At 44.7% G+C, this 252,408-nt stretch overlaps 5 protein-coding genes across 9 annotated transcripts; 3 read left to right on the top strand and 2 right to left on the bottom strand.

Annotated features, from left to right (window-relative positions):
* The first annotated feature begins 1,106 nt into the window (after positions 1 to 1,106).
* On the top strand, positions 1,107 to 26,208 carry SCYL3 (SCY1 like pseudokinase 3). 3 transcript variants are annotated; one of them, XM_053250743.1, is made up of 14 exons: positions 1,107 to 1,270; positions 5,079 to 5,296; positions 7,292 to 7,477; positions 8,616 to 8,729; positions 10,577 to 10,633; positions 13,126 to 13,228; positions 15,342 to 15,453; positions 16,666 to 16,743; positions 17,855 to 17,994; positions 18,553 to 18,740; positions 19,947 to 20,118; positions 23,942 to 24,097; positions 24,536 to 25,251; positions 25,872 to 26,208. In XM_053250743.1, the coding sequence occupies exons 2-14, from the start codon at positions 5,132 to 5,134 to the stop codon at positions 25,929 to 25,931; spliced, it is 2,247 nt and encodes a 748-aa protein (XP_053106718.1). In that variant the 5' UTR covers positions 1,107 to 1,270; positions 5,079 to 5,131; the 3' UTR covers positions 25,932 to 26,208. The 3 variants fall into 3 exon arrangements, with proteins under 3 accessions (XP_053106718.1, XP_053106719.1, XP_053106720.1); XM_053250744.1 differs by having other exon boundaries at positions 1,267 to 1,403; XM_053250745.1 differs by lacking the exon at positions 1,107 to 1,270 and having other exon boundaries at positions 5,178 to 5,296; positions 7,353 to 7,477.
* A 219-nt stretch (positions 26,209 to 26,427) lies between these two features.
* FIRRM (FIGNL1 interacting regulator of recombination and mitosis) lies at positions 26,428 to 114,779 on the bottom strand. Of its 3 annotated transcripts, XM_053250739.1 has the most exons (24): positions 114,531 to 114,779; positions 109,688 to 109,727; positions 101,366 to 101,454; positions 100,466 to 100,570; positions 91,337 to 91,477; positions 90,352 to 90,514; positions 89,442 to 89,526; positions 87,096 to 87,234; positions 70,067 to 70,147; positions 68,064 to 68,128; positions 66,405 to 66,553; positions 64,798 to 64,927; positions 56,228 to 56,414; positions 55,344 to 55,426; positions 54,495 to 54,546; positions 53,461 to 53,550; positions 44,019 to 44,204; positions 43,291 to 43,413; positions 41,862 to 41,948; positions 40,450 to 40,563; positions 39,798 to 39,902; positions 37,948 to 38,028; positions 31,431 to 31,550; positions 26,428 to 26,902 (listed from the first exon to the last, which is right to left on the bottom strand). In XM_053250739.1, the coding sequence occupies exons 1-24, from the start codon at positions 114,633 to 114,635 to the stop codon at positions 26,717 to 26,719; spliced, it is 2,706 nt and encodes a 901-aa protein (XP_053106714.1). In that variant the 5' UTR covers positions 114,636 to 114,779; the 3' UTR covers positions 26,428 to 26,716. The 3 variants fall into 3 exon arrangements, with proteins under 3 accessions (XP_053106714.1, XP_053106715.1, XP_053106717.1); XM_053250740.1 differs by lacking the exon at positions 41,862 to 41,948; XM_053250742.1 differs by lacking the exons at positions 26,428 to 26,902; positions 31,431 to 31,550; positions 37,948 to 38,028; ... (3 more) ...; positions 43,291 to 43,413; positions 55,344 to 55,426 and having other exon boundaries at positions 44,068 to 44,204.
* Positions 114,780 to 114,781: 2 nt separating this feature from the next.
* On the top strand, positions 114,782 to 118,439 carry METTL18 (methyltransferase like 18). The gene is made up of 2 exons (XM_053250746.1): positions 114,782 to 115,009; positions 116,418 to 118,439. Exon 2 carries the CDS (start codon positions 116,596 to 116,598, stop codon positions 117,673 to 117,675), a length of 1,080 nt encoding a protein of 359 aa, XP_053106721.1. The 5' UTR covers positions 114,782 to 115,009; positions 116,418 to 116,595; the 3' UTR covers positions 117,676 to 118,439.
* An 8,226-nt stretch (positions 118,440 to 126,665) lies between these two features.
* LOC128325311 (14 kDa phosphohistidine phosphatase-like) lies at positions 126,666 to 135,301 on the bottom strand. Its single transcript, XM_053250963.1, has 3 exons — positions 135,015 to 135,301; positions 128,904 to 129,028; positions 126,666 to 126,884 (listed from the first exon to the last, which is right to left on the bottom strand). Exons 1-3 carry the CDS (start codon positions 135,271 to 135,273, stop codon positions 126,792 to 126,794), a joined length of 477 nt encoding a protein of 158 aa, XP_053106938.1. The 5' UTR covers positions 135,274 to 135,301; the 3' UTR covers positions 126,666 to 126,791.
* Positions 135,302 to 170,642: 35,341 nt separating this feature from the next.
* LOC128324261 (E-selectin-like) lies at positions 170,643 to 180,154 on the top strand. Its single transcript, XM_053248593.1, has 10 exons — positions 170,643 to 170,660; positions 171,367 to 171,753; positions 172,949 to 173,056; positions 173,201 to 173,386; positions 173,851 to 174,036; positions 175,154 to 175,339; positions 175,816 to 175,926; positions 178,405 to 178,423; positions 178,527 to 178,601; positions 180,087 to 180,154. The coding sequence occupies exons 2-9, from the start codon at positions 171,423 to 171,425 to the stop codon at positions 178,546 to 178,548; spliced, it is 1,149 nt and encodes a 382-aa protein (XP_053104568.1). The 5' UTR covers positions 170,643 to 170,660; positions 171,367 to 171,422; the 3' UTR covers positions 178,549 to 178,601; positions 180,087 to 180,154.
* The last annotated feature ends 72,254 nt before the right edge of the window (positions 180,155 to 252,408 follow it).

Genomic DNA, 252,408 nt, shown 5'->3' on the forward strand with positions numbered 1-252,408 from the left:
CAAGACAGATTTTAAAAAATGAAGTACTTTGTCACAAAATTAAGATATGGCATATACTGCCACAATATGTGGTAATGACCAGTAGCTGAGATAACTTTAAACACAGATAAGATCAATTCATGGGCGACAGATCTATCAATGGATATGAGTCCTTATGGCTACATGGAACCTCCAGATTCAGAGGCAAAATACCCTTGAATTTGCTGGAGAGCTGTTGCCTTCATGTCCTGCTCGTGAGCTTCTCAGAAAGCGCTTTTCCTCTGTTCTCTGTTGAACTTCTATCTTGAAACTGGCAAAACTAGGTGGCTGCCATAGACCTATTTTAAAGACTCATAGACAGAGTCCAACTTCCGGGTCAACTTTGATTTTCTTATCTTGAGAGTTTAAAGGTTTAAAAGTTCCACAGGAGTCTTCTTGAAGAATATGGCTGGAGGACACCTTTGCTGCAGCCGGGGGTGTTCTGAGATGTGGATTTTAGATAAGAAATTCAACCCAGCTTCAGCCCCACCTCTAACCGACAGTATTAACCGTCTGTGAACTACAGTGCTGGTGGGCTGCTGAAACACGATCTCAGCCTCTTCCCGCAATATCGGGATAATGGACTGTATTGCAACTTTTAAAATATCTAAATATATGTGCACATTTTAAAAATCATAATTTTAACAAAAAAAATAAGTAATATTAGCTGTGATCTTTGCCTATGCCTGGTTGTTGGTTTTTTGGGTGGGGGGGAGTGCAGTGTAGTTGCTCAATCGCAGCTATTCTACATTTCTGTTTCTACAGAAGTTAGATTTCTGTAGGAGTCTAACCTAAATTTCTAAGTTTCTACATGACGCCTAGCTCTCACTTTCGCTCTAGAGGAGGAGGAGAAGAAGAAATCTTCGTAAGAAGCGAAGAAGTTCCGTTTCTATACTCAAGTATTTTCATATATCTATGGTTGCTACTTGTTTCCGTTCTCCCGCGACCCGACCCCAAAGAACAATGTTGCTCTTCTAGAAGGAAAACCGTAACCTACGGAAACTTCTCTCAGTCTTGCCCTCATCCAACATGGCGGCATCAGGCACAAGCACAGCCACCGCCTTTGCAGAACGGGAAGTGCTAGTACGCGTCGGTAGTTCGGTCCTCCGGAGAGATTCTATGGTGTGTTGGAGCCGGAAGTTGACGACTCCCCTCCCCCGCTTGTTGTGGATGGAAGCTGCTATTGAGGAAGCGGAGAGCAGAGAGTTGAGGGCAGCTCGGGCCCTCCCCCACCCCCTCTGCGGGGCAGCAGGTGAGCGGGTGAGGGGGGGGGGAACGGGGCGCCCCTCCCGGGCAAGGCTGGGCTTGGCCCGGGCCGGCCTCTCCCCGCCTCGGGAGTGATTGCTTCGCTCACCTCGACTCTTGAGAAGGAAGGGTTAATTAAGGTCAGCATCTCTCAAGGAGTCTCCCCCCCCCCACACACACACTTCCTCTTCGGCCACTGGGTAATTGGTTGCGCGCAAGTTAATTATGTTAACTGGAGCTCTTTAAAGAGCAGAGCCCCCCCCCTTGATTGGAAACAAAGGGCTTGAAGCCCCCCTTGTGCCCTGTCCTCTTTGTCCTTCACGCCCACCCTCGTGCTTCTCCAGCCGTATTGGCTTGTTCCAGAAAAACCACACCGAAGGTTTGCTGAGGCAGCTGACACGCCGACACGGAGACATTGACTGTGGGGCAGAAGTTCTGGAGGACTAAAGCCTGCTCAGATGCACAGTGTCACCCAGAATGGACCACAAGGGGAAGCAGGGGAGAGAGAGTGTAGACGTGAAATGCAAGGGACGGCGGCAATGGGGTTGTGACCGGGGAATGCTGTCACAGACTGTCCTGCAGCCTCTTCCATTTTGGGGCCTTTAGGCCTCAGTGTTCACATCCTCTTTCTTTCTCCCCATCTGCATCTGTTTCTGACTGCTAACTTGGGATGACCTTTCATAGATCTGACAGGTGGGCTCTAGGCTTCAAAGACTTACACCTCAATCTGTTAAGATGACCATGACAACAACAGCAACAACAAATATTATATTTTTACAAATATATTTGTCTTCAACAAAAGTTTCCAAAGTGGTTTACGCGGAGAAATAATAAATAAATAAGATGGCGCCCTGTCCCCAAAGGGCTCACAATCTAAAAATAAACATGACAGGCACCAGCAACAGTCACTGGAAGTACTGTGCTGGGGTTGGATAGGGCCAGTTATTCTCCCCCTGCTAAATAAAGAGAATCACCATGTTAAAAAGGTGCCTCTTTGCCCAGTTAGCAGGGGAAGTTGTTTTTGTGTGTGTATATATATTTTGACTCCTCCTTGTTCTTATGTGTATGTATATATTTGTGCATGTTTGAATTCTAGACTTCCCCAGGTGACATAGCTGAGCCAGGATGTGGAGTTGGGTAAATGGCTATCAAACTGGGGAGGCTCTTTTGGTGAAAGTAGCTGACTTTAACATTTTGGTGGGCGTAAATGACCTTAACATTTAGAAATAACAGGGAAGGTTATTATTGTCAGGCCTCCTTTGACTGATTTCTTCATGGTGTGTCAAGATGAGCAGCAGATTTTCTCACTGGGGCTGATTTACAGGCTTTAAGGTTCTCAGCAAATTTTGTTTCAGCATCACAGATATATTTGTACTTACACTATTCTTATTTCTGAATGGGACATTGTCACACAAAAAACTTTACTGCACGATTGTGTCTACAGGGGATAGTTTTTCTCTGAGAAAACAGAAACTAATATTTGTTGGAATCTTGACATTCTCAACTGCTGCTAGTACTACTGCTGCTGCTTCTTCTTAGTAGCTTGTATTCTACAAAGGGGAAACCTGAACATACAAGTGCATTCTTCATCTGAAGAGAAGTCTTGTAGCTATAATTATAGTACAAAAACAGTAAGTAGCCACCAAGGAGCCTCATCTTGAACGCCCACACATTTTAACATAATTGTAGGTAGACATGTTGGTCCACTAGGAAAATATCCAAAGCAGGCTAATACCTTTATTAGGACCCACTGAAACATCACAAAATAGTATGCAGACTTTCAGGTTCTCCAGAATTCTTATTCATGGCAAACAAGATTTTTTTCCTTCAAAAGAGAAGAGCTTCATTCCTGAAGTTCACAGGACTTGCTCTGAAGGCAAGAGACTATCAGTGTGAGGTGTCCATGTAAGTGCCTAGAACATAGAAGTGAACTGTTTCTATTGTTTTTTTGAGCCAAAGGACAAGCTTGCACAACTTATAGGGATAGTTAGAGGTGTCCGCATTATAGGCTCTAGGGACAGATCCACAAATGATTACATAGATTGTTCTAAAAGCAAATCAACACTAATCAGATCTTTATGTCTTAACAATAATATGTTGTTTTGAAAATACTGGCTAAATATTTTCTTCTTAATTCACCACTCTGGTTGTCTATCCCTTATCATCTGCATAGATTTTTTAAATGATTCACTTCTTTGGATTTACTTCCAAAGCCCAACAGATGAGGCATATATGGAGAATCTAGCTTTCTTCTTTCAGAGTTGGAGGAATGGTGCCATTCCATTATGCTTTCAGTGACCAACATCCAGAACAACAAACTGCATGTGGAACAAACAAAATTGCACTAGTGCAAGGGGTTGGCTTAGTTGTGCTAAGAACTGGGGGCTTGCAGAATTGCATAAAAGTTCCCATTAAAATACTGTTCTTCATTGCACGGCCCACAGACCAGCATTCCCTTTAACAGGGAATTCCAGATGTTGTTGATTACAACTCCCAGCATCCCCAGCTGCAATTGCCTTTGGATGGGAATTATGGGAGTTGTAGTCAACAACATTTGGAATTCCCTGTTAGAGGGAATACTGCCACAGACCAGTGGTGGCTCGCACAGACTCCAGTGGTGGCCCCTGTCTTGCCACTCTCTCCTCTTCCTTTCTCTAGCCCCTCAGCCACCATTGCTGTTGTGGCTATTGGAAGCTAGCTCTCTCTCTTACTCCTTCTCTTTCTGCTGCATGACTCTCTCTTTCTCTCCTCCTCACTCCTCCACTACTGCTGTGGCGATCATGCACTCTCCCTTCCTCCTTCTGCCACTTCCGTAGCCACCATATTAATTCTCCTCCTCTCCCTCCTCCCACCACTTCTGCTATAGTGCCTCCCTTCTCCTCCTGTTTCTATTGCTGCCACACACTTTCTCTCTCCTGTGCTCCCCCTCTTCCTCCTGCCACTGGTGCTGCCACTTCCTGACCAGTTCGCCCAGTGATAAGTGGCTGAATGAGCCCTTTCCTCTCACACGAGAGGAAAGGGGGCATCAGCCCCCTTACCGCCCCATGAGCAGGCTGGAAAATGGCAGTCTTTTTGCTGCCAGGAAAGGGATGGATGCACCTTTTCCTCTTGCTTGCATGCAAGAGGAAAAGGGTTGTTCAACCACTTACTCCGTGCAAACCAACGGGGAAGTGGTAGCACTGACGGTGGTGGCAGGAAGAGTAGGAGGGCGAACAAGATTGAAGAATGTCAAGTCAGGGGGGCTAACACTGGCCTGGATTGCACAGCAGTGGGGAGGCGGGGTGAGGGAGGCCTTAGCAAGCCGAGGGCTTTGCAGAGTGGTGGGTGAGTAGGAGGCCCCCTGAATATTTGGCAGTGCTTCTGACTCCACCCAAAGAAGGGGGGACTGTGCCCCGAGCAGCAGCAGCAGCCCCCCAATTCAAAAACAATGAAGATCGCTGCATTAAAAGAAATGAGGCATTCTGCAGTTGCACATCACTAGTCTGGAACAGAAGCTCCCGCCTTAGTGCAACATCCTTCCTCATGTGGTTCATTTAGGCTTTTAGGCTTAGTGTTTCAGTATTAAGTGGTAGTGACAGTGCATTTGTAGCACATGATACATTTGGGACCTTGGAATTTATATGCTCAAGACACTGATTGGAATTTGAACCCTTTGCTCCAAGATGCTTAATCTTCCTTTTGTTGGCACAAACTCCAAGTTAATCTCTAAAAGATGATTTATTGGTTTTCTTGTATGCTTGTAGAGAGACTGATGTAGAGAATTTCACATTAACCTCTGTTAGGATTAATTTATCTGAAATTGCTTCTCTTTAAAGCCTCGTTGACATTAGGAAAAAGCCCCTGCAAACTGACTTGAGTGTAGAAGGTAATGGGCTCGGAGAACAGCGCTTTAAAGCGTGATGCACCGGAAGAGCCTCCGTTTACATTGCCCTCTGGAGTCAATATTTACCCAGCAGTGCTGCAGCGTGGCAAACTTGCCTCTGTCTTTGTATATAAGAGAGAAAATGAAGACAACGTTAACAAAGCTGCCAAGGTATTGTATTTGACCCATTGCCTTTAGAATTGTGATGTCTTCCTGGTAATCTTGCGAAGGGTCGAGATTGGTGCATGCCCCTCCTTCCTCAACAGGGATTTCCCCTCCCACTTTCAGAGTAGGAGCCAAAAGAGACTGGGAGGGGAGCCAGTTATTTCACAATGCCTGGAGTATAAATAGCTAAACTTCTGGAGCATTTTGTTAACTAAAACAAAGCTCAGAACACATCGGCTCCAAAAGTGAGCTCTGCTCAGCAATAGAAATGCATTGTTGAGCTGACAGCACTGAACAATGATGTCCAGAGTAGGAAATGAAAAAATGTAAGGTGAAATTATTGTCCCAACCTAGTAGTCAGGAATACACATTTTCACATTATTTAATTATAAATAATCTCAGGTGAGATGAACTCAAAAACTAACTTTTGTCCACATATAGGTTATTTTATCAGCCCCTGTTAGTAAATGGAAATAAATGTAACTATCAGAGCAATGGGCAAGTTACTCCTTAGTATATTGTCATAAGATATCATTGCATGAAAATTTCTGAGTATATTTATTTGAAAACTGACAGGTAGGAAAGAAGCTGAAGGAAATTGCTGCCAGTTAGAAAACATACCGAAACCCATTAAAATCCACATAAATATAATTTTAACAAAACAACCGATCTTTTGGCAAAGCTGCAGGCTCTCTGTGTTTTGAGACCCTGTTCAGACTGGAGTCTGGAAATAAATCCATTGAACAAAGTGCTCTCAGATTAACTTCTAAGTAAATGTGCACAGGATTGTGTAGTCATACTATTATGAGCATGGAAGGTAGTCCACACAGAAGCCCTGGGGAAATACAATATTCCTAACTGAAGACCTGTAGTATTTCACGGAAGTGGCAGAGAGTTGCCTATTGCTCAGAAAGAATTCCTGCTGTTTCTTACCTTCTCAAAAATGGCAGTGGAAATGAGACCTCTGGTGAGGAGATCTGTGTGATGCTGGGTGTGCTGCTTGCCAGAGCAGGGCTGAGTGGATTTGTAGATATATTAATGGGAATCCTGACTGTGGGAAGAGGGGATTAGAACTAATACTTCCAGCAAAAAAGACACTGATGAAGATGATTGAAATTACATAGCAACCATATAAAAACCAGACCATGCCAAGAACTACAGGTGAAACTCGGAAAATTAGAATATCATGCAAAAGTCCATTAATTTCAGTAATGCAAATTAAAAGGTGAAACTGATATATGAGACAGACGCATTACATGCAAAGCGAGATAAGTCAAGCCTTAATTTGTTATAATTGTGATGATCATGGCATACAGCTCATGAAAACCCCAAATCCACAATCCCAGAAAATTAGAATATTACATGGAACCAAGAAGACAAGGATTGTAGAATAGAACAATATCGGACCTCTGAAAAGTATAAGCATGCATATGTATTCAGTACTTGGTTTGGGCCCCTTTTGCAGCAATTACTGCCTCAGTGCGGCGTGGCATGGATGTGATCAGCCTGTGGCACTGATGAGGTGTTATGGAAGACCAGGATGCTTCATTAGCGGCCTTCAGCTCTTCTGCATTGTTTGGTCTCATGTCTCTCATCCCTCTCTTGGCAATGCCCCATAGATTCTCTGTGGGGTCAGGTCAGGCGAGTTTGCTGGCCAGTCAAGCACAGTACACTATATACTTTTCAGAGGTCCGATATTGTTTACTGAAATTACTGAAATTAATGGACTTTTTCACAATATTCTAATTTTCCGAGTTTCACCTGTAGAGCAGAGGTAGGCAATAGGTGGCTCTCCAGATGTTCCTGAACTAATTTCCCATCATCCCCAGCTGTAATAAATTGTGGTTGGGGGTGATGGGAGTTGTAGTTCAGTAACATCTTGAGAGCCACAGGTTGAACTTACCTCTAAATGTAGCCAGTCTACTGTCACTCTTTTACTGATGTGATGTATAGATAGATAGATACCACATACTGAGTGGTTTTTATTTTGCTTTTTGCAAGCACCTGAAAACTTTACGCCACCCTTGCCTCCTGCGCTTCCTTTCTTGTACTGTGGAAACAGATGGAATCCATCTGGTCACAGAGCGTGTGCAACCATTGGAGAAGGTCCTGGAGACCCTCTCTTCTTCAGAGATATGTGCCGGAGTTTATGATGTTCTGCAGGCTCTTGTCTTCCTCCATGATAGGGTGAGTAATCTTCTCCCACATCCCAGAACTGAGACAAATGTTTAGTTAAATGCCTGTGGGAATGAAGAGTTCTTTGAATTGAGGAGGTGGGATTTGTCATTGAGTTTTGCTGATTGCAAGATGTTGCACTTGTAAAATCAAATGTCTGATGTTACCTTTTTGCTTCTCCAACCTGCTTGAGTTGAAAGTGAGTAATTTAACTTTAGGCCAGTCTTCTTAGAGGATGTCTTGCTCTAACTGCTTTTGAGGTGGTAGAGTTGGGCTCATTAGGAAGATTCCTTGGACTGGCTTGTTGTTACATCTTACAAATGTAAGACAAATTCTCTATTAAAGGCACTTTTCTTTTTGCAAGTAAAGTTTTTACAGATCTGATAATTTTACATACCTTGTTCTGAACCTGATAATTGAATTTTCATAGAATGTTGAATTGTTGGCTGGCTGGGGTGGGAAGGTCAGCAGGGATTGGTGGGGACTATATGCATAGGGGAATATGATGCAAGACCGTGAGGAAAGGATATGAACAGCCTGGATTAGATTAACAACATAAAGAGTTGTGAAATCTGTATGTTCCTGGAGTTGAGAGATATGTTTTCTGTCATTTAAAGTAAACCCAGTTTTGTAAGGGTACTGTTGAGGTGGATGGTTACATTGTCTATCTGGTCATTGGTGCCTCAGATAAATGAGATAATTGCAGGTGGAGGCAGAAGACATGAAGTTGCTCCTTGGAATATACAACAGCTAATATTATGGGCCATGGGCCATCTGTACATGGAATTCTCCACACAGCTGGGATTTAGGCTTATTAGTATATTTCCACTAAGATTCTTTGTAACTGGTTTAGTAGTTTTTTGCTTGATTCATGTTCCTGAGCCAAAAGGAGTAGACCTTGAGGCAGCATGAGTTGATTTCTTGGCTCATGTATGGTGTGCCAGGAATAAGCTGAGTTGTGCTAGTTAAACTTGGCCTGGCATAAATCTCCCCACCTTGGAGGAGCTCTTTGGTGGCATATAAAACTCCACTGCGGTTTTGGCAGCTCTCCCCTGAAATCTCATGACACCTAATTAACAGGAGTTCTGTGACTACATCTATTCCTAGGCTTATTGTGTTTTCTCTCTCTCTCTCTCCTTTTTTATATTAGGGAAACCTAACACACAACAATGTCTGCCTGTCTTCTGTATTTGTGAGTGAGGATGGGCACTGGAAACTAGGAGGCATGGAAACTGTCTGCAAGCAGAATGAAGCCACAGCAGAGGTAGAGTCAAACAAACGATTCCTTGCAGTGCCCATAGGGAACATTTCCTGTTCCCTGGATGGTTCAATAAGTTCAACCCCACTGATTAGTTTGAAACAGTTAACAGTGTGTCAGCTCATTATCTAGCCCTGTTGCTTTCTTTCAAAGCCAAGTAGTACAGATTCTGTAAATAATGGTATAATTGGGAACTAATTACCTACCTACTAGACAACAGTTGGTTCTGGTAGGCAGCAGCGCTGGGCAATTATTTAGTAATGCTGTTTCAGCCTGGGTAGTTCTCATGCCTTGATATGGATTTGGCACCAGATCCTACTCTCTTCTGTACTAGTATCTACCTTTGTTGAGGTGAGTGTACAGGGAGTAGTGAAGGAAATAATGGCTGTTGTGACACCCCTGCTCTTGCTCTTCATGGACCTGCATCTATACAGTGGGAAACAAATGCCCTGATTTGTTATGGTTGGAGGATCAGACTGTGACCAGGAAGACCTGAGTTGACATCACCGTTCAGCAATGAAATTCACTCTGGGTCAGTCACTTATCTCCCAGCCTAACCTACCTCACAGTGTTGTTTTGAGGAGAAACATAACCATATACACCACTCTGGGCTCCTTGGAGGAAGAGCTGGATATACATTTAGTAAATGAAATTTTAAAAATTAGTTTCAGAAGGAACATAACATAGGAAGCTGCCTTATACCAAATCAGACCATTGGTCTGTCTACACCAGGCTTGCTTAACTTAGCCCCACCCCAAGCTGTTTTTGGACTACAACCCCCATAATCCCCAGCCACAGTGCCTAATAGTTAAGGATTATGGGAGTTGTAGGGCAACATCTGCAGGAGGGCTGAAGTTGAGCAGCCCTGATCTATACTGACAGGCAGCTGCTCTTCAAGGTTTCAAGCAGGAGTCTTTCCAAAACTCCTGGGATGCCAGGGATTGAACCTGGGGCCTTCTCCATGCAAAGCAGATGCCGTGCCACTGAGCTATGGCCCCACCCCCAAAGGTGACATGCATGGGTCTCCCATCCAGGCACTGAGCCCGCCAAGATCTGCCTAGCTTCAGCAAGGTGGCTGTATCGTGTGCCCTTAGACAGTGCTCTGTTGGGAGTGATGGTCAAGGCTAGAAATAAACAGAACCTTTCACTCCCCTTCAGTCACTAGTCCTGATACGAGAGAAAGAGAGACATACATAGCATAGTAGTGCTTGCTGTTCTCTCAGCCAGCACAGTGCTGCACTGCCATGCGGAGGGAACCTTACAAGAATAATAGCCTCTAAGACTTCAAGACACAGTCATATGATTAGCTTGGGTTTCAGCTTTACTGTCATTGGTGTTACAGAAGTCTAGAGTTCTACAGAACACAGTTTGGAAAAAATGCTCTAATCTAGGCACTTTGGATTGTTAGGGAACAGATAGCACTTTGCTTCATGAGACGGATAAAAGAGAGAGAAAAGATGCTGCTGCTCTACCTAGTCTTCAAGCATGTGTCCGGTGTGATGGGAATAGCAAAGATTAAAGTCTGAAGCTTTCTGCTTTTCACATAGGCTGATGTTCATCTAAAGAAGTGCTCATACACAATGCTGCACTGATGCTATGGGGTGGGGTGGTTTTCATCAGTTTCCTGATGAAACCAACTCTGAAACCAACTGTGATTCCAAGAAATTTGTGTCTGAGCATCGTGCAGCCCTCAGGGACATGTCTTTGGGAGTCCCAGTGAGCTTCAGAGGGAAGAGGAGATCAATGAATGTTGCTTCTTCCCCGTAGCATCAGTGCACTGGATATTGGCCCATAGTGTTGTTCAGTGCTAATACATCTGTCTTTCAGTGGCTAAAAACTTTCTCTTTTTGTAGTTTCTCCATAGTATCGCATCAATACGTGAGAAGACAAGCATTCCGCCTGAAGAACTGGTAGGCTTATCCATTGTTTATTTCAGAGGACTCTGCTGAGGCAGAGCTGAAAAAAAGTTAGAAAACACTTTTCATTTATGTATATTACTAGCCGACCCCACACAGAGCATCTGTGCACTCCTTGGGGCCGGCTGTTTTCCCCTCCCTCTCCCTCCTGCCCGCCGCCGTCGCTTTTCTCTCCCCCCACTCCGCCCGCCCGCCACTGCTTTTCTCTCGCTTGCCCGCCGCCGCTGCCTTTCTCTCCCTGTCACTCACCCGCTGCCACCACCACCAGTGCCACTTTTCTCTCCCGCCCGCCCGCCTGCCGCTGCTGCTTTTCTCTCCTCCGCCCTGCCCGCCGCTGCCGGCACTTTCTCTTCCCCCTCTCCTCCTCACTCCGCCGGCCTCTCGCCAGAACTCTCGCAGCATGTCGCAAGAGTTCCACCGCCAAATCCTGAACACTCATGCCAGCTAAGAGAATTAATTATATAGATAGCAGATAGCACTTGAGCTATTGTTACTGCTAATGTAGGTTGAAACACACTACTTAGTAGTGGCTTCAGTTGTTCCAGGAGGGTTGGTTTTGATTTCTGCTACAGTTTCAGAAGGTGATGTGGGAAGATTGCTGGTCTACTCCTGTGGTGGACTGGAGGTGTGGAAATTTTCCTTTTTTGACTCAGTCCAGGTTAATGATTAATCTCCCTGACCGGTTTAAACCAGTCCACAGCTGCTTCCTCAGGTACCTAGTTCACGAGGGACTCCTATCAACTGAGTCATCTGTCTGAGAGTTCTGAGAAGTTGCTTGGCTGTTAAAGACCTCTAACTTTCCAAAACACAGAAGAAAATATTCTGATAAACCCAGAAGTTCTAGTAGTTACTGCTGCCACCAAGGACTCTGGACTTTCAGAGAACTAGACTATTGGATTAAGTGCTTTACTCCAAGGTCCCTCTGTAACTGGATATTGGGCAAATACAAAAATCTGCTTTTCCTTTGTTAATAGGCAAGAATAAAACCAATTGTTCTCCCAGGTGTCTGCCTGCACATGAATTGTTAATTTGGCCAAGCTGTCTTTGAGACGTGTTTGCACCAGTGGGCTTGTCCCCCCACCCCCCAGCTCCTGCTGGGTTAATAGTCCAACGCTTGAAGGCTTGTACAAAGTAAAGAACAGAGAAAAAGACTTTTTATTAAAATTACTACAGACTAGTTCCGTCTGAGGCTTTTAGCTTTTTAGATATACCTAAAAATGGTTAACTTTGTTACATGACTACTTCAATATGACTTGCTGGCTCTAAGGCAACACGCTTAAAAATCTTAGTTACTCTATTGCAAAGAACAGATATTAAGCACAATTTAGATATTTAAGACAGATATTTAGCACACGCACATACAAGCAAAATAAATTCCTGATGCACAGGCTGACTAAACAAACTGTTCCCTTTGCTGAAATTCCCAAAGCCAAAAGCCTGGCCCCTTATCCTTAAACTCATCAAACTCCTGACGAGAATCAAGCCCCTGCAATTCTATCTTACAAGAATCTGCAGTCCTCCTGGTGCAGCAAACTCCATAGCCTCATGTCTTCCTTCCCTCATGCTTCCAGCACAGATTTCAGGCTAGTCTGCACTCTCTGCCCAGACTTCCTTTCTTGTTCCCAGAATTCCCTCCTGCAGCTCTCATGTCCCACCCACCTGGTGGACTGATTGGTTGAGTCCTGGAGGTCATCAACATGTCGGTCAAGACGGGTTCACTTCCTGTTAACCCTAGAGAGGGAGAGAAAGCTGGTCACTAGGAATGTGCACAGAACTGGTTCGGAGGCCCTTTATGGGCCTCTGAACCGGTTCAAACGACTGGCAGTTCCGCCAGTTCGAAGGCGAGGGGCGGTTGACTTTAAGGACGGAGGAGGGTGCACTTATCCCTCCCTCTGCTTTCCCCCCATCGGCGCTCCGTTTGCAAAGGGACCGTCAGAGTGGCAACGTACCTCCCTTCTTCCCCATTGCCTTCTCAGTCCCTACGTCACTGGAAGTACCTGACGCTCCTGCAGCTCTATAGCCTTTAGCTTAGGAGTTGCCATAAGGCTCCATTTTATCTTTCATGCTTTGCAAAATCAGCATGAAACCACTGGGGGTGGTAATCAAAAGGTTTGGACTGAAATGTCATCAGTATGCTGAGAAACCCAGTACTACTTCTTGTTTTCTTCTTTTGGGAGGAAACAAATCTCTTTGATTTTATTGGAATTTATTTCTTAAAATCAGTGTCCTCTTTTGGTTGGAGGATCTTGAAGGTGTAGTAAAAAATAAAGATCTACCGAAGTAAGGGGGACTGAGTTTCAGGGAAATGTGTTCTATGATTAGGATACCAGACAACATTGCTAAGTGACTGTATTCTAGTTGTTTGTGACTTTCTGGTGTACTTATTCATTTGCAGTATGATAAAATATATGTGGAGTAAGAATCGGAGAAGGTTTTTGAAGATGACTAATCAAGCATCTTCTGTATGATTCTTTGTACTATTTTAGTCTGCAGACTTCCAACATCTTCCTGAGGAGCAGGGGCATTCCCGGGATGCCTATTCATTCGGTGCAATGGTTGAATACCTGCTGACTTTTTTAAATGAAGAGGGTAAGTGTGTGTGGAAATGAAATGACATAATTTCAAATAACTTACACACCTTTATTTTGTGGCTGAATGCTTTTGTTAGGGAAAGTATATTCTTGGTTCAACATCTTTGCCAGCCTTCAAAAGAGCCCTTAAGACACATTTTTTCAGCCAGGCTTTTAATAATTTCTGAATGTTTAAAATTTTTAAATTGCTGTTTAATAGTTTTATTTTTCTTGTATTTTGTGAACTGTTTAGAGCCTTTGGAGTTAGGCTGTATGGGGCAGCTCTGGGAGGAGAAAGTTCCAAGTTCCCTGCCTGGCATCTCCAAGATAGGGCTGAGAGATACTCCTGCCTGCAACCTTGGAGAAGCCACTGCCAGTCTGGGTAGACAATAATGAGCTAGATGGACCAATGGTCTGACTTATTATAAGGCAGCTTCCTCTGTTCCTATATTGATGTGCTTGAGTAGGGCTACTTAACTTCAGTTGGCAGCTATTGGCCTACAATTCCCATCATCCCTGACTATTGGCCATTGTGGTTGGGGATACTGGGTCCAAAAACAGCTGGAGCACTGAAAGTTGAATAGTCCAGAGCTTGAGTAACAACAGTTGACTTGAATTGTCCAGTAGCTGATGCAGTGGTTTGTTGTTTCATATATCTTGGCTGCACCTCAGAATCACATGCAGAGTGACGGAGGTGTGGCAGGGGGAGAGAGGTCAAGAGAGAGCAGTTAGAGACAACAGCAAAGTTTGCTGGACTTGAGCTCAATAATGATCTGAGCAAGGAGAAGTGAACATTAGAAGTGCCTGTATATTCCTCTCTGACTCTACATGTGTCCATTGAATTCAGTAGGGAGATAGAAAGAGACTGCAGCCTTGAAAATACCTGGTCATGGGGGGCCAATGTCAGCGCCCTGCTGAAGACTTTCTTGTCCCAAAGGTCTTGGGACACTGGTGAGTGGCGTGGTTGTCTTCTACCAGCAGCTCCTCTACAGCTCCAAAGCTGTCATTTGCTGCCAAGGATCTAGAGCCTTTTAAACCCCACAATTTCTGGCTGCAAATAATAGCTTTGCGGGGCAGGGGTTTAGGAAGCAAGCTTGGACTGGCTCAGGAATAAGCTGAGCTTTCCTAGGTTTTGTGGGAGGAAATAGCCTGTTTCATTTCCAGGACAGTCTGATGTGGATTGTGGGAAGCTTGCCCTTCATTAATGGCCATGGTTTGACTTTTCCATCTGCAGAAATTAGGAAAGGAATTTATTAAGGCTGTGCAAAGCTTCAGACTCGATATTGGGTCCAAATTCAAATGGGCTGATTTGGCCTCATCCAGTCCATATTTGAACCATTAACCAGTTTGAGTCAAACTAGCCCATCTCTGGCCAGCTTCAGATCCTGAACTGAGTCCAAACTGAAACTCCAGTTTCCCCCCTGTAGGAAACAGGGAGGCTCTCCCTTTATTTTGCTCCTGGTAGAGATGGAGCAGCAGCTGCCATGACTCCACTTTTTAAAATACTCTTCTTTCTTGGCTGTTTATTTTCCTTCTTCTCCCACTGCACCACACTCTTCTCCCACTGTAGTCCTGGGCAACCACGCAGGTTTTTTGGGAACTATAGTCTTGTTATGGGCTCCTGTTATGCCCCCACAGTCCCTCCAAGCATGCCCGCTTCATTAATCAAGATGTCAGCCAGTCTTTTTAGAAGTGAAAACTCAACAGCAGCTGCTCCCTACCACCAGGAGCAAAAGATAAAGCCATACCTGACCTATCTCTTCCCTGGTAAGTAACTACAGGTGTCAGGAATGGCAAGGATGGGTTGACGCTTCAATCCAGTTCAAAGCAGCCCCTTCAAATTGGGCCAAAATGAAGCTGAAGCATTAAATTGGTGGTCTCCAATCAAATTAGTGCTGATTCATACAGGCCTAGGTTTTATTTCAGCAGCATGTTCCCCATATCCATTAGCTACCTTAGGGCAGGGAAAAGTCCTATCCCTGAAAATGTTGTTATGGTGCTGAATAATCTTCTCATCTTGTGCCCAAGCTCTCTCTCTCAAAGTAAAAATGAGTTCTTAAACTGCAGAATCTTGAAAAGCTTTTTGTTCTTGGTTGCTGACATGGATTTGATTGCTTAGCTGTGTGTTTCAGTTTCAGAGGATGTCATCTGCAGCTTTCAGAACACCCTTCGCTCGACTCTGCTCACTCCAGATCCATTGTGCCGCTCTCCATTGTCTAGTTTGCTATCTCATGAATTCTTCAGGTGAGCAGACTGCTGGAATGTATACTGACTAGTTGTTCTCTTTCTTGCTCATTGTACACCACTTTGTATATTCTGTAGAAAAACAGTTTATAAGTATTTTCAGTATCTAAAAAAGTTGCTTAAAGCTTAATTGTGAAATTTAGAGATCATTGTCAAGTTTGTTGACTGTGGGTTGAAGGAATTTTACAATAGTAGATCTAACAACAGTATTCTTTTAGTGAACTGTTTATTAGGAGCAGGGTAGTAGAGTGACTGAATGTTGTAGGTGCAATTGCTCCAAATGTGGTGGTGCCATGTATGAGGTATGAAAAAGGGCTCTGATATTTCAGGCACATGTTTACTGACATCTTTTGCACTCAGAAATTGGAGTCAACAAGGGCCTGGGATCAACAAAATATACTCTCCAACTATCTTTGTGGGCTGCTGTAGTGAAGAGAGATGCCATAGTATTTGGTACTAATAACTGGCCAAACATTAAATTAATGCATCATTGAGTTCTGTCTCTTAATATATATCTGCAGTTTAAGCATTCCTGCTCTATAGACTCAGCAATTCTCTTCAGAAGATAAAATGTTCAAATCAAAAGTGAAAGTCTCCCCAAACTTATACCTGACCAGAAAATGTATGCTCAATAAAAGCCTAATCTTCTCCCACCTCTTCTAAACTTATGATACTCAGGTGAAGGATGTTTCAAATATGGCCAACAGCTTCCAAAGATGGCTTTGCTTGTATCCTTATCATCTATATTTGGTGTACAAAGGCCAGTGTCAGAAGTACTCTTCCTATAGGAAGAGGGGCCCCCTAAGTATGTTGGCCCCACTCATTTAGGATTTGTATAGGTTAAAACCCAACAACTTGAAAGAGAGAGCTGAGAGAAAATTGATGCAAAACCTAAAGCACTATTTTAGTGTGCTTGTTCTAGCCCACCCAGATCAAAAGAGCCATCCTCTTCTGCACCAGTTGTGGCTCCAGAAAAGATGGATGAGCTTTTCCCCTTCAGACCCTCACCTGTGCCCACCTTGGATGGAAACAGAGTCTTAAGTGTTTGTGCACCAACATGCAAGAGTCCTGAAATGTGCAAGTGCCACATTCTGGCATTCCAAGTTTTAGTGAACCTATTCTGCTTGACTGGATATCCTTTGTAGGTATAGAGTTCCTATTAATTCTGGTTCTTGATCTGTAATGATTTTTATTTTTATTTTTTAAAATCAGAAATGATTTCCTGGAAATTGTGAGCTTTCTGAACACCCTAACCCTGAAAACCGAGGAGCAAAAAACTGAATTTTTCAAGTAAGTGACAAATGTTGACTAATTGTTTTTGTATGGGTTTATCACTGGACAAAAGTAGTCCTGTTTCAAATGAATAATAATAAACTTAATTTGTTAGCTGCCCCATAACAAATTATTCTCTGGGTGGCTCATTACACATTACACATTACATCATAACAGACCAAAAAAAGAAAAGAAAAGGTAAAAAGAAAATACAAAATACAATACAAAACAGTTTAAAAACTCATTTTAAAATAAGTTTAAGATCAGAACAGATCTGAAAATCCCAGTTTAAAAACCTGAATTTAAAAGGCCCGTTTGAACAAAAAGGTCTTTACTTGGTGTTTCGATGCACACTTTCTCTGGCATTACTCATGTGTCTTGTTTAATGCTCAAACTGAAGAGAGTACTTTATGAACTCCAAATAACACTGTGCTAACCTTGTGTAGAAAGGGTTGAAGCTTTTGTGTCTGTTGTCAGAGAAGTTGTATGTTGCAGAAAACTATCTGCCTACTGTTGATAACAGCAATAGTCACGACCTGTCCCATTCCTAGTTCCCATGTAAATAAACTGCAAATATTTCACAACAAATTGATCCTGCTATTTCTGTGAGCTGTTTGGGTGGGCATTATAGGGGTTGCGCTGGTCTAAAAGTTAGTTCTTTGTAAGTTCTCTATTTGATTGTGGTCTGATTGCTGAGCAGAAGGAGAAAAAAGGACAAGAAACCTTACACAAAAACGATGCTTCTCAGATGCTCTTCTGACTGTTTTACCAACTATTAGCTTGCTTCTGTAGCTAATGGAAGGAGTAGCCTATTCCTGGCTAACTTCCACCACTGAAGGAGACTGTACACATCTCTCTGTTTTGTCATAGTACTAGATTCACATGTGACTGGGGGCATTTCTACAATGACACACACACTTGAAACTCATAGTGGGTGCTAGTTCCTATGTCAAGAATATGAATTATAACTGGAGAAGCCCGAAAAAGGGGAGGGCAGGTAAATGTTGTGGAAACTGTATTGTGAGGTAGTAACAGGGAAGACTGACAGATTTTAGTAGTGGACGCAGTAGTGTACTGGAGGAGCGGGGTATAAATACTTTAAATAATAAATACATTTCTCTTAACACAGATTCCTATTGGACAGAGTGGCTGGTTTGTCAGAGAAGTTGATCGCTTTGCGGCTGGTTCCTCTCTTACTGAATCAGTTTGTGTTTGCTGAGCCTGTAGCTGTTAAGAGTTTCCTTCCTCATCTCCTGGGTCCAAGGAAAGGTGACATTTTAATATTACCTTTTTAGAATAAACACAAATGCATTCCGTCTGAATTTAAGGGTCCAGCATATTGATCCTTTCCCCAAAATGTGAGGCTGATGGCTCTCCTTATCTGCTGCAGCTTCTCCTCCTCACTTGGTGCCTCTAATCTCTTGTAGAGATTAGGTTATCCTCCAGTCTCAAGGGTCCGGCAACCTTTGTCTCTTACCAGACAGAAAAGTGGTGCTCTGCTTTTCATCAATTTAGTGTTCTTCCTTCTCCCATTTGACAGAGTTCCTCTGTCCCCTACTTTTCAAGTACTCCCTGGCAGCCTCCCACCTTTCCAAATGTAGGTGGACTTTTCACCCAAATAAGCACTGGAAAAGACAATGGGCCATGGTTGGGGTTGCTTTAAGTTTCTGTTTCCAGCTACCACAGAGCCAGGGAAAAGCTGCCACATCATGAACCTTAAGGACGGGGCTCTGGGAATAGTGCAGATGTATGGATATATAGTAGCAACTCTGAATTGCTAGTTTCAGTTGGCATTGTGTAGACTCTCCAGCCTCTCTTTCAACCTAGATAAAGTGGACGAAAACCAAACCAATGGTCTGCTATCTCCAGCCGTGTTCCAAGCACGTGTTAGTCCTGTGCTGCTGAAGCTGTTTGAAGTGCATGAGGAGCACGTTCGGTTGGTGTTGTTGTCTCACCTAGATGCCTATGCCGAACTGTTCACTCAGAAAGAACTGAGAAACATAATATTGCCACAGGTTAGTATGGCAGATGGGAAACTAGGAGTAGCATATCAAGAAAGTGCTGGCTTCTATTATGAAACCTCATGAGAATTCCTGGCATCATTCACGCTCACTGCCCATTTCTACCAAGATACATCATTCTGCCATGTTCCAGCCTTATTCTCACATCTGATCTATTTCCCCTTATCTGTGTACAAATGCACTCCTTCAGTCCATGCTGTGCAGTCGCAGCAAGGGGAGAACAACTGGCCCAATCCAACCCCAGCACAGTATCCCTCCATAGTTTGTACCAGATATCTACCTTAGGTTTCTTTTTAGATTGTGAGCCCTTTGGGGACAGGGAACCATAGGAACATAAGACGCTACCATATACTGAATCAGGCCATTGATCCATCTAACTCAGTATTGTCTACACAGACTGACAGCGGCCTCTCCAAGGTTGCAGGCAGGAGTCTCTCCCAGCCCTATCTTGGAGATGCCAGGGAGGGAACTTGGAACCTTCTGTATGCAAGCATGCAGTTACTCTTCCCAGAGTGGCTCCATCCCCTAAGGGGAATATCTTATAGTGCTCACATGTACTCTCCTATTCATATGCAACCAGGGCAGACCCTGCTTAGCAATGGGGACAATTCATGCTTGCTACCACAAGACCAGCTCTCCTCCCTTATAACCATCTTATTTATTATTTTTCTATGTTTACTGCTCTGAGAACTTTGGTTGAAGAGTGGTATATAAATATTCGTCGTCATAGTAGTGTGCTTGCCAAATGCTTATTAGCATTATGGGGTTGCTCACACCAAATCTCCTCCTCCAGTGTTCTAGGCCTCAGTGTTCAAAGCCTGAATTCTCCTAGACTTGCTTTGTAAAGAACCTAGGAATTTGAAGACTGGGAGCAGTTGCTCACTACATTTTGGGGGGAAGATGTTTGAGGATATGGGGAGGAATTATGTATAAAGTGCCTATATTTGTGAGAAGCTGTACAAAAATTAGAAGCTACATAGTTGCTATCCTCATGCTTAAAGTCTACAAAAGAAAAAGAAGACATGAGTCATTAGGAAGGAAAGCAGAGTAAAAGGGAAGGAGACTGAGTTGTGGGCTGGTACTAGAGCTTTCCCCAGTGAAACTGTCACAAAGGAATGGTAGGAACCTGCAGCAGGTACGGTTCCCCCATTAAAAGCAGATGGGAACTGAGCTGTGTTTGACAGGCTCTCCTTCTTCTAGGTTTTACTGGGCCTGCGAGATAGCAGTGACTCCATAGTGGCTGCAACACTGCAAGGCTTAGGAGTGCTGGTTTCTCTGCTTGGACCTGATGTTGTTGTGGGAGGTGACCGATCAAAGATCTTCAAAAGTTCAGCGCCAAGTTTCAGTAAAACCACAGACCCTTCCCCAGAAGGTAAGTAAATGTGGCAGATGCTGAGCTCTTCTACAGGTGTACCCAAACAAAAACCCTATCTGCACTAGAGAACCAAATAGATTAAGAAATACTCATTTAATACTTCAATAAAGAATCATTATCATAAAATATAACAGTGAAATTCTAAAATAGCATGTAACAACTGTTCCACATATAAATACTGTATTGTGTAAAACTTTAAAATGAAAACTTAAAAGTCCCAAATAGTGAAAGTCTTTCTTGTAGAACCCAGATAGCAAAATCTCTCACAATTCTTAAGGAGGTCCAGTGATCCAAAGCAATTTCTTAATCTATTTGGTTCTCTAAATAGGGTTTTTGTTTGGGTATAGTTGTGATTTGGTGAACCCTTCTAGTTTGTGTTTCTCAGTTTCTGTTGAGCTCTTCTACAAGGCGGCTCTGCTCCTCAAACCAGAGAGTGCATAGAGAGATTGCAGCTGGATCAACATGTTTGTTATGAACCTGTACTTTCTGTATACAGCTGCAACGATACTCTGAAGAGAAAAGCACCAGGGACCGTTACGCTTTTAGGACTCATCTGGGAATAGGTATTTGAAGTTTTTGAACTCCATAATCTTCTCCTTGGGGGTGGGAGATTGTTTAGGCAATATGAAGTTTGAAAAGTTCTGATCAGAAGAAAGGTTGACTAATGGCATATTTATTTATTGTTCAATTTCTATGCCACTTTTCATTAAAATAATCCTGAAGCATAATTATAATATAAAATTACATTACATTATAATTAAAACAATGCACAAATAAACAAAAACCCAAATTGAGAGATTCTATTAAATCTAAATTTTATTATTTTATTTTTATTTATTTAACACATTTGTATACTGCCCAAAACCCAAGTCTCTGGGTGGTTTACAACAAAACAATAAAAACAACAGATTAAAAAGATTAAAACATTTCAACAATTAAAATGTAAAACGTTAAAACTATTAAAAATACAATTAAAACAATATATAATTAAAAGCCTGGGAGAACAAATGCATCTTGACTGCCTTTTTAAAAGTTGTAAGAGATGGGATATATTTTAACATATAAAAATATCTCTATTTAAATGTGTAAAAACCTATATAAAACAATAATGCACAAAGCAGCAGCAGTAAAAACTGTACTCTCATACGAAAGATTGGGTGAGGAGCCACATTTTTACTTGTTTTCTAAAAATTGTAATGGAAGCTGAGGAGCAGATGCTGGAAGAGCATTCCAAAGCCTAGGGGCAGTGACTGAGAAGGCCCTGTCCCATGTGCTTGACAGCCAAGACTCTCTGCATTGCAGAGCAGAGTCCCCTCTGATGATCTTGTCAAGTGGGCAGAAACCCTTAGGAGCAGGCAGTTGTTCAGCTATCCAGGGCTCAAACCGTAAAGGGCTTTACAAGTCAAAAACAGCACTTTGTATTGGACCCAGAAACAAATTGGTAGCCAGTGCAGCTGTTTCAGAATGGTTGTTATATGATCCCAAGAGGCAGCACTGGATATATAGATATATGTTGGTGTACCTTGCGTGGTTAATAGAAAGCAGAGAGTTGAACCAAACCCGAACTCAGTAATTGATCAGAGAGGGAGGGTGTTTCCCCCTCGGCAAACTGAAGCAGAATGCAAAATGACTTGCTTGGTTGACTGGAACCAAGCCCCTAAACACGGAAAGTGGTGACAGGCTTAAAACTGTTGCAATAATCAGGGGATCAAGAGATTCTTGAGAGTGGCAAGGGCACTTCTCTGCTCCAGCTGAAATCTGACGAATCTGTATTTCCCAGTGAGGCATATCAAGCAGAGAGGAGCAGCAGCAGCAGGAGAGAGTGGAAGTCAGGGCCATGGAGTGGTAGTCTCTCAGGGGCTCAGATAGAGTGTGGCTCTTGGCCACAGGCTCTTATCTAGCAACCAGCCCTCAATGTGGAAGATGCTTAAACTGAGGCTGCAATTTGCTTGTGTTTCCTTGTTACTGTAGTTCCTGCTTGCTGCCATTCATCCTAGACAGGGAGGTTGTTCACATGGCTGGCTGGGTGGAGCGGCCGACAGGCTTGTTAAACTCGCCTTCTCCACAGACAGCTGAGTTCATGTTGCTAGGAGTGTGGGCAGCTGATCCATGTTATGTGCCTGCAACACAGAGCTCCGGAGGCTGGGACAAAGCATCCCAGCCTCTGGAGATCCCATCATGCACCACACGACACGTGCAATGCACTGGGGGATTCTCTCAGGATATAGGTGCTCTAGGCACCTGTCTCTGTGTCTGCTGAGGCTAAGCATAGCCCCAACGAACACACGGGCAGCAAGCCCAGGTTAAGGGAGCACTTGCTCCCTTAACCTTGAGTAACAGCTAGGCTAAAAAGCCGGGCTAGGCTGGTCCACCGAGGTCAGGCCCAATCCCGGTAGTTCTTACGCACAGCCTAACCCAGGCTGCATGTCCCTAGCCTGGGTTGGTTTGTGCATGAGAACAGCCTCAGGGTATTTTCCCAGTTGTTATCCTGTTTTATGTATTTTGTTTGTATAAACAGTCAATTGTTTTTCCTCAAATGAAATCGTAACCATTATATTCATTTTCCAGAACACCATTGTAAGCAAAAGAATTCTATATTATTTTGCATGAAAGTGTGTAAACTGGTTACAGAACCACTTTTAAAGTTAGCGTGGCTTGACTGGTAGAATTAAAAAATATATACTGATGAACCAGAACCGAACCCACTTTCTCAATCTTGGTAGACAAACCCCACTTTCACCTAATTTGTTTTAGGCCAGGTTTTTTGTATTTTGTACATGTGTCAGTCAGCACAGAATCAACACTGAAGTTGTTTGTTACTTCTGCTTAAAGTATTTAAATGTGCAGCTTGATGTATTGGGCTGGGCTGGGGTGTACCTTAAGTGAAGAGCTGGCTTCTGCAATATGCTGCTTCTGCCCTGGCAGCATTTCAAAAGGCCACCTTTCCCTCCACTGAGTTGCTCTAGAATGCTCCAGGACAGGAAGTAATGGCATGACGTGTCCTTTTCCTGGTGTGTTATAGTTAATAGGATGCTGCCATATTTCCCCCAGTATTGCTCCAGGGAAAGGACATAACATCATGATGTTTCTTCTTGTCCTGGAACATTCTAGGGAGGTAATGGAGGGAAAGGTAGCATTTTGAAACAGGTGCAGCTGCTAGAAGGCACCACTTGGTTTGTGGAAGCTGACTTCGCTTAAGTTCCATCCCCACCTTCTGATCCTATTCAGTATCACTCATATAATGTGCTATGCTATCGCATACGTTGCTGATACTAGAGGAAATTTTCTCCCGATCTCCCCCCCCCCTGCCCTGGAGAAAAATGCTCCATTGGGGCTTGCATCACTGTGGCTCTTCATGAATACATGGACACAAGGTGCCTGAAAGCCCAGCTGGCCCTGTGTAAGCTTGCAGGGCTTGTGATCCACCAAGCCCGAATGCACAGGTGTCCAAAATCTGCTTGCTCCTGACACTCTGGCAAGCAAGATGCCCAGCAGTACATCTCTCTGAAGTTCTTACCTGCATTGCAATTTGGGGAAGGTAACATCAGGATGCTCTTCCACTATTTCTGTTCCAAGCCTCAGCACAAATGAGAGAAATCTCCCTCCTGCTCAGGGCCTCTGTGCAGACCAGAGGTCTTCTCACTTTGGTGAGGTTTCAAGAAACCAAGGGAGATATTCCTGCCATTTTTACTTTCTTTGTACCCAGAACTGTACTCTTAACATCTGCTTAAGGATTATTCCTTTCAGAGCAATTACTATGCAATTTCTCTGTTACGAAAAGCCTTGTTCTGTCCTATGTTTTGCTTGTGTCTCTTTGCAGACTCCCCCAATCATCTAGAGAGCTGCCAGAGAAAGCTGGTCTATCTGCCCCTGCAGAACAGCTCTTCAAGTGTGTTCCTCAAGTGCCCCAGCTCTGGAAACTTCTCCAGCACCAACCCTGTGCCAAGGCAAGAATCTCTCCTAGCCTTAAAGAAAGGTAACCATCCCTTTTTAAAAATTGCAACAGCCCTTTGCTGTGGAGACCTTTAAAGGCTCTGGTGCATCTCCTGATAGAGGCAAAATCCAGCAACTGTAGCTCTTAACTTGACCACTTTAGACTGGGAACTACCCTGTCCTCTTCATGGCATGAACATTGTAACTTTTGGATGTATATATTTATTTTTCAGTTTCTATACCACCTTTCATAAGGTGGTTTTAAAAAGTTAAAATAAAATAAATTATTTAACTTCAGTACATTGCAGGTTCTGATCTGGCAGAACATCAGCTCAGATGGCATTTAGATCTTGAAGTAAAAACAGTGGTTTTACTTAGGCGTGTATGCTTAAACTTTTAGAAACCAAGGCATAGTTTTCAGGCTTATTTGAGCCATGGGAGTACATTGCCAGTCAAAGCAGGTCTATTGTGTCTCCCACAGGGGAACATGACTCTCTGCTGACCTTCAATGGTGTTCCTGATGGATTAACTACATTGAGAAATGGCAGAAGCTGCCAGCATGCAGCTGAGAAGACAGCAGAAGAATGGCCAGACTGGAGCGAGTGTGAAGAGCCAGAGACTGAGACAAGTGCAACTGTCGCTATCAAAAGGAAAGAGTTTTGTGCTGACAGCAGACGCTCTCTTGCTAGTCGTGGTGTGGATGAGAGACCTTGGGATGATGATGTGGCTCATAGTACTGACTTTAAGTCCTCTCGAGGAACCAGCCTGAGTGCTATAGGTTTAAGTGACGTGATAGAGGTGCCACTGCCTCCAAATATGCTTGAGCCTAAAAGAGAATTTAGAACTCTCAAATGCATTTCCTCTCCAGGGTCCAGCGGCAACCGTTACAATCACAGAGACCAACAAGGTGAGATCTCCCGTCTGCCCAAGGGGTCATTTCCAGAGAAGTCTCCCAAGCTGGAATGTGCTTTAGGAGAGGAATTCACCATCCAAGTGAAGAGGAAGGAGTTGCATGATACTGAGCTGGACTGGTTCGCTGACATGGTCCCAGATATCAAACCTTCATCGGCACTCTTGATTCTGCCAGAACAGGGACCCCATCTTGTTCACAGCAATTTAAACACAATTTCAAGCAGAGTTTATAATGCTCAGGGGATGCAGTTTTCTTCTAAATTTGCAGCGGCTGAAGTCACAGAGGTGAGGATTTGGAGCTGTTCAGTGAGTGTTGGTAAGGCACAGACCACTGCCAAGCACACTTTTTGCTTTACCTGTTGCTCAGCCAGTGGTGTCTAGATGCTGCTGCTAGGTGGTTATATCAACCGAAGAGAAATTTATGACACGAGATTCTGTCAGTGTAGTGCTTTAGAGGATTAATGGGACAATTCTGGAATAGCCTCCCCAGAACACTTATGCGGGGGAAAGGAACCTCACTTGAAACACAGAGCTTGATACACTTATGAAGGATTATTTGAGTAAATCCAATCCCCCCGGTTGTTTTCCAAGCTATGGTGTGGGAATGGGGGTGATGTGTCCCTAAATCTCTGGAAGGCCACTCTGATTAGAGAAGGAGATAGCAATGGTAAGTAGATAGCACCTGCCAAGCTGCAGCAGCTTCCAAAAGTTTTTTTCCTCCTATGTGAAGTGGTGCCAAAGCTGGCTCTACTAGATGCTCCTGTGCCAGTTCTGTGAGAGTGGGCAGACTACAAAACGTCCCTGTACCCTCCCCCCCCACCCCCGCTCCTGCTGCCAAGAAAAAACAATGGTTCCGCACAGTGTAACTGATTAATTTTAGTGATCTTGTTATGATGTTGTTCTAGGTGGATGTTGGCTGGGAAGAAGAGGAGGATCTGAACTGGGAAGATGACGCCAACTGGTGACAATTAAGACTTTGTGCTGGATTGGAGTTGGGTCGCTTCTCCTTCAATGCCTTAGACAATTATTACCCCATCCTACAGGCAGCAAGAACTCAACAACATTTCTTCAGAGCTGGTGTCACTGCTTGCCTTTCTGACCTGCAACTTTTAGGCCTTATTTAGGCCATAATGACAACCAGGGCCTCCTGCCTTGGCTTCTAAAAGGGGGTTTTACCTTTCCAGAACAGTTTGTGTTTGTGGAAAACTCTAGGGAAAATAAATGGATAATTCACTCATTGAATGTTGTGCCAGCTACTTTGATCAGAAAACTAGGCCTCATGCTATTCCTATTGACACACAAGATGGAAGGATAAAAGTTTTTACAAGGCTGTTATATAGTGTGAACAGAAGTGGACTAAAAATGAGTAGCAAGTCCCTTTGTTTTTCTACTAGACAGATTCATTTCCAGAGGGAACGCTTAAAGCTGACAGCTGAACACATGTGCAATGCTTTCCACCTCTAAGCAGAAAAGAGCTGATATTTTTCAGAAGTTAAGCTACAACAGAAGAAAATGGCATAGGAAAATGTACATGTATTTCAGTCCATATCCAATCAACTGCAACCTTAGCATATTTACTTCTCCAACTCACATTCCCTTGCAGCTCATCTAAACAAGCTGAATATAAACCAAGCTACATCTAAGTCCATCCATCTCTGGTTGCTACTCCAACTTCCAGCTGTAGGTCTCACACGGAACTGTGGTTAGTAATAAAGAACTGGAATCATCCTGAAGGGCAGCATTAAACCTATCAGCATATGCTCTTCTTCAAACTGTTCAGTGTCATCTGTAGTGCTTCCAATTTCTTTGCAAGCCAAAGGGGTGGTGGGCTCTTCTGTAGCAGCAGCTTCACAGCCTCTAGTGTCTCTTCCACAGTGTCTATGGCTGACTTGTATTGCCCCTCACTGGATGAGTAGCAAGTTCTTTTGGGGGAAGGCTACAGATTGAAACACAAGCAGTTTTGCACCATAAAGTCGCCAAGCATTAACAAACCTACTTTCACCTTGCTAATTAGTGCTGCTTACAGATGGGATTGAAGCTGTGAGCCCGTGCCCAACTTATAGCTGTACAGAGGTGAGGTAAGATGTCTTCGGGAAGCCAGCCCCTCAAAGAACAGTTGCAGTGCTGTGGGGAATCTCCTCCTCTACATTATTGATTTGTCACCACTCCAACACAGACCATATACTGATTTGGGTACTGTACAAGCAGCTGTGAGCCTATCATTACCCATTCAGTTTGGGCTATTGTAATATATAACTGCAGTAGTCTCAGACTATGTTTGAAAGCCCCTTCCCCGAAAACTCACCTTTCCAATAAATCCCCTTTCTGTCATATGGGGTGGGGGTGGTAGAAGCGGGGCTTGAAGAACTCCCCTCTCACCCCCCATTACAAAGGTCAGAAGCTTACACTCTCTGTGGTAAAGCAGAGAAAACTAATTGAGAAGACTCCAGAGCAAGGCTGTCTCTGCCACTTGATATCAGAAGAGTTGAACCAAGCAGGAGTTAAAAACCTTTTCCTGATTGTCTTTCCTCACTAGATCAGAATGACTGACAGATGCTGTTTGTCAGCAGGGTCTCCCCTACAAGCTTGTAGAAGCTAGAGCTCAGTATTGCAGGAGTGAGAGCTGCTGTACCCCAAAGCAATCTTCACCCATATGAGTAACTGTGACTCTCCTTGGTTACAACAGCATCTGAACTGGGAAGACCGATACTGGCTTACATTCTGCCTTGCTGATCCAAGAGTGGGGCACGCACATTGGGTCCATGCAACTCCCAAGCACATCCATGCTGCTAGTGTATGCAGAGAGGCTCTGTGGCTACTGTCATCGCAGTAGTGACAATTTCTCCATCATTCCTATGGGTGAAGTGTCACTACAGCAAGGACATAATTCTTAGTAGCCATGGAGCCTCTCTGCTTTCACTAGCAGTGTGAGCGGGCTTTGGAGTTGCCTAGAACCACCGCATGTACCCGCTCTTGGATCAGCAGGACACTAATCAGAATGTAAGCCACTGTCCGCAGCAAATCCCATAACTGACAGTTGGGGAAAGGGTGGTGTGGTGATACGAATTGCTCTGGCTATTCATTCTCTGCAGCTACATCCCAGGACTTCTGAGTGGGTTATCCTCTCAATGTGGCTCAAGGCAGGACTATGTAAATTAGACAAAAGCCTTCTGCAAGTGGCACCCACAGCAGATCCAGGCACACCATCTACTGTTCACAAGCAAGAGCGCCCACCAAGGAAACCTTACCAGCCATTTCAGTCATTTTGTTCCTTCCGACCACCATTCCAAGGTTGAGACCGCAACTTCAGATCTCAGTGCCAACAACAGAATCGCTCTAGACCTAACTGACAATTTAACTGTGACAAACCTGCAACCAATACCCAGTCCAGAACAGTCATGACTCGACTCTCCCAATGCTGGGCGGTCGTGTCTCATTCTTCACGCATGGGAGATTTCAACAATGGACAGTTGGGCGCTGACTCTGTGGCTACCGGATACAGAATAGAACTGGATGCCAACCCTCCAAACAGGTTCCTTCTCATTCCTATATCTCGCTCACATATCAAACTCGTGGGCCTGTGGCAAGCAATCAGGCACCTGCTGGACATTGGGGCGTTGAATTGGTTCCTCAAGAACATCAGGGTTTGGGCATCTATTCTATTCTCTTTACAGTAGCAAAAAAGGACAGCTCTCTTCAGGCAGTCCTGAATTTGAAGTACCTAAATTACTGGGTAAAGAAACACAAATTCAGGATGGAGTCTCTAAGGTTGATTGCGGAGGCTCTTCAGCACCTAGACTTCCCAGCCTCAGTCGACCTCAAGGAGGCTGACCTCCACATTCCATCATCTGCTACGTTTCATGAATGCAGGGGTTCATTATCAGTACCGAGCTCTACCATTCAGCCTATTGTCGGCTCTACGCATGTTTACGAAGATACTGGCGCTGACCATAGCACACCTTCGCCGTCAGGGAGTCTGGGTATTCGCTTTCTTGGATGATTTGCTTGTCTAATCTCCAACATTACACTGCAGGCAAGCAGAGGTGGCAGATGCCCTGTTGGCTCCCTGGCCCCGTGCCCTATTATATATATTCCCACCAACTCCTCTGCTCAGTTATCTGCTTTGAAGGATCCGTCTTCTACAAGCGGAGGTCATAGCAGTGGCCCCATATTGGCCACGGAGGCCTTGGTTTGCAGAACTGCACAACCGGTCAACCTCTGAACATCTGCTACTTGTAACACTGGACCTTCTGTCTCAATGAACAGTTCATCATCCAGATCCAGGCTGGTTAAGGCTAGCCGCCTAGAGACTGAGTGGTGCATCTTGAGTGCCCACAGTTATTCCAGCTCAATGATGAACATGCTTTTGGCATCACAGCATCCCTCCACAAACAGGATTTACCAGTGTATGTGGAGGGTCTTCCTTCGTTAGGCTGCGAGGAACTCAGTTCTGAGGAGTGAGGCCACTAGGAATAATCAATTTCTACAGGAGGGCCTCGAGAAAGGGTTGCAACCAAACACGTTAAAACACCAGGCGGCTTCCCTGGTGGAACTCATTAGTGGCGTTTCCAGAGGATAATTGCAATCTCATCCTCATTTGAAGCGTTTTCTTAGAGGTGTAACTCTTCTGTCTCCTCCTACAGTACACCACTTTCCCTCCTGGGATCTACACAGTTTTGAAAGTGCTTTAGGGTCCACCTTTTGAGCCATTACGTACCATACCCCTCAGGATTTTGGCTCTAAAGTTGGTTTTCTTAGTGACAGTTACAGCAGAGCGCAGAGTATCAGAGCTCCGGGCCCTCTCTGTCCACAAGAATTTCTGTGTTTTCTCCAAGGATTCAGTCAGGCTTGTGCCTGACCCTTTTGTATGTCCAAATGTACCTTCAATTTCCCATCAATCACAGGACATAGTTCTACCTTTTTGTCCTAACCCTGTCCATCAGAGAAGGCATGGCATAAGGTGGACATGCACAGATGCCTCAAGAGGTACCTGCAGTGTACAAAGCAGTTTAGGATCACAGAATCCTTATTTGTCTCTTTCTTAGCAACGTCAATGGGGCAGCCTGTCTCCTCCGCTACCATCACTCACTGGATAAAGTGTGCATTTTTTTGGCTTATGAAACTCAACGTATCAGGCCACCTACCAAGATCTTTGCACACTCCACAAGAGCGGCTGCTGCTTTGGTGGCATCTTCCACGAATGCTCCTGTGCAAGAGATATGTCAGGCTACTACATGGAAGGCGCCCTCTAAATTCACAAGACTATTACATTTAACAGGGGGAGAGCAACTGGCCCTATCCAATCCCAGCACAGCATTCCTCCAGTGGCTGTTGTTGGTGTCTACTTTATATTTCTTTTTAGATTGTGAGCCTTTTGGGACAGGGAATCATCTTATCTATTTATTATATATTTTTCTATGTAAACCGCTTTGCAAACTTTTTTTGAAAAGTGATATATAAATATTATTATTATAAGCTGGACCCATACGCTTCAGTCCAGGCGTCATTTGGCAGACAGGTCCTCCTCCAGGTGCTTCCCCCTGAGTAGGTGCAAGTGTCCCTCCCTATCAGTGGTTATAGGGCTGTGGTATATCCCACTCAGATGTCCTCAGGTGTAGCTGCAGAGAACAGATCATTGTCAAACTACCATGAAGGCTTCTTCTTGCAGCTGCATCAGAGGACATCTGGCCCCACCCTAGGAGTTCTTACACCTCATAGAGGAGAGCTGGTCTTGGGGTAGCAAGCATGACTTATCCCCTTAGCTAAGCAGGGTCCACCCTGGTTGCATTAGAAGGGGAAACTAGATGTGTGAGCTCTGCAAGATATTCCCCTCAGGGGATGGAGCTGCTCTGGGAAGAGCAGAAGGTTCCAAGTTCCCTCCCTGGTAGCATCTCCAAAGTACATGGCGGCTTCCTATGTTGCACCTACTCACAGGAAATTTGGAGGCAAATTTTTATGTTTATTATGCACAGAATTCTGTTAGCTTACTTGTTGGGATGTTTCTGTGCTGCATTCTTTCAAGGGTTGCTTCCATTTATTTATTTTATTTCTATACTGCCATTCCAAAAGTGCCTCAGGGTGGTTTATTTTTCGCTACTTGGCCTAAAAGAACTGGGCGGGCTTATCCTCCCCAGGCTCTTAAAGGCTTTTATCTAATTTACATAGTCCTGCCTTGAGTCACATGGAGAGGATAACCCACTCAGATGTCCTCAGATGCAGCTGCAAGAAGAAGCTTTCATAATGAGTGACCAATGCTCCGTTCTCACCACTTACTTCTCACATCATGTGTCTACCACAAAGAGCATTCCTCATCTGGAAAAAAAAAACCTGGTGTGGATCAGTCCTAAATTTGCTGGCACGGGAGTGTGGACCACATTTAGTACTGACTGTGCAAATGGCAATAGCTATCATTGAGCTGCATTTGATGCAACTTGAGGCTACTTGCCCACAAGGCTGCAACATACCTCTAAGTCCCGGACCCTTTGTTGGTCTGCCATGGCCTCCAATGAGCTGCGCTTGAGAAGAGCATTTTCCTCTTTTAGTCGTGCTGCTCTTGATTCTGGTGTCTCCTCTACCTGATGGGTCTGTCAAAATAATCACAAAGAAAACAAGGAAGAGAAGCAAGCCATGTTGTTAAGCAGCAAGCAGCTCATCCAACTGCAGATGTATTTATGCAATCAAGGGTGCCTACTGAAGAATGACTCTTGCGTCTACTGTCAATGTCAGGGGAATGGAACATGCATCTTCACTCTAACCAGATAAGCGCCATCTGTTTATATATAACTAGACCTGAACTTGACTAAAAAAACAAACTCAGATGATGTTCTTCAATGTATATGGGATCTGTGCCTGTGTAGAGCTAAGCTGAAAACATTTTAGAGCCTTGGCCAGGAAGCTGGCATTCACCTTTCTTCCCAACAGGGGAGGGTGGGTGGAGGGTCCTAAGCACCTATAGGGGCAGGGTGAGCACAAGTGCTGCAATAATGTCTCTAGATTGACAGAGGGCAGAAGGGAAGGGGCAAATTGCATGATTGCATAGATGACCATCTAAGATAATCATACACTGGTAAACAACATATATTGCTTATTTATACTCTGTGCAATCCCAGATATGGGGACTAGCAAGCTAACATACAGGTGAAACTCGGAAAATTAGAATATCGTGCAAAAGTCCATTAATTTCAGTAATGCAAATCAAAAGGTGAAACTGATATGAGACAGATGCATTACATGCAAAGCGAGATAAGTCAAGCCTTAATTTGTTATAATTGTGATGATCATGGCGTACAGCTCATGAAAACCCCAAATCCACAATCTCAGAAAATTAGAATATTACATGGAACCAATAAGACAAGGATTGAAGAATAGAACAATATCAGACCTCTGGAAAGTATACAGTGTACTGTGCTTGATTGGCCAGCAAACTCGCCTGACCTGACCCCATAGAGAATCTATGGGGCATTGCCAAGAGAAGGATGAGAGGTCTGCAGGTCTGAGAGAGGTCTGATGAGAGGTCCAAACAATGCAGAAGAGCTGAAGGCTGCTAATGAAGCATCCTGGTCTTCCATAATACCTCATCAGTGCCACAGGCTGATAGCATCCATGCCACGCCGCATTGAGGCAGTAATTGCTGCAAAAGGGGCCCAAACCAAGTACTGAATACATATGCATGCTTATACTTTCCAGAGGTCCGATATTGTTCTATTCTACAATCCTTGTCTTCTTGGTTCTATGTAATATTCTAATTTTCTGAGATTGTGGATTTGGGGTTTTCATGAGCTGTACACCATGATCATCACAATTATAACAAATTAAGGCTTGACTTATCTCGCTTTGCATGTAATGCATCTGTCTCATATATCAGTTTCACCTTTTGATTTGCATTACTGAAATTAATGGACTTTTGCACGATATTCTAATTTTCTGAGTTTCACCTGTACCTGAAGGATAGTTGCACCAAGAAGCTGTGACAGACTGTCCTGCCAAACTTTATATTTGCATTTGACTAGAGAACAAAGGTGCAGTTCTTCATAGAAGCAGGTGTAGTCCATTTGGCAGCTTTATTAAACTCCCAAAATGAAGTGCCTCTAACAAAGGCTGAAGATGTGGACTACCCTAAATACAATTTAATAGTAGCCACCAGTCAAAAACAACAATGGCAGCCCAAACAATTGTTGGTCCTTTGGAAGGAGGCAGTCTTATGAAGACACAAGGCTAGTGCATGGCATACTTCCAACAGGTGCAGGGCATTGCTCTATGGTATCTTGAGGGGAAGTGAAAACAAGGCTTTCATGATTTGGGTTCATGATTACTTTGTTCTGGGAGAACTAAAAGAAGGGTAGGTCATGATCTAGGGCATGGAGTTCAACGGCCTGTCACGCCGATGTGATAGCCCTCAAGAACACTGTTTGGAATGACAAGAACCATGGAATCTATCACTCTTGAAAGGTTTGTTTGTGTTTAGTAAGTTTTTTAATGGATAAAAACTCATATTTGGGCTGACTTAGACCCCACAATTATTGCAGAGTCTAATGCAGAGGTGTCCAGCAACTCCTATGATGTGGTTTTGCTGGATCAGTTTCAGTTTGTGACTCCTGGGGATGTGGATAAGCTGCCTGGAGCGGTGCGGCCTACCACCTGTGTTCTTGAACCTTGTCCAACTTGGCTAATACTATCAGCAAAGTGGGTTGTTGTTGATGGCCTAGTAGAGATTATAAATGCTTCTCTGAGGGAGGGCAGGATGCCTTCTTGTCTTAATGAGGCAATTATTAGAACTTTTCTGAAGAAGCCGGTATTGGATCACTCAGAGTTGAGCAATTATAGGCTTCCATGGCTGGGCAAGGTAATTGAGAGGGTGGTGGCCTCCCAACTCCAGGCCGTCTTGGATGAAACTGATTATCTAGACCCGTTTCAAACTGGCTGTCGGGTGGGACATAGGATGGAGACTGCCTTGGTCAACCTGATGAATTATCTCCAACGGGAAATTGACGAAGGAAGCATGACTCTGTTGCTCCTTTTGGATCTCTCAGTGGCTTTCGATACTATCGACCATAGTACCCTTCTGGACCATATGAGAAGGGTGGAAGTGGGAGACCCTGCTTTGCAGTGGTTCTGCTCGTACTTCTTAGGCAGATTCCAGATGGTGTCACTTGGAGACTACTGCTCTTCAAAATGTAATAATAATATATGGTGTCACCCAGAGCTCTATACTGTCTCCAATGTTTTTTAATATCTATATGAAACCTCTGGGAGAGATCATCAGGATGCTGGTGCAGGATATTATCAGTATGCTGATGACATCCAAATCTATTTCTCAATGTCAACATTATCAATAGAAGGCATAACCTTGCTAAATGCCAGCTTGAAGTCTGGATGATTCATAGGGATGTGTGTATTGATTCGGATTTGAATCGATTAAACCTGGATCTGGTCGATTCAGGTTATTCGAGCTCGAAATAAATCTGCCCAGACACTCCTGGCCAAATTTGAGCTCAAACCGAATCGCGCCTGAATCAATTCGAGACTCAGGTTCATCCTATTAATTACCCCAGATCCCCAGCTTTCATTTAAAAATAAAAGCTAAGCTCTAGTCCCTGTAGAAATTGAGTTATAGAGCAAAATGTGCGGTCACTATTTTCCAAGTGTTTGAATTATCTGGTGTATAATAAGCTTTCTATGAGGATTCATTACACACCAAAGAGTCTAAACACCTCAAAAATTGCTAAAATGTAAACTGAGTACCCCAGTGGCTTGCGGGTTAGGGGGTAGTTGGCACATGGGCTGCTACAAATTCCCCACCCGCAAAGCAGTGGGGTCAAAATGAACGGAAGAAATGAAGATGTGTAATGAAGACACCAAAGAATCGAAACACTTCAAAAATCCCTAAAAAATAAACTGAGTGCCCCACCACCTTCCGGGGGAGGGGTTGTAGTTGGCACTCAAAATGAACAGAAGAAATGAAGGCGTATAATGAATCCTTAGAGGGATTCATTATGAGGAAAGGTCATTAGACCCTAAAAAACCTAGCACTTCAATATTCCTAGAAAATAAACTGAGTAGCCCACTGGCTTGCGGGGGAGGGGGCTGTAGTTGGCACAGTCCAATGACAGTCAAACAGAAGAAATAAAGGTGTGCAATGAACTCATAGGGATTCCTTATGAGGAAAAGTTACCATACACCAAAGAATCCAAACACTTGAAAAACAGTGGCCGCACATTTTGCTCCATAACTCTACTTCTACAAGGGCTAGAGCTTACCTTAAAAAAAAAAAAAGCTGGAGATCCATGTTAGGGTAACTTGGAATCTCCATTATTTCCTATGGCAGAAATATACAAAATCAGTAAAAACTAAAAGAAAAAAATCATTAAAAAGCAACCATGTGCCCCACTGACTTCAAATCTGGGTGGTATGTGGCACCCATGGGGAACTACCCACCACCCAAATTTGGTGCCCCTAGAACCTTTAGAAGTGGGCTGAATCAATCCAAATAAAATAAAATCCAATCGAATCTGATTAGATTAGAGTTCAAATTGAATCTGACTGATTTGATTCAACCTTGAATCAAATCACAAAAAATCGATTTCTGCACATCCCTAATGATTTATTTTTTATAGTTTTTGTAATTCTGTTTTTAGCTTTTTATTAATAACTTTTAATTTGAAACCTGTAAAAATTTTTAATTTTAAATGTGGTCTTTTAACTTATTTAATTTTATTAGTCTTATTTTACATTGTATCCATTTTATTAATCTTGTGAGCTGCCCTGGGCAGTAGTGTACTGTAGGGGTGGGATATAAATATTTTAAATAAATAAAAACCAAGTAAGATGGAAGTACTTATTGTGCAAGGTCGGAACTCAGGAGATAATTTTGATCTGCCAGTTCTGGATGGGGTCACACTTCCCCAGAAGGAACGGGTACACAGTCTGGGAGTGGTTTTGGACCCAAACCTCTCCTTAGTGTCAGGTTGAGGCAATGGCCAGAGGTGCTTTCTATCAGCTTCGGCTCATATGTTAGCTGTGTCCATTTCCTGAGATAAACAACCTCTGAACAGTAGTACATATGTTGGTGACCTCCAGACTTAACTACTGCAATGAGCTCTATGTGGGGCTGCCTCTGTACATAGTTCGGAAACTGCAGTTGGTACAGAATGCGGCAGACAGGCTGGTCTCTGGGTCATCTCGAAGATACCATATTACTCCTATATTAAAAGAACTACACTGGCTACCATTACGTTTCCGGGCAAAATACTGGTTATAACCCAGATGCTAGTTATAACCCATAAAGCCCTAAACAGCTTAGGCCCTGGGTATTTAAGAGAACGTCTTCTTCACTATGAGCCCCATCACCCACTGATATCACCCAGAGGTACATCTGCAGTTGCCACCAGCTTGTTTGTTGGCTGCACAGGGATGGGCCTTCTCTGTTGACGCCCTGAGACTCTGGAATGTGCTCCCTGCTGAAGTAAGAGCCTCTCCATCTCTGACAACTTTAAAAAAGTGTTTAAAGACACATTTATTCAGCCAAGCTTTTTAACTAGACTTGCAGTTTTAAATTGTTTTAAGGTTTCAATTTCTGTTTCAATTTGTTTTATTTTGCTGTAAACCGCCCAGAGATGGAAGTTTGGGGTTGTGTACAAATAGAATCTATCAACCAACCAACTAGCTGTGACAACTGAAGAGAAAAGCTCCAGGAAGGTACTGGGATGGGAATGGTGGGATGGGAATGGTATAAACTTCATCACAACAATGCAGTTTGTTCCGTTTCAACAGATTGCTTTTCAACAAAGAAAAGCAGCAAAAATAGTCATGGAGATGGATGTGGGTCACACAGAGCATGGTCAGGTAAAGGCCCAACACTTTTTCTGATGTGGCTGAGTAAGCTGCTGGGCTTCGAGTTGGAGTCAGGAGCCCAAGGTGAAAGCACTCTATATCAGATACAGGCTCCATAACAGATACTAAAAGATATGCTCATACACATTATATGCCCTATAACAGGGGTGGGGAACCTTGGCACTCCAGCTGTTGTTGAACTACAACTCCCATCATACTTGTAGTTCAACAACAGCTGGAGTGCCAAGGTTCCCCACCCCTGCCCTATAATGTAGGGTACCACCATTATCATAGACAATGATGGAAGACCTGAAGTGAGCACAGCAGATGATGAAGCAGGCAGTACAATCACGCCAGAAAGCAACAGCAAGATGGAAAGGGAGGCTGGGAAGCAGTGTTCCCTCCAACAGGGATTCCTAGATCATGTTGACTACAATTCCCAGAATCCCCAGCTGCAATGGCTTTTGCTTGGGGATTAAGGGAATTGTTGTCAACAACATTTGGGAATCCCTGCTAGAGGGAACACTGCTGGAAAGGGAGTCTACAAAAGGGATGCTACTGCTGAGATTCTTAACCTGGATGAAAATAAAGGAACAAGATATATATCCACCTACAGTGGTTGTAGGCTGCTTCACTCCTGAACCAATCAATTAATTTGAACACAATGAAGTTCAGCTGATACCCTCTGCCCTGGAGCATGGCCATGCCTACTGGAATGAATGGGAGGTACAGTATAACCTACTCAAGGATACCCTCCACCCACGGTAGGAAAATGTTCCGAACTATGTTCTGAATAGGCCCAAACTAAGTGGGAGTGCACAGAAGCCACAAAGAAGTGGTCTTGCTTACTGTCCTTACATAAGCACAACACAGCCAAACAGAAATCTGTCTTTGATCTCTAAGCTGATATTATTCTAAGTGTGCAAAGCACATGGGCTCAACGGCCAACATTTTTAGCTTATGCTCCCAGGTTGTATAAAGGCCATCGCTGCAACCAAGTACAATTTAATTGTTTTAGCAACAAGACAGTATGCATGCTTGTCCAGGAATCAATTTCAAAGTGGAAAACTGGATCTGAAAACACGGATTTAAATTGCCTTGATTTAATCTACCCTAATACCAAGAGTAAGTCATCAATCTTATATAAAATACCTTTGAAAGGAAACAAACTACTTTGCTTTTGATTTCTTCAGAGTTAAGGCACTGGGGGAGTATATCTTCATGGCTTGTTCCCTTAAAACAAGAAAAGCAATGAAAAAGAGCGAGGGTTTCACATTCACTCATCCTTAACTGGTTACTTGGTTATTTACCTGGAATAAGAACCAAAATATTTCTACAAAACAAATGGAAATGTTCAGCAGCAGTGGAACTTACAACAAAAGTGCAAGTTCCTAAATTTCCTCTTCACTGATCTCTATTTGTCAACTAATGTATTTATTTTACTGCTACTTTTATTTTCAAATTATTTGCATCACTGCACCTTTCTACACTATACTAAGGTAGCTTATGAAAATTAGACCAAACATTAGCACTAAAATACCTATCGTACAGAGCTGCTATGTTTCTCCATGAATCTTTACCTCTCTTTGATAGGCCTTCTCTGTTTATTTATCCTCTTTTAAAACAACACTAATATTTATGCTCACCCACAAAACTAATCTGACTATATGAATGTGACTTATTTTATCATGGGGCATGGTTTAGCCATGGAAAAACACTTTATTGGTCCTCGTCTAGCTAAAGTTAGTCGTGATTAAGTAGCATTTAAAGCAAATGGAGATCAGTGGGTCCACAAATATTGGCTTGGCTTATCCCCCAGCCTCCATTTGTGTTAGTAATCAACTCCAGCCATATTCACACATTACGTTCAACAAAAATACAGTAGGACACTTCCTATCTATACCCTGCGCTTGAGAGGGCCTGCATCCAGGTTTGCTTTTTAAATGAACACATACAGTTATTTCCACAAAAACATGCCCATGAATACAAACACATTTATTTATTTATTTTTACATTTTCTATCCTGCTCTTCCTCCAAAGAGCCCAGAGCAGTGTACTACATACTTAGGTTTCTCCTCACAACAACAACCCTGTGAAGTAGGTTAGGCTGAGAGAGAGTGACTGGCCCAGAGTCACCCAGCAAGTATCATGGCTGAATGGGGATTTGAACTCGGGTCTCCCCGGTCCTAGTCCGGCACTCTAGCCACTACACCACGCTGGCTCCCATGTGTGACACTAGTACACATGTACAGCATGTCTGAGTAGGGCTTCCCTCTTCAGGCATGCACAAAGGGCTTAGTGGAAAGACACTATTTAATTTGCACTGCTGTATGAGAAAACAAGAATTGGCAGGAGAGACTCTGCCTTTACCAAAGGGCTTTGTACTGCAGATAAGAAAAGGAACACAGGAGTGTCTTCCACTTCATCTTATCTTCCCCAAACCTCAGCACCAATGAAATACTCCAACTCTTCCCTCAAGCCTTTTAGTACACTCAAGAGGGCTCAAAGGAGAGACAGCAATCTCTCTTATTTGTGCTGCACTTTTGAGAAGATTAGCAACAGCACAGGCCTCTCCCACTGTTTTGCACTTCCTCCAAACTGCACCAAAAGTGAGAAAAGATCCTGCCTCTCTCTGGAGTCCTCTGGCAAGTGTCGATGGATTGAGAGAAATGAAGTTTACACTGTGGTTCGGAGAAGGTAAAACACAGTAGGAGAGACTTTTGTTGTTTCTCATCTTCTCAGAACAGCAGCACAAAGCAGGCCTAGAGAAAAGGAGTACGTGCTACTGGGTAACCTTCTTGCCAGAGTTCCAGGGCCAGTTACTCCTGGGGAATGGATTGCAGACACCTGGAATTAAGTTAGTTGCAACTAGTTTTAGCTGGACTGAGTCCTTCAAGTTCCAATGACACCTATGAGACAGTGTATTACGGTATGGGTTTAAAAACGCTTAATTTTGGCAAGATCATGCCCCAACTGAAGAGTACAACTGGTCTTGCACTTACCTCTGCAAACTCAGTGAATGCCTCTAGGGCATGCTGATGAATCAACCAGCTATTGTTGGCCAGCAAGGTAGCAAATAAACTAGACAGCTTGGACAGAACCTGCACCTGTAAAAAAAGACAGCGCAAATATAGCTGGCAGAATTACAATCAAGGAATGTTCATGGCAGTCTTTACTGACCAAGAATACAAATTAATTCTCTCCCTCCAAAACGAACCAACAAACAAGCCTGCACGACACTGGCCCAGCTCTCAAAATACATACTGTACACGAACCTACTACATTCAACAGGAGATCAAAGGAGACGCCTTTAAGCTTTCAGGTATCAATAATGCCCAGGCTAAAATAAACTCAATAGCAACAATTACACATAATTTTTGCACTGATGCACAAAAGTTACATATTTCTGTCCCTGGCATTCTAGCAAGGAGTCATACTTGCTATTATTTCCCGACCTAGACTTTCTTAAAAAATATTAGGAACATGGAATTCTCTGGAAATTTCCTCTGAAATTAACTATTTAGTGGACACCACTGAAAATTAATCTCCCAGGATCCTGGTATTATAGTCCTCATTTCATCATTTTCACCCAGAAATGACACCTATAGAAGGGTAACAAAAGGAACAAACTGAATATTGATCCAAAATATTTACCTGAAAATCTGGTGGGATAAAGAGTTTCCCCATAGAAGAGAGAAAATCTAAGACTGCAGTGAAAACATGATCTGGGGGATTCAGCTTGAGGAGGGAAGCTTGCATCGCAAAGATCTACAGGAAGGAAGAATTTTGGGAACCATCAAACATATTGAAGAGAACGCCTTCTTCTTGAAAGATGCCACCTATTAAGATAATCAAGGGAGGTCCGGTTGTGGTTGCCACCAGTTTTTTTGGTGGCGATTCAAAACTGGGCCTTTTCTAGGATTGCCCCAGGACTTTGGACGCTTTGCACGCTTCCTGACCAAATTAGAGCCTCCCTTTCTCGGGATGTTTTAAAGAAAAATCTGAAAACATACCTTTTTAATCAACCTTTTAATTTATAGTTTTAAAGTTTTAAGTTTTAGAGTTTATATCTATATTTTAAATTGTTTTAAATTGTGTTTTAGACATTATCAAGAGATTTGCATATGGGGCAGTATAGAAATGTGCCTAATAAAATCAGGAAAAATACAGAAATGGAATTCTGTTCCACTGAGCACAGCACAAGCTGGCACATTAAAATCCAAGTAGCTGAGACAATGCAAAAATGGCACCAATCCCGATTGCCAATCACCACATGCCAGTCATGGGAAGGTAAACTCCATTGAGCTCAATGAGGCTAACCTCCAAGTAAGTCTGCATATGATTCCAGTAATTTTTGATACAAAAAGCTGGAATTATGCTTTTTTTGTTCCCAACTAGAGATCTTTTATTTAGATGGGAGACTGGAAGAAGGAAAGTTGTATCCACTTTGGAATCTGCTGCCGGAAGCAACTGTACGTACAGAGGCAACACTGAACCAGGATTAAGACAATAGGAGAAATGGAAAAGCCAGAAAGTGGAAGAGGGAACACACAAGCCCAGTCAGTTTCCGAACCATAGTTAATAGATGAGCAGTGTTATGTTTGCACAGGGGCTAAAGCAAGGGACCTACGCAGACTACACTCCCCCAAATATTAATATGCTGAGCTTTAGACCCCTTGAAACCATACAGGATAGAAATCTCTTTTAAGAATCCTTCTTTCCGAAGCTTGAATTCCGTTCCTTCCTCCAATCATCCTGTGACCATCTGAGAGAGAAGATGCGGGTTGTTGTTTGGCAACTGTGCTAAAAATGCTGTTACTCAACAACCCTATGAAGTGCAGAAAGCATGAGCTCCCACCCTGCATCTTGAGAGTCATGTTTTCTAAGGGAGCAAAGAGTAGAGCTGCAACATTCTTGCACCACCACAGCTTGTACTTTCCAACTGCCAACATAATTCTGTAAGCAGAAGGATGATGCTTCGATATGATGATGCAATCTGCACGAAGAAACTCACTCAGCATCCATCTGCATATGCAAGGCAGGCCTGCCCATCAACTGTTTCTTACCTCAAGTAGAAGTTGAGGCGCTAACATTGGGATGAAGAGCTGCAGAAGTCGAAACATCAAGCAGAAGGTCTGCTGCAAGCAGGAGTCCTTCATTGGACAAAAAAATGTGTTATAGCCTCACTAAGTAAAGGTAAAGTTGCGCTGTCAAGTCAGTGTCGACTCCTGGCGCCCACAGAGCCATGTGGTTGTCTTTGGTAGAATTCAGGAGGGGTTCACCAATGCCTCCTTCCCCACGCAGTGTGAGATTATTGCTTTCAGCACCTTCCTATATTGCTGCTGCCCGACAGAGCTGTTTCCCATAGTCTGGGAAACATACCAGCGGGGATTCAAACCAGCAATGTCTTGCTCCCTAGACAAGTTACTTCCCCGCTGCACAAAGGATTCTCAGAACTGCAGATTGAATCTTAATGACTCTGATAGCAGGCACTCACACACACTCACTGTGGAAGTAACAGAAAAGGTAGGGCTAGCAAGTCAGTGCTTTTCATTCGCCAAATATTCGTTTTTGAAAACCATCTTATTTTAAGACCTATAAAATGTGTACTCCTCGCACAGATTTGAATGGATAAACTCAGCTGTAATCTAAATGCTAGCATTGATTTGGATCATCACACACTGCTGTCTTAGCCCAGCTACCGTTTGGGGTATCTGCCGCCCCCCACACCGAAACCCAAATGCAACCAGTTATGATGACTGACACCAACAGTTTCACGTATTATGATTAGTGTTGTAAGAGCAATTCAAATTTGATTGCAACAATGTGCCAATTTAACCTGTGTATTCAATTGGGGAATATTTATTTGCCTGTTTCACTCACTATATTACAAGCTGAAAATCAGCAGTTTTCTTACTCTTCTATTTATTTAACACAATTATTTATTCTGGCACATAAAAGAGCTTGTGTCATTAAAATAGTCCATGTACCTTAAGTACTGTTATATCTGGTAGGTTCTTTAGTTTTTATAACTCTCAGTTTTTAGCTTTTAAAATATATATTTTTAATTTAAACTTTACGCTAATTGTGGTTTTTAACCTGACTTTTAACTTGCTTACTCACTTGGTTAATTTTAATACTTTTATTGTATATTGTATCTATTTTATGGTTGTGAGCCACCCTAAGCAGTAGTGTACTGGAGGGGCAGGATATAAATATTTTAAATAAATAAATAAATAAATAAATTTGCCATTTTTATGGCAAGGAAGATGCTATAATGAGATACCACAGCACGCTGCTGTTATTTTAATGAAAGCATCAATAAGGTCTATTTATTTATCCACTCTCATACTTCTTGTACTCCATTTCCTCTTCCTGTACTCCTCTCACTAGAGCAGAGAAACTGCACCGATCCTTTCTGACATACAACATCCCTTATGGGGGAAAGAAAGCATGATAATCTGGCAGCAAATGAAAAAGAGGGCGTTTCATCACCTGTGTGGCATGTAGAACAGCCAAGAATTGGCTAATAGCTCGAATTAGTGCTGTTTGCTGTTCCGTCTCAAGTATCTCCCCAGCAGTTTGGCACACGGATAGTAAGGCAGAGAGTGCAGTGTTCTAGCAGAGAAAGAAGGAGTTGTGAGGAGATGGGATTCAAGCTCATGAACTGTTGCTAACAGCACAGACATTCCCAAGATGACATGATGCTTTAAGAAACAGTTTAGAAGTTTTGCCCCATGAAGGAAAGGTTTGCAAAAAAGCAAAAAAAACCCTTGAATTCTTGACTTGATACATTTTTTCCTGGGGAATAATTTATGCAAATCAGGCAGGCTTTATTCTGGTTGTATCCCCTGAACACTGGAAGCTCCTCCCAGATTCATAACACTTAGCAGTAATTGTCCATGAACGTTCAGATTTTTCTAAGAAACCAGGAGGGTTAGGAAAAAATCTCTCGCTTGCACTCAGAATCCTGTATAATTTACACTCACAGCCATACAGATTCCCAGACCTGTCACAAAAAGTTATAAGCTAAGCCTGATCTCTCTAAACCTGGATAATTCTTCCATGAAGATTGAACCCCATATTATTAATACAAAAATGAAGAAAGCTGGGCTTCCTGCCTGTGAGCAGGTAGAGACTCAATAGGATCAAAGACAAGAGAATCCTCATTTTAGAGTTTTTAGTTCCGGAGTAGCAGTCCATTCAGTCACAGCTCTCCTTACCACCTGTGGAAGTTCCTCCAATGGTCTTTTGCTGCTCAGCCACTCCTGACAATGTGCAAGTCCTGTCACAAGAAGTTCATGAGCAATTTGCTTCCTGAGCAGAGGTTCCAGGGCCCTCAAAGAAAGATGCTGCCACAACAGTAAGTTCTCACTGTCTTTGGGAGGAAATTTCTGGGTAAATTTCACCTGCAAGGAGGTGGAAATGACACGAGAGAGCTCAACAAGCTGCTTAGAAATATGAAAAAACCCAAATAATAATGTGTATGAATAAAAAATTAAGCATAACTTCTCTCTTCTGTACAGTGATGCAATAAAAGATCAGTCTGGAGAAGGCTCTTCCCTCACTCTCCAGTTGGAAGGCAGGGCAGGAATTGTGAAATAAACCACATAAGAGCAGCTTCTCCACTCCAGCCCCTCCCTTCCTGACAACTCACTGTAACAATAGCCATAAAATATGTAAGTATGTTACAACAAAATAGTTAAACAATTTTAATTTGTTCTGAAGGACATCCCCGAGAGCTTTTTAACTGCACAGAATCTCCCCACAGCAATCCTTTGAAGCCAAAGTTCAGATGTTATGGTTCTCCTGGGGATGCAATAAAAATGCCTTCATAGGGCAGTAGCTCCATATTCAAGCTATATTTGTAACATCTGCAAGCTACATAACATGTGAAGAGTCTCTCTGTGCCAGTGTTGTGCATTCTTAGCAGGGATGTGCACGGAACCCGTTTTCCTGATTCAGCTCGAATATGGACCAGTTTCGAGCCACCTTAGGAGGCTCGGGCTCAATTGAGCCCGGCCCAGTCTGGCTGTCAAGGACAGCTCAAGGATTCCCCTTTATAAGTAGAGGGCTTTTGCAATAGTAAATGCGGGGGGAGAGGTGGAGATGAAAAAGTTAGTCTTTACCTTTAAAAACAAACCAGTGACACAAATATCTTTGAGTAATGGTGGCTGCGTGTGCACAGAGGCCCGAAATGGGCCACAGCCTGCCTGGCCTGTCATAAATGACACAGACACACTTTACTATCGCAAAAGGCCTTTACTTGTAAGGGGAATCATTGCTAGATTCTAGGGATGTGCGAACCGGTTCAAATTCAAACTGGGGTGGTTCGAAGGTTCAAATTCGAACCAAACCAGCCATCAGGTTCGAGCTGCAGGTTCGGTTCAAACCTCCAAAAGTGGGTGGGATGGTAGCTGGCACCCATGGGTACTTACCACCCAAACCCCAAAGCAATCGGACACTCATATGATTTTTTATGAATTTTTGAAAATTATATTAATTTTTTTCTCATAGGGTATAATGGGACTTGAACCAGCCCATTATTCCCTATTGTGGAGCACCCATGGGTGCCAACAACCACCCAAACCCCAAAGCTACTGTACACTCCTACAGTTTTTTATGAATATCTGGAATATTTTTAATTATTTTTCTCATAGGGTATAATGGAACACAAACCAGCCCATTATCCCCTATTGTGGAGCACCTAGGGGCACAAAAATGGGGTGGGTGGTAGGCATGCAGGGGTGCCCACCACCCACAAAACCCCAAGGCAATCGGACACTCCTTTGATTATTGGTGAATTTTAAAAGTATTTTTGAATTCCTCATAGGGAATAATGAGGATTGCAGCAAATGCATAGCTTCACGTCGGGGGGAAAGGGCTGTCCTAGAGCAGAGTGTGTTGGGTGGTAGTTCCCAAGGTGGGCAAGGAAGCTATCAGAATTATTTGAAAGGAATTGGGCAAAAGGCTGGTTTTAAAGTGATTTTTGAAGTTTATCTGTCTTTAAGGTTAGCAAATGAGAGTGGATTCATGGTTTGTCATTGAAAATCTCATATGCTACCAAAGAATCTACACTCAGAACACCTCAGAAACAACAAAACCCAGTACCCCATGGGTTAGCAACCTATGGGGGTGGTTGGCACCTTCTGTGCACTACACCACCACTCACTCTGGGCCACCCCAGCACCCCACAAGTGGCTTTAAGGTTTTTCTCCATAGGGAAGAATGAAGGTTTCAGCAGCTCCATAACTGCGCTTGGGGGGTGCTGGGGTGGCCCAGAGCAAGGGTGCCAACCACCCCTATGGGTTGCTAACCCATGGGGTACTGGGTTTTGTTGTTTCTGAGGTATTCTGAGTATAGATTCTGGGTGCCAACCACCCACCCCACTTTTGTGCCCCTAGGTGCTCCACAATAGGGGATTTATTTATTTATTTATTACATTTCTATCCCGCTCTTTCTCCAAGGAGCCCAGAGCGGTGTACTACATACTTGAGTTTCTCCTCACAACAACCCTGTGAAGTAGGTTAGGCTGAGAGAGAAGTGACTGGCCCAGAGTCGCCCAGCTAGTATCATGGCTGAATGGGGATTTGAAGTTGGGTCTCCCCGGTCCTAGTCCAGCACTCTAACCACTACACCATGCTGGCTGGTTTGGGTCCCATTATACCCTATGAGAAAAATAATTAAAAATATTTCAGATATTCATAAAAAATCATAGGAGTGTACGATTGCTTTGGGATTTGGGTGGTTGCTGGCATCCAAACCCCTGCTAACTGGGCAAAGAGGCACCTTTTACCGTGGTGATTCTCTTTATTTAGCGGGGGGAGAGTAACTGGCCCTATCCACCCCCAGCACAGTACTTCCAGTGACTGTTGCTGGTGTGTGTCTTATGTTTCTTTTTAGAATGTGAGCCCTTTGGGGACAGGGAGCCATCTTATTTGTTTGTTATCTCTCTTTGTAAACCGCCCTGAGCCATTTTTGGAAGGGCGGTATAGAAATCAAATTAATAGGGAATAATGGGCTGGTTCGAGTCCCATTATATCCTATGAGAAAAAAATAATTTTCAAAAATTCATAAAAAATCATATGAGTGTCCGATTGCTTTGGGGCTTGGATGGGAGATACCCATGGGTGCCAGCTAGCACCCCACCCACTTTTGGAGGTTCGAACTGGTTAGAATTCGAACCGAACCAGGGGGAGGTTTGAGACTCTACCAGAGTCTCCTTTACAAGTATACCTGTCAAGCCCTTCAAGCCAGCTCACGAGGCGGGTTTTCAAGCCGGGCTAGGCTCAACTCAAACTGGCATGGGGCCAGTTCAGTTCGAGCACAAACTTTCAAGTCGAGCCAGCTTGCACACCCCTAATTCCTAGTAGCCATTGGTTATAGAGACTCCACATGGTTATACCTAGGGGCGGCTCTCCCATGAGGAAAATGAGGTGACAGCCTCAGGTGGCAAATGCATGCACCTCACCTGGCCCCATGCTGGTCCACTGCTGTCATTGCCTATCTTCCCTGCTCTTCTGCCTTTCCTCCCCCTCCTGGAGCATGCTATGCCCTCCTCGCTAGTCCCAGTTCTCTGGGCTGGATCCTACTGACACCACCTTTCTTTTCTCATCTTTCTCCCCACGAGCGTCTTCCTCCCGGGGCAATCTACTCATTTTACCCCCTGAACTGGAGTCCACTCATGCTGTCCACTTTCCTCTTTCTCCTTGGCTCCTCCCTCCAGAGGAATACTGTGACTGCCCATGCGCCGCTGCTGTTGCTGTAGTAGCATGCATCTAGCTCCACCCGTCCATTGGTCTGTCATAGTGACTGCCACTGCTACTCTAGCAACAGTGATCAGCTCAATCACTCGCCTTTCCATCACTCACTGTTACTGTCTCCCCAGCACTGCACCTATCCACCATCTTTTCCTGGAACAGGAAATAGAGGAGACAAAGCAAACAAGTGTGCTGCTGGAGAGACAGCAGCAGCAAGTGATAAGCAGGCAACCAAGCGAGTTGTTGTTGCTTGAGTGACGACAGGCAGACGGCTGGGCAGAGCTGGATGCATGCTCCTAAAGCAACAGCAGCAGGCAGGCAGAGCACACTCTGGGAGGAAGAGGAGAAAGAAAAAGGGCAGCATTAGCAGACCATGGTCCAGGGGCAAGGCAAGCACAGCATGCACAAGGTGGGGGAGGTGAGCGAGAAGAAAGAACATGGAACAGATCTATAAAGATCTATGCTCAGGCAATACATGTGGCAAAGAAGCGGTTCTTTTCTGCTCATATTGCCTCTCAGAGTTCATGACCAGCGGAGTGGCTGTGAGTGGACTAGTATCCGTTGCCACACACACCCCCCCCCCCCGCTGAACCAGGATTTGGAGTCATCAGTTACCCACTATGATGTATTTAAAGAATTTTTCACAGATAAAATCTCTCAGATTCAGGCTTAGATGGAGACTCCACAATTAATTTGATATCTGAACTAGAGGTGTCCAACAACTCCTCTTATCTGATTCGACTGGATCGGTTTCAGCTTGTGACTCCTTAGGACGTGGACAAGCTGCTTGAAGCGGTGAGGCCTACCACTTGTTCTCTTAACCCTTGTCCAACATGGCTTATTCTATCTAGCAGGGAGGCTGTTGTAGGCAGCCTAGTAGAAATCATAAATGCTTCTCTGAGGGAGGGCAGAATGCTAGTGATGTGCACAGAACCAGTCCGGGGCCATGTTAGAGGCCCTGTACTGGTTCGGAATTGGGTTGGTCCGGCAGAGGGGTGTGTGTGTCTAGCTTTAAGGGCAGAGGGGTTGTACTTACCCCTCCCGCCACTTTTTCCCCTCCGGCGCTCCACTTCGGAGCAAAGTTTTGGGGGCGGCAGCGTTCCTTCCTGCCGCCCCTGCCCCCATCACTGGCTGTAAAAAGGGGAAGTTGCCTCCACGCATGCGCCAATTGCGGCATGTGTGCGTCCGCCGCCGCCGTGCGTCCTTGCACCGCACACGTCACATGTTGTGTGCATGTGAAGTGTGCGGCGCGCACCCAGCGGCGACGGACATGTGCGCGCTGCAACGGGCGCATGCGTGGAGGCAACTTCCCCTTTTTTCCGGCCAACTATGGGGGCAGGGGCGGCAGGAAGGAACGCTGCCGCCCCCAAAACTTTACTCCAAAGTGGAGCGCCGGAGGCAGGAAAGTGGCGGGAGGGGTAAGTACTACCCCTCCGCCCTTAAAGCTAGGCACCTCCCATTGCCAGACCGCGCCTCTGTAGTTCCGTGCACATCCCTACAGGATGCCTCCTTGTCTTAAGGAGGCAATTATTAGACCTCTTTTAAAGAAGCCTGCATTAGATCCCTCAGAGTTGAGCAACCATGGGCCCGTTTCCAACCTTCCATGGTTGGGCAAGGTAATTGAGAGGGTGGTGGCCTCTCAGCTCCAGGCGCTCTTACAGGAAACTATCTAGACCCATATCAAACTAGTTTTCCAGCGGGCTATGGGGTGGAGACTTCCTTGGTCAGCCTGATGGATGATCTCCAATTGGGAATGGACAGAAGGAGTGTGACTCTGTTGGTCCTTTTGGACCTCTCAGCAGCTTTTGATACTATCGACCATAGTATCCTTCTGTTACGTCTGAGGGTATTGGAGGTGGGAGGCACTGTTTTACAGTGGTTCTGCTCCTACCTCTCGGACAGATTCCAGATGGTGTCGATTGGAGACTGTTGCTCTTCAAAATCTGAGCTTAAGTATGGTGTCCCTCAAGGCTCCATACTCTCTCCAATGCTTTTCAACATCTACATGAAACCGCTGGGAGAGATCATCAGGGGATTTGGAGCCAGGTATTATCAGTACGCTGATGACACCCAGATCTACTTCTCCATGTCAACCTCTTTAGGAGCTGGCATATCTTCCCTAAATGCCTGCTTGGAAGCAGTAATGGGCTGGATGAGGGAGAATAAACTGAAACTGAATCCAGATAAGACGGAGGTACTTATTGTACGGGGTCAGAACTTCAGAGACGATTTTGACCTACCTGTTCTAGATGAGGTCACACTTCCCCAAAAGGAACAGGTACACAGTCTGGGAGTACTTCTGGATCCACACCTCTCCCTGGTTTCTCAGGTTGAGGCGATGGCCAGAGGCGGTGCTTTCTATCAGCTTTGGCTGATATGCCAGCTGCCCCTGTTTCTTGAGATCAATGACCTCAAAACAGTGGTACATTTGTTGGTAACTTCCAGACTTGACTTCTGTAATGCACTCTACATGGGGCTAGTCTGGAAACTTCAGTTGGTTCAGAATGCGGCATCCAGGTTGGTCTCTGGGTCATCTCGGAGAGACCACATTACTTCCTTGCTGATGGAACTACAATGGCTGCCAACAGGTTTCCGGGCAAAATACAAAGTGCTAGTTATAACTTATAAAGCCCTAAATGGCTTAGGCCCTGGGTATTTAAGAGAGCATCTTCTTCACTATGAGCCCCACTGCCCACTGAGGTCACTTGAGGAGGTCCGTCTCCAGTTACCGCCAGCTTGTCTGGTGGCTACACAGACGGGCCTTCTCGGTTGCTGCCCCAAGATTGTGGAATACGCTCCCTATTAAGATACTATCCTCCCCATCTCTGTCAATTTTTTAAAAACATCTGATAACCCATCTCTTCACCCAAGCTTTTTAAGCTTTTTCAAATTTGTAGGTTTTAATTTTCTGGTTGACTTTAAATTGTTGAATTGTTTTTAATTTTATGTGTGTTTTAATTATTTTAAAATTGTTGTATTTAACTGTTAAACACCCAGAGACTAAAGTTTGGACGGTATATAAATTTGATAAAGAAACAAACCAACAAACATCAATGTGCTCTGGCCCAGGAGGCGGGGCCTCATCTCGCTTCAAGAGGCCAAGTGCATTGGGCCACCACTGTGTTAGCCTACTCTAATTATGCAACATTTATGGCCACCATCCTACAGAAGCATTTTTGGTCACTTCCCCAGGGCAGACATAACATTTGAATAACATTCAAATTAGGCCCAAAACCTTAATCAAGATGTAACCAAGGGGCTGGAACGTATCTTCTCTCATTAAACAGGAAGGAAATCTATGGGAAGCCCAATTCTTCATTCTCATTGAGTGAAGGAAGAGAGTCTGGAGAAGGATGTCCAAAAGTGTTTCCATCCTAGGCACCTCTCCCTTATGCCTTCCACAGTATTAAAATCTTTCACACACTGCTTAGGGACATATGTTAGGGACACACTGTGGGCTTCAAAGGGAAGAGAAACTGGGTGAAAACCACCTCTTCCCCACTCAAGTGACAGTGCAGCAGTAGTCTGGAATTTGTACTGCTGCGCATGTACAATGCTAGTCTGGATGTCAGCCAATGAAATTTTAGAAATGGAAAAATTTCCAGAGAAAAATGGATTATGAAAAGAGATACAGGAGCCATCTTTCAATATCTGAAGGGCTGTCACATAGGAGGAGGAACACAATTATTCTCTGTTGCTCCTGCGGGCAGGACTAGAACCAGTGGGTTGAATGTACAAGGAAGTAGATGCAGGCTGGACATCAGGAAGCATCTTCTAACTGTAAAAGTTGTTTGACACTGTGACAGACTGCCTCACACAGTGGTAGGCTTTTCTCTGCTGGAGGTTTTCAAACAGAGATGGCTGTTCAACCTGTCAAGGATGCTTTAACAGTTTCCTGCACTGAACAAGGGGTTGGATTAGGTCCCTTCCAACTCCAAAATTCTATTCTTTGACTCTAGTGCTTTGACCTATGAAGCCATAGCCTGGAACCAGGATACCTAAAGGACTATCATTCCTCAGACGAATCTTCCTAGATGCTTATGACACCATCAGAGGTCAAGTTCCCTTGCCATCTGAAGTGAGGCAGGTGGTTATCTGGCACAAGACCATTTTAGAGATGGCATCCCATCCACAGAAACCTCTGCAAGTGAACTTAGTATGTCCTCTTCTCTTCCCTCCTTCCAAAAGCAAATAAAACATTCCTTTTTCGGAAAGCTTTTGGCAGTGATGTAGGTCTTCCTGAACATTTTAAATCAGAAAGTGTTCTAATGAGCTAAATAGATTTGGATAGGATTTACCAGTTTTTAATTCGTATTTACTGAACACCACTTATGCTATGGTATTTATACACTATGAAAACAATCCTAAAAGTTCTTACAATAGCCAAAAGTATTTGAAATTAAATATGTGAGATGGGGGGAGACATACTTAATGTGGATTGAATGTTACATTCAAACAAATTCAAAGGTTTGCTTAAAATATTTTAAAAAGAGAAATTTTAAGGCATGACCATTCCATAGTATGCAATTCCCTTACACTGTTTAAATGTTAATAAAATGAAAGGCACACTAAACTGTTAGTATATTCATTTTAGCAAAGGTGTGCCTAAATTAGTATGTTTACATTTCAAGCTGCATATTACATATATTCCGAATAGAAATCCTGTTGACATTCACCCACACATTCAGCCAACAGGTGGAGGAGAAGCAGCGCTGCACCCACTGGCTCTGCCCCAGACCTCCATGTGTTCAGAGAAATACATGGAGGTAAGGGGCAGGGCTGGCATACGCAACCCTCCTCCCCTTCCGGCACTGATTGAATACACAGATTTAATGTAAGAAGACGGCTACATTCATTTGGAAAACCTGTGAAGTTGCTTTATACTGAGTCGAACCACTGGTCCGTCTAGCTCAGTATTGTCTACATACTGACTGGCAACAGATCAAAGGCTTCAGGCAAGGTCTTTCCTAGTCCAACCTGCAGATGCCAGGGATTGAATCTGGAACCTACTGCATGCAAAGCAGGCGCTCGGCAACCAAACTACAACCCCATGCCCAGTATGAAATTAATTATAACTTTGAAGATGCTCAGTTTGACTCATATTGTATCTGTTCATTGTCCTCTTGATTAATTCTATGAAACAATACATATTTAGCAAAAGAAAAAAAAATATATTTTTACAGAAAAATATAGCAGTGAAATAAATTTGGATAACCTAATTTTTTTTAGAAATAGCTTTCAAGCTACAGTTCACAAGTGTGCTCTAATCCCTGCTAATTGGGCAAAGAGGCACCTTTTTAACGTGGTGATTCTCTTTATTTAGCAGGGGGAGAGTAACTGGCCTTATCCACCCCCAACACAGTACCTCCAGTGACTGTTGCTTGTGTCTATCTTGTGCTTCTTTTTAGATTGTGAACCATTTGGGGACAGGAATCCATCTTATTTATTTGTTATTTGTCTGTGTAAACCACCCTGATCCATTTTTGGAAGGGCAATATAGAAATCGAATAAATAAATAAATAATCACTCAGTCTCACCAATTCAAACTGGCTCCTACCCCTGCTAACTAGGCAAAGATTCCACTTTTAAAGTGGCGGTTCTCTTTTATTTAGTAGTGGCAGGGCAACTGTCCCTATCCAGCCAGAGCATAGCACCCCTCCAGTGGCTGTGACTGGTATTTAACTTATGTTTCTTTTTAGATTGGGAGTCCTTTGGGGACAGGGAACCATCTTGTTGGTTTTTTATTTGTTTTTCTATGCTTTGAGAACTTCTGTTGAAAGAGGTCTAAACATATTCATAGTAGTACAATCAATCAACGAAAGCTTTTAGTCAATTAATCAGATTAAAACATGCAGCTAGTCTTTATAGGCTGACATAAGCCAAGAGAGACTACAGCAATACTTGCCTGGTGATCAGCAGCCACCAAGAAGAGCAAGCGTCTTAATAGAACCCCCAGCAGAGAGACCTGGTAACACTCTGCAGGACATGCTTTTATCTGAATCAGGATAAAAAACAATAAAGCCCTCAGTGTCCAACACTCTAGCAACATTTATGTTTTTTGGGAAAATAATATTTGGTAAACTTTATTTAAATAGCCAGATTCTAAAAACACACATATAATGGGCCTTATTTTAGGCAGCAACAAGTTCAAGACCACAATTTCCTTCTTAACAATATTACATCACTATGGTCACACAAGATTATTCAGATGACCTATTTCTGTGCCAAATGATATACCATGTAATTGTGTGGTAGTTTGCAATCAAGGAGCCCCACTGTATTACCTTATTTTTAATTACATGAGGCAAACAATGATCCAGGTAGCTCAAATAAATGAGCTAAATCACATGCTACAAGGGAAGGCAAAAAAAATCTATTGATGAACAGATTTGGGGAAAAAAAGTATTCCCAAATATGACATAAAGTCCACTAACTGAATATTTCCTAAGAAACCAACATGAACAACATTAAGCCTGTTTATCTTTGCTGAACATGAGATGACTTGTCTCTGTCTGATCCTTTAATGAACCAATTAATTGGCCCTACATTCTGAGTTAGTAACTAAATCATCAAGTTCTGCAATACTTGCGAATTTCATTGCATTTTGTCTATTATTACCACTAAACGAATATTCAGTCCTTAAGGTCCCATGGAGGCCACCACTGAGAGACTTTAAAGGCCAAGTTGAGGACAAATCATCCTAGAGAGAGTCTATCTATGTGATCACTAAGAGTCGACACCAACTTGATGGCACTTAATCAATCAATTAATTTTTAAAAAGGTCCCATACAAACATGGAGAAACTGAGGAGCAAGATTAATGTTTCCTGTTCCATAAAAAAAGATATTTCCCCAACACTTCATGCTGCATTATGATAGTTATATTTTCTGCTCTACTAGAGAAGAATTCTGCTTATAAATACAAACACATTCTGCTTACCAAGTGGGCTATTACGAATGAATGATGAGCACACAGGTCCGCTGTCCCGTATCTAGGAGACAAGACAGACAGCAAGATTAACAGGAGAGTTGGATTTTCCCCTGCTCTGCTAGTCTGTGCTGATCTTGAAGTAGGGAGACATTGGTTCAAAACCTCATTCTGCTATGGAACTCGATAAGACCATTCTCACGATCAGCCCTACTTAGGTAGGACAGGGCTAGGCCCAGGTAGGGCTGGTCATCAGGGGATCTGAGGGCGCTCTTGATCCCATCGCTCCTCAGGTTTAAAGTGAGGTTGGCAGACAAGCACCTCCTACCTCACCCCTCTGGTCATCTCTGCTCCCGGGCTGCCAACACCATATTTATAATAGATGGGGGCAGGGCGGGGGGTAGCAGGTAGTGTGGAGCTTTCTCAATGTGCTGTGCTGCTCCCACAGTGCATTGTGGGATCTCTGGTGGCCCTGGCTTGCTTCCCACCCCCAGCTCCCTATCACTGCTGGCTTGCTGATGCACTGCTCATGTGGGAGTGCAGGCAGTGGAGTCCTGATGGGCTAATGGTAATCTGGGAGAAGGCAGGTAAGCTCCTGCCTACCCCCCAGCCCACATCCTTGTGGTCAGGTGAATAAACTCAGTGAGTGTGGTCCTGGCAAGCCACACACTCTCAGCCTAATATACAGATTCTCCCTGAGGAAAATACTGGAATAATGCCCTGTTGCTACTCTGTCGTCTTTGGAAGAAGAGCAAGACAAAAGCTCATTGCTAAATAGTTATTGCTCTCCCATAGAAAAGAAGACTTAGCAGTGTAGGCCTTTGTTACAGCTGTCTGTGCGCCATTGGATTTCTATCTTACCGGGCAAGGAAACACCAAGCATCCATAGCCAGGAGAGCAGTGATCATGTTAGAACCAAGTACAATTTCCAGCAGGGAACATTCCTTAGGAAAAAAGCCAAATGTAGACACAAGTAAAAGTTGCTCAGGAATAATTCAAAACTACTTTTTATTTTCATCCCACCAACTAACAAATACAGTGAACAAAATTTCAAGCAAAACCAAATCAGAATAACAGACCCCTTGGTGGGCAACAAGCAACAACAATCCTTTCTGGGTACCAGAGCAAGACTGTTGGCCACACGTAACAAATTATTATTATAAGGAACAGCTTTTTCATGAGCAAGCTTCAGAGCAAGTTTGTCTGAGTAAGGCTCCTGACAATGGATTCCAATTTTGGAAGAGGTGTGAGTGGGGGAATGTGTTAGAGGAACTACCAATCTGGATCCTCCCTTTCCAGTGAGTTTTTCACACATGCCATCTGCACGCAACAAGGCCAATCCAGATATGACCTCTTTGCAGAGCCTGCAAAGTGCTGTGAATAAGAATCGCATGGCCTTCCTCTTTCCTCTTCTCCACTTTTAGAGCTCCAAGTTTCATAGGTATACTTGCAGGGCAGAGTCAATTTATGCTGTACGTTTACCCAATGAGCCAGACACAGCAATGGATTCACTGCAAAAAAGTAGTATCTGAATTGACCCTAATACTACAACAATGAAAACAGTATGCTGTTCAGTGTTATTTCAAATAATTTCTTTCTTGATAACACTGGTGCATCCTACATATGCTTCAGCAAGAAATGACATCTCCATATTCTCAGGAACTGAAAGTTTAGTTTAAACATTTCAAATTCCACCAGATTTCCAAATCAACTCTTTGGTTTTGCTTGCAATACTCCTTCCTTACCAGTAGAGGGAAATGTGACACCGAGAGGGTTGTGATAAAGGTGCACAAGTGGATGCAGACATAGTGGTACAAAGTGACAGGATCCTCAGCTTGCCCTGTCCCTGTCACTCCTGGCAAAAAAACAGGAAAAGAAAGTTCGCCAGAGCACTGCTGAAGACTGACGAAAAGGGCAGCAAACAAGGGCATCCTGTAGAGAAATGAAGAACATTACATTCCACCGTGTGAGTAATGTTGCACAGTATGTCAGCCAGTGATATAAACTATAATCCACTGAGTACTGCTTAGGGCTACAGAGTCTTTATTCATTTTAGTGATGTATGGCTCCAAAGAACTGGTCATATTAGTAGTGTAGAAGTAACCTTTCTGTTTGCGCAGCTGTGCAAGAGCTCTGTGCAAATTGCACAATCGGAATTGCACAACAGTGCAGCCATCATATACAAACAAGTACCATATGCACTGTTGAACAATTGTGCGTTGGTGCAACAGAACTCTTGAAAAACTGCGCAAATGTAACATTCTACTGTGTGAATAATGCTGCACAATATGTAAGTCACTAATTACTAGATATCCATTTAAAAGATTTGCTGGAAAAGTCTGCAAGTAGTGAAATATGATAAGTGGAAATTATCATGCAAAAGTTTACTACAATACTTGCAGAATAGTCAACACTATCAAAATTTTATCACAATTTATAATCATGTTAGCCTAACTTGCTTCACTTATTAAATTTATTTTATTATTTCAGAAGAATGTATACAAATACAAATATTTACAAAGACATTAATTGGTGGAAATATTAAAACAGTGAAAGATTTGTTTTTCAAAATACATTAAATTTACAGAGGAGAGAACTTTGTGCAAAAGGTTATACATTAACTGAGAAATTATTATTCAGGTATTCAATAAAAGTCACCCCAAATCTGCTTATGCGTAATCCTTCTACCATCCTTTTTGTAATGGTCACAGCTTGTTAAACCAATGTGAAACTAACAGTAAATAAAGAACTTTCCATTTTGCTACTATACATGTTCTAGCAGCTACCATTAGGACACTTATTAAGTTATTTACTAAAACCAGATATCTAAGGTAACCAAGTAAAACTATCTTGGGAGTGCTTGGGATATATCCAGCAATATATATGATCAATTAAGATCTCTTTCTAGAATTTCAAAATATCTAGGACAACACCAGAACATATGTATTAAACCAGCAGATGACACCTCCAGTATGAATCATTCTGAAAATGAAGCGTTGGCGCTTACCTGAAAGATCATTTTCTTCAGAGGTACGGGTTGCATCCGCAGCTAAGATGGGTTGTCTCGACCTCCTGCTCCTAGACAGGGCCAATCAAGAGCTTCGGCTCACAGCAGGAGGGAGGGGCAATCCCCTGATCTCCAGTTCATAGCCAGCTCTAGCACTGCTCCAGAGAAACCAAGTCAGAATTCAAGGTAAAAAGAGTAATAAACAGATAGCCAGGCAGAAAAAACCCAGCGAGAACAGCTGAAAAGAACTCGGCATGACCAACTCAACCCCTGCAAGGGGTACCAGCCACCCCAGAGCAAAACCGCCCCACAGATACATAGGAGACAGGTGGGAAGGTAGATAACAGGACAGCAGGTTAAACAGCCCAGACAAAAGACAAAGCGGGTGGGGGCGGATGCAACCCGTACCTCTGAAGAAAATGATCTTTCAGATAAGCGCCAACGCTTCATTTTCCTTCAGAGGAGGGTTGCATCCGCAGCTAGGATGGGACCTACCAAAGCCCCTGATATACCGGGTGGGAGCTTTGAGGTCTGGCTCAGGGAGAAACCACCTGCTGCAATACTCTTCTCCCAAAGGCCGCGTCTGCCGAGGTCCAATCGTGGATCTTATAATGCCTCACGAAGGTGGAAATAGAGGCCCAAGTGGCAGCGCGGCAAATGTCAACCAGGGGAGCCAAGGTAGCAAAGGCAGCTGTAGTGGCTGCGCTCCTGGTGGAATGCGCAGTAATCCCCTCTGGGACTGGGGTTGCGGAACTGATGTATGCCAATCTAATGCACTGGCAAATCCAGCACGACAAGGTAGTAGTGGAAACCTGTTTTCCCAAGGAACCTTCCCGAAACGAAACAAAGAGGGAGTCCGAAACCCGAAAGGACTTGGTGCGCCATAGGTAGATCCTCACTGCCCTGCGCACGTCCAGCTTATGCCACTCCCGCTCCTTGGGAGAGGAGGGGTTAGGACAGAAGGAGGGCAGCATGATCTCCTGAGCCCTGTGAAACACAGAGTTCACTTTAGGGATGAAGGAAGGATCTGTGCGGAGTAGCACATAATCCGGGTAAACGAGGCACAATTCCTTACGCGCAGACAGAGAACGAAGGTCCGAAACCCTCCTTGCAGAAGTCACGGCGACCAGAAATAAAACCTTAAGGGATAAAAGGCGTAAAGAAATTGACCTCAGAGGTTCGAATGGAGCCTTGGTAAGGGCTCTCAGGACCAGATTAAGATCCCAGGTAGGGAACCTATGAACTGGGGGAGGATTAATAATCACGGCCCCCTTGAGGAACCTTCGCACATGAGGATGCTGAGCCAGCGAAGAGCCCTTCAGAGGTATAACAGAAGAAATGGCAAAGAGCTGATGACGCAGGGTATTAGGGCGGAGCCCTTTGTCCAGGCCTTGCTGGAGGAAGCTCAAAACCAGGCCTACAGAGGCGGATTTCGGTGATGCACCCTGAGCACTGCACCATCTTGAGAAGATCTTCCAGGTCGATTGATAGACTCTGACCGTGGAAGGCCTCCTGGACGCCAGGATCGTGGCCTGAACAGATTGAGGGTAACCACAGGCCACTAGCGCCTCCCGCTCAACCTCCAGGCGGATAGATTGAGCCAGGCCGGATCCGGATGAAACACTGGACCCTGACTGAGCAACTGGGAGTGCGACCCCAGCTGGAGAGGCGGTTGGATGGACATCTCCACCAGGTCCGAAAACCAGGGCCTGGGTGGCCAGTGAGGGGCCACCAGAATGACCTCCGCCTGCAGCATCCGGATCCTTTGAATTGTCTGCGGGAGGATTGCGAACGGTGGGAAGGCATAGATCAGCCCCTGAGGCCACCGGAAGGTCAGAGCGTCCACTCCCTCCGCTCCCGGAGATTGGTACCTGGACAGAAAACGAACCACTTTGGCATTTTCCGGCTTTGCGAACACGTCTATGTCCGGCTGACCGAAGCTTTGTACTATGTGCCTGAAGGTCAGAGGATCCAGAGACCACTCCGCCGGGTCTATCTGGGAGCGGCTTAGCCAATCCGCGAGCACGTTCAATTTTCCGCTGACATGATCCGCTTCCAGCGACAGGAGGTGCTGTTCCGCCCAGGTCAGGAGAAGGGAGGCTTCATTCATCAAAACCTTGGACTTTGACCCGCCCTGCCGAGCTACGTGTGCTTGGCTGTGGCGTTGTCCGTGCGTATCAACACATGACGGCCCTGAACTACTGGAAGGAATTCCAGGAGGGACAGGCAGATCGCCCTCAACTCGAGCCAGTTGATGGAATGGGAGCGATCGGCCTCGGACCAAAGTCCTTGCGCCACATGTTGCAGACAGTGACCGCCCCAACCCAGAAGGCTGGCATCCGAGGTCACCTGGATTCGTTCCAGTGGGAGGAAGTTGGTCCCCCTCGATAAGGCTGGGGACACCCACCACTGCAGGGATTGAACAATCCGAGGTGGAAGAGTGATGGGGAGCCTGGAGCGGTCCATCACGTGGGACTGATGTCTGAGAAGGAACCAATGAAGCGGGCGCGAGTGAAACCGGCTCCATGGCACTATGCCCAGGGTGGACACCATGCGGCCCTGCAACTGGGACAGGGCCAGAACGTTGGTCCTGGGGCAGGCAATTAGAGAGCGGCAGGACGCAATCAGGGAATTCCTGCGTTCCTCGGACAAGCAGACTGTCCCCTGTACCGTATCGATCATGGCTCCCAGGTGAAGAACCCTGGTCTGAGGGGTCAGGGAACTCTTGGGCTTGTTGACAATGAACCCATGGGCCTCCAGCACGGAGAGGGTTAATTGGACATCCTTGTGGCCCCTGTCGAGGGAGGGGGACTTGATTAACAAGTTGTCCAAGTACGGGTACAGGTGGACCCCCCTGGTCCTCAAGTGCGCCACGAGTGCCACCATGATCTTGGTAAACACTCGAGGCGCAGTCGACAGACCGAAGGGGAGAGCCCGGTACTGGAAGTGGCGTGCCGAATAAGCAAACCTGAGGAAGCGCCGGTCCTGGTTGTGGATAGGCACATGAAGGTAGGCTTCCTTTAAATCTACCGAGGCTAGGAAGTCCCCCTGCTGCAGGGCCACTAGGATGGAACAGAGCGTCTCCATGCGGAAGCCCCTCCTCCGCAGGAACCGGTTGACAGATTTTAAGTCTAGAATGGCTCTCCACTCCCCGTTCCTCTTGGGAACCAAGAAAAGGATGGAATAAACTCCCTTCCCTTGTTCCCCGGGGGGGACAGGCTCGATTGCCTGAACGTCCTGCAGGTGAGAGATGGCCTCCTCCATCAGGTGGTGCTTGGAAACCCTGTGAGATTGGGGGGAGGGAAGGAACCGGTCCGGCGGTTGCACTGAAAACTCCAGAGAGTACCCTGTAGAGATTGTTTGCAATATCCAGGCATCGGAACAGGTCCGAGCCCAGACCTGCGCAAATTCCCCCAACCTGCCCCCCACTGTGGAGGAATCCGGAACCGGAAGGCGGGGGCCCCGAGGGGAGTCATTGGGATTGGCTTTGTTTGAAGCCTGGCTTAGCTGACTGGCCAGACTGCTGGGACCTGCGAAAGGCATTGTCTTGGAAGGAAGATTGTGCCTTATTCCAGTTAGACCTATCGGGCCTGCTATGCCTGGGGCGAAAGGAAGACCTGTAGCCCTTAAATCCAGATGAGTAGCTCCTGCGGTCCTGACGTTGAGAGGAAGGCATGGATGGCATGGCCTTCCTATTATCCTTGGTCTGAATAAGGACGGGTTCCAAGGCTTCACCAAAAAGCTTTCCTCCTTTGAAGGCAGAGTTGGCAAGGTTAGCACGAGACTTGTGGTCAACCTTCCAGCTCTTGAGCCACAATTGGCGTCGAACTGTGATATCGGAAGCCAGCGCCCTGGTGGACAACTGGGCAGCATCTAACGAAGAGTCTGCCAGAAATCTGACCGCCTTTCCTAATTTATTGAGACCTTGGCGCAGTACGGGCAGCTCAGGAGGGACCATGGGGACAAGTTCCTGCACCCACAAAACTGCCGCCCTTGCAAAAATAGAATTGGCAACCAAGGCTTTGATGGAGAGGGCATTTGCCTCATGCGATCTGCGCAGCGCAGCGTCGCATTTCTTGTCTTCTATGTTTTTTAATGCGTCTTCTCCTTCCTTAGGGAGTACTGCTCCCGTGACAAGGGAAGCCACCTCCGTATCTACAAAAGGCACCCTGAGTTTATCAGAAAGCGAGGCGCTTGGGTTGTACATGCGCCTGACAGCAGGAGGGGGCCCTTTTCCCTCAATGGGTTTGTCCCATTCGGCCTGGAAGAGGTCCAGGAAAAGCTGGGGACAAGGAACAGCAATCTCCTGACCTTTCAGGGGAGGCAGCACAGAAGGGTCCCCCTCGGTGTCCACTGGGGTGGACGGTGTCACTCCTCCCAAGCGAAGGGTTTTCCTGACTTTGTGGAGCAGGACAGAATAGTCTGCCTGTGAGAACAGCCGATAATTAGGCTGGTGAGACGGGGAAGGGTCTTCCTCATCCCCGGAGAGCTCCCCCTCCTCCCTATCTGACCCTGAATACTCCGATGGAGTAGGGAGGTCGCGGGGTGCTGGACGGGGAACCAGCGCGACCAAACGGGGAGGAGGCGGGCCACAGGGGGATAGGGCAGGCGGACCGTCATCTGAGGGAGCGGAAGGACCGGGAATAGGAGCCGGGCCCTGGGCCGCAGACAAAATGGCCGCCCCTGGAGAATTGGCGGGAAGCGGGTGAGCGAAAATGGCGCTGCGGGTGGTTGGGCAGGAAGAACCTGCTGCGCCGCAACAGATTGGAAGGGCCAGGGCAGCCTCTGGAGCTCCTCGGCCACCACGCGCCGCAGGAGCGCCGCAAAGCGGGGAGGGATGTCCTCCTCCTCCTCAGAAGCGGCCGCGCTACTCGCAGCGGCAGCAACGCTGGGCCCGGTGGCTGGGCAAAAACGTTTAGTGGGGGGGTGGAAAGGGAGTCCCCGCGCCCCAATCCCCCACGCGCCGCAACCCCGGGCTCACCAGAAAGATCTTCCACAGTCTCCGATCCCCGCTGCAGTACGGGAACGGAGGAATCGCCCCTGCAGGAATCGCCCCCGCCCCCTTCGAGTGGACTTGCGTGGGCGGGCGACTGGAGAGGAGATCGGGCCCTGGAAGCACGGGGCACCGATGGGGCTTTTGAAAGCTTCTTGGCATTCTTTGCGGCCTTGGCCGATCCTTGGGCCCGGGTATTGAGCGCGGGAGCAGAGGCCGCAGCCCACTGAGCCTGACACACAGAGTGTGCTACCGAGTCCTCAGAGAGAGAGGGAGAAACCTCTCTCTCCTCGCGTTGAAGCTCCATCTCCGCTAGGGGTATGAAGGGAGCCGCGAGAGGAATGGGTAATAATCAGCCTGTTTTCTTCTCCCCTTGCTCTTTACAGGTACACAGCCGAGATATAGGCAGAGAGTAAGGCCACAGCAAGCGAAAAGAAGGAGCAGCGAAGAAACGGCCCTGCTGGAGCGAGACAGGGCGAAGAACTGGAGATCAGGGGATTGCCCCTCCCTCCTGCTGTGAGCCGAAGCTCTTGATTGGCCCTGTCTAGGAGCAGGAGGTCGAGACAACCCATCCTAGCTGCAGATGCAACCCTCCTCTGAAGGAAAATTAAGCGGCTTTTAAGTGGATAGGTGTTAAATACCAATAAATTTTAGGGATGTACATAAGAGATTCATTGGCGAATCGATTCAAATCGGGTCAATTTGACCTCAAATCAAATCACCATTGGATTCAAAGATGATTCTTGGGGCCAAATCTAATCGGCCTTGGCTCAAATCAAATTGATTCCTAGATTTGAGTAGCCATTTTGTTTGCCCATTCTAACACTTCTGATTGGTTTTCTGGCACTAAATAGCGATTGGCTGGAGATCTCCTTGCTTCTTGGTTGGTTGGTTATAATTCAAAACTATGGTTGGCATAGGCAACTGTGTCCCCATTGGCTGGAGGGAGGGACAAGGGAGGGGGGAGGCAGAAGGAGACAGAGCCTGTGCCTATCTGTCTCTCCCAATTTCTTTTCATTTTGCAGTAACTGCTGTTTATTTTACACAGTACCAGCACCTAGTGATTTAACTAGGTGCTGCAGCTATTCCCCCCCCCCCCCCCGCTTTCAGTTTTCTCATTGTTTTCTCACTGTTTAGAGTGGCTGGGTGCCCGCCCCTGTGGTGCTCAGCTCCCCTCGCCACCCCACAGCTGTCAAGTGCCCCAGTGTGTGTGCCAAGGACTGATTGTCTTTAGCTCCTTATCAGACTCCAGATGAAGATGCTGAAAGAAGACGGCTTTGGGGGAGGGAATCTTCGTTAGGTACTAGGGCTTTCAGGAGAGTTGGGAGGGTGACGTAGAGAGGCCAGTGATTAATCTCCCTCCCCCCTCCTCTTAGACTCACCCCATTGTTGTTGTTGCTTGATCTTTGCCCCCCCTCCAAAAAAGGCCTCCTCACAAAGAAAAAAGAAAAGACTGCTCTTTATTTGGGGTTTAAAAAAAATTATTTTAGCTGCTGTATGTGTGGCACACACATCATAAATCTAGACCACCCACCCTACACCCCTTTCTTAGATACCCACCTTTCCCCCACCATCATAAGAGTTGGGACTTGAATTAAAACCCCAAAGGTATCTGGGAGAGTGTCAGGAAGATCTAGGAGTAGACTGGCAGGGAGAGGGAGGGGTGATGCTGGTTGAGGTAGGATGCGGTGACAGGGGCCCACTTACCAAGTCAGGCAGCATCAGGAATCAGAACATTGCAAATGCGTAACATTTGTGTGCATGCAGGCATAGGGGTGGTTTTTTGCAAATCTGATCCCACATTTCCTCTGCTGCTACCAATGTCCCTCAACATCAGAGACATATTTTCAGGGAGCATCAGAAAGAACAGGTGGGAAGGTGGTGAAAATCCTCCACCCACCCTCCTTGTACACAAAAAGTGTTATTTTTGTCACACAAGACAAGAATTGAATCTAGGGGAGAACATTCATATTTATCAGTGTAATTTTAACCAATCATGATAGCCAACTGAACCAGCAGTCTAAATCCTTAGAGCTTTCCTAGATTAATTTATGGTGACATTCATTGTTTCAAGATTAATCCGAATCCAAATTCCAAGGTATCTATTTGAGTTGATTTTCTGAGAATAAGAAAAATCTCAGCTTGAGTCTACAATTTCATGATAAATATTAATACTTCTTCACTAAACATGAATGCCACCCATCTTTCAATAGGCCAGCGCATGCTTGCTTTTATAGCACATCCAGGGTGCTGAGTTTCTTAACAGAGCATGACAGGCCACACAAGCCCCTGCCTGCCAAGTATCAAGGAATTACCTGGGAGTTTCTTCTGGGAACTCACTTCCTGTGTTCCAAAGAGCCTGTACGTCCTGGGGCTGGGATGGTAACATGTCCATTACAGAAAGCAGAAGACGACACTGTGGAAAGTGCAGCTCGGGAGACAAATCTGAAGGCAATTTTTTTTAAAAAAGTGTTAAAACCTTAAAAACAAGCTTGAATTTGTAGAGAGCTATCAAGCCCTGGCAGACAGAACAAGTCTATAATTCTGTGACTATGTAAATACTTACAACTGTTGAGACCATTTAGATCCTATATAACAGTGCTTTTAGTGGCTGCAGAATGTGAATCTGGGATTTGTAAAACATCTGTAAGCTAAAACTCCAGATTCTACTTCTGTAAAATGAGGACAATTGTATTGACTTAACTGTAGCGACATGCTTCATTCATAGATCACAGGGTAATAAGGAAACCAAAAACTTTATGGTTTAAGCCAGTGTGTGTCAGACTTTGATCTCCACCCACTGTGTTCCTCCCCCATCCCATCAGCATTAACCATCTGCTGTTGTAGCAAGAGTGCTCTCGTCCCACCTAGCCAACCAACCCATTCAAACTAGCACTGAATTGCATAAAATGGTCCAATACCCCATTTATTCTAGTGTTCAAAATTCACATTTTTGTACAAAAGGTTCTGTACCGCAAGAATTAAATGGGATTATTAAGAAACTTTATATATTTGTTAGTTAACTATGGAACATGCATTCCTAGCTAACCAACAATTCAAGAGTAGAAGATCTAAGAAAATGAAATCCTTAAAAACAGCATCTGGTTCAGATGTCACGTGAAACAGCTGATGCTTGGCTCCATGCAATGTTCCCAAGCACTGGGAGTGCATGCTCCCCTTTCCCGTGCCTGCACAAACATCTGCTTCTGGTTTAGGTCACAATAAACCAAGAATGGTTATGATGTCTGAACCAACAGATCTTGGTTTATTCCAGCCTACCCACTTGAAATAAACTGCTATCTGCAAACTCTGGCTACAGACCACAGTTTATTTCAAATAAGTAGATTAGAATAAAGTAAGATTGGTTGTTTTAAACATCATCATGACCAATTTTGGTTTAAAGAAAGGAAAGATAGTGCTGTCAAGTTGGCGTCGACTCTTGGCAATCACAGAGCCATGTGGTTTACTTGGTAGAATACAGAAATGGTTTACCATTGCCTTCCTCCAGCACAGTATGAGCTGATGCCTTTGCTGTTGTCACTGAAGAGAGCATCTGCCTCCAGCACCTTCCTATATCACTGCTGCCCAATACAGTTGACTACAATTATATTTACTAGGCACAGTCTGGGAAGCACACTGGCGGGGATTTTAACTAACTCTGGCCTAAATCAGAAGCAGACATTTGCATGGGCAGAGGAGGGAGCATGCACTCCAGGGACTTGGGAAGGTTACACATGACGAGGCTTTCATTGCGGTTCTTCATGACATCTGAACCAGCCCACAGGCTTAGTAATACATGATCTGAAGCACGAATCCATCAAGCACTAATGCTGCAAAGCCCCATTGAAATTAATGGAGGTTGCATTGTAGTAGCATTCACTAATGCAAGAGGATGCAGTGCAATCAGGGCTTTTGAACTCACTTAAAGTTTTACTTAACACCACTTCTAGGAAAGGTCTAAAAGAGAGCAGCTGAGGAAGGAGAGTATCCAGTGCCACTAGGAATCCCTTGGCTATTTCATCCTGATGGGCCTCAGAAATCACTGGAGCCTGAAGACTGGGAGGAAATTTGCTGTCAAGAAACAAAATGGAATGCCTCATTACCACTGCTTTCTGAATACCATGAAGCATGAATTCCAAAGACTCAAAGTAGTAAAAACTAGAACACAATCTTTTTTCTTTTTAGCCTCCTGTATACAGAAACATACAACAGCAACACATACATGTTTAAAAATTCATTTTCAACTCCTGCAGCTCTTACACTGATGTGGTGCTTACATGTGGGTTCCCCACACCCTCCCACAAAACCCATATTCATAGTAATCTCTGGGCTTAGTATAATAAACTAAACACAAGGTATATTTACGGCAATGCACTGTTTCTGCTGCTGCTGCTTCTTTTTTTAAAATCAGCCTTTTTTGCTCTTCTCCAGGGCTGTGTGTTTGTATCATCCTGGAGAGGAGCAACAATATATGATTGTTTTGTGAGAAGTTGCAGCACCTGCAATTCTAGGTAATGGCAGAAGCGTTGCAGTGCCATTATAGGTTCCTTAAGCCTTATGGAAATCTTTTCCCACACAAGAAAACTCTCTCTTGAGTCCCAATCTCTGGCACTGGAGAAGTGCATCCAGGTATGGGTTTAACTCCTCCCAGCCACTCTGAGAGAAGGCCAGTCAGTTTTGAGCTAGGACTGCATATGCTACGGGAGGAGCTTCCTTCACATCCACAGGTCGGCCCTGTCTTGCTCCGGATAGGGAGTGCTGCCTCGATGTTCTTTACCTCAGCGATCATCCGTCTTTCATTTTCTCTTTTTCCATTCATTTAGCTAGTTAAGGCAGGGAAGGGAGTTGGAGTGTGTGCTCACCCATAACACTTTCCGTCATGATCAGATGGGAGGAGAGTCCCAAAGAGGGCTCACTCTCTGACAAACCTGCTCCCCTGCCACAGGCAGAAGCTGTACAAGGGGAGTGGAGATGCAGAGACACTTCCAAACAAAAGTTAGAAGTTGTGGGGGTGGGGAAGGTACTGGGTTCTCCTCAGGCTGATGGCGGGGCCTTGCTGCTTGCCTCACCCTCTGCTGCAGCCTGATGACAAAGACTGCGGAGGAGGACTTGGTTTTTCACAGAGGGGAGGGGCCAGATGAGAGTTGGTCCTCCTCAGAACAATGGAGAGGCCTCACTGCTTGTCTCACCCTCTGCTGCAGCCTGATGAAAATCAATATTGAGCTAGATGGATCAATGGTCTGACTCAGCAGGAGGCAGTTTTCTATATGCCTGTCGATGTTCTGAAGACATGCTTAACGGGTTTAAATCCAAGGTTAGCAGGGCGCTCACGGATAGCTTTTACCACACTAATCTTGATGGAATACTAAACCTTGGTTAAAGCAAACCAGGAGGGACAATTTCTGCATGCAAGAAATGTGGGGAGACGTCATGTGCTAGCCCATGGTGTTGCAACCCAGTTTGCAAATCATCATATCAGGAAGGTGGTTTTCAAATTTCTTCTAAGCTCAGGCACATAAAAATTGATAGAAAGATAATTATGCAACGAAACCAAATTAAATGACAATTATGTTTCTCTTACCTGTATATTTGAAGATATGTTTGATGTAACTGAGAGCAAGAATTCATCAAGAAAGGAGTGAACTCCTGTAAAGCCAAAATTTTCAATTACTGTTTTAATTAAAAATTTATTAAATGAAAAACTATATCACTTCCTCACATAAGCTGGAGCCTTGCCTAAAGCCCCTATGGAATCTTTATGAAGGCAAGGCTATAATAAATGCCTATGGAGCCAAACTTTGTCTTGGCATTCGCCTTGCTGCATCTCTGCTGTTATTGTAATTAACCTTAACGTAATCTATTGTAGTTTGTATACAAGATAGGATTTACATCTTTTAAAGCTCTCTTCACAAATCTTTTCAGAAACGAGCCTTCATTACCAAAAGTAGCAAATTGCTTCGAATATGCAGTGCTAAAGGGGGGAAACCAAAATGCAAACATAGTAATGCAAACATAGTAATGTTCTTATTCTGGACCCTGATTGATACAGCTGAGCCAGCAAACATGTCAGACTCTGGCCTAGGCAAGGAGCAACTTTTAACAAGGAGCATACAAACACAGCAAACTGCCATAAACCAAGTCAGACCATTGGTCCATCTAGCTCAGTATCATCTACACAGACTGGTAGCAGCTTCTCCAAGGTTACAGGCAGGAGTCTCTGAGCCCTATCCTGGAGATGCCAGGGAGGGAACTTGGAACCTTCTGCATGCAAGCACGCAGGTGCTCTTCCCAGAACGACCCCATCCCCTAAGGAGGATATCTTAGAGTGGTCATGCATGCACTCCCATTCATATGCAACCGGGGCAGAACCTGCTGAGCAAAGGGGACAAGTCATGCTTCCTACCCCAAGGCCAGCTGTCCCTGGCACCACACTCAGGGCCAAAGTAGATGCAACATTAAATATCTCATTGTCTAGTGGTAGTGGTGGTGGTAGAGTACTTTAAAATAGCAATTATTCAGGGTCCAGCCCCAAACAGAATTGAGTCAGAAGTAGCAGGCCACCAAAAACTGTGCCCCAAATCTCTGGGGGCCCATAGGAAGGCAGGTTTTGGCAAGAAAATGGCTCAGAGGGGACATAGGTTAATTTTTCTGCAGTAAAAGATGGCATTTGGCAGTAGCTAGCTGCCAGAAACATCATGGACACTGCAAACACTGCTGAAGCTGCAGTACACAAAGAGTTGAGGCAAAGAAATAAACAAATTAATTAATCAATCCCTCCAATAAATTAACCCCTACCATCAAGAATCGTAAGCCCCCAAGCAGGTGAATACAGTATTTTGCAGGCAGGAAAAGTTGAGGGGCTTAATTACAAGGTTAGTGTAAAACCCAATCAGAGCAAGATAATTGCGTTACAATGTGCAAAGGAGTTACTAAATCATTGCAGGCAGGCATAACGCTCAGCCAAAACAAAAAATAAGCTTCTCTCTCAGGGTATGGGTGCGCTGGAATCCAAACAAACTAAAACCAGGGCTGCTGTTCACCACTCCCACCTTTAGAAGGAAAGCTTAGTTCAAAAAGGTAGCAGTTCTAGGAGTTGAGGGGATGTTGTTCTAATCAATCAAAGCATTATAATTTCAAAGTAGAACAAAGGGTTTAAGGGAGAAGGAGGAAGAGAGCAGACGTTCAGAAACTGTTACACAGGAAAGTGTCTTCAGAAGATGTCTGGCATAGCAACAGACTTGAACAGAAATAGAATTTGATACACAGGGAAGGAAAGCTTTGACACTCAGCCATATTCAGATATTATTTGGAGACAGTACATTGCTTCAGTGCATAGCTTCACTACAGTGAAGAGGGATTCCAAAATTAACAGAGATATAGAGCAGATAACATAAACCAATTTCCTTCACAAATTAGACCCTTTATGAGACATAATGAAATGTAGGCAAATAATGTTCATTATTATTCCATCCCCATTTACACACAATGGTTTTCTCCAAGTTAAGCAGAACATTTCACAGCAAAAGTACAAGATACGCAAGTGAGAATTAGCTTTTCCTTCTTATTGAATCCATCTGCTCTTACCTTGGTGTAGTGTACCAGGGAAACAGCAAAGAATTGACACAGCTTGATTGTCCTTTTGAACAGCTTGTAATCAACGTTCTCCTAATCCAAAGAAGAAATAACAAAGCTCAATGAACAGCTTTAAACAGTGACTTGGCAAACTATGTAAAAGAAGAGAGACATTAAATTAGTACTTAGTAGAAAGTCTTTATCATTTTTTTGTAAAAACAAGCTTTTCTAAGTAGGACCAACAGAACCAGTTTTTTCAACATTGGACCTGGATTTATATCAGAGCACAAACACATGAATTCTAAAGAGGTGGTGCCGATCAGTTGGGCAGGGCTTTCCCTCAAGGTGTATGGGGTCCAGGATCCTGGTAAAAAAGTAGAATTTTAAAATTTGTACTCCCCCCACCTTGAAGATTGTATACAAGAATTATCTGCAAATGTGGCAACCCTAATTGTGGCAGAAGTATTTTTGTTATAATCTGTCATCTTGCAACAAGATGGCGGCTACTCAGCAGCAGGCCCATCTTTTGGAGGTGGAAAACTGAGGCAATTGTCCCAGTCCCTGCACTATCAGTGGCTCTGTGTAGCCAGCCATGGGGTCAGTTGTGGAGAGGAGACTCCAGACAGGAATCGCCATGCCCCACCCCCGTACCTTTGAGTAGCGTCTGTGCCTCACTGGGGCTGTGTGGCTGAGGAGTGCCCCAGATGGAGGTGGTGTCATAGAGTCCAGGGCAGTGTTCCCTCTAATTTTTATCATTTGTGCACAAAAAGATATTTGTTCCGGGCAGCAGTATCAAGGCAGTGTGCGCGTACATGCATTAAGTGGGGCCTTCCTGATTCAACCTGAGCGAGATCTCAAATTGAGCAGACAATAACTTGTGTGCATGTGCATAAGCATACACCATAGTGGGAACAATGGCCCAGGGCAATTGCCTTGATTTCTCCCCACTACCAAAGACAGGCCTGCAGTAAAGTAGCCACCATCTTGTTTCAAGATGACAGATCACAACAGAAATAGTTCTGTCATTATTAGGGTTGCCACATTTGGAGAGAATGTCAAGGGTGGAGGGGGACACAATTAAAAAAAAAAAAAAAAAAACCAACAGGTTGCTCACCGGTAACTTATGATCTGTAAGTGATCCATAGATATTCATAATCCTGGGTTCTGCGCCTGTGAAGGCGCTCTTGCACCGACAGTGGTGACTGGCTAGTAACATCTGTCCATCAAGAGGAATTTAAACTTAGGATCCTCCTCTGGAGAGGATTCCTAAGGTAGGGGCTTTGGAATGGAGTGAACAGGAGGCTATACAATTCAGCTGGAGTTAACTGACAGATAGGGATGGTTAGGGCTAGAGATAGGACCTCTGGTTACGGTCTCCAGGGCAGGACTGAGGGTGGAATTGGGAGGTTGGTGGGTAGGTTTTACACACCAGGCATGACCTCAGTTAAGAAAGTATGACTATAAAATGTAAATGCTGACAGTATATGGTTGATTACGCAGGATATACAGCCAAGGAGGTTGTATCCCCGTAAAGGTACTGAAAGTCTAAAGAAGCTTGTTATTTCTGAACAGTCACCACAGTAACTAGAAAGCAAAGCCTTTGTTGATATACTGACACAATCTTATATAAGTACCTTAGTTTGAATACAAGTTCGAAATACAGTCTTCCTTTACCAACCATGAGGGCTCCATTCTTGGAAACCCTCATGGTTGGCAAATTCACAGTTGACAAGGCATAGCAATGCATGGGAAACAGGGGGTTAGGGGAAGCGCGGTCGGAAAAGGTAAAAAAAATAGAAAAGCCATCCCTTGACCCCCGGAAATGCCCCCCCCAACCGCCCAAATTTGAAAAAAATGTTGCCAAACTGCGGATACTCAGGTCGCGGTTGGGGAGGGTAGACACAATTTCCCAGTTGTGGATACTTAAATGCACGATCAGGAAATCAGTGGTTGGGAAAGGGCAACTGTATAAGAGGTGGTATACAGACTTTCCAGTTCGGAGGTTGTTACTTTGTCTCAGATACCATTATGCATTTGATCCTACATTGTAGTGAATAAGAAACCACTGAAGCTATTGTACAAGAATAAAGATAATTTCTTTGGTACTAGCTTAACCCGTGCACAGCATCTGCACACTAGTACTTGATTGCTCCCTTCACCCCACACCACAGCCCCCTCACCTCAGAGTTCTCTCCACCCTCACGTGAGCTGCACTCCTGCTCCTCCTCCTCCATCCCTTTAGCCCGCTCTCCCCACGCACTCACAAAAACCGGGTCTCACTGATTGTGAGACCCGGGTCATTGCCGAGATATGGAGAACCTTTGAATTGCCCTTGTAGGCCACAAAGAGTTGCTTGCTTCTATGGAAATCTTTAGTCCTACTCAAGTAAAACAGGAGTGACCTCCACACATCTAAAGGGTGTAGAGATCTCTCTAAAGGTGTGGATGGATTTCTGAAAGATGTAGGAAGTGCTATAGCTTGATTCAGGTGAAAATCAAACTCAGCCTTCGGGCAAAAAGTAGTATCTGTCCGCATAAAAACCTTTTCAGGAAAATATTTTATATGGTTTATCAACGCTTAGTGCTGTTAACTCACTAACTCTCCCTGCAGTAGTTATTGCAACAAGAAAGGCAGTCTTTAACGTGACTAATTTCAAAAAACTGGTTGCCATTGGTTCAGTTGGCTATGTCAGCACTGACAGAACAAACAAAGGGCTCCATTGCTCAATTGGCTGACTAATAGGAGGATACAGATTATTTAAGCCTTCGGAACCTTTTGCAAGCAGGATGACAAAATACAGTCCTGCCATCCCATCCCTTATGTTTTGTAGAAACTGCTGGGAGGCACTGCTTTTTAAACTTGTCAAGTACAATAACACTTGTCTTATTGTTGCAGCTTCAGGAGTAAAACCCTAATCACCAACATAAGACACAAATCTCCACTTGCAAGCATAATTACACTGAGTGGACACCTTTCTTTAGTTTAAAAATTTCTTCTCTAGAAACTGACTCTCCATGCTGTGAGCCCTGGGGTTTCTAGAGTGGGATGCAGAATCTGATCCCCATCCTGGGACAGCAAGTCTGGGCATTGTGGTAGTCACCAATATCTGCATCCAGAGAGACGAAGAAGTTGCAGAAACCATGCCTGGCATGGCCACCATAGATAGGGCCAGTAGAATGCAAGATGCGGTCTCTTGCAGAATCCTAGCTACTACCCTGCCCAACAGAGAATATGGAGGAAATATGTAGAGTAGTTCAGTCCTGCAGCTCCAATGGAACACATCCCCTCTGGAGTTTCTCCCTAGACCTGCCCTTGAGCAATATTTTATGCATTTTATGTTCTCCTCCATTGCAAATAGATCTAAGGTTGGCATGCCTCAGCACCTGAAGATTTTTGTCAAGTATTTCTTTTGTATCATCCATTCGTGGTGCTGTGGACTATCAGAAAAATTTGATGAACTATGCACCAAGTCCATATCTGTATGATCAGGGCATAAAGAGATTGCAAACTGTACCCATCTGGTTGTATTGTTTAGAGCCACTTGGACCACCTACCCTTGTAGTAATTGTAGGAAGGATTTTAGTGCTAGAAATACAGCTAGCAATTCCAGGAAGTTTCTTGTAAAAGAGTGCTAGGATATCTTGCAGTGTTCTCATAAAAAACTTCCTGATATCAGCATTCTTGTTCAACCACCTCAAATCCATTATGGGATGGGTACCTCCATCCCTTTTCAGCATTTGAAAGTAACAGGAGTAGAAGCCTTCTCTCTGAGATATCCATTGCACAGGGGCAATTGCTCCCTTTCCCAATAAAACCTTAGCATAGAAGTTGCAGGAGTATATTATATGCCTGCATAAACTGATAAGGTTTTGAATTCTATCACATAGCCAGTAGTAGCAATAATTAGCACCCAAATATCTGATGGTATATTTTGCCAAGTAAATGCATAATGTGCTAAACTTATGATGGTGGAGGCTTGAATAGGAACTGGTGGAATGGCTGAAGCATCAAAGATGCTGCTTGTTTGAATCCTGCTGCTTATTGAGGGAACCATGTTGTTGTTTGCCCGTAGCCCCATAACTCTTGCGCTGAAACTGGCGGTAAGGCCTTCTGTACCATTCCTCACCTACTGCCGCAAGTAAAGGAACCACGAGTAATGAGTCATTATTGCTATAGGGAAAGGGAGGTTAGGTTCTGAAGTGGAGAGGAAATGGGGAAAACCTCCCAAAAATTGGCAAAATAACTTTAAAAAACTTAATGTGGTGTGCTCCACGGGGTCTGTATGTGGCCAGAAATCTCTCATGTGCCCAGGAATGCCCTGAAATGCCCCCCCCCAAACTACAGAAAATAGCAGAAAGTAGGTTTTAAAAGTCCATTTTTAGAAGGAAAGGTGCCACAAAATTGCTCCCCGGAGACTAAATGGCAGGCAGAAGTGACCTCTGCGGTCACTTCCGGCTCCCTAGGAACCACGGATACTGAAAATGGGTGTCAATGAGACACTCCACAAATACACAGAACCACAGATAGCGGTTCTGCAAATAATGAGGTTCTCCTGTCTTTCCAAAAACTTGTACAATTGCCTCTGGAGACTAGGTTTTTTGCATGCAGACAAATAAGATTGGGCACCAGAAGATGTAAATGTTTTTGCTGTGTACTTTGATTTTTTAATGACCTTTCCATGGTATTATCCGTTATCCAAACGTGCCTTCTTATTGACACCGCAGTTGCTAAAGACCAAGACTCTGATTCTGCCAAGTGTTTAGCAGTACTCAGGTGATGATATCATGAGTTGTCAATGGACTTCGCAAAGGTATCTACAAATCTCTCCTTAATATCCTGGTGGGACGTAAAGGTAAAGTGTGCCGTCAAGTCGATTTCGACCCCTGGCACCCACAGAGCCCTGTGGTTGTCTTTGGTAGAATACAGGAGGGGTTTACCATTGCCTCCTCCCGTGCAGTATGAGATGATGCCTTTCCGCATCTTCCTATATTTCTGCTGCCTGATATAGTAACAGCATGGATTCGAACCAGCAATCTTCTGCTTGTTAGTCAAGCATTTCCCCGCTGCACCACTTAAGGTGAATGTAGCTCCCCCCATATAGAATTGTGACATTTTGCCATCCAGGCTACCATAGTTTGCAATCTTAATAGATAAAAGCATGCCGCTGAATACACTCATATGTCAATTTTTCGGCCCTCTTTATCTGCTGTCGGTGGCTAGATCTGGTAGAGGTAGTGCAGTCTATCACTAGTGAATTCGGAGTAGGGTGCTTCATCTTCAAGAAAGAACAGTCATCCTCCTGCACCCAGTAAAGGCCTTCTAACAGTTTAGAGGTTGGTGTGGAAGTATTGAGTGTCTCCCATGCTGACTAAACAGCTTTAGATGCTACTAGGAGCATGAGTAGAGCAACCAGTTGTGCTGACTGGGATGCTGTCCAGATCTTTAATCTCAGAGGTCTGTATATTTCTAGACCTAAAGCCTCAGCCATTTCAGATACCCGCACGTGGTAGGCCTTCAATTCTTCGCTGGGGGAAATTGAAGGCCTAGCTTGGACATTCTCATCTGGAGATAGGTCAGAAGGATGCTCAGTTGCAGCAAACTCAGAATCCAAGGATGATCCATAATCCTCCTTTGAGGAAGGTCTCCCCTCATCCTGAATTGTCTGTGCAGATGTTACTGTAACACGTGAGGAACTCATGACTGGACCCTTCAGACACCATTTGTGCCGCCTGTATATGTAACGACTGGGTCTGCATAGCAGAAGATATAGGCCTGTAACCACTATTGGAGCTTTATTATTATTTATTATTATTATTTTTACATTTATATCCCGCTCTTCCTCCAAGGAGCCCAGAGCGGTATACTACATACTTAAGTTTCTCTTTCACAACAACCCTGTGAAGTAGGTTAGGCTGAGAGAGAAGTGACTGGCCCAGAGTCACCCAGCTAGTTTCATGGCTGAATGGGGATTTGAACTCGGGTCTCCACAGTCCTAGTCCAGCACTCTAACCACTACACTCTGATGCACTTGAGTAATAGGTGGTACTGCTCCTAGACTTGCTGAATGGAGTTGGTTGCTTCTCATGCACTCCACAGAAGAAGCCCATTGTGCTTTCCACAGGCGATATTCTTCATAATCATATGGGAAACCTAGAGATATAGTGCAATGGTATTCCCTGCATTCATCCCACTCTCTTGTAGCCCTGTGGCTATGAAAGCAGTCATATGTTGCAGGAGAACTCCAATGACCTGTGCATTTACAACGATGGGTGCACTGAGAGAAGTCCTTACTAGCACCCTCAGTAGGCAGCTATATCTAGTGCGCATGGAGAATCACAGAGAGTAAAATCTCACTGGTGTCTAGTGCACATAGAGCAGGGGTGGGGAACCTTGGCCCTCTAGCTGCTGTTGAACTACAACTCCCATCATCCCCAGCCACAATTATTGTGGCTGGGGATGGTTGGAGTTGTAGTTCAAAAACAGCTGGAGGGCCAAGGTTCCCCACCCCTGGCATAGAGTCTAGTGTGCATGGAGGATCTCAGAGAGTAAAATATCACTGGTGACACTGATGGGTTTTTTGGCATAGCCACAAGAGCATCATCCAATTTCTCCTCAACATCTATTCTTTTGCTAAGAAACCCTTTAAAAGTGGAAGCGGATAGTATAGTGGAAGCTATCAGTGGAGTCAAGGAGAGATAACAGGGACTGAGAACTTGATCCAATGCATTCTCCATCGCTTGTAGTGATTTCGTTCCTCAACATTGATAATCAACACCGAAGGAGACATCGTGTCTTGGGGTCGAGCTGCTTCCTCTCTCGATGCCAAGGGTGACATCCTCTTGCAGTTGAGATGCTGACTCTAAAGACGTCAACTCTCATGGTCAATGCTTGTTCTTCCTCAGTGTTGAGGCTGATGTCTCTTCCCGTTGAAGGGAACTTGCCCTCGACATCAACTTCACTGTTGACTATGCAGTAGCTGCATCCCTTGGTTTTGTTGTTGATGTCGAGGAATGGTGCAGCTCCAACACTGATGCCAGGGATGGAGACTTTGCTACTTGGAGACCTGTAGGGGATGGAGTACAAACAAAGTACCTAAAACAGCTCAAGCTTCAGAAGATACAACCATAACATGAAAAGGAAACACAACACTATGCAGAACGAACGGAAGAGAAGATCAACAAGACCACCCCCCCTTCCTAGGTCAGAGATCCAGAAACACAAAAACAACCCAGGTGGGCCTTGGGTGACCTCTTCTACACCAGCTAGAAAACACCTTCACGGTGAGTACCAATGCACCTTTCTCGGCTGGTGTAGGTGGTCACCCAACGTGGGAGATACCACAGCACCAACCATGGGAGGGAAAAAATATCCCCCAAGACCAGATTTATTGACCCGGAAGGACCCTCTGAAGGACCCTCCGACCAAAAGCTGCCCTGGCCGCTGCGTGTTCATCCAATTTATAATGTCTGGAAAATGTGAATGGAGATGACCATGTAGCTGCCTTACAAATCTCCTCCAATGGCACCGCAGATGACAATGCAGCAGACGTGGCCACCGATCTTGTAGAGTGAGCCGTGATCCGACCAGGCACTGGCAAATTCTGAGACCTATAAGACCACAATACACGACTTGACCCATCTAGCGATGACAGCCGCTGAGACCTTTAATCCCAACTTGGATGCTTTAAATGCCACAAACAAAGTATCCGACTTTCTGAATGACTCCGTTCTACGCACGTAAATTTTCAACACTCGACGGACGCCCAAGCGATGCCATTCCTTCTCTGTGGGATGTTGTGCATCTGGACAAAACGAAGGGAGATAGATATCCGATGCTCTATGGAAAAAAGAATTCACCTTAGGCGCAAAGGAGGGATCAGGAATAAGCCGAACTGAATCCTTAGAAAAAATCCACAGACCACTCTTGATCGATAAAGCTTACTCCGAGACCCTCCTGGCCGAAGTTATGGCCACAAGAAAAGCCACCTTCCATGATAACAGCTGCAAGGAGATGGAATGAAGAGGTTCAAATGGTGGAAACCGAAGACCCCGGAGGACCACATGCAAGTCCCAAGATGGAAAACTATGACAGACGGGCAGAGAAAAATGTGCTGCCCCTCTCAAGAACTTCCGCAGTAGAGGGTGCTTCGCTTGAGAGGCGTGATGGCACGGAAACAGCATCTGAACCAAACACACCGCCTGGCGCTTGAGCGTGTTAGGTTTCAGCCCCATGGAAAGTCCATCCTGGAGAAAGACCAACAATTCCCTCAACTTGCACCTGTCCAGCTGAAGCGTACGCCTAGCTGCCCAATGTAAAAAACTGTGCCAAGTCGACTGATAAATCCTGTTGGTAGAGGCCCTCTGAGACTCGAGGATAGTATCAATCACCTTCTCTGACAATCGTTCCCGTTTTAGGAGCGACCGCTCAGTTTCCACGCGGTCAGCTGTAACCACTCAGTGAAGAATTGGACCTTGCTGCAGAAGATCCAGACGGCACAGCAGTCTGAGAGGCTCTTCCACTGCCAGAGTGACGATTTCGGAGAACCAGGGTCTCCTGGGCCAATATGGCGTGATCAGAATCAGAGAGGACCGGGAGCCCCGAAGTTTTCTTAGGCAACGAGAGGGTAACGGAACTGGTGGAAAGGCATACAGAAGCGATGGTGGCCAGGGTGTCGATAGAAGGTCTATCGCTTCTGCCCCCTTTGTCGGGAAGCGTGAATAAAACCTCTGCAGCTTGGCGTTTTCCCTTGACGCAAAGAGATCTATGCATGGTATTCCTAACCTCTCCGTCACCCACTGGAACACGGAGGGGTAAAGGCCCCATTCCGCGGGCTGAATCACCTGACGACTGAGCCAATCCGCTTGAACATTGGACACCCCGCTCACATGATGAGCCAGGATTGATAGCAAGTTCTGTTCTGCCCAATCCAGGAGAACCACAGACTGCAGATGGAGGAACTTGGACTTCGTTCCCCCTTGCCTGTTTATGTGCGCCTTGGTCGCGGTGTTTTCTGTACACACTAACACATTTCTTCCCCCAACCAGGGGGAGAAACACCTTCAGGACCAGGGGGAGAAACACCTTCAGGACCAGGAAGACTGCCCGCAGTTCTAGCCAATTGATGCTGTGGCGTGCTTCCTCCCTGGACCACTGGCCCTGAGCAAACTTGTTCAGACAGTGTGCCCCCCAGCCCGACAGGCTGGCGTCTGTCGTGACCAGGATCCTTTCTGGTTCCACAAACGGTCTTCCCTTGTCGAGGTTCCCCCGAACTGTCCACCACCTGATCGCCTCCCGCAAGTTCCTTGACAGGGATATTCTCTTGTCGCATTTGAGGGCGATTCTGTGCTGAAAGGGAAGAAGAGCCCATTGTAATTGGTGAAGGTGAAGCCATGCCCAAGGAACCGAATCCATGGCTGCCACCATAACCCCAGGAGCCTTGCTAACTTGAGAATGTTGGAATAACCTTCCCTCAGGACCCTGTGGGCCAGGGATGATAGGACTCCCATCCTGTCCTCTGGCAGGAACAACTTGCAAGCCGAAGTATCCATAATGACTCCCAGATGACGAAGGCGTCGAGATGCAATCAGGTGACTCTTGGCTACGTTTACCAAGAAGCCGTGTTCCCTCAGCAGAGACAGCGTCCTGGACAAGGCGGAGCTCACAGCCTTGGCCGAGGTCGCTCAAATCAGCAAATCGTCCAAATAACAATAAAGATGGATGCCCTCCATGTGAAGGATGGCTACTAAAGGATAGGGATGTGCACGGTCCGGAGCAGTCCGGACCGGCACTGAAGGGGGGCCTTTCTTTTAGGGCAGGGAGGGCTTGCTTACCCCTCCCGCCTCTTTGCCCCCTCCAGCGCCCGTATATTAACAAGTAATTGGGGCGCTGGAAACCAGCCGCCCCCCGCGAGCGGATTAGGGCTAAGGCTACTGCTGCCCCCGTCGCCCGCCCACCCGCCCGCCCAGCTGCCCGGCCCGAGTCCTCACCAGATGCTGATTTAAAAATAGAGAGGAGCTCACGAACAGAGCAATTCTCTCGGCAAAATCCCAGACACTACTGAGGCTTTGCGTGGCGCGCGCACGCCGCAAAGGACATCTGGGAGTTCCGGCGGAGGCCCGGTCTACCCGCCGGGATGAGGCCGGGTAGGCCGGGCCTCCGCCGGAACTCCCAGACGTCCTTTGCGGCGCGCGCGCCGCGCAAAGCCTCAGTAGTGTCTGGGATTTTGCCGAGAGAGGAGCTCTGTTCGTGAGCTCCTCTCTATTTTTAAATCAGCATCTGGTGAGGACTCGGGCCGGGCAGCTGGGAGGGAGGGCGGGCAGGCGGGCAACGGGGGCAGCAGTAGCTTTAGCCCTAATCCGCTCGCGGGGGGGGGGGCGGCGGCTGGTTTCCAGCGCCCCAATTACTCATTAATATACGGGCGCTGGAGGAAGCAAAGAGGCGGGGGGGTAAGTAAGCCCTCCCCGCCCTTAAAGAAAGACCCCCCACCCGGACCCGAACCAGCCACGTCCAAACCAGTCTGGAGAGTTCGGAGGCCTTTAGAATGGCCTCCGGACCGGTTCGGACACACCCCTACTAAAGGACTCAGTACCTTCGTAAAGACCCTGGGGGCCGACGAAAGGCCGAACGGCAATGCTCGATACTGAAAATGCCTCCCCATGTAACAGAAGCGGACAAAGAGGACTGTGTAGATGGATAGGGACATGGAGGTAAGCATCCTGAAGATCTATGGACACCAAGAAGTCCCCGGCCTGCAGTGCCTCTGAGATGGTGCGTTTCCATCTTGAAACGCCTCTTTATAACGAATCTGTTGACAGGGTGCAGGTTCAGAACCGCTCCTGCGGACCCGTCTTTCTTCGGAACCGTGAAAATTACTGAGTAGACGCCCCGGCCTCTTTGACCCAGGGGCACCTCCTCTATGGCTCCTATTTCCACCAGGTGTTGAATGGCTAGGAGAAGACCTTTGTGCTTTACGTGGTTCTTTGACCTTGGTGTGAGAAGGAACCTGTCGCCAGGGAGGCTGGAGAATTCCACTCTGTATCCCTGCTTTACTATGGAGAGAACCCAACTGTCTGAAATGGATTCTTTCCAGAAGTGCCAAAAGTCCAAAAGTCGAGCCCCCACCTCGCCGGTTGGGTTGTCAGGACTGCTGTTTGGGGCCCCGAGATTGGGGGGTGAAGGACTGGCGGTTCTGAGGAGAAAAAGACTGCTTGCCCTGTCCCCTAGACCTGTTCCACTGCGACCTGAAGGAGCGGAAAGAGTCCCTTTGTCTGAATTGTGGTCTGAAAGCTGTCTGGGTCTGGGTCGCCCTGCGAGGAAAAGTCTTAGCCTCCTTGCGCGTAACCGAGGGCAACGCCTTCCTCTTGTCCTGGGTCTCAATGAGAACCTCCTTGAGGGCGTCATCTCCAAAAAGCTTCCCCCCCCCCCCATGTAGGGTACCGCTGCCAGGTTAGCTTTGGAAGTGTTGTCGACCTTCCAATATTTGAGCCAAATATTGCGCCTGGCCAGAACTCATGCACCCAATGCTCGAGCTGAGAAGCGCACACTGTCAAACGTAGCATCCGCGGCGAGGGCAGCCGCTCTCTGCAAACGAAGTAACTTGCGGTGCATCCGAGATTCATCGGAAGGTGGGTCATTGAGAAGTTCATCAATCCACAAAACCGAGGCCCTAGATACTAGAGAGGCAGTCGTATCAGCTCTGATGGCCATAGCAGACAAATCGTGAACCCTGCGCAGGGCTGCTTCTGCTTTTTTGTCTGCCGGATCCTTAAAAGTGGAATCCCCATCCTTGGGGACCACCACTCCACTGAGGAGGGCTCCAAAATGGGGCATCCGTGAGTGGGACCTTCAAAAGGTTCAGCGTCTCCTCATTGAAGTTATAGAGCTTAGAGGCAAGATGCTGGAGCACGCTTAGCAGTAGAAATGGCAGACCATTCCTCTTTAATAGCAGTAGTAAACCCCTCAGGCATAACTGCCCTGGATTGTAATGTCTTTGACCTGGGCAGAACCAGGGAGCCCTTGGACACTGGGTTATCCTCCTCAGGGGTAACAGGCTTAAGCCTCAATGCAAACACTGACCGATTAATGATAGCCTGGGCATCCTCCTTCAGGGATAGCCTCTGACTTTGTGCTCCAAGCCCCTGCTCATCGGGGATTTTGCCCTCTTCATCAGAGGATGAATCGAATTCCAGGTCCCCACTCCCTGTGCCAGCTATCGCCCCCTGGGACTGCAGGATATCAGGAGACTCCTCCCCCGACTCCTCGGAAGAGTGAAGCCCCCTAGCACTAGAGCAAGAAGTAACCCTCGTGGTGCGCCTGAGTCTCTTGCGGATTGGGGACCCATCTCGGGAATCCGAAGATGAGGAAACCTCCACCAGCCTCTTAGGCGCTCTGTCCTTGGAACGTCCTTTCAGCACCGCAGCCAGAGATCTCTGCACCGCCTCCTCAATCCAGCCCTTTAAAGCCGCTGGATCCACAGGGCTTCCTGACCCGCCAGCGGGGGCATCGCCAATAGGGTTTACAATGGAGGGGGAGCCCCTGTCTACGGACTGTAGCTCCTCATCCCCACACCCCCACAAGGGCCCCAGTCTCACTGGTACCAGTCGCGCCGGACTACTGCCATCACTCTGGTGCCTAGCAGCGTGCTCCACTTCTCCCTCGAGTTCCGTTTGTCTGGGGCTGGAGACCTGCTGCCGCTCAAGCTACCGTTCCTGCTGTGGCCCGCCCGCAGATTCCCTGGCTGGGCGTCCGGCCGCAGGCGATAGGAGGGGCGAAGATAGTGAAGCCGCCACCTCCTCCCCTGCGCCCATAGTCGCCCGCGCGGGCGAAGCCATCCGATGCCTTGGAGCGCCTGGCGAGAGCTCCATCTCGGCGTGCTTCTTCTTCTTCTGCTTCTTGCGTTGCGGCGAAGACGAGCGGAGGCGATCGTGCCCAGATTCAGACCTGGCATCCACACCCTGGCCCTCATGCTGGGGGGACAGCCACTGTGGCCTAATGGCGCCAGCAAGGCTCCCCCTAACGGCCGTCATCTTATTCGCGTCCTTTTCGCCCGCTCGGACTTTTGGTGGGAAAAGCCGTTGTCGGGCCGACTGCTTCCTGAATGCAAGCAGTCCCACACCCTTCTTTGCAGCCATCGGGCAGAGGGCCGTCACAAAGAGAGAGGGCGGAGGACAGAAAGACAGAAGCTAAGTGGCAGGCAGAAGCGAGTGGAAAGGAAAGCGCAGGCCGAAATTTATTTTTTTAAAAAAAAATACAGATAGAGATGAGTTAGGAGAGTTGTAGAATAGAAGTAACTAGATAAGGAGCAGAAAATACCAGTAAAAGACAAAGAGCACAAAGCGAGCTGAGCAAGTGAACCTCCTGGAGCGAAGGCAGGAAGTAGAACTGAAGGTATTGCCCACATGCACTGGGTTAAGGGCCTTCGAGTTTTTTCTACTTCCTGCCTTCTGGAGAATGTGGAGGGATGTAATCCCACGTTGGGTGACCTCCTACACCAGCCGAAAAAGCTCCTTCTTAAAAACTTTATGCTTTTTCTTACGCTTCCTGTGATGTGTTAATGAGATAGAACCTTTCAACACCTCAGCTAGACACTTATAAACATGTTCAGTCGAAGTAGAAGCTCCACTCAGTGTCAAAGGTTGAGGCTGAGTGGCTGCTGCAGCTTCCAACAACCATACTGACATAGATATCGATGGTTGTGGAGACCAAGGCATAGAAGTTGGTGGCCAAAGTGCCTGCTTGTAGAGCACCATTCGGAGACAAAGTGCCCTGTTTTTCAAAGTCTGGCAGGAAAAAGACGTGCAGATCCTGCAAGTTGCTGTATTCTAATTTTCACCCAGACGCAAGAGACAGGAGTCATGGTGTTCTGTAGACAGCAAGATGGCCCTGCATCATTTTCCATTCCAGGAAAACCGCGTAGTTAGTGAATTCGTGGTTGGCAATCCATTGAAATCAGTGGCAAACAGTGGGTTAGAGGAATCGAGGTAATTCAGTTAAAAATACAGTAAAAAATAGAAAATTCCCCCAAAATCACCCCCTGGCCCCCCAAAATCATAGGGGGGACCCCCAAATTGCAAAAAAATCTCACCAATCCACGGATACCTAGGTCACAGTTGGTAAGACCGGTCACAATTTCCCAGTCACGGATACTCAAAACTACGACTGGGAAACCTGAGGTTGGCAAAGGATGCCTGTATTCCACCTACGAAGTCCTGTGCAGATGCAGAAACTAGGATTATGAATGTCCTATGGATCATTCTACAGATCCCTACTTTCCCCCCAGGATTGGAAAGAGTGCTGAACTGTGGAATTTGCCGACTGTTCCACGCATTTTCCCCTACAGCATAGAAGAGGGTTAGGAGCATTTCACCTCAATAAACACAATCAAACATACAAATGACAGCAACACAAATATAGGTGAGAAATTAAATAAACCTGTATTAAGTGTTTACTTTTTTAAAATAGCAGTTTATATAATGACCATTTAAATACAAATGTACTTGGAATGTTTTTAATGTTTTCTTCTATACTTATGTGACCCCTACTGCTACCTTCAGCAGATCTTTTGATTTGCAATCACTTAGAAAGGCAGCAAATTCCTTCTGGAAGAATTTATCTATGGATTTCACCAAGGGACAGTGCCAAGAAGGAGAAGCCTGAGGAAGAAGCCTGAGAAGACAGAAGCAGGAATTCACACAGAATATAATTCCTGTTGGCTAAGACGGGCCCTCACAAGACTGCAGGTGCTGCATCAGGCAATGAAGAATCCAGAGAGAAGTGGAACCCCATACCACTAGAGAAAGTGGTGCTCTCTGTCCATATACTTCATAGGCCCACTACCACCCACACTAACTCTTGAGGTGATCCAGAAAGCAGGGGAAGGAATTTACTGAGCCATATATTGAAAGCCAACCTAGCCAGTTAACAGAATTAGTGCCAGAGAAAGAGCAAGAATATGGGGCTTTTAAACAATGACATCATGTAATTTTAATGCCTGAAGAGAAGCACCAGAAAAATTCATTAAAGCAATTTTCCTCTTCAAATTCCTGGCCATTTCAGATCTAGGACGAAACTCTTCCTACATCCTGGGGAAGACGTCCGATTTCTGGACTAACGAGGCCAATCCTGGACATGTAGCAACGATGGTCACAACACTTAGGACCCACTCTCACGTACTGTAAGTTTGGCTTGTATCAGACTGTAAATATACATGTTGTTAGGAGTGAAAACATGGGCATGGTGATCTCATAAGCTTTCTTCCCTTCGGAAATATTTTAAGGAAGGGAAAATGGATACAGATTTGTTTAAGGGTAATATTTGCCATATACTGTGCACTACAATTGAAAAAATAAGAAAGAAAACTTCTGCAGGCAATATTTCAACTAACTTCCCCACAGCAGAGTGGTCAGCCCAACATTTAGGCTCTTCCATTATACACAAAGGCCAGGGCATAGAAGATCAACACGAAACCATTTTAGATATACACGTTGTGGCAGAGCTGCCTACTACGCCTATTTTAGCTGCATGTAATTAATATAATTTGCATATGTTTTGCTTGGGACCAGGATACCTACTAGAATGCATTTGCCCATATGAATCTGCCAGGGTCCTCCAATTGTCATTGCAGGCTCTGCTCTTGGCCCTGCTGCTGATGCAGATTTGGCTGGCAGGGACCAGGGCCTTCTCAGTAGTGGCTTTGGGATGCCCTCTCAGAGGGCAACAATCTTCTTCCTTGAGAAGTTTTAAAAAGAATTTTAAAACTCTCCTTTTTCAAAAAGTGTTTTAAAATTGATCTTAATCAATTTTGGATATGTCCAGTACCGTCCCCATTTTATCCTGCTGCTTGATCATTTTAATATCATTTATTATTGTGTTTTCATTGGAAGCCACTCCAAGCAGCAATGTACATAAGAACAGCATCCTGTTTTCCACAATGGCCCATCAAATGCCTCTAGGAAGTCCACAGGCAGGAGACAAAGGCATACAATCTCTCCTGCTGTTGCTCCCCTACAACTGGTATATAGAGGCATCCTGCCTCTGAGCCTGAAGGTAACCTATAGTCATCAAGGCTAGTCGCCATTGATAGACCTGTCCTCCATGCATTTATCTAAGCCCTTCTTAAAGCCATCCAGGCTGGTGGCCATCACCACATCCCATGTCAGAGAATTCCATAGATGAATTACATTCTGTGTGAAAAAAGTGCTTCCTTTTGTCGGTCCTAAATTTCCTGGCCATCAGTTCTGGTTCTAGTGTTGTGAGAGAGGGAGAAAAAAAAATCTCTCCACACCATGAATATTTTTATGGAGCTCTGTCATGTCTCTCCTTAGCCACCTTTTTTCTAAACTAAAAAGCCCCAGATGTTGTAGCCTTGCCTCATAAGGAAGTTGCTGTACCTGATCATCTTGGTTGCCCTCTACTGCACCTTTTCCAGTTCTACAATGTCCTTCTTTAGATGTGGTGACCAGAATTGTACGCTGTACTCCAAGTGTGGCCGCAGCACAGTTTTGCAGAAAGACATTATAATATTAGCAGTTTTGTTTCCAGTCCCCTTCCTAATGATCCATAGCATGGAATTGGCCTGTTTCACTAGTGGCAAATATCGAGTCAACACTTTCAACAAGCTGTCCACCATGACCCCAAGATCCCTCTCCTGGTCAGTCACTGATAGCTCAGGCCTGATCAGTGTATACAGTATGTGGTGGGGGGGGTGTTGCCCCAATGAGCATCACTTTACACTTACTTGCACTGAACCGCATTTGCCATTTTGTTACCTTCTCACACAGTTTGGAGAGATCCTTGTGGAATTCTGCACAATCTGTTTTGGATTTCACTACCCTAAATAGTTTAGTGTCATTTGAAAATTTGGCCACTTGGTGTACTAGATGGGCAGAAAAGAAATAAGAGTTCAAACCCTTACCGACCCTTGCATTCTCTCCTAGTAAGTATGCCAGTGTTTTCCGTCATCACTTCCTTGCAAGCTTAATTATAGAACTTTTAAAAGTCAACTTCCTTCTAAGCTGAACGTGTGCATGTAATAATCCACTGACCTGTGTCCCAGACCTTTTCATTTGTTCAGCCAGCTGCAAACAAGACTGGAAAGAAAACAGGATGTCCTCACAAAGGCCACTGAGGATATCAGAATGTTTCAAGTTGTTCTTTATCAGAGATTTGTGCTTGAGACTTTGCCTGACAAAGACAAACATTTGATAATTCTCAAATATCAACAGGCCATAAGAACTACCACTGCCCCATTTGAGTCTATTGACTTGAGAGTTCAGGATCTCAATCAGGAAAACTCTGAAAGGTGTAGTGCTCTCTTTCGTCTCACTCTTACTACCATACTTCTCATTGTATTAAAAGCAGAAATAATTTCATGAATGCATGTAAAAGTACAAGCCTGAGAGAAGCCAAAGAAAGCTTGGCAACGTTCTGTAATTCTGATCTAGTTATCTACATTGTGCATACATAATGAAACATAAAATAGAAGCCGTATAACTCAAGGACTAAATAGTAGAGCTTGAATTTCAAATGAAAATAGTGAACTGATTCAGACTGTCGGGAATGAGCATTACAGCCATAGATGGTGTACAATGAGAAAAACAAAAACTGCAACAGAAGGATAACTACAGAATGTATTTAATGGACGTATCAGATCCACATTTATGTAGATCAAGTTCAGTGTGGTCCAACTGGGGCTCCACAAACATTTTTTTGGTCAGAGGAACCTTTTCACTGGACCACATAGCAGTTTTCAACCCCTGCCTCTTAGCAAGGTAAGAGAGAAAGTTCAAGTACCAGAGGCTGAGCCTCAGACTAACGAAAGAAAGATAAGAAGAGGAGCATCACGGTGCTTGGGGATGCTGGTGGATCCATGGTGGAGTGAAGAGGGATGGGAGGCAGCTGAGTAGCCCCAAAGTGTGTGTGGGGGGGTGAACGGAAAAACATGTTGCTCACCTGTAATTATTGATCTGGTAGAGCTCCATCGACATCCATAAGAATGGGTAATGTGACTGCACAGGACCCTCGCGGTAGAATGCCACAGCTCGTTGAGGCGACCGAGCCCTGCCCCCACGCTGACAGCGTGCTATTTAAGGGGGAGCCGGACAACTGTTCTTCAATTCCTGGACGACTGCCATGGAGGACGATCATTCGGAATCAGGTGAGTTCATCATCGAAGGAGAATAGCCTGCACACTCAGTACACACATAGCGTAGCACTACTGCAGAGGGGAAATTCGGGAGGGTCTTATGGATGTCAACAGATCTCTACCAGATCAATAGTTACAGGTGAGCAATCTGTTTATCTGGATCAAGATCCGTCGAGATCCATAAGAATGGGTGTTTAACTAGCTCCCAATGGAGGAGGGTAGTAGCTATTTTAACACCCGCTTCAAAACGCTTCTCCCAAAGCTCGCTTCAGCAGCAGAGCGCATATCTATGGCGTGGTGCTTGATGAAAGAGACATTATGCTCCTCTCCCAGGCAAATTAAACATAGGTCATGGAGATCTTTTGAGAGAAGCTTGGCATTACAGCCTGTGCACCTCTTGAAGGTCCCTAAGGATTTTAGGGATATCCCAACTCATAGTCAAAGTCCGTTCTAAATTGAAAGACACCAGCGAAGTCCGGAAGCCATTTCCAAGTCAAACACGATAATCAGTCTGAAATTTTTGTTTTATTGATCAACACAGAAAGAACTTAACCTACGAGGAGCGAAGCCAAAGGACTGAACGCAACGGCGGACAGAAAAGAACTCAAGAACAGGCATCAAACCCGCCCTTAAATAGCATGCTGTAGGTGTGGGGGCAGGGCTCGGTTGCCTCAACAAGCTGTGGCATTCTATCGCAAGGGTCCTGCATAGGCATATTACCCATTCTTATAGATCTCAACAGATCCAGATCCAGATCTTCTGTAGCCCACAAGTGTGGTGCAGGGATGACACAGATCCAAATGCCATTACAAATGCCAACCCGCACATACAAACACATCATCACTTTTGGGAACGATATGTTTTCCAAATTATGAACATCCAGCTTACAAATGAACTTTTGAAAAACAACCCATTTGGAAGTTGGGGACTTCATGTACTTGGATTTTAGACAGTTTAGTCCCATATAACTTAAGAATTCATTTAATTAACTACATTTCTATTATGCCACATTTTTAAAAAAAACCTCTAGGAGGTTTACAACTCAAAACCTTAAACCTTCAAAAAGTTGAAGTTCCTGAGTTTTTAGGGTAGTGTAGTTCCACTGAAATTAGACAGGAAATCAGATAGAATTTTAGATAGTTAAAATTCAAGTATTCTAGTGGATCAGCAATAAATCAAACTGCCTAGTCACCTAAGACTAGCTAAATATTAGTTTACTCATAACATTAAAAGCAGGCAAATGTACCTGATTATGAACTTCCATGTATTTGCATGAAGGGCATGATCTATGTTGGAAACGGCAGAACAGATCTCCAGCATTGTGTGAATCACTGCAGAGCAAATACATTCAAAACAAAATGCAGGCAAATTCAGTGTCTAACCCAGACAATAGCATTCAGTAGACCAAAAACTGCCTGCCATCCAGAGGAACAGAGCACTTCCAAGAGGACAAAACTGTTGCACTAAGTCTGAGGCTAGTGTTGCGCTATCACAAACACAAACACAGTTGTGCAACAGTTGCACAACTGTGGCAACCCTCATTTATTTTAACTTAGACAGTTCTGCAATAGCACAATTCTGCAGATGCCCATTTTTGCGCAACTGACTTAACTTCTTGTGCTAGTGCAAATCTACTCATTCCACAAGTACTCTGTTGCTCTTGAAGTTTACAACAGTATTTAACTAATGGGAGCTTCAGAAATCCTTCCAATTACTTTAATGTAACCTCTAAAATTTAGGGTGTGGAATTTGATCACCCCAAAATCCTGGCATATACCTATATATGCTGCTTTGAACTGATATGCAACATCAATTCAACATCAAGACCCTCAAGATGCACCTGTTTTCTCAGGCTTTTAACTGAAATTAATTTTAAACTGTTTAATCTGTTCTTATCTTATGAGATTGTTTTTACTTTTTATTTTGTGAAATTTTAACTTTTTATATTTGTTGAGTTTTAAATTCTGTAAAAATTTAAATTCTGTAAAAATTGAGTTTTTAAATTCTTAAAGATGGACAGTATAAAAATTTGATAAATAAATAAATACTCAAATTCTCAGATAAAGGAATAGGTGTGAGGTGAAGTTCTTCTGAATTTTAGAGATCAGCATCTGTAAAGACAGGTCCATCTTATGCTGCCTCTTCTGTATATATACCTGATACTGTAACTGGTAAACTGTCTTCAGCAGCACAGGAATCCATAGATACCATATCAAGCAGCTCCATAAGCTGCCTTTGCAAAGCATACGCCTCCTTAAACAGAGACTGGAGTAAATCCGAAAACAAGTGGAGACACCCACTGTATGATGACTCACTGTCCTGCAGGAAAACAGAAAACCAGGGAGAAAAGCACATTACACAGATCAGCAGTGAGTGTAGGTTCAGGAACTACAAAATATCTAATTCATAACTCTCAGGATCTGGATAGTGAGGCCTCGACAGACATAAGTGGGGGTGTGGTCTAGATCCCGAATGGGGATGAGGCCCTGTCCGGGAGTTAGATTGATACCAGCGCTGTATTCACAGCGTGGCCAGGAGTGGCTCTCCCTGACTTGGTCACCATTTAGCTCCCAAACGGGGCCCAGCAGCCCCGTTCAGAAGCCAAGCCATGCACACACCCCCGACCACCTGACATCAGACGTGGGGGCATGTCAGGGCTGTGAAGCATGGACCCTGAGCGGCGGCAGCGTGGGTTCTTTGAATCCTGTTGCCCAATGGTTGACAAAGAACTTAGGGAACAGTGCTTTCAGCATCCTCTAAGTGGTGGTGGGGTGGGGGTGGGGTTCCACCAAAAGAATGGAGGAGAAAGTTATAGAAGGCTGTTGACAAGGCTCTATGCTGGTACAGAGGCCCCAATGGTGTGAATCAGAGACCCACAAATAACTTTGCATTATTGTGATCAATCTCAATTGTTAGAATCCAGTGAAGAGAATGGTGTTGTGCAAAGCTGAACAAGAACCTAATTTACCATGAAGAACTTTTGAATGTATGTGACAACACAAAATCCAGACTCTGTTTGCAATACTAGTTATTAGAAACCAAGCATGGTTCCAACATTTCAGTGGCTTTTACACACACACACTCCAACAGTTGTTTATCCATTAAACATTAAACACCTATGAAGTTACTAAGCTCACCCACCTTGCAATATATAAATGTGTTCTTGATTACATGAAGAACAGGAGAGGGAAGACTGTGAATATGTTCTAAGGGAACTGCCTCCTGCACAGTACAAATGTGTTGCATACACCGTGTTAATGCTTCCAACACCTGTACCAGAGCCTGCACGAAAAAAGATCTTATTGACAAAAGCATTTATAGAGGCCACAGAGGGGGGGAAAATCACAAGCTTTACAGAAGTGTATCCATTTGCTAAACTATTATTTGACCTAGTCACATAATCTTTTCAGCCCATGGGTTTTAGCCAATTTCTACCTGTTCTACTATGGACTAAGCCTTCATGAAAAAGCCACCACCTGTTATCCACCATGTGCTAACCTGAGCCCAAAGCAAACTAGCTTCTTGCATGTATGATGTCTGAAAAGCTGACCTGGCCTGTTTTCTGGTGCATTCTGTGGCAGTACCAGCTATCTAAAATCCATGGCTGCTGTGGGCCTAAACAACCATGTGAATTAGCCCTGGAGCAGAGTAAACACAGTGGCAATTACCATAATCACCTTTTCTATTGGGACACAACGCATTTTTCTTCTGCCTCAAGTTTAGCAGTAACGAATTACTTCAAAAGCTACAAAATACATGGATTCCTCTATGAACAGCATAACCCCTAGAAGGTAGCACAAGCAGATCAATACTGGCCTGTGCTAAACATCTAGGAAACAAACTTTCATTTCCTCTGATACAAATTGAATCGTTGGCACTTACCTGAATGGTCATTCTCCTCAGAAGTATGGATTGTATTCGATGACAGGATGGGTTGTCACAACCTACTGCTCCAAAGACAGGGCCAATCAAAAACTTTGTGGCTAGCCAGGAGGGAGGGACCAACCCCTCAGACTTCAGTATTTAGCCAGCGAACTTGTGCTCCAAAAGATAGAAAAAACACAGTAAACAGAGCCAAAGAAAATGGCAATTAGAACAGACTGAATAGGAACATGAAAGACTCGTCAGGAACGAGCAGTGCCCTAACTCAAAAACCACCCCAGGGAGGTCAGACCGCCCAGGAGGAAAACCTCCCCACATAAATATGTGAAGGACAGGCAGAGGATAGCCAGAAAAGATAAAGACCAGACACACAAGCGGGAGGGTCGGATACAATCCATACTTCTGAGGAGAATGACCATTCAGGTAAGTGCCAACGATTCATTCTCCCTCAGAAGAGGATTGTATCCGATTACAGGATAGGACCTGCCAAAGCCCTATGAAAAAAACAGGGTGGGAGCTACAAGGTCTGGTCCTATTGCGGAACCACCTGCTGCAAAACGCGCCTGCCAAAAGAGGCGTCGGTCGAGGTCCAATCGTGAATTTTATAATGTTTCACGAAGGTCGAGAGAGAAGCCCAGGTTGCCGCCCGGCAAATATCCACCAGAGGCGCCAAGGTGGAAAAAGCGGCAGATGCAGCCGCACTTCGAGTGGAGTGGGCAGTGATCCCGGCAGGAGCAGGAGCCCCTGTAGCAGAATATGCCAGTAGGATACACTGGCATATCCAACGCAACAACGTAGGAATGGAGACTCGCCTGCCCAGAGCACAGTCCCTGAATGAGACAAAGAAGGACTCTGTGGACCGAATCAGCTTCGTGCGCCGCAGGTAGATCTTAACAGCCCTGCGCATGTCCAGCATATGCCATTCTTTCTCCTTTGTGCAAGAAGGATGTGGACAGAAAGAAGGCAACATCAGCTCCTGCGCGCGATGGAAAACTGAATTGACCTTAGGTAAATAAGACGGATCAGTACATAACAAAACGTAGTCAGGATAAACTAGACACAACTCCTTACGCACGGATAGCGCGCCCAAGTCTGCTACCCACCGCGCAGAAGTAATTGCCACCAAAAACAATATCTTAAAGGTCAACAACCGTAGAGGAACCGAATGCAAAGCCTCGAAAGGCGCCTTGGCAAGAGCTCTGAGAACCAAATTCAAGTCCCAGGTAGGAAACCTGTGGACCGTAGGTGGCTTCAAAACTGCTGCCCCTTTAAAAACCTCTGAACATGAGGATGTGCCAATAGGGCGGGAACTCCCTGCACCCGCAGAACAGTAGACAAGGCAAAAACCTGACGATGGAGAGTATTGGGCCGAAGCACAGAATCAAGACCCTTCTGCAAAAACCCCAACACCTGTGCAACAGAAGCCGAAAGAGGAGGAATCCCAGAGGAAGCACACCAGGTCGCAAATGCTTTCCAAGTGGACTGATATACACGAACAGTGGAAGGACGGCGGGAAACCAAAATGGTCTGTTGAACACAACTAGAGTAGCCAGAAACTACTAGAGCCTCCCGCTCAACCTCCACGCGTAGAGGCTGAGCCACGCTGGTTTCGGATGAAAGAGGGGACCCTGACTGAGAAGCTGAGGATGGGACCCCAGGGGCATTGGCGGAGCTGACGACAGTGCTACCAGGTCCAAGAACCATGGCCTCCACGGCCAATGCGGAGCCACCAGAAGGACCTCCACCCAAAGCTCGCGTATCCTCCGAATGGTCTGAGGTAGAATGGCAAAGGGGGGGAAGGCATACAACAACTCCCTCGGCCATGGGAATTTTAGAGCGTCTGTCCCCGTGGCCCCGGAAACCTGATACCGTGTGAGGTACCGGTCTAGTTTGGCGTTTGCCAGGGGGGCGGAACAGGTCCAGGGATGGACGGCCGAAATGCCGAACCACTCGATGGAAGACTTGGGGGTCCAGAGACCACTCCGCGGGGTCTATGTGAGACCGGCTGAGCCAATCTGCAAGCGTGTTGGACACCCCGCTGATGTGATCCACCTGCAAGGAGAGAAAGTGTTCCTCTGCCCACTCCAACAGGACGGAGGCCTCCCTCATCAGGGACCGGGACCTTGTACCGCCCTGACAGTTGACATAGGCCTTGGCAGTTGTGCTGTCCGTGTGAACCAGGACGTGCTGGGCGTGAACCACGGGAAGGAACTCTTGCAGAACCAGCCTGATCGCTCACAACTCTAGCCAGTTTATGGAGTTGGAAGCCTCCTCCTCCGACCAATGCCCCTGAGCCAGAAGATGAAGGGAATGACCCCCACCCAGCCCTGAAGGCTGTCATCCATTGTCACCTGGACCCGAGGCGTCGGAAGAAACCTCACCTCCTTTTTTGCTGCTGGAGAAAACCACCATCGCAGGGAGCGTTGGACCCGCGGAGGCAGGGAGACCCAGAGCCTGGACCGACTGGCAATCTGCTCCTGAAATGGCAACAGCCACTGGAGGGGGCGGGAGTGGAAACGACTCCAAGGAATGATCCCTATGGTGGAAACCATGAGCCCTTGCAACTGACTCAGGGAGAGGAGATCGGACCTGGGGCGTAGGACTAAGGAATGGCACTTGGACGCAAGCTTGACCCTGCGTTCAAGCGGGAGACATACAGTCCCCTCGACTGTGTCGATAACAGCCCCGAGATGAACCAGTTTCGTTTGGGGAACGAGGGAGCTCTTCTTGAAGTTCACCATGAAACCATGGTACTCCAGAACCGACAGGGTTGCCTGTATATCCTCCTGGGCCCTCTGGAAGGACTGCCTCAGCAAAAAGTCATCCAAAAACAGATAAAGATGAACCCCCTTGGTCCTCAAGTGTGCCACGAGTGCCACCATGAGTTTGGTAAACACCCTTGGTGCAGTCGAAAGACCAAAGGGCAGCGCCCGATACTGAAAATGGGACCCCTGGTTCGCGAACCGCAGTAAACGTTTGTCCTAGGCCAGGATAGGGACATGAAGGTACACCTCCTTGAGGTCCACAGACGAGAGGTAATCGCCCTCCTGGAGAGCCATCAAAATTGTGCGAAGGGTTTCCATGCGAAACCCCCTCCATCTGAGGAAACGATTGACGTACTTCAAATCCAAAATGGCTCTCCACTCGTCGTTCTTTTTGGGAACCAGAAAAAGAATCGAATAAATCCCCTGTCCCCGCTCCACCAGGGGCACAGGCTCGATTGCCTGAATGCTGACCAGATGCTGGATAGCTTTCAACATCAGAAGCGACTTTTGACCCCTGTGGGACTGGGGAGATAGTGGTCTGAAGGAAGATGGTCGAACACCAGAGCATAGCCCTGGGACACTGTCCTGAGTATCCAAGCGTCCGTGCACGTTTCTGACCAGGCCGCCGCAAATGACTGCAACCTGCCCCCTACCTGGAGAGTAAGTGACAGTGGGGGTAGTCATTGGTTGGAACCCTTCTTGAAACTGGGCTTGACCTGTTGACCGGCATGCTGGGGGCGATGGAAAGGGCTGACACGAAAGGAGGACCGGGCCCTCGACCACGAGCCTCGCTCCTGCCTGTTCTGCCTATAACGAAATGAAGGTTTATATCCCTTGGTAAATGATGTAGAAGGAAGACTTTTACATTCCTGACGGGAAACGGTTGCGGGCATTGCCTTTTTCTTTTCACTGGTCTCAATCAGAACCAGTTCCAAAACCTCCCCAAAGAGCTTCCCACCTCAGAAGGCTGAATTAGCTAAGTTGCTCCTGGACTTTTGGTCCACCTTCCAGTTCTTCAACCACAGTAAATGCCTGACAGTGACATCTGATGCAAGCGCCCTGGCAGAAAGCTGGGCTGCATCTAAGGAGGAATCTGCCATAAAGGCTGATGCCTTACCCAACTTATTGAGTCCCTGCCTTAGGGCAAGCAATTCAGGGGGAACTAACAGAACCAACTCCTTCACCCATAGGATAGCCGCCCTTGCAAACATAAAATTAGCCATAGAAGCCCTCAGAGACAAGGCAGACACCTCATGCGATCTGCGCAGAGCAGCGTCACATTTTTTATCGTCACGATTCTTGAGAACCTCATCCCCATCCCTGGGGAAGACAGCCCCCGTGACCAAGGCGGCCACCTCAGCATCCACAGGTGGCAGCTTCAACTTGTCCATAACCTCTGCACTAGAGGCATAAAAGCACCGGATGGTGGGAGGGGGCCCCTTACACTCAGTAGGATGGTCCCATTCTGACTGAATAATGTCCAGAAACAACTGGGGACAAGGTACAGTCACCTCAGGACACTTGAAGGTGGGAAGGACCTTGGGGTCCCCACCTGGTTCCCAGAGGTCGGCGGAACCACCCCTTCCAAGCGGAGGCTCCTACGGACCTTGTGTAAAAGGACCGGGTAGTCCGCAGGTGTGAACAATCGGTAGGGGGGAGAAGGCGATGTCCCAGGATCCCCCTCATCCCCTGATTACTCTCCCTCCTCCTTATCAGAGTCAGAGTCATCAGAACGCTGACTGCTTATGGGGGGTACACTTCCGCGTGCCTGAACGGGAGACGGGCAAGGAGACAACTGGGGGGGTCATCATGTGGTGGGGGGCCCCACAGCCCGCAAACCCTCGGCCCTTAAAAGGGCACGAGACTCCCTCCCCGACACCCAAAATGGGGGCCGCACCGCTACCCGCAGTATCTAAAACGGCAAGAGGCTGAGGGGAAGGGGTTTGGGCGGGGGAAACGGCGGGAAGGGAAGAAGGAGCTGCCGCAACTGGCCAGGCAAATCTGCCAAGCTCCTCAGCCACCACCTTCCTCAGAAGCGCCACGAATGCTGGCAGAATCTCCTCCTCTCCTGACTCGGTGCCCACAGCGTGCTGTCGGCTGGAGGAAGGGCAGGGACACTTGGTGGGTGGAGCGGCTCCGTCCCAGTCAGAGGACCCGGACGCCGCCTCCTGCAGCAGCGGCCCACCCTCCAAGCTGCCCGAGGGCGAAACGGAGGGCTGCGGTGGAGGACCAGCCCACTCCAGGGAACCCTCGGGTTCAAGATGAGGTGGCGGCTGAGCACCTGGTGCCGCCGTGGTGGAAACGCTCCCCGCCAGGAGCAAGCCCCAGACGATCCCTCTCCTGGCGAAAGGGGAGGACCCACCGAGGAAGAGTCCTTCTTGCCCTTCTTCTTGTCCCTTTTCTTATCCTTTGGGGCTTTGGGGACTCGAGCTCCGGGGGCGGGAGAGGTAGCCGCCACCCACTCGGCCCTGCACACCGAGTGTGCTAAGGAATCCTCTGAGAGGGAGGGGGAAACCTCCCTCTCACCGTGCTCGAGCTCTGTTGCCTGGCGTGACACACAAGAGCAGCGGCTGAGGAAAATAACTTGCCTTCCCAAAAATCTCTCCTATCTAGCGATAGAGGATCAGGCAAGTAGTAGACAGTAAGCTCAAGGAGGAAAACAGCGGAGCACAACACAGCACCTGCTTGGAGCAAGACAGGGCAAAGAACTGAAGTCTGAGGGGTTGGTCCCTCCCTCCTGGCTAGCCAAAAAGTTTATGATTGGCCCTGTCTGTGGAGCAGTAGGTCATGACAACCCATCCTGTCATCAGATACAATCCTCTTCTGAGGGAGAAAATTCCATTTCCAATGTAAACCTTTATTTTAAAAAAATATACTGTTTTAAAAATAGACAAGATTAATACTTTTCTGGACAAAATAGATGTTCCACAATTAAGTCAAAAATCAGAAACTGTTAGGATTCAAACATTAAACAGAGGTTAATAACTGATGATAGGTAAAACTCTTAGCCTAGATGGGTTGACTTCTCAATATGATAAAGGTTTTAGTGACATAAAGAAAAATTTAAAAATACAACATAAGCCCATTGTTGCCAGAACCTGAGGGGTATACTTGTGTGAAATACGAGTTTTGTATTTTGAAAATACTTGGAATGCGGTGTGTATGTTATTTTAATCAGGAATCCAGGGATAGTAATTTCTGATGTCTCATAGCCCCAAAGAATTTTATAACCATAGTTTAATAATGTTAACAACAATATTGGCAAATTCAAACATCCTCCTAACTGAGCAAGGAGCCACCTTTTAAGTGGTGCTTCATATATTTAGCAGTGGGAGCGCAACTGCCCCTTTTAGCCCCAGACCAGCATCTTTTCCAGGGACTCTTTGCTGGTGTCTTTTTTAGACGGTGAATCCCGTTTGAACAAGGAACCATCTTCATCATTTATTTTGCTGTGTAAATTGCTTTGTGAACTGTTATTCTTGAAAAGACCAGCCTTCTGCAAGGTGTCATTGCCCAATTTTCAGGGATTCCATCTTCCCCCTGCAGCCACCCATGCTAGATCCGACGCCATTGATGAAGGTCCCTTGGCTGCTTTTTTTTTTTTTTTAAGAGGACTGATGGGGCTGCATCTGTGGTATTGGTCTGGATGCTACCCTTTGAATCTGAATGCAGTATGGTCAAAATGTTAAATATTCCAGCTGCTTTTTTATTTTAAACACAGAAAAACACTTTAATGGACTAGCATGGGGCGAGTTAGGCTTGATTCTCGGGCTTAGGAAAAATAAACATTTGGCTTTCAGTCATCAGATGAATTGAAAAATTTTATACTTATCCTAAAACTACAGTGTTGATTAATGGTGATATCTCAGTAAGAGTGATATCAAACGGAGAATACAGTGATGTATTAAAATCTTCTTTATATATAATCCGCTAAGGCATACCTGTGGCTAATCCCATGTGTGGCAGCTCTCGCAAGAGTTCGGAGAGCTGCTGGAAAGCTACGGGGATGGGCCGGGGGAAGACAATGGCAGTGGTGGCAGCAATCCGGCTGGTGGGCAAATGGCAGTACCAGCGGACGCGAGGAGAAGATTGGGGCTGCCAGCCAGTGGGGCAGGTGGAAGAAAACAGCGGCAGTGGCGAGGGCAGGTGTGGGAGGAAACAGCAGCAGGGAGAACTAGAATGCGCCAACCAGGCCATCCAGTGAGGAAAAGCATCAGCCACAGCCAGGCAGGCTGGCGAGGAAAAGCAGGCTGGGAGTAGGAGAACGGACTGGGGCTGAAGTGAGGTGGGGGGCGAGAATGAAGATGAGGAGGAGAGACGGAGAACTAGGAGCGCAGATGCTCTGCGCCAGATCAGCTAGTATGTAATATTTTATTAAATAAAATATTGATCTTCATGATGATATGCTTCTGGATTAGCGATATAAAAAATAATGCATATACCAACTTAATTTTACATCTATCTGACCTGGAAACATTACTTAAGACCTAGGAAAAGGTTTTATATAATGTACTAAAACTTAAAGCAAAATCTTAGGTCATAAAGTTAACTTAGACAAAAATTAATTCTAACTAATTTTCTGGGATAATTTTCTCTTGCCAGTTAAATGGAAAAAGATACTATAAAGAATCTGGAGGTCTCTATAATGAAGCAGACTGTCTGATTGACAAGATAAGTACTCCCACCTGATATTTAACCGCCTTTGAAAAATTAACACATCTCCAATTCCTTGTCCAAGTTTTATGATTTGATTAGGACAAATCGGTAAGGCTTCAAATAATAGTTAATTGTAAATGGGAATCAGAATGGGGAAAATATATTGGAAAGAAATATTTATTCTATCAGTGGCAATTACCTTCCTGGCAAATTAATAAAATATATTACACAACTACAGGAAGAGTTTGGGTTTTCAGTACTCCCCAAACAGATTATGAATACTAAAGTGGTGAAAATGATTGAGAGCAAAACAATTTTGGCTAACAGCAGTGAATTATATATTAAATCTGTTCAAGTTGCTTTTACCAATGAAACCAACTGTGACATTATTTAACATCATATAATTATATTATCAGGATGTGGCTCCATATATCAGCTAGAGTGCTTTTGAAATACATTGGGCAAGTATCTCTTTAACTTGCAAGAAATAATGGGTGTTGGGAGCCTAGGATGCAATGGAACTGATTAAGCTGACCTTTTAGAAGTCATAAGAACATAAGAACAGCCCTGCTGGATGAGGGCCAAGGCCCATCTAGTCCAGTATCCTGTTTCGCACAGTGCCCCACAAGATGCTGCTGGAAGTCCTCTTTCAGTTGCAACTAGCTAATCTCTCTTAATCAGTAATGTGATACAGTATAACTGAATTCAATCTAGAAGACACACTTCTCTCCTGGCTGCACTTTTTTAATGCAACAGACTTGCATTACTGTATCTTTGTCTTCTGCTTTCGTACTCATTGTTGGGGTGTGTGTGTGTCTAATAACCATAAAAGGGTTTTTTTAAGCATACTGTTAAATTCTCAATGCTTTTATGTTTCATAGGCTGGCATAAGCCTCCATAAAGTATTGGCAATACTGTGGAACATTAAAAATGTAGTTCCTCATAAAAATAATTTCATTAGATTTACCTGTAGATGGTTCCTCAAGGACGTATGTAACTCTGCATTCTGGCTCGTTAATGTTTTTGTCTGGTTGGTTATTTCATATATCAAAAGATCAAATAACTGTAATGTCTGATTGAAAAAAGTAGATTACAATTAAAGCACTATTAGTAGAGAACCCAATATAGACCCATACATTAAAAAGAACAAAAATGGAGGACAACTATTGTGACTATCAGTGGAAGGCAACTTGCCTCCAAAAATCAACGCATCTCGTCTCTTGAATGTTTTTTTTAGATTTCAGTGTGTTTTTTTGTTTCCAACATCCAGAAGCAAAAGAGTAGGATTAAAACAATCCAATATCCAGAACCAGAAAAGATATCAGTCCAAATAGCTTACTCACGGAACCTAACTGAGTAACCAAGGAGCAGAGAATGAACAAGGTTAACGCTAAAGCGGTCAGAAAGGAACTGAGGAAATACAGTAGCATTCAAACCACCAAAATAAACGGTGCATGGGTGCTACAAGGAGCTCGTGAAATCCACCCATGAAGCCCTGCATAGACGCAGAACCCAACTTTATGAATGGCAACGGATCATGATCCAGATGAACCTGTTCACTGGAACTGGTTCCAGCTGAGCTCCCATTAAAACAAGCAGCAAAATTTAGGGAGAGGATCCACACTAACCTAGGAACATCACACAAATAAATGACACATGACTAACTTAAGTTCCATTAATTTCAATGGGACTTTGTCATTATCTGCATCCTGCCCCATAAACAAACATAGCAACACAGTTCTTATCTGAAAAAAGAAAACACATGATTCTGGGGGGTGGGGGGTGTGCACTATCATGCAAAGCATTCCAGAGTACAGATTTAGCAATTCGTAAATCACATTTGTCAATTCAAAATGCAGTGTCATACCTTTGGTAATATTTTAGGGAAAAATGTTTCCTCTAACTCAGAAAGATTAATGTGGGGCAGGAATCTTTCTGTCAGGATCCTTAAGACACCTGTGGATTAAAAGGTTTAGGAAAACCATTGCTGAGAATACTTTTAAAGAATGGTAAAGAAATAGTTTATTTAAAGAAAATAAAAACTAATAATAAAATAGAAGTATAATACAATGATTTGGAACAGGGAACCATGTTACATTTTATTAACTACGTGAACCTCTTTGATAATTTTTTTTAAAAACTGAAAAACAGTATATAAATATTCATAGTAAATATTCAGCTCGCCCTGTTAGGTCATCTCAGTTGGGCCTTCTCAGAGTTCCGGGCCCAGGGAGGTACATGGGGCTCATGGGAGGGCCGTCTCTGTTGCAACCCCCTCCTCATGGAAAACCCTGCTTTCTGAGATTCGTAATGCCACCTCCCTTCTGTCCTTTAAGAAGCTTTGGAAAACTTATTTATTTTGCCAGGCTTTTAGTTTGTGAGAGAGAGAGAGAGAGTGTGTGTGTGTGTGTGTGTGTGTTTCCCCCTTGTTTCTTTTTTTCATTGTTGTTTTAATTTATGTAAACCACCTTGAGTCTATGGAAGTCAGACGGTCAATAAATTTGCTAAATAAATACATATATAAACAAACAGTAATTTAATTAATTAATTATATTTCTATAGCACCAAATTAAAAGAAAATATCTAGGCCATTTACAACTCAAAACCAATTAAATCAATTAAAAACAACTGAACATCAAGGGGGGGGGGGAGTTCCAAGGCCTTCTTGAAAGCAGCCAGATATATCAAATGTCATATTTCTGCAGGAAACATGTTCCAAAGCTCAGAGGCAACTTCAGCACTGGTACTTACCATGAAGATTTCTTCTTCTTGGTGGATTGGAATCCAGTGTGGGTTCTACTTGCTCTAGAAGCAAGACATATGTTAACCCAGAGAGCCTTTAAGAGTTGGTGGGAGGGAACTCAGTTTTTACATTCAGTTTTTACAGCCAAGTTGCAGCAAGAAGAAACTAATCTAGTAGGAAAAGAGATTCTCAGTGGTTAGAAGAATTAGAGAAGGAGGAATCCCAGGTACGTAGCCATCTAGTTCAGACTGAACAGCTGGAAGATGCCCCTTCACCTCGGAAGACACAGCCAACAGCAGCAGTGGGCGGGCGTGGATACCCTCCAGTCCACCAACAAGAAGAAACCTTCACAAGTAAGTACCAATGCTCCTTTATTTGCTGGTGGAGGAGGGCATCTAGTATGGGATATACCTCAACAATACTTCAGGATAGCTTAGGTTGAGTCTGCTGAGGTGGAAACATATGTATCCAAGTATCCAGTATCCAAAAGCATCCTCTGTAGAGGCATATTTACCTAGATTATAGTACTGAGTGAAGGTTGAGGCTGGACCTGCACACTTCATCTAGCAGAGCATTGCTAGAAAAAGCCAGTGAATTTGTTGCTGATCTAGTAGAATGTGCGATTACTTGAGCTGGAGGCAGCATTTCCCTCATAAGCAAGGAAAATTCAAACTTTAATCCACCTGGAAATTGTGGTGAAGAAAATCTCTTTGCCATGGACACTAAAATAAATGAAATGAAAAGTGAGCCCATTTGTCGAAATTGTGCCATCCGCTTAATGTATTCTATGAGTGCTCTATGAACATCCAAGTAATGCCAATTCTTATATATCTGATGGGAAGGACTGAGGCAAAAGGAAAGGAAACCAGTGCCTTGAGATCTGAGGAACAGTGAGTTGAGATCCTTGGGAAAAATACCAAGGATGGTCTTTTATAGATAGGTCCTGAAGCTCAGACACCCTTCTAGCAGAGGTAATTTCAACCAGAGAGGGCATCTTGAAGGAGATTAGCGCAGCAGAATAGGTGATGGGTTCAAAAAAAGGCTAGTGAAGAACACTGAGAACCTTATGTGGGTCCCAGGATGGGAACCTGTGGACTGTAGGTAGGTTGAAGAGTGTTGCAACCCTGAGGAAGCCTCTTAAGTGTGGATAGGATCCTAGTGGTCACTTTCCTGGTTTGGAAAGTAATTCTGTGAGGAAGCCCATCAGATTGGATTGTTGGACCAAAGGACTTGGTCCAGCCTGGCTTGTAGAAAAGAAAGTTCTACAAGACCACACAAGATTACTGAAACTTTACTGCATTTGGGTCATTGAAGGAAGGCCTTCCAAGTAGACTAATAAGTATAATTAGTGGACACACTCTGTGATGCCAAGATTTTAGATAAAACTTGACATTACCTTGTTTGATTAGTAATACGAATACAACAAATATTTTCATACTTATTTTCAACAAAGTTCCCAAAGCAGTTTAATTAATTAATTGGTTCTTTAGCTTCTGTGTGGCTAAACAGAGCTACCTTGAATCTGAATGGGCCTTGACTAAAGAGATCAATGTTGACTGGTATAATTCACAGTTCAATTGTGGCTAGGCGCACCATTCCTAAGAAACAGAACCTTCTGGGCCAGTAGGAAGCTATCACTATCATCACTGTCTTCTCAACTCTGACCTTTTTGAGGAGTCTGCCTAGCAACAGAATTGAGGGGGAAAGTGTATAGGAGAAGACATCACCAGCAGTAGTCAAGGAATCCACTACTTCCATCCCTTCTGTCAGGAAACTGAAAGGAAAAAAGAGATGGCTTGGTATTCACAGGGGATGCCAACAGATCTAACACAGTGTCTCAAAGTGCCTAGTAATTGACAGGGAGACTTCGGGATTCAGGCTTCATTCTGATGGGACAGGTCCTGACAACTGAGCCAGTCAACTTAGGGGTTGCACCTGATATCCACATGATGAGCTGTTATCAATGACCGATGGCTCTCTGCCCACTCAAGCAGTAAGATGGCCTCTTGGTATAGAGACCTGGAATTGTTCCCCACCTGGTGGTTGATGTGCACCCTGGCAGTCATGTTGTCTGTTCAGATCAGAACATCTTTGCTCTCCAAGAGATGCTGGAAGGCTAATGGATTAATCTGATGCCCATAGTTCCAGCAAGATGATGTTATGGGACTGCTCTTGAGGGTTCCACTTGCCCTGTGCCATTTCATGAAGGCAGTGTCCGTGGTTAGCAGCACCCTTGCCATTTCTGCATAAGACTTCCACAGGGATAGGTTTGAGGGAACTGTCCACCATAACAGAGTAGAGTGGAGTGCTAGTGAGATCAGAATCCAATTGTATAGCTTATGAGTGTTGTCCTCTTAGTAGGGTAGCAAGGTCCACTCAAGGTAACGTAGGTGAAATCTGGCCTAAGGACCGATTCTATTGAGGCCACCATCAGACAGAAGAGATGAGTTAAGGACTGCAAGTTTGCTAAAGGGAGGTCAATCAGACTGTTGATGAGAGCAGATGATACTGTAATTCTATCCTCGAGAATATATCATATCTACAAGAATCTCTAGTGAGATATCAAATTCAGTGGACAGAGATGGCTCTTAGTCTCACTGATTAGGAAACTACGTAAGCGTAGGCAGTGTAGGGCCATCTGAACACCCAAGAGTGCATGAAGAAACAATGGATACAAGAGAAGATCATCAAAAAGTGTGTATATATAGATGACTTGAAGTCTGAGATGGGCTACAACTGCTGACCTGAGTCTTGTGAAGCCTCTGGGAGAGGATAGTCTGAACAGAAGAGCCTTGTATTGGAAATGGCGAATTTGGTAGTAAAATCATAACAGGGACAGCTGTCTAGATGGATGGACACATGGAGATATGCCTTCCTCACGTCTATTGATATTGATAGATATGGTGCTGGATTGACGCATCAGAGTATCTCCATTCAGAACTTTGACAAACCTTAAAATGCTTTAAGTTCAATATTGCTCTGAGAGCACTGACATTTTTTTGGCACCATGAACATGAAATAAACACTTCTGACTGTACGTCTTCTATTGTGCCTATGAGCAAAGATGGTGTATTGCTTCTAACAGACCTCTGTGCTTGATAGTTCCCTGTGCTTGATAGTGAAGCAGGACCAGGAAGTAGGTATGAACCTGTCCCAAAGAGTTAGGTGTAATTCTTTCAAGTCACCACGCTGAATGTTCTTGATCACCCATTAGTTGAAATATGAAGATTCCCACTCATGAAATAATTCCTAAAGACATCTCTCTATTGGCAACAGGATTACTGGCATCCATCTTGGGAGGATCCAGAGAATAGGAGGATAACTGATTAGGTTGATTGTCTGTTCTGTTCTGATGGGGTGGTTGTCCCCTAATGTCCCCATCATGGAATCAAAAGTTTGGACTGGAGGGATGAAAAGACTGCAATGGTCTCTATGGCTGTCTCCCATTCTCCCTGCAAGGAACAGAGGGGAGGGCCTTGTGCTTATCTTTGGTTTCAGCAAAAGTGTCCTTGAGGATCTCATCATTAAAAGAGTTTTGTTCCACTGAAGGGGACCACGATGATACATCCACATTCCAGTATTTTAGCCAGAGCTTTCTCCTGGCTACTACACCAGAAACCATTGTCCCTGCAAGAAATCTGATAACATCTAGGCTGATATCTGCAGCAAAGACTGTAGTCCATCAAATCTTTAGTGAGGTTTTTTAAGCATTGCTGGGTCCGAAGGTGTCTTGGTAAGTAATTCATCAGCCCATAAGATAGATGCCCTGGAAAAAATAGAGGAAGCGGCTGTGTTACTAAAGACAAGGGTGGAAACTTCACAAGCTCCGAGTGCAGCTGCAGCTTCTTTGTCAGTCTGGTTGCTGAGCACTCCAATCTGAAGGTAAGACAGCACCCAACAAGAGAACATCAATGGAAGCATCTATAGGGGGTACTTTCAGGAGGTTCATTCTAGCCTGATGAAGTGTTAAGTATTTATTCAAAACAGAACGAGGGCGTTTGCTGGTAGCTGGAATATGCCGTTCTGGGTTTGTGGCCTCAATAAAGTGATCTGGAAATTGAATAACACACTGCTTGGGTTTATACTTGGGGGAAACTATGAAACCTTTGGAGGTAGGTTGCTGTTCAGAGGCATCAGACATTTCTAACTCTAAAGTAATAATGGCTTTATTCAATCAAGAAACAAAGTCCTCTAGTAAAAATAACTTCAGGGAAAGCTTTTTTCTTCCTTCTGACACCTCTTTAAAACCTGCTGAGGGGAGAGGGCGAATGAAGTTCATCATCCCTGGGCAATGAAGAATCAGGATGAGCCGGATTGGTAGGAGGCCCCTGGAAAAGCTGGGAGTTAGGAGAGACCCATTCTAATAAGGTAGAGGAATGGGGGGGGGGTGTCTGCAGAGTGACCTTTGAATGGCTATTTACTTTTTCTCCTCCCCCCGCCTTATATCATGAGGGAGAAGGAGGAGGAAATAACCGAGGAAGAAGGGGAACAATGTCTTATATGGTACCTCTTTTTTGCCTCTAAGCCCATCCTAGAGATCTTTGGCAATCACTTCCTAATCCAATCCTGCCAGCCAGGAGTTGGGTTTGGATTGGCAGGGGGAATGCCCACTGGTAAGGGAGAGGTCAGTGGCAAGGTTCCCCCTGGTGGCAAATTAGGCACATTATTAAGACAGGGGAATGAGCCTGCTCAGGCCTCACCCCTCCTCAAGACACATCTACTAATGCTGCCCCATCCCTCATAAAGAAATCTGCTGGCTTGTCCTTGCCCTGAGTGAGGAGGGGGCCAACATCACCTGACAGAGCAGGCTCTGCAGTTGAGAGCAGCAATGGCATTGCTAGCATCATCTCGATGAAAAGCATGTTTGGTGGTGGCACCAGGCTTGGCATTTGTCTTGTGCACTCAGAGGAAGTAGTAGGTAGTTGTACTGTGGTGCAATGGCATCTGAGAACTGTGCAAAGATTTCAGGCTAAGAGAGAGGGTGCACTGGAGGTGCTCCCGTCTCCTGTCCTAAACGGCAGCAAAATTCAAAGCCAGCAACATGGAAGCTGGAAGGTCCTTACTTGAGATCTGGGTCAGACATGGAGAGGAGAGCCAACAAGAGCTGAGTGGTGCTTGAAGAGCTCCCTTTATGGACCACTTGAGCACGAACAATCAGTTTAAGCAGGAAGCTGTCCCTAGAAGCTAATGCAGGTTACTGAAATATTCCTAGTCCTGGACTGGGAAGGTACCTGAGAAACAAGGGCAGGGGGAGAGAAAAACAAGGAACCTCTCAATAGAGAATAAAAAATCATGGGAAGGAAAAGAATTGTAGAAAAGAACCAAACGAAATAGGCCTCAAAGGCAAGCAATAACTCCAAAGAAAGTGGCTGTCTCTGGAGGTGACTAGGATAGAAAAATTTGGTAGAGATCTCTTCCACCAACTCTCAGAGGCTCGCCTAATTAATATAGGCCCAGCTTCTGGAGCAAGTGGGAGGACTGGTATAACCCATAATGGATGCCCTCCTCTACCAGGAGATAAAACTTGACCCCCAAGTCATCACCAGAAGAGCTGGTGGCAACTGTAGGTGGACCTGCACAGATGATTTTAAAAAGCAGTAGAGATCCTGAAGAAGATGTTCTTTTAAGCCATTTAGGGCTTTAAAAGTAATCACCAGCACTTTGTATTTCACCCAGAAACACATTGGCAGCCAATGCAACAGTTTTCAAACAAGAGTGATATGGCTTCTCTAGGTTGTCCTGGAAACTAATTTGGCTGCATAACAACAACAACAACAACAACAACAACAAAAATAAATAACCCAAGGCTTATATGTTATTGAGTAACCCCAATGCAACTTACACTACAGCTTTTTACTACAAAATAAGCAATCAAACAGAAAGAGAAATATTAGCCTTTTGTTTTCAACTAAACAGAAAATTAAAATATGGATGACTAATGTACATTATGCAGAAGCTTTGAGCATCATATAGGATAACAGTTTGAAACAGGCTACAATTCTAAAAATACTAAGACTGTGTACAGATAAGAGCTCTTCAGAGACTTGGGGGTTTTCCAGACAGTGATTTATATCACCTTGACGGCTGATTGCTATGGGTAATATTGCTGGATGGCCAGATGACATACAGCCCTTTTTGACCATGAATAATTGTACACATCTGTGAGAAATGCTGCTGTACTTTTTCAAACTACTCTTTTACTATCTAGAATGAGTAGGACAAAATATTGAAAGAGGAGAATGTGTGTAAACAGACTGCAAGTGAGCTGCAGAGGTGTAAGCACACCTCCAGGTGGATGGTGATGCAGGATAGGGTTGGCTCGGATGGGTACCACCCCACATGCCCTTTCAATTCTGCACCTGGGAATCTATTTTCCTTTGCTCACACTCTTCTGGTTCTTTATTCTGCATGGTGGTTTCTCGTCTCTCATCAGCTTTATTATTACTATTTTCCACAGCCATTCTAAAACTGTACCACTCTTTCACACTGGTATGTTTTAAAATAAGCACTTTTATTTATTTATTTATTTATTTATTTATTTTCTAAAGAAGTGCATCCAGGAGGAGTTTTTGTTTTGTTTACACAGGGGATGTAGATAGGGGTGTGCATGGAACAGGCTGGCCCGGTTCGGTTCGAGGCCGGACCAGCATCGAACCCAACCAGGGCAGTTCAGTCCGGCACCCCCACGAACTTCTCACCCAATTCAGCTCGGTCCGGGGTTCGTGAGCCTTTTATTAAAAAATTTAAAATAAATAAATTAAGCCTTAAACCCAATCCGGGGGTTGCCAAACGCGGGGGGGGGGGGGGTTTCCACAGAGGCAATTTGTGCATGTGTGGAGGCAGCCAAAATCGCCACTGCGCTGTGCTATGGAGGCCGAACGGGCCAAAAATGGCTATAGAACCGGCCGTGGCGATGATTATTAAGGCCTGTGGGGAGGAGGGAACCTCTGCAGAACCCTCACCGCCTTTGACAACCCCCAGGAAGAGGTTTAAGGTTTAAAAAAAATTTTAAAAATTTTTTTTCCAAAAGGCTCACGAATACCCCCGGACCAAGCTGTCAAGCCGAACCGGGTTTTCAATTTGTTTTATTTTGCCGTAAACTGCCCAGGGACGGAAGTTTAGGGTGGTGTAGAAATATAATAAATACAATATATTTGCTAAAATTTTATGTTAATTGCAGATGGGACAGGGGAGCAAATTTCTAATTCTATTACTGTTTCATACAGAGAATCAAATAGTGAAGGAGTCAGACCTTAAACATTTTGGTATTTCACAGTAAAATAAAGTATTTCACATATGCATTCCTGAAACGTACAACAATTCAGCATAGACAGGAAAACAATATATATCATATATGTAGCAAAATACCTGTATACTAATTGCAAACAGCAAAGCACTTTTGTATGTACTGTAAGCCTAAATGAAATTTGTATAGCATTTACTTACAAATATGCTGAGTCCAGTTGTCAGAAATCTGATACATAGAGTGCAAATACTAAGGAAAAAATATATATACTTAGATCTGCAAATAAAGGCTACCTCAATAATACCTGAAAATATTTGTTCTATTGGGAATTTTTAGTGAGAATATTTCTCACTGTAAAAAACATTTACAGTGAGAATATTTTGGTTCAATTTACTCCACACAGCAATGGATTTCAATTGCAAAGAAATATACACATTTATCAGTCTTATACCATCATGGATTCTCCCAAAGAATCACAGGGAATTGCTTTTTGGTAGGGGTGCCGAGCACTGTTCCCTCGAAGGTGTGCGTATGTGTGGGCGCTCACAAGTTTTTGTATGTCTGCTCAGTTCAATTTAGATCACGCTCAGGGATGCCCCATTCTGAACGAAGGTGTGCACACACTGCCTTGATACTGCTGTCCAGAACCAAACTCATTCCACACAGAGATGGAAAAAACTAGAGGGACCACTAGTGTCGAGAGCCTATCTCACAGAAATTGAGTTCTGAGGAACACTCTACTGCAATACGAAAATGGTTACTGCGTGTGCACAGAGGCCCAAACCAGACCACAGCCAGCCCAGGCTTTCATTTGAGAGGCCAGAGGGGAGCTTGGAGGAGCCCCTGGTCCCCTCTGTCTCCAACGCCACCTCGCCGCAGCCTCTGTCACAGATACAGAGATTGCTTTCTCTCACTACCCCCTGCCCCCGGGTGCCTTTTGGTTACTTTACAAGTATACCCGAGCCGGTATACCAGCTCAAACCAGTTGTTAGAACCAGGGGCCAAGCCAGTTCGAACTCAGACCAGCACACCCCTTTGGGGGACTGGGCCAGTTTGAACTCAGACCGGGCCAACTCAAAAGTACAAGTTGTGACACCTGCCCTTTGCTTGTTGAGCTATCCACTTTTTCAAGTGATTTTTAAGAGATGGGTTAAAACATGATTTATTTAAGAAAGCTTAGCCAGGCAGGTGATATTTGGTAACTACAGTAGTTTTAAATAAACAGTCTAACTTTCAAAAAAGAGAGAGAATTTTGATTTTTAAATTTTATTTAATTTTATTTTACATTTTATATCCCGCTCTTTCTCCAAGGAGCCCAGAGCGGTGTACTACATACTTAAGTTCCTCCTCACAACAACCCTGTGAAGTAGGTTAGGCTGAGAGAGAGTGACTGGCCCAGAGTCACCCAGCAAGTATCATGGCTGAATAGGAACTTGAACTTGGGTCTCCCCAGTCCTAGTCCAGCACTCTAACCACTACACCACGCTGGCTCTTGTCAGGGGAGCTGAGGATTTTTTGTTTTTACAATTTTAGTGGGTTTTGTAGTCCCTTTTTAAATTGCATATTTTGCAGGCTTGACTGTCTATCAGCTAGAGTGACATAAAAACAATTCATGATTTAAAATACATAAACAAATGTATTCTCAAGATTACATCCTTTAACCACAAAGAATGTTATAGCACCTTAGACTAGCAATTCTATTATAGCATAAGCTTTCATTGATCCAATTTTATCACATTATGGACCACAAAAGAATGTGCCATACTAAATGAGTTAGGAATTATAGATGTCAAGACTCATGGGTTTGCTGCAACTGATTACTATGGTTACCCATCTAGTATTTGTCACTACAGAAGTAATCCTTAACCACCTTAGCCCTATTCACGTTATGTTCAATGCACAAACTGTGTACAATGTATTATTGTACAGAGTTGTACACATGTAGCAATTCACATACAGTATTATGTTCAATGCATGTACAACACTACACCTCCTGTCTGTACCCTGCATTTGAGTTCCCCTTTTAAAGGAAAATATGAGAAAATAGTCATTCACACAAAGACATGTACATATGTACAGACACCTGCATGTACTATTACTACGGACATTTATAAACCGCTCTTCAACAAAATTCTCAAAGGGCTCACAATCTAAAAAGAAACACAAGGTAGGCACCAGCAAGAGTCACTGGAAGTACTGTGCTGGGGGTGGATAGGGCCAGTTACTCTCCACCTGCTAAATAAAGAGAATCACCACGTTAAAAAGGTGCCTCTTTGCCCAATTAGCATGCACAACATAATGTCTGAACAGGGCTCTTCTATCTCAAATCCAGAGAGGGGAGGGATGGTGATCTACACACGTGGACAAATTTTTTGGTACCCTTACAGCTCATTGAAAAAGTGTTTTATGCCTCCTGAAAAGTGATTAAATGAAAAGCAATTGTCCCATGTATACTTGCATGCCTTTGATATGTCATCGCGTTAAGCAAAGCAAGTGTGAAAAGAGATAAAGTATTGCTTATTTTACAAATATATTCTAAAGTGGCCTGGACACATTTGTTGGTACCCCTAGAAAAGATCATAAATAATTGGATTAGAGTGATTTTTCAAATTAGCTGTTTTCTTTCATTAGTATCACATGTCTGCAATCGTGCAAGCAGTCATTCAGACTATTTAAATGGAGAAAAGTAGTCACTCTGCTGTTTGGTATCATCCTGTGCGCCACAATGAACATGGACCAGAGAAAGCAAAGGAGAGAGTTGTCTGAGGAGATCAGAAAGAAAATTATAGACAAGCATGTTAAAGGCAAAGGCTATAAGACCATCTCCAAGCAGTTTGATGTTCCTGTGACAACAGTTGCAAATATCTATATTACTATTTCTCCTGGGTGTGCCTTCGAATGTGCTTCCCGGTGCCCAGATTATTGGCTAGGCGGCGGAGGCGCTTGATTGGCTAAGGTGCACCCAGGAGAATTGGCTGGCCGGGCAGCTGCTGAGGCAAGGCGGCAGGCCCGGCAGCAGTAGTGGGCCCGGCCGCGGTGGCAGCGGGCCTGGCCGCGGTGGCAGGAGAATTGACTGGCTGGGCAGCCACAGAGGCGAGACGAGGCGGCGGGCCCGGCACAGTGGCAGTAGTGGGCCAGGCTGCAGCGGTGGGTCCAGCCCGGGCTGCGGGGGCAAGGTGAGGAGGCGGCGGCACTCGGCCCAGCTGGAGACTGGGGCAGGGGGGAGAGAGGTAGCCTGCCCCAAAGAGCGCACAGATGCTCTATGCAGGGGTCAGCTTGTTGTTAAGAAGTGCAAGGTCCATGGGACTGTAGCCAACCTCCCTGGACGCTGCCGCAAGAGGAAAATCAACCCCACAATGGGCAGAAAGATAGTAAGAGTGGTAGACAAAAAGCCAAGGACAACTTCCAGAGATACAAGCTGAACTCCAAGGTCAAGCTCCATCAGTGTCTGATTGTACCATCAGTTGCTTTTTGAGTGTCAGTGGGCAGATGAGACAAAACTGGAGCTTTTTGGCAAGTCACATCAGCTCTATGTCCACAGACAAAAAAATGAAGCTTTCAAAGAAAAGAACACCATACCTACTGTGAAACATGGAGGAGGCTCGATTATGTCTGGGGGCTGTTTTGCTGCATCTGGCACTGGGTGCCTTAAGTCTATGCAAACAACAATGCAATTTCAAGACTATCAAGACATTCTGGAGTGAAATGTACTGCCCAGTGTCAGAAAGCTCTGTCTCAGTCACAGGTCATGGATCCCCCAGAGAATAATGCAACAGCATTAAACAAACAGCTAAAAGCACCCAAGAATGACTAAGAACAAAACATTGGACTATTCTGAAGTGGCCTTCTATGAGCCCCGATTTGAATCCTATCGAACATCTATGGAAAGAACTGAAACATGCAGTCTGAAGAAAACACTCCTCAAACCTGGCACAGCTGGAGCAGTTTGCTCAGGAAGAGTGGGCCAAATTACCTGCTGACAGGTGAAGAAGTCTCATTGAGAGCTACAGGAATCGCTTGTTTGCAGTGATTGCCTCTAAAGGTTGTGCAACAAAATATTCGGTTAAGTGTCCCATAATTTTTGTCCATGCCATTTTCATTTGTGTCATTTGAAATAGTCTGTTGCATCAAAACTCTAAAGCAAAGTCTGATTTTTGTTAAATGTGGAATAAACAATGATGGGTGCCAATTACTTTTGTCAGTTTCAAGTTATTTCAGAGACAATTGTGGGTTCTTCTTTTTTCGTGGAGGGGTACCCACCAACACATTTGTCCACGTGTGTAAGAGTGGTGGAATGGGGATTCTCCCATTTGTTTTTGGTTTTTTTTTTTAATACATCATATGAGTGCTATTTAAATAACCTAAGCAGTGTTCCCTAAGGCTTGCACTCATGCATTTTTAATGTCTGCTCAGTTAATTTTAGATCCCGCTCAGGTTAAATCAGGAAGGCCCCATTCTGAATGCATGTGCACACACAATGCCTTCATACTGCCAAATAATTAGAGAGAACACTGAACCTAAGTGTTTTATTTCACACAATTCTATCCTACCTCTCCTGCCAATTTATTCTTAAAGAAAAGAATATGAACCCATCTTTTTAGCCTGGCTTTTAATGAAATCGTTTTAATTTTAATCTGGTTTTTAAAACATTTTCTAATTTTACTTGTTTTATTATTGTTTTTTATTTTAATATAAACCACCCTGAGCCACTCTAGGAAGGGCAGTATATAGAATGAATGAATGAAATATAGCAGTCCTGGAAGAAGGTTAGGCTGGGAGAGAGTGCGTGACTAGTCTAAGCGAGCTATAGATTACACATGATCTTAGCCAAAAGGCCGAACCCAGATCTTCCCAGCCCGCCACTCCAAGTCACAACGAGTTAGGAAAGGATGGAGACATAACGTCGCAGCTCCCAACCCTCCGCCACCCTTTCCTTCGCAGGGCGCAAGACTGCCCGTCTCCCCGCACCCAGCCAGCCCGCCCGCCCGCCCCTGGTGCTCCCACGGGAGGCCGAGCTACAGCTCCAGCGGGAGAGAAGGATATGAGGAGCCGAGGCAGGACTGCGGAGAGCTGGCGGCGGCACAGCTCTGCGTCCCAGCCTTCCACCTCCGACAGCAGCGACAGCGCCTCGGGCTCCGCCTGGGACATGGTGAGGGCGGGGAGGCGGGGGCTGCCACCGCTGCTGCTACCGCCGTCCTCTCCCCTCAGGGAGGCCGCCTCTGCTCCGCCGCCCGCCACCTTCTGGCTTTGCCGCGCTCAGCGAGGGCCGCCCCGCCCACTCGTCCCAGCAGCCACCGCGGTGGCTGTAGCAATGGCGGCGACGTCGTAGCTGAGCGTGTGTGGAAGCGGCCGGCGGCTGAGGCGAAAGTGGCGGGACGGGCTCGATGAGGCAATAGGCGGTGCTTAGATCGAAGCCCTTTTGTCAAGTCTCGGCTTCCTTTCCGGCCTTCCAGGAGATTTACAGCGCGAGCCTCTGCACTCCGAAGCAAGCCCTACTGGGCCGAGTCCTCCTCTCTCCCCGGGTAAGTAAGTACGGGGAGGGTGATTACTGCCGCTGCCGCAGCTAATCTCCGCCCCTGGGCTTGTGATCTGTGGAGTGGACAGTTCAGGCCTAGCAGCAGGCCTCGTCCGGGTGAAGAAGGTTCACGTGACTGAAGGCTTCTTCCTCCGTACCAACAATAAATTTAAAACGCTCTCTAGGAAGCTGGCGTGTCAGAGAGAGGCCTGACGCTAGAAAGTTAGGCCAGACAGGGATGCCCGCCTTAGCCTTCCCTCTGATATGCTCGTTTTCTGTGTGTAGGGAATCGTTTGTAAAGAAGAGTATTAATTCCTGCTTGCCCCCACCTGCAGTCTGAAGTGGCCAGACAAAAGATTTGTCACCTTAGTGGAAAACTAGGCCTAAAAAAGCCACTGCCTTTGGGTTACCACGTGATCCAAACTCCCACTTATCTGAGATTGGCAGGAAAGGGTTCTTCTGAGTCAGAGAGCCGGATTTCCAGGCAGGGTTGCCGGGTCTCCCGACTCAGGAGCGAAGAGTGATGCCTTGTGGATAACCGAGGTGGAACCCGATAAATCATGTCCTGCCAGTTCCTTTTTCACTCTGTCTGTGGATCAGAACAAACTGGACACTAAAAGAGCTTTTGGCTATCCTCTAGGAATATCTAGTCAGTCACATGGTCTTAGTTTTTAAGCATGGATCATGAACTAACTGGAAAACATCATTGTAGCTCCTTATTATCAGGCCTTCTCTGAAGCTGCTCCTGTCCTGGGCTGTGGAATGTGCTCCCAGCAGAAATTCATAGCTTGGGTTCATTGTTGGCCTTTGAGAGAGCCCTTAAAACTTATTTGTTTGGTCTGGCCTTCCAAGATTTTAAAATTGTTCTTAAATGTTCTTGACTGTTCTTAAAATTGTTTTTTATATTGTGTTAAGCCGATTGTTTTTAAATGATTGTCTGTTAGTTTTATGTTGTGCACCGCCCAGAGCCTCTGGGTGGAAATAAAATTATCTAAACAGAACTTTCAGTTTTCAGGAATAATGCTGAAAGAGGTGGGGGAGGGGTGAATGTAATAGCCTGTATTTTTGGATGCTCCCAGCAACAAAGCATGTAGTTTGAAACCGAAGCTGATTTTGAATGCACAATTATGCCATCACAGAAGGTATGGACATAAGTCCATATAGGTTATTGTGGATAGAACACTTAGATTTCTCCTAGAAACGAAATAGTGTGGGAACAATTATTGGGGACCCTATTCCCTTATAGAGGATAGGGCTATATTTTAACCACCTTCACATCCCCATCCGTTACGAGCTCCCAAAAGTAGCAGAGAAAAAATCTAATTAGTATCCTTTTATTTTTATTACTACTACTACTACTACTATTGTTTGACCAATTATTATATATTTTCTTTTTCTTTCTTTTGCTTTTAAAGAATGTATGTGTACATTTGAGAGGTGATCTTGGTAGATCTAGTGGAAAATTTGATTACATGGAAGAAGATCTCGCAATAAAGACTGAACCTGCAAACAGCTTTTCAACATAGCACAGTCAGTACTTCAATTGGTGACGTGTCGCATGTTCATAATATCTACCATTTGTAACTCTTTCACATGAAAATGGCATTTCGGTTCAACTTTTCTATAGAAAACAGAACAGAGGTTCTTGGGAATGAAAAGTTACAGCAAGAATTGGGCCAAGAAAATCAAGAAGACTTTCCAGCGAAGAGCAAAGAGGTTTCCATAGAAAAAAATATATTAAACCAGGAGCCTTTAGCAGAAACCCCTGATAATGTGGCAGGCCAGTGCTCTTTGAGTAAACTTGAAGACACGACTTTGCCAAAGAAACACTTCTGCCCACAATCAGCCAAGGAACATAATGTTCCCAAAGATGTTAACAAAGTCTTAGAAAATAAAATTATAAGGACCCTACCAGGCACATGTCATATAAATATTTCCGTGGTGGAGGCAGCAGAACTCTCAGATGGCTCCCTAGGGGAAGACATGGTGTCTAAAAGTATTTCTTCTCACTCTGACCTAATTACAGGTGTCTATGAAGGAGGTCTAAAAATCTGGGAATGCACATATGACCTCATGGATTATTTGTCAGAAGCTGACATTCAGTTTGCACACAAGCTAGTTTTGGACCTTGGCTGTGGGGCAGGATTGCTTGGAATAGTTGCATTAAAGGGAAACGCTGAAGGAGTCCACTTTCAGGACTTTAACAGCACAGTGATTGAAGAAATAACACTGCCTACTATACTAGTTAACTGTGCTCATCAGGATGATGATATCAAGGGATTTACTGAGCCTTGTCTAAAACGACGCAAGAAAGGAGACTTCACCCAAGATTTGCTTCCTAAATGCAAATTCTTTTCTGGAGAATGGTCAGAATTCAGTCAACTGTTAAGCAGCAATAAGCCCTTCACAAAATATGATCTCATACTCACCTCAGAGACTATTTACAATCCCAATTACTATGAGGCTTTGCATGATACACTTTCAAGATTACTAGAAACTAATGGCTATGTATATTTGGCCAGTAAAGCACATTATTTTGGATGTGGAGGTGGGGTCCTACTTTTTACAGAATTCATTGAAAAGAAAAATGTGTTTAAATCTAGAATTGTTAAAGTGATTGACAAAGGCCTAAAGCGTTTCATTATTGAACTGGTATTTAAAGATTCTTGCTAGCATAATACTTGCTCAGGATAGTAATAAAGATATGATTTTGTGTTCTTCTGACTCCTTTGGTAAATTGCTAGTGTGTTTTGTTCTTGACTCATCTTTGTGCTTTTCTTGCATGGCTCCTTTTTTGCCCCCCTCCCCTCCCCAGTCTTGCTGCTCGCTGTGTTCTGCCACCCTAGAGGTCTCGTCAGAAACCCCCAAATCCTGAGATCACAATTTATTCTGAACTAGCTATAAGTGCCCAGCATTGCTCTTTGTTTTGTGGCTATATCTGCTGTATATCTGCCTGTCTGTCTGCACGGGGTGGTTGTCGGGGTTCCCAGGTACCCTATGTTACTAGTGGAGTCCCAAGAAGTCACTTTGCAAAGTTCATTCCTCATAGTTCAAAGGGTGTGGGAAAGTATAGGGAAAACACAGACAAACAGAGGCTATACCCACTGTATGCTCCTCTGTCTGTGCAGTGTGGTTGTCAGGGTTCCCGGGTACCCTGTGTTACCTGTACGGTCCTAGTAAGTTGCCTTGCCAAGTTTGGTCCCGATAGCTCAGAGGGTGTGGGAATGTATAGCAGACAGACAGACAGACAAATATTCAACTTTATTTATATAGATACTAAATCAGAGCTCCCTTCGTACAATTATTTGGAATTATTTGACACAGGACACACACCATGTCTGCATATTGTGCTAGTCTCTTAAACTACACAAGCTTTCTTTTCTGTAGAGTCCAAAGGTTGCATTCTTTCTGGTTCAATAAATATTATTTCATATTTACTTTGTTTGTTTATAGCTGGAACTGACACTATTTTTATATGTTTTTCTCTTCCTATGCATCAGCCCAGAGTCCACATGCACACCTCAATATCTGTTCTTACTGACTTACAATAATATGATTGCCACACAAAGGTTTATCTAGCCCAGCAGTCCCAAGCCAGGTGTCTCAAAATTCATAAGCAGGGCAAAATGGTAATAGCCATTCCAGTTGTTCTCAGCACTGGTATATTAGCTCTAAATTCATTATACAAGCTGCTTCTGAAAATAACATGCCTGTAGTGAAATATATTTATTTATATATCTAGCTATCAAGATTTAATATACATGGTAGAAAATGAATGTGTATAATTGGACTGACGATGGAGATGTCAGAACCAAACCAGTGTGTTATAGCAGGTGTACACAACTTTATCCATTCTGAGGACCACTCTTGTATTAACTTGAGCAGGCCACATCACTGTAGTAACTGGTAAAACATTTTTGCTACAATTTTAACGGTGTTTTCTTTTAACTTCCCTTTTTCTGTGTTCCCCATGTATACATAGCTTCTCTCTCAGCACCACTACAGGTCTCTGAAGCCCCCTCTCCCTCCTCTCTCTCTCTGCTTCATAGAACACATTTTTCTTTCCTTCCTTTATACCCCATAACCCATGCTCTTTTCTCTCTCCACAGTTCAGGATCCGCATCTCTGTCTCCCTGCTCTTCTGTTTCTCCATCCACATATCACTCTGAACCCCATGATACTCCCTTTTTACATCATCCCTATGTTATTTCTGTGCCCAGCACTTTCGATCTCTGTTTTACCCATCTTTCCCCATTATCTTTATTCCTCACCAAGTTCAACAGCAAACAAAGTTTCATTTTCCCAGTAACTCAGACTGGTGAAGCTCTGATGCAATTAGGTTGTGCAGCTGTGGCTATTTGCCTGGCTAAAACAGAATGGGAAAACTTATGCTAACTTGGCTGTACCTCTGAATCTAGGAAGCAAGGCTGGCATCAGGGGTCAAAACCCTTGGGCAGTTGCCAAGAGCCCTGGCCCCTTTGAGGGCTGACTGCTAATCCCTGAAGTATTCGGGCTCTCTTTTGAGTGGCTGTGACACAACTTTGTCAAGAGTCCAAAAGAGATTTTTTGCCAGTAGAGAGAGTACATGGTAAAAGTAGTGCCAGCACAACCTTCTCAGCCAAGTGAGTTGGACCACCACGATCACCCCACCTGCTCTTCCTTCCCAGCCAGGAATGGGAACTTAGCTTCCTCCTAGAGCCCGCATCATTCACAGACAGGAAGGGCAGGCACCTGCTGGGGACAGATATGGCACGGCTCACCTGGGAGTTGCACGAGCAATGTCTCCTCAACAGATGGGGATGTCAAGAGAATATGGCATTGCACTGCTGTTGTCTCCTGGTGCCTCTGTGAATGGGAGTTCAGCTTCCTCCCAGAGGTATTGTAGGAATGTAGTTTGCTGACAACCTTCAACCAGCAGCCAGTTCTGCCAGGATGCGGAGGAGCTATGCAGATATAGCAATGGCAGAATGCTCCTGTCCCAAATCCCATTGATTGGCTTTAGATAAGCCTTAAATGTGGATCTTTTCCACATCAGCAGAATAAGAACATAAGAATCCTGCTGAATCAGACCACATCTAATGCAACATCTTGTTTCCAAAAGTGGTAAGCCAGAAGCTTCCAGGAAGCCCATAATAGCAATAGCAATTACATTTATATACCGCTCTATAGCCGGAGCTCTCTAAGCGGTTTACAATGATTTAGCATATTGCCCCCAACATTCTGGGTACTCATTTTACCGACCTCGGAAGAATGGAAGGCTGAGTCAACCTTGAGCCCCTGGTCAGGATCGAACTTGTAACCTTCTGGTTACAGGGCAGCAGTTTTACCACTGCGCCACCAGGGGCTCTTCATAAGCAAGACAATAGCCCTGCTCTATTTGTCCTCTAGCACCTACCAGTCAGTTTCTGGGCCCAGTCTGTGCAATGTAGTCTTCCTAAGGAAATGCCTCTACCAACTAGTAGAGATAATGCTAGGGTTAACCGAAGGGACCCTGTTTAGGATTCTTTGAACATGAGAAGTTAGTTAAGTGGGAACCCATGGCAGGCTTGCCAAAGGATACATGCCTGAACCCAATCCTGCAGATTTGTAGGAAAAGATATTAAGCCTTTTAAAACACAGCATTTTAACACAATAATAGAATGGAAACTTTGTATAATGAAATACACAAGTCTTTTAAAATATAACACAAGCAGTGTATATCATGTTTAGTTATCTGATTCCATACCACTGTGAAACATGAAGTGGTCCTGCAGACAGTAGTCACTTGGTCAGAAAAACCTTCAAAGTGAGAGCCATCTCCCACTGTGCTGACCTTGCAGAGCTGCACTTTCCCCAAAGCTGTGAGGAACATGAGAATATATTCCTCTAAGAAACATCGAGCCCCATGAAGACCCAGAGGTGCATGCTCCAAAACACATAATGGCCAAGAAACCAAATCCTGTGGATTTCAGCACATCAAATGACTTCAATGCTTTCTCAGCTATAGCAAGCTCCAAAATACCCAGAATGCTTTTTCCAGATCTTGTCCCAGTTATTACGCTACCTTCTATGGTCAATTTCCATAATTTCCACTACAGTTCTGAGTCAAGGATATAGCTTTCTTCTTAGAAAGCTGCCTGGTTTAATTTCCACCCACCTCAGTAATTAAACAGGAACTTCAATCCACTTGCAGTTAATGCAGGAAATAAGGGCATTATTCAAACAGGACACACATCTGCCCTGATTAAACCAAAGTGTTCTGTAAAAAAAAGCATTCTCTGTTTGAGTGCAGGAAAAAAGTGATAAAACTTTTGGCTCAAGAAGCCACGGAGCATAACAAAAACCAGAGAATAGAGAAAGGACAGGAAAAACCAGAGATGAGAGAGAGAGCACAAACACACACACACAAACTGCCTAGCTACTGAGTCAAGGGCATAGTGAGACCCATGGAGGCCTCTCCATCGCACATGCAAAGCATGTGCCCCCCAGCACCCTAAGCCACACCCCTGCATCTGACATCAGACACAAGGGGCGGGGCAATGAACTTTCCCCCACTACCATCCCTGCCCTGCCGCCGCTATTTCTGTTGGCCTGCGGAGGGTGGGGGGTGAGCAGCAGCAGCGTATGACCAAGTGCAAGCGGGGGGCTCTGTGGCTGGCTGACTGGCTGGTCTCTCCGGCCAGACTGTGCGATTGTGCAGTCCGGACATGGGCGTTGCATGCCTGTGATGTCACAGGCATGTGACGTCCATATCCAAACCGTGCAATCACAGTCTGGCCAGAGAGGCCAGCCACAGAGCCCCCTGCTGCTGCCTGGCTACCCCACCTTCTGAGGCCAACAGAAATAGCAGCGGTGGGGCAGGGGTGGCGGTGGTGGAGCAGGGGCAGCCTGCTTGGGGGGGCCCTAACCCTCTGGGCCCAGGGACATTTGTCCCTGTTTGTCTAATGGACACTATACCATCTAGCACAGTTTTGCTTACATGCACGGGCAGTGGCTCTCCAGGGTTTCAGGCAGGAGATTTCTCCAGCCCTGCCTGAAGATGCCCAGGACTGAATCTAGGCCCTTTTGCATGCAGAAGAGATGCTCTACCCTTGAGCTACAGCCTTATCCCTTGCCTCAAATCCAATAATTCAGATTAGGCAGCCTGGGAGGGGGAGAACCCCTTTTAACTTCTGGCAGCAAGATACTTGAATTCAGGGTGGATAGGATGCTCTCTTCTCTAATAGTCTACTCTCCCAAGCCCTCTGCAAACACTTTAAAAAAACTGAGACACACTGTACTTCCCCTGCGGAGACAAAATGTTGTAAGTGTGAAGTTTATTTCCATGACTGAAAGACTGGGATGTCCCAGCATCACTTTTTGCCCATTGGCTTTGCCTACATCTTGCAAGAATTTAAAGTGGTTTATTGACTGTGCCTTGGTGACATCCAAACTAACAGCAGCTGTAAACTTTGGGGGTTTCTTCTTTTATCCAGTAGTGAAATGGTGCCAATGATCTAAGACTTTCCCCAAATACAAAGGTGAGGTTTCAGGTCAGAATTTTTTTTTTGTCTGCTGCTGTTACCCTTAATACACTTAGCAGAGTTTATCCCAGCCCTATACATATATAGACACACATACAGCTATCCTAGTTTCTGTAATGTATATGCAAAGTGGCTAGTTCACACATGCAATCACATGAGGTGACAACCTTTTTTCCTGCACTGCATCACTTTAGATTGCAGGGATGGAAATTACATGGGGGAGGGAGCCATTGTTCACTACATTTAGGAAGCTGGTGTCAGAGAGAAAGCTATTCTAGAGCTCTTCTCCCTGACATACTAGCTTTCTATATGTAGGGTCAATGCGATCCTCTATCTTAAGTGGTACAGTCCAAAACAAGATTTCCCACCTCATCGGTTTGTGGTGGCTAGGTTCCATTTGAAGCAAATTCAAGACAGATTATTTTCAAATTATATTGAAAGTTCCAAACATCTGGAACTTTCCTAACTAGTGCTTTGGACTTGGAAAATGGAATTGCTTCAAGGCAGTAAGATATAATTATAGGTGTAAATTTATCACACAACAGCTTTCAATACCATCAACCATGGTACCCTTCTGGAGCATCTAAGGGAGTTAGGAGTGGGAGGCACTTTGCAATGGTTCTGCTCCTACTTTTCAGGCATATTCCAGATGGTGGTGCTTGGAGACTTTTGCTTTTTACTCTGAACTCCAAACTCTGGTATGAAGCCCCACAAGTCTCCATACTGTCTCCAATGCTTTTTAACATCTACATGAAATCACTGGGAGATTTTTATTATTAAAATTTTCTTATATACCACCTCCTCCAAAGACTAGGCGGTGAACAATACCAATAACAATTTTTTAAAAAAATTAAAGGGCAAACAACCTCCCTAAATGCCTGCTGGGAGGTGGTGATGGGCTGAATGGGAGAACACAATCTGAGACTGAATCCAAATAAGACGGAGAAAATTATTGTGTGGGGTTAGAACTCAGAAGACAACTTCAATCTTCCTGTCCTGGGTGAGGTTACACTCCCCCAGAAGGAACAGGTATGCAATCTACTACTACTACAGATATTTATATAATGCTCTTCAACCGTGCCTCTGGTGGGGTAATGTAGTTCTTGGAGCAAAGAAAATATCAGAGATAGGCTCCTTGACTGGGACGCTAGTAGAGATGCTGCTGTGGTACAATCTTCAAAACTCTCATCCAGATACCACCGTCATACAAAACATAGAAGTCTCTCACAGTATCTGGTTAATATTACCAATGCACCACTGAGGAAGGCTTTCACAACTTTTCGTTTTCAGACTATGCCCACAGCATATCTTGAAGATTCTGCAAACTCCCAATGGAACAGCACCTTTGTCCTTGTGGCGCTGATCAAGCGGAGGACATCATCCACTATGTCCTATACTGCCCTATTTATGATATAATCTGGGGGGATACATTGATGATAGCTAAACTTGAGTGTTCAGATGTAGACCGTTTGACTTCTCTTTTTGCAGATGCGATTCCATGTCAGTTGTCACGTTGCCACCTTCACCATGCTCTTTTAAACTTGGAAAGAAAATTTATATGTTCTAAAATGTAATATTGGTTTTTGCTTAGCCTACCTGAAGGTTGCTGGTTCAAATCCCAGCTGGTACTATATCGGGCAGAGCAGCAATATAGGAAGATGCTGAAAGGCATCATCTCATACTGTGCAGGAGGCTATGCTAAACCCCTCCTGTATTCTACCAAAGAAAACCACAGGGCTCTGTGGGCACCAGGAGTCGAAATCGACTTGACGGCACATTTTACCTTTCCTGATATAAATCCTTGGTATGTTATATTTTTCCTTCTATGTCATGACCTATGGTCACAATAAAGTTATTACTTCTCCACTGTTGCCTCGAGGCTTCAGAATGTGCTCCCTGTTGAAATAAGAGCCTCCCCATATCTGATAACTTTTTAAAAGGCAGTAAAGACACATTTCTTCACCAAGGCTTTTAATTAGATTCATATTTTAACATGGTTTAAATTGTTTTAATTTTTGCTCTTCTACTGTAAAGCACCCAGAGACGTGAGTTTTGAGCAGTATATAAATATGTTAAATAAAATTCAGAGCACTTTTTTCTGAAGTACTCCCACTCTCACACACAATGCAAAAAGATAGCTGCAGGACCATTTGTCCCTTCCCTGAAGTATAAAGCCATCATCGACTCTAGGATAAAACATCATGCAATGCTCAATATCACTGTTAATTTAACACTTTTCCTCATGTTTATACTTCAGTGATGTGGGGTGAAAGATTTCCACTGCTAACTTTGTTTTTTAAATCCCATTTCTAAAAATATGGAACAATGTCACATAATGAATGGATACCAAGACAATAGGAGGCAAATGGATAGTTTCAAAGTTGTAACTAACTTTTTTCAAGTGATTTATCCCTAGTGTGTGAGTGTGTGTGGAAAAGAAAAACTGAAACTGTGTTTTTGTCTTTCAGTTAAATATTTTTAGTGTATTTCAGTTAAAAAATATAAAATATCCTAACATATAGTAACACATGAATACACTGCCAAGCTTGTTTCTCAAAATATCTAACTGCTGAAGAATCAGTCACAAGTACAATGAAGATGAAGTATGGTAAGTTGTCCCCACCACAGACTGGGTGGATGAGAGATTTGTGGTTCATCCCCCAATGGCTTCCACTCATTCTTGTTGGGGTGGGGGGATACTGCAGATTGGCCCTGGAAGTGTCAGGTGGAGGGGAATGAACCACACTCCTTTGGTTGGATTCACAGGGAACCTAATGAGAGGGCCAGCCCTGTTTGAGGGTGTTTGGCCAAGAGAAATTGCCGTGCTGCAATAGGGGTGCTTCAAACTTTGACCTATAGCAAGTCATTTTCCCACGATAGATTGCTTTAAGAGAGCAAGAATCCAGAAACTTGCTCTCAGAGCCAACAGAAGAGCCTCACACTCTTTTCCTGATGTGATGGAAGGAAACAGGTTTACAGGTTGGAACCATCCCTTCTCAAAATGGCAAAGATAGATGGGTTGGGAGGATGAATCAAGATTACTGCTTGAGGTGATATTTCCCCCTATTTATATATTGACTACTGATCACTGTGGCTGGGGCATGATGTTAGTTGTAGTAGTTCAAGAACAGCTGGAAGGCCAAAGTTGTGCAGCCCTATCTTAGAGGAAGTGAATGTCCATCTATGATGGGCAATCAGATGGGGTGGGAGAGAGTGAAAGCTGTAAGAGATTTGGAGGGTTATGCACTTACTGCTACTATCAAGGCCTCTTGAAATCATGTGCTTGGGTTGCAGCAGTAAGGCATTGATCTAAGATGGCCACCCTGCACAACTCCTCTTAGGGGTTGACTTCGTTGTTGCCATTTGAGCATCTGAGTCACTGTAGCAGGTGGAGTCTGCGTGCCCAGGAAATGTTCCCCTCCATGTGGTAATCGTAGCCACGATCCTCCATCTGCTCTCCTAAAAACTAGAGGGTGTAGTTTAGCTCTTGCTCCCTGTTCAGCAAGTATGCATGATCACTGATGACTCTACTGCCTGTTGTGATTGCATGTGAGGGCAGTGCAGGAAGGCAGAGTTCTTCCACTGACTACCTTCTAGCTATCACAGAAGAAATGAAGAAAGGAAAAGCCAGCTTCTGCTCTGTGACTGACAGAGCTCAACTGAAACCCTGAATGTAAAAAGAGACACCCCAGAATTAGGAGGGACTTCTTCCCACAGAAAACAACTAGGCCAGGGCTGCTCACCTTCGGCCCTCCTGCAATGTTGGCCTACAATTCCCATAAACCCTGGCAATTGGCCACTGTGGCTGGTGATTATGGGAGTTGTAGTTCAAAAACAGCTGTGGGGCTTAAGTTGAGCAGGCCTGGTCTAGCACAACCTATTTATAGGCCTCCTTTTTGGAGTGATTGGGAGGAGCAACCTGCTCCATGATACCCTCCATTCATAGAAGGCTAAATACTGAATCAGCTATTCCATTACCCCAAACAATAGCAGATTAGGGTAATTCAGTGTCCTCAATTGTTTTCAACAGATATTTTGGGTGCTGCTACCGGTATGTGGGCAGAAAATGCCCTACACAAGATCTGAGTTGTTATAAGCAAGTTAGACAAAATCAGAAGTCCCTTTAAAGCTTATCCTTTGACTCATACACACACACACAGATTTACATTCAAACTCTTTATTCAGCATAAGCGAAATACGATTGACTTTTCTGATGTCTTAGAATTAAGTCACATAATGCTGAAAAGAAGTGCAAACTCATATTTTAGATTGCATAGTGATAGTGATTCACTTCTTGTCATCAGACCAACTAATTTCATAATCCTTATATCTTCTCTTTAGTATTTCCACAGTCACTGAATGATCAGCTTTACCATATCCCTGTAAGAACAAGAAAATAAATACTGCCTATAATAATTATTCCCAAAGAAAGAGCCTATATGCAAGAGGTTTTTTGCTAGTGATTACCAACCCCCATTTATTTAATGAGTAGTTAAGGGAACCACATAATTTAGATCAGTTAGGCCCGATTACTCTTCATGTCTGGCAAAAGGACAAGACTCTTTCTTCCTACAACAGTAGTAAGGAACACATGGGAAAAAAGAATGAAGAGACGGGGGTATGAAATCTCTATATCCAGTTTCATTGGCGAGAAAAGGAAGTGGATTACAGTGATTCCTAAAGTATCAGTGAGCTTTTATAAATTGACACAGACATTTTGATCTAATGCCTCTGACATTGTGCCCTAGCTGCCCTCAGTTCCAGTACAGTAATATTGTTGGAGCTCCTAGGATAGCAGTTGCCCTCCATTCTCAAGGCAGTATGGTGGTACCATATATATGTATTTGAATTGCCAGAAATAAGGCTGCTGACAGTCCCCGTAAATGGCATCATATAGGCTCTGGGGCTGTTGGCATTGCCTGTTGCTACAGGGGTGTACTATAATTGAATGGATGCGTTCAAAGAACCGGGGGGGCCCCGGCTACACTCCTCCCTATGTTCTTCATTGTTCCCTCACTCCAAGGGGCCGCCGGAGAGAGGGGTGAACATGGGCTCCCTCTCCCCTACCTACGCCCCTGTATTGCTACACAGAAAAATTGGAGATTAGAGGACTTTTGTCCCTTACCAAGTGTGTAAGCATCCGGTAGAAGGGCATGGGGACAAGGAATTCCTTTGGATGAAACACAGGGGAGTTGGGATGGGAAAGATTGTTATTTTATGGCTATTTATGATGGAATACGGCTGGACCTCTTCTTAACCACCTTTAATACACAATATAGACTTGCAATATAATCTTGGCTATTCCCTCTAGCAAATCATAGCTCAACCTGTCATTATCAGTGATGTAGGTGTCTTGGAAATGTTTTCTGTGCAATTTTTTCCTAAAGTGTTTCCCCCCACTGAACATTTTAGTATGCAGAATTTCCCAGCATCCTAAACAGATCATCATCAGACCTGGCACATTATTTGACATCTATATTTAGTAACACTTACTAAAAAAAAAAAAAATACACAGTTATTTTTACATGTTGTACAAATAGCTGAATGTTTTTCAAGTAGCCAATCAGTTGAACTAAATACTTGGAGAACAAAAACCCAAAAATACAAATATGTGATTTAAATATCGTTTCAAAAACGTATGGCATGATGTTGCCAAGTGTCTTTCTTCCTTCGATGGATACATTGTGATGTCATACATATCTCTTTTTCAGTTTAGGCATTATAACCATACATCAAAATAAGCCAAAGGCAAGTAGTATTCCTTCAACTCACAGTTTTTGACCACAACCTCCAGAGAATAAGAAAAATGACACACATTGCTGTGTGCTTACTTCATTTTCAGCTATCTCATCATAAGATCTAGATTTCCTTTTACCTGCAGTAAGTGTTAGATGTGACTTTTCCACACAAAAATACATTTGAGGAAGATTTTTCTGTTTTGGAAATTTTCTACACAAAGAAATTTCACCACATATCCCTGGGAATGATCTTATGGTCCTTCTGCATGGTTTGTTTCTATTAATCTTTTAGATTAATGTTACTTGCCATTAACCGTTATCACTGATTATAAAATGATATTTTAATGGAGAATCATTCTGAAGGATTCACATTTTATTTAGAAAGCTTTAAAAGACTATTTTTATTTGCTCTGCATGTACAAGAGCAATGGTCATTCTTAGTGCACTGTGCAATGGCTAATATGTTTATATACTAAGTGAACGTGTTTTCTCTCCCTCTCTCTATATATCTAATACATAGAAACATGAACACAGAAGCTCACTTCATAACTGTGCCTTCTTGCAAAAAATCATATTTCTTTGAATTATACTTACGAGCTAGTAATGTATTTCTACATGAAAATTAAATCATATTTAAGCATTAGCAGTAGATAGCACTTACTGTAGAAAGACCAAACACACGCATTTTCTTGTCTTTGCTATTATGCTCGATTTTTCCACCTCCAAGACACTTGCATACAAAGCCCAGCTTTTCTATTTCAGGATTTACTTTTTCAAATATGTGATCTACAAAACAAAAATAGTTATTAAGTAGAATACTCTGAATACTTTCTAAAAAGAAAGTACAATGGGGGATTGTGTATGTGGGTTAAAAAGCAAAGCAAAGCTCTGAAAGCCAGAATATCTGAAAAAGGGGGCAAATGATTAATTCTGCTTCACTTGAACTTCAGCATCCATATATCATTTGCACTGGGCCTTTCAGGTCTGGAAGAAATCAAATATTATCATGAAGTAATATTACCATCTTGTGGCATGCTAATACTCAAGAAACATAAAACCAGAGAAATGCTGGGTTTATTCTGTATATTCACCGAGATTCACCGAGTAACAATAAGCCAGCCAGTGTCTCCCTCTCTCCCCACCCCACACACACACACACTCTCTCTCTCTCTCTCTCTCTCTCACACACACACACACACACACACACACGTCTTTATGTGAAATGGGGACTATTGTGATCTACCTCACAGGACTGTTACAAAGATGAATAGGATTGCAAGTGTGACAAGTTAAGACTCTTTGCTTAGCATTTTAATGTGAAATATTTCTGGCCTTAGACATTTGGTCTTGTATGCGCATTGTTGGTTTTAACTGGTTGTTTCTACTTTTATTGTACACCACCTTAAGTTCCAATTTTTGGAAGAAAGGCAATATATAAATCAAACAATCCTAGTATCCGTTTTTAACAACTGACTCTTATAGGAAAGTCAAGCAGCATCTTTCACTTATCAAACCATTTTCAAGGGTCATCCTATATCACTTAAGAGATGTATATCTTGGTCTTGTGGTAGGAAGCATGACTCGTCCCCTTAGCTTAGCAAGGTCTGCTCTGGTTGCATTTGAATGGGAGTCTAGAAGTGTGAGCACTATAAGATATTCCCCTCAGGATGGATTTGCTCTGGGAAGAGCAGAAGGTTTCAAATCCCCTCTCTGGCATCTCCAAGATAGGACAAGATTTATTTATTTATAGAGGAGAGCTGGTCTTGTGGTAGCAAGCATGACTTGTCCCCATAGCATAGCTAAGTTCCCTCCCTGGCTTCTCCAAGATAGGGCTGAGAGAGATTCCTGCCTGCAACCTTGGAGAAGCTGCTGCCAGTCTGTGAAGACAATACTAAGCTAGATAGACCAATGGTCTGACTCAGTATATGGCAGTTTCCTATGTGGAGAAAACAGAAGCAACAATTTGGGAGAGGAGAGCTGGTCTTGTGGTAGCAAGCATGACTTGTCCCCATAGCTAAGCAGGGTCTGCCCTCGTTGCATATGAATGGGAGACTTGATGTGTGAGCACTGCAAGATATTCCCCTCAGGGGATGAAGCCGCTCTGGGAAGAGCAGAAGGTTTCAAGTTCCCTCTCTGGCTTCTCCAAGATAGGGCTGTGAGAGACTCCTGCCTACAACCTTGGAGAAGCCGCTGCCAGTCTGTGAAGACAATACTGAGCTAGATAGACCAATGGTCTGACTCAGTATATGGCAGTTTCCTATGTTCCTAACTCTTTTATGAACAGGGCAGAGTTCCTCAAGTATGTGCAAGTATAAGCAGAGAAATATTTTTAAATGGGGTGCCAACTGCTGTTATATATAATATCTTGTGCAGCTAAAAAAATGATTTAGGTTTAAATACATACTGCTTCCCACGGAGGAGGAATGTCTCTTTAGGCCAGTGATTTTCAGACTTTCTGCCTCATGGAAACCCTTCCCATATGGATTCATTTTCTGAAAAATACCTGCATTTTTGCCATTGAAACTATGTATTATAGAAGATTCTGGGACACATTCTAGATGGGCAAACATTCAGTAGTTCTAAGTGGACTCTCCTGAAATTGCACACTGTGGAAGAGGATTATGGAATAATGATCAAACTGTCTTTCAGACAATCCTGTCTGCCATATATTCTCAATGAAAAGTTCTTGCTAATTTTTCAAGGCGCCCCAGATTTCCCTTCTACAGCCTGCAAACCACTGCTTTACGTGATTTTCTACACACACCCCTACCTGGCATATGTACTTAAATATTGCAACCTGAGAAAAAATATTGATCTCCTTCAGTGTTTCTTCACAAACAAGTTAAGGTGGTTAAAAGCTTACCTACCATTCAACTGAGACAAAGCAGACTTGGATGTAGAATAGTAAACAGATCACTGAATCAAAAGGAGTTAACTGTTTGTCTGAATGTTTTACCTAAAATGTTGTTTCTTTTTCATACTATTCCTATAATTAATATGTTAACCTGTTTCAAGCAATGGCAAAAGGACATAACTAAATTTGTTTGGCAAGGGAAAAGACCAAAAATTAAATTTAAAAATTTAACAGATGCTAAAGAAAGAGGTGGTCTTACCCTGCCTGATTTAAGGTTGTATTTCGATGCTGTTTGTTTGACGTGGTTAAAGGAATGGATAACATTAAGAAATCCCAGAATACTTGATCTGGAAGGATTTGATAGGTTTGGCTGGCATTCATATCTGTGGTATGATAAAAGCAAAGTGCATAAAGACTTTCTTAATCACTATATAAGAAGGAGTCTAATGGGAGTGTGGGTAAAATATAAAAAATGGCTAGAATGTAAAATTCCATTATGGGTATCCCCAATTGAAGCTTTGTCACATAAAGAGACAAATATGGAATTTGAATGGGGTACCTATAGGGATTTGTTATGTTTTCAAGAGAAGGGCTGTAAATTAAAAAACCTAAACAAAGTACAAAATCTAGTTAGTAACTGGTTTCAGTACCATCAGCTAAATGAAATTTATAAGAAGGATCTTAAAGTTGGATTTGAGGATCAAATGTCGAGATTCGAGAAGGAGAAAATGATGAAAAATTAGTCTCAGATGTATAAGTTGTTGCTTTTGGAGGAGACAAGAGATGAAGTGGTTAAAATGACTATGATAAAATGGGCTCAAGATGTGGGTCCTAATATAGATATGGCTGCTTGGGAAAAATTATGGAAAACTGATTTAAAGTTCACTGCATGTTATACTTTAAAAGAAAATTACTATAAGATGATGTATAGGTGGTATTTGACACCGAAAAAATTAGCATCCTCTATAATAAAGAGCCTGTGTGTGCGCCCGTGTCTCTGCGCCCGTGTCTTCCTCGGCTGTTCTGGGCATGCACGGAGCGCATGCCCAGAACGTCCAAGGAAGATACGGCCGCAGGCACCAGGCGGCCATGATGAGGAGAGTGGTGGGCCAAGAACGGACTACAGGGAGGGCAGTGGCGGGACCAGCCCTGCCACTGGAACATACGAGGCAGCGGCGGCGGGGAGAAAAGACAGCAGCGGCAGGGAGAAAAGAAAGGGGAGAAAAGACAGGGCGGGTCCGGCCCAACTGCAGGAAAGGCGGCAGCGGCGGATTCAAAATGGCGGCAACAGCGGGTCCGTCCCAGCCGCAGAGAAGGGAAAGGGAGCGGCGACGGGACCGGACCCGACCCGGAAGGCAGAGAGGCTGCAGGGACAGGACCGGGCGGCCCAGGAGAAGGGACCAGCCCAGAGGCGGCAGCGGCGGGTCCAGCCTGGCCGCGGAGAGAGGAGAGCCGGTGGCGGCGGGTCTGGCCCGCCCGCCGAAAAGAGCAGGGAAGGGAAAGACAGCGGGGGCAGGCGGCCCGGCCGCGGGGAGAGGAGAGGCGGCGGCGGGTCTGGGGGAGGAGGGCGGGGGAAGCCAGCCGAGGTGGCAGCGGAGGATGCGGTGCGGATGTGGTGCGGCTGAGGCTGCGGCGGACCCGCAGCCTCGGCCAGAGGAGGCGGAGGGCCCGGCCGGGAGACGGGCTCGATCAAGCCCCGGCGGCCGGGACAAGCCTCGGCACAGCAGCCCCCAGGAAAACCAGGAGCCCGGCTGGGCGGAGCAGAGCCGGGGTCCGCCTTCGCCTCTCCAAGTGTGCTGGCTGGCTCTCCCTCTCCCCCTCCGGAAACCAGCAGGCAGGCAAGCCCAGCCCCGCTGGGGGGTGGGCGGGGAGATGGGCTGGCCCCCTTCCCCGCTAGGGGGTGGGCGGCGGTGGCACCCTCCTCTCCAAGACGCGCAACACTCGCGCCTTGCCGCCCAGAGGCTTCCAAACACGGCGGGCCTGAGGGAGGAGGCAGGGAGAAAAAGCAGAGCAGCCGGCCTTTGCTTGCAACAGGCTCCTCGCAACTCTGGCGCCCGCCCTGTGCTTGAGGTGGCCCGTTCCCTGTCCAGGAACAGATCGGCAGCGCACGAGCTGTGTGCACGGTGGATGGCTGCAGTGAATCCGGGTGCTGCTCTCCTGGGAATGCGCATGGCGCTGGACAGGTAGAAGAAGACTGGCAACCCTCTGCCCCGAGGAGCCTGCAAGCTAAAATCCGAAGGAAGTGGGAACAGGGGATTGAGAATGTTAAGTATGTTAAGTATCATCCCACTGATGTGAACATGCAAACATTTCTACACAACTCTTCTAGCGGCCCGGGCACCCTACTAGCACCCCTTATTTTAACGGACTTAAAATTACTAGTTAATTTATAAAAATGTTTCAAACAAATGTTGGAAATGTGGACAATGTGAAGGAACTTTTTTTTCATATGTGGTGGTCATGCGGGAAGGCAAAGGCTTTTTGGGATATGATATATAATTAGCTTAAGAAAAAATTTTAAATGACATTTCCTAGGAGGCCAGAATTCTTCCTGCTGGGAATAACTCAAGGAGAGTTCTCCAGAAGAAATTTAACATTTTTAATGTATGCAAGCACGGCGGCTAGAATAGTATATGCACAGAAATGGAAAGACAATAAAATCCCCTCAAAAGAAGACTAGTTGATAACAATTTTGGAATATGCTGAGATGGCAAAACTTAAAGCACTTATAAGGGATGAAAATTTGGAATGTTTCAAAGAAGATTGGGAACCATTTTTACTTTACTTAAAGAACTATTTTTCTAATATGGGCCTTTCAGCAGGGTTTGAAATATAGTAATAACAGCAGGTTGGGTTGGATAAAATCAAGTAGCAATATGGAATATGAATGTTTGAATTATTATTATAGCAATGGTTTATATGTATAGTTAATGTGAACCGCGCAGACAGGTAAGCGGGAAGTCAATATTTACTTAATTAAATAAATGAATGTAGTTGGATTGTAAAGCTATTGTAAAAGCCAATAAAATTTTAAAATGCAAGGGGGGGGAAAGTTAAATTTCATTATCTATCAAAGTGGGAACTTTGATAGATAAATATCCCACTTTCAGGTGTTAGTAACCATGGTCCCTAAGGCTACATTGTGTAGCCATGTTCAGCTTTCCAGCTAGCATGGAAACAGCTTCATTGTTTTGGGGTACCATATCTTCCATTTTAACACATGAGGCACTTGTAAGATCCATTTTCAGACTTTTCAAATAAGATATCTTGGCCTAAGTATACAAAAGTCCAGCTCTGTGTGGAAGCAAGTTAAGAATTAGGTTTCCTTACTTTCCTCTATTTAAAGGATAAAGACATACAATATCCCTGTTTAGAAGTTTTTCATAATTGTGGTGTCCTTTCTAGATGCTATAAAAGTACCCTAATTTTATTATTCAAAGTGAGTAACTGAGCCCCAAATATACCTATACATACTTAAAGGCATATTTATATACCACTTTTCAACAAGAAGTTGTCAGAGTGGTGTATAGGAAAAGGAATGAGAAGGCAGTTCCCTGTACTAAAGAGATAATCGATCTCTAGCTCATAATCTATTTCACACACAGCAACAGCCAATGGGAATATCATTATGCTGAACTGAATTCGAGACAGCTGCTTATCTCCCCCTAAATACAGGATCTTTTATAAGGTGCCTCTCTTAATCCAGTTAGCAGGGCTTAGTCACATATACACACATGCATATTGTCTACAATCCGAAGCAGGTTGTGTTCCTTACGTGCTCCTCTCCCGTAGGTGAGCCAGAACTAAAGCAAACTCTTATATGCGCTATACCCACCCACCCACCCAGAGTTTATGCACACGTTTGCATGCCTATGGGGCCGACCGACTCGGCCACCAGCCGACAACAGTCCCACTCACTGTGGAACTCGGCGGCCGAGGTGCCTCTCACGATATCTCGGTATTCGTCACCGCTACCCTGCACTCGCAAGAGAATGTATTTGAAGGTGCCGTCAGGATCTATCTCCGCCTCTGGCACTAAACTCAGCGGCTTTGCTGCCTCCGCCATGACCAAACCTCTCTGGGGAGAAAAGAAAGACCAAAGCCAAGGAGGGGCACGAGGGGCGTCTGTCAGGCCCGCGCGCAGAGCGAGGGACGAGACCAATCGCAACAAGCCCATCTTCTCGTCCCCTCCCCCCCCACGCCTCCCAAATAAGAATGGCGCGTTCATGGCCCGCCCCAATAAACAACCAATACGAAGGTTCTCATTGGCTCTTGCCTTGCAGAGAGTCGCTAATTGGGTTATCGTACTGCGACGGGGGGGATCCTTAAACCAAGCAGAAATTTGCGTTAGTCTCCCGCAAAATATATAACGTGACATGACAGCTGGAGATTTTTGCTTAGAAATTCATGCTGCGTAGTGCGTAGAATATGATTAGGTAGAAGTGTGTGAATGCGTAAGGCTCGATCCAGCCAGTTAATATCCGTGGTTAGTTTCAGTGGGAGAGGTATGAGGACGTGCTTGAATCTCTCCACCGAGATCAATGAACTTGAAATACTTAGCATTGGCTGGGTCGTACCTATTTTAATTTATGCATTATTTCTTTGCAAGCTGCCTCTTCCTCTGGTTGTCTCCCTCGCTCTCAATAAGTGTTACAATACAAAAATGAAAAAATAGAGTTTAAAGCCCCAAAATGAAGATTTCCTTTATTCTACCAATTTTATATTATATTTTATTATTACGTCTTTAATAAACGTATACAATTTAATTTTTTTTTAACATTTTTAACCCGCTCCCCGTTTCTTCAAGGAAATCAGCCTAGTGTGCATGGTAGTCCCTCCCACGCCCACACACACCCCCGCCCAATTTTATTTTCACAATAACCCTATGAGCTGTGTGTGGGCAAGGGAGTTTTTTACTGGCCTAAGGCCACCTAGTAGATTTAAGGATGAGTGGGGATTTGAACCTGGATCTCTCTGGTGTAAATCCAACATTCTGTATGACAACACACTGATTGTCTAGAACTATAATCTTAACAATAGCTCTGTGAGGCCGACCCAAGGTCAGTCAGAGATTTTGTGTGTTTGTGTATCACACAATTTAAGTCAAAATTAAATACATTCATCACTTCAACAAGCTATAAATTACATTCTTTTGTTAAGACCTTAAAAATCTATAAATCAATCAACTGCCATACACAGCTCAAAAAGAAAAATTCCTGAAAACCCCAACTAATTATCACTACAGAATCTATAACTTAGCTGGGAAAAGATAAGAAAAAACAAACTATAAATGTCCAGGATATTTACTAGGAACATTATAAATATCCAGGATGAATGCACTTCCTGCTGAAATTAGAGCTGTTCCATCCCTGTTGGCTTTTAGGAAACAACTGGATACACATCTCTTCAGCCAAGCGTTGGTGTTTTATGAATATTTTAATCTAGTACCATTTTTATATGTTTTAACTGTTACCTTCTTGGTTTGTTTTATGCTGTATACTGCCTAGAGACTTCGGTAGTGGGCAGTATACTAATTAATTTATTTATTTATTTATTAGATATACACATTGATATAATATAAATTGATATCAATATAAGTATAAACAAATTATATAAAGTATATTTTTTTACAAATATTGACAGAAATATATGCATAAACGTAAATATGGACATTCGTGTAAATAGGCATAAATATAAATATAAAGCAGGCACCAATATGGTCAGGCATAGATACAATCCCAGATTATTTAAGATAAAAAAGCCCTCCACCTAATCTATGCAACTCAAATTAAAAGACTCCATACTCCTCGTCACTTACCTTTATCTCCAGCAATATTGCTACTTTTTTTAACATCAATTTTCATTTTCTACATTCAACGACAGCATTAGGACTGACTTGCAAATATGCTGTCAATTTGATAAACCTGATCAATTACCAGCTTTTAAGCACCCTGTCCAATACTGTTGGTTCTCTGAGATTCTTCCAATGGGCAGCAAAAGTGAATCTTGCTGGTGTTAGCAGATATGGTCATAGTATTTGTATCTCTTTAGGGAGTTCATCAACATGGTTTAATATATACGACTTAGAATCCCTGATCAAACATATTTGAAACATTTCATTTAGTTTGTTGATTATTCCCATTCAGTGAGTTTCATGAGATTCAAACTTGGGTCTTCTCAGTTTAATTCCAGCATTAATCACAAATAACTGGAGGTTTGTGCATACTTTTCATCACTGAAGGTTTTGCACCATCATGTTGCATAAACAGTAAACACCATTCATGTAAAACAAAAAAAGAAAGACAGGTAAAGATTTGGCATGGTCTGCTGGGAACTTATTTGAAATGCCACTGAAATTTCTTTATTTATTTTTACATTTATATCCCACTCTTCCTCCAAGGAGCCCAGAGCGGTGTACTACATACTTGAGTTTCTCCTCACAACAACCCTGTGAAGTACTGTAGGTTAGGCTGAGAGAGAAGTGACTGGTCCAGAGTCACCCAGCTAGTTTCATGGCTGAATGGGGATTTGAACTTGGGTCTCCCCGGTCCTAGTCCAGCACTCTAACCACTACACCACACTGGCTATGAATTCTACCTCACAGTCTTTCATGGGACAAACTATGGACCAAGCACATACTATAAGAACAGCACATTTTTAAAGGGTGTGTAATAAAAGAGCACTGATTTGTGCTGCAGACCTGGGCATTGTGTGTCTTTTGTGTAAGAAGTTAAGTCCTGTTCAATAGGACTTATTAACTAAATGTTTAGGATTGCATTTTGTGAATACACAAAACTTATGCTGGAATCTCTGGATCAGTTACTGGGGAAGAAAAATCATCAGTTTGTCATCACAACATTAAGAATCCTACTATGTCAGCTAGTGTGGTGTAGCAGTGAGTGGTGACTAGGACTGGGGAGACCCAAGTTCAAATCCCCATTCAACCATGAAATTCACTGGGTGATTCTGAATCTGAACCAGTCACTTCCCTCTAAGCCTAAGCTACCTCACAGGGTGGTTGTGAGGATAAACATAACAAGGTACACTGCTCTGGGCTCCTTGGAGGAACAATGAGATAGACATGTAATAATACAATTAAAAATGCCCATGAACATAAACATAAACACTGGAGGAAATATTTACTTTATTGCCATTATTTAACCAAACCTTGAGCCAACTCAAATCACAGACTTCTGCCACCAAGAGCCTGTCCTCTTAGATGCCATAGCATTGTGTCCACCCCAAAGTTTTCTTTACTCAAGGCACATTCAAATGTGAGGCCCCTATGCCAATCCACTTGTTATGAATAAGGAATTGACTGCTTTGCACCCAATTCTGTTTAAACCTGAGAAAGAGGGGAAATGTCCTCAATTTTGAGTGGTTCAAAACCAGAATAAATTTTGAACCACTCCAAATCATAGACACGAGCAGAAGTGTGCAAACTTCAACTTTTGGTTCAGGCTGTTTCTGTAGCTCTGTATCCAACAAGGAACAATGGAGTGATGTCATAGCCATGGGTCAGGCATCTGGAAGAACTAAAATGGTAAAACAAAACAAAAAGTAGGAATATGTATACTCCACAGTTCCACCAATAATTAGTCCATGCCTAGGACATACTCAGATATCCTGGTACCAAGGCCATACCAGATAAAATCTAATGGTGCATTCCCCTTGTAAGTTGAGGAACTGAAGAACTCAGAATTCCAAAATAACTGTTGTCTTGATGAATTGCCAGGCACGTTTCAGCCTAAATGAGGCTTTCTTCAGTGACATTGCTCCAAAGTACAAGCTGTTAGTAGTAACTTCATTTTATCCACCAGATCAAAAAGTGCATCAATGGTCGCTGTATCAGGTGTATAGAAAGAGCTACTCCACAGAGCAGTCACCTTAAGTGGCGCAGATAGGAAATGCTTGACTAACAAGCAGAAGGTTGCTGGTTCGAAACACCTACATCAGGCAGTAGTGATATAGGAAGATGCTGAAAGGCATCATCTCATACCTCCTGTATTCTACCAAAAGAAAACCACAGGGCTCTGTGGGCGCCAGGAGTCAAAATCGACTTGACAGCACACTTTACTTTACTCCACAGAGCATAATAATTTTACTCCTGATACAGGGACCATTGATAGACTTTTTGATCTGTTGGATAGAATAATAGACTGATGTTCCCTTGTGCTGGAAGACAGTTTCAAATCTACTTGGGAAAATTGCATACATGATATCCTAGGCAAGTATGGTCTCTCAGCGCAGCTGTTAGGATCTTTGGGTCCTGATAATGCTAAGAGGTTTATTAAGCAGGGTATAGCAGATGTTGAAAAACAGAGTGATCTTGCACAGATTTCTGTAGGTAATTTCTTAGGTAGCTCCACAAATTCTCCAAAACCCAAATTCTCCAAAATAAATCAAATATTTATTTAATTTAGTTACCAAGTCTCAGAGAAGAGCCTTCTCCCTTGCACAAATTAATGCACTACCATCAGCTGTAGTAGAGGGCAGGTATAAGAAAACTCCCAGTAACAATCGGATTTGTCCTTGTGGCCAAGGTGTAGAAACGGTGGCACATGTTTTACTATATTGTTCATTTTATAAGGATATTCATTCTGAACTGATTTCCCCTCTTTTATTGAATATCCCTGGTAGAACTGAGGATGGATATGTTTCTTTTGTGTTAGCAGACTGTAGTGAACATATAACACTTAATGTGGCTAAATTTTGTAAATGGTATTAGAATGATTTGGTTAAAAAATATTTTTCCCCCATCCCCTTTTTGGTATTCTGTCAAACGAGTTGTATTGCTCTGTTCTGTTACGGGTCATTGACTGTAATAAAGATTCATTCATTCATTGATAGACTGATGCCCAGTCACATGTTTTTGTGTTTGTCCACCTGATGCTTTGAGAGTTCTAGAGACAACCAGGCTGCCCCACTTTCACTATGTCAATAGGGAAAGCCTATCTAAAAGCTTCACCTGCTGCATTGATATTTATATCTCTATGAACTTTTCTCAATAAACTAACTTCATTAGTTCAGCAGTAAATAACTATGCTTATGTGGGTTTTTAATAAGACACTCTCATCTGACCCCCTTAGAGGTAACGGTTTCTGGATAACCATGATCAAACAGCCTTCACACTTCTTGTCATACATAAATCAAAAGCATAACTCTCTTATTGCTGGTGCCCTTGTAATATTCAGCAATAACATTTAAGAGCTGGGATTCAGACAATGGATCCAGGGTCATCATTCTGTCTTGGGAGTCATTAAAGACATTTTAGACATGTGAATATATAGTAAGCATCACAAGGAAATACAGCAATTCCACCATTGTTTGCTGTGTTACAGTTTACAGCCCTGGTCCCCCAAGGCTTTGCTAGTGCCACTTTTATTGCCTGACATCTAGACTAACATTGTGCATGCCAAAAATGTTCCATGCGCTCAACAGGGGAGGGATGATTTTTGCCAATCTCTCTTTCCCACTGCAGCCCATTATGACTCCTGAAAATATGTCTCTGAAGGCCCCACATTCCTCAGGGACATATTTTCAGGAGTCACAGTGGGCTGCAGAAGGAAGGAGAGAGCAGTGAAAATTTCTCCTCCCGTGTTGCACATGCAAAATGCTTTTCATCCTGCAAAACATTCGTCGGGATGTCATCCATTGTCTTCATTGAGTTAGCCCGTCCAATTCTTGACCCAGCCAGACTGCAAACTGAATAAAGGATTCAATGGCCATGGTTTTTTGTTTTGTATTGTTTTTTGTTATGCAGTTATGCAACTCGATAAATTACCGTAAATGCATGAAATGTTGTGCAATGAGAACAGTATATTGTACAACTTTTAGACCACCCTCTGAAATTGACATTATGCTGCTTTCATTGGGGGATCAGAGTGATGACTCAGAGCAATGACTCCATCTATATAAAAGATTTCTCCTGGGCCTGAATCTTAAATGCTCTCAATCTCTCTTTCTGTTTGAGCAGTATGCCGTGTCTTCAGGATGCTGGGTGATAAGCCTGTGAAAATATTCAGCTCTGAATACTTTTGTACTGGCACTGCATGGAAGCAACTGTCCCTGCTGGTCACCTCTCCACAATACTTATCCACTCTCCAGTGCTGTGGAGCCCTTTAGAGAAACATGGGGCTTTGCTGGGCTTCAGTGACATCTGGGAAGGCATGTGGGAAGTGTTCTCTTGGTTAGCTGCCAGGGGGCCTTGAAGCAGGACTCCTGGCAAACGTTCTCTGCACCTTTTAAAGTGGTGATTCTCTTATACTTAGCGGGGAAGAACAACTGCCCCTATCCAACCCCAGCACAGTGTTTTATAGCGGCTTCCCTCATGAAGTAGTCTTAACTTGGTTTAACTAAGAGTTTATTCAGAAACAACTCCATTTTCTCCTCCTTTTCCTTTCCCACTCCACTCCCAACCCGAACACACAAACTCTACAGGATCCCCCCTGGGACAAATTTCTAAACAACAAAACATAAAAGATACTGGATAGAACACAACATACAGCATCACTCCAGTGCCTGTTGCCTTGTGTTGCTTTTTAGATTATGAGCCCCTTTGGAACAGGGAACCATTTCTATTTATTATTTTTCTTCTATGTAAACTGTTTTGAGAACTTTGTTGAAAAGCACCTTGATATCCGCGGATTCGTTATCTGCAGATTCGAGTATCCATGGCCGGGTAATAGACACCTGCCCTCAGCATACATGAGGTGGGGTGGGGGGAGGGAAAACATGTCAACCTCATGTATTTGTGGGTCGGGGTTGCTAGAAATGACCATGGAGGTCATTTCTGGCCACCATTTTGTGTTTCGGAGCTTCAAAATGGCTCTGTTAAAAAAGAAAAAAGAAAAAAAACAGCAATTTGTGGCCAATTTGGGGGTATTCCAGGGCACAGCACAACTCAGGGGGAACAGCTAAGTATGGTAGGCAATTTTCCACTGTGTCCCATCCCCCCGCAATGAAAATTGATGTTTCGGCAATGATTTTCCCAAACCAGGAACCTTATCCCCAATTCCATATACACAGTTGTACTTTGGAATGGAACCCCCACGAATATTGAGGTCCTCCTGTACATAAATATCCATAGTAGTAGCCAGACACTTACCTCCTGTACACAGTCCTCAGGAATGTATTCCAGGCAACAAAAAGGCTTTTGGAGGAAGGGGAGAATGGGCTGCAGATCAAGACTTCACTGAATCTAGGCTCATGCCACTCTGCAAGGGCAGAGCTCTTCTACTGCCCTCATAGCACTGTGGAAGATGTCAGCCAGTGTCTAAACTGGAACTGAACTTGAGAATTAAAAACTGTAGATGAACTTGAACTGGAATGGGAATTGGGAACCCAAATATTTAATGGTATTCATGATTTTAAAGAGAAATTAACATGGTTACAAATTTGTTCATCTGTCAAAAAAACATGAGAAATTTAAATTAAGGCACCTACCTTACCTTCAGCATTATGCTACAGTTTCATATACTGTATTGTATTTGCTCACAGCTCAGCCTCCATGCTTCCACACTGAGGTAGCCCAGAATAATGGGTGTTTTCCTTTCACATCACAGGTCTGGCTCACACATTTACAGCTGATGACTGGAACATCAAGGGATGACTTACATAAATGTGTATAGGCCATCATAGATATAACACTACAGGGTTCATTGCAGGTGAGCATCCTGTTTCATAGCTGCTTCCCTCATAAACTCAGAGCAATCTTATGTTTAACAGCTTTATTCCAAAATGACTCAATTTTTCTCCTCCCTTTCTCCTCTCTTTTCTTTCTGACTCCTCCTCCACACTCTCTACAGCAGGGTTTCTCAACGTGTGGGTCCCCACATGTTATTGGACTTCAACTCCCATAATCCCCAGCTCCAGTGGCCTTTGGCTGGGAATTATGGGAGTTGAAGTCCAATTACATCTGGGGACCCACACGTTGAGAAACCCTGCTCTACAGGATCTCCACTGGGACAAATATCCAAACAACAAAATACAATAGATTACTGGATAGAATACAACAAATTCCAAGTGATAACAGGATCAGGCTGCAAAGGTCAGGTGGGAGCAAGCCATCAGCTAAGTAGGGTTAATCGGTATGAGATCTATGACAGGCAAAGGTCAGCTTCCCAGTAGCATAGGCCAAACAGGCAAGCAAGTTCCAAATTTAGAAGCAAATGTCAGGGAGGGTGGGGAGCAGGTGCTCAAATCGGCAGAATCTTTTCACTAGGAAGCAAGATGCTCAAATTGTCGGCTAGATCCCAGGGCTGAGGCTTTGTAGGGCCAGGTGGACTTGCATTGGCTCTCCAGATCACTTGATCAGATGCTACGTCAGTTAGTAAATGCTGCCTAAGTGGTGCTTCTAGGTAACACAGATCAGCCTGCAGCGTCAGGCCATGGCTTGGCTCCAGGCCAGGCTGCTGCTACAAGGATCCGATTGCAGAACAGACAGACAGACAGGTTAAAGGGGGCACAGGCAGCAAATGCGAACATGTGATTGAGACTGGCTGGGTCAGGTGCCAGTTTAAGTAGAAGAGGATCAGAAGCAGGGGCATAGCTACAGTTGAACAAGGGGGCGGGAACAAATGTCCCTGGGTCCCTAAGAGAGGGGGACCTGCCAGATGAGTGACAGCTTGCTTTTTGCTTTCTCCCTCATACCTCTCTGAAGAAGGTGGCGGGGGGGGGGGGGGTAAGGGCCCCTATTTTTGTCCCAGGTAAAGGTAAATTTGTGCCATCAAGTCAGAGTCGACTCTTGGCAACTACAGAGCCCTGTGGTTTTCTTTAGTAGAATACAGGAGGGTTTTCCATTGCCATCTCCTGAATAGTATGAGATGATGCCTTGCAGCATCTTTCTATATCGCTGCTACCCAATATAAGTGTTTCCCATAGTCTGGGAAACATACCAGCGGGGATTCGAACAAGAAACCTCTTGCTCCCTAGGCAAGTTACTACCCCAATCTTGCCTAAGGTGCTTGAGCCCTGCTGCCAGAGTCCCTGGTTTGAAACCCACCCATCACTCACCCCCACATTTATGTTGTCTTGTCAATTTATTTATTGTTTATTTATTACATGTATTACAAATTCCACCTGTTGCCTTGCTGCAGAGGCCTTCACTTCCCACTTCCAGGGAAGGAAGATCTGTCGCCATCATGAGCTGATGAAATTCCACCTGCACAACCCCGCTCTTTGTCCACGGTGGGAGCTGATGCCAAGTGGCAGCACCAAGGATAATAAGGCACCATGGATAATCCTGGCACCATGTGAACTCTTACATGATCTCTTACCTTGATTTAGCCTTTATGCGATATTTATTGTGATAATCTTTGTATTCCACGTCAAGGGCCTTTTGGGGCCATAAAGCAGGAAATAATAACTTTAAATAAAAATCACTCAGGCCTTTTACATTTTAGTTTTTAAAAATCTGATTTTAATTAATTTTAATAGTCTTTCATATTGCTCTGTTTTGTATTTTGTATTTTCTCCCCCCCCCCCGCAATTTTCGGTCTGTTTTTTGCAGTGAAAAACCACCAATATTCATTTTAGCTTCTAACTTCCTTAGTGCTCCTTTGTTATCTGATGGTCCAGCCACTTCCTTGATTGGTTTCCTACTTCTGGAGTATTTAGGGAAGTGTTTGCTGTTGGCCTTAATATTTTTAGCAATATTCTCTTCAATTTATTTTCCACTTGCATTTTTGTAAAATTACATTTGCTTCATTTCTTTCTTTCTTTTTCTTTTTGGTTTTAAGTAACTTCCAAGTGTCATGGAGAGATATGACTATTTTAACTCTCGCTCTCAACTACTTTTGAATGATTCCCTTCACTTTTAGAAAACACTGCTAGAAGGGGAAATGTCATCTTCTCTATCTGGGCATAGTTTTGCTTAGTAGTAGTAGTTGTTATATTTCTATACCGCCCTTCCAAAAATGGCTCAGAGCGGTTTACACAGAGAAATAATACATAAATAAGATGGATCCCTGTCCCCAAAAGGCTCACAATCTAAAAGAAACATAAGTCAGACACCAGCAGCAGTCACTGGAGGTACTGTGCTGAGGGTGAATAGGGCCATTTACTCTCCGTCTGCTAAATAAAGAGAATCACCACATTAAAAGGTGCCTCTTTGCCAAGTTAGCAGGGGTTGACATCATTGCATAGTTGACATCATTGCTCTCAAAGCATATGTAAACAGACCTCCTTTCTGAAGCAAGATGGTTCCCCCACAGTAGCTTGTGAGCCGACTACTTGTAGTGACTTGCTATCATAGTGTTTTAGTTCTATTTCTAGGTTAATGGCATCCTTCATATTTTGGGTTGTGTTGCCCTGATTGCTATCCCAATGCCATTCTTTCCCCCGCTTTCCCCTGCTAAATCTTGTAGAAAGTGCTTGATATCTGCCAGTCTTGGGATGATACTTGAGAGAAATCACCATCCCTTATCTAATTTCCAAGTTATTTTGAAGGGGATGATGCCATTAGTTATTTTGTTGCTTCTGCTTTACTTGGATTTGGTCTAATACCCTCCTCCCTTTTCTAGGATATGACTGATGGGGACACTGTTCAATACACTGTAGCATCCACACCTGCAGGTTGACAGATGCACACGCGCTGGAAGGCAAAGGGGCATCTCTTATAGAGATTTCATGCCTTCGAGGAGTGTCCCAAAGACAGATTAGTGTCCCAAAGACAGATTAGCTTGAAGCTAGCAGTAGTGCTACTTTCCTCTATTCAAGTACTCCAAAGAACAATAGGCAGGCATGTCCTTCCTTTCTTGGGTTCCTTGCACTGGACAGTGATTCTCATGCATGACTCAAGGTGGTGTTTTTAATTCTTGTAAAAGGAACATGTCTGACTGACCTTGAGTCTTTTCCAAACCACTCCCATTATGCCAGTTCCTGGAACTCCTCCGAGCCAGGAAGCTGGTGCATTACTAATATGCTTATCTATCTATATCAGCTTTCAGCCTTTTCAGTGCTGCCTTTGGATAGGGCAGTATAGAAATGTAATAAACAAACAATCAATGAAACAAACGAATAAAACCTTCAGGCCGCTGTTATAAGTGTATGGTCCTTCCTGAGCAGAGGTGCACCTAGGTAATTTTGGAGCCTGGACCTAAAGGCCTTTGGAGGCCCCTCCCCTCCCTTACAAATTAAGCATCATCATGCTCCACCTGATGACCACACCATCCGGGACAGACTAAAGAGGATTTGGGGGCCCCCAGGGGCTGTGGAGGCCCTAGTCCAGGAGTAAGAGCACCTCTGTTCCTGACCCATCCTGATTCTTTTTTCTCTAAGGCACATGGGAGTTATTCTCACTTGGCTTCAGGCTTCGGGGTAAACATTGAGCAAAGCCACTTCGAGGTACACTCGTGGCATTGAGGGAAGCAGATCCTCCCTTCTGCTCTTGGTTTTGTTTTGAAACAAGTCCACCTGGCATGCGCCGTGTTTTCCTTCTAGCCAATGGGGCCCCTGCAGAGGGAGAGCTCCTGCAGAGACAAATCTGCATTTCTGAAGACAGCATGCCTCTTATCATGCTAATGATTGTAGGTCAGTGCCTCTCCCATTTGCTCCGGCCTTAAAAGTAGCTTAAAACCAGCATATTAAAGGCCCGGACATACGTCAAGATAAGCTAGAATTCACATCACAAAGTTTGTGTGTGGAGTGGGTCCAAAAATCTTGAAGGGACTTTGAGGTAAGTTTGGCTGGTATGTGAAAGCACACACCTGTTATGGCCCCGGCCATCATATTTGACCAGAACTCAGCCCAGCAGGCCAGGCTGAGGCCTGTCTGTCTTTACCAGCAACTCCATTGAGAGATTCCCTGTTGTAAAGAATCACTGAACTTGCAACAGGAGTTCAATGGAGTGGAATGGTTAACTCCTAGGAGAAAAGCTGGAAACTAATCCTTTACTTCCTCTGACAGAATGCTTACCATGTTGATGTCACCTATATTGTTTTGCCTTAGTCAAATGCATTGATCAACTAGCCTCAAACATGTTCCCTTTTGCTGTTACTTTGAACATTCTTTTTTTATAATTATACACTAGGTAGATGTACACAAGAAGTAATTTAATTGCTGTCTCAAACATATAGCTTAGCTTCTTCCTTCTTAAACAACCCCTTTTGACTTTTCAGCACTCTTTGGAGCAAGAGGCGCTAGGAGCCTGCCTTTTAGGCAAAGACAGACCAACAACTTAAGAAATGCAGATGTTTGGAAAACAAACAGAGGAACAAATTGCTTCCTGACAACAAAAAGACAGTATGCAGAAGATACCACTCTGAACTGAAGTCTAACAAAGAAAAAGTTTTGTCATGAGAGGGAAGTTTTATTAAAAGAGTGACTGACACTTTTGAGATCCATGATGGAAATTGCTATCTTGAAAGAACTCCTAGTGCAGATCTATAGGATCCAGCTTCTATAAAAAGGGGTCTCTGGACATGGCAAATCAGCAAGCATTGCCTAACCAGCAGATCTTTGCTCAAGAGCAATCCCCAGAGTTAGCTGCTCAAGCCGCGGGGCTAAAGCAGGAATTGGACATAGACAAGGGACTGTCTGTGACTTCTGCTGTGTAATGAGAAGTCAAGACTATGGTGCTCTCTCTCTCTGCCTTGCTCTACCACCAGCCTGCTTAACTGCTTGAAGCCTACATTGTTCCCAAGCCTAGCAATGAACAATCCTATGACACCTTCTCCATGACTGGTGAGATGCCTATTCAACAACTCAGCCTGTTCCCTCCTCCTTACTAATCACTGCCATCCCCTTTCTTAAGCCCTCCCTTCTTTCTTCTCTCTCTGTTTCACTCTAAAATGTTTTTATTAGGATTTGCTAGGCAGCTGTAATTACTGACTGCACAGGCATGCCAACATATTGGATAGTCGGGAACACTGCGCTACACTTTGAATTGGAAACATGTTTAATTTGGATGATCTGTTTGAATTTTATCTTGATGAGCAACTTTCTATAATAAAGCCCATTGAACTTTCTGAGTGTGTTTTCCTCTGTCTCTGTTTGCATGCTCAGATCCTACATGGTCACCATTTCCAAGAACCAATTCAGTTTATGTATGATGTGACTTTGGCTCTTTCCCTCTGAGCATATACAGAGTGCAAACCCGGTGTAGTTCACAACACACTCTCTTCTGAAGGAGATTTGGGGCAGAAGCCCTGTGTGTAAAGCCTCCAGTAATGCCAAATCAAATGATACTTACTGATTGTTGCATTCCTGCAGCTGGGAGCCCAATAATGGACATAATGGAGGTACTGTGAGAGGAGAGAAACAAGGGGTTCAGGCTGGTCTGTTCTAAACATTCTGCCCCCACTGACATATAAGAGGATAGTGGAAATGGGGTGTGAAAATAAAACTTTCAACTATAATTTCAGTAAAAACAAGTGCTTGCAAATTGTGTATTAAGATGATTTGTGGATCAGAGAAACTTCCAGATCAGTGAAGGTAACTGATTACTGTTTGTTACAGTAGCAAGTGCAGGTGTTTGACTATCTTAGGTCTTAATCTGAATGCCCTCAGGGTTGCTCAACTTTGGCCCTCCTGCAGATGTTGGCCTTCAACTCTCATTCAGTCAGTCATGTTTATTTACAGTCATAGACCAAAATTTAAAGCATACATAATAATACACATGATATTATAATAATATATACATGATATAAACAGAGACATAAACTTATCCTAATCAGCAGTTTCCAGTTTGCATAATCTGGTTTACCATCTGTTGTCTAGCATTCTTAGCTGCCTCACAGAACTTAGCAACTTTAGTTGTTACTTCCTCCTTCTGATCTGAGAGCAGATAGTTGACGTAGAATACATCTGTATGTCCTGGGAAGTCAGCCAGTAATGAGGAAATATAACAAGATAGAAAGTCCCTATAGAAGAGACAGCGGAGTAAAATATGAAAGCTAGACTCCTGTTCTCTAGAGCCACAAGGGCATAGTCTCTGCTCTTTTGGTATCCCTTTAAATTTACCTTCTAGTTCAGCTGAAGGTAACACATTAAATCTGGCCAGTGTGAACATCCTGCAGTACTTAGTCATGATAATCTTGTCCACGTAATTCGCAGGTTTAGTATTATACATTTGTAGTCCCAGGAAAACTTCTTTAGAGATTAAAGATCGATCAGTCTGCATTTCCATGTCATAGATCCACTGCTTTAATATCAGTCTTGCACGAGAAAAACCCATTTCTAATATACCATCCGGACTAAAGCCATATAAACTTATTTGGCGAGATATTGACCGCTTCCAACTAGAGTTAAATTTATCAATAAAAATTAGGTGAGCAAGGCCTGTAGAGAAGAAAGACAATCTTAACCAGAAGCTCAAAATGGAAAACCACATCCGGGCTTCCATCTTAGGCATACCAGTTTCAACCCTCAATATTACATTGGGAGCACATCTAGGGATCTGTAAAATAGATCTCAAAAACTTTGTCTGAACTACCTCTAGAGGTATACGGTTAGTATACAGGCCCAACTGTGACCCATAGAGCAACTGAGAGCAGGCTTTAGTTATAAATAGCTTAAGGGCGGCTGGTACAAATTGAGCCCCATCTTGATGGAAATATGATTGGATGGCCAATGCCGATTTACGTGCATTTTGAGTAACATATTGCAGATGTGCTTGGCGTTTCGTAGAAGCCTGGAAAACAACCCCTAGATATTTAAAGGTCTTAATCTGATCTAATTTATGTCCAGCCAAAGACCAGTTCAAGGTCTTCGGGTATTTAGCAAAGGCCAAAATTTTGGTCTTGCTATAACTGATTTCTAGAGCATATTCATGGCAAAAAGTAGCCAAAGAGCAAAGCGCTCTACGAAGACCAACAGGAGTCTGAGATAAAATCACTGCATCATCTGCATAAAGCAGAATATTAACCTGTCTATTGGCCAATTTAGGTGGATGAAAAGATGGATTAGTAATAATATCCACAATGGGGTTAATATAATACTTGAAAAGAGCTGGAGCAAGTATACAACCTTGCCTCACTCCTCGAAAGGTAGGGATTTCCTTAGTGAGGATTCCAGTTGAACTGCATCGGACCTTCAGACATGAATTCTTATGAAGTTTATAAATTAGAAGTAGCAAACGTCGATCAATAGAGTTAAACAACCTTTCCCATAATTTGTCTCTGGATATGGAATCAAATGCCGATTTAAAATCCACAAAGGCAGCAAAAAGAGTGGAACGGGATAAATTAGAATATTTCTCTGCTAGATGTTGTAAGACTAAAGCATGCTCAATAGTAGAATGATTGGCCCTAAAGCCTGCCTGCTCATCAGCCAGCACCTGCTCTTTGTCCATCCAGTCCTGAAATTTGTTGAGTAGGTGAAGTGCATACATTTTGCCAATAGCATTAAGAAGGCTAATAGGGCAATAATTAGATGGCAAATGTCTTTGGCCTCTCTTGTATATAGGAATTACAATCACCAATCCCCATTCACTAGGGGGCGAGGTCGTCAGGTCAATAGCTGTAAACAAAGAGGCTAATACCGGCAGCCACCAATCCATGTTATTCTTGATGGCCTCCACCGGCAAATTGTCTGAGCCGGGGCTTCAACTCTCATAATCCCTGGATATTAGCCACTATGGCCGGGAAATATGGGAATTGTAGTCCAAAAAACAGCTGGAGGGCCCAAGTTGAGCAGCCCTGCAACTGAACAAATACAGATGATATAGACGACTGATAGAGCACTCCCCCAGCACTTCTTTAGAACTCTCACTTCTGGCAAATTTGTTTATTTATTTTTACATTTATATCCAGTTCTCCCTCCAAGGAGCCCAGAGTGGTGTTCTACATACTTAAGTTTCTCCTCACAACAACCCTGTGAAGTAGGTTAGGCTGAGAGAGAAGTGACTGGCCCAGAGTCACCCAGCAAGTATCATGACTGAATGGGGATTTGAACTCGGTTCTTCCCGGTCCTAGTCCAGCACTCTAACCACTACACCGCAAAGGGTATGGTTGAAAATGTGGTAATAGCTTCAAGGAAACTGAGAAATAAACAAGACTATCAACTATTTTCCATCTTTAGGGACCACAAGCTTGTCAAATATCACATTAAGCCTTTCTTCCCCGGGAGGTACTGATGTGCAAAATCTGAGGCCTTGGCTGATGGACTACAAGTGTGAGGAAACTCATAGCTTAGTTGCGTCAAGAACACTACCTGAAAGAAAGGGATGGATGGTGTAGGATTAATGCATTTTGATCCTATAGTATGAAAAGACCATGAAAGTAAATTTACAGCATGACAACATTCAGTATTTTCTGAGCCTGTTAAGTATTGAATTTTGACCTGCAACAGCAAAGGACAGCAGAACTACCGTTTATTACCACTAGAAATTTGTGTTTTGAGTATCTAAATTACAGATTCTCACACGTGAAATCAGGATAAAAATATCACAGGAATAAAGGAATAAGGAGTTTTAATGGGGAAATATTTCCTCTGGGGAGTGTATACTATTATTATTAATTTATTAATTAATAGATTTGTTTAATGTTCTGCCAACAAGTGCTGTCCTGCACTTTCCAAAGAAGCCAGGCATACAGCCAAAATGTGTTCATTTACAAATCCCACAGTGACATTTTTCTAGATTTCTTTCCAGACAAGAAGTCTTGTTTGACCACTGTACAGGAAAGGGTGCAACACAGTGGAGTTTCCTTTTTTCTTGGAATGCCATTGTTGGTTCATGAGTCCTGTAAAATTCCCATCAGACATTTTGAAAGTTCCTAACAATCAGGGGCAGATTAAGCCTTTTGCCGTCTGTAGGCAGCCAAGGATTTGCTGCTCCTCTCTCTGGGTGGAGGGCAACAGGAGGTGGCCACAGCGGCTTTAGGGAGGGTGGGGCGAGGAGGAAGTCTTCCCTTTTACCTTCTAAAAAACATCGCTGCCTGCACAGTGGGATTGGGCGGCAGAAGTCACAGTGGTGGCTGCGGGGAGGATGGGGGGAGGGGAAAGTCCCCCCTTTTATCTTTAAAACAACGCTGCTGTGTGGTGGGATGGGGCGGTGGCAGCCACAGCAGGGAGGATGGGGGGGGAGCTGAAAGTTCCCCCTTTTACCTTCAAAGCAATGCTACTACGCAGCAGGATGAGGGCAGGAAGGGCAGCAATAGAGAGCTCCTTCCAGCTCCCCTCCTCCCTCCCAAATAACTGCACAGGCCCTGTCTGCAGCCTGTTTTGGGGCTTCCTCCGCACACATGCTACAGCTGTAGGGACACATAGGGACAGCTCAAGGGTGTAGTTTGTGATGATGCCATCCACCCGATTCAATATGGTGGATGTGTAAATGTTTGAGGTGCAAGTGGGCTAACTTATGGACCATCTAACTGATTTGAACCAAATTTTGTACAGTTGTAGTGAGTGGCACATAGGGACACCTCAGTGGTATAGTTTGTAATGATGTCATCCACTCCATTCAACATGGTGGACACATAAACATTTGAAGTACAAGTGGGCTACTAACTTGTGGATTGCCTAACCAATTTGGACCAGATTTGATGCAGTTGTGGTGAGTGACACAAAGGGACACCACAACAGCATAGTTTGTAATGATGTCACCCACCCTAGTTCTAGATGGCAGACATGTGAACATTTGAGGTAGAAGAGGGCTAACTTGAGAACAACCTCACCAATTTGAACCAAATTTACTACAGCTGTAGGGACACATAAGTACATCTCAATGGCATAGTTTGTAGGGTTGCGTGTTTTGTATTTTTTCTGTTTAGATTTGTACCAAATCTGAATCAACCCCATTTTGTATTTTGTTCAAAATTAAGCCTTCCGAATCACCCCAGTTTTGTTTTGTATCTGAATTAATCCGAATCCGAATATGAATTGATTCAGATTTTAAAATGGGTCACATTGTCAAAAGAGTTGATGGCGGCTATAGTGCTCAATGAGTGGAAGCTACCACAAAAATTTCAAAGGAATTGGGCAAACTGCTGATTTTTGGTTAATTTTTGAAGTTTGCACATCTTTTGATTTTTCCCAAAGGGTATGATGGAGGTTTCAGGAAAAGTATAGCTTCACGGGGTGGGGGTGGGGGGGTGGGGGGTGGCCCAGAGTGGAGTGTGGTTGGTGTTAGTGCCCAGTTGGTGCAAGGAAGCTACCACAATTTTTTCAGAGGATTTGGCAAAGGCCTGATTTTTAAAGAATTAATGAATTTACCTGTCTTTCCAATTTTCCTCATAGGGTATAATGGAGGTTTCTGCAGTCCAGTAACTCCACTTGAGGGGCACTGGGGTGACCCAAAGCAAGTAGTGGTGTAGTACACATAGGGTGCCAACCACCCACATGGGTTGCCAACCCATGAAGTACAGGGTTTTGTTGTTCTAGAGGTGTTCTGAGGGTAGATTCTCTGGTAGCATATGAGAGTGGATTCATGGTTTTTCATTAAAAATCTCATTTGCTACCAGAGAATCTAAACTCAACACCTCAGAAACAACAAAGCCCAGTACCCCAATGGGTTAGCAATCGAGGGGCGTGGTTGGCACCCTCTGTGCACTACACCACCACTCGCTTCGGGCCATCCCAGTAACCCCAGGTGGAGTTATGGGGCTGCTGAAACCTCCATTATTCCCTATGGGGGAAAAATCTTAAAGGTGCGTAAACCTCAAAAATTCCTAAAAAATCAGCCCTTTGCCCTATTTGTAATCTGGGTGCACCACCCTTGGGGCACTGCCACCCAACCCACTGTTTTGCCCCTGAAGCCCCACATAAACAAGTTGAAAGAGTGAAGAGAATGATGAACGACAACAAACATAATTTTTTGGCACAGTTATTTGAGAATTTTGCAGTGGGTGGGAGCCTGTCCCTGTGGCACTAGCACAGCAGCACAACCCATTTGTGGATTCAAGCAATCTTTCAATAAAAACACTCCCTCCCCATGGAACAGTGACCACAGGTCATTTGAGATAGCACGATAGACCAATGAAATGCCTTGTTACTATTGATCAGCTTCAAATGTTCATTTAACTGAAGTGGAGTGAGCCATAGCCCAAACAAATCAGCTTACTGTTCAGAATTGCTGAGATTTATCATCACTGCATTTAAGAAAGTGCAAAACCATGGATCATGGTTACAAGAAAGAGAGAAGCAACTAAGATTCCTGGGGATGTCAATAGATTGACAGATGTGTTCCTCACCCCCCTCCTTTTGTCTCCTGTAGTCCCATGTGGATGACCTGTCCCTGCAATGGCAAAAGTTGTGAACCACTGGCTTAGACATCATGTCCCACCAAATTACATTGTAGCCTAAATTACATTAGACTGCTCAACTTGGGCAACAAAACTCAAGACACCACTATAACTCATAAAAATCAGAAGAAAAACAAAATAGCTCTTCAAAAGACCCCTGAACAAGTCAAGAGATTCTTTCTAAACCTTTGGAAAGAAACACCTGTGTAATTTCAGGACTTTCCTAACCAGCTTCTCGAAAAGCTTCTCCACACAATTTATACCATGGCTTTTAGCAAGAGCTTTGGAATTGCATTGAGCTCCCAAAGACATTTGGGTATTTCTGTCTCAAAATGCTGTCTTCCAAATCCCTTTGCAAGGTCAGTTTGCATTTCAACCACACTGAATACAACACATACTTAACTAAACCATTCATGCTCAACAGCTTTTTGCATATCTTATCTTCTGCTAATCACTCAGTGCCTCAGTTGGAGTGGAGAGAGTCAGAGAAGTCAATCTGAATTGCAATGCTTTTCCGAAGAACAAAGCATTCTGTCCGAAACACAGTCATTTCGATTTGGAAAGAAAAATATCTGTTTTTTAATTCTTGATTTTGTTTTGGTTACAAAACCTCCGAAATTGCCATTTTCGGGCACAAAACGTTTTGTACCCATATCAAAATGCACAAGCCTAATAGTTTGTGATGTCACCCACCCCAGTTCAAGATGGCAGACGTGTGAATGTTTGAAGTGCATGTGGGCAAACTTGTGAAGTGCCTAACTGATTTGGGTCAAATTTAGTCCAGTTGTAGGGATAGTGAAAGGAAAATAGGCAGATTAATTTTTACCAGAACAACTTGTATATCCATGTAGTCATCTGCAAATGTCTAGAAAATTATACTATATCTTCCAAAAGAAAATTGATTGCACTGAATGAAAATGATGACAGTTTTCCATGGAAGATGTGTATGGTCTCCATGGAGTTTTCCACAGAATGGTGGATCTGAAAGAATAACTTCTGTCATATGATAATCTTTACATAACATCTTGGAGCGTGTTAAGTTTTCATGAGAAGATTGTAGTAATTCATTAGGCAAAAATAATGTCAGGAAAAACAAGATCAGTTTCTGTCACAACAGTGAAAGTTAAATCCCTTGAACACAAATTACCAGCTACTAGCCATGAGTATCTAACTCAAACCCAAGTATCTGAGAGTTGCAATCTACAGAGAACATTTTTTCCAAGCATCTAAAATAAAATGTACATATTTGAAAACTGATTATTCTAATTTTATTTTTATATAAATGAGTCTTTTTGAGAATGGTAAAATATTTGTTATAGACTGGATAGTTATAATTATTTAATATATTTAATGCTATTTAGAACTTTATATTTTGGGTCTATATATTTGTAATATTCATGCAGCTATCCTACATTCTATTAATTCAAAATATTTAATATTTTTATCTTATTTGTGTTATCTTTGCATTAAGTTTGGGGTCACGGACGCAGTTACTTTTGGTAAAACTGGCCTCTTTATTAACATTCCAATTGCAGTGGACTTGTTTAGGCATTCAGCTGGGATTGGCACTCCACCCCCACAGTGCGGGCACTCACAGGTTGGTCATGCGTGTGGCCACCTTACTCTAAGGCCTAGGGCACTGGCACCTTGGCTCAAGGCAATTTGACCGCTGACAAGTAGGAACACCCTTCTCAGCCGACCTAATGTCAGGTCCCTGCTGTCGGCACTATCCCTCTGACGCTGTCCAGCCATACGGAAGGAAGCCGCCTAGAGTGGGATAGGAGTTGAGCTGCATCCCCAATCTGTCAAGTCTCAGGGGATCAGCACCTCCTAGTTGAAGCCCAAAAGCTTACCTAAAGTGCTGCACCAATTATTTCCCAGTTTTTACCCACACTGTACCTGCCACAGTGGGCGTTAGCCTAGCTTAACGCCCCGCACCCCACAGGCCCTTCAGGACCATTGCCAATCCCAGCCTCAGTCATCAATGAGCAGCCGCATCCCCTCGGGTGAAAGGTGTACCCCATCACTCCTGTAGAGTGAGGGCTGCGACAAGAGTATGTCATCGTGCGGTATGCAACCGCACCCCCGGTGGCCAGAAAGCGTGTCATCACCGCGTTAACTCAACCATCTAGCCCTATGATCTTGTTCTGCTAATGTGCCCCCCCCCATACTCTACGCTGAGGGATGTCAGACAAGAGTATAACCATCTCCAGGCACCATGCCAGCACCTCCTCCAGGTCCCGTATGGTCTGCTGAGACAGCAAGAATCCCAGCTGGCTGACTAGGTTGTTGCCCCCGAAATGCAGCGGCAGGATTTCCGGCACCGGATTCTCCTTGGGCCCTCTGCATGCCCATTCTTCCAAGCTGTTCCACTGAGGCCCATTGCCCCAGGCCCACCTGCATTCCAGGTTCGGCGCCCTGCGTTCGGCACCCTGAGCCCATTTGAACACCCCAAACCAAAGCGTGGCCCCAGACAAGGACTCTGGCCCGCTCTGTTGGAGACACTTCATGGCTGAGACCCGCGTCCCAGACCACTGTGTTCTCCCTGTCATATTGCTGAGGCCATTCCATGTTCCAAGCCACATGGCTGAGACCCGCGTCCAGACCACTGTGCGCTCTCCACAGTATTGCTGAGACACGTCTCAGGCCATTTGGTGTTCCTTTCCAAGTTCCGAGCCACATGGCTGAGATCCTCACCCCAGACCACTGTGTGCTCTCCACCGCGTTGCTGAGACCCACGTCCCAGACCATTCCATGTTCCGAGCCACCTGGCTGAGACCCGCGTCCCAACCACTGTGCTCTCCCCACCATATTGCTGAGACCCGCGTCCCAGGCCTTTTGGTGTTCCACTCCATGTTCAAAGCCACATGGGTGAGACCCACGTCCCGACCACTGTGTGCTCTCCACCGTATTGCTGAGACCCGCGTCTCAGGCCATTTGGTGTTCCATTCCATGTTCAAAGACACATGGCTGAGAACCGCGTCCCAGACCACTGTGCATTCTCCAGCATGTTGCTGAGACCCGCACCCCAGGCCATTCAGTGCTACATGCCACGTCGCTGAGATGCCTGGCAATGGAGGGTTGAGCCTGTAGAGTGGGGATCTGAAAAACATAAACCTGTGCAACTGCATCATGTTGAATTATTATTATCCTCAATCCTTGTTTATGTATTATTATTATTGTCTTAACATGTTATATCCTGTTTTTCCTCCTGGGAGCCCCGAAGTGTGAACTACACTACTTGGTTCCTCCTCCCAGCTGCCCTGTGGGGCAGGTTTAGGCTGAGAGAGGAGTGACCCAGCAAGAATTGCAGTTGTTACTCCCCAATATTTATTTATTTATTATTGCCTCAACCTGTTGTATTCTGCCCTTCCCCCCGGGTGCCCAAAGGGTCCACTACACAACTTGGTTCTTCCTCCCAACAACCCCGTGAGGCAGGTTAGGCTGCGAGAGGGGTGACTGGACAGGTGTTACCAAGCCAGAATCATGGCTGAATGAGGACTCAAACTCAGGCCTCGTCCATCAGGTCCCCCCACCTGCATGCAACCAGGGGAGACCCTGCCAGTCAAGGGGCAAGCCACCCAGCAGCCCTGAGGAGCTGGCAAGAAAAATGACTGGCCCGCAGTCATCCAGTAAGGACCATGGCTAAGGGGGGATTTGAACTCAGGTCTCAGTCCTGGTGCATTTAACAGATGCTAGGACTAAATCACAAGAAAGGTGTTGCAATAAGAACGGTGTTGCAGCCCGGCCTCCCTGGGCCAGCACACAACAGCCCTGCAGAGCGGGTTGCACCCAGAGAAAGACTGGCCCGCAGTCACCCAGTAAGAATACATGGCTGAATGGGGATCTGAACCCGGGTCTCAGTCTGTGTACATTTAACTGATGCCAGGTCTGCGTGCATTTAACTGATGCCAAGACTAAATTGCAAAAACAGTGTTGCAGCCCTGCAACCAAGGGCCAGCCACACAACCACAACCAGCCACTCTGAGTTGCACCCAGAGAAGAGACTGGCCCGCATTCACCCAATAAGAACCATGGCCGAATGGGGATTTGAACTGCGAAGAGACTGGCCCGCATTCACCCAATAAGCACCATGGCTGAATGGGGATTTGAACTCAGGTCCCACTCTGGGCACCTACAACTCCCGAAAAGATTAAATTTGCAGGAAAGGGGCTGCAGATCAGCATCCCTCAGTGAAAGGGCCGAGTACTCATCCCAAGGCTACCTCCTTGCTAATTTTCCTAGCTACTACCTGCTCCATCCTTCGCACTGATTTCAAATTGTGTGCAAAACTATGCTTACGTGGAAACTGGCATGGAATCCTAAAGCCCTCAGAAAAACCAGCCTCCAGCTAGTGTGCGCGCTCCCTGTCTGGGTAGTCGCGCAGGAGCCGCCGAAGCGCCGGCATCTTAATTGGGGTGGGGCCCTTTTCCCGCACCGCCTCCATGGGTGGCTGCAGGCCCCTTTCCCCCACCTGAGTGGCGGCACCCACCTCCCCCTCTAAAACCCTTCGTCCGGGGGCAGTGGAGGCCTGCGTGCCGGCCTCCACAAAAGCCACATTCATGTCTGTACTTGCACGGGGAGCAGGAGCACTTCCCGCTCCTGTTAAAATCCCAGCAAACCAGGGGACTTTGAACCCCCTGGGCGCCCGCGGACGAGGCCGCTGACCCCGCTGGAGTTTTGGAAATTAAGTGGCTGCTTTCCGCGCACTCCCCAGTCAAGGGCCTGGATGGTGTCCTGATACGGAGCCACAGCTCAGAATGCTGCTTTTCCCGTGACAGCCCTGGGTTGTTCGACACCCGTTCACGAAAAGAGGTATCATACGCCTCCCACGCATTGCCTGCAAAGTCTATGAATGCTCTATGAAAGGTGTCAAAATACTTAATGAGAGCAGGGCCCTTGTCGGGGTACTTCTGAGTGACCACTCCCATGTATATGGTGAACCCAGAAATCCAGTTATTCCAATTACATTCTACAGGCTTCCGCCTGGTCCGCTCCTTGTCCTTTTCTCGCTCCCCCTCCTTGCCCATGGGTTCTGGTTTCTTAAAAAGCAATTGGAAGATATCTATGTACTCGCTCTTCCAAATGCGCTCCTTGACGTGGGGCAATAGGTGGTCCCCTAAAGGGACTGGCCCATCATCAGTGCTGCTGTTTGTGTTTGCCGTGGCAGCCTGCGTAGCAGCAGAGCTCGCCCCGGCCTGCTCAGGGGTGGAACTCGCCCCCCCGCCCAGACCCCCCTTGCCAGACCTGATTACAGGTTGCATGAGGTGATGCCCAATTCGTCGGGCCTGGGTACCACCCACAATGCCCAGCAGGGGGGGCTGCAAGGCAAACCCCATGGCCAGACCCCTTGGGGTGACTCACCTGATCCAGACCCTCGCCCATCAGGTTCCTCTGTGCTGCCTCCTGGCGTGGGTGATGTCCTCTTGGACTGGGTGATGGCAATGCGTTAGCCTCAAGCGCTGCTAGGCAATCAGCAAAGCCCTGCATTAATTTAGCTCGCTTCGCAGCCCTGGACACCCTCTGTATTTGCGCGGGCACCCCAGATGAGCCACCTCCCCCATCGTGCCCTCTTGGCGCTGCCCATTCCTTCTCCAACGCTTCCAGACGAGCGATAAGCGCCCTGATGGCCCCCAGCTCCTTATCTTGCTCATCCTCTGAAGAGGAGTCTGGCAAAGCTGGGGGCCTCTTAAAACACCCGGGGGGGGGAGTGAGTGTGAAACCCAAGCCTCCGTGCTTTACACATGCACACACAGTGCCTTGACAGAGTAAAAAACACACAGGGAGGGAGTGTGTGTGGAATCTAACCCCCTGCGCGCGTGCACACAGCGCCTTGAATTCGCTGAGTAAAAACACAGGGAGGGTGTGTGCGCTAAACCCCATCTTCCATGCCCTACACACAGACATGCGCACGCACACCGTGCCTTAAGCCCACTGAATAAAACACAGGGAGGGAGTGTGTGTTACTGTAAACCTAAGCTTCCATGCTCACGCGCGTGCATGCAGTGCCTTAAACTCACTGAGTAACACCAAGGAGTGTGAACCCAGACCTCCGTGCCTCACGCTCATACACGTAGCACTGAACAGCCTGCTACTTAGCCCACCTCTCTCCCCCAGCTACAGGCAGTTGCTAGCAATCGGGCCTGGGGACCTGGCACCAAAGGATGCTTCGCTCACCTCCTTCTGCCAAGCTGCCCCCCACCCGGCCTTATCCCGGCCCATGGCAGTCCACCCTCCAGACAAGCCTACAAACCTGAGGCCGGGATAAAACCCGGCCTAGTCACTGCCGCTGCCGCTGCTCTGCTGCCCCGAGGGGGAGCAGGCCAAGCTGTGCCCTCTGCTCTGCTCTGTGCGGGGGAGAGACGAGCTCTGGCCTCGGAACCCAGGCCACGTGCTCACCCAAGATGGCGGCCACATCCCACCGGCGGCTGCCAGCCTGGCTTCCCGGCTGCAATCGGCTTGCATTTGTGGTAAATTGCACTCCTTCTCCCTTCCTACCCTCTCCCCCCTCCTCTCCCCCCACTAATCTGATATGTAAACTTATTTTGGTATTAAATGTAATATCTAAAAGTTTGCAATATTAATTTTTATATGCATTTATTTTTATATGCATTGTATGTATTTATTTAGCATATTTCTGTACTTCCCAAAATATATATCTCTGGGAGATTTGCAAAATATAATTAAATAAATTAAAAATAGAACCAACACGAATCATTAAAATAATTAAAACAGTTTAAAATTCAGCAATATCAACTTTAGAATTATTTAACCAAAGACCTGATTAAATAGGTATGCCTTCAGCTGTTTCTTAAAAGCAATCAGAGATGAGGAGGATCTAATTCTCTCTGGGAGTCATTCCTAAGTCCTGGAGCAGCTATAGAGCAGGCCAGATTTAGAGTTGCCACCAGTCCAGCCAGACCACGCCTCTTATTTATATAAGATAAGGTAAATTGTATTAATTTTTTCTAAATGTATTAATAAAAGATGTGATGTACAGGGTGCTCAATCAATAAAGGTTTAAGTAGTTCAAAGAATATGGGTGTTGGAGGAACTGTGAATGATTTAGCAATAGCACTTACATTTATATACCGCTCTATAGCTGGAAGCTCTCTAAGTGGTTTACAATGATTTAGCATATTGCCCCCAACATTCTGGGTACTCATTTTACCGACCTCGGAAGGATGGAAGGCTGAGTCAACCTTGAGCCCCTTGTCAGGATCGGACTTGTAACCTTCTGGTTACAGGGCGGCAGTTTTACCACTGTGCCACCAGGGACTGTGCCACCAGGGATTTGGCACCACTGTGCCACCAGGGATTTGGTGGATGGTTGCAAGATATAATGTTATTTTATAAGGCTGTGTTCTTACAACTGTGTTAATCCTGGTTAAATGGAGTTGACTGACATCAGTGTGATTGTGAGAACCGGAGTGTGGCAGGAATCCTGGCTAAGTTCCACAGCTTTAATGAGTATATTTAATTCAGGATTAGATCTGGAATAGTCATCTGATTGGATGCCCTGACCAAAATTCTTTTGTCATGAGAAGCTGCACCCCATGCTGATCCTGGTTATGTGCCCACTGATCATGTCCAATGTACTCTAGCTTCCTGATCACACTGCATAGCCACCAGCCAGAATACCTTTGGCTACACTCTACCCAGCAACACACCACGTCACCCAAACCTAGCACACCCATCTACACCTGCCCCTTCAAGATACAGCACAGCATGCCATGGCTAGCAATGCATGGCCAGCAGCTCCTCACTTCACTGCCAGAAGTGAGACCTGGCCACTCATGTGACAGTGCCCAGGCCCAGTGCCTGTGGGACCAGTGGCATAGGATGCTGCTTGCCCACTTGGGAGGATGTACATATGATTGTGCAACATGTGAACAGGGAGACACAGGAAGGGTTGCACAGGTGGCTCCTGGATGGCTCTTCGCCAAGGGTGCATTTGGTTGGAAGAAGCTTCCCTTTTCTGTTTCTATTTTTCACCAGTGGAAGTTGGGGCCTGAAGCTCCCTTTCAAAAATTGGGCTGCCTGTTGTAGCACCAGGTATGGCACCAATCAGGTGATTGGTTGGTTGGTTGGTTGGTTGGTTAATTAATTAAGTACTATCAAGTCAGTGTCAGCAACCACATAGATAGATTCTCTCCAGGATGATCTGTCTTCAGCCTTTAAGGTCTCACAGTGGTGCATTCATTGCTGTCATAATCGAGTCCATCCACCTTGCTGCTGGTCGTCCTCTTCTTCTCTTTCCTTCAACTTTTCCCAGCATTATGGAATTCTCAAGGGAGCTGGATTTTTGCATAATGTGTCCAAAGTATGATAGTTTGAGTCTGGTCATTTGTGCTACGAGTGAAAATCCAGCTTCCAATCCAGCTTCTCTCAGTATATGTTCAGCATATAAATTGAATAAATAAGGAGAAAGTATACAGCCTTGTCTTACTCCTTTGCTGATCTGTAACCAGTCTGTTTTAACCATGTTCCGTCTGGACTGTGGCTTCCTGTCCTGTGTATAGGTTTCTCATGAGAACAATGAGATGTTCTGGGACAGCCATTTTCCTAAGGATATTCCACAACTTGACATGGTCAACACAATTGAAGGCTTTTCTATAGTCAATAAAACACATATTGCCTTCTTTCTGATATTATTTGGCTTTCTCAATTATCCAGCATGCATCAGCAATGATGTCTCTTGTTCCTCAGCCTTTTCTGAAACCAGCTTGAACATCTGGCAGTTCCCTTTCCACGTAGGGCTCTAATCTGCATTGGATGATCCTGAGCATTATTTTGCTAGCATGTGAAATTAAGGATATTGTGTGATGGTTTGCACAATCTGTTAAGTCTCCTTTCTTTGGTATGGGTATGTAGACTCACCTCTTCCAATCTGTTGGCCAATGTGTCATTCTCCAAATTTGCTGGCATAGTTTGGTTAGAGCCTTGACTGATTCTTCTTCTGTTGCCTGCCATATTTCTGTAGCTATTCCATCAATTCCTGTAGCCTGCCGACTTGGTAAGAGTGCTGATCTAACCTTATCTTCCCATACTAGAGGTTCTTGCAAGTAGGGAATATCTTCTAGAATATCTTGGATGTTGACATCCCTGCTGTACAGATCTTCAATATACTCCTTGCATCTCTGTTTGATCTTCTCTGAATCAGTTACTAACTGTCCTTTGGCATCCCTTAACATACCAATTCGAGGTTGGAACCTTCTTCTGAGTTCAGAGATCTTTTGGAAAACTTTCCTTGTTTTTCCATGTCTATTTCCATCCTCAAGGTCTTTACAGATGTCATTGTAGTACTGCTCCTTGTCTCTTCTAACAGTTTTCTGAAATTCCCTATTAAGTTCCTTCCTGTGGTCGTTATCTTTCTTGACTATGGCTTCTCTCTTCTTCTTGGCAGTTTCCACCATCTGTTCTGACATTCATTTTGCTTTCTTCTGTTTCTTGGTCTTTGGCAGTCTCTTTTCACATTCATCCTTAACAATTTCTTTAATTTCATTCCACAGTTCCTCTGGTTCACTATCAATGAGGTTCAGAACTTCAAGCAGTTCCTGATGTTCTCCTTGAAAATGGTGGGTACATTCTCAAGATCATATCATGGAAGCTGAATAGCTTTGTTTTTCCGCTTTAGCTCGACTTGGAATTTGCACATGAGCAGTTTGTGGTCTGTTCCATAATCGGCCCCCAGCCATGTTTTTACTGTTATAACCCAGCTCTTCCACCTCCTTGCACCAATAATGTAATCAATCTGATTTCTGTGTACTCCATCTGGTGATGTCCCAGCCCTGGATTAACCATAAGGCAAAACAAGCACGTGCTTAAGGGGGCACCATAGAGTTTCCCCCCTAGCTATCATGCCCTTAACTCTTTCACTGAACATAAGTACAGCTCTTCTGGATCAGGCCCAAGGCCCATCTAATCCAGCATCTTGTTTCACACAGTGGCCCACCAGATGCCACTGGGAGCCTACAGGCAGGAGTTGAGGGCACGCCCTCTCTCCTGCTGTTACTCCCCTGCAACTGGAACTCAGAGGCATCCTGCCTTTGAGGCTGGAGGTGGCCTGTAGCCCTCCAACTAGTAGCTGATGATAGACCTCTCCTCCATGAAGTTATCCAAACCCCTCTTAAAGCCATTTAGATTGTTGGTTGTTGTGTGAAAAAGTACTTCTGTTGGTTGGTCCTAGATTTCCTGGCAATCAATTTCATGGGACGACCCCTGGTTCTAGTGTTATGTGAGAGGGAAAAGAATTTCTCTCTCTCCACTTTCTCCACACCATGCATGATTTTATAGACCTCTATCATGTCTCCTGCAGTCATCTTTTTTCTAAACTAAATAGCCCCAGGTATTGTAGCCTTGCCTCATAAGAAAGGTGCTCTAGGTTCCTGATCATCTTGGTTGCCCTCTTCTGCACCTTTTCCAGTTCTGCAATGTCCTTTTTTAGATGCGGTGACCAGAATTTTAAGCAGTACTCCAGGTGTGGCCGCACCATCATTTTGTATAAGGGCTTTATAATATTAGCAGTTTTATTGTCAATCCCCTTCCTAATAATCCCTAGCATGGAATTGGCCTTTTTCACAGCTGCCGCACATTGAATTGACACTTTCAATTAGCTGTCCACCACGGCCCCAAGATTCCTCTCCTGGTCAGTCACCAACAGCTCAGATCCCATCAGCGTATACTTGAAGTTGGGTTTTTTTTGTCCCAATGTCCATCACTTTACACTTGCCAACACTGAACCACATTTGCCAATTTGTCACCCACTCCCCCAGTTTGGAGAGATCCTTTTGGACCTCCTAACAATCTGTTTTGGATTTCACTACCCGAAAGAATTTGGTATCATCTGCAAATGTGGCCACCTCGCTGCTTACCCCTATTTCTAGATCATTTATGAATAAATTAAAAAGCACCAGTCCCAGTACAGATCCCTAGGGGACCCCACTTCTTACTTCCCTCCATTGTGAAAACTCTCCTTTTAACCCTACCCTCTGTTTCCTGTCTTTCAACCAGTTAGCAATACACATGTACTTGTCCCCTTATCCCATGACTGCTAAGTTTCCCCAGGAGTCTTTGATGAGGAACTTTGTTGAAATCTTTTTGGAAGTCCAGGTATGCTATGTCAATTGGATCACCTTGATCCACACACTTGCTGACACTCTCAAAGAACTCCAAAAGGTTTGTGAGGCAAGATTTACATTTGCAGAAGTCATGCTGGTTCTCCCACAGCAGGGCCTGTTGTTCTATGTGCTTTACAATTTTTTCCTTGAGGATGCTTTGCATCAATTTGCCTGGAATGGACATTAAGCCTGTAATTTCCCGGATCACCCCTGGATCCCTTTTTGAAAATCGGTGTTACATTTGCTACTTTCCAGTCCTCCAGTACAGAGCCTGATTGCAGGGATAAGTTATATATTTTGGAAAGGTCGGCAATTTCACATTTGAGTTCTTGGAAGACTCTTGGATGGCTGCCATCCGCTGGCGATTTGTTAGTTTTCAGATTTTCCAGACAGTTTAGAACATCATCTCTTGTCACTTCTATCTGACTCAGTTCTTTAGCCTCCATCCCTGAAGGGTCTGGTTCAGGAACAGGTATATGCTCTGTATCCTCAGCTGTGAAGATGGACACAAAGAACTCATTGAGCTTCTCTGCAACCTCCATATCCTTCTTAATAATCCCTTTCACTCCCTCATTATCTAATGGTCCAACAGCCTCCCTGGTAGGTTTCCTGCTTCTGATATATTTAAAGAAGTTTTTATTATTCCCCTTGATACTTTTAGCTAAAAGTTCCTCAAACTCTCTTTTTGCCTCCCTTATTGTCACCTTGCATTTCTTTTGCCACCATGCATTTAACTGCCACACTCAACTTTAGTCTATTTTTCTAATTGTTTTTATCTGCCTTGTTCGACTTTACTCTGCATTGTTAAAAAACATTTTCTTTGGCTTGGTGAGTGACTAAAGTTTCGAGAAACTACTAAACTATGTATCTGAGGTAAAAAGTCATTGATTTGCGAGATTACTGTAAAGAGCAGTACAAAATATTGATAAAACTTCACGTAAAAGATGGTCGTATGTTATGATGTCTGACCTTGAAGATGAAATATTTTTCTCAATCATTCCTTCTGTTGCGTCTATTTATATGAAATTATAGGCAGTGGAACTCTTTTGTTTTACCTTTAAAAATCTAGGAGAGAACTTTTAAAAATTTAAATAAATATTAAGGCATACGTAAATCATTTTCTTGAGTCTTAATGTCTTGTCAGTTAAGCAATGGAGGGGGCTGAGGGGGGGCACCATTGTTCGGCTGTGCTTAGGGCATCAGTTGCCCTTAATCCGGCCCTGTGATGTCCATGTATATAGGCGCTGCTTTGGTTGTTTGAAGAATGTGTTAGCAATGAAGAGATCATTAGCTTGGCAGAAGCTAATAAGTCATTCTCCTTTTCTGTTTCCTAGGCTATATAGTCCGAATGTGTTTTCCTCCTTATCTTTTCCAACTTTGGCATTCTAGTCTCCAACCACCAGCATCACATCTTGCTTGCATGTTCTGTCAATTTCAGACTGGACTTGAGCATAAAACTCATCAACTGAACTTCCTCTTCTTCTGCATCAGTCGTTGGGGCATAGACTTGAAGAACTGTCATGTTAAAGGGCTGTCCACAAAATCTAATTGATATGAGTCGGTCACTGACCACATTGTACCCAATTACTGTCATTGCTATATTCTTCCTGACTATGAAAGCAACACTGTTCCTTCTTTGGTTCTTGTATCCTGAGTAGTAAATGGTATGATTTTCTCAGGAGCGTAGCAAGGTTGGAGTGGGCCCAGAGACTAGATTTTAAAATGCCTCCCCCCCGAAGCTCAGCTCATGAAGTAAAGAAATCTTAAATGAGGCTGAATAGTGGTAACAAAAAGCATAGTAAAATTTATATATATCTCCCATGTTTCACAACAGAACATCATCCTAAATTATTTTTTAAAAGTTTTTGTAAATTTGTGGACAATGCAAGTCATTTAATGGTACTAGAGAAAGACATGCTTTTCTGGTAGCTCCAGATCTTAACACTCACATCAATTTTGGAGGATGACTACAACTGAAGAAAGTCCGGGCAGGTGCGCAGCTGGGGGAATCAGTCATGTGACTTGCCTCTGGGGCCTCCCCCCCGCCAAGGCAGTGGGCCCTCAGACAACAGTCTCCCCTTGCCCTATTATAGTTATGCCCCTGGGTTTTCTGACTGAAAGTGTCCCAATCCAGTCCATTTTAATTCACTGATGCCAAAGATGTCAATCTGTAGTTGATTCATTTCATCTTTCACTGTGTCAGGCTTGCCCATATTCATGCTTCATATGTTCCATGTTCCCATTGTAATTCTTTCTTTGCAGCTTCAGATTTTCTTTTCCTGTTTGGCACATCAGCTGCTAGACGTCCAAAAGGCTTTAGTTTAACTGTGTCATAAACCACATTGGTACTCTGAGAGATCCTCAGCTCTTCCTCAGTAGCATGTTGAGTACTATCCGACCTGAGGGGCCTGTCATCCAGCACTACATTGACAATCATTTGATTTTGTCAATCATTTGATTTGTGGTTTTCCAGGAGTGGTTTACCATTGCCTTCTCCCGCGCAGTATGAAATGATGCCTTTGTCATTTTCACGGAAGTAATTGTCTGCTTCCAGCACCTTCCTGTATCACTGCTGCCCAATATAGGTGCCAGCTTGCTTTAGCTGGGCAGCAGGGATGACCTTCACGCTTTGGGTGACTCTACTGGGAGTATACCTCGCAGTGTACTTCACTCATCCCAGGAACACCCACCACCACCACAATGACGCAGCATAGTAAGACTTGGGGGGGACCAATCAAGTAGAGGACAATTATTTTTGCTGCAGTAAGGAGGAGATGCCAAATTGATGGAAGGGGGAAATTGATGAGGGGGGAAATTGATGATGGGCATAATCCTCCCTGTTAAACCACCTGGAGAGCAATGGGCCCCTGAGGGGGATGGCGTCTCCTCACCTCCTGCCCACTGTCTCACTCACATTGGCCAGATGCACAGAGCAGTCCCACCCTGCCCTCCCTTTCTGGGAAGCACACCTGCCCATCGTGGGCTTAGGCAGTGCACCTACTACAGTGGCAGGCACCATAAATAATGCTGTCCAGGATGCCCCAGGGTCCTTGGATTTACCTAATCCAACCCTTGAGTTCAAGAAGGCCTATCTGATTACACAGCATGTATGTCCATCCATCAAATCCTGGAACCTACTTTCAGGATGTCTGCTTCCCCCTACCCTGCTAGAACAATCTGCAGGACAGCCAGGGTGATTGTCTGTGGCAGGGAAAGGGTTACTGTGGCCACCGCTCACTACAGTGACTTCCCTCACCTCCTATGGATGGTCCAAACAGCTCTGAAGCTCTCTGGGGATTGCTGAGTGCAGCCGAGTGCTCTTGGAGCTGCTGTGGCCACCCATTCTGGCATCAAGGCCAATAGGAGTGTGGCTGGTGACATCGTGAAGGCTTTCCAGCATGAGGGCAGGGCACGGGGGCTACTGGAATCCCATCCAGTCCCTGTAGGCTAATGGCTCCCTCCCATAATCAGCTCCCTGGAGTTATGGAACAAGATTTTGTGAGTGCTGCACCACAGCAACCTGGCATCAATAGTGATTGTGTGCTCGGTTCACTGGCTTACCTCAGGGAGCAGGAAAGTAACCATGGCCTAAATGTCTGTTGTTGTTGGTATATTATATCACTCTGTTTTGATTGTCCAGATTATAAACGTAGTATGTGATCAGAGATTATTTTATGTGTGCTTGCGTATTATGATTGAAATGTAACCCCCCGCCAAATAAAATAAATGTAATGTATTTGAAAACCTGAATTTGGAATAATTTGGAATAAAAGAGAAAGATGCACAAGAAGAAATTATTTTTAGATTTATTTCACTGGAATAATTGTTTCTGGCAGGGTGTTTCTTAGAGCAGGCAAGCAGGGTGACCGCCCGGGCCTTGCCCTTGTTGCTGACATTAAAATTAACTGGAAGGGACAACCCCACACTGACTAATTTGCACCAGGCCCCACACCCTGCCAGGGATCTCTAAGGATACCCCCGTTTTTTGGTTCTAGAATTTAGATCTCCCTAGTTTAGAACTGAGATTTTCTTGGAATAGAAATAAATCTAGTACTCAGTATAGTGACACCATCATATCCATTGTTATAGTTAGGATTTATTTCCATTATGCATGCTTATGTCCAGGAACTAAAACCCAGCACAGACACTCAACAAATCAATTTTTTCCTTTTGCAAAGGAAAAGGCAGGTGTGGTTGCTTGGTTGTTTTAGCATCAAGAACATTCTAAGGAATTAATGTTGTCTACCTAGGGAAATTATCACTTTCTTTCTGGTGATATCCTGTTGCCGTATCATGAGAATTCCAAGAATGCAGGCGAGTATAAAGGATAGATAGATAGAGAGAAACTTTATTTCAGTCATCGACCAGAACAAACGAACATCATAAAGGCGAATACAAAGGCAGTGGGATCAGAGCTGAAGCCAGCCAGGGTCAGCAAGTGAAAGCTGTAAGGAGAGTGAAGACACTGACTTTGCAAAGGAAACAGGCTGTACAAGGCAACCATACCAACTGACTACTTAGAAACTTGGGCATTACAGCCATTCTTGGTAAGTAAAAAGGCATTGAGGCCTTTTTTTTTGTTTCTTTCATTTTAAATAAAATGTCAGAGAGAAAGTTGAGTAGAAAAAGACCACTGAACTAATTTACAAGATCCATTTTTCCTTGAAATAGTTGAGAATTATACTGGAAGTTGATATTTACACTGTGGAATCATAGAAATACACGTGCTACTTGTTTCACACACTGAGGTCATTCACACAATCAAAAACTGTGTTCCACCCTGGTTTGGGAGCTGTGTGTGCCTCCAATTTTCCAAGGTAGGAGGAACCTTGCTGCCATACAGTCACTTCTACCCAGGTTTTCCTCTTACCTTCCTTCCACACAAGCAAAAATTGGGAGCACACACAGCTCCCAAACCCTGGTAGGACATAATTATTGATTGTATGAATGACCGTGTGTGTGTGTGTGTGTGTGTGTAAACAACTTTAAATGTGCCCCAATGTTCAACTGCAGTATATCTTTCTTATATTTTACTTACTGTAGCTGTTTTAAACAATTTAGTATGTTCTATCTATCTATCTGTCTGTCTGTCTGTCTATCTATCACATTTGTATACCACCCAAAACACATCCTTGCTTTCATACAGCTAATTCTGCAAGGCCAGACTGACTAGAAGAAGAAGAAGAAGAAGAAGAAGAAGAAGAAGAAGAAGCCAATTCCTGACATCATGAATGCCTTTGGGTTGGTGCCCATTCTCAGCTATGGTAAGTTGGAAATCTCATTCTAGATTCCTGTCTAGAATGAGGTTGCAGCAATAACCTTGCTGGGGTTTTCTTTTAGCTGAAAACAGCAGTCCTGTTTTGCAGAGATTTTTTGTAAAGGATACTCAGAAAAGTCAAAAACTGGCAGAGACTCTCTTTGGATGAGAACAGAAGCAGTGTGTGCAGTGTGTGAGTACTGGGTATGTGTACACCTTGCAACCCCTCCAAGAGACCTGTCTTTCCTGATTGCCTCCAAAAGAGGATGACCACCAGCCATGCTTCTCTCCCTTGTCTAAGAGAAGCTCAGGAGATTGTTCCTCCTTGGCCATTCCTCCCTTCTGACACTTATAGGCCACTTCCAAGCCAGATTCCTTCTTGTTCCACCACCACTCCCCTTTGTGTTGGCCATTGCTTACAGATAGGCTTTGCTCCCAAAATGACTTGAGCCTCCACTCTTGGCTGAGGGAGCATTTGCAGCACTGGTGGTGGTGTTCTCTCCTCCTCTTGGGTCGACCAACGGGGAAACAAGGCTATCTGCCACTTGCTTGGCAAAGTTACTGCTAGAACCATGGATTGACTTGGCCCTTTGTCCCTTTCACCTTCTTCCCCTATTATGGAAACCATTCCTGCCTCCTCGGACCTGAGTTCAGTGGGAGCACACCACACACACAAACACACATGCCAACTTGTTGCTATTTTTTCTTTCTAGGACTTTTGTTACTTAAGAACAGCACTTGCTGGACTTACCATACTTCAGACAATAACATGACCTTTGCAGATGCTGAGAAATGGTGTAAAACCAACTTTACACATCTTGTTACTATTCAAAATAAGGAGGAAATTGAGTTCTTGAATGAAAGATTTCCTGAAAATCAAGGTCATTACTGGATTGGGATAAGAAAAATTGGCAATGAGTGGAGATGGCTTGGAACAAGTAAGAAACTGACTGAAGAAGCTGAAAACTGGGCTGAAGGTGAACCAAACAACATAAAGAATAATGAAGATTGTGTGGAAATGTACATCAAGCGGAAAGAAGATGCAGGAAAATGGAATGATGAACCTTGTGACAAGAAGAAAGCAGCTTTGTGCTATACAGGTATGATCAGGGAGCACCATGATTATTATCTCTGCAACCAGAACATTTAAAAAACAAGTAGTTGGAATTCTTAGAATTTGGTAGACTCTCTTGGCCTCTGTGTAAAAAGTCATGTTTGTGTTTTGTGGCTTGCATATTCCTAGACAGACAGAGACACAGACGTTGCTTGGAAGAACAGTTCAAAACACTTCTCACCACAAAGTCCCAAGATAGCCATAGGCATGACATGATGCTTTAAGACAGACCTCTCTATCTTAGCTTTGAACACTCAGAAGTGCTATTTAAATGCTTATACTCATGGTTGTTAGTGCTGTCATTTACTATTGTTGTTATTAAGCTAGATCATACTGTTGTTGGTGTCTACAAAGCTGAAATCCAGCAAATCAGTACTGGGCAGCCATGCTGCTCCAGATATCTTAAGGTAGGGGTTCCCAATAGAGGGTACCTGGGTTCCCAGGCGGTACTTAGGGGCCTCCTCCATCCCCATACTGCAACTGCACTTTTGTTCTCCGTCTGGGGATTGCTGCCTTGAAGCTGATGCCTCCTTAGCATTATGTCTGTTGCAGAAGGGGAAAGAAGAAAATGAAGACCCTCCTCCTCTGCACCTGATTGGCTGGCTACATGCTGAAGCTCAACGTACCCCTCTCCTCACCTGACTGACAAGTTTCAGAAAATTAGAACTAAGTGCTTTCATTAGTTTTAATGAGGTACTTATGAGTAACTTAATCTGGATGTAAACCAGTGCTTGGAGTAGCCTGCCTTATAACTGTAATATTTAGGAGAGAAAACACACACACACACACAATCTCTGTGGCGTACTTGATATGAAGGTCTATACCAGAAGAGGTATACTTGTTAAACAATGCTGGGAACACCTGTCCTAAAGGATATTGCAAAATATCTGGATAACTGGAATGCTTAGATGTACCGTGGAATAAGAAAATGATAAGCAATGGCATTGTGTTCATGGGGAGCCAAATGTCTAAAGAAATTTGTAAAGAAGGAAGAGAATAGAGAGTCCCCTTTTATTCCAAAGCCTACAGATATGCTCAAGATAGAAAACATCTTGTATATTATGTAATGCCAAACAGTGGTTCAACATCTCATATTGGAATACCACAATATACAATATATTTTCCATCTTGAGCATTTCATATAATATGTATTATTTATAATCTACTGAATTGTCTTGCAGCCTCGTGTGAGCCACACCCCTGCAGTGGTCATGGCGAATGTGTAGAGACCATTAATAATTACACCTGCCACTGTGACAGAGGATTCTATGGGCGTGACTGTGAACATGGTAAGACTAACCTTTTCAAACCTAGACACAGTGAGCATATGTCAACTTAACTGAATCCCTACAAGTCAGTTTTAATTGTGTAGATTCGTAGCATGTCCTGAAACAATGGCCTTCCCTGAACTCTTTGTTTGTATTCTTCTGCAGTAATGACCTGCGACCTCCTGACAGAACCAGCACATGGTAAATTAGACTGCAACCATCCTGTGAAGGATTTCAGCTACAACTCATCTTGCCAAGTTCAGTGCACAGAAGGATACAAATCAACTGGGATGGATCCAGTATGGTGCACTGAGTTTGGAAACTGGTCTGCACCCATTCCTGAATGTAAAGGTAGGTGGACTGAGCAGGTCCTAACTCAATGGAAGCCAATGCAGATCTCCTGAAATCAGTGCTTTTAACTAGAGGGAGTTCTGAATTATAACATACACTGTCAATGAGTCTACCTTGCAGTGTCAGCTGGAAAAGAAGTAGAAGAATAAGTAGAAGTTTATTTTGTGGCAGATTTTGTTCGAGTTGTGAGGATATGTCTCAAGAATCTAGTCCAAACTACTCTCAAATAATTTAAAATACTCATCAGATTGGACAGATCAGTGTTATCTGGGGCTAATAACCTAGATAAATCTGTGTGTCATTACCAGTTCCCTTCCACCTTCTCATGTATTACTGGACTTTTATGAGTAGTTAGAGGAAGAATATGCAGCTTCAGGTTCAATTAAAGCCTGACTAAGCTGAAATGAAACAAATCTAATAAACTTCCTGTAACTGTAACTCTTGCAATTCACTCATATTTCTAGTTGTAGAATGTGGTACACTGCAGACTCCTGTTGATGGCTTCCTCAACTGTTCCAGCCCACCTGGACATTTTGCCTGGAATTCATCCTGCGAGTTTGCCTGTAGAGAAGGATTCCTCTTAAAGGGCTCCAGAAGGCTTCAGTGTGGTGCATCTGGAGAGTGGGATAGAGAGAAACCAGAATGTGAAGGTAATCCTTTTGTGTCATCGCCTTGCCTGCCCACACTGAACACATTCCCCCCTTCCCACCCACCCAAGTGGCTCCATGTAACACATCTGAATTAACCTGAGGTATTTTTGTTTCAGCAGTGAAATGTGAAGCAGTACAAAAGCCTGAGAGGGGCTTTGTGACTTGCTCCCGTCCTGACATAGAACTGACCTATAACTCAACCTATGATTTAGGTTGTGAGGAAGGATACTTTTTAAGAGGATCACCCCAAATTTGGTGCTCATCAAAGGGTCATTGGTCAGAGTCAGTTCCCAGAGCTGTCCTTAGGGCATGGCAAGCTCTTTTAACCCCCATTAGATTTAACTGGAAGGGGGCCCAGCAGTGGCTGATTTTCCCCCAGCCCCATGCTCCCCCCAGTGCTCTCTAAGGACAGCCCTGTCAGTTCCTGTATGTGGAGGTGAGGCTTTAGATCTATGAGGGCTTTGGATTCTTCACACATTGAACTGTAGCTATTACTTTGAGCCTATTCTAGAGTTGCAGAGGAAGTTGCTATTTATTAAGACATTTTCTGTTAGTTCACACAAGCAGCTACATGAGATGACAAAAATTTATGTGAAATGCACTACTTCAGGCTGTAGAGGGCAATTACATGAAAAATAGTTATCTATACATAGCAAGTTAGAGAGAACAGAAGGCTAATCTAGAGCTCTTCTCCTTGTCATGTTAGCTTTCTATCGGATGGGGATTTCTTTTCTATGGAGGATCATTCAAATATGTGATCTTCAATCTGAGTTCTATTTCTAGGTCTCAGTTGAAGTAAATCAATACAGAGTACAATACAATACAGAGTATCCAAATATCTGGAGCATTCCCATCCAGTGCTTTTGGACTTAGAGACTGAAATTGCTTCAAGACAGGAATTAAAAATACAATCATATATGTTAATCTGGACAACTTTTCTGAAATACTCCTGTTCTCGCCCATAATGCAAAACAGATAGGACCATTCTCCTCTACCCTAAAGTACAAAGTGGCCATCAGCTCTAGCATGAAACATTATGAAATGCCCAGCATTAGCTTGGTGAAGGACACAGTTCTGCACATTCAGTTGGTTTTATGACTGCATTTTTATATTTCAGCTGTGCACTGTGGAATTCTGAAGGCCCCTGAGAATGGCTTCTTGAATTGTTCAAACTCAGATGACTATTTTGCCTACAATACTATCTGTGAGGTCAGCTGTATGGAACGAAGGGTGTTGAAGGGTTTCCATCTACTCAAGTGCTTGGCTTCAGGAAACTGGACAGCAACGGTTCCCACCTGTGAAGGTATCTGTCTGTCTCATTAACATTTCTGTTTGTAGTCCTGGCCATACATATTAGGCTTTTGAGTTGTTTTGAAAAATAAGAAAGATAACACTTTCAAAGGCAACACTTTGATTGCCTTCTAACTGACAGCCTCTCTTGCTGTCATTTGTTTAACATAGTTGGCTAGAGGAAAGACATACAAGAATTATGGGAAATAGAAAACCGGTGTAAACAGGGGTTTCAGTGATATGGGGGAAGGAGGATGCAACACCGTTCCAAGGGAAAAATACTATTATTGGGGAATGGCCAAAGAACCCATTTCTAGAGTGCCAGAACTGCTGATCTGAGACTTGTCAGAGTTACCAATGCTGACAACCATGTAATTATAGGAAACACAGACAGGAAGATTGCTTCTGGCTAGAGAAACAGCAGAAAGGATTTCTTTAAAAAAGGTTGCTTTCCTACAGATTTCATGCAAACTACTTTTTAAACTTTAGCTCCTCAGGCTGGATGGGACTTTGTGAGTTATTTATCCATTGGAGCAACAGCCTCCTTTCTGTCAGTAGGATCATTCCTTATCTGGCTCATAAAGCGGCTTCGAAGAAAAGGTAAAATATTTTGCTCATGTCTTCTTTTCAGGCAACATGTTGTTGCTTTTAGCGGGATGAAGCAGTTTATAAAAGGCATTAATGTGAAATGGCATACACTGAATTCTATGCATGGCATTGTTGTACGTCACATGAGAGCATGGCACCCTGGAAGTAAAAAGAAACCTATGCATGTTTCCTCAGAAGCTAATCCCACTGAATTCAATGGGATGAATTCCTACCGTATACAGGTGAAACTTGAAAAATTAGAATATCGTGCAAAAGTTCATTAATTTCAGTAATGCAAATTAAAAGGTGAAACTGATATATGAGATAGACGCATTACATGCAAAGCGAGATAAGTCAAGCCTTAATTTGTTATAATTGTGATGATCATGGTGTACAGCTCATGAGAACCCCAAATCCACAATCCCAGAAAATTAGAATATTGTGAAAAGGTTCAACAGTCTAGGCTCCAGGTGTCCCACTCCAATCAGCTAATCAATCCATAACACCTGCAAAGGGTTCCTGAGCCTTTAAATGGTCTCTCAGTCTGGTTCATTAGGAATCACAATCATGGGAAAGACTGCTGACTTGACAGTTGTGCAGAAAACCATCATTGACACCCTCCATAAGGAGGGAAAGCCTCAAAAGGTAATTGCAAAAGAAGTTGGATGTTCCCAAAGTGCTGTATCAAAGCACATTAATAGAAAGTTATGTGGAAGGGGAAAGTGTGGAAGAAAAAGGTGCACAAGCAGCAGGGATGACCGAGAGGATTGTCAGGAAAAGGCCATTCAAAAGTGTTGGGGACTTTCACAAGGAGTGGACTGAGGCTGGAGTTAGTGCATCAAGAGCCACCACACACAGATGGATCCTGGACATGGGCTTCAAATGTTGTATTCCTCTTGTCAAGCCGCTCCTGAACAACAAACAACGTCAGAAGCGTCTTACCTGGGCTCAAGAAAAAAGAACTGGTCTGTTGCTCAGTGGTCCAAAGTCCTCTTTTCTGATGAGAGCAACTTTTGCATCTCATTTGGAAACCAAGGACCCAGAGTCTGGAGGAAGAATGGAGAGGCACACAATGCAAGATGCTTGAAGTCCAGTGTGAAGTTTCCACAGTCTGTGTTGATTTGGGGAGCCATGTCATCTGCTGGTGTTGGTCCACTGTGCTTCATTAAGTCCAGGGTCAACGCAGCCTATAAGGAGATTTTGGAGCACTTCATGCTTCCTTCCGCAGACGAGCTGTATGGGGATGCTGACTTCATTTTCCAGCAGGACTTGGCACCTGCCCACACTGCCAAAAGTACCAAAACCTGGTTCAATGACCATGGGATTACTGTGCTTGATTGGCCAGCAAACTCGCCTGACTTGAACCCCATAGAGAATCTATGGGGCATTGCCAAGAGAAGGATGAGAGACATGAGACCAAACAATGCAGAAGAGCTGAAGGCTGCTATTGAAGCATCCTGGTCTTCCATAACACCTCAGCAGTGCCACAGGCTGATAGCATCCATGCCACACCGCATTGAGGCAGTAATTGCTGCAAAAGGGGCCCAAACCAAGTACTGAATACATATGCATGCTTATACTTTTCAGAGGTCCGATATTGTTCTATTTACAATCCTTGTTTTATTGGTTTCATGTAATATTCTAATTTTCTGGGATTGTGGATTTGGGGTCCTCATGAGCTGTACGCCATGATCATCACAATTATAACAAATTAAGGCTTGACTTATCTCGCTTTGCATGTAATGCGTCTATCTCATATATCAGTTTCACCTTTTAATGTGCATTACTGAAATTAATGAACTTTTGCACGATAGTCTAATTTTTCGAGTTTCACCTGTATAAGTGAAGTGTATCAGTTCTGTTCTGTTTATTTATGGTCGCTGACCAGAAAAATAATATACATACATACATTCCAAACAGTAACAATAAACGAATTCAGATATTGATAAACCTTATGAAATCTAACTATACAGATACTCTCTTACTTCAAATTCTAATGGCAACAAGGCAAAATTTAGAGACTGCATAAGTAATTTTATCAGCACTGTCAGATAAAAGATAACTAACATAGAATTTGTCCGGGTGGCCAGAGTAATTTGCTAGAAGGGGCACTAGTAATTCACAGCGAGTGTCCGTGTAAAAACTACAGCATATTAGCACATGAGATAGTGTCTCAGTAGCTCCTGCCTTGCAAGGACAAAACCGCTCAGCATAAGGGACTTTTAAAACCCTACCTCCAAACACAACAGAAGGTAGAACGTCAAAGTATGCAAGTGTAAAGGCTCTGTGGGTATTTTGCTACTGTAAGCTTATCTAAGTAGTTAGCAGGTTTCATATTCAAAAGTTGGTTACCCACCATTAATCTCCTTGATATAGAACTTCTATTGGATTGTCATGCTATATCACAAATTCTTTGGGTACTCCCACATAAGTATGCATATGATTGTAATGTAAGGTTTAATGCTAATATTTCTTCCTTTTCTTTTGCAGCAAAATTTAGTCCTGCCAGGTATGTTGTGTTTCAAACTCAGAGTACATTTTGTCTGCTATCATATTGTCTAAGGACACAGTGACTTACAAATACACTTTTTTTTGCCTGTGTTTTACCATAGTTGCCAGAATCTTGATTCATGAGATAGTTTCCAAAGCTCCAGTCACCTGATCTAACTCAATCGTGTAAGCTACAGGTGAGTCACAGTTTTAGTTCTGTGGAAAAAACATTCATTGCTAGATCATGTTTTGAAGCTGGGTCCATAGCTCTGCAGAAGACTAAACGCTCTACATGAAGAAGGTCGCAATTTCAGTCCCTAGCAGCAAGGCTAGGAAGGCTCTTGCTTGAGACCCTGGAGAGCCACTGGCAGTGACAACAACCAACATAAGGCAGGCACACAGCCTATGCATTAATATTGCTTTATTTTAATAACTTAAGCCACTTTGTGCTGCAGTCTGTGGAAATAATGGAGCATTGAAATTTTAAAATAAATAATAAAAGCACACATTCTGGTGTTTGCCTTTTGATGAGTTTACTTTATTTATTTATTTATTTGATTTCTATACCGCCCTTCCAAAAATGGCTCAGGGGTGGTTTACACAGAGAAATAATAAATAAATAAGTTGGATCCCTGTCCCCAAAGGGCTCACAATCTAAAAATAAATGTCAGATAGACACCAGCAACAGTCATTGGAGGTACTGTGTTGGGGGTGGATAGGGCCAGTTACTCTCCCCCTGCTAAATAAAAGAGAATCACTATGTTAAAAGGTGCCTCTCTGCCAAGTTAGGAGAGGTTCAACATGCAAGGGTTCAAGAATCAGCATGGCTGAAATTGAAATTGAAATGTCAACTACTGCAAAATCTCAAGGGTCTTGTCATTCCTTAAACCTAACAAGTTCCTAGTGAGCCTGTAAAACTCCTGTTTTAGCCATGACGGCTGTAAGCATGGTGGGGATAAGGGGACACTTAAGTAAGTTATTATTTCAGCAAAGTGGCTAACCTCCAGAGCTGCTTAACATGGGCAGTACTAATCCCCCTATGCTGCTGTGGACTCACACCAATGAAATACGGGAGTTTTTGCACTTTTGTGCAAGAGCACAACTACTTCGAGGAGCTCCCAAAGTGCTCCAGAAGTGCTCCTTAGACCAGAAATATGTTGCTGATGGTCAGGTGGCATGTTTCTGGTCTAAGGAGTGCTTTTGAACATGTGAGAGTTTCTCAAAGTATTTGTGCTCTGTTTTGTAAGAAAGCACAAGATCACCGACCCAAACTCCATTAAAAGCCTGCAGCAGCGTGGGGGAGGATTAGCACTGCCCATGTTAAGCTGCATTGGGTTACAGTCAGTGTTCCTTAGAAGTAGGAAAATACTTCTGAACCGAAACATCACTTCTTATTCCAACTATACATTTCTGATGCTAACAATTAGTAGACAGTTGCACTTGACAACAGGGTTATAGACATCACTGGTTTTGCCTTCATTTCCATGAATCTCTATCTGGAAATATGGCAGATCCATCTAATGAGGAGGGCTGACAACAACCTTGCATGCAGAATTGAAACTTGCGGGGAAAAGTAAAGTGAATCAAGAGTATGGTCCAGCTGCAGAAGTATTTGGAATGAGAGATAATTCAGTCTTTCTCCTGAATACCTCTTTTTAAGTTGCAAAAATTGTTTTTTCCAGAGGGATTTGAAGCTATCTTCACCAATGTATTTGAAGAAGGAAAATGAAGAGTGAGCAGAAGTCAGGTCTTCCGTTTAGTCATTAGCATCACATTCAGCAAATGAAGATGTAAGTCTCTCTGTCAGTATCCAGCAGCCTTCCAAGAGCATGGCCTCAACTACAAAGCTGTGTTGTCTGGAAAAGACCTATTGTCCCAGGACTGAAGAGAAGATGCTTCAGTGACCTGAGAAAAACCTTCCTGCTACACCACAGAACTCCTATGCTTCTACTGGTTATCTCTTTCAGTGGAGAAATGTCAGCTGCAAATGTTTACAGACTAGCATAGGAGCTTTGTGGTTTATTTAGTAGACACTAATGGCCTTGGGCACAACCCATCGGGGAGTTCTCCGGCCCCACAATTTGCTCCCTTTCGTGGGGCTAGCACAGCGAACTTCCTGGACTGGTGGGTTATACTCCTTATTTCAAGGGGAAAATAATTTTGTATAATGGTTAGAGCTGAAATGAAGTAATGGATTTCACATCCAAAGGTCTCAACATCAGAGTATGAAATTTGATATTTTAGATTTTGGTTGGTGGTGGATTTTAACTTTGTGCCATTATTTACCATTTGGAGAGATGACTTTTGGTTTCACCCCTAAAAGACCGTTTGCGAAACTCAAATGTTGCGCTTGCAAAATTTAAAACAAAAATCAAACATCCACAATTTAATTTCAGTTCTAATATTAGCAATACATACTAGCAATAATTTTTTCTCATTTACAGAGCATTTTCCTAAGCTAAAAGAATTCTATGTGTGAAAGCAAAGGTATAATTGCATCCTTGATGTGATGTGTTTCTTGACACCAGTCAGGACTTTAGAAATACTCCATCCTTATGGGATTTTGTACTGATATATCGATATCACTGATTATATTTGGCATGTTTCTCACAATGCAATCCTGTGTGGTTAAGAAAACTGTAAGAAGAATATATGTTCAGATAGAAAATGTAGGTAGATTAAATTCTATTCACTTAGAACTCCCTCTAAATAAATTGCAATAGTTGTTCTTTAAATAACAGAGGAACTGTATATTTTAAAACATTTTGAATGTAAGTATAAAAAGAATATGGTTTATAGCTATAATCCTGGAATATTTGTGTTTTAGGGATATTTTGATATATTCTCTATGAAGCCAGTGTAAAAGACGTATATGACCAGTTTCAGACACACAGCTAAAGGAGGTATGGAGAGGCACTACCTTTAGATTCTGCACATGCGTGATAGAAACAAGGTGTGGTCAAGAATTTCTGCTCGGTTTTAAAGTCTATTTACACACATATTCCACCCCCCTCCTTATATTTGAATGTTCTGGATGTTATGTTTAAAACTACAGTTTTAAGATGTTATTAAAATATCTATTTCAAAAATAATAATAATAATGCTAGGCTAAAATCACACAAACCCTGGCTTGGGTCTGTGCAATCTTAGTCTTATTCATCTCACACTATGCAGCCGATTCAGTGCAGATAACTATTCCATTATCCTCAGTAGTTATAATAAAGACCTTACAACTGCATTTACACAGAACTATAAAGTTCACCTAACAGAAAAGATGTTCTGGTATTACAGCGGAAGCATTGTTGTGCAAAAAAATCTGAAAATTTAGATATTTTTAGTAAATCAATGTTGGTACATATTTACATATATATTTGGGGTACATTTTCAGAAACACATGGATGCATGACCTTTAATGAGAGTTTAGCAGCAATCCTCAGCACGCTTCCCTTGAAATCAAAGGAACATTTCCTAGTAAATGTTGTTAGGATTATCCTGCTAGGCTTCCAGATTGCTTAAACCCCAATTTAAGCACATTACTGTGTTGGTGAGGAGAGAAAGAGTTTTACTGAAATGAACAGGATTTACTTCTAAGTAGTATATTTAGGATGAGGGTATTTGTTTTGAAAATGTTTGCCACTGCCACCACCTTTCACCTGTGGCTTGAGATTTAGTATCCTGTAAGTCACACATGTTTTCAATATTGTATGTATTTAATTTATTTAAATACAGTGTTGTACTTCACTCTGCAGTGCATGTTTATTGTTAATAAAATTTGAAATTCAGCCCATGTTGGAACTTTGCATTATTAGTCTGAATTGGGGTCATGTTTTGATGGTAAGCATTACCTTATATTCTTGCTTTGTTCATATATATATTCTTATATTCTTGCTTTGTTCATCAGTCACAGGGCCACAGTTCACAAGATGTGAACCAACCTCTAGCTCAGGTTTGTTAAGGCTCAAACCAGACAAAATGTTAAGAGCTGAGAGCTGGATCAGGGCTGTGGCACGGAAGAAGAGGGAGAAGTTTAACTTTTTCTTGGCATCATGTTTCCAACAAAAACCTCTTCCCCTCCACTCCAAGTTGCTATTTGTCCAGAGAAAGAGCCTGCTATTGGTGCTGTCAACATTTTGTATAGTTTGACCCTAATATGTGCATGCAGGAGTTACATTAAAACTCTTGCAGATGTGATGGAATTGATTCCTTAATAGTGAGAAAAGCCTTTCACCAGCAGATGGTGCCATTTGCACAGAGCTCCTTGATAATTCCTAGCACATGATTGGTGTGGGAGGGGGGTTCTTTTGCGTGTGCGTCAAAGAATGCTATAGCGGAACACCCCAAATTCTAAAACAAGAGCTATGAGGTGCCACCAGGGCCCCAGCCAGCCTTCATTTCTCAGAGAGGCTGCCACATTTCTAGGTGGGGCTTCAAAGAAATGAAAGGGAAATTAGTTATTTCTGTTTAATCCACAGAAACGTCTGTAACCATACTGCCAAGTAGTACACGTGTGTCTGTGATTGGTTAGCATCAGAGACTTATTTGTTTAATAAGAAGAACATAAGCATAGCTCTGCTGGATCAGAAAAAGGCCTGTTTAGCCCAGAATCCTGAATCCCGCACAGTGGCCAGCCAGATTGGGAAATGCACAAAGAGATGTTGGCATGGCCTGTTTCCCACTGTTGCTCCTCTGCAGCTGATATTTATTGCCTTATTGCCTCTGAACCTGGACACACAGCATATAGCCATCACGTTATTGTTTCACCTAAGGAGTTTTTGCCTGTTCATAATGAACACTTCCCTCAAATAAATGGCATCTTTAGGTGACTTCTTTAAGTACACTGCCAGGCTCATAGTAATAGTAGCTAAAGGCCTAGCAACAGGTGACATTAAACGGGACTTCAGAAGACACACACAACCTGGAGGTGGACCAGAAGTGATGCTTTTATCTTTAAAATTAAGCAAAATAGGGCTCTGATCCAAGCGGGAAGCATGGTATGCAGTGTGCATTCCCACCCTCCCCCTGCCCCCCCACCAGCGGCAAATCCACTCCTGGTTATTTGCTGCAAGCTGCCACTTTGAGAAGAATCTGCTGCATGGGGGAAATTTTCAGGGCAAAAAATGGTGTAGGGGGGAAATACTACCTCTACCCTATGGCATGCTATGCTCCTAGCCTGGATCAAGGCCCCATCCGGCGTATCTAGGGTAAGGCAGGCAGGGCACATGCCCCGGGCACCACTTGAAGGGGGGTGCCATTTTTTAATTTTTTTAAAAAAAATGGCCGCTGAAAACAAAATGGCCACTGCACATGCTCAAATGGTCCCTGTGAGGCCCTAGAGGCCAGCGGGGGAAGGCGGAACCTTTGTAGACACCTCCCCCACGGCCTTTAGGAAGCCCCCTGAAGGGGCTAAAGGTAACTTTATATATATATATATATATATATATATATATATATATATATATATATATATATATATAATATGTCACTGTACACATATTCAGTTTGGCATTATGTATAGAGAATCAGGGCTTGTGAATACTGAGCTGAAGCTTATGAGCTAGGATTGTATTCATTTGCTCTTACTTTGCTTCTTATGATAAGTGAGTTAAATGTGATGTCTTAATCATATGGCTATTAATGGTGAGTTTGTCTTTGAATCAGTGTGAAATCCTTAGTATTAAGGCCCACTGGGAGTTTCTTGCTCTCTTTCTCTCATTTTAACTGTCTTTCTGAAATACTAGAATATATTCCAAGCAGTGACACAGTTTACTCTGCATATCCTTTAATTATTTTCAGAGTATCTGGGAAAAGTCCAATTCTCCATTTATTTTTAAAACTTATGTAATAGTGATGCTATAATGCATAGTGGAGAATTAAACAGGCACTTCTGTTTAGTTTTCCAAGTAGACCTCTACATTGTATTTGGGTATTTCATGAGCCCCAGCATACTGAAATTTGTAGTTTTCCAGCATTTTTTTGGTCTGGCTACATACACTGCTAAATAGTTCTTGAAATATTAAAAGATTAACGAGCATGACTTGTATTTTTCAGCTGATATTATAGTAAAGTTATCTGAAAGATGGGTGTCAGATGTTTGGACAGGGGGTGCAATTTCAGTGCTTGCCATAGGCGATATTTACCTAGATATGCCTCTTGCCCCATCCAGCTTATTTTTTAAAGATAAAAGAACCACTTCCAGTCCATTTCTGCATTCAGCACATCTTCTCAAGACCTATTTAATGTCATATGTAGAAGCTATTCCCATGATCAGTAGAAAGGAGAGGAGAGGAGAGCTGGTCTTATGGTAGCAAGCATGACTTGTCCCCATAGCTAAGCAGGGTCTGCCCTGGTTGCATCTGAATGAGAGGCTTGATGTGTGAGCACTGTAAGATACTCCCCTCGTGGGATGGAGCCGCTCTGGGAAGAGCATCTAGGTTCCAAGTTCCTTCCCTGGCTTCTCCAAGAGAGGGCTGAGAGAGATTCCTGTCTGCAACCTTGGAGAAGCCACTGCCAGTCTGTGAAGACAATATTGAGCTAGATAGACCAATGGTCTGACTCAGTATATGGCAGTTTCCTATGTTCCTATGTAAAGCGGGCTAAGGGAGCCTAGCCCACTTTCTACTGATCATGGAAACCACCGATCTACTGATTGTGGGAACCAACCTTGGAGAAGCCGCTGCCAGTCTGTGAAGACAATACTGAGCTAGATAGACCAAAGGTCTGACTCAGTATATGGCAGTTTCCTATGTTCTTATGCACCGGGCACACAGGCGAGGCTGGTGGTTCCAAGGCGGTTAACCCCCTCCCCTTAAATGAGGTTAATGGAATGAGCACTCCGTTAACCTCATTTTTTTGCTTGTGTGCCGCCACGGTGTGTGGAGACACACGAGTAGACTCCCAACCAGGAGGCTGCAGCCAGCCTCCTGGCCTCGGGGGCTCTCCAGAATTCCCCATGTACTCCAGGGGCCACGCGGCCCCTGATCCCCACCTGCTCTGTGACAGAGCCGGTAGTTGTGTGGGCAGCCAATCCGGCTGCCCAGGGCTGCAAGCACGATCATCTGTGGGGAGAGTGGGTAATGTGCTTCACACAAATTGTGTGACGCGCCCCATAGTTTTAGCACAAAAAAGCCCTCCCCCCAGTTTTTTTTAAACTGACTGAAGTACAGTTAAGAAGATAGATATCTCGGAAAACCCACAGAAACTTGGGCAGGAAGTGCTGGGTGTGTTAGGAGGGTAGAGTTTGGGGCTCTACTGCTTTTCACATAATGTGTTTGTTTGTTTGTTTGTTTGTTTGTTTGTTTTTAAAAAATCTCATTCTTTAAATAGAAGCTGTAGTAACTGGATCTCCTGGCATTTTCTTTTCAAAGCCTTAAACGCAGCTACAGGGGGAAGGGGATTTGTTTTGGGGAAATGGAGTTGGAAGTGGGATCCTATCAAGAATGTGTCACACAAAGTTTGGCCCTCAGACAAGCCATTTCCCAACAGTATGATTAAACAGAGGGGGTGGGGAAATGCACCCTTTCAACCAGAGTGATGATAATATCTGAATAGGTTGGAGTTCCCTAGTCCTGCGTTTAGCACACCTTTTTATGTGTCTCAAAAGTGCATTGTCCTTTAAACACTAATGCTCCAGCACAGTATGGGCATTTTATCCCCAGAACTGGAGATAAACGAGAGGGCTTTCTTCTGAATATTTTTGTGGCTTCCTTTGGAGCGGTAAATGGGAGGCTGTGTAGGGACTAGGATGGCCGCAGGAAGTTTAATGGAACCAACCCAAAGTTGATGACCTCTGGGAAGGAGATCTAAGTAGGGAATGCTGATTATGTAGCGATTATCAACTGAAGAGTAGCCAAGAATGAGCAGCTCCCCCACCCTCAAGCAGGATGGAGCCCCCACAGGATGAGCAGATGTAGCATGTTAATCTTACTGGTTCCCTGAGGTACCGTGTAGATTAGCCCCATGCGCCCTACGCAGAATCCTAACTGAAGCTGTTCTCGGAACTAAAGCCCCTCATGAGCTTAGAGTTGCTGTCTGTTCACCATTTTTATATATGTCCATATTTTGAAAGCTCTGCCCATAAGAAGGAGACAAAAATATGATGGGTGGAGTTTCCTCACCTTGTCCAGTTCCTGTGTGTGAAGGCAGAGCTGTGTGTGCAAACACACTTTAATCAGTCTTGTCTTGAATTTCAGAAAGATGTGTTGAGGGGCAGGAGAGAGAGTTTCTGGTGGTAGCAAAGTATAACCACAACTGTGTTTCAAAACGAAAAGACTGAATAAGGGTGTAGAAATATAAAGTACAGTGTTGTAATTCTATATGCCATGGATAGATACTCTGAAAATGAAAATAACTGTAGAAGAAAATGTGTGTGGGGGCGGGTATAATGACATTTTCGGCTTCAGTGTTCCAATTTTATATTTAACAAATAAAATAAAATAATTATTATTTTTTTTAATTATTTTAATTAGTTGCTATATCCTTAGCATACACTGTGGTGGCAATAACTGAAGCAATTTATGGCTAGTGATTCTCAAACTTGGGTCCTCAGGTGTTATTGGACTTCAACTCCCATAATCCCCAACCAAAGGCCACTGAGGCTGGGGATTATGGGAGTTGAAGTCCGATAACACCTGAGGACCCAAGTTTGAGAATCCCTGGGCTAGATGGTCCATAGTTTGCCATTTTAGAAGGTGACAATCCTCCCGCTGACTCTTGATAAGGCTCTGCACCTTATATCACCACTGCTGTATACAAACTTTTCAGGGCTGCTCAACTTCAGCCCTCCTGCAGATGTTGCACTACAGTTCCCATAATCCCTAGCTATTGGCCACTGTGGCCGGGGATTATGGGAACTGTAGTTCAAAAACAGCTGTGGGGCCAAAGTTGAGCAGGCATGAAGAAGAGCAAGACAAAGGCTTAACCCTGCACTTGGAAGAGATACAGTCACTCCCATATGTCTCTATGGGACTGAATGTGCAGCTTTAATGTATCCTGCCTCCACAGTACACATATAAGTTATTCATGCTGCTGTAGATCCACATTGGTCCAAACATCTAACAGAGACCAGGGCAGAACCAGCCCAGGAATTGCAATACATGTGGCCTGCTTTGAGCATGGGGACATCCCAGGAGTAAAAATATCAACTGTATTCTAGGGACACTTCCTGAGCTCTTTGGTATGCCTTGCAGTGCCTAACTGGATGCTACATAGAGTCAAAGCCTAAGATGAACTTATGTTATGAGGCCTGCAGGAGGTGTGTCAGCTACCACCCTCTGTGACTAGGTTTTGGAACAAGGGACAGAAATTAGCATCAAATGGTGCAGACTGCAGACTCATGAACAGCAATAAAAATACCTCAAGAGCTGTGTGAGATAGGTGGCCATGACGTGGACGCATGGGAAAGAGGGACGAAAGGGAGTGGAGATGTGACTGAAAACAAGAGTTGTTTTACTGAAGGTTAATAGGGATACAAGAAATGAAAAATCATTGGTTAGGCATGTTACCAAGTTACTATACTCAGAAGGGGGATAGAGGCCTAAGGGTAAATGAAAAGAGAAAGGGAAAGGCAATCTTCATAACTATCCAAATTTAGCTGTACAGAATCTTCTCTGGGGAGCTCAAGCACATAGCACGCACATAGCAAGCACATGAGCGCATCCAGGCAGCAGGGGGTGCAGGATCTGATGGCAGATGCGGGTGGCTAATGCAAGAGCAAGAGCACATGCATCAGGCTTGGAGGCAAAAGAGCACATGGTGTCAGTTGCAGGGGCAAAAACTCCAGCAACAGAGCTAGATGGAAAAAGGCAAGTGAGATCCCAAGTTTGGGGGTGGGGGGTGTTCTTATAGGCAAAAACATGTCCTGAGACTAGGGGGAGACCAGCAGATGGTCCCTTCAGGAGTTCCTTGATGATTTACTGCTCCTGATAAGGTGTGAATATTAATTATTATTAGGTTATATCTGGGTGGTGTTTTCCTATATGCTCCATGACAAAGGATATTTGAAAAGGGAGATTGTAGAGCAATCACGTGAACAGAAGAGAAGGGAGCAGGGAACATCACACCCTCTGGCACAGACTCGCTCAATTCTGATAATGATAGGGAGGAAAAGTTTAGAACTTGACTCAGCCTTGGGAATTCTTATCAAACTAGGAGGGAAGAAAGCTTGCATTCCTTACTCTTTTGTTCTTTCTTGCAACGTTCAGGTGGGCCTGTTCTGTATTTCACCTGCTTATGCCATAATGTACTCAGCAAGGACATTTCCCTTGGGCTTGTTACAGGTTTTATGCAAATAGACCTGAGTATTGCCTTTTTAGGAAATCCCTAAAGTACCCCAAAATGGTGAAGCGAGTGGTTCTGGTAACACTTAACTAAGCCCTTCAGGGATTAGCACCAGTTTACCTTCAGGACCGCCTTTCCCAGCCAGTCCTGTCCTGTCCTGTCCTGTGAGATCTTCTCAGGTTGCCCTTCTTTCGGTCCCTGGTCTCAGAGAGGTCCATAGTACTAGGGCCCATGGAAGGGCTTTCTCTGTTGCCACCCCTTCACTTTGGAATTCTCTTCCCCCGCAGATTCAGTCTGTCCTCTCTTTCAGCCTTTAAGACCTTATTGAAGAAATTTCTTTTCCGCCAAGTGTTTGCCCTTTAAAATCTTTTAAAAAAATAAAAAATCTCTGATGCTGTTCTTGCTTTATACACTGCCCTGAGTCTGTGGATTGGGTGGTATATTAAATCTTTGAATGAATGAATGAATGAATGAATGAATGGACACACTCTGCCCCACCCTACCCCAGCTTCATCTGTACTTGTGCATTTGATTCTTCTTACCTACATGCAGGACCTTTCATTTGTCTCTGCTGAAGTTCATCTTGTGGATTTTGACTCCCAATTCAAGCCTGTCAAGATCATGCTGAATCTGAAGGGCACACAAGATGCTGAACCCTGCCGTCACCTGCTGCATTTTCCTCCACAGCCTCTCCAACAGGAACTTTTCTCTCAGATATGCTAACTTCCAGTTCTACAGTCTGGATAAGACATTGCGGGGGTGGGGGGAGAGTACAGGGAGGAAAATGGCAGAGGGAAGGGAGAATTCAGTACCTGTAGCATGAATGTAGGCAGTTAAGTTACACATCCCACACCATCAGGGGTGGGGCTACAATTGGGTGGATAGGTTCAAGGAATGCAAGCTGCCCAGCTCCTGAGAGCCGCCTGGCTCCTCCCTCCCCCTGAGCTCCTGTCAGCTTTATTCTTCCAAGCTAGGGAGAGGATGAAGAAAACACCCAGCTGGCAATGAAACCTGCTGGGAAATGTGCTGGCCACCTCCTGCGTATGACATTACATCCAGGGGGCACAGCCAGCACCCAGAAAGGCCAGTGTGGCCTTGAAAAGCTCATTTCCCAGCCAACAAAGAAGCAGGCTGGGTGGTTTCTTCATTCTCTTCCTTGCTCGGAGTGAGGAAGAGAACAAAGAAAATACTCAGTTGACAATGAAGCTGGCTGGGAAATGAGCTTCAGAGGGCTACACTGGCTCTTCCAGCTGCTGGCCATGCAGGGGTGTGGCTGGTGTACATGAGGGGTCACCAGGGAGAGGGGCAAACATGAGCCCACTCTCCCCTAGCTATGGACCTGCACCCCACTTAACACATCATGGGGCAAAACCATATTTGAAGTCACAGGTCTTCGACTGTCACATGTAGTCTGGGCCTGAATCATGGGCTTGGATCACGTGCAAAAGGAGGTACAGAGAGCAATGGAGATTAGGCGTGAAGCTTCATCAGGGCTGGATCAAAGTCTTTGTAGGCCCTAGGCACTCTTTTAATTGCAGACCCCCAAGATAGCTCTAGGTAAATTTCTGCATTGTGTACGATGTATAGACCCGCTAATATGTCCTATAATAGGTCTAATGTGTCAGAATTGGCGTCCGCAGGGCTGGATTAAGGATTAGGGGTGTGCAATTCGAATTTTCGGTGATTCAGTTCGGGACCCGAACCGAATCACCCCTGTTCTGTTTTGTGCCTGAATATGGGCCACCCGAATCACCCTTGATTCAGTTCGGGTTCGGATTTAATCTGAATCTGAATCTGGATCAATTTGGGGGAAAAGGGGGGCCCAGGGGCAAAATATTGGGGTGGGGTGGTAGTGCCCAATGGGTGGAAGCTACCACCCCAATTTCAGGGGGATTGGGCAAAGGGCTGATTTTTGGGGAATTTCTGAAGTTTTTGTGTCTTTGGGGAAGATTGGGGCAGAAAGTGGAGCCTGGGGCAGAATAGTGGGGTGGGGTGGTAGTGCCTAATGGGTGGAGGCTACCACCCTAATTTAAGGGGGATTGGACAAAGGGCTGATTTTTTGGGAATTTTTGAAGTTTTTGTGTCTTTGGGGCAGTTTGGGGGCAGAAAGTGGATCTGCCCCAAAAGAGTGGGGTGGGCTGGTAGATAGTGCCTAATGGGTGGAGGCTACCACCCGTCCCAAATTTCACCCATCCCCTCAGAAGTTTTTCTGAAGGGATGTTATTCCCTTATTTTCTGAGGTGTGAATTCTCATTCTATGATAGCAAATGAGATTTTTTTCAATTAAACAACTCTCATGACCCCACTTTCACTTTTTCACACTCTCATTTACTAAGAATATGATGAATGGATCAATCTAGCACACTGCACCTTATGAAGAAAAACTTCAGAAATTCACCAAAATTCAGCCCTCTGCCCAATCACTCTGAAATTGGGGATGGGTGGTAGCCTCCACCCATTAGGCACTATCTACCAGCCCGCCCCACTCTTTTGGGGCAGATCCACTTTCTGCCCCCAATCTGCCCCAAAGACACAAAAACTTCAAAAATTCCCCAAAAATCAGCCCTCTGCCCAATCCCCCTGAAATTGGGGTGGTAGCCTCCACCCAATAGGCACTACCACCCCACCCCACTCTCTTGGGGCAGATCCACTATCTGCCCCCAAACTTCCCCAAAGTCACTAAAACTTCAAAAATTCCCAGAAAATCAGCCCTTTGTCCAATCCCCCTGAAATTGGGGTGGTAGCCTCCACCCATTGGGCACTGCCACCCCACCCCACTCTTCTGCCCCAGGCCCCACTCTCTGCCCCAATCTGCCCCAAAGACACAGAAACTTCAGAAATTCCACAAAAATCAGCCCTTTGCCCAGTCCCCCTGAAATTGGGGTGGTAGCCTGCACCCATTAGGCACTACCACCCTACCCCACTCTTTTTGCCCAAATCCCATGCTATGCCCCCGAACCACCTCCAAAGTCACTAAAACTTCAAAAATTCCCAAAAAATCGGTCATGAGCCGAATCACCCGGATTTTTTGGCCCCGAAATTCGGGTGATTCGGCTCGGCCCCAAAAAATATCGGGGGGCATCGGGGGTGATTTGGTTCGGCCCCGAATCACCCAAAATTGCTCATTTCGGGCACAGATCAATCTGTGCCTGAAATTTTTTGCACATCCCTATTAAGGATAATTACCTCAGAAGAAGGTGTATTGAATATTTTGTTATCCTGTTAAAGTACAGGCACACCTTGCTATTCACAGACCCAACATCTGGTATTCCACATATCCGTGGTCGGGCAATTGACACGTGACCTCGGCATATGCAGAAAGCCATCATTTTGTCAAATGGAGCCATTTTGTGGCTCTTCAAAAAAAAATTTCCCCCGCGATTTGCTGTGGAAAAATGATGGATTTGGGACTGGGGTGGGGACATTCCTGGACAGCTGGAGACCCATGGAGCACAGTAGGGCACCTTATTTCACTTTTTTCAATTTTTTTTGGGGGGGGGCATTTTCCACCCTTTCCTCCAGCCTCCAGGAACCTAGCCCCCCCATTCCCATTGTCACAATGCCCTGTTATCTGTGGTTCCATTATCTGCAGTTATAACAAAGAGCAGAACACGCATGGATAATGGGGTTCACCTGTAATTCAGTTAAAGCATATTATTAAGTTTGATTTAACAGTTTTCTCTTCTCATTTTCTGAGTCATCTGAGATTTTCTGGGGCCTAAAACTTTTGTGTAGGGAGCTTTGTAGGCTCTAGGTACTGCGCCTATTGTGCCCCATGGATAATTTAGCCCTGCGCTTCAGAGGCCAATTCGAATTAAGCAAATAGGCCCAGTTGGACTGGGTTTGACCTGAAACAAAGCAGTGGGTCTAACTGGGCCCAACCCAAAGCAGGACTGGGCCAAATTGCTTTGGGGACAAGTAGGCCTCTGAAGTTTTGCGCGCGCGCGCACACACACACACACACACACACACACACACACACACCCTGTACTTGCCAGGAGGGCCACTGTAATCTTCTTCACTTCAGCAGTGAGGGAGCTGTGCTAGGCAGGTGCTGCCTTCCTGCTTCCTCACTACAGGGAGCCAAAAAGAGAATTCAAGAGCTACAGAGGTAGCAGGGGACCTTCAGCTGGCTGATGCTTCAGCACTAAATCAAAGGGACCCTTAAAGTTGGGAACGAATTGAATTAGCGCCCCCACCCCCATATCCCAAAGGATCAAATTGAATTGGGGCAGCCTCTGAAGCGAATACGGGCTGCTTCACAAAACTGTAAAGAATCTCCTGAGCTTCATCCTGAGCTTTGTGACCAGGCTGATGTGGCTGAAGGGCAAGGGTTGTCTTTTGCATGGCCCTAGTTCAAACCTTCGGTGAAGGGTAGCACAGTGGAGAAGCCATGCAAGTGCTCCCCTCCGCCATGCAGATTTAGCTTCCAGCATGAACCAGGCTTGAATACTCAGTCATGGGGTGGGGCTCACTTTGTGCGATTCTTCCCAATCCCCTCCCCCTTTTTTGAAAGAGAGAAGTAACAGGAATCCAGCCTCTGCCTGATTGGCATGGCAGGCCTGGTCCACACTGGAGGCTCTTCATATAGTGCAGAGGAGGGATGCACACCATGTTATTCTGCTACCACCTATGAACTAGGGCCAACCACCCCTCTATTCTCATGGCATTAGTTAGAAAAGGATCAATTCTCTGCCATACGTTTCTCAACTGGCCTGAGCTGAAAATGCACTTCTTCATGCTGTGACCTCTACAAGCTGCAAAAGTGACATTAACCAGAAGGCACATTTGTCCTTTCACAGTCAGTCACCTGAAAACTGAAGATGGGATTTCTGTGGCACTCTCTCACACCGCCCAGCACACCTTTTGTTCATCACGATGCCCCTACAAGAGGAACAAGTGAGTTTTGTCTCAAGAGATTTCAAGTGCTGACAACTGGTGCAATGTCTCCATCTGAAACCACCTAAACTGTGAAGTACCTACGCAGTGTCATAAAAGAAGCCCCAGGACTCAGCTTTCTCTTCTTCCTCCCTCAACCCTTTCAGGACACAGCTTCCTAAAGAACAATGAATATTCAGCCACAATGGGGATAGGGAGGGAAACTGAGAAAAGGGCTAGGGATACATACAGTATGTAAGGCAATTATAAGAGAGCAGCTCTGTTACTTTTTACTTCAACTCCCATCTGGGTTTGGGGGTATATTTCTACCCCCAGCTGTGTAAAGGTGCATAAACAAGCAAACTACTGCACTTCCCACTATGCTCTTACTGTCAAACACTTACCTGCACACTGGTACGTGATTTATCCACAAGTATGACCCCTCATCAGTTCTGATATTTATGTTATTAATAAAAATATGACAGGGTAGGAAACTACTCCAAAATGAATGGATTCCCTATGGTGGGGTGATTTATATCCCATGCCCATGTTAAGCCATTTGGGATGGGGGAGAACATCCTGTTTCTCTTTGGAAACTTGTTTTGTTGCCCCTGATGATGATAGTGTCTCAAAACTAGTCTGAGGCACTGCCAAGTTCTGTGTTCCTGAGTTAGGGTGGATGAAACCAACCCCTCGCACAATATCAGACCTAGTGTTGGGAACAAGTAAAGCATTCAGTAGCATCTGAATTTCTTTATTACGGCCATAGGCCAGCAAGAAAAAACAGAATTAATAATTGGTGATACATCAGAGCTAAACAAACTGCTGTCAGAGGCTAAAAAGCAAAACTTAGCAACGTTATAAGGGGTCTGATACCTTCAGTCTGCTAGGAACAATGTTACATTAAAGTCATCAGAGTGACCCAAACATTCCAGTAAAAAGGGGCAAAGTTAAATTGTGTTACATATCGGAATAAAATCTGCAGTATAAAAGCATTTATTATTGATTCAATTTCTTCCATGTCACAAGGACACAGATGGTATATAATGGGGATTTTACTATATCTGTCCTTAAAACTCCCAGTCAGAATGATATATGCAGTGGAAAAGGAGATCAGACAATGTTCAACATATTTAGGTAAATCCTTCCAAAGTTGTTCAATTTACAGGCATAAACGTTGGGAGGGAAGATAAACATTTAAACATAATGAGCTAAATGAGTTAAAAGTAAGAAGAAGAAAAAGCCAGAACCCACTCTACATGAAGTGGCAACTTGATAACACTAGCCTGTAGGTTAAGAGAAACAAATAGCCCCAATTCACCCTTGGGTCTACTACCCAGACAATATTTGTCAATATAAAAGTCTCTAGGATCCAAGTCTCCTGAAAGAACAAGATATCAAATTTAGTAATAAACTTTACTAGGTCAGCAAATTTGTGTCTCCATCCTGCAGTGTTCCAAGATATAAGGACATGCTGTTGGACAGTGATTGTCATTCTGGAATGGCCTCAGGAAAGTTATCCATAGATTGGGGGAAAGCATCAAATAAAGATAAGAGTGCAGGAGCAGGTGAGACAACCAGTTGCTCATTCACTGCTGGAGAGTCAGATTGTAAATCCAGGGCTTGTGGCATTTGGTTATTAATTCTATTCAAAGGCTGCTGATCCTTAGAGATCTCAGGCTCTGCCTCCGCAGCAGAAACCCACATATTTTGGCCAGAAGATTTTTTCTTGCTGGCCTATGGCCGTAATAAACAAATTCAATTCAGTAGCATCTGGTCTCACAGAAGCAGGGGTTTTAGCCACCAGAACAAAGCCAAAAGGATCACAACAGCAGCAGCTTCAGTAAGCCTGGCATCAGTGGATCAACGATCCATAGTACATCTCTGGTATTTTCTCATTTCTCCTATTTTTAATTATTATTAATTTGATTTCTATACCACCCTTCCAAAAATGGCTCAGGGTGGTTTACACAGAGAAATAACAAACAAATAAGATGGAACCCTGTTCCCAAAGGGCTCACAATCTAAAAATAAGCATAAGATATACACCAGCAACAGTCACTGGAGGTACTGTGCTGGGGGTGGATAGGGCCAGTTACTCTCCCCCTGCTAAATAAAGAGAATCACCACATTAAAGAGGTGCCTCTTTGCCAAGTTAGCAGGGGTGATAGTGGGATACAGCCCAGAACTGGTGGGGGTTGGTTCCAGGTGGAGACAGCAAGAACATGTAGAGGAGGGATGTGCAGCAATGAACAGCCTGCTGGACCTCATTCACCTTTCAGTGAAGGTACTGAAAAAATGGGGTACATGACAAGCATAAATGGCAAACGCTGGTCTACAACCTGCCTATCACTCACCCGATGCACAATGCTGAGGTGCGCTTGGGGTCCTCCAATGAAAGGCCAAACCAAAATAAGTTTAGTCTAGAAGGAGGCAGCTGTGAATGAAACAACTCCCTCTCCTGCAATCTGAGAGCCAGGGAGGGTGGGAAAAGGGGGACATCATAGACCCTGAGGGAGGAGATCATAGACAGCCACCAGAGGTGCACCTAGGAAACTTTGGAGCCTGGGCCTAAAGGCCTTTGGAGCCACCACACCGCCCACTGAAAGCTAAGCATGACCCCCCTACACACACACACCCCACATGACATACAAAATATTTTAACAAGGGGGTTCTGTAGAAGAGTGGCAGTTCAACTCCCATTAGCAGAGCAGAGCCAGCATGGGGAGAATTCAGCCAAGCAAGAGCTCTGGAGACAGTTTGAAGAACAACAAGGATTTATTTAGAAGTTACAGAAGGATAGGAAAGCTTAGCTTGAGGCTGAAAGGGGAGAGAGACTAAAAACAAACAGACATCTCTGGAGAGACAAAATGGAGACTAACACTGGAAGAACAAAGAGGGGAGGAGTCCAGCACTTTTATACATGCCCCTAAAAAAACCCATGCTCACTATGAGACTTTGCAGCTGAGAGCTGATGCTGCCAGTGTCCTAGCTCCAATAGGTTCTTGAGGGCACAAACAGCAACTGAACTCACAAGGATGTAAAAACATAAAACAGGTATATTTATGCAAATATGCAGTAGCAGAAACATTTCAACACACAACTTAACATTCCCATCCCACATATTTCTTTCCGTACTCCTTCCTCTGTCTCTAAAGCACTCATCACAGGTCACAATCACACTCGGCTGCCCGGCACAGCACGGGCCAGTGGCACAGCACAGCGACCACAGCACCCAGGACAGACTAAAGAGAATTTGGGATGTGGAGGCCCTAGACTTAAAATCCCTGAAGTCCAGGGTTAAGAGCACATCTGACAGCCATTGCCAGTCAGAGTAGACAATGTTGCTCTAGCTGGACCAACAACGATAGAAGCATCTTGACCTAACAGAACTGAAAGCTTATTTTGACCTGCTAGTCTTGTCTGGTGTGTTCATGCCAATCATGAAGCTCTGCAGGTGTCATGCCTCTGTCCTCAGATAGTGAAGAGTAAGGGGAAGCTGGCAGTCTGCCAGCAGCTGCAGGGGAACCTGAAGGGCAGAGCCCAGCTGTCTGTCCACAGCAGAAAACTGAGGCAGGTCCAGTCGAAGCTTTAGGACAACCGGGACCATCAGAGGTAGCAGAGACAAGGAATAGAGAGCAGAACACTGTAGTAAACAATGAAGCACCTTTGCATTCGTGAGAGAGAAGACTGATGAGACACAGACAACAGGTGGAAGACCTCAGGAGAAGCAGATGCCTGCTTTTCAAACCAGATAAATCCTGAACCTGTGTCAGCTGGCCAAAGGCAGAGACCAGTTAAGCCCCACTATAAATCAAGTCCAAAGGCTGCAGTTAAATGCTGGAAACAAGTCTCTTTGAGCCTGCTACAGCTGAGCCTCCAACTCAGAGAAAACCCCTGCTTCATGTTAGTCTCTAGAGACCCAGGCTTTTCCTGCTGCTACTCTGCTAACCTGACTGAGTCTTGACATCTGCTCTAGCTGGAACACATTGCACTCCTTTTGCTATCTGGTGAGTGGGCTATCTGGAACCAATAACACAGAACTATGCTATCTGGTGAGTGGACTGAGCTTGCGGGGGGGACTGTCTGAACCTGATACTTCCAGTAAAGTGTTCTCTTGTGTTCTTGCAGACTAGAGAGGACTTTAAGGAGCTGCCTTTGACCTTGACTTGGACACTGGATGGACAAGCTCCTGACAGCAGGGATTGTGGGCACTGGCAGTACATTTGGGGCCTTCCTACTTCTGTGCCACGATGCAGCTGAGATGGTTTGATCTGAGGACATCACAAGTAATTTAAAGTTTGATGCTAAAGCCACATGACAGGAGAGAAGCTTGATTGCCCAGCTGGAAATCAGAGATATATGGACCTTGTTTGTGCAGCAGCTGCAGCACAGCTATATTCCTGGCTCTGACCAGCAGTTGATGAGCAGCTGTTAAGATTAAAGGTGCTGTCCCTTCTTGGCAATACATTCCAAAGAAGTATGGTTTGAAAATATAGTGGTGCTGTGATGCAAAACCATCATACCCACTGACAGGGAATATTTACCATGGGAAGCAAGCTGGAAGATTGCAACAAAGACAAGTACGCCTGCATGTTGTGCAGTAACGTGTACAGCCATGGAACAACACTTGGGGTTGCTTCAGATGAATTGCCCCTCTACATGCACTCCAAAACTTTATATAGAGCTTGTATAGAGGGGTGATTCAGATGAGCATCCTCTCATGCAATTGAAGGATATGCCAAGAGCATATCGGCACATCCAACAGTGACAGGTGCGTTCTTGCTGTAGCCTTGATGTGCTCCCATGTGCAAGCTAATGTTAAGCTGAACCTGCTCTCAGTGAATTGTATTGGGGGATAACACTTTCCCCAGTGGCAGAGGCTCTCCTGAGCAACGGGTTGACCTGTGTAGGCACTATGAGACACAACAAGCCAGACATGCCCCAGAGATGCAACCACATTCACAAAGGAAAGCACTGTCACCTGTGTTTGGCTTGGATGGACAGAAATCGGTATTGTGTGTACCAGGAAGTTTGTGCCCTGGCCAGCTGTAAGGAAATCCAGCAAAAGATGTGGAGATTGTGGGTGACTGGCCACTTGACCAGCTCCTAGATTGCCTTTAGGTAAGTCACAGCGTGTCCTTCCAGCTGAAATGTTGAGAACTGAGATGTTGAAGTATGGATCCTCATTAGTGTGAGGTTTGAAATGTTCATTTCTCTTTACTAACAACTCATATTCTCAGTGAATCATGCAGTCACACAGGGTGCCGTGCTTGGGATGTGAGGGTCACTGCTGCACTTCCCTGGAGCGAAATGCTAAATTATTGTGGATTCTGTGGCATAAAGAAGTGTGTGTGGGGGTGGGGGCATCCAATATGACTACTTGGGAGTAGGAAGTTCTACTCATGTGTAAAAAGCATTATTCCAGAAGAGGGTTAAAAATATTTTAAAAGTCCAGTTGCACCTTTAAGGCAGACAAATTGAAATGGTTTTACTGAAATAGGGAGATACTTTTTTAGATTGATCAGATGCCTGGACTCCTGCAATGCACTCTATGTTGGGCTGCCTTTTGACGATGGTTTGGAAATATCAGTCTAGCACACAGAAGGTTCCTTCCAGGTTCAATCCCCAGCTTCTCCAGGTAGGGCTGGGAAAATTCCTACCTGAAGCCTTGGATAGCTGCTGCTAGTCAGAGTGGACAATACTGAGCTGGATGGACCAATGGTCTGACTCAGTAGACAGCAGCTTCCTCTGAACATTACTCTGAGAATCACAAGAGCCAAAGTGCAGCAGCTAGGGTGCTAATGGAGCAGTTGACTCAAGCGTACATCTGTTTTGCTCCAGTTGCACTGCATGTGCGACTCAGTGTGCGGCAGCTGTAAAAAAGGCATATCCCACACTAGGGATCATTAGGAAGGGGATTGAGGGGGAAAGCTAATATTATGATGCCTTTATACAAATCTAGGGTATGACCACATTTGGAGGACTATGTGCAGTTCTGGTTACTTTATCTTAAGAAGCACATTGTAGAACTGGAGAAGATGTAAAAGGGGGCAACCAAGATGGTCAGGGGCCTGGAGCATCTTCCTTAAGAGGCAAGGCTACAGCATCTGGGGCTTTTTAGATTGGAAAAGAAGCAATTATTAGGAGACATAATAGAGGTGCATAAAAGTATGCATGGAGTAGAGACAGTGGATAGAGAGAAAATTTTCTTCCTCTTTCACAATGCTAGAATCAGGGGTCATTCCATGAAACTAAAGGCCAGGAAATTTAGGACCAATAAAAGTTAGTACTTTCTCACACAGCGCATAATTTTTAAGATCCAGCTGAGCCAGGGGCAGGGAGATGAGAAGAGGGCTCTGCTGAGCAGGGCCCTGAGTGAGTGCTTGCCTGTGTTCCACCCCTTGCAGGTAACAACCAACTAACTGCCATTTAAAATCCAGCTAAGCCAGGGGCACGAGCCTCTTGACATGAGCTGAAGGGCGAGAGCACAAGGGCTCTCGGCCTTGTGGCTCTCAGCCGAGTGGAGAACAGCCGGTGGACTGCAGTAGCCAGACGGTTGAAGAGTCCCACCAAGTTTGGTGGACTTCTGAACAGGAGCACCAATGACAACAGTCCCCCCATATCTCCCGGGAGTGTTTTTCTTTTCTCCTTCTTCTTTTCCCCCCACAGCAGCATCAACTATGGGGCTCCTTTAAAGCTCAGGCTGGGCCATGGGCGCAAGCCTCTTGGCACTCTCTCCTTGTGGCTCTCAGCCTTGGGGCGAGCTGCCTGGGATCAGAATTCAGCATAAGTCTGTTTGACACCTGGTTTTGTTAAGTAGTGGAGCTGTGGTTGTTTTGGACTGAGGGATGTGTCTGGGAGAGCAGGAAAGTGGGGTTGGTGTGGGGGCAGCAATACCAGTGGTAGCGGGCAGAGGGAGATATGGTGGTGGGAGTTGGGCAGGCCGTTACAGGGGGAAATGGTCCAGACAACTGAGGCCTGTTCCTATCTCCAGCTCTTCTCTCAACCCTGAGACTCCTGGGAGCTCTGAGAACACTCCCTCGAGGATTAGGGTGCTGCTGCTGAATGCCAGGTCGGTTAATGCTAAAAATCTCTCATCTACGATTTGATTGTGGATGAGCATGCTGACCTGGTATGTGTGACGGAGACCTGGTTGGATGCGCTGGGCGGGGTTGGTCTCTCTCAGCTCTGTCCTCCAGGTTTCCAGATTGTGCAACAGCCCCACCTCAAGGGTCGGGGAGGGGGCGTTGCAGTCATCTATCAAGAGACCCTACCAATTTCCAGGTGCCCGGTCAGGCAATCTCAGAATTTCGAGTGTTTGTCCTTGAGGGTCGGCCTCCGAGATAAGCTGGGGATTCTCTTGGTGTACTGACCACCCCACTGTACTTCAGTTTCCCTCCCTGAGCTGGCGGGGGTGATCTCGGAGGTGGCCTTGGGTTCCCCCAAGCTTATTGTTTTTGGGGATTTCAGTGTCCATGCTGAGGCCCTCCTAATGGGTGCAGCTCAGGATTTCATGGCCTCCATGGCAACCATGGGCCTGTCTCAGTTGGTATCGGGCCCTACCCACATGGTGGGACATACTCTGGATCTGGTTTTTGCCGACCAGGGAATAAATGATCTGGAGGTGGGGGAGTTTGAGATAACTCCCTTGTCATGGACAGATCATCATCTGGTGGGGTTTAGTTTGACGGCTCCGTCTGCCATCTGCAGGGGTGGTAGACCGATTAGAATGGTCCGCCCCCGGAGGCTTATGGATCCGCTTGGATTCCAGAAGGGCCTCGGGGAGTTTCCAGTGTCCAGAGCTGGTGACCCTGTCGAGGCCCTGTTTGATCTCTGGAATGGAGAGATGGCCTGGGCTGTTGACACGGTTGCTACTAAACGGCCTTTCCGGCTTGGTGGAGCCCATTCGGCTCCTTGGTTTTCCTCGGAGCTTAGGGCGATGAAACAACTCAGGCGATGGCTGGAACAACGCTGGAGGAAGAGTCGTGATGAATCCAACCAAACACGGGCTAAAGCCCATTGCATCTGCTCAGTGCAGACCGGTGGAGCTGTTTCGTGTAGCTAAGACATTGCTGCACACATCCCCCCAGGTAATGGGGGAGGAACCACTCACAGCCCACTGTGATCAGTTTGTATGTCACTTTGTGGATAAAGTTGCTCGCATCCGTGCTGATTTGGACTCCAGAGTTCTGGCAGACGTACCTCTGGTACCATCTGGTCCTATTGTGTTGGATTCTTTTCAGTTAGTGCAGCCTGAGGATGTGGACAAGATCCTGGGCAGTGTGCGGGCGACATCGCGTGCTCTTGACCCTTGCCCTTCATGGCTAATAAAAGCTGCCAGGGAGGGGGCAGGTAGATGGTTAGAGGTGATTATCAATGCCTCATTAAGGGAGGGCAAGATGCCATTGTGCCTCAAGGAGGTGATGGTAAGACCATTAGTAAAAAAGCCCTCCCTTGATTCCTCCAACCTGGACAACTATCGACCGGTCTCTAACCTGCCCTTTTTGGGCAAGGTGATAGAATATGTGGTGTCGTCCCAGCTGCAGAGGGTCTTGGATGATATGGATTATCTGGACCCTTTTCAATCTGGCTTCCGCCCCAGATATGGGTCTGAGACTGCCTTGGTCACTCTAGTGGATGACCTATGCCGAGAACTAGACAGGGGGAGTGCGTCCCTGTTGGTTCTGCTGGACCTCTCGGCGGCATTCGATACCATCGACCATGGTATCCTTCTGGGTCGCCTCTTGAGTATGGGAATCGGAGGCACTGCGTTGCAGTGGTTCCGGTTCTTTCTTGGGGGGAGGGTCCAGAAGGTGGTGATGGGGGACTACTGGTTGGCTCCGTGGCCATTGGCCTGTGGGGTCCCGCAGGGTTCGGTCTTGTCCCCCATGCTGTTGAACATCTACATGAAACCGCTGGGAGAGGTCATCATGAATGGTCAGCAATATGCGGATGACACTCAGCTCTATTTCTCCTTGTCACTTGATCCTAGGGAGGCAGTAGATGTCCTGAATTGGGGGCTGGGGGCTGTGATGGGTTGGATGTGGGCTAATAAACTGAAATTGAATCCGGACAAGATGGAGGTAATGTTGGTCAGTAGGAGAGCAATCGGGATGAGGAGATTTTCCCGGTTCTGGATGGGGTTGCACTCCCCTTGAAGGAGCAAGTACGCAGCTTGGGGGTATTACTGGACCCGGCTCTGCTTTTGGAAGCTCAGGTGGAGGCAGTGGCCAGGGGTACCTTTGCCTGGTTTCAGCTAGTGCGCCAGCTGCGTCCCTTTCTCGAGAAGGCAGATCTGGCCATGGTTACCCGTGCCTTAGTCACGTCAAGGCTGGATTACTGTAACGCGCTCTACGTGGGGCTGCCCTTGAAGAATATCCGGAAACTGCAGCTAGTGCAAAATGCGGCAGCTAGGGTTTTATCTGGAGCTGTCCGGTGGGAGCACATCACACCCATTTTGAAAGAGCTGCACTGGCTATCAGTTTGTTTCCGGGTCCAATTCAAGGTGCTGGTTTTGACCTTTAAAGCCCTTAATGGTTTGGGCCCGGGATACCTGAGGGATCACCTGCTCCCAAGGGTTGCTGCCCGCTCAGCGAGGTCATCTGAGGGGGCACTGCTCTGGGTGCCGACAATGAGGGAGGCTCGATTGTCGTGCACGCGGGACAGAGCCTTCTCTGTTGCTGCCCCCAGACTCTGGAATACTCTCCCGGTGGCTATTCGCTCCTCAGTCTCCATTGCAGCTTTTAGAAAAAGTGTAAAATCTTGGCTTTTTGCCCAGGCATTTATTTGATTCTCTGCTGCTGCTCTTTATAGTCTGTAGTGCCTTTATGCTTTTGTTTTAAAATTTTAATCAGATTTGTTTAATATTTTTTTCCACTTAATATATTAATTGTGTCCTTTTTTACCATCTTGTGTTTAAATTTTTGCTGTGAACCACCTTGGGATTGCTTTAATGAAAGGCTGTATATAAATTTAACAATCAATCAATCAATAATCTATGGAATTCTGCCACGGGATGTGGTGATGACCACTAGTTTGGATGACTTGGTTTAGACAAATTCATGGAGTACAGTTCTATCAAAGGCTACTAGTTTGATCGGTATAGGCCACCTCCAGCCTCAGAGGCAAAATGCCTCTAAATACCAATTGCAGGGGAGCAACAGCAGGAGAGAGGGCATGCCCGCACCTCTTGCCTTTGGTTTCTTGGAAGTATCTGGTGAGCCACTGTGGGAAACAGGGTGCTGGGCTAGATTGGCCTTGAGCCTGATCCAGTAGGGCTGTTCTTATGCTTACCTATTCATTTCTGGGCTCAATTCAAAGTATAGTACTAGTCTTGGCTTCTTTACAATCTGGGACCAAATTTCAAGGACAATCTTTGCCCATATCAACCTCCCTGAGATTAGCTACAGAGGCCCTGCTCTCCAGCCCACTGCTAATTGAAATTCATTTGGTGAGTCCAAGAGATAGGGCCTGTTCAGTGGCCGGACGGCACCACAGTTATGGGTCTCTTTTTCCATGAAAGTCCAGTTGGTTCCCATTCCTGTCTTTAAGCAGAAGGTAAATGCCTTTCTATTTCATTGTTTTTCAAGCTGATTGATCCTTGCTCAGAGATTATCTTTGTGCCTTTAAATCTCCATGGCACTGAGCAAAGCAATAAGAATCAGCAACTTCTAGCACATCTTTTCGGTATATGTTAATCATGTACCCACAAAGTGTGATTAAATCTGTCACAACTGCCACCATTGCTTTAAAAAAACTAACTCCTTGAATCAGGTGTGGTTGGAAACTGATGAAAAATAAGAATCTACAGGCCACAACATGTGGGGGAGGAAAATGAACCCGGGAACCAATGCAGGAATGAGATGGAAGGTGCGGTGGCTGGTCGTAGCCTTGCTTTGAGATTTAAAGGCATAGGCTCCATCTCTGAACATCAACTTGGCAGCCCAGTTTTCAAACAATGGGTGAAACAGCCGTGATGTCTTCATAAATAAAACTACTGCCCACTGTTTCCCCAATGTGGATTAAGCAATAACTTCCAGTTCTCCTCTCTCTCTCTCTCTCTCTCTCTCTCTCTCTCTGTTTTGTTTTCATTTCTAGAGCAGGATTCACACTTTGGTGAGAAGTAACTGAATGTTCAAATTCTTGGGTTCCCATAGCAACCAATTTCCTCCCTTCTCCTCAGCCCACCTTGTGGAATGACCTTTTGGAATGTACTGCTTTCAGACTCCCCCATCTCAAATGAAAGCATTGTTTTTTGAAACCAGAGCTACTTGACATATGAATGCTTTTAACAGTGCAGTTCCAATTGCCTTTCCATATAGAGAAACTATCAGGAGATGCTACAGGAACCAAGCAAAAACACTACAAGCCTGGCCAAGAAATGGCTGTTATTAAGAATGGAGCAAATGGGTTATTTCTTGGAATGAACTTCAGAAGCAGGAATGCTTCTGCTCTCCCCCAAAAGGTAAGTCTATGGATCATTTGCAGGCTGTAAGCAAGCTCTAACTAAGCATGACATCCCCTCAACCACAAGGGGCTTTTAATGGCAGTTAGAGGAACATTCATCAAATAGTTCAGGCCAGAGTCAGTTTATCAATAAGTAGCTGCAGCTTCCACTATTACAACAAATATTTATATACTGCTTTCCAACAGAAGTTCCCAAAGTGGTTTGTAAAGGTAAAGTGTGCTGAGTTGGTGTCAACTCCTGGTGACCACAGAGCCCTGTGGTTGTCTTTGGTAGAATACAGGAGGGGGTTACCATTGCCATTTCCCACGCAGTAGGAGATGATGCCTTTCAGCATCTTCTGATATCGCTGTTGCCCGATATAGGTGTTTCCTATAGTCTGGGAAACATACCAGTGGGGATTCAAACTGGCAATCTGTGGCTTGCTAGTCAAGTAATTAACCCACTCTGCCAGTTTACACAGATATAAATAAATAAAATGGCTCATTTCCCCCAAAGGGCTCACAGTCTAAGAAAGAAACAGAAGATAGACACTAGCAACAGCCACAGGAGGGATTCTGTGCTGGGGATGGAGAGGGCCAGTTGCTCTCCCTCTGCTTAATAAAGAGAATCATCACTTTTAAAAGGTGCTTCTTTGCTCAGTTAGCAGGGTCAGTTAGCTCCTCCAACAGCACTGACAGCAGCAAAGCATGGGACAGCAAACTTCTGTCTCCAGTATATGGATATGTGAACATGATGCTCTTTTCAGGTTATTGTCTCCTTGAAATAGGATATCAAGTTGACAGCAAATCTAAGATCCTTGGGTATCAGATCTGGAATTCATCTAGAGGGCCAGACCAGCTCACTTCAGAAGTCCTGTATGAATCAATAGTTCTACTCTGTTCCTGAGTGGTTCTCCTTGGTTCCAAAGGTCTTGTGCTGGAGAACTTCATGGTGGCTTGTGCCCATCTTCTCTAAGGCTTACTACATTACATGTATAGTCAGGGGTTGGGGGGCGGGGTTGGAGGTGATGAGTTAGTTTCAGCTGTCAGACAAAACTAGTGATACAAAACCCCTGTAAAACAATAGCCCCGTCAGGTCATCTAAGTCCTATTCTTGGGAAAGCACAACATAAATCAGTACAAGAACAAATAAGTCAGAGACCTGTTGCAAAACAACTACCATAATGTATACTCCGTTGAACTTTGACCACTGGGTTTAGGAACCACACAGATGCTGGAAATGTAAGAGGTGTATTTAACAGTTCTGTGGTAGGTTTTTAAGCAGACCTGTGGTAGGGTTTCTACAAGAGAAGGAAAGAGTTGTCTGGAGGCTGAACTGTACTTATGAGGACAGGCACAGTTAAGTTACTGTGTCTCAGGATCACATGGTATTGCTATTGAAGTCTATAGCATTTTAACAGACTGAGAGGTAGGTCTCACAATCAGTGAGACCCGCTTTTGCCGGTTTTGCGAGGAGAGCGGGCTAAGCAGACAAGCAGGGGCGGAGCCCTGGGTGGCTGGATCGGCCGCCCACACGACTGCCGGCTCTGTGACAGAGCCGGCGGGGGCTGGGGAGTTTGGGGGCCACGCAGCCCCCGGAAGCTCCAGTATGCCCTGCACAAGTGCACAGGGCATACTGGGGAGACCCCCAAGCTGGGAGGCTGCTTTTCAGCCTCACCGCGGCTACTCATGATCCCCAAAACCGGGTTTGCGGAGTGCTCACTCCACGAGCCCGGTGGTTCACATGACTGTAGGAAATTGGGCTAGCGGAGTCTAGCCCAATTTTCTACAATCGTGTGAATAGCCTCTGAATGTGGTAGGTTCTTGCTGAAAGTTAATCACGTAGGCTTGCTTGACATCTGTTTCCTATCTAAGAACAGCCCTGCTGGATCAGGCCCAAAGCCCATCTAGTCCAGCATCCTGTTTCACACATTGGCCCACATCTGTAAAGCAGAGATACATGTGGACTGTCCCACAGGAGTTTCATAAAGGTGAACAACATAAAAGTTGCAGAACATTTTTTAACATATCCCATGGCTGCATATTGCATAACTAGTGGTTACTAAATTGTCTTCTCAGGAATCTTGAGGTTCCTAAAATCTCAATAAAAGATCATCAATGAAAATAGTAATGGTGGACAAGTTTTCCTGAGAGACAGCTTGCCCAATTATTATTCATCTTTCCTTGCAATGTGGAACCTCAGGGGCATGTTTGGTGTATTATGTTGACACTGCATATAAACTAAGACATTGAGCCCCCAGAATTCTTCTAAGTTTGCAGGGATTCCATGGCAGATAAATCAGTGTGACCATAGCAGCTTACCACACAATGGTTCAAAATCTAATGTTGTGGCCAACTGGACAAGAAACCAGGAACAAGGGGACAAACCAGGATGAAGGATAAGCCAGGAGTCACAGGCATGGGTTGGAACCAAGCAGGGAGACAGCTAGGATCAGAAGACAAGCCCGGTATAAAGCAGTCAAATAATGAGGCTTTAATATTGGCAAAGCCTTGCTCCTACTAGGAAGCCTTTATACCCTTCCTATTCTGGGCAGATCCAACAGCCAACCTGACTGGGTCAGTCAGTCTAAGGCCTGACAGCTCTATGGTAGGCTGTGGTAGTTCAGCAGTCTGCCATACAGGGCAGTGATTTGTAGAGTCTGAGGTTCTCAGCCTCCATCCAGGCAGCATGTGAAAGCCTTGGAGAGCTGCTGCTAGTCAGAGTGGACAATACTGAGCTGGATGGACCAATGGTCTGACTCAGTAGACAGCAACTTCCTTTGAACATTACTCTGAGAATCACAAGAGCCAAAGTGCAGCAGCTAGGGTGGTAGTGGAGCAGTTATTTATCATTATTTTTCTCTTCCAAAAATGGCTCAGGGCGGTTTGCATAGAGAAATAATGAATGAATGAATGAATGAATAAGATGGCTCCCTGTCCCCAAAGGGCTCACAATCTAAAAAGAAACATAAAATAGACACCAGCAACAGTCACTGGAGTTACTGTCCTGGGGTTGGATAGGGCGAGCTACTCTCCCCCTGCTAAATAAAGAGAATCACCAGTTAAAAGGTGCCTCTTTGCCAAGTTAGCAGTGAGGCGTTTCACATGAAGCATCATGAGGGCTTCTGCAGGGAGAGCTGGCTTAGCCCACTCTCCCCACACTTGAGCAGGCTCTTAGCCCTGGGCGGCCAGATTGTGGCCAGATTGGCCGCCCACATGATTACCAGTTCCATCATGAAGCCGATAGGGGCTGTGGGGATCAGGGGCCGCCTGGTCCTCGGAAGTCCCAGAACGCCCTGCGCAAGTGTGTGGGGCATACTGGGGAGACCCCCGAGCTGGGAGGCTGCTTTTCAGCCTCCCGGTCAGGGTCTTCTTGCGAGATGCCGTGTTGTGGAGATGCGCCACGGCATCTCACGACCAAGAAAATCAAGTTAACGGAGCGCTCGCACCGTTAACCTGGTTTAAGGGGAGGAGTTCTTAGGCGGGATAGCCGCTATGGAACCACTGGGCTTGCCCACAAGCCCAGTGGTTCTCATGATGGGGGGAAACCAGGCTAGGCTCCCTTAGCCCAGTTCTCCCCCAACGTGAGAATAGTCTCAATGTGAAACAATTTGCACTAGTAATGCTATATAATACTGAAGTACTAACATAGTGGTTGTTTTTTGGTTTTTTGTTTAAAAATGTTTATATATTACTTTTCAACAAATGTTCTCAAAACTGTTTAAATAGCAACAGGTAGGGGAGGTCCTTTCCCGAAAAGGACTCACAATCTAAAAAGAAAAACCCACACATACTCTCTCACACATGAGCCACTATGCTAAGCTGAATAGCGGTGGTTCTTCTCCCTCTACTAAATGCAAGAGAATCACAATTGGTAATCATAGATGTGTTTACATAAGGAAAAGCTACCAATGTGATTTCAAACAGGACAGCAGAATGTCATATATGGGGTCACCCCAATTTCTTAGGATTTAAAGACAACCAAGCACGTCATTGGCAAGGGAGTTTTTAAAATGAGTTTCTCGTGATCTCATTTGCAAAGCCTTATTTTGAAGCAAGTGTATAAAAATAGACTTTTGGGGGGGGGGATGATTAAGTTTATTTGAGCAATTTGTGAAACTACTTTTAAGAAGTTGGGGTATTTGAGGCCATTACAAGCTAATTAAAAAGACAATGGAGCTATTTTCACAAGCAGCAAAAACTGGGCTAGGGAAGCCCAACCCGGGTTTCGCTTGTCTGAGAACCACTGGGAGCTGCAAGGCTCCAGCCGGCAGTGCAGGGGCGAGCCCTCTAAAGTAGCCTGCCACTTAACCAAGGCTTTGGATGCGAGTGCGCCCCCAAACGTGATCGTGTGCGGCAGACACACTCGGGGGGGGGGCTCCCAGTATTGCACCATGCATTATTTGGGCTCTGGGGCATGGTCCGTCATGCAGCGGTGCTTCCCTGCGTCTGACCCCCAGAGCTGCCAGGAGAGCCATGGCGAGGCACAGGCGGCCTTCAGGACTGCCGCCACTCACCTGGGTGGGCAATCCGCCCACCCAACACAGGCTAGGAGATTATCTGCGGGAAGAGTCAGGCAAACCCACGCTCCCTGAAGACCTTGAGGAAGCTCTTCTCACTGATTGTGAGAAGAGCTTCAATATGTAAGCTATTGATATATGAGCTACTGTTATAAGCGCAAAGTAAAATAAAATAGTAATATTATAAGAGGAAACATGTTGAGAAAGATCACTTTTCTCATATTTTGCTATTTAAGCCATTTTGAGAAGGTTGTTGCTAAAAAAGCAGCATATAAATATATTTAAGGGGAGGGGGAGAGAAAGAGAAAGAAAAACCCGCAAACACAGACCAGATTAGAGCTATGAACAGTTTAGTATCTTCACAAGAAGGTATATTGTTGGGATAGAGAGGGTTTTTCTTACAAGTTTGTATTAGAACTGTTTTGGCTTATACTTTAAAAATGATTTTTAAAAGAGTAAAACTCTATCTCTTTTTCTCTCTCTCATTCTCACACACACAAATCACATGCACAGAAATTGAGATTACTTTTCTCACGTGAGTGTACATGCACAGTTCATGGGGGTGGGTGGGAAGAGAAAATGGTTTAAGCAAAGGGAACAAATCAATCTCTCTCTCTCTCTCTCTCTCTCTCTCTCTCTCTCTCTCTCTCTCTCTCTCTCTCTCACACACACACACACACACACACACACACACACACACACACACACCCCAAAACAGATAAAGGTTGGGTTTGGGTTTTTTTAAAAATGTTTTGTTTTCCTTGGGGGGAGACAAGCCCAACAGCCAGCAACTCCATCCTCCTCCTGGCAAATCACAGTACATTCAGAGGCTGGACAGAGCAGGGGAGGAGCACAAGACTCCAGGAGAACAAATCAGGCTGCTGCTGCTGGGAGAGGGCAGGACTAGCAGCACGAAGTGAAGTTAACCTCCCCCCACCAACCGCCCGCCACAATGCTGCTGCTGCTGAGGAACTGCCAATCTGGATCCAAACTCACAGTTACTGCACCCTTGCACTAGCCCCCATAAGATGGCTACCCATCTTATAAATCCCCATTATTGGAATATTATCCTCTTCAAGATGCACATGCACTCAGTCCAACTCAAAATGATGGTTTTGCTCAAAATTTGATGCTCTTAAGCATCATTTGGGAATAAAGAATTGGGAATTTTACACCTCAGAATAAGCATTGGGCCATCCCAAATCATACATTCACATGACCAGAAGGTGGTGGTCCCCTGTGAGTTACCCTAGCACTGTGTATGTAGAAGGAACTGGGAAGTACGATTTGGTGCTGTACTGATAGAGCTCTCTTCTGCCACTTCTCATCTCCTTCCTGAATCTATCCATCTCTCCTCCATTTATCTCGAATTGTGGCATAGTGTTGTACTTCTTCTTCCTTCTTTTGCGGCTCTTGTTAGTTTAGTTGGACTCTATAGTTCAACAGATTGTCAAACTCATCCATGAGACCACAGGAAATGACACTCGGACAAGTCAGTGAGCTGTGATTGGTCATCACAGAGCTGGAAGTTGTATGGTATAGCCCTCATTACTTTGGTATGTGCAACCCATTTCCACCCCCGTTCTACCTCTAGTTAAACAGGTTTTGCAGTGTGTTGTGTTTTTTTTTTTAATAGCTCCTAAAGCCTACAAAGTTTGCTTAATGAGAGATGATCTAAGAAATGGGCAAATACAGCCATGTATAGTAGAGTACTTCCAATTTTCTGAAAGAAAAAAAGAGCACTCAATCACCCTATCATCTGTCTCTTTGAAACATCCAAAGCAGGTCCTGATAGCTCTTGTGTTTCTTTCTTTAGAAATTATTGGAGTCTAGCCAGCATTTTATGAACTTCAGTTGAGTTTGGATAGGAATCTCTTATATCTGTGTCCTGCTGGAAGCTCCTGTAACAAATTCAACCTGAGTCCACAGAAGACACATCATACTTCAGAGTACATATGAGGTTTGGGGACTTTCTTTGGTGACCTTTCTGAGATCTGAGTGCCATTCTGAGCTATCTTTGGCGCCCAGGCAGAATGACGGACTGCTGCTTTTGGAACAGGAGAGTCTGGCTTCCTTTGCGTGACAGAGAATGATATGATGGCAGTGTCATTTCTGCCAATAACCATCTTCTTCACAGACCTCTCTAGTACTGGGCACTTCCTTACCTGTTCATCTTCCTTCAGTCATGGTCCAGCTCACAGTCACTTGCATATTGATTGCAGCAATTGACCTTTCTTTACTTATTGCTCCTTACAAAGGCTGGGAGAATAGATACACTGAGGAAATATGTTTGTTTTGTTTCTTTTAAAAGAAGACTGTAAACATTATTTGAAATTGTATCGGGGTGGGGGGAGTCTAGTATATCCCCTAGTTTTAAGCAGGATTTTGTGAGACTTACCTAAAGGATTACCAATAAACTAGGGTTGTGCGTTTTGTACTTTTTCCGTTTCAATTTGTACCAAATCCGAATCAACCCCATTTTGTATTTTGTTCAAAATTAAGCCTTCTGAATCACCCCAGTTTTGTTTTGTATCCAAATTAATCAAAATCTGAATTAATTCAGATTAAAAAATGGGTCACATGGCCAAACAAATGGGTGGGGGTTATAGTGCCCAATGAGTGGAGGCTACCACAAAAATTTCAAAGGAATTGGGCAAACGGCTGATTTTTGGTTAATTTTTGAATTTTGCGCATCTTTCAGATTTTCTCCATAGGGTATGATGGAGGTTTCAGGAAAAGTGTAGCTTCACGTGGGGTGGGGGGAAAGGGTGGCCCAGAGTGGAGTGTGGTTGGTGGTAGTGCCCAGTTAGTGCAAGGAAGCTACCACAATTTTTTCAGAGGAATTTGGCAAAGGGCTGATTTTTAATGAATTAATGAATTTACCTGTCTTTCCGATTTTCCTTGTAGGGTATAATGGAGGTTTCTGCAGTCCCACAACTCCACTTGAGGGGCACTGGGGTGGCCCAAAGTAAGTGGCGGTGTAGTGCACATAGGGTGCCAACCACCCACATGGGTTGCTAACCCATGAAGTACAGGGTTTTGTTGTTCTAGAGGTGTTCTGAGAGTGGATTCTCTTGTAGCATATGAGAGTGGATTCATGGTTTTTCATTAAAAATCTCATTTGCTACCAGAGAATCTAAACTCAACACCTCAGAAACAACAGAGCCCAGTACCCCAATGGGTTAGCAACCCAGGGGGTTGGTGCACTACACCACCACTCGCTTCGGGGCATTCCAGTGCCTCCCAGGTGGAGTTATGGGGCTGCTGAAACCTCCATTATTCCCTATGGGGGGAAATCTTAAAGATGCATAAACCTCAAAAAATCCTAAGAAATCAGCCCTTTGCCCTATTTGTAATCTGGGTGCACCACCCTTGGACACTGCCACCCAACCCACTGTTTTTCCCCTGAAGCCCCACATAAACAAGTTGAAAGAGTGAAGAGAATGACCAATGAGCCAGCGTGGTGTAGTGGTTAGAGTGCTGGACTAGGACCAGGGAGACCCGAGTTCAAATCCCCATTCAGCCATGATACTAGCTGGGTGACTCTGGGCCATTCACTTCTCTCAGCCTAGCCTACTTCACAGGGTGGTTGTGAGGAGAAACCTGTAGTACACTCCTCTTGGCTCCTTGGAGGAAGAGCGTGATATAAAATGTAAAAAATTAAAATAAAACTGCCTTGGTACTATGGAACAGCTTCAAATGTTCATTTAACTGAAGTGGAGTGAGCCGTAGCCCAAACAAATCAGCCTACTGTTCAGAATTGTTGAGATTTATCATCACTGCATTTAAGAAAGTGCAAAACCATGGATCATGGTTACAAGAAAGAGAGAAGCAACTAAGATTCCTGGGGATGTCAATAGATTGACAGGTGTGTTCCCCACCCCCCTCCTTTTGTCTCCTGTAGTCCCATGTGGATGACCTGTCCCTGCAATGGCAAAAGTTGTGAACCACTGGCTTAGACATCATGTCCCACCAAATAACATTGTGGCCTAAATTATATTAGACTGCTCAACTTGGGCATCAAAACCTAGACACCACTATAACTTATAAAAATCAGAAGAAAAACAAAATAGCTCTTCAAAAGACCCCTGTACAAGTCAAGAGATTCTTTCTAAACCTTTGGAAAGAAACACCTGTGTAATTTCAGAACTTTCCTAACCAGCTTCTCGAAAAGCTTCTCCACACAATTTATACCATGGCTTTTAGCAAGAGCTTTGGAATTGCATTGAGCTCCAAAACATATTTGGGTATTTCTGTCTCAAAATGCTGTCTTCCAAATCCCTTTGCAAGGTCAGTTTGCATTTCAATCACACTGAATACAACACTTAACTAAACTATTCATGCTCAAGAGTTTTTGCATATCTTATCTTCTGCTAATCACTCAGTGCCTCAGCTGGAGTGGAGAGAGTCAGAGAAGTCAATTTGAATTGCAATGCTTTTCCGAAGAACAAAGCATTCTGTCAGAAACACAGTCATTTCGATTTGGAAAGAAAAATCTCTGTTTTTTAATTCTTGATTTTGTTTTGGTTACAAAACCTCCGAAATTGCCATTTTGGGGCACAAAACTTTTTGTACCTGATTCGAAATGCACAAGCCTACAATAAACTCTTCTCTCAATGATGACTGGTGGGGTTATGGATATATATCTGTATATGAAATATATGTGCCAAAGGGTAACAATGATTCGAACTTCCAAACGTACAGGCAACCATGATTCAGAGCTGACCATCTGCTTTCATTGTTAATTGCATTTCAGCCTCTAGGTTTCTGGAGGCAGAACAACAGTCTGAACAATAGTTTGTCATCTCAGGTAGAACATAAAACCATAATTATTACAAACCATGGTTTAAAATTCTGGTTTGCTGATTGGATGCAAACCATAATTTGTCAAATTTAGGTACTAAATCATAGCTATGCTTCTTTAACCATGTTTTGCTGCAGTGTTCCCTCTAACAGGGATTCCCAAATGTTATTGACTACAACTCCCAGAATCCCCAAGCAAAAGCCATTGCAGCTGGGGATTCTGGGAGTTGTAGTCAACAACATCTGGGAATCCCTGTTAGAGGAAACACTGGTTTGGTGTGATGTCTGAATAGTGCCAGTATCGCACAAATTATTATCAAATCCATAAATGATGTAGGAATTCCCAAATCCTACTGGATGAAAGAGTACCAAGGTTCCAGTACTTGTGTGGTGCCCTGTTTGGTCTGTACTGCTACTGCTACTGCTACTGCTACTATTTATTTATTTATTTTCAACAAAAAGTTCACAAAGCAGTTTAAAGATGGTTTCCTGTCCCCAAAAGGCTCACAATACAAATATGAATACAATCTAAAAAAGTAAAGTAAACAACACCAGCAAAAGCCACTGTAAGAATGCTGTGCTGGTGTTAAATAGGGTCAGCTGCTCTTCCGTGTGAACTATAATGAGAATGAGAATCGTTTATCCGCACTAAAGATGCCTATCCTATGCAGTACAATATGCCAACAAATTCATGGCTGACTTAGAACACCACTTCAGGGATGACTCCAAGGGGTAGTGGTTACTCCCCTCCAAATATTTCCTGCTCTCCCATCCACCAGATTGGAACTTTACAGCAAAGTGTCAGACAATACAGTCATTAAAGGGGCACAAAAGTGCCTCTTTAGTTAAGGTGAGTAGCAGGAAGGAAAAGGAAAAAGGAAAAACTATTCCACCATTATGAGCTTCAAAGTTTTGTTTCTTATAAATATGACAACCTGTTCAGTCAATAACTTGAAACCTGATGTGCATGATCTGCTTGATGAGGTCTACAAATGTGCCTAATTTCAAGGAGATCTGATAAAAAATGCCACAGCTAAGCAAGCTAAAAAGTGCTAAAAATTGACAAATCAAACCCTTTCCCCCAAAATTATATCCAGGTGTATCATCTATTTCTTTCAAATTTCAGTGAAAATGATTGATGTACTCTGTCAGGCTTGTCTAGGAAGAGTGCCTTTTAATGGTTTGGTGAGGTTTCAAGTAGAGGTTGCAGAGGTTTAAAAGTTATTAAGGTTTTCCTGTTTCATTTCAGGCTATGGCTAGCAAGTACTGGAAAAGTTATACAGAGTGTGACTGGTTTGATAATGAAGCCATCATTTGCCAGTACTCTGACATCAGCAGAGGAAGACAGCGAGTAGATTCTATTGCAATTCTTTCTGTTAGTTATGGAATGTAAACTCCCAGGGAAGCGGGCAGGGAGACATGGAATGGCCAGTTGGGGAAAGCCAGGTGGGTTGTTAGAGCAGTGTGAGGGCCTATTTCTGAGTAAACCTGCCCAGGATTGCAGCATCCTTTCCTTCTGTCTCTCCCCCCCCACCACCACCTTCTCTTATCTGTCTGGCAGACAGTGACTCCATCACCTGTCTTTGTTAGAGAGCTCAGGAGGGGAAGTTTCTTTATCTGCCCCAGCTACAGTGGAAGTGCACAGGTAAGGGAGCATTGCTAATTAATATTGTCTGGAGACATGGAGTTAATATTCCAAACAAGGTAGTTTATTTAGGAAATCCATCAGGGAGATAGATTGATTCCTACATGCCTTAGTGCTAGCTACGTACAGGAAGTGGAGAAGGGAGAAGAAGGAAGTCTTTCTTTTCAGGTGAGAGAATGACACCTGAGACGATCAGCCTAACAAAGGGGAAGCATGGTCAGAGAAGGGATGCCCTTACTGGCTGTCTCTATCCCTAATTTCCCTAGTAGGCTTATTGGTGCTAAGAGTCTATGCCATGGAGGAGCTGCATCTCCAACATTCTTGAGAATTACCTCAGTTGACACTGTCCTTGCTGTACATCCCCCTTTGTCAGAATATTGATAAGAAAACTATACCTGACTTCTGTGATAACAAAATCCCATTGAATTCAATGGAATTCAAGAATGATTTAAGTTAAACTTAAGATCTTTCCCAGCAGCCCATCGATGGGCCTTTTCTAGATCCAAACTTAATGCTCCCCCCTCGGCACTTTTAGAGGGCAGGTACCACAAAATTCCATCTTCCCAGTGATGTTGAGACAATTGCTCATGTCCATTTTATTCTGAGAGTCAATTTTATTCTAACTCTCAGTTAAGGCTGAGTCAACCCTTATTTAAAAAATAATAATTTCCAGGCCATCCAGATGAATTATATGTCCTATATCTTTTAAAGATACATCTTATTTATTTATTATTTCTCTGTGTAAACTGTCCCGAGCTATTTTTGGAAGGGCAGTATAAAAATTGAATTAATAAATAATAAATAACTAGCTGACCCGTGCGGCCGCCGCCGCCCTGCGGGGGCCGAGTGTGGCCGCCGCCGCCTCGCCTCCGCGGCTGGGCCCGGCCAGTCCCGCCGCCTCGCCTCCGCGGCCCGGCCAGTCCCGCCGCCTCACTTCCGCGGCCGGGACTGGCCAGGCTACCTCTCTCTCTCCTCCCGCCCCCCGTCTCCGGCGGGGCAGAGTGCGGCCGCCACCGCCAGCGGGCCTGGCCGGCCCCAGAGTGCCGCCGCCGATGCCGCGGCCGGCCCCGAGTGCCGCCATCAGGCCCGCCGCCTTGCCTCCGCGGCCCGGCCCAGCCCGGCCAGTCCCGCCGCCTCGCTTCCGCGGCCGGACTCGGCCCCACCGCCTCTCTGGGCCCCGCCGCCTTGCCAGGCCCGCCGCTCGCTGGGCCCTGCCACCACGGCCTGGCCCGCCGCCATCGCTCTGGGCCCACCGCCTCGCCCCGTCTCACGGCCGGGGCCGCCGCCACCTTGCTGGGCCCACCGCCTCACTGGGCTCCGCCGCGGCGGCCCTGGGCCCGCCGCCTTGCCTCCGCAGCCGCCCAGCAAGCGAATTCTCCTGGGTGTGCTGCCAGCCAATCAGGCGCCCCCTGCAGCCCAGCCAATCAGCTGGGCTGCCGGGACGCATTTCTCCTGGGCACACCCAGGAGAATTATATATATAGATAATGGTAAAGGTAAAGTTGTGCCGTTGAGTCGGTGTCGACTCCTGGCGACCACAGACATATGTTACGTATTTAAGGGTTGGGGGACCAGGACACGCCACTGCATGTCACCCTGCCCCCGGAGCTCTAATAATGAACCGCGTGAATGCGCGTTGCATTATTGGGATCCCCCTCTCCCCCGAGTGTGCCCGCCGTGGCTGCAAGCAGCCGCAGCAGACACATGCGCAAAAAAATTAGGTCAAGGGAGCACTCACTCCCTTAACCTTATTTAAGCAGAAGGCTACTTTGGCAGGTTTGCTGCTTGTAGCCACCAGGATTGGGCCAAATCCTGATGGCTCACACGATTGTGCAAAACCAGACTGGGCTCCCTTAGCCTGGTTTTTCACGCTCGTGTGAATAGCCTCTTAGCCTATTTACTGCCTATTCACAAAGCTCTACTTATCCCGCAATTCCCAGCTTGCTAATTTCTTTCTCAGATCTCCTAGCCATTGGGGAGTGGGGCAAGTCTTTTTTTTACAGTGGGAAAACTCCACAGGTCAGTGATTGTCACAATTTTTCAAGTGGGGGCCTCTTTGGCAAAAAATCTCCAACGTGAGGGCCATCTTCCACCTCCATGCATTGTGCTGTGTTTTTCCTAGCACCAGGGGGAGAGGAAGTTGTATGGATAACAGAGCCCTGTCAAGCCCCAGCACCACCTTGAAAGGCTCTCACAGTGTGCTGGGAAGCACAGACCTTCCTAGCCTTTCCCCACAGAGTTCTGTGGCCAAAGTGCTTGGAAAGATGACACCTCCCAATGTTCCATGTACACTGTCCAAGATTCTGTGGTACTTACTGTAATATATATTATTTTTATTTATGTGTGTAGTTATATCCCGCTCTTCTTCCAATGAGCCCAGAGACATGGTTATGTTTAATTATCCTCATGGATATACCAATAGCAATAGCAATAACACTTACATTTATATACCACTATATAGCCAGAGCTCTCTAAGTGGTTTACAATGATTTTTAGCATATTGCCCCCAACATTCTGGGTACTCATTTTACCGACCTCGGAAGGATGGAAGGCTGAGTCAACCTTGAGCCCCTGGTCGGGATCGAACTTGTAACCTTCTGGTTACAGGGAGGCAGTTTTACCACTGCGCCACCAGGGGCTCATTGTTTATCCTCACAACAACCCTGTGAGGTAAATTAGGCTGAAGGAGAAGTGACTGGCCCAGAGTCACCTACTGGCTCTACAGGGATTTGAACTAGGTTCTTCCAGGTCCTAGTCCAACAATCTAACCACTACACCATACTGGTTCTACTACACCCCTGTAATGCAGAACATCCCACAACTGTTTTAGAAATATATAAAATATAATGCAATTCACTGCATTATATTATACATTAGAATCAACACTAAATGTGACACTGGGGAGGAAGACATTGGGGAGGGTACTGGATTGCCAACACTGTAATGATAAATGTCCTTTTCACAAACCATGGAATTTAGTTCATCCCCCCTCCCCCCCAAAAAAAAACAACCACCCCCCCAAAAACCCTGCTTTAAGACCAGAGTTAAGGCTCACTTTTTTGGAACAGACAACTGTACACTATGCATATATATTTCTTATGTATATGGTCTGCTTTCATGGTCCGTGAATCCTCTAATTCTTTACCTTGTATTCCCATTTGATAAACCAAGATGGTTTCCAAGGCTGATATATTTATGTTTTTGGATGAGGAGAGGACTAGCATTTTGAGCCGATCATTTGGGACAGCTGTACAAACATTACATAGTTTAGTGCAAAATGAATGGAACTGGTTGGGGAATCTTAAACACAAGCAAGTAAAGTTGCAGCAACATGCCATGACATTAAAGGAGTACTGTGAAGCTTTCAGAATCCCAAGAGGTTTAAGGATTAGTTAGGCTCCTGCCATGTTTTCTTCAGATATAAGTTTTTTGAACACTTGGTCCTCTATATTGAACAAGTGTTTTTTTGATCTCATGCTCCTTATAATTAAGAAATCCTTTCAGGAGCATGAAGAGGCACAGAAGGAAATAATTGAGTTGGAGAATAAATTAAAGGATACGATTTCAAGTGGGGACTTTGATATAAAAATACTGGACATAGAACGAACCTTACAGAGGTATCAGGATAAATTGAATGAGTTTAAAGAATGAAAATGGGAAAGAGATCGGAAGGACTATGAGTCAAATCAGGTCTATGTTTGGATGGATCGAAAAACTCCTACTAGAAAATCAGTCAGGTGGCGTGAACCAATAAGTTTTTCAGTGTTGGATCTTTCTGAATCTGAAGGTTCATCTAGTGCTCTTTTAGAGGATAATGTTCCCATTGGTAGAAGACCACAATTGGAACGTGCTTCAAAACGTTCATTTAATGAAAGTTTTTTTCAAAAAAGATCACGTCCACCAGCCAGAAGGAAAATAGATAGCCTACCTCAGAGGGAGGACGTGGAACCAAAAGGCTTTTATTTAAAAGCCTTGGTCATTGTGTTGCATGCCCTATGGCATTACTAACCACAGAATACAGGGATAATAACACTGGGGGGAAAATATGTTGGACTTTTTTGCAAACTGCTCCACATAGAATATCATATATATAATACAATACCCATGTTTCCTCAGATATGTAGTAGCCTTGTGCATTTCGATTCGGGCACAAATCGATTTGTGTCCGAAAATGGCAATTCCGGATGATTTGTCTGCAAATCGAAACCAGAATTAGACCTCCCATAATTTTTGTTTACAAACTGAAATGAGCTCCTCTCGGATCTGAAGTCTGTGTACTTCGGAAAACACTTCGGAGCTCCATTTGCATTTCAGCATTGCATTTTGTCCTGTTGATCTCTCCACTCAGCAACTGAGTGTTTGTCAAAAGGATTAGCAATTAGCATAGCAGAAGATAAGATATGTAAAAAGGGGCACATCTTCTTTGAAGACATTTCCTTGGCCATGAATGATTTAATTGAGAATGTGCTGTATTATATTTCAGTTGTGTACTAAGAATGCAGTGATTAACCTGAAGAGTAGCTAATACAGTACCAACTCTAAGTGACAATATCCGGAGCTTCTATTCTGTCTGGAGCTAGCAAAAGCCCTCCCCACCCCTTTTCTCTCTCTGCTTCTCCTGTATTTTCAGCCTTTGGGAAAAACAAGGCATGTGAAGGTGATTATTTACTTTTATTTATACTTTAAATAGACTTTTATACTGAATTCCAGTTTTTCATGTTTTTAGAAAGATAGGCTTGGGAGAGAAGGGGATTATATCTACTTTTATGTGTAAAACATATTTCATCCATGCTTGTATGCCAGCCTGCCTGCACAGCAGCCTCTACTTGTTGAATTCCCCCAGACTTTTAAAATGTTTATTTATTGTTGAGTGAGTTTATATTTATATATTTATATTTATATTATTGTCTCTGCTGCTGCTCTTTGTACTTTGTATTTATTGTTTTTATACTTGTGTCTTAAATTTTTTTGATCAGATTTGTCTCATATGTTTAGCTTAATATTTTAACTGTATCATATTTATAATCTTGTTTTTAAATTTTGCTGTAAACCGCCTTGGGGTTGTTTTAATGAAAGGTGGTATATAAATTTAACAATAAATAAATAATATCTCACCTTTCCTTAATGATTTATTTTGCCATAACACATTGTACTTGTACTTATTATTCATTATATCCCACCTTTCCTTAGATACAATCCTGAGGCGTTACTCCTTTCAAGGCCGTGTTTGTGTCTTTTGGCCCACCAGAGAAGAGAAGAGCCTTGCTCTTCTCCAAATTATTCATTAAAAAAAATCGCTTGGGAGAGAGGGGAATTCTATTTAATTTTGGTATTTGAACATAATATTTCTTCCTTCCTGGCCTGCACTGCAAGCAAGCCTCCTGCCTCCCGTAGCAACCTCTCCATATGGGAGAAGGGAAAGAAAGGGAAATGTGCAAAGGGGTGATTTTTAAGTAATTGCTGGAGACTGTGTGTCTTTGGGGCAGAACAGTGGGTTGGGTGGCAGTGCCCCAAGGGGTGCCTGCCACAACCCAGACTTCAGCAATGGAATTGCTAAATTCCATTTGGCATGGAATTGGCCAAAGAGCTGATTTTTAAGTAATTGCTGAAGTCTGCGGGTCTTTGTGGCAGATTTGGGGCAGAAAGAGGTCTGCTGGGGCAAAACAGTGGGTTGGGTGGAAGTGCCCCAAGGGGTGCCTGCCACAACCCAGACTCCCATAGAATTGGCCTAAAGACTGCTTTCTTATGAATTGTAAAAGTTGGAGTGTCTTTGGGGCAGATTTGGGGCAGAAAGAGGTCTGCTGGGGCAAAACAGTGGGTTGGGTGGAAGTGCCCCAAGGGGTGCCTGCCACAACCCTGACTCCCATAGAATTGGTCTAAGGGCTGATTTTTAAGTGTGTGCCTTTGGGGCAGATTTGGGGCAGAAAGAGGTCTGCTGGGGCAAAACAGTGGGTTGGGAGGAAGTGACCCAAAGTGTGCCTGCCACCACCCAGGTTTCAAAGGAATTGATCAAAGGGTTGGTTGGGGGGGGGTGTGTGATTTGGAGAAGTTTGGGTCTCTTTAAGCTTTCCCCCCATAGGGAATAATGGTGGTTTCAGCAGCCCCATAACTGCACTTGGGGGGCACTGCTGTGGTGCTGAGCAAGTGGTGGTGTAGTGCACAGAGGGTGCCAACCACCGCCCTGGATTGCTAACCCATTGGGGTACTGGGCTTTGTTGTTTCTGAGGTGTTGTGTTTAGATTCTCTGGTAGCAAATGAGATTTTTAATGAAAAACCATGAATCCACTCTCATATGCTACCAGAGAATCTACTCTCAGAACACCTCTAGAACAACAAAACCTTGTACTTCATGGGTTGGCAACCCATGTGGGTGGTTGGCACCCTATGTGCACTACACCGCCACTTGCTTTGGGCCACCCCAGTGCCCTTCAAGTGGAGTTAAGGGACTGCAGAAACCTCCATTATACCCTATGGGGAAAATCTTAAAGATGCATAACTTCATTAATTCTTTAAAAATCAGCCCTTTGCCAAATTCCTCTGAAAAATTTGTGGTAGCTTCCTTGTACCAACTGGGCACTACCACCAACCACACTCCACTCTGGGCCACCCTTTCCCCCCTGCGTGAAGCTATACTTTTCCTGAAACCTCCATTATACCCTTTGGGGAAAATCTGAAAGATGCACAAACTTCAAAAATTAACCAAAAATTAGCCGTTTGCCCAACTCCTTTGAAATTTTTGTGGTAGCTTCCACTCATTGGGCACTATAACCCCCACCCACTCTTTGGCCATGTGACCCATTTTTAAATCTGAATTAATTCAGATTTTGATTAATTTGGATACAAAACAAAACTGGGGTGATTCAGAAGGCTTAATTTTGAACAAAATACAAAATGGGGTTGATTCAGATTTGGTACAAATCAAAACAGAAAAAATACAAAACGCGCAACCCTAATATGTAGGCATGTCGACTAAAACAGTCAGGTTTCGTATTTTGGTAAGCTTTCACAGACTTTTGTATTTTAGTTCCATATTAATTTAAGACTTTAAGAAAGAAAGCCCAGGGCTCTTTTTGAAGTTCCGTGTCGGTATTTTCCACACGCGTGCGGATTGTTAGTAGAATTGGCCACTTAGACACATGGTTGGATAAGGATTACATTTCTGAAGATTAATGGGAGTGAAAACATCTGGCAGATGCCGTATGGTATATTAAGCAGCATTATTTGAAGTTAGAACAACCCTGTAATCAGTAGGAGTTTCAAGGTGAAACCACTGGTAGGTGCAGACAAAGGCACTAAAAGTGATAAATGTAAGTAGTAAGAAATAAATGAACTCTTTGAGTAAATATAGCATTTTATTGAAGGTATTTCACTGCTAAGGTGATATATGTACTATTGTGATTTGGTTCACTGTAGATTTCTCCTGATGAAGTCCTGCCTAAGCAGGAGGAAACAGGTTAAAAGCTACCTAGGACACCTGTAGAGCAAGAATCTGAGCAAGAATCTATGAGAGTAAAGACCAATAAGGACTTTGAAGGAACCACAAGGATTGTCTTTTATATTTTATTCCTTTATTATATAGCATTTTATATGCATAAATAAATTTTGACTACAATATTTGACCTTCATCATTCGGAACTCATGAAATAGAAATTATCTCTCCCACAATTCTCTCAAGATTCTGTGTGTTCCATCATTGTATGTAAATTTAGTATAGGAGGTTCAATTGATTACCTGTGTTAAAACATTTATATATTTCATCAATTGCAAAAGTTAATTGATTTGAAAAGATTTATTGAATTATAATTTTGGTATAAATTTTGGTATAACTTTTATATGCTGTGTGTGTGAGTTTTGGAACAGACAACTATACATGGTGCATATATATTTCTTACGTATATGGTCTGCTTTCATGGTCCAAGAGCCCCTGGTGGCGCAGTGGTAAAACTGCTGCCCTGTAACCAGAAGGTTACAAGTTCAATCCTGACCAGGGGCTCAAGGTTGACTCAGCCTTCCATCCTTCCGAGGTCGGTAAAATGAGTACCCAGAATGTTGGGGGCAATATGCTAAATCATTGTAAACCGCTTAGAGAGCTCCGGCTATAGAGCGGTATATAAATGTAAGTGCTATTGCTAAGTGCTATTGCTATGTGTCCTCTAATTCTTTACCTAACAAGCTCCTCAAAGCCAAGAAATTGGAACCTAAGGGATGCCTTAGCAGATGTGCTGTGGGATCAGTAATGGCATTGCACAATATCACAAATTGTGCTCACTTACAACTTACCTTTGATACATTACATCCACATGGACACAATGGGGCATCTTTGTTGATGCCAGGTATTCCATCCTCCCCATCTTGAGCTGGGCCTCAAAAACCAAGGAAAAATGGGCACAATTTGTGACATATTGTGACAGCACAATATCATTACTGATCACGTGGCATGTCTGTTAAAGAATCAGCCTTAGGTTCCAATTTCCTGGATTTGTGGAGCTTGAGAGATATGAGATATCCACCTAGAAGAGTCTAGCTTCCTTCCTGGCCAGGAACTGGGTTGGGTGAGGCCATGTGTGGAGAGGTGGCAGGGTGCAGGATAATCTCCCCTGCAGATTTTAGCTGTCCTAATACTGACTGCTCTCCCCACTACAGGCTTCCCTGATACATGGTCTTGGACAAGAAGAGAAAACTGACTTTGAAAGCAGACTAGAATCTTTGTCTAATATAAAAAGACAAGGAGGTGGGTCTCACAATCAGTGAGACCCGCTTTTGCTGGTTTTGCGGGGAGAGCAGGCTAAGCATGTTTGCCCCACAGACGAGCAGGGTGGGAGCCCTGGGCAGCCGGATCGGCCGCCCACATGACTGCGAGATCTGTGATGGAGCTGGCGGGGGCTGGGGAGTTTGGGGGCCACGCAGCCCCCGGAAGATCCAGTATGCCCTGCGCAAGTGTGCAGAGCATACTGGGGAGACCCCTGAGCCTGGAGGCTGCTTTTCAACCTCCTGCTGGGGGTCTACTCATGAGTAGCCACGGCGTGGAGCCACGGTGCAGCTACTCACGATCCCAAAAACCATGTTTGCAGAGTACTCGTTCCGCAAACCTGGTTTAAGGGGCCGGCTACTTGAGCGGGTTACCTGCTCAAGAACCACCAGGCTCACAGTCGAGCCCGGTGGTTCACACGATTGTAGGAAATCGGGCTAGCGGAGGCTAGCCCAATTTTCTACAATTGTGTGAATAGCCTCAGTATTTTCTAAGAGGAATCTGGTCCATTTTCTTAATAACTTTGAATATGTTAAGCAAGCAATCATTGAAAATTTTTTATGAAACAAAATGCAAAGAAAAGCCAAGACTGGCATTCAGCAAGACTTGCCCTCCATTGGCTATCTTGGGTTTTGAAACAAATGTTGTCAAAGTCTCGTGATCTGAAGTAAGGTTTATACAGATTTGCTTCTTGTCACAACAGGTATATTCAGCTTTATTAATAAGGTAAGTACATTAACAATATTCGATAGACTAGAGTTTTCCAGGACTGTAATATTAAGCACATTATTGGCCCTCGTGATCAAATAATTGAAGTACAATCTAATAAGATGGTTGATAGTGTAATGGATGATTTTCCACCTGAAAAGGAAGCCTTGCCCGCAAGCTCTGGGAAGCTCCCAGTTAATGAGCGCTAAATAATTGAGGTGCAATCTAAAAAGGCGGCTGACAATCAAATTGGTGGCCTCTTGCCTGAAGAGGAAGCCCTGTTTGTAAGTTTTGGAAAGCTCCCGGTTAATGAGCAAATTGATATTGTAGCCAGACTATCTCACTTAAAAGATGCTCTGGTTAACAGAAGTCTGAATAGCGGTGTTATGCAGGAAGGGTTTCAGCCTTTTAAGGGAATGTCTTTGGATGTAACACATCCTACGATCACCCCCCGGGCTGATGATGAGGTGGGTTTCGTCCCCTTAGGCCTCTTAAATCAATCTGAGGAATTTTACCACTCAAATAATGTCTGCAGGGAGGATGATCTTGCTGCCGAGGATTCATTGGTAGCTTTGCAATGACAAAATAAAATAGGGCTTCTAACGTGGAATATATCGGGTTGGCATTCTTCTAAAATTGATCCCTCTTTTAGGGAGTTTATTACCAGCGCTGATACTATTCTTTTACAAGAAACTTGGACGTTGGATGATCTAATCCTTGATGGCTTTTTGTCTTACACACTCAAAGCGTTGCCGGGGGTGGGTCATGGCAGATGTAAAGGTGGGTTGGGTGTTCTTGTTGCCACCTCATTGCGAGCCTCTTCGAGACTCCTCTCTACTCTTACACCTTTTGCCATGGCTGTTTTGATCCAATTCAGTTATTATAAACTGTTGATCATTAATATTTACCTTCCTCCGCAGAATAGAAAATCACAGATTGGAGCGGTCTGGTCTGAATTGGAAAATTATGTTGTAGATCTCTTATTTGCCTTTTCGGACACTTTTGTGGTAATGGGGGGGACCTGAATGCAAGGACAGGCCCAGATGATTTTACTTTATACTCACAACAGAAGGCCTACCCAAATAGTTTAGGGGTAGATGAACTCCCTTTTATTCGCGCCTCTAAGGATATGAAATCTAACCATGCAGGCTTGTGTCTAAGTCGCATGGTTTTTAGAGTCAATTTCACTATACTGAATGGCTCAGTCCCCAAAGATCATCCTGCTGAGTTCACTTATTTGGCAGATTCTAAGATGAGCCTTATTGACTATTTCATTTCCTCAAGAAATCCTCACTCCCCATATAACATTCTTTGCCACCCTTTGCCCACCAAAACTAGTTGTTCTAGAGTTGCCCCTGTGCCACTTACTCAGTTCCTGTGCCCAAACTGTCTGCGTATAAGGCAGCTTCCTATGCACTTCTATATCTTCATCCTTTGACCCCTGGGACTAGAGGCCCTTGAGAAATTCTCCCAGGATTTAATTGTGTTTGTAAGGGTTTAAATTTATGTTTTGAATTATTATTATAGCAAGGGTAAATTTTATAGCTGATGTTTCACGAAGAGAGATGCGCGGGAAGTCCACTTCTGTTTATTATGTTTGTTATGAATGAATATTATTACTGTTAAAATCAATAAAAATTCAATTTGAAAAAAAAAAAGAGAGAAATTCTCCCAGGATTTCACAAACTTTCACTTAATCATCAACCTGAGCCTGGATCAGTCCATGAAGCGGGATAACTTTCTGGACTCTTCTGTGCAACTATACAATGGGCATATAAGCGACACCTTATTTTTATTCATTCATTCATTCATTCATTCAGCTTTTATACTGCCCTTCTAGAATGGCTCAGGGCAGTTTACAATTAAAACAAAACCATTACAATCAATTAACGATTAAAACAGACATTATAAAACTGTGTAAAACAACAACAATGAACAATTAAAACATCATAAAACAACAATTAATACTGGAAACCCAACCATTACATGTATCGGCCTGTTTCTAGCTTCCACCAAGAGCACACCACACAATCCACTGTATCCAGCCAAGCTCTATACAACAGCAATTGTTCCAGCTAATTGGACGACTTGAACCTTAAAGATTTATAGCAGCATTCCTTAAACTACTATATCCACTCAATGAAGTGCAAATAACTAGGAGAACTGATACCTAAGAATAACCTACTACAGGACAGATCCAGAAGAAAAAGTGACATAATGCCACTTCTTGTCATCTATAGCTCCCAGCCTAAAATCATTCCAGTGTATTATCAATGATCTACAGGCTATCCTGGGCCCAAAGACCATCTCACAGACCTCGGAGGCAAGCTTGTCTTTTCTTACCGACAGACTGGCCATCTGAAACAGCTACTCCTAATAAACAGGCCACATAACAGAGACACAAACACAGGGACCAGACTGCAACAAACTCAGATGCCAACTCTGGTCCACAACCATTCAGCTAGACAATGCGAATACAGGACCTAATAATGTCTTCAGGGACTTACCTGCTCATCCTGCAATATAACACTGCAACAGTGTCCTTTTGTTATCTATGTAAGTCAGTCTTCACACAAGAGAGTAAAGATGCTCAAAAATCTGATATCAAACCAATGGAGAACATTTTAGCCTCCTTACTGCCAACCCGAAGGGTAACATTCTTCAACAAAGCTCTTCAGTGAGAGGCTTCACAGTGAAATTGTTGAATTTATCGAGGAGTTTGATTTAGGCCTAAATTGGTACACTGGTTTCCTTTCCCACAAGTTTCCTTTCCCACAATTAACATAGCAAAGCTAGGATGATTGTTTACATCACCAATTACTGCTGTAAGGTAAACTTTATTGTGATCTTTGACCAGTACAGAAGCATGAAGAAAAAACACAGTGTCATACATGTACTGTATAACAACAGCATAGCTTTACGAATATACAGCGGCATGATAAATTATTCCACTACAGTGGACATTAGTTGCTGTTGTATATTCATTGCTATTAAACAAAATTTAGCCACGTTATGGGTAACGTGGGCTTGATGATCTGATAAAAGAAATAAAATGTACTAGCAGACCCGGCACAGAACGTCTGAGCCCTCTCTCCCGGGCATCTCTGATGCCCGCCCGTCCCACCCCGGTTTCTGTCCGGCTTTCGAGCTGTCCCATCCCCTCCCCTTCTGCCGCTGCATCCTCACCTTGGCGGCCGGGCCTGACGCCGCCGCCTTGCTGCTGCTGCCTCCCTGCCACAGCTGGGCCCACCACTGCTGTCTCCCCGCCACCGCTGGGCTCACCGCTGCTGCTTCCCCGCTGCCACCGGGCCCACCACCACCACCTCCCCACCGCCTCCGCCAGACCCACCGTCACCGCGGCCAGGCCCACCGCCGCCTCCCCAATGTGCCCACTGCCGCCTTGCCTGCTTCTCCTCGCTGCCATGAGTCCGGCGAACACAGCAGCCAACCAGCACCCAGCCAATCAGGTGCCTCCCTCGCTGGCACGCATAGACTTGACACATCCCTACGCATGGCTGGCAGCTGGCTAAGAGAATTAAATATAATGATGCTTCATCTCCTCTGCCTGGTAGATCCTTAATCAAGGGTAAAATTAGTGATTCATATGAATCCCTGTAAAAGTTACTGTACAATAAAACATGGCCCACATCCTCTATGGCCTCTGTGTACTACAGGGGCAGTAGCGTTCAGAGTAGGGAGTCCCACCATATCTGCCATATAGCACTGCTGAGGGCAACACATCAAAGTGGGCCAACGCAAATGCTCTGCGATATTTGGGAGCTATTAGGGCCTGGCAGTAATCAGCTGGCTTGGTGCTAAAGGCATGTCTCCACAATTTAAGTCATATGGGGGGCTTGCTTAACTCCTGTTGCCATTCCATGTCCAATATTCCTTGTTTTTAGCAGCCTTTTTGCTTGCTCATGGCCCAAATTACTGTTGTGTTTTTCTTGTTTATATTTTCTTGTTTATATTTTTATGTGTTTTAACTTTTGTAAACCGCCTTGGGGTTATTTTTAGCGAAAGGCAGTATATAAATCTAACAATAAAAAAATAAAAAAAATAAGATCGTACTCCTATCTCAAGTGGTCGAACGAATCCAGAAATTTATATTGGATAGTCACAAACTATTTCATGGCCATCTGATTCCACTGTTTACAGGCGCCCCGCCCCCCCCCCCCCCGCCGTATACCTATGTATATAAGATAATGCCTTGCCAACTGAGGCTAACCCTTCATGCATATGATGAAGTGGGTTCTAATCCACAGAAGTGTATGCTTTAATCAGTGTATTCGTCTTTAAGGTGCCACTGCCACAAGATTCTTTGTTGTTTATATTCCTCTTGAATCCCATGTGGCAGGTAAATCAAAATGAACGTAACTCTTCCTTGCACTGTTGAGGTTTCAAGAAAACCCTTAATTTTTGGAGGGAATTATTATTTAGCATAAGAAATTAAGTTACCCATAGTTTGGGATAGATAGGGCAATAACAACAGTGCCGCAGTCACTTACCTTGGGGCAGCAGTGGAGCTAGAGTTTGTGGACTCCCTTTTGCTCAATAACTAATCCATCCTTTGTGCACAGAAACATATGTGAGGCTGATGTAAGTTCTTGGGTCAGGAGTCCAGGCCAGTCTATTGTGTAATAAAAACCTAGGCTTCTATTTCTTGTCTTAGGCTGCAAATGGATGAGGAAAAAAGTCCTCAAAACATGCCTAGGAGCAGTGTTCCCTCTAACAGGAATTCCCAGATGTTGCTGACTACAACTCCCATAATCCCCAAGCAAAACCCATTGCAACTGGGGATTCTGGGAGTTGTAGTCAACACATCTTTGTCAACAACATTTTCGCCCAGAGGCAAAAGTTTGGGACAGTATACAAATTTGATAAACAAATAAACAAACAAACATCTAGGAATCTCTGTTAGAGGGAACTCTGCCTAGGAGCACATACTCTCTTTCTTTCTTACTACATATTCCAGAGCTGAGCTCTCTAGCACTGAAAAGAGGATCTGGGTTGGAACCATGGTGACGATCCAGAGTCTCTTCCATACACAATCTGCAGCCAAGCAATTGCACTGCAACAACTCTGTTGGTATCTGGCTTCTCCTTACCAACCAATCCTAGTAGATATCTTAAAAATATTGACAACACCAGCACTCAACTTACTGCAGCATGAGAGCTGGCAACATGAATTGGAGTGACAAGGGGCCTGAAGCCATCTACAGTGATGGGCACTGACCTTGCAGAAAAGTGCACTGACTTTTCATGGAAATCTGTACACTGAATATTAAATCGAGTTCCCACTGCTGGTGTAGGTAGACCAGTGCAAGTTGAGGGCTGCTCAGTTTCTTCCCATGGGGGTCAGGCTTTGATTCATCTAATTTAGAAAGTCTTGTTCCAAATGCTAGAAACTATTCAGGCCAAGGTGTGGGGAGTAGATGAAAATCAGAAGCTGGGTGATAGCATCTGCTGGCCAGCAAACACATTTATTTTTGTGGAGACTGGTTCATCTTCAGCAGTTCTCTTTTGCAGAATTGTGGAGAAGTCTAGCACCTATTACAGAAAATCGATTCTTGAGCATTTATTCATTTTCATTTTTAGAATGAGCCATCACTGCTGCATAACTGTTTTTTAAAAAAAACACCCCACGTTGACCTTCTTTCTGAGCTTTTAACTACAGCCTGGAGGTTTCCCAAATGGTGGGGAAGCTTTACCGTGGGAGAAAGTATTAGGATGAGTTAGGATGAAGGTATATAAAGTACATATAAGCCTAAATAAGCATAAATCAGAATAAATTTGGGCCATTGATATTTCTGCTTTTTATTGCAGCTGATTATGGTTTGTTTTGGCTTTTCAAACCTTGGCTTGTTCATACAGCAGGCTTCTCCCTATCCATCCCACTCATTTATGGCCAATATGCTCATAAAATTTTCTGATCATTTTAATGATATTTACAGATTATATCCAGTCTGATATAGGCTTCTGAGTACAGTAAGTAAATTAAAGTTGTGCCGTTGAGTCGGTATCAACTCCTGGGGACCACAGAGCCCTGTGGTTTTCTTTGGTGGAATACAGGAGGGGTTTACCATTGCCATCTCCCTTGCAGTGTGAGATTATGCCTTTCAGCATCTTCCTATATTGCTGCTGCCCGATATAGGTGTTTTCCATAGTCTGAGAAACATACCAGCAGGGATTCGAACCAGCAACCTCTTGCTCCCTAGGCAAGATACTTCCCCGCTGCGCCATTAGGTGGCAGTCTGAGTACAGTACAGAGCGTGAAAGCTGCAATGGATTTTGCCTGTCCATTGTTCTAGCATACCACTGGCAGTGCTCAAGAGCACTGGGGGAATTAAAAAAGAAAGAAATTATATTGATTGCAAGTTGATTGCAGGGCCCCAGGAAAACAGTCTGCCCAGTTTGAAATGGAGAGGGGTGGCAGAATGAACTCCTTTTTACCCTATACATCATGAAGCAGAAGTACATCACCATTTGGAAAACCTCTGGATACACTTTAAAATGTGAAGGTGAAGCCATCTTTATTACTTTATCCCCATGCCAGCAGATAAAGCAGCTTCACTTCTATGAGTTCAGAATTATGCTGTTGAAGACACTGTAGCAGAATCTGTAGAAATTAAAAAAGCTGTCAACTTTAAATCATGTAGAAATATAACATTTAGAAATGAAATGGCTCAACCAAAGCCTAATACTGCAGGCAATATAGCCTGCAGGCAATACTGACATCCTCACTAACTATGCGCAGAGCAAGTAGAAGCATCCACAATGTGGAGAATTTCCTGGTTCTCCAATGTCCATTATGCAAAGGGGAAGCCATTTTCAGTGATCTCTCCTTTTCCCAGAAATGCTCTGTGCCACTCCAAAATATGTCCCTGTGGGTTGTGTGACCCCCTTGCACAATGGACATTATGGAGTTCAGGAAACTGTCAACAGCAGGGATGCTTCTATCTGCTCCATGCAGACATGGTTAGTGGTGGGGCCAACAGGGGCCAACTAGATGCCTCTGGGAAGCCCACAAGCCAGGGATTAAGCTCTGCACTCTCTCTTGCCATTGCTCCCCTGGAATTGGTATTCAGAGATATATTGCCTCTGAACCTGGAGATAGTCTTCAGCCATCAACACTAGCAGCCATGGAGAGACTCATCCTCCATGAATAGTCTAACTTTGATATAAAGCCTAGGGATGGGCACAGAACCAGAGGGAGCCAGTTCGATGGCAGGGTGTGTGTAGCTTTAAGGGTGGGGGAGGATGCACTTACACCCCCCCGCTGCATGTCCCCTGCCGCGCATGTTTCCCTAAAAGCCCATAGGGGAAGCAGCGTACCTCCCTGCTGCCTGTCATGGCCCAGGTCTCTGAGTCAGAAGAGTCAGAGGAAGAGTGGGAGGACTTGGTGAGGAGAGCAGGTTCAGAAGCACAGCAGGAGGACTTGACTGTGAGAACAGACCCTGAAGCTGGGCTGGAATGGCAGCAGACCGAACAGCTGGCAGAGATGAGGCCTGAGGAGACTGATCAGGAGGAAGCTGGAATTTCACCTGTGTTAAGAAGACGTCTCAAGAGAAAGGTTCAGTGGGAGACACGCAAGCACAAGATCTCACAGGAGAGGAAATAGAAATGCTGAGTCAGGAAAGCCTGATTGGCTGCTGGTTATCTTGAGCCCTATATCAAGCAGACGCTGTTCCTGGGACAGTACTGTCAGCAATGTTGCCTTCTGCAGACAGTGTTCCTCGTGCTTAGAGTCATTCAACCTTTCTTGTTTCAGCCTGTCCTTGTTCTGTTCATTCCTTTCTCCCTTATTTCAGTTATTACTCAGTTATCGTAGAAGGGGGTACCTAGTTTAGTTTCAAGGGACTTTATTTTGTTTATACTATTTTATCTTTGTGAGTCATTCTTCACATTCATTTGTGCAGTTAAGCTGCTACTCTTGCATAGGAACATAGGAAGCTGCCATATATTGAGTCAGACCATTGGTCTGTCTAGCTCAGTATTGTCTTCACAGACTGGCAGCGGCTTCTCCAAGGTTGCAGGCAGGAATCTCTCTCAGCCCTATCTTGGAGATGCCAGGGAGGGAGCTTGGAACCTTCAGATGCTTTTCCTAGAGCAGCTCCATCCCCTAAGGGGAATTATCTTACAGTTCTCACACATCAAGTCTCCCATTCATATGCAACCAGGGCAGACCCTGCTTAGCCAAGGGGACAAATCATGCTTGCTACCACAAAACCAGCTCTCCTCTCTCTCTCTTATCTCCAGAATTTCTATTTGGCACACAGAAGTAGGGCTGAAGGGATTGTAAATCCTGTCGGGTCAGCCGTGCCAACAGATTTACGACACTGCCCCACTCTGATGTTATCCAGAAGTAACCGGAAGTAGTAGCTGCGACTGCGTGCATTGTGCACACACACCCGATGTGTGCGTGAGTGCAACATGCACATTTGTAGCTACTGCTTCTGGTTACTTCTGGATTGGAGCAGGGTGGTACACTGCTGCCCCGACGGGCTTTTAGGGAAATGTGCACCAGTGTGGGAAATGTGGCCGTGGGGGCGAGTGCATCCTCCCCCACCCTTAAAGCCACCCCTCCCCTGCCGCCGAACCCACAAGCTGGGCAAGGTTCAAACTGTTTTGGAGACCTGGAAAAGGGCCTCCAAACCTGTTCGTGTACATCCCTAATAAAGCCAGCCAGTTTAATGGCCATCACCACATGGCCACAGCAGAAGGTTCCAAGTTCCCTCCCTAGCAGCATCTCCAAGATAGGGCTGAGAGAACTTCCTGCCTGCAACCTTGGAGAAGCCGCTGTCAGTCTATGAAGACAATACTGGGCTAGATAGACCAATGGTCTGACTCGGAATATAGCAGCTTCCTATGTTCCCATCTTGTGGCAACAAATTACATAGACTAATTATGTGCTGTATTCATTCATTCATTTGATTTCTATACCGCCCTTCCAGAAATGGCTCAGGGCAGTTTACACAGAGAAATAACAAATAAATAAGATGGATCCCTGTCCCCAAAGGGCTCACAATCTAAAAAGAAACATAGGATAGACACCAGCAACAGTCACTGGAAGTACTGTGCTGGGGGTGGATAGGGCCAGTTACTCTCCCCCTGCTAAATAAAGAGAATCACCACATTAAAAGGTGTATGAAGAAGTACAGTCTTTTGCTTGTTCTAAATTTCCTGCCAATCAGTTGCATTGGATGATTCCTGGGGGAAGGGCATTATTACAGGGCAGGACACTGTGAAGAAGTACATGGAGCAGTGGGGGGTGGGGTGGGGTTGCAGGGGAGACAAGCAGTGTGATAGCCGCTCCCAAAGGATATATGAAGGCCTCTTCTGAATGGGTGCACAGTTAAGAAACTTCATTGCATTGTTGGGTGACAAATGCACATTGAAACAGACATGAACAGAACCTTAACATGGGAATATATAGAAAATGTGGGATCATTTCAGTCTACCTTAGACTTTAGAGTAGTGATAGCAAAACAAACAAAATACCTTGTAATGTCAGGGGAAGAAGATCCTGTAGAACTGAAATTCTTTCATGCAGAGGCGTATCTAGGGAAAATAGCACCTAGGGCAAGCACTGAAATTGCGCCCCCTGTCCAAACATCTGACACCCATCTTTCAGATAACTTTACTATAATATCAGCTGAAAAATATAAGTCAAGCTCATTAATCTTTTAAAATTTCAAAAACTATTTAGCAGTGGACGTAGCCAGACCAAAAAATGCTGGGAAACTACAACTTTCAGTATGCTGGGGCTTATGAAATACCCAAATACTACATGGAGGTGTACTTGGAAAACTAAACAGAAGTGCCCATCTAATTCTCTACTATGCATTGTAGCATCACTATTACATAAGTTTTAAAAATAAATGGAGAATTTGACTTTTCCCAGATACTCTGAAAATAATTAAAGGATATGCAGAGTAAACTGTGTCACTGCTTGGGATATATTCTAGTCTTTCAGAAAGACAGTTTAAATGAGAGAAAGAGAGCAAGAAACTCCCAGTGGGCCTTAATACTAAGGATTTCACACTGATTCAAAGACAAACTCACCATTAATAGCCATATGATTAAGACATCACATTTAGCTCACTTATCATAAGAAGCAAAGTAAGAGCGAAATGAATACAATCCTAGCTCATAAGCTTCAGCTCAGTATTCACAAGCCCTGATTCTCTGTGCATAGTGCCAAACTGAATATGTGTACAGTGATTTATATTATATTAAATTATTTTTTTAACCTGTAGCCCCTTTGTGGCGCTTCCTATAGGCTGGGGGGGTCTGCAAAGGTTCCCCCTCCAACTGTTAGCCTCTAGGGCCTCACAGAGACCATTTGAGCATGTGCAGTGGCCATTTTTAAAAATAACTGATTGTTTTTTTTAATGGCCACTGAAAACAAAATGGCCGTCACACATGCTCAAATGGCCTCTGCGAGGCCTGGCATGTCCTAGGGCCTCACAGAGGCCATTTGAGCATGTGCAGTGGCCATTTTGTTTCTGGTGGCCATTTTTTTTTAAAAAAAATATTAAGAATTTGCACCCCCTTCAAGTGGTGCCCAGGGCACGTGCCCTGCCTGCCCTACCCTAGATACGCTCCTGCTTTCATGTCTCATGGCCACTATATGGGTTATGGGTGGCTAGCAAGAAACAGATTCTTAGGATCCCAACACCACCTGCTTCATGGGCTACTGCCAGGTGGATTTCATTCCAACCATCACTTTACATCAGGATGCTGGAATCCAGTTCATGCCCTGCAGAAGCAAGTACCACTCACAGATCTTAAAGAGGTGGCAACCACGTTTGTGAGGTGGTACTTGTTTGCTTTTGGCTGTTTTGAACCAGTGTTGGCCCATGACTCTGTAAGAGAAAGAAGCCTTGCAGGCTTGCAGCTGGCTTCCTGAGAAGGTGAGGGAACCTCATATGAAATTGGTGGGCAACCTCCTCTTACTTCAAAACTCCCCCATCACTTGTCTTTATCTGGAATAAACAGTAGGAAGCAAACAGATGTGATGGGGATTGACAGGCTGTCTCAGGAGTTTTGAACTTGCACAAGAAGTCTAAAAGCACAGAGAACAAGAGTAGCAAGCAAATGGCTGGGTTGTGCTTCAGTGCTCCTTTGTGTGTGTGTGTTTTTAAGATTGCAAACCAAGAGGACTGTCTGGCTGCATATTTCGGAAAATGTCTCCTAGAAACTATTTCATGGCTGGTAACAAGAATGAGATCACCCTATAGTTTCAAAAGGAGAAAATGCATTCATTGAATACCTGGATTTTTGTAGGTTAACACAGCCAGGCTCACACAGCACAGATCTCAACATCCTCAGCACCTGCTCTTACACAGTGCTTGAAGAACTCTCCTTCACCAGCGCTGCAATTGAGCTTGAAAGGCATTCACTCCTCTTTGGGCAAGAAAAGCCCCCTAATCAGGTAGGAAAGCTGAAGAAGCACTCTGCTAATTGAGTCTGGCTACCCTTCCCTTCTCTTTCTGATTGCTGGGGTAGGAGAGGGAGGGGAGTGTCTGCCAGTCTGAATGTGCTGTGGCAAAAGGCTTATTTTCTACATTTCTTCCTCTTGCTATGGGCCAAAGAACAAGCCATGTAACTCTCATATCTGGCTCAAACATTGTACATATATCCCTTTACATATATCATTTAGCGCATGGATATATATGTTCATTACAGTTTCCCCCCACCAAAAAGCTAGTGGCTGACATGATGAGGAAAATGACTCAGAGTAGTCCCGTTGAAAAATTAACATTTTTAAATTTCTATGAGACTACGTTGAGTAATTTCCCTCACTGTGTCAGCTACTCTCAGCATGTATGCCTGAGGTACCTACAAAGAATATGTTTGCCACAAATCTATACTGTTGTGGCTCCCTTCAAAGAATCCTGGAAATTGTAGCTTAGTGAGAGTGCTGAGAGATTTCCATTAGAGATCCTTAGCCTGCTGCACAAAATTATAGTTCCCTGGGGAGAGGGAGAAACTGCTTTGCATACGCTGTATAGATATGTCCTTCTTAAGATCCTAAAGAAATGTAGCCTGCCAAATGCTGTATACTTACAGTGTAACTACACCTTGCACACAAAGAGAATCCAGCAAATTCCCAGTGGCTGTTCCTGATAGGCAAAGAGTGGGAGAAGGTGCTTGTGGCCCCACAGTTTCCATCCAGCCTCCCTTGACACAGGGACTTCCTCTCTGAGTATCCTGCAATAATACAGGAGACCCTGGAAGGAAGTCACATTTAATAAAGGAGAGAAAGGGGACAATTGGTGGTAGCTTCTCCTCTCCCTCTTGGTGAATTGAGTGGGGGGTTCTTTCTATTATCTCAAGAAGGAAAAAGAGCTGCTGCCACTGCCTCACACCCATGCCCCATTTACCAGGGGGGAGGATGGGGGGAAATAGTCATTGGCCTATCCAGTCAGCCTGTCACCTTGCCTGCTGACTGGCTTGTTGCTGTACCGTACCCACCCATCTGTCATTCACCTGCTGTATTTCCTCCCTCTTCAAGTAGACAGGCTGGAGTAGGGGTTTGCTCCAGGACCTTGGCAACCTAGCACTGCCCCTATGAGCTTATGGAACAGCAAGAAACAATCTAGTTCCTAAAAAAGATTAAAGACTGCTTCTTTGTACACCAACAGAAGGTTTTGTTTGTGTTTGTTTTAAGAACATAAGAACAGCCCTGCTGGATCAGGCCCAAGGCCCATCTAGTCCAGCATCCTGTTTCGCACAGTGGCCCACCAGATGCCACTGGAAGCCACAGGCAGGAGTTGAGGGCATGCCCTCTCTCCTGCTGTTACTCCCCTGCAACTAGTACTCAGAGGGATCCTGCCTTTGAGGCTGGAGATGGCCCACAGCCCTCCGAATAGTAGCTGTTTATAGACCTCTCCTCCATGAAGTTATCCAAACCCTTCTTAAAGCCATCCAGGTTGTTGGCTGTCACCACATCTTGTGGCAGAGTGTTCCACAAGTTGATTATGTGTTGTGTGAAAAAAGTACTTCTGTTTGTTGGTCCTAGATTTCCCGGCAATCAATTTCATGGGAAATTGAAGTTGTTTTAAATTTCAAACTTATTGCCTACTATAGGCTGGAGAAGTCTATGGCAGCTCTGTATTTCAACATTGTCCAGACCTTGGCTTTGAAAGAACCCTTCCCGCCATGCTTGGGTTGTGCTGTTTCCCATGACCATGCTTGGAGGAGGCTCACCAAGGAGACACAGCCCCATCTGAAAGCTGAGGAGGCCCGTTTTCAGAGGTCTCAGTCGGCTCTTTTCTTCCTCCTCCCAGGGAAAGTTTGCCACACGCTTTTCCATTACGTGCCTGTTCATGACCTTTCCGCTCTGGCAAGGAAGAGTCAGTGAAGCACATAGGCCGTGATTCTTCTGCTCTCACAAAAGATGGGATTGTTGGCAGCTATGTGGCACAGAAAGCATCTAATTGACTCAACTTTCCCTGCCTGGCTCTGAATGGGTTTTCTGCCTCAGGATATATCTCAGCATTATAGTGGCCCTCTTTTTCCTCCCCTCTTTCACTCTATTAGGAAAAAAGTGCATTGTTGGATCAGAGACTGTGACTGAGAGTGAATGTGTAAACAGTCTCTGGAAATAGCTCAGATCATTTTTCGAAACAACTATCCCTCACACAGAGCTTGAAGAAGAACACTGAGTGGATCAGGGACACAACAAGCATTGAATGCAGGACTGATGAGTCAGAGAAAACCAGAAGGACTGAGATTTTTTGCAGCTCTGTAGAATGAGCTAAAGTGAAGTCTCCATGCCTCTGTCTTGCTCTGAATTGGAATGAATTGTAGTGGTGCAGTAGTTCAGTGACCAAACACATGCTTTGCACCCAGAAGTCCCCAGGTCCAGTTCTGGATCTCTCCAATTAACGCCCCCCCCCCCCAACAAACAAAAAACCTCAGGTAGCAGCTGAAGGACTATGAAAGGTCTGTGCTGGAGGCTGCAGAGGACAGACCATACTGGGTAGATGGGCCAGTGGTCTGATGTCAGTACAAGCTAGCTTCAGATATTGATATGAGTTTTAAAAGCTATTTGGTGAAAGCCACTGTTGCAGAAACACAATCTGAACTCAGTCCTAATCAGGGCATCATTTTTCTGTAGCCGGATCATGACTCAGGAGGCCCCATGGTTTGGAACCATGCTTTAAAGCTACTCCCTGCTGCATTCTCGGTCCACACAGGAGCCCAAATCCAGCTGCTAATTACCCTGGGGGAAAGCTCCCTTTGCTACGCTGAGAATTGAAAACAATCTCATTTTAAATTTTCAGTGACAAATATCCAGATATTTTAAGTAAGAAGAAAACTAAGCTTCCATCATTACAAAGCAAATGACTACTATGCTGTAGGAAGAAGGCTACTTTGGAAGAAGAAAACATTACATCAAGGATAAATGGATGGAAGTAAAAATGATAAATGATGCCTAATGATTGTAAGTGGGTGGTTTTGTGTGTGTGTGTGCGTGTGTGTTTTTAAGCCAAAGGAGAATAATCAACAACCAGAAACTGAAAGATAGACTGACCTTGTAGTTTAGGGCTGGTACTTGGTTACTCCTCTTGTCTTTTCTGCTGTTCTTTGCAATCATCTTTGGATGATTTCCTGAACAGAGATTATTTTCAGAAATAATATAGAAACTTCTCAACTTTTGAAACCTTTAAATAACCCTTAAAAACAAAAAGTAAAACAGCAAACTTGTTCATATCATAAGAAACAAGTGCAAAGTATTAGACAAGTTATTTAAAGCAGGGCTTTTAAACTTTTTTGCAAGTGCAACTTTTGGAGAGTGCCACTACCTCCAGGGACAGCAGCTGTGTGCAGGAGTGAGCTGCTCACCCCACAGTTGCTGCTGCAGTGAGGGTGGAGAGGATTCTTCCGTTTCTGCTGCCTCCTACTCTCTTTTGCACTCTGCCCCTCCTTCCTTCCCCAGCGTGCACCTCTTTGGTGCCACACAGCTGCACCTTACTGCCATCATACTGCTGATGCCCCCCCAGCCATCTCCACTTCAGTTGGGGTCAGGCCAGGCAGAGAAAATGCTTGTGTAAAGTGTGCCATAGCAGTGGCATAGCTTACACACATGTAGCATAATCTACATGATTGAGTACCACCTTCCTACTGTGAAATTTCACCACAGGTATTTGTACCACTACTTGAAAAGTTTTGATTTAAAGGGAGTATATATTTTGCATCTGGATTTGATGCTGGCTATGAACTCCAGTATAAACTATTTCAGTCTTGTTTCAGGTGCAGAAATGGCCTTAGCCACCCTTGTGGATGACCTATTCAACCTCAGTACAGCATCCTCCAGGGGATGTGATTTATTTGTGTGTGTTTATAGATTGTGAGCCCTTTGGGGATAGTGGACCACCTTATTGTTGTTATATTTTCTATGTAAACTGCTTTGAGAGCTTTTTCAGTGAGGAGAAGGGTGACAAAGACAAGGACAAGGACAGAGGGAGAGCAACCCTGTTGATTCTGCTGAACAACTCTGAGATGTTCAGTACTAACACATAATACTGAGGGACCACCGTGGCCATAGTTATTCATGTGCCAATAATGGTTCATTTAGACTACTGCAATGCATTATTTGTGGGGCTGTCTTTGAAGACTGTTCAAAGATAAAGTGTGTTGTCAAGTCAATTTCGACTCCTGGCGCCCACAGATCCCTGAGGTTTTCTTTGGTGGAGTACAGGAGGGGTTTACCATTGCCTCCTCCCACGAAGTCTGAGATGATGCCTTTCAGCATCTTCCTATATCTCTGCTGCCCAAGGCAGCAAGTGCAATACAGCTGCATGTTTATTAACTTGGACCCAGTATATGGAAAATATCCTGCTAGTTGTGGAACAGCTAGCTTCATTGACTCTGAGTCTTTTTCTGAGAAGAAAAGTGTTGGTCTTAAAGCCCTAAATGGTTTGAGACCTCTTTCCCCCACCTGCACATTCTGAGATTGACCTCTGAGGCCCTGCTTTGACCCCCACACTCCAGGATACTTGTTTCGATGAGGTATGTGGTGACAAAGACAGGGGGAACCCGCAGGGACATATTTGCTTGATACACACACAGTGGGCTTCAGAAGGAAGGGAAGATTGACAAAAATCACCCCTTAGCCCGCTCACATTGTAGTGCAACAACAGTCTGGAACTCAGCATGCTGCCTCTGTGCAGTGCTAGTCTGGATGTGGCTCAGGGCCTCTTCACTTGCAGGGCCTCATCTGTGAATTTATTTCCTAAAGAAATTCAGCTGGCATCATATTTATATTATTCTTAGTGTCTGGTGAAAACATTTTGGTTGCCCAGTCCTCTTGGATGGTGTGGTTTTATGCTAGAATTTTTAATCTGCTGCTCTGCTTTGTGTGTAGGATGTTTTTAGTATAGTTTAATATTTTAAATATTATTTTGATTGCATGCTGCTCCAAGAGCTTCAGCTGAAGAGCAGCTACTAAATATAATAAATAAATCAGCATAGTAGCTCCTGTCCTGGGTCTCTCCTATTATTTATTATTTATTTATTTATTACATTTATAACCCGCTCTTCCTCCAAGGAGCCCAGAGCGGTGTACTACATACTTGAGTTTCTCCTCACAACAACCCTGTGAAGTAGGTTATGCTGAGAGAGAAGTGACTGGCCCAGAGTCACCCAGCTAGTATCATGGCTGAATGGGAATTTGAACTCCCCGGTCCTAGTCCAGCACTCTAACCACTACACCACGCTGGCTCTCTAGTTCTCTCCATGCAACACTCCACCCAATGCAGAGGCAAAGATGTTTCCCACTCTCAATGCAATGCAGAAAGCAAGAATCCAGTATACACCCAGCTGTTCCTCTGTGGAGTTGCCAACCATCTTGTTCTACTGAGCTTCTGTACTTATGGAAGCTGCTTGATGGACAGTTGTTTGTCATTAACCTATAACCAGCATGGGGGATGGAGCAATGGGAGAAAATGGCCCTGTTCCTTCACGTTTTCTCATGCAGCAGGAACCCTGCTGGAACAAGATGAGTAATCTCGTTTTTCTTGTTTTCAAAACTCACTTCCTCACTAATGCTGTGCAATAAAAGCTTTGACATTTGCAGATGTCTTCTGTGTCAAGGGATCCTCCCCCAACATTTTTCACTCATTTCAGCTGTCTTCAGGATGAGGCTTGGACTGGAAAGGCTCCTGGGTGGGGAGGGTTATCCACCACCAACACACCAGCAAGAAGCAAGCTATGTGTCCTAAGGCAGCAGACTCGGGGGCGTAACTACTATTAGGCAACGAGAGGCGGCTGCCTGGGGGCCCCCACGCCTCGAGGGCCCCCCCAGAGGCAAGTCACATGTGAAGTGTGTGTGTGTGTGTATCAGCGAGGGGCCCATTTAAAATTTTTGTCTCTGGGCCCACTCCAGCCTTGTTACGCCCCTGAGCAGGCTCTTCTCAGTTCAGAACAGTCCAAGTTGCCACTGGTGGGACGAGTCATGCAGTTGCCCTGCTTGAAGTGCATGGATGGGTCACCAGGGCTACTGGGACAATAAGCAGTAGGCTCAGGCAATTAATCAAATGAATAAAGGAGAAATGGGACTGAATAGCCAGACAGAACAAAAAGAGTGCTGAGTCATGTGGAAAGCCAGCCTTGAGCGACATGATGGAACTGGGCCATGCATTATTCCCTCTGATTGGCTCTGCACACTTAGGTGGCTGGTGGTAATGGTGGGGGCTGCTTCCAGCCCTTTCTGTTGGCTGGCTGCCTGCCTGCAAGGACCTCCTCTGCATTAACACCCAGGGACAAAGCTAGGGGAGAGGGGGCCCTTGTGCGCCCCTCTCCCTGGCGGCCCCGCGAAGTGAGGCAGATAATGAAGAAAATAGGGAGGGGGTGGTGGAGCTTGGGTGGGGGCTCAGGAGCTGGGGGCCCATGTTCTTTGCTCAATTATAGCTAGACCCCTAGTTATATCTGCTCAATTATAGCTACACCCCTGGTTACACCTCTTCTGATGTGTTCAGTTCTGCTACCCTTCCTTGGGTGATCTCCTTTGTTCTCATGTGTGGATGGCGTGCTCTGCTAACCCTGTTTCTGTGATTGAGAGTTGCCAGGCTGTGGCTCCGCGCCATGCCGACTCGCAAGTAGACCTCCAACCAGGAGGCAACAGCAAGCCTCCTGGCCTTGGGGGGTCTCCCCAGAATGCCTCAAGCACGCATGTGAAGCATCCTGGGACTTCCGGGGATCAGGCAGTCCCCGATCCCCGCTGCCACTACTGGCTCTGTGACAGAGCTGGTAGTTGAGTTGGCGGCCAATCTGGCTATCAGGGCTAGCCTGAGGATTGTCTGTGGGGAGAGTGGGCTTGACCCGCTTTCCCCGCAGAACCCTATTAGGTTCTACACACCAGTTGTGTGTAGAGCCTCACTATCTCCCTGAGGCTTTTCTCACGATTGCCCAAAAGTGGGCTAAGGGAGCCAAGCTTGCTTTTGGGCAATCATGTGCTGCAATGGGAGCGCAGCTCCTGCCAGCTAGCCTCCATAAATACCCCTCCTCTTAGATGAGGTTAACGGAGCAAGTGCTGTTAACCTCATCTTTTTGCTTGTGTGTTGCCACGGCACGTGGCAACACACGAGTAGACCCCCAACTGTGGGTTGGGGGTCTGCAAGCAGCCTCCCAGGCTCAGGGGTCTCTTCAGGATGCCCTGTGTGCTCGCGTGGGGCATCCTGGCACTTCCGGAGGCCGTGCGCCCCCAATCACCACAGCCCCCGCCGGCTCAGTGACGGAGCCGGCAGTCATGTGGGCGGTTGATCCGGCCGCCCAGGGCTGCCTCTTGTTTGTTTGTGGGGAGAGCGGGCTAAACCTCCCTCTCTCTCTCTCTAATAAGCTCCTTCCTTTCACATGGATACTGTTCCTCTAGCAGGCCTCGAACTCTTGTACCAGGGAAGTTGTATGCTTTCCATGCATACCTCGCACAATGTGAGCTGTCTGGATGTCCTGTTGAACCACTCATCTTTCTTTCTTTGTGTTCCTGAAAGATAGCTGGTCAAAAGAGTTGTTATTTGCTGTCTCTCTGTGTGAGTGATATAGGCATCACCGTGGGGGAGAAGGTTGTCGGTATGCCACACCATAGTTGATGTAAGTCAGTGGTGGTGTTGGCATGGATACTGGGGGAGGGGCTGTTGGAGATACTACAGTCACTTTTCCTCTAAGTGCTGTCATTCTCTCCTCCACGTTTCTGTGGGGATTGCATAGGATTCCAATTAATTTACACTGATGCTACACCAACATTAGCTGGCAACTTGCCTATGTGGGGGCATTGACTAATTGCCCATTGACCGCCTGCTGACTAATTACATGCACAAAAAAGAAAGAAGATGGAAAACAAATGTGAAAGAAGAAAGAAAGAAGACAAACATATGTGTGGGCAATTGGACTCTTGTTTATTGGATTTTGGAATAATGAACACTGTTGCACAATAGGTGCATTCAGTGTGTGTAGGATCTTCTAATGTACAACTACAATACAAATTATAAATATATATATTAAAAATGGCACTCCAAACTGTTGCTGCTATTTGTGGAGCTTCAGATAAGTTTGTTAGCACATATAAATATTTCCATGTAAATTTCTGGTGTATAGCAGTAGTACAAAAAAGCAAGGCAATCTCTTTTGGGAGGGAGATTGGTTCTTTTTTGAACCAACCCACTCTACTGAATCTGCAATAGAAATAACTTATGCCACCACTTGTGTCTGATTGTAGAAGCAATTTGCTGGGAAGAATAGGCAGCTGCACACACAATGGGGCAAATCTGCTGGAGGTTCTTAGGCAAGCGTAAGGCGACTCAGTGACACTACTCATTAGTGTCCAGGGATTCATTATGGAGTTAGCATTGTAACCAAAGGTCCCCTGAGGTTTCAATAGCCTCTGAATTATCTCTGTGTCTGGGGATGGCTTGGTGTGATGGAGCAGTTTGCAAGGTAGGGATTTCCCAACATCTCCCTAGATTCTTGTTGTAGCGGCGTGCTTATAGCTGGATCTCTTGTTCTTTTACAGGGCAGAGCAAAATAGGCATAGTTTTCTGAAGTTAGGAAGGATGTGCTTGAGCAGATGAGTGCTCTGGGAGAAGGAGACTCCTTCATGTACAGGTGTTCTCAGGATGTCATTGGTTTAACATGCTGCACTTGGTAATTGAATTAGCTCCTGGGGCTTTTGGTGTTAATTTCATTAATGTGTTTTCAGCAGGTATCTCTTTAACACTCATGTCCTAAACACATTAAGTGGAAGAAGGAAATAGGCTCCCTTGAAATAAAATTCCATAAAAACAAAATATAAATATTAGAGCCTGTCCACAATCCTTTACTAATGTTTGTTTTGTCTCTGTGGTCTCTTAGCTGGTTTCCCAGTGGGTGTGAATCAGGCAACAGCAGAAACGGTAGAATATGGGCGTTTGCAACATTGTTTCCATCTCTGCTGTTTTCTACAGGATCAAGGACATGTGTTTTTAATGGCTATTGTTTATGCTATTGCAGGGGCTCAGCACACATTAGCCTCTTGCCATAGTTATGCTCACAACGTTGAACATAACCTCCTTGCCCAGTCTCTCTCCTTGAATTATTATGTTGTGAAAGGGGTTTGAAAGCCAGGAAGGCCCCAGGCCAGCACTCTGTCTACTAGGCTAGATCTAGAACGGGGGTGGGCAAACGGCCCTCCAGCTGTTATTGAACTACGACTCCTATCATCCCCAGCCTTGGGAGTTGCAGTTCAAGGAGGAGCAGGTTTGCCCACCCTTGTTCTAGAACTTCATCAGGTCCACCAAGCTGCTGCTTCCACCTCTCTTGCTTCTGATGGTCCCTAGCTCCTAGTTGCCTGTGAATGGAATGGTCCCAAATTGGCAGGCTGGGATGGCTGTGACAGTGAAGAAAGCCTCTCTGACAAGCTAAATCATCAACCCAGTTACTCGACTGTACTTGCTCATGCTTCTACAGTGCTATCAAGAATTGGAATTCAAAGCACCTCTCTTAATGCTCATGTTGGACAGGAGTATTTATTTAACATTGTCGTATACCACCCGATACATATGTCTCAGGGCCATTTAAGTACAAATAACATTCAAATCACAACAATTAAAACAAAACAAACACTAGGGTGTATGCTGTTGTTTTACTCTGTTATTGATTGAAGGCTTGCTTAGGAGCAGACACCACCTGAGTGCATCAAGATTCTTTTTTCTGCTGCATTCTGTCAATGTGGGCAAGCACTCATCTGCATCAGGAAGGTTGGAGGGGAGGAATCCTCCTCTTGGGGAGGAGGGTTTCATGTTATCCTTAACAACTGCTTGTACTTCCAAGAGGATATGACAGCTTGTCACACATATATGGTGCATTGTGGATATACTTGATGTTTGACATAGAAACCAGTTGGCTTCAGAGCTTATGGCTTGTAGGTTAGCTTGGGTTGAAATATATTGCATTAAGTGGTTACTTTCTGCAGCATTTATGATGTCATGGAGTAGGGTTAAGTTTCAGTGGAGAAGGGTGTGTGGAATAATTATCAATCATATCTGATCTGACCCAGCTAGTTTTTCTAGAAGGAAGGGGGCAGGTCTGAGCTCCTTAAAGAGGCTGAAGTGTCAAGGAAGTAAGTGGATTACCCTGTGCTATTTTTTTAAAAATGGATGTAGGTTAGCATCTGCTTAGAGAACTGCATGCTTGTACACACCTATTATCACACAGAAAACTTTTGATCTTGGTTGTACTGTAAACTCCACTTCTATCATCTTTGGCTGATCTAGCCACAGGAAGAACAAGAAACGATAGAAGTGTGTGGTGATTGAAGAGGCAACACTGCTACATCTGCTTAGGGGAAAGGGGATGTCCTATCTAGAACTGCCAATGTTTTACTGTTCTTGTTCCTGCTCCTCTAACAGCAACCTAGCACACACAAATTGAATAGGTGGGGTTGAGGTGGGGTCGTGGTGGACAGCTTGTTGAAAGTGTTGACTTGATGTGTGGCAGCTGTGAAAAAGGCCAATTCCATGCTAGGGATCATTAAGAAGGGGATTGAAAATAAAACGGCTAACATTATAATGCCCTTATACAAAACTATGGTGCAGCCACACCTGGAGTACTGTGTACAATTCTGGTCACCACATCTTAAAAAGGACATTGTTGAACCGGAGAAGGTAGAGAAGAGGGCAACCAAGATGATCAGGGGCCTAGAGCACCTTCCTTATGAGGCAAGGCTACAACTCCTGGGGCTTTTTAGTTTAGAAAAAAGATGATTACGGGGAGACATGATAGAAGTCTGTAAAATCATGCATGGTATGGAGAAAGTGGATATAGAGAAATTCTTCTCCCTCTCGCAGAACACTAGAACCAAGGGTCATCCCATGAAATTGATTGCCAAGAAATTTAGGACCAACAGACAGAAGTACTTTTTCACACAACAAATAATCCACTTGTGGAATTCTCTGCCACAAGATGTGGTGACAGCCAACAACTTGGATAGCTTTAAGAGGGGTTTGGATAACTTCATGGAGGAGAGGTCTATCAGTGGCTACTAGCTGAAAGGCTATAGGCCACTTCCAGCCTCTGAATACCAGTTGCCTCTGACTACCAGTTGCAGGGGAGTAGCAGCAGGAGAGAGGGCAGGCCCTCAACTCCCACCTGCAGGCTTCCAGCAGCATCTGGGTGCTATGGGGTTGATGCAGGGCAGGCACAACCAAACTACAATTCCTAGGGACAATGCGATAATATGCCTGTCACTATACAACATTATGAGCTGAGAAAGGGAGGAGAGTTGATCTTGTAGACAAGCATGAATTGTTCCCTTTGCTAAGCTGGCCTGGTTTGCATTTGAATGGGAGACTACATGTGAATACCATACAATATTCCCCTTAGGGGAAGGGGCCACTCTGAGAAGAGCAGAATGTTCCAAGTTCCCTCCCTGGCATCTCCAGATAGGTCTGAGAGAGACTCCTGCCTGTAACCTTAGAGAAGCTGCTGCCTGTCTGTGTAGACAGTACCGAACTAGATGGGCCAATGGTCTGACTCAGTAGAAAGTAGCTTCCTATGTTCCTTGGTCGGGGGAGGGGGAGCTTTTCCTGAACATGCATCAAGAACTGAATACTGAACCAATTCCTAATTTGAACCAAGTGGGTGTGGGTGCCAAGCCAACCACCCCCACCTTTTGTGTGATTTGTGTTACTACAGCTGTCTTCATCCTTTTCTGACCCAAGACCTTCCTTAGACAGAGGCTGTTCTCATGAGCAGCCAAGACCAGGCTAGGGCTGCTCAACCTGGGCTTGGCTGCCTATGGGAGCCAAGCGGCTCTGGCAGCAAACCCACATGGATGGTCTACAGCAGGGCTGCTCAACTTCGGCCCTCCTGCAGATGCTGGCCTACAACTCCCATAATCCCTGGATATTGGCCACTGTGGCTGGGGATTCTAGTTCAAGAACAGCTGGGGGGCCTAAGTTGAGCAGGCCTGGTCTATGGGGAAGGCGAGATTCTGCTGCATTCCCTGCCCTCAAGCCCTCTTGCTCAATCGTGGGAATGGGCTCACAGAGTCAGACTACTGTGGCTCAGCAGTTACTCTACCTAGCAATGGCTTTCCAAGACAAATCTTTCTCAGGCAGTGGTCTTTCCCAACCCTACTGCCTGAGATTTTTTTTTTTAGGCGATACCATGGACTGAAGCTTCTAATAATGCAAAAGATTATATGCTCTGCTACTGAGCTGCAATCCTTCATACTCAATCTCCTTCTCTTTAAGTAAACATCAGCAAAAATGGCAGGGGGAGGAAGGTAGGCATAGGGAGCAGTGGTGGAATTGGGCAGGAGTTGCAGCAGCTGAATTCTGTCCTTCTGCCTTGGACACTTTATGAGCACAATAAATGGGTCACCCTGGACTTGAGCACCAACTAGGGAGATACCAAGGAGTGGGTGGGGGTGGAGAGCTGTAGTCCTGCAAATCAGGCTGAAGAGGAGCCAGGCACAAGCACAACACAGATGCTGATTTGGGGCTCCAGGAGTGGGCCATCAGCACCCCTCACACACATATGTCTCCAAAAGCCTTATATCCCACCCATAGGCCAAAGACATCAATGAACCCATTGGACAACAATGGAATGGCAACAGAGGTCAAAACTGCAGGGGAGGGGAGGGCCCCCTGTTGTATAATTGTGGCTGCCATCCCTTTCCCTCACCCCGCCCCCCAAATTTTATCCCTAGAGTACCCTGGTAGAGAGGGACAAGAGAGAAGCAAGAATAGAGGGAAGAGAGGACAGAGAAACAAGAAACAGTTAGTGTAGGTATCCAGATCTTGCTGGCTGTGCCCACTTTACTAGGAAGAAGTTACAAATGCTACCCCTTTAAAGATCTGGAGAGGGGGGCAGGGTCTAGGACAGACAGATGCTGGATAAAAGGGTTCTCTGTCTCTAGAACTTTTGGAGATGTTATATGAAACCAGCTGCCTTTTTCTCAGTCCATCTAGCCCGGCACTAGCTACACTGACTGGCAGTGGTTGTCAAGGATTTTGCCAGGCCTTCCTGAAGATGCCAGGGTCCAATCCTGGGTCCCTTCATATAAGAAGAGCATGCTGTACCACTAAGTGTTGCCCCCTTCTCAAAGCTTTGCCCCTGTAGCCCAACTGCTACTGCCCCTTGATCCTGTAGAGCTAGCTCTGTCCACATAGGGGAAATCCTGCTCACTCCTCTGGGTCTTGCTAATGGCCAAGATGAAGCAGCATCTTGGGCTCAGTCCAAAACATTTTGGTGTCTGAGATGGAAAACTTGAAGAGCATGGTAGCACCCTTGTCGAGTTCCTTTCCAGTTCAGTGGGGCAGAAAAACTTCCCAGTAGATTGTGTGGGTGAGAATAGTCTGCTCTGCTGCCCATAATGGTGCCTGGAAACTGCTGCCTGAGGTATCTGCCCTACCTTGCCTTGCCTACTTATTTATTGCATGTTTATTCCCATCCTTCCTCCAAGGAGTTCCGATGGTCTGCATCTGAACTCTTTTTAACCCCATTCCATTTTATACTTTCAACAAACTTGTGAGGACTCAAGGTCACTCTGAGTTTCAAGGCCAAGTGAGAATTTGAACTTCCTGGTCACAGTCCAGCACTCTAACCACTGCACTGTGCTGCCACCCCTGCAGGATGTTTAGGAGGAGGTGTGACAATCCAAGCACACTTTTATTTATGATTTCTGAATTGAAAGTACTCTTCATTTGCACTGATCACATCATTCTGTTCCTTTAAAGGGCAACATGGCTAAGTCAGGGAGTAGAATTTAAAATGCTTTGCACATTTTACCACTAGACACAAACTAGCAAACTAGCCCATGTGCTGTACTGTGAATTGGCTCATTGGCCGGGTTCAGACATACAGGATAACCACAATTAATCATGGCCAGGGTTACAGTTCCTAACTCCAATTTGCACCGCAGTTGTTCAACAAACCACAGCCAGAAAAACTGCAGTTGAAAGAGAGGGGAGCCTCTCCCTGCCGCTCAGCCTCCCAGCCCGATCCCAGCCAGCGATGCAGCCAGACTGTGGGCAAAGTATCACCACATCACCAGAGTGTCTGTGATTAGTTACAATCCTTAATGGGGGTGCCGAGTGCAATTGTGCCTTTTCAGAGTGCTCCACCTGCCTGACCACCCTCAGCAGGGAAAGGGCTTTTTGTGCCCTTTAAATGCCCGGCAATGCCAGTGCTGCTTCTGCCAGCCATGGCAGCGTCTCCCCTTTCCTCCAAAGTAGACACCCACACTGAAAGCACCACGCAAACCCGAATTCCTGGGGGGCGGGGGATGGAATCTCATTCATTGCGGGAGAGGAGGGGAATACCCACATTCACTAGAATGGGATATGCAGATGGGGGGGGCAAAGATGCTGGGGGGAGGGTCTGTCCCACCATGACCACGGAAGATGTCAGACCCTGACAGAGCAATCCAGGCAGAACCATTCATTCATTCATTCGATTTCTATACCGCCCTTCCAACAATGGCTCAGGGTGGTTTACACAGAAAAATAATAAAAAATACGATGGATCCCTGTCCCCAAAGGGCTCACAATCTAAAAAGAAACCCACTGCAAGCAGCTTGCTGCCCAGTGGGCTCACACTCTCATGAGAGGGCCAGTCTACTGGGGATAAGGCTGTGTTTGCTGTGCCAGTCGTGAGTGATCCCCACCCGCGGACTGCAAGTTAACAAGTTGAGCTGCCCACTTCCCCACCAATGAATCCAAGGGTTCCCAGCTATATCCCTCTGAAGCCTTGCATGCACCCCAGAGGACATCCTTCCACCCCATGTGCTAAAGCCTGGCTGAGGGCACAACCACGGACAGGGGTGGATTAATATTTTGGCTACACGTAGGCAGCCAAAGATTTGCTGCCCCAGGGACAAGAGCATGGGGGCTCGGGGGGGGGGGATGGAATCTTAACTCTGCTTTTTTTAACCTTGAAACATGCCGCTGTGTAGCGGCGGAGGCTCTGCCCGCCTCCTATCTTCACAGGAGATGGAGAACGGTGGCAAAAGAGGCCCTCCCTCAAGGCTGGCTCACTCGCCTCTGCATGTGCGCAAAGGCCCGAAATCGCCCGCTCTGAGTCTTTGAGACCAGGACAGCACTTTCCCAAGTGCCCATCAACACAGCTTTCCTGCACTGAGCATCCTCCCTCCCCGTGGTCTGTCACTCTCATGAGAGAGAGGTCTGTGGGATAATGGGCTAAGTCTCCAGCATAAAGAGGACCATCCCCATACGACGTGAGTACCATTGTGCAAATTTGCAGTTAGTGCCCACAGACGGTTCTTCTCATGAGCAAGACTTGGGAAGCAAATATCCCCACCTAGAGACTCTACAGACAGAGCTGTTACCCCAGATCTCCTCCAGAAGAGAGTGTGTGTGTTCACTCACCAGCCAAACCGACCCCAAAGGCCATTCAAGATCCTTGGAAGCACTCCACACTCAAATCGGGCTTTGTCTTCCAAATTCTAGCTTATCTTGAAGTATTTCCAGGT

This window comes from Hemicordylus capensis, chromosome 4 (assembly GCF_027244095.1).
Source record: "Hemicordylus capensis ecotype Gifberg chromosome 4, rHemCap1.1.pri, whole genome shotgun sequence".
Lineage (NCBI taxonomy): Eukaryota > Metazoa > Chordata > Lepidosauria > Squamata > Cordylidae > Hemicordylus > Hemicordylus capensis.

Coding starts and splice junctions, on each gene's coding strand:
- SCYL3 (XM_053250743.1), top strand. CDS start 5,132: ATGGGCTCGGAGAACAGCGCTTTAAAGCGTGATGCACCGGAAGAGCCT. Junction 7,478..8,615: donor TTGTCTTCCTCCATGATAGG/GTGAGTAATCTT, acceptor TTTTTATATTAG/GGAAACCTAACACACAACAA. Junction 18,741..19,946: donor GAAACATAATATTGCCACAG/GTTAGTATGGCA, acceptor TCCTTCTTCTAG/GTTTTACTGGGCCTGCGAGA.
- FIRRM (XM_053250739.1), bottom strand. CDS start 114,635: ATGTCCCAGGCGGAGCCCGAGGCGCTGTCGCTGCTGTCGGAGGTGGAA. Junction 90,515..91,336: donor ACACATTTATATATTGCAAG/GTGGGTGAGCTT, acceptor GTTTTCCTGCAG/GACAGTGAGTCATCATACAG. Junction 43,414..44,018: donor TGGAGGAACTTCCACAGGTG/GTAAGGAGAGCT, acceptor TTTCTCTGCTAG/AACACTGCACTCTCTGCCTT.
- METTL18 (XM_053250746.1), top strand. CDS start 116,596: ATGAAAATGGCATTTCGGTTCAACTTTTCTATAGAAAACAGAACAGAG.
- LOC128325311 (XM_053250963.1), bottom strand. CDS start 135,273: ATGGGCTTGTTGCGATTGGTCTCGTCCCTCGCTCTGCGCGCGGGCCTG. Junction 129,029..135,014: donor CTCGGCCGCCGAGTTCCACA/GTGAGTGGGACT, acceptor TTTGTTTTGTAG/ATCACATATTTGAAAAAGTA. Junction 126,885..128,903: donor GTGTGTTTGGTCTTTCTACA/GTAAGTGCTATC, acceptor TTGTTCTTACAG/GGATATGGTAAAGCTGATCA.
- LOC128324261 (XM_053248593.1), top strand. CDS start 171,423: ATGACCTTTGCAGATGCTGAGAAATGGTGTAAAACCAACTTTACACAT. Junction 174,037..175,153: donor AGAGAAACCAGAATGTGAAG/GTAATCCTTTTG, acceptor TTTATATTTCAG/CTGTGCACTGTGGAATTCTG. Junction 175,340..175,815: donor AACGGTTCCCACCTGTGAAG/GTATCTGTCTGT, acceptor TTTAAACTTTAG/CTCCTCAGGCTGGATGGGAC.